Source organism: Neofelis nebulosa, chromosome 12 (assembly GCF_028018385.1).
Source record: "Neofelis nebulosa isolate mNeoNeb1 chromosome 12, mNeoNeb1.pri, whole genome shotgun sequence".
NCBI lineage: Eukaryota > Metazoa > Chordata > Mammalia > Carnivora > Felidae > Neofelis > Neofelis nebulosa.
In genome coordinates this window covers 7,549,460-7,752,084 of record NC_080793.1, presented here as the reverse complement: position 1 = coordinate 7,752,084, position 202,625 = coordinate 7,549,460, and the positions used below count along the sequence as shown (strand labels likewise).

At 49.4% G+C, this 202,625-nt stretch overlaps 5 protein-coding genes, 1 long non-coding RNA gene and 1 pseudogene across 34 annotated transcripts; 4 read left to right on the top strand and 3 right to left on the bottom strand.

Moving 5' to 3' along the window:
* Window positions 1-8,925: 8,925 nt before the first annotated feature.
* ODF2 (outer dense fiber of sperm tails 2) lies at window positions 8,926-45,147 on the top strand. Of its 20 annotated transcripts, none has more exons than XM_058693913.1 (22): window positions 9,598-9,708; window positions 10,805-11,039; window positions 12,604-12,694; window positions 13,617-13,733; window positions 14,013-14,138; window positions 21,146-21,316; window positions 22,227-22,387; window positions 23,164-23,293; window positions 23,880-24,011; window positions 28,406-28,477; window positions 30,316-30,387; window positions 30,509-30,625; window positions 31,271-31,456; window positions 31,875-31,984; window positions 33,544-33,679; window positions 36,704-36,814; window positions 36,918-37,022; window positions 39,188-39,346; window positions 40,711-40,811; window positions 42,839-43,001; window positions 43,661-43,786; window positions 44,244-45,147. In XM_058693913.1, the coding sequence occupies exons 2-22, from the start codon at window positions 11,008-11,010 to the stop codon at window positions 44,430-44,432; spliced, it is 2,607 nt and encodes an 868-aa protein (XP_058549896.1). In that variant the 5' UTR covers window positions 9,598-9,708; window positions 10,805-11,007; the 3' UTR covers window positions 44,433-45,147. The 20 variants fall into 20 exon arrangements, with proteins under 20 accessions (XP_058549901.1, XP_058549905.1, XP_058549910.1 ...); XM_058693916.1 differs by having other exon boundaries at window positions 9,615-9,708; window positions 10,810-11,039; XM_058693912.1 differs by lacking the exon at window positions 9,598-9,708 and adding an exon at window positions 9,912-10,043.
* A 2-nt stretch (window positions 45,148-45,149) lies between these two features.
* Window positions 45,150-47,954, bottom strand: LOC131491257 (uncharacterized). The gene is made up of 2 exons (XR_009251377.1): window positions 47,580-47,954; window positions 45,150-45,334 (listed from the first exon to the last, which is right to left on the bottom strand). It is a non-coding gene; the product is annotated as an uncharacterized LOC131491257 (long non-coding RNA).
* A 65-nt stretch (window positions 47,955-48,019) lies between these two features.
* Window positions 48,020-79,002, top strand: GLE1 (GLE1 RNA export mediator). 2 transcript variants are annotated; one of them, XM_058693929.1, is made up of 16 exons: window positions 48,020-48,199; window positions 53,822-54,043; window positions 56,898-57,008; window positions 62,253-62,401; window positions 62,632-62,692; window positions 62,887-63,141; window positions 66,240-66,468; window positions 67,552-67,664; window positions 67,826-67,895; window positions 71,241-71,383; window positions 71,481-71,671; window positions 72,867-72,996; window positions 74,535-74,639; window positions 75,814-75,896; window positions 76,816-76,879; window positions 77,826-79,002. In XM_058693929.1, the coding sequence occupies exons 1-16, from the start codon at window positions 48,101-48,103 to the stop codon at window positions 77,892-77,894; spliced, it is 2,094 nt and encodes a 697-aa protein (XP_058549912.1). In that variant the 5' UTR covers window positions 48,020-48,100; the 3' UTR covers window positions 77,895-79,002. The 2 variants fall into 2 exon arrangements, with proteins under 2 accessions (XP_058549912.1, XP_058549913.1); XM_058693930.1 differs by lacking the exon at window positions 48,020-48,199 and adding an exon at window positions 50,703-50,791.
* On the bottom strand, window positions 58,431-58,720 carry LOC131490798 (60S ribosomal protein L37a-like; annotated as a pseudogene).
* Window positions 79,003-91,371: 12,369 nt separating the features above from the next.
* On the top strand, window positions 91,372-150,232 carry SPTAN1 (spectrin alpha, non-erythrocytic 1). 9 transcript variants are annotated; one of them, XM_058693898.1, is made up of 58 exons: window positions 91,372-91,419; window positions 100,074-100,313; window positions 101,516-101,641; window positions 105,381-105,521; window positions 105,879-106,025; window positions 107,439-107,572; window positions 107,728-107,872; window positions 107,950-108,104; window positions 108,755-108,890; window positions 109,710-109,811; window positions 110,671-110,808; window positions 111,264-111,374; window positions 112,064-112,141; window positions 112,254-112,409; window positions 112,644-112,848; window positions 113,549-113,730; window positions 114,070-114,313; window positions 114,507-114,629; window positions 115,182-115,399; window positions 116,238-116,330; window positions 116,698-116,832; window positions 117,871-118,019; window positions 119,080-119,139; window positions 120,241-120,439; window positions 122,387-122,491; window positions 122,909-122,932; window positions 123,473-123,508; window positions 125,646-125,693; window positions 126,468-126,559; window positions 126,841-126,985; window positions 127,093-127,274; window positions 129,182-129,281; window positions 129,442-129,639; window positions 129,738-129,884; window positions 130,574-130,677; window positions 130,763-130,925; window positions 131,336-131,350; window positions 133,178-133,309; window positions 133,487-133,624; window positions 134,633-134,737; window positions 136,942-137,150; window positions 137,843-137,963; window positions 138,182-138,303; window positions 138,667-138,799; window positions 140,401-140,499; window positions 142,441-142,600; window positions 143,215-143,291; window positions 143,848-144,057; window positions 144,357-144,653; window positions 145,072-145,184; window positions 145,600-145,617; window positions 146,834-146,896; window positions 148,137-148,191; window positions 148,594-148,790; window positions 148,955-149,008; window positions 149,089-149,235; window positions 149,321-149,468; window positions 149,767-150,232. In XM_058693898.1, exons 1-58 carry the CDS (start codon window positions 91,387-91,389, stop codon window positions 149,890-149,892), a joined length of 7,533 nt encoding a protein of 2,510 aa, XP_058549881.1. In that variant the 5' UTR covers window positions 91,372-91,386; the 3' UTR covers window positions 149,893-150,232. The 9 variants fall into 9 exon arrangements, with proteins under 9 accessions (XP_058549881.1, XP_058549884.1, XP_058549883.1 ...); XM_058693901.1 differs by lacking the exon at window positions 119,080-119,139; XM_058693900.1 differs by lacking the exon at window positions 125,646-125,693.
* DYNC2I2 (dynein 2 intermediate chain 2) lies at window positions 149,963-171,089 on the bottom strand. Its single transcript, XM_058693908.1, is given in 10 exon segments — window positions 149,963-150,576; window positions 150,777-150,934; window positions 151,217-151,449; window positions 151,652-151,819; window positions 152,329-152,438; window positions 153,071-153,218; window positions 153,220-153,229; window positions 153,745-153,854; window positions 158,556-158,804; window positions 170,897-171,089. Coding segments are annotated over 10 exon segments (1,611 nt in total). The 5' UTR covers window positions 171,083-171,089; the 3' UTR covers window positions 149,963-150,337.
* A 22,876-nt stretch (window positions 171,090-193,965) lies between these two features.
* SET (SET nuclear proto-oncogene) lies at window positions 193,966-200,079 on the top strand. The gene is made up of 8 exons (XM_058693896.1): window positions 193,966-194,411; window positions 195,973-196,030; window positions 196,705-196,847; window positions 197,206-197,309; window positions 197,414-197,527; window positions 198,168-198,338; window positions 198,449-198,595; window positions 199,193-200,079. The coding sequence occupies exons 1-8, from the start codon at window positions 194,339-194,341 to the stop codon at window positions 199,214-199,216; spliced, it is 834 nt and encodes a 277-aa protein (XP_058549879.1). The 5' UTR covers window positions 193,966-194,338; the 3' UTR covers window positions 199,217-200,079.
* Window positions 200,080-202,625: the final 2,546 nt, after the last annotated feature.

Here is a 202,625-nt window from a genome sequence, read left to right as displayed (position 1 = left end):
GGAACGATCCAAGACTCCCCTCTGGCCCTAACCAGCGTGGCCGCCAGAGGGCGAAAGAAAGCAGAATGTGGCCCTTGTGGGCCAGGGGCGCCCTCTGCTGGGACGGAGCCAGCAATGGGGAAGGGAGCCGGGGGCACTTGGAATCGCCTCCCGGTGCTGCCGGGCTACGCACAGCAGCTCCGCGTCTTCTGCTCTTCTGCTTAGAACTGCTGGCCTTCCTCCCTCTCTACCTGCCCTTCACAGGGTCGGGCTTCTGGGCCCAGCAGCCGTCTCCGGTGCCTGCACTCAGGCAGCTGGAGGGCATAGGGCGGTGGCTCCTCGCCTTGGCCGTGGCTGCCTTGGCCTCCACCAGCACAAGACTGGCACTGGCATGCCTAGGTTTCCTTTGTCAGGGGAGCCCCTCTCCCCTGGCAGCTCCTTGACTTGGTTGTGGAAGCACCAGGGCCCTGGCAGAGTCGGACAGGCGCCCCCTGAGGCTGGGCTATCTTAGGTTCCACCCTGGCTGGGATATCCAGCCGGCTGGCCCGGCTTCGGTCCCAGGACCTGGATTGTCTGTGAGAAGGACTTTGGGTGAAAGCTATAGGATTGGTGCTTTGTTCCAAGAGTGAAAGCCGTTGATTTCAGACGACTATGACCTTGGCAAGTCACTTTTCCCCTCCAGGCTTGAGGTGTCCCCTTCGCTCATTAAAATAATCATTTATAGAGCCCCTCTTATGGGCCAGGTTTAGGCATTAGGGGTACAGCAGTGAATAAAAGTAGCCAAAAAATCCCTGACCTGGTGCAGCTGACATTCTAGGAGGGAGATAGACAAAAATAAATAAATAAATAAATATTATGAGGAAGGAGACATCAAGTATGGTCTGAGAACAGGGCGCCCGGGTGGCTCGGTCGATTTGAGCGTCCTTCAGCTCAGGGCACGATCTCGCAGTTTGTGGGTTTGAGCCCCCGCAGCGGCTCTGTGCTGACAACTCAGAGCCTGGAGCCTGCAGCCTGCAGCCTGCTTTGGATTCTGTATCTCCCTGTCTTTCTGCCCCTCCGCCGCTCACTCTCTGTCTCTCTCCCTTAAAAATAAACAAGCATTAAAAAAAAAAAAAAAAAAAAAAGGTATGGTCTGAGAAGTTCACATTTGACCAAAGGCTCAGAGGTGAGGGGGCAAGCTGTGAGGATATCTGAAAGAAGCCCATTTCAGACTAGGGGGAACAGCATGTGCAAAGGTCCTGAGGCAGGAGCAGGACTGGCAGTTTTGAAAGACAGCAAGGAAGCCAGCGTGCCTGGAGCAGAGTGCGCAAGAAGGAGCCAGAGCCTGGAGATAATAGAGCCAAAGTCAGAGCCAGAGCGGGGGAGGGGCAGAAAGAGAGGGAGAGACAGAATCCAAAGCAGGCTGCAGGTCCTTGGAGGTCCTTCTGGCTTTTACTCTGGAACCAGGAGCCCCCAGAGGGTTTGAGGCCAAGAAATGACATGGTCAGGGGGCGCCTGGGTGGCTTAGTCAGTTGAGCGTCCAACTCTTGATTTCAGCTCAGATCATGATCTCGAAGTTTGTGGGTTCGAGCCCCGCATCAGGCTCCGTGCTGACAATGTGGCGCCTGCTTGGGATTCTATCTCTCTGCCTCTCTCACACAAAATAAATAAACTTTAAAAAAAAAAAATCTTCTTTAAAAAAAAGAAAAGAAACGACACAGTCTAACTTATTTTAACATGATCACCTTGGCTACTGTACTGAGAATAAACTGTAGGTGGGCCCAGGGAGCCAGGAACCCATTGCAATACAACGATGCATCAGCCCGGGGTGTTCGCTAGCAGTGGGGTGGTAATAAGGCAGAACCAACAGAATTTCTTTTTTTTTTTTTTTCCCAACGTTTTTTATTTATTTCTTGGGGACAGAGAGAGACAGAGCATGAATGGGGGAGGGGCAGAGAGAGAGGGAGACACAGAATCGGAAACAGGCTCCAGGCTCCGAGCCATCAGCCCAGAGCCCGACGCGGGGCTCGAACTCACGGACCGCGAGATCGTGACCTGGCTGAAGTCGGACGCTTAACCGACTGCGCCACCCAGGCGCCCCAGAACCAACAGAATTTCTAAGGCAGGATAGGAGGTTGCAGATACGGACACCCAGAGCCTCCCTGTGCTGACTAGCCATGGTCAAACCCACTGTGCTCTTGAGCCCTTGGGCCGCACCTCCTTCAAGCTGTTTGTAGAAGTTCCCAAGACAGCAGAAAACTTGCACGCTCTGAGGACTGGGGAACGTCCATCTACAGGGAGAAATTTGATGATGAGAATGTATTCCTGACATCTCCCCCATGGCAAATGCTGGGCCCAGCACAACTGGTCCCCAGGTTTTCATCTGCACTGCCCAGCTGGGATGGCAAGCAGGTGGTCTTTGGCAGGGTGAAAGAGGGCACAGATGTCGTGGAAGCCATGGAACGCCTCGGGTCCAGGCATGGCAAGACCAGCAACATCATCACTGCAGGGCGTGGACAGCGCTGACAGGCTGGTCTGTGCTTTGTCTCCGGAAGGCACCCCTCCCGCCCCCAGCTGCTGGCACCACTCTGTGCCTTCGTGCTCTCACGACACGTCTTCGGGGCCGTGTTGGCGCAAGGGCTAAGTTTAAGATAATGAAATTAAAACTAAATGACAAGAAAGAGAAAGAGGAATTGAGGATGATGTCGAAGCGTTGGGCCTGAATTTCTGGAGGAATGGACCTGTCATCAATTCAAATGGAGAAGACTGTGGGTGGGGCTGGTTTCGGGGTGCCGGTCAGGATTCCGGTGCAGACATCACGTGGTTGTCGGCTTGTACCAGCCTGGGATTCAGGGTTCAGGTCTGGGCTGCAGATGGAAGCTTGGAATCCTGTCCTGACCCAGAAGTCCTGGCCCCAAACCACACCACACACACACACACACACACACACACACACACACACGCCCTCCCCCCCTCCCCCACTGGTTACCTGGGGAGCTTGTTAAATGCAGATTACTGACTCATCCCACTCCCTCTGCACGTCCCCCCCCCCCCCCCCCACACACACACACCAGGTAGGCTGTGGGTGAGGCGTGACTTTCTGAACGAAACCACCCCGGGTGATTCCTGATTCCGAGGAGCTGACCGCTCTGGGAACTCCCGCTAAATCAACACACAGTAAAATCGATGCCGATGAGGGGCGTCTGCGGGGCTCAGTCAGTTAAGCGTCTGACGTCAGCTCAGGTGGTTGGTGATCTCACCGGCTTGTGGATTTGAGCCTGGTGTCGGACTCCCCGCTGGCAGCGTTGAGCCTGCTTGGGATTTTCTCTCTCCCTTTCTCTGCCCCTCCTGCCCCTGGCTCAAAAATAAATAAAGAAGCTTTAAAAAAAAAAAAAAAAAAGTTGACTTTGATGATCTTTGACAAATGTAAACAGTCCGGTCACCAACACGACAATGAAGATGTGGAATATGTACATTTCCCTCCAAATTCCCCTACCGTCAGTACCCTCCTCCCAACTCCAGCCCCTGAAACCATAGATCTGTTTTCTGTCCCTGTGGTTGTGCCTTTTCCCAACCGTCGTGTGGGTGGAATCATATAGTATGTGGCCTCTTGTGTCTGCTTTTAACCAGTATAAATGTTTTATTTGGAAGTTTCATACAAAACTCAGCATGAACACCTTCCCTAATATGTTACATTATGGTTTCTTTCTTTCTTTTTCAGTGTTCATTTCTTTTTGAGAGAGAGAGGGTGCAAGCTGCGCAGGAGCAGAGAGAGAGAAAGAGAGAGCCGTGGATCTGAAGCAGGTTCCTCACTGTCAGTGCAGAGCCCAACTTGGGGCTTGAACCCACGAACCATGAGATCGTGACCTGAGCGGGAAGGAGGGCCGGCGGGCAGGAACCGCGTCTGCTATAACTCCCTCGAGGTGGACTGCTTTTAATCTGCTCTACCCCACCCCGCAAGGTTGGTACAATTGTTTGCAAATCAAGAGACAAAGGGCTTTCCTATGAGTAAATCGCAGTTAGCTTTGGGGCATTGGCTGTTTGCCAACTGTTTTGCCTGTTCAGGGAGATTTCTGTCTCCTTGCTGGTTTTTCAGCTGAATTGTAGGCACTGGGGAAGAGCCCAGGCAGTCTCTGCAAACCTCAGTGTGCTCCTGCTGGCCATGACATAGGCCCCTGGGGCTGTGTGTGTGTGTGTGTGTGTGTGTGTATAGGAGAGAAAGCTGGTTTGAGTTATGTCTGCACTTTCTAACCTGTGACCTTGGGCAAATGTAATGAGATTTCTCTGGCCTCAGTTTTCAGCTCTGTAAAATGGGGTTAGCATTCATGCCAAGCTCACTGGATGTTGCGAGGCTTTGCTGAGCTCATGCAGGTGAGCACCGTCCCTGGCACAGTGGGAAGGGTGCACTGACGGTTGCTGGCTTCACGGCAGCCCTCCAGACGGTGACAAAGTGGATCCAGATGGGCTAAGGAGGTCTGCCTGAGTCAGAAGAGAGTGGGGGGTGGTCTCTGGAAACAGATCATCTAACTTTCACTTTCACCTTTGCCACTTGAGCCGGGTCCCTTCTCCTCGCTTAAAACCCTGCAGTTTTGGGGCGCCTGGGTGGCTCAGTCGGTTGGGCGGCCGACTTCGGCTCAGGTCATGATCTCACGGTCTGTGAGTTCGAGCCCCGCGTCGGGCTCTGTGCTGACAGCTCAGAGCCTGGAGCCTGCTTCAGATTCTGTGTCTCCCTCTCTCTGACCCTCCCCTGTTCGTGCTCTGTCTCTCCCTGTCTCAAAAATAAATAAACGTTAAAAAAAAAATTTTTTTTTTTTTAAAACCCTGCAGTTTCCTCCTCTGTAAAATGAAGAGGCATGACTAGATTTGCCTTCCAAGTCTGAGGGTCCGGAAAGTGGTTCTCAAACTCTGGAGTATACCTGAATCACCCACAGAACTTCTTAAAACTCAGGTTGCTGAGCCCCATCCCGAGACTGTCTGGTTCCCTAGGTCCAGGGTGGGGTCCAAGGTTTGTATCTCTACCAAGTTCCGCAGTGATGCTGATGCTGTTGGCATGGAGACTTTGAGAACCGTTGGTTTGGACAGCTGCAGAATCAATAACTCTCAGTGAGACTGGAGGCCATCCAACCTCCGAGGGGCAGGGCCAGTGAGGGTCTTGGCCAAAGGGTCTAAGAGGAGCAAGCCTTGATAAGGCCGGGGGGAATTTTCTCTCCCAGCTCCACCCAAAACTTGAAAGGAAAAGCCAGGCCCACTCTGGAGCACAGGTTCCTTCTCCCCAGGGCAGGGCTGTGGCAGTTGCATCAGGGCCCTGGAGGAGATGCTCCTGGATGGAAAGAACTGGTAATCAGGCCCTTGGGCAAATGGAGAGGCTGGAGCCTAAGCCCAGGGTGGTGGGGGTGGGGGACACTCAGGGGTCTCCCTCCGCTGTGAGCTGCTGGCAGGGTGGGGGCCCAATGCCGGGGCTGATGGCTGGCGCCCCCAACTGTGGTTGTTTCTAACTAACAAAAGAAGCTCACATTCGTTGTTGACATTGGGAAAAATAGAACAAGGAAAATAAAATCGTCGTATTAACATTTTGAGATAGTATCTACTGGTTTAAAACAACAAAAAAAGATGTTTTAAGTAGCCCCACCCCCAACATGGGCCTTGGACTCATGACCCTGAGATCAAGAGTCGCATGCTCTACTGACTGAGTCAGCCAGGTGCCCCTACAAAATTTTTAAGCTCTTATTTCCTAAAGCTGAATGGTGGCTCCTTTAGTGTTTATTTGATCATACATTTTTATTTTTATTAAAAAAAATTTTTATTTTATTTTATTTTATTTTTTTTTTTTTTTAAAATTTTTTTAGCGTTTATTTATTTTTGAGACAGAGAGAGACAAAGCATGAACGGGGGAGGGTCAGAGAGAGAGGGAGACACAGAATCGGAAACAGGCCCCAGGCTCCGAGCTGTCAGCACAGAGCCCGACGCGGGGCTCGAACTCACGGACCGCAAGATCATGACCTGGGCCGAAGTCGGCCGCTCAACCGACTGAGCCACCCAGGCGCCCCAAAAAATGTTTTTTTTAATGTTTATTCATTTTGGGGAGAGACAGAGAGACAGAGAGACAGAGTGTGAGTGGGGAAGAACCACAGAGAGGGAGGGAGGCACAGAATCCGAAGCAGGAGCTGTCAGCGCAGAGCCCAACGTGGGGCTTGAACTCACAAACCACGAGATCATGACCTGAGCCGAAGTCGGACCCTTAACTGACTGACCCGCCCAGGCGCCCACTATTTTTAACTTTTTGAGGAACCTCCATACTGTTTTCCAGAGTGACTGCACCGCTTTGCATTCCCACCAACAGGGCAAAAGAGATTCTCTTTCTCTGCATCCTCGCCAACACCTGTTGTTGCCAAGGTTATTAATTTTAGCCATTCTGACTGTGTGAGGTGGTTTCTCAGCGTGGTTTTGATTTGTATTTCCCTGATGATAAGGGATGCTGAGCATTTTTTCATGTATCTGGATTTTCAGCCATCTGGATGGATGTCTTCTTTTGAAAAGTGTCTATTCAGGGGCGCCTGGGTGGCGCAGTCGGTTAAGCGTCCGACTTCAGCCAGGTCATGATCTCGCGGTCCGTGAGTTCGAGCCCCGCGTCAGGCTCTGGGCTGATGGCTCAGAGCCTGGAGCCTGTTTCCGATTCTGTGTCTCCCTCTCTCTCTGGCCCTCCCCCGTTCATGCTATGTCTCTCTCTGTCCCAAAAATAAAAATAAAAAACGTTGAAAAAAATTTTAAAAAAGAAAAGTGTCTATTCATGTCTTTTGCCCATTTCTTCACTGGATTATTTGTTTTCTGGGTTAATTTACTTTTGAGAGAGAGTGTGGGTGGGGGAGGGTCGGAGGGGGGCAGAAGATCCAAAGCAGGCTCTGTGCTGAGAACAGCGTGCCCCATGAGAGATCACCTGAGCCAAAGTCAGATGCTCAACCTAGTGAGGAACCCAGGCACCCCTGGGTATTGCCCTTAAAAAAAAAAGTGGTCAGGGGCACCTAGGTGGCTCAGTCAGTTAAGCGACTGGCTCAGGTCATGGTCTCGTGGTTTGTGAGTTAGAGCTCCGGGTTGGGTGCAGTACAGAGCCTGCTTGGGATTCTCTCTCTCCTTTTCTCTCTGCCCCTCCCCTGCTCCTGCTCTCTCAATAAATAAATAAGTAAACTTAAAAAATAATTAAAAATAAAAAAAAAGTGCTCAATGCTGGCCAGGCTCAAAGTGGTTTGCACTCAGAAAACATGGTCCAGGGCACCTGGGTAGTTCAGTGGGTTAAGTGTCAGGCTTCCGCTTGAGTCATGATCTTGAGGCTCGAACCCCACGTCGGGCTCTGTGCTGACAGCTCAGAGCCTGGAGCCTGGAGAGGGAGATTCTGTGTCTCCCTCTCTCTCTGCCCCTCCCCCACTCACACCCTCTCTCTCAAAAATAAATAAACATTAAAAAAAGAAAAAAAAAAGAAAACATGGTTCAGCAATACAAAGTAATATAAGAATAACTCAAGTTCTTTCCTTGCATTTCTCAAACACTACAAAAGGATAGATCCCCCTACCACAGCTATACTCTTAAATATGCTCCTTTTCAGGGACACGGGGAGGCTCAGTTGGTTGGGCGTCTGCCTTCAGCTCAGGTCATGATCTCACTGTTTGTGGGTTCAGGCCCCACATTGGCCTCTGTGGTAAGTTCAGAGCTCCAGCTCAGAGCCTGGAGACGGCTTCAGATTGTGTCTTCCTCTCTCTCTGCCCTTCCCCCGTTCATGCTCTGTCTCTCAAAAATGAATAAACATTAGAACAAAATATGCTCCTTTTCTTCTCCATCCCACATCTTTCACACACTACAGAGGTTCCTGTGCCCTTCTTCAGTCTCTCTTCCACCACCCCTCCCTTCCCAATCTTCTGAGAAGCGTTTCCTCCTCCTTCCTGTCACCCAGTGCTGCCTGTGTGTGCGTGTGTGTGTGTGTGTGTGTGTGCGCACGCGTGGTGACCTCTCAATTCTGTCCATTCTCAGATTTTCCATCACAAAAGCCCCAAAGAACTGCACTGGCTATGAAGGGCCCTCTTCAGAGGGTGAAGAGCAGACAAAATCACATGGGCAAAATCCTTCAGTGGGTGGAGAGAGGAAAGTTTCAACCAGGATATCTGGTCAAGTCCAAGAGGTTGGCTGTGCGCTCCTTGAAGACTAGGTAGGGTGTGTTGGTCTAGCACCCCTTGAACTGGGCTTAGCACATAGCAGGGACTTAATATTGGTTCAGCGAATGTGGGAGCAGTGAGAAATGATCAACAATTCCGTGCTGGGGGTAGCAAGAGACATTTTACTGAGATCTTTGATCTAGGCCTGGCAGTAAGAAGTTTACCTTGGGCAGCAAGAAGGACATCACTTCCTCTGAAGGGAGGAACTAAAAGATGGTGGGGGGGGGGCGGGGCGGGGACTTAAAATGAGTGCAGATAGGTAGGGAGAAGGTAGAGGAAATTCTTGATGGCTTTATTTTTCTCTATGAGAAAGGAGAGTTGGGAATATGAGACGGGAGAGGCAAAGGTTTGGAAAAGCCACTTGGAGAGAGAAGGGATCTAGAGACAAATGGAACAATTTTGGGTGGTGATGAGGGCTCAGCTGAAGGTGGAGGCCATGGTGTGTGGGTTTCATCCTTGCAGAACCTCAGGTGGTTGAATGATAACAGGAGACCCGTTATTTATGCAATAGGGAGAAGATGAACGGACGTGGAGGGCTCCCTAACACCGGGGAATGAATATGGTGGGCATTAGCCAATGCGAAGAAAATGAAAGCGAAGCCAGAAAAGCAAGTACTGTGTGGAGAGCGGGAAGCTGGAATTTCAGATTTCACGTGTACCAGTTGTGTGACCCTGAGGGGGCATGGCTGAGGTTCAAGGGAAAGTCATGGACATGAGGACGTCAAGCGACCGAGGCCAGATTGGCCTGAGGATGTTAAAGTCTCCCAGAATCCAGGGCGGCGCGGTGAGCCACGTGACAGCCCCCCCTTGATTGCTCCACAGTGAAGCATAGTCGAGAAGATGGCGGCCCAGCGAGAACCTCATCGAAGTAGGTCTGTACACACAGCAGCGCCCAGTGTGCAGGAGGGCGGTGAGGAGCGAGGGGGACGCGGCCCGTTCCTCCAGTCTGGACGAGGATAGAGGAGGAGCTGTGGGAAGGGGCGAGATATCAGAGTCTGGGTGGTGTGCGCCACCAGCGGACTACTGAAGGGGCTGGATGTCAGAAGCTGCGCGTCGCTCCGGCCGATTACTCGTTCTGTGTCCCCAGTCGGAGCCCAGTTTCCCAACACGTATCAAAGGGCCCGGGGTAGAGTTTTAACGCTCCTTCCAGTTAGGGGACTCGAGGGGGACCGCGACGGGGTAAAAATGGCGGAGGGCCAGCCGGGCCTTGAACGGCGGGGCAAGCCCCGGCAAAGCCCTCTAGTGGCGTCGCGCGTCTCCACGGCGACGGGACGCGTGGCCCAGACGAGGGCGGAGCTTCTTGTGGGGCGGGGCATCTCTGTGACGCCAGGGGCTGGGTCTAAATGGCGAAACCCGAGAGGCTCCTGGGGGGGTTTGAACTGGCCAATGGGCGAGCTGCCGACCGGGTGTCGGAAAAGGAGGCGGAAGCGGGGAGGAGTCGCCGCGGGAGCCGCACTGCATCCGCCGCGGCGTCTCCATGGCACGGCCCTGGCCTCCGACTTCAACGACTTCATAAGGAGGCGTTTCTGGGCGCAGCCGTGCCGCTCCTGGTGAGAGGCCGCCGGCAGGCGGGACCCCGGGCGCTTCGGGGCGCCCCGCCGCCGCCGCCGGGCTGGGTCCGGGAGGGAGGGATGGTCCCCGCCGCTCCCCCTCCCCTCCGGCCGCCCCTGCCTCCAGCCCTCCGGCGCGCTCGTCCCGCTCCCGTCAGAATGTGGCCCCCGCCCCGCCCCCCGGCGCGGGCCCTCTCCTCCTCCGGCTAACGGGCGGGCCGGCCGCCTCCCACCTGACCTGGCCTCCGGCGGGACTCTACTCCCACCTCTGCCGCCCTCCGGCGGGGCCTCGCCCTTCTCTCTATGGGCAGAAACTGGTCCCCTCCTGCACGCTGGTGGGTGGTCGTCGTCTCTTCCCCGCCGTCGGAGGCAGGCCCCGCGCCCCTTGCCCGCCGGTGGGCGTCGCCCCTGCCGCCTCTCCCTCCCTGCGGGCCTCGGCCCGGCAGTTATTTGTCCGCGCCTCGTAGGCAGTGCTGTTTCCCCGGGGCCGTCTCCCTGCCGCCCAACCCCGCGGGAGCGGGATCACCAGCCCAGGGGGCCTCCCCGGGGGTCCCATCCCGCTCCCTGCACCACCCGGCGTCCGACCCGCTCTAACTCGGATACTAAGTCCTGGCGGCCGCTGGCTGTTGCGCCCGGGAGGATTTTCCCTTCGCCGTCGGGGGTACCCACTTGTGGCCGAACGCCCCTTTCTCCTGCAGCTGCCGCCCCTATCGCCTTCAAATACTATTGGTCCTCTCCGGGTTTCTATTCTGCCGGGAACGCCCCCTTCTCCTAGGAGACCCTTGCCCTGGCCCCGCCCGGAATATCCCTCCAGCTCCCTTCTCGGATTCCGGCCCTTTGGGGTCCACTAGGGGACCTGGCGGTTCTCGCCCTCCACGCGCGCCAGCCAGCACCTCAGGTTTTCCCTTTGACGGCCACCCACCATTCCTGGGTGGGGCCTGGGCGTGGTGGTCCTTGTCCTCGAAGTTCCGCCCCTCGCCCGTCCCCAGGGAGGGGAGCTTCCTCCGCGCCCCCTACCCACCTACCGTCCGTCCATCCACTGCCCCGCAAGTCGCTCAGCCTCTCCTATCTCCCCCCCCCCCCCCCACTTTGGCAGGACAGTTGCTGTGCGACTTGGACAGTAGAGGAGCGCCTCCCAAGTTTTCATCCAACTGCCACCCCCAAGGCTTCCACCCTCCTCCCCTCAGAGAGGACGTTTGATGCCGGGCCCCTGAGATTGTTATTGACAAGCCCCTCTGGGTCCCCCTGAGCAGAGCCTGCTGACCCAATTGCCCACCTTTGCGGCTTTGATGCCTAGCCATGTCTGCCTCATCCTCAGGCGGCTCCCCCAGGTACTGCGGAAGGGCAGGGAAAGGTGGTCAGGGGCCCTCAGACCAGGCTCACCGGGGGCTTCTCTTTCCAGCTTCCCTGTTCTGTGTATTGAAAGTCTGGTCCAAGACATTGAGAAATCATTTTGAAAAGGAAGGAGGAAAAAAGTGCAGGCAGGCCATCCCAGTTCTGGCTCCCTCTTGCCCTCCCTCCCCAGGTGCCCCAGTTCCCAGGAGCAAACAGGGTCACCATTGTTGGAGTAGGAGGCATGCAGGTCCTTTTTGAAAGAGGGCTGCATGTAAATAACAATGATGTGGGAGGTGGCTTTGGCAGTTAGCAAGGTATCGATGCAATCCAGGTGATTGTATGGCAAGCCTGATGAGGGAGAGAGATTTCCCAAATCTGTTGGCTTTTAAGCGAGGAGGGGGAAAAAAAAAACCTGTCTACTTACTCAGATTTGGTATTCCTTGCCCAAATGACTAGTAGGGCGCAATAAATATTTTTTTTTCTTTTTCATCAAAGCGAAATAGACGTACAGCAAGATGCATGCTACAGTGCCCCAGAATTTTTATGTTGCATCTTTAGGTTACATTATTTTCCCAGAAGTATTGATGGGGAGGGTGAAGCCATATTTTGGGGCTGTCAGGAGGTAGTGGGATGGATCAAATGAATTTTCCAAGTCCCTTTCCGTCATGGCATTCTTGACTCAGACGCTCTGCTGCAAAATATTGGACATTAAACTTTTTTTATATTTGCAAATCTGGTGATGGGGTTGTTATGTGTAAGCATGATGAATTGCACATATTATTAAAAAAAAACCTCTCTAAAACAAAAATAACCCTGCTTTTCAAGACGTTAAAAGGTAGAAAGAGGGATATTTGGGGAAATAGTAACTTTTCTTCATCTTACTTGAATGTTTGTTAATTTTATGAAATTTGAGTCACAGTGACTTTGTTCCTGGGCCTGCTGGGTTTTTGTTTTTGTCTTTTTTTTAGAGAGAAAGCTCTCAAGCAGGGTAGAGGGGTATAGGGAGAGAGAGAAAAAGAGAGAAAGAATCTTAAGCAGGCTGCACGTTCAGCTCGGAGCCCAATGCGGGGCTCAATCCCAGGACCCTGGGATCTTGACCTGAACTGGGATCAAGAGTCGGCTGGTGAGCTGAGCCGTCCACACACTCCCCTGCTTCTTTTTATGTCTGTCATTCACTGAGCATTTTTCCAGGGCTGCCTCTGCTCCAGGCACAGTCCCTGAGCACTTTCATCCTTGGCCAAGTTAGTACCTTGCCCGTGGCTCCCGTGCCGCCTGCTTTTTGCCACTCGACAGACAGGATGACAGCTGGGCGTTTCAGCAAAAGGTCACAATATGTGCGATGCAATGGCAGGTTACAGGGTCAGCCCTGTGAATGCCCATCACCCCCTGTTTCCATCCCGCTGCCAGGCACACCAGGCGTGCTCGGTGCTCGTGTAAAGGGAGCCGAGTGATTCCAGACTGGTTCTCCTAGTCATAAGCTTGTGTGTAATTTCGGGAGATCTAAGGACTAGAAGAGCCGTATTTTTCCGCTTACAATCTGGTTCTTGTGCCTGGGTGCAGGTTTCCATCGTGTGGGAAGAACGGAGTAACAAGTCTCACGCAGAAAAAGGTCTTGCGGACACCCTGTGTTGCGCCCAGTGTGACTGTGACGGTAGGTGACGCGCACACGGAGCAGCCCTCGGGTCTGCGGCCCCACCGCCAATGCTTTTGCACACCTTTTCCAGGACCTGCCTTTCCCTGCTGGCACCATTGTGGCCCCTTGCTCTGCTGGGTGCTTTCATGCCTGTCCTGCTGATTGACTGGGATGGTTTTTTTTCTTTTGCCTGTGGTCCAGCTGCTGGGTGTGAGGAGGTTGTCTTAACCTAATCCTTCCCAGTTCCAAAAGGCTTGAGAAAACTTCCAAAAAGAAAAAAAAAAAAAAAAAAAAGAAGAAGAAGAAGTAGAAGAAAAGAAAAAAGTCAAAGAATGGGGAAGGGATAGTTGCTGGGGGGGTGGCGGGGGGGGTGGTGGCAAGGGGTGTGCAGCTGGGGGTTCTGCCCTGCTTATATTCAGAATCTATGCAACCTTCTCATCTCAGCATTTCCTATCGCTTCCTGTGGTCGTCCTCTCTCACTTGCCTGCTGCCTGATTTGTTTTGTGCTCTAACCTTCTGTGAGTCTCCTGCGCTAATCTGCCCGCCCAGATTACCGCGCAGAAGGATTCTCCTGCCCTCTCCCACTGTGCTACACTGAGTCTGAAGAAAAGCTGTGCATTCCAGCAGGCTTGGACGGAGATTCAGCGCTGAGGACCCTGGGGCTGGGTTCGGGTTCTTCTGCGGAACGTGCGGGTCTGGCAGACCCCTCTCTTGAGTGGACGTAGATCTTCCCGGTGGTCTTCAGCTGGGATCTCTGCAGCAGCCTGCGGGAACAGCACCGCTGCCTTCGTTCCTGTCCGCATGCCAGTAATTGGTGGCTGTCCTGCTCGCTTGCTGGCTAGGCTTTCAGTGGCCCCCAGAGGCTCTGAGCTCTGGTTTTTATGCCCGTTTACTCATCCACAGATCAACCTTTTTTGTGTTGTCCTCCCCCGCCTGCCAGAAGCGAACCATGAAGGACCGCTCTTCAACTCCCCCCTTACATGTTCACGTGGATGAGAACACTCCTGTCCACGTCCACATAAAAAAACTCCCGAAACCATCAGCAACCAGCAGCCAGGTAGGAGCCTGCCGGCCGGGCGAGGTTAAGGCTGTGGAGCAGGGGGCCACCTCCCAACCCGGCCACCTCGCGCCTCAAACTCCAAAGGTTTCTGAGACAGATGCGCTTGCTTTCAGAGGTCAGCTGCCTGCTTAGAAGGTAGGCGGCCCTTGATCCAGAAACGGCAGCAGCAGCCTTAGTCAGAAGAGGCTCCCCTGCGGAGTTGGAAGTGGGTGCCACCAGAGTGACACCACGGCCGGCTGTGTGGGGAAGTGACCCTGGGTTTGTCCCTTTCCACAGAAATCTCATAAGCGCGGAATGAAAGGGGACACCGTGAATGTGCGGCGGAGTGTCCGGGTGAAAACCAAGGTACCTTGGATGCCCCCTGGAAAATCATCCGCCCGGCATGTGGGATGCAAGTGGGAGGTAGGCTCATTCTCGTTCAGGCTTTCCTTCTCGGACTGGTCAGGGTCTAGCAGGCCTCAAACTCGGTATGATTCAGGGTCGGCGGTAGCTCTTAGGGATGTCCAGTAGGTCCAGTAGGTCCTGCTAAACCCCGAAGGCGCGTGATGTTCTTGGGTCCTCACAAGACTGCAGTGTGGTAGGTCTTGCTCTCCCAGTGTACAGATGAGGAAAGCAAGGTTCCGAGAGGTGAAGTCCCAGAGAAAGCAGCAGCAGAACCTGAGTTGGGGCTCAGGGCTCTCTCATACAAAAGGGTGCACCCTTGGCCTCTCTGGTTTGTACGTGTGGAGCCACGTCTTTTCCCGTGTAACTGGGACAGTATCTGAAGCGTAACTTAAACGTGTACCAGAAATGTGCCTATCTAAGAGAGCACCGCCTCTTTCGAGGCAGTCCCCACGAGAGATCATGCGTGTATCCCACAGTTGTCCCCCAGACCGCTTCTGGAACTGGTTAATCATTGCCTTCCGTATGAGTTGTGAAGGTGCCAAGAGAATTACTGTCCTCTTTTTAGCCGCGCCTCAACATGTTTTGCGTGTCCGTCCATCCATCCGTCCACGCAGTGATCCTTGCGGCATAACATTTATCGAGACTTGGGCCAGACACTGCCGGGCACTGGGGTGACAGCCGCAGACTGGCAGGTGCACCCTCCTTAGGCTTACATTCTAGTCAACTGCAACGAGAAACGTCAGTGACGAGACAAGACCTTTTGGCTGCATTTTAGACAAAGGTCTCATTATAGGGGCAGTTAAAAAGGACCTGAGGCTGCTTCCAGATGATGCCTGCCATTTTGAAACAGTCTTTTGCTGGTAGTTTGTTACTTCTTTTTGTTTTTGATAGTTTATTACTTTTAAAAGTAGAAATAAAAAGTGAAAGTAATTACTCTGAAGTCCTACTTCATGGGTTTGACTCCCTGATTTATCAGTTTTCCCTAAGAGATAAAGGGAGAATGGGGTATTCTAGGGAATAAATGAGAAGTGTTCTAACCAGTGTGTGTTGGTGTGTGTGTGTGTGTGTGTGTGTGTGTGTGTGTGTATTTACATAAGAAAGATTGGAATTAGGGGCGCCTGGGTGGCCCAGTTGGTTAAGCGTCCTGCTCTTGGCTTCTGGAGCCCCACACTTTGGGCTTTGTACTGACAGCACAGAGGCTGCTGTGTCTCTCCCTCCCACCCCCCCAGCTAGCACCTGCACGCTCTCTCTCTCAAAAATAAATAAACATTAAAAAAATTAGATAAGGGGCGCCTGGGTGGCTCAGTCGGTTGAGCGTCCAGCTTCAGCTCAGGTCATGATCTCGCGGTCTGGTCTGTGGTTTCGAGCCCCACATCGGGCTCTGTGCTGACAGTTCAGAGCCCGGAGCCTGCTTCAGATTCTGTGTCTCCCTCTCTGCCTCTGCCCCTCCCCCTCTTGCACTCTGTCTCTCTCAAAAATAAAAAAATAAACATTAAAAAAAATTTTTTTTAATTAAATAAATACATGAATACACTTAAAAAAATTTTAATGCCTTTTAAACAAGAGGGAAAGAAAGCTTGGAATTAAAACGCTGTCTTCCATTTTTTACTACACGTACCTGACTAATCAGTTAGATGTAAATGAAAAACAACTATATTTTAAAACACAAGCTCTCATTTTTATTGAATGCAATATACTGTAATTGAAAAGCTTACTGATATCTCATGTTGGCAAGGGTAGGAGAAGTCAGTAAACTTTTTTATACTGTTTTGAGAGGATTGGTGAAATCATTTAACAGTTCTGGGGCACGTATGTAAACATTGATGCTAGGTTTTATTTTTAAAAAATATTTTTTGGGGCGCCCGGGTGGCTCAGTCGGTTAAGCGTCCGACTTCAGCTCAGGTCACGATCTCACGGTCCGTGAGTTCGAGCCCCGCGTCGGGCTCTGGGCTGATGGCCCGGAGCCTGGAGCCTGCTTCCGATTCTGTGTCTCCCTCTCTCTCTGCTCCTCCCCCGTTCATGCTCTGTCTCTCTCTGTCTCAAAAATAAATAAACGTTAAAAAAAAAAAAAATTTGTTTTAAATTAAAAAAAAATATTTTTTAAGATTTTTGTTATTTTTAAGTAATCTCTGCACTTAGTGTGAGGTTTGAACTCACGAACCCAAGATCAAGAGTTGTACAGTCCCCTGACTAAGCCAGCCAGGCACCGCAGGGATCCTGTAGTTTTATACCTAGGAATTGATATTATAGGGATTTTTTTGTTTTTGGGGTTTTTTTAAAGTTTATTTTGGGAGAGAGGGAGAGAGAGCACGCAGGGGAGGGGCAGAGAGAGAGAATCCCAAGCAGGCTCCCTGCTGTCAGCATGGAGCCCGATGCAGGGCTCGATCTCGTGAACCTCAAGATCATGACCGGAGCCGAAATCAAGAGTTGGACGCTTAACCACTTAACCGACTGAGCTGGGGTACATGAGTACAGATATCATGTATAAAGATGTTTGTAAGAGAGAAATTTTGGAAGCAACCTAAATGTCTATCAGGAGGGTATTGGTTAAATTGTGATATATCCATGCAGTGGAATACCATACAACTGTTACAGTGATGGACGTAGATATTCATACATGATCATGAAGCACGGAGCTGCACAGCGGGTAGAGTTTGGCCCTATTTGTCCAAACAAGGGCATCTGTGGGTCACCCGGCTGGCTCAGTAGGCAGAGCATGTGACTTTTTTTTTTTTTTTTTAATGTTTATTTTTGAGAGAGAGGGAGACAGTGCGCGTGGGAGAGGGGCAGAGAGAGAGGGAGACACAGAATCAGAAGCAGGTTGCAGGCTCCGAGCCATCAGCACAGAGCCCGACGTGGAACTCGAAGTCACACGCTGGGAGATCATGACCTGAGCCACAGTCGGGTGCTTAACCGACTGAGCCACCCAGGTGCCCCTCATTATTTACTTATTTATTTTTGTTAGGTTTATTTTGACAGAGGGAGAGTGACGGGGGGGAGGGGCAGAGAGAGAGGGAGAGACAGAATACCTGCTGTCAGTATGGAGCCCAATTCAGGGCTTGATCTAATGAACCTCAAGATCATGACCTGAGCCTAGATCAAGTGTCAGACACTTAACCTACTGAACCACCCAGACGCCTCAGAGCATGTGACTCTTGATCTTGGAGTCTTGAGTTCGAGCCCCATGTTGGGCATAGAGCTTACCTTAAAAAGAAGAAAAAAAACAGGATGTCTGTATCCATGTGTACATACATGTGTTTGTATATGTATAACATTTTCTGGAAAGATAAATAAAAAGTAGCAAGCAGTGACTACCTCTGGGGTTGGGGGGCCCTTAAAGGTTTAAAAATAAACCTTAAAGGTTTATTTTTTATCGTCTGCTTGAATTTCATTATAACAAGCATACTATGTTTTATAATTAAAAATGCTTTTTTAAAAAACAGAAGACTTAGTAGTTTTTGAAGTCTACATTAAAGATCTGCCACTCTGGAAACTGGCTTCCCTACTGACCTAGGTTGCTAGGACCTATGGTCCCCCCTGGAAAGTTCAATGCCTACTTTCAGTTCTGGGGCCCCAGAATCCTAGAAATGGAGGAGCTCAGAGAGGTGACTTCTGTCTCAGATAGCAGCTGTATTTCATGATGTCCCCTTGAGCCAGTGCCCTTCTCCTTCCCAGTGGGACTCTGTGTTTCTGGGAAGACCCAGCCTGACCTTTCCCATTATGGGCAAGCGAGAAAGGAAATGTGGGGTGAGCTGGACGTGGACCCCAGAAGCTGCTGTGTACATGTGGGGGTTCTTGTTTGATTTTTTAAAAAATGTTTATGTATTTTGAGAGAGAGAGAGAGTGAGCGTGGGAGAGGGGCAGAGGGAGATTGGAGAGACAGAATCCCAAGCAGGCTCCACGCCGTCAGCAGAGTCTGATGTGGAGCTCTATCTCACCAACGGTGAGATCATGAGCTGAGCCAAAATGAAGAGTCGGTCGCTTAACCAACTGAGCCACCCAGGTGCCCCCTTGTTCGATTTTTTTAAAACCCCTTCTGGTATATAAGATTGATTGCCTTTGGGAGAAAGGAGGTGTGGGTTTTTTTCTCTACCCTATTTTTATTATTTTTAAAACATTTTTTGAATGTTTATTTAGTTTTGAGAGAGCGACAGAATATGAGATGGGGAGGGGCAGAGAGAGAGGGAGACACAGAATTCGAAGCAAGCTCCAGGCTCTGAGCTGCCTGCACAGAGCTCAAGGTGGGGCTCGAGCCCACAAACTGTGAGATCATGACCTGAGCCGAAGTCAGACGATCAACCGACTGAGCCGCCGAGGCACCCTTCTACCCTATTTTTAAAAGTGATCTGTTTTTGTTATGGAAAGTTGAAAATTCAGAAAAATAAACCATCACCTGTCACTTTGCTACTTTAATGTGACTGCTATTAAGTTTTAAAAGCTTTTTCTTAAAAAGTGCAGGAAAGTACACACATCAGAAGTATACTGCTTGACTGATGAATTTTTACAAACTGACTGTATCTGTGTAACTACCACACCACTTAAGAAACCACATCATCATGAGCTTCCCCAGAAGCTCCCCTCTGGTCCTAATGCTGTCATTACCACCCCTGTGGGGAACCACCCTCCTGAAACTGCTAATATTTTGGTACATTTACTGTCACACGTTTACCTATGCGTACTTTTGGGTTTTAAAATACCATTGTTATCATACTATATATTGTCCTATTACCCTCCTTTTATTTTTTATTTTATTTTTAAAAACTTTTTTAACATTTATTCACTTTTGAGAGAGAGAGACAGACAGAGCACAGTGGGGGAGGGGCAGAGGAAGTGGGAGACACAGAATCTGAAGCAGGCTCCAGGTGCTGAGCTGTCAGCACAGAGCCCGACATGGGGCTCAGACTCACAGACCATGAGATCATGACCTGAGCCAAAGTCTAATGCCCAACTGACTGAGCCACCCGGGCTCCCTGTATTACCCTCCTTTTAAATATTGCCAACTTTTTTTTCTTAAAAAAGCAATGTGCAGCCACTGTTGAAAAATTAGAAAATCCAAACCAGCACAAGAAAGAAAGTTAAAAAAAACACCTGTAATCCCAACACCCAACACTCTGAGAAGAGCTCTGGAACTTTTTTTTTTTTTTTTTTTTGAGGGAGAGAGCAAATGCAAGCACAGCAGGGGAGGGGTAGAGAGAGGGGGCAGAGGATCCAAAGCCAAAGCTGGTTCTGTGCTGACAGCAGGGAGCCCAATGCGTGGCTGATACAGGGCTTGAACTCAGGGACCCAGCGGTCACGACCTGAGCCAAAGTCAGACACTTAACTGACTTAACCACACAGGTGCCTGACCACCTTGGAACTTCTAGGTGGAAGCCTTCCTGATCTTTTCTTACGAATGTTTTGATTTTTATAACAATGGGGTTACTTAATGTATTCTTTTTGAACACACTTTGATTGTATTTATATTGTATCTTGCTTTTTTTTTTTTTTTTTAAAGACAGTATTCCATTGTGGGTATATTTGTACCATGATGTATTTAACCAATACTATCTTGTCATACATTTATCTTTATCCTTGCCTTGATATTAACTATTGATTCACATTCTTAAACATTCTTGATAAGTCTCTAGAAATAGAATTTCTGGGACCAAGGGCACATGCATTTTTTTTTTTTTTAACGTTTATTTATTTTTGAGACAGAGAGAGACAGAGCATTAACGGGGGAGGGTCAGAGAGAGAGAGGGAGGCACAGAATCCAAAACAGGCTCCAGGTTCTGAGCCGTCAGCCCAGAGCCCGACGTGGGGCTCAAACCCACGAACCGCGAGATCATGACCCGAGCCGAAGTCGGACGCTTAACCGACTGAGCCACCCAGGCGCCCCCACATGCATTTTTAAAATTGTACCCTGAAAGTCCTACTTGTCTGGTATTAGAGCCATACTCTTATTTTATTTTTTTCATTTTTAAACGTTTATTTTATTTTTGAGAGAGAGTGAGAGAGAGAGCATGTGCTTGAGGGAGGGGTGGACCAAGAGGGGGAGAGAAAGAATCCTAAGCAGGTTCTGTGCTCATGTGGAGCTCAATCTCATGAACCATGAGATCACGACCTGAGCCAAAATCATGACGCTTAACCAACTAAGCACCCAGGCGCCCTGAGTTATACTCAGTATTGAATACTTTTATTCCTGATATCTGGCACTTGAGCTTAAAAGGAGCACAGAACTGAACAAATAATAAGAAATAGCAAGTACTTAATGCACCAGAACAAACCTGGAGACTGAGTCAAGTTGAACATATCAAAACCCACGGAAACCCTGGCTCCCAGATTATAATATCTTTCTTCCTGGAATCTTACAAGCAAAGAGTCATACAGCTTGACAATCTTTTCAGGGGGGCACTTGCATTTTGTTTAAAAAACATGTTTTTATGCTGATGTATTTAAATATTTCCAGACATCATACCATTCTACCCCTCAAGTATTCAGTATGTGTTTCTAATAATTTTTTTTTTTTTTTTGGCATGACCAAAATAACAATGATTAGCCCTCAAAACTTTATTTCTTCCTATCATCTATCTGGTCCACGTCACATTTACCCACTCGTCCCCAAAGCACCTTTTATAGCAGATGTGGGGTACCTGCAACTGTCCGCTGGCATGCATTCATATTCGTTTAAAAGGCTTTTGACATACTTCCCTTCTGCCTTTGGTATGTGAAAACATCTATCGCCCCAAACCGTTGCCATCTTTGGGTATTGTGACTATTTTTGTCAGTTTGTTCTATCCTTTATTTTAAGCTTGACATTGTGACTCAGGCTTATTTCTTGGTAGAAAATCTTCAGAAACATCGCAGAAACAGGGGTGGGTAATGTTCCATCGAGGAGGCGCGGTGTGCTCTCCGTCCTGAGGTCCCTGTGGGCGGCCGTCGGCGGTTTAGCCCTGCCTGCCTCCCCTGGACAAGCAGGTGGCTCTGGAGCTGATGGCTGTGGCTTTGCCTTCTGAGTTCACGTGTCTCTCCCTCCTCTGCGTCAGAATCCGCCTCATTGCCTGGAGATCACGCCGCCGTCTTCAGAGAAGCTGGTCTCGGTGATGCGGTTAAGTGACCTCTCTACAGAAGATGACGACTCGGGTCACTGTAAAATGAACCGTTATGACAAGAAGATTGACAGTCTGATGAACGCGGTCGGTTGTCTCAAGTCTGAGGTGAGGGAGGCAGGGGGTAAAATAGCTATCGGCCCGAGGGCTTGAAGGACAGCGGGTCCTGGTGACCGCTTCCTTCGGGCTGCCTGCCCCCTGCCCGCGGGCCTCCTGCCCTTCCCAGCAGGCTGCCCCAGGGCATTAGATGCCTCTGGGGAGGTAGCCAGGGCAACCTGGGACCCCTCTCCATCAAGCGCTTAGCCCAGGCCTGGCCCTGACCCTCCCGGTGCTCTGTACGGAAGCCCCGGTTTGATCTGGCCCAACAGTAAATGAAGCCGGTGGTGTTACTGTCCCCGTTTCGGAGACGAAGTGACTGGGACGCTGGGACCTCTGTTTCCCGGTTGACACAAAAGTTTTAAAAAAGAACAAAGCCCCAAAGAGGTGAAGGAAGTTTGTCCTCAGTTGGTGGGCCATGCCCTTAATTGGAAACGACCTGGAAGTCCCTGGCCCCCAACCGGGAGGGTGGCGGAGCTGGCGTGAAGTTCGGGTCTTGAGTGCTAATGTGGCCTGTGTCTTTAGTCCCCCACCCTGCACTTGGGGCCCGTGGGCCCTCCTGGGGAACCCGGGGCTGGCCGCCTGGCAAGCCCTTTCTCCACAGTCCGCAGCGCGTGGGCCTTTTTGTGACATCTCTCCTGCGGTGCGCCAGCCCAACCACGGTCTGTATCCTGGCCCTGTCCCCGACCAGCAAGTCACTTCGGCTCTGTGTACTCGGTTTTCTCTGTCATGAGGAAACGAGATGAGTAGCGTCCGGCCGGAGAGTCTGTGTGATGATTAACTGGGATCGCAGCCGAGTGGACCTAAGTGACTATGTATCTGTCAATCGGAGGCGCCATTCTCTGGTCCAAAGTGACGGGCCTGGCGATGTGCGGAGGAGGAACCTCCCCTCAGTGGCCCCTGCCTGCGTGCCCCTGCACAGGTCAAGATGCAGAAAGGTGAGCGCCAGATGGCCAAAAGGTTCCTGGAGGAGCGGAAGGAGGAGCTGGAGGAGGTGGCCCATGAGCTGGCCGAGACCGAGCACGAGAACACGGTGCTGAGGCACAACATCGAGCGCATCAAGGAGGAGAAGGACTTCACCATGTAAGGCGGCCCTGTCCCAAAGTGTGCTCCTCCCGCCCGGCGGGCCTGGGCACTGCCCCTGGGTCACAGCATACCCAGACGGCTGTCCGGCAGTCACACGGCTAGCTACCCTATGGCGCCCGTGGTTCACGCTGTGAGGGGAGACGAGGACCCCCATAGGGTGCAGCGGGGGCGGGGAAGCCTTTCCGGGAAAAGCGACATTTAGGGAGAGTCCTGCAGAGTCGTTCGGGGAGGTGGGCAGTAGGTGCTGGGGAAGAAAGGATGCTGGATCTCGAGTGAAAGCCCCCAGGGAGGAGTTTGCAACTGAGAAATGGAAGGCAGGCAGGAAGGAGGAGAGGGGGCGGGCAGAGGGCAAGGGGAGCCATGGAGGTTGGCAGGGGCCGCTCTTAGCAGTCGCTTGAAGGGGTTTCCACTGAGTGGCCGTGGAGGGGTGTTCAAAGCAGGGCGTGGTGCGGCCAGGCTTGGCTCCGGTGTGAAGAGTGGATGGGAGGCTCAGAAGCGGATCTGACGGTGGTGGCTTTGAGGCTGTGGCAATGGCCAGGGACAGAGATGATGCTGATAACCAAGAGGCAAGCAGGGCCACAGATGCCGTAACGTCACCTGATGTGAAGGCGTTGCCGTGGGGCCCAGGTGGCCTCCCAGGGGCCATCCCTCCCCCTCCCCCACTGTCCCCTGGCCAGGAGATGAGCCTCGCAGGGCATTGTGAGGCGAGCCCAGAGCTCCGGGTGGGCTGCGGCCTGGGAGGGCTCACAGAGCCCTATTCTCTCTGGCCCCAGGCTTCAGAAGAAACACCTCCAGCAGGAGAAGGAGTGCCTCATGTCCAAGTTGGTAGAGGCTGAAATGGATGGGGCTGCTGCTGCCAAGCAAGTCATGGCCTTGAAGGACACCATCGGGAAGCTGAAGACAGTAGGTGGCAGGCAGAGAACCACTCAGCCCTGGGACTGGGCCCAGAAAGGGGCAAGCTGCAAGCCGGGGAGGGGTCTTTACGCAGTCATCAGGCTGACTTTATGACATCTCCAGGCCAGGGGAGGGCACACTGGACTCCTCGAGCCCCACCCCCACTCTTACTTCTGGGTCCTTGATCCCCGAGGATGACCTCTGGTGGCCAGGGGCTCTGAGTTGACCGCATCATGGGTCTCCTGGGATCACAGTGAGTCAAGGCCTAAGTCTGATTCCTGCAAGTGTCAGCCACAGTTTGATTCCTGCGAGTATCGGCCACCAGGTGTCGTCCTCCTCCTCCACTTCTTCCAGGAAGTCTGCCTTACCTGCACTTGCCCATGCTGGGCACCCCGGCCCTTGTCCCCTTGTCGTTCTCAGCTCCTGCCCCATCCTTGCAGGCCCACCTCCTCTGGGAAGCCTGCCCTTGACCGCTCCGGCCCTGTACACAGTGCTGGGCTTCTCACCTGGGCTTCCTGGCACCAGCACCTCTTAAAAGGGGCCTGGCTCCTCCCTTCTTCCCTGGCACCGTGTAAGACTGCCTGCTGTCTTCCAGGAGAAACAAATGACCTGCACGGACATCAACACCCTGACGAGGCAGAAGGAACTTCTCCTGCAGAAGCTGAGCACGTTTGAGGAGACCAACCGCACCCTCCGAGACCTGCTGAGGGAACAGCACTGCAAAGAGGTGAGCTTGGACTCAGCCGCACCCCGTGGTACCAAGGGCCCATTTGCTCCGAGCCTCCGTCCCCCCTGTTCCTCGTCTGGGAAATGAACGTACTATCAGTGCCTGGCCTGACCTGACGAGACGTTCACGTGAAGTGCTGGGCACCCCGGTTGACTCCCTTGGGTGCTGCCTTGGTTGTCAAAGCTGGACCTGGTGGCTCAGGAAGGACCTGAGGAGTCCGGGATGGGCTCGGCCCCTGGTTAAATGGAGGATGGATAATGATTAGTACCAACGGTAGGGCTGCACTTTTCTTAAAAGATGGTCTCTGAAAGATATTCTATATTAGCAAATGATTCTGGAAAGACTGATGGCAAAAATAGCCATCTTCCTGTTTGGTTCAAATCAAAGAGACCATAGTGTCTTTTGTTTTGTTTTATTTTATTTTATTTTATTTAAAAAAAAAAAAATTTTTTTTTTTTAACGTTTATTTATTTTTGAGACAGCGAGAGACAGAGCATGAACGGGGGAGGGTCAGAGAGAGGGAGACACAGAATCTGAAACAGGCTCCAGGCTGTGAGCTGTCAGCACAGAGCCCGACGCGGGGCTCGAACTCACGGACTGCGAGATCATGACCTGAGCCGAAGTCGGCCGCTTAACCGACTGAGGCACCCAGGCGCCCCTATTTTATTTTATTTTATTTTATTTTTAAATTTTATTTTATGTTTAGCATTGTGAACTTCTTGTTTTATTTTTTAAAAATTAGTATTTAATTTAATTCATTATGTGTTTATTTTTTAAATTTTTATTTAATTTTTTTAATTAAAAAATTTTTAATGTTTATTTTATGTTAGAGAGAGAGAGAGAGACAGAGCATGAGCGGGGGACGGACAGAGAGGAGGGGAGACACAGAATTCAAAGCAGGCTCCAGGCTCTGAGCTGTCAGCACAGAGCCTGATGTGGGGCTTGAACTCACTAACTGCGAGATCATGACCTGAGCTGAAGTTAGATCATGAGACCTAAGCCGATGCTTAACCGACTGAGCCACCCAGGCACCCCTGTTTATTTAGTTTCAAGGTAGGCTCCACACTCAATGGGAGGCTTGATCTCACAACCCCAAGATCAAGAGTTATTGTTTTACTGATTGAGCCAGCCAGGTGCCCCACAATGAGTATGTAAAATAAGGAATATAAGCAGTGTGCTCACAGACCAGGCTTCCAAACGAAATCTTGTCCGAGTCATTAAATGTCTCCTTTGATGATAAGCTTATCAGAGGGATCCTTTCTCTCCAATCTGATAGTTTTTTTATCACTTACATATATATCTGAGCAACATACAGTATTGTTTTGCATGTTTTCAAACCTTACATAAATGATATTGTTCCATATGTGTTCTTCTGAGTTGCTTTTTTCACTCAAAAAATATTTTTTAATGTTATTTATTTTTGAGGGGGGGAGAGAGAGAGAGAGAGAGAGAGAGAGAGCGCGCGAGCATGTTCGAGAGAATGGGGGAGGGGCAGAGAGAGGGAGAGAGGGAATCCCAAGCAGGCTCTGCACTGTCAGCCCAGAGCCCGATGTGGGGCTTGAACTCACGAACCATGAGATCATGACCTGAGCCAAAATCAAGAGTTGGACGCTTAACCAACTGAGCCACCCAGGCACCCCTTCACTCAATATTTTTATAAGATTCATCCGGTTTTGTCCCTGAGACCTAAGATAGTTAATTTTCACTATATTCCATATTATGACTACTCCACAACTTATCCTTTCTTCTGTTGATGGAGGTGTATTTTCAGTTGTTTGCTATTAAATAAGCACTGTTATTTGGAGCATTCATGTATATACTATCCTGGTGTATTTGAGAGTTTCTAGAATATATTTCTATCGGTTTTATTAGTTATAGCTAAATTACTCTCCTAAAATAGTTAATACCTGTTTAATGTCTGGCTCAATATGCTTGGGTGGGCAATTTTTTTAACTGCTTTTTTTTTTTTTTTTTTTTTTTTTAAATTTTGAGAGAGAGGAGACACAGAAAGAGAGAGGGGGAGGGAGGGGCAGAGGGAGGGAGAGACAGAATTCCAAGCAGGCTCTGTGCTGTCAGCACAGAGTCTGACAGAGGGCTTGAACTCACAAACCGTGAGATCATGACCTGAGCTGAGGTCAAGAGTTGGAGGCTTAACCAACTGAACCAACCAGGTGTTCCTGGCTGGACAATTTTTAACCTCTCTGGGCCTCAGTTTTCCCACCTGTGAAATGGGAATAGCATCTTCCACGTGGTATCACGTGAGGACATGGATGGGGGATTGGCATACTGCCTGGCACATGATAGCTGTTTGGTGTGGTAGGGGCTGCTGCTGTTTGTCCTGGGACTGGGGCCTCCAGACAAACCTCTTCCTACTCAATTTGTCTCCTTTTTGACCCCTTAGCTTCTACTGTCCTAGAATCCCAGAATCTCCCGTTGGAGATGAAGGGTCAGCTAATCTGGACTCCTACCCACAGCGGCCACTCTCTGTTCAGTCTGGGCTCTCCTCTCCCCCTGCCCCCATGGCTCTTGGGACGGTACCCCCCATCTCTGTGCTTCCTCGGGATGCTCAGTGGATGAGAATTTGCTCTGGCTGTGGGGTCGGTTGGCTTAGGGCCCAGCGCTGCCATTTCCAGCTGTGTGATGTCGTGCAGCTCACCTCACTTCTCCCAGCCTCGATCTCTTCCTCTCTAAAATGGGGGTGGTCATAGTCCATGGCTCCTTAGAATGGGGGATTTGGTGAGAGTTGTGTGTTCGTTTGTGTAGTATTCCCCTGGAGTCTCGGAGGACACGGCGTAAAGGACAGTGAGAGGAGCGGCAGGCCTTAACTTTCATCCCGTGTTCTTTGCCTCTTCCTGTTGCTGGAGAAACCATGATGCTGGCCTCTCTCCACTCCCAGCCCTGCCATGGCTTGTGAAGGGGACCTGTGAGCCTGAGAGGAAAAGGGAAGGCGAGCCCAGCCCCCTTCTATGGAAGAGTAGAGATGGTTCTCAGACACAGCCTGTTTGGGAGAGATGGGCAAGGGTGTGAGCAGGCAGTCGGGGAAGAAGAGGGAGCTCAGTGGCTGATAAACTTATGAGTGATGGGGGAAATGCAAGCTAAAGCAGCAGGAGTCTGCTGGAAAGACTGGCCGCCACCCAGGGCCCTCCTCCTGCCCATGGCCATGCAAATCCGTGCAGGCATTTTGTAGGTCATTTCAGCTGCCGCAGATCACAGACCTTCTGGCCCAGGCATGCCGCCTCTCTCCACCCTAGAGAGAGACACTTTGTACACATCTGGCCCACCACAGTACATTGCTACAGTGTTTGCATTTATGCAACCTGGGAACAGCTTCCTTGCCCAGAGGCTGTGCAAGGGGAGAGGTGAAAAATGCAGTGGCCTGTTGGAGAAAGAAGGCCGATTAGTGGCTGCAGGGGGCTAGGGGAGGAGGGAAAGGAGAGTGTTTTAACAGGTCTTTCGGTTGGGATGATGGAAATGTTCTGGAACTAGAGAGTTGTGGTGGTTGCACAATATTTGGATATACTATATATATGCCACTGGATTTTACACTTAACCAAATGTAAAATGGCATGGTTTATGTTAGCGATATGTTACCACAATTTAAAAAATTAATCATGGAAAGTGCAAAAAAACATTGAATTGTGCATTTTATTTATTTACTTATTTATTTAAAAATGTTTATTTATTTACTTTTGCGAGAAAAGAGAGAGAGCTCAAGCAGGAGAGGGACAGAGGGAGAGGGAAACACAGAATCTGAAGCAGGCCCCAGGCTTTGAGCTATCAGCACAGAGCCTGATGCGGGGCTCGAACCCACAAATCACGAGATCATGACCTGAGTTGGAAGCTTAACCGATTGACCCCTAAATTGTGCCCCTAAATTGTGCTTTTTAAATGGTTATGGTATCTGAATTTTCAGCTCAATAAAGCTGTTGGTGTTTGTTTTTTTTTAAGATTTTTAAATTTTTAAATAATCTCTACACCCAACATGGGGCTCAGATTCACAATCCCAAGATTGAGTTGCACACCCCACCCACTGAGCCAGCCAGGCATCCCTCAAGCTCTTTATAAAAAACCAAGTTGTAGCATAAAAATACAGTATGCTATCATTTGGGTCAAATCACTCATAAATCCCTTCGCATCCCAACCCCCCAAAAGATAACATTTCTCTAGGTGTAGCTATATATAAATGCGTAGAGAAAGGATAGGCAGGACACTCATCAAACTAGTAACAATGGGGTGGGGTTTGGAGGTGGATGAGGGTGATTATTTTATAATGAGGTTGCAATCTATTTATGATTCCTATAATTGGAAAATGTAAGTTTTGCAAAAGGGAAAGAATCCATAGGATGTAGACATCTGGGTTCATTGCTTAACGACCTGTGTGCCTTCCCTTGAAGGATTCCGAAAGGCTAATGGAGCAACAAGGAGCACTGCTCAAAAGGCTGGCGGAGGCGGACTCAGAGAAAGCGGTAACACAGCGCCCCCTGGCGGATCTAGTGGGTTTTAGGCGATAGTGCACAGAGGGGCTGGAGGGACACGGCAGCCTCGCTCTGACATTTCTTTGGGTCTTAGTTTCCTGATCTGTAAAATGGGCTGATGTCCCCTGCCTTGCCTGCTCCACTGGGCTTGTCTAGTTGATCACTTGGAAGCTTGAAACCACCAAGCTAAAGACCCAACCTGAGGGATGCTGCTCCTGCTGATGGAGTTACTAACCATCAGTCTGTTACTTGAATTTCCTTATTTGCATTATGGATTAAAAAACATCCAAAGGTAGACTTTTTGGCTCAGCAATTCCAGTTCTGGGAATCTCTCCCAAGGAAGCACGCTCCAAAGGCTGGTCCATGGAACCCTAAGTTCCTCGACGATGTTAATGGGTACCAGAAACAAAAGCAGGGAGTGATCTGTGGTCACATAAATCGGGAAACTGCTGGCAGGCCTGCACAAAAAATTCACCATGTTAACTCCCAAGACCTTTTGGAGTATTTGAGGTATTAATGCCCACACGAGTCTCCCAAGGGAGAAGGAAGATGAAAGCCACCTATCCCAAGGTTGGGCGCTCGGCCCCCGAGGCCTCTCCGAAGGTGACAATCGGGGATTCAGCATGAAGGGGATAACGCCTAAATCTGCATCTCCAGCTTGAGAGCCCGGGAACCAAATTATGATACATCAGTAAATTGAAACTTTAACTTGCTGTTTCAAAAGGTGTAGAAGATTTTTTTTTTTTTTTTTAATGGCTGCACTAATGCTTTAGTGAAGCTCTATTTTTTTTTTTAATTTTTTTTTTTAACGTTTATTTATTTTTGAGATGGAGAGAGACAGAGCATGAACAGGGGAGGGGCAGAGAGAGAGGGAGACACAGAATTTGAAACAGGCCCCAGGCTCTGAGCTGTCAGCACAGAGCCTGACGTGGGGCTTGAACTCACGGACTGTGAGATCATGACCTGAGCTGAAGTCAGACGCTTAACCGACCAAGCCACCCAGGCACCCCAAAAGGTGTAGAAGATTTAATCACATTATGGTAAATGTTGTAGGAACATTTTTGCATAAGACTTCTTAATGTGTTTTTTTTTTAAATAAATTTTTTTTAATGTTTATTATTTTTGAGAGACAGAGAGACAGAGCATGAGCAGGGGAGGGGCAGAGAGAGAGAGGGGGACGCAGAATCAGAAGCAGGCTCCAGGCTCCGAGCTGTCAGCACAGAGCCCGACACGGGGCTCGAACTCACGAACCGTGAGATCATGACCTGGGCTGTGGTCTGATGCGCAGCTGAGCCACTCAGACGCCCCAAGACTTCTTAATGTGTTTTAACAGTGGTTCTCTTTGCCTGGGGGATTATGGGGATTCTAAGTTAGCATTTTGTTTTGTTTTTCATTGTTTCCATGACTAATATTATTTAATTTAATTTAATTAATTAAAATTTTTTGAGAGAGAGAGCGTGAACAGGGGAGGAGCCAAGGGAAAGGGAGAGAAAGAATGCCTGGCAGGGAGCCTGATACGGGGCTCGAACTCACGACCTGTGAGATCATGATCTGCGCCGAAATCAAGAGTCAGACACTTAACCAACTGAGCCACCCAGGCGCCCCTAACGTTACTTTATCTTAAATTGCAAGATCAATACGTATTTGTTGTCTTGAACATTCACTACAGATATTGGATGCTTCCTGCCAGGGTCTCTGTGACATGGGCAGGTACAGTTAGTTGGGATCTTGGGCCTTGTTGCCCAGGCACTCACAGGAGCGGCTGTCGCCCCCGGGCCTGACTCCCTTGCTCTTCCCAGGGAGCTCATGACAGTGTGTGTTCTCTCCAGCGCCTGCTGTTACTCTTGCAAGACAAGGACAAGGAAGTAGAAGAACTTCTCCAGGAAATACAATGTGAGAAGGTACCAGCCCTGACAGTTGCTCCTCCTTATGAGCCAGTAGAGTTTCGTGGGGAGGATGCACTCTGGAATTGGACATCTGGGTTCAAATGCTGGCTCTGCCACTTTCTCTCTCTCTCCAAAGGCTCAAGCAAAGACAGCGTCCGAGCTTTCTAAATCCATGGAGTCTATGCGGGGGCATTTGCAGGCCCAGCTCCGGTGCAAAGAGGCAGAGAACAGTCGCCTGTGCATGCAGATCAAGGTACCTGCCGGCCCCACGGGTGGGAAAGGAGGGGCCGGGACATGGCAGTCCCAGGGCGGTGAGCCACACTCAGTAAGGCTTTGCCTCAATGGTTTATGGGGCACTTGCTGCCAAGGCACTTCTGCTTCGGAGAGACTCTGGGACAGTGGCAAGAGCAGTGGGCCCCAGAGGTCTTGGGTGCCCTTCCCAGGAGTGACCGGGTTTGGTGCCGTGACCCTGAGCCAGTCACTTAATCCCTTAGGTCCTTGGGTCTTTCAACTACCCCGGGGGGAAGGAACGGTCTCAGTTGCTGCTTGCCTGTGTGAGCTAGGGACCCTCTGAGGTCGTAGCTCTGCTGAATGAGTGAGAGATCCTTCTGACCACAGCACTGGGAGCTGAAGGAAGAGTTCTGTCCGAACATTAAGACCCGATGGGTTCAGTGACCCAGAGAGGCGCCACGGAGAGCTGGGAATGGCCCTCATCCCTGGCCTGCATTTAGAGAGCCCTAAGGCCCCACGCAGTTGGTGACCCGTTTTCTTTTTCCCTGTCCCCCATCCCCTCTCTTCGCTGGTCCCCTTTCCTCATCTCTGCCCTCCGTCTCTGCCTTTCTTGTCTCTTCCTGCCCCCTGCCGACTCTTCCGACCCTTCCTGGCCCTCCCTCCCCAGAACCTGGAGCGCAGTGGGAACCAGCACAAGGCAGAAGTGGAGGCCATCATGGAGCAACTGAAGGAATTAAAGCAAAAGGGAGACCGGGACAAAGAAACCTTAAAGAAGGCCATCCGAGCCCAGAAGGAACGAGCTGAGAAGAGTGAGGAATATGCCGAGCAGCTGCATGTGCAACTTGCTGACAAGGTGGCAGGCCTTCCCTGAGGGCGGCCGGGGTGGCGGCAGGCGGCGGGGGTGCGGAGGGATGGTGATAGTGGAAGGGTGAATGAGCCGGTGGGGGGGGGGGGGGCGGGGGGCAGTGGGTGAGTAAATGGGTAAAAGGATGAAAGCGGGGTGGCTGGCTGGCTGGAGACAAGAGATTAGAGGGGAGTTTAGCCCATGTCAGTTTTGCGGGTGGGAATGATGGTTGAGGAAGGATTTGCGAGTAGGGCGCATGTGACGGCTAGAAATCGAGAAGCTGCCGCTGGGCTCACGCAATCACCCTGGGTGCTCTCTGCAAAGGGACTGCAGGGGTGAAGAGTCGTCCAGGGTGAGCCCAGCCCCCAGCTGCCTCGGCTTCAGCGCTGACCCCAGGCTGACGGGCCCTGTTGTCCCATGTTCCCAGGATCTTTATGTCGCTGAAGCTTTATCCACTCTGGAATCATGGAGGAGCCGCTACAATCAAGTTGTGAAAGACAAGGGAGACCTGGAGCTGGAAATTATCGTCCTGAATGAGTACGTGCGTTTAGGCGACAGTGCAGGGGCTGATGAGGGAAGCAGGCAGACGGGTGGAAGGAGCCTGGCAGCCTGAGGGGGGCCCCAGCGCCCTCGCGGCAGCCATGTAGTGTCGCCAGTCAGGGGCCGCACTGGGCTGAGGTGTGGCGGCCCAGGCGGGGGCCGTGGAGGGGCCAGAACTCTCTGCTCACACAGGGCTAAGTCTGTTGCCGGTCCCTGGGCTGAGCTGGGTCCCAGTGTGCACAGCGTGGGAACTGGGCGTGCACACTGGTGTCCTCATTCCTGTGCCGGGGGCTGGCGGGGGTGGGGGTGGGGTGGATCATGTCTTCTCTCTGTTGTCTGCCCAGTAACGGCAGCTGTGTTGCCCAGCCCTCAGAAGGTCAGAGTAGGAGGCCAAAATGGCCTAAAGTTGCCGGGGACTGAACTCACACTTTTCTCGCCACTAGGCACCAGTGACCATTCAAACGTCCTCAGTGTCACCTATATTCATGTGTTCGTTCGTTTGAAAAATATTTATTGAGCATCTACTCATTATCTACAGATAGTGAAGGTAGAAGGACACGTGATACAGATGAGAGGCACTGGGGAAGAGATGCCCTGAGAAAGGGAAGTCTGAACTGGGGTTTTTGGATTTTTTTAATGTTTTTATTTATTTTTGAGAGAGAGAGGGAGAGAGAGAGAGAGAGAGGGAGGGAGGATGGGAGGGGCAGAGAAAGAGGGAGACACAGAATCCAGAGCAGAATCCGAGCTGTCAGTACAGAGCTTGGTGTGGGGCTCGAACTCACAAACTGTGAGATCATGACCTGAGCTGAAGTTGGACACAACCAACTGAGCCACCTGGGCATCCCGGAACTGGGTTTTTAAGGCTGAGGAGGAGATTGCCGGGTAAAACAAGGGGATATGTTTGCTTGGGCCTAGTCTGTGCTTAGCAAATATTTGCTGAATGAACTGTAATTGATCATTACTGAGAGCACATACCGTGTAAAGGTTCTGTATTGGGTATGTGAGCCCGAATGCTCCTGTGAGGCCACAGTCCTCCGTTACTGGATTATAGCCCTGATGAGTGATGGAGGGGAAGGGGGAGGGAGCGAGGGCAGGGGCAGCTGGCTTCTCTCCCATCGTGCCGTGTACATTCACTGCAGTCCCCACCCGTGCTAGGCGAGTGTTCACACCTGTGAACAAGGAAGTGTAATGTCTGGGGGTGTCCCTGACCACCCAGGCTCGGAGTTCTGTCCTGATTTTAAGACCTGCTGGACTGAGATCCAGGGGGTGCCATGGAGAGCTGGGAAGCGACCCCGTCTCTGGTTCTTGTCTTTAGGGAGTGTCTTGGCCTCATGGGAGGATCAGGACACAGAAGGCTTTTGGAGGGGGTGGAATGGGAGACCAATCTGAAGGCTGTCAGAAGAGGTGGGGTACATGGGAACGCCACAGTGGCAGACAGGGCACAGAGATGGGACTGGCTGGGGAGGAACCCTTGGGCCCACGCCACACAAAGACCTGGCTCCTCAGAACCCATGCAATTGCTTCTCTTTGTCTGCTTTCACCCTGTGACCTCCCAGCCGGGTGACAGATCTTGTAAACCAACAACAAACGTTGGAGGAGAAGATGCGGGAAGACCGGGACAGCCTGGTGGAGAGACTACACCGGCAGACTGCTGAGTATTCCGCGTTCAAGCTAGAGAACGAGAGGCTGAAGGTCTGTCGTGAGAGCAGGCTGGCACCATGGGTGGAGGACAGTGGCGCTGCTGGTGGGGCACTCTCGATGGGGCCCCAAGGATGACCCGGGGTTCTTCAGGGGGCCTGGAGGCAGGAGCCTGATTAGGAGGGCGTGCGCCGGAGTCGGGCCTGGATTCAAGTCCTGACCGCCTCTTGCTAGTACAGGCCCCGGGTTAGACGGTTCATCCTTTGTCCCCGAGGTTTCCTTAGCAGGAGGAAAGGGTGCCTGGTGAGAATGTGGCAATGCATGTGAGACACTTAACACGCACACTCAGCCATCGGAGGAGGACACTGACACCTGGGGGGCTGCTGGCCCCTTCATGTGTATCCACTCTCCCTTTAACCTCCTGATAATAGGGTGGTCATCTCTGCTTTATAGAATAAAGAAGGAGGCTTCGAGAGGAGTCAGGTTTGTTGCCCAGATTTTGCCCTTGGAAGTGTGGGAGTTCGGATTTGAAGCCGATTCTCGTTCTGGAGTTTCGGCTTTTAACCACTTGCTCTACACCCAGCACAGCAGGGACGAGAGGCACCTGAACCAAGGTTCATATTTCAGAGCCAGGTTGGATCCTATTAATTGATCTGGACAATAACATGTGGGCCTGTTTATTTATTTTTTAAAATATTTTGTTTTTATGTAATTTCTTTTTTAAAAGAATTTTTTTAAGTGTATTTGTTTAGAGAGAGACAGAGACAGAGTGAGTGGGGAAGGGTCAGAGAGAGAGGAAGAAGAGAGAATCCCAAGCAGGCTCTGCGCCATCAGCACAGAGCCCGATGTGGGGCTCGAACTCACGAAACCTGAGCTCATAACCTGAGCCAAAACCGAGAGTGGGACGCTTAACTAACTGAGTCACCCAGGCACCCTGTATTTTTATGTAATTTCTACACCCAACTTGAGGCTTGAACTCACAAACCTGAGATCGGGAGTCACATACTTAACCGACTGAGCCAGCCAGGCACCCCTAGATTAATTTTTTTTTTTTTTTTTACTGGTTTATTTGTTAAGATTGATTTTAAAAGAAGTATGACATATGGCAAGGTACACACATTCTAGAATTTTCATGAAGTGAACACATTTTTGTCCATCAGTCACCTTGACCCAAACCTTATTAAGCACCCCAGTGACCTCACCTGCTTATAAGCCCCCCTGTGAAGGTGACCGTTATCCTGACTTCAGTCACCACAGGTTAGCTAGCCTGGTTTTGAATTTTGTGCCTGGCTTTCATACAGCATTATGGTCGCGAGCAATCCGTGCCGTGTGACAGGTCTCATTCTTAATGCTGTCCGGTCTGCTGTTGCACGACCACACCACAGTAGATCTATCCATTCTACTGTCAGTGGATATCTTCGTGTACCTTTGGGTGCACCTGTTTGGTGTATTTTTTTTTTTTTTAATTTTTTTTTTTAACGTTTATTCGTGTTTTGAGCGAGACAGAGCCAACGAGCAGGGGAGGGGCAGAGAGGGCCCGATATCAGGCACAGAGCCTGATACGGGGCTCAAACCACGAACGGTGAGATGGTGACCTGAGCCGAAGTCGGATGCTTAACCGACTGAGCCACCCAGAATTTGTAAATTAAATTCTACATTGAGGTAGAGTTGCCGGGTCATCAGATAGTGAACATAAATTCGGCTTTGGTAGAAGTCACCACAGAATAAGACGGTTGTACAAATTCACCCTCCCGTCAGGGATGTGTGGAAGGTAAGAGTTGCTCCGTGACTCCTCGGGGACACTTGGTACCGTCAGCCTTTCCCACTGGAGCCACTCGGCGGGGGGAGGGGCGGTTGCTGTGGAAATGAAAGTCAGCCTCCAAGCCTAACAAGTGGTTAGGGGGTTGGTTACAGTACGTGTGTCTGTGAAGCGTAACACAGTGTGGCCATTCAAAATAATGTTTTTAGGAGTCTGTTGTCTTAGATGATGATTACAAAGTTCACAGTGGAAGTTTAACACAGTGCACAAATGTGATGCGGAAGTCTTGTTCTTCCTTAACTGTACATAGGTATTTTTCCGGTTGTTTTCCCCCAATACTAATATAGACATTCAAACACATACATACCCGTTATTCTGCAGCCTGCTTTTCTGATTCAACCATACTTCACGGATATCTTTTTAGGTCAGGTTTGGGTTTGGTTTGGTTTGGTTTGGTTTGGTTTTTTAGCTTTATCTCTTTCAGTGACTGCATATTGTTTTACTGTATTGAGATACAATGATTTCTTTTGTTCCATCTACTGAGGTGAACATTTAGGCTGTAGGAGGACATTTGTTGACTTGAGAAGTAGGTATAACATCGTTGCTACTTGCAAAAGCAGGTTGCAAAGTAGTAAGTACAATATAATCCCATTCTTGCTGAAAAAAAAACAAGTACTCAGCTACTGACAGAAAGCCATAAACCAAGGCATCCCTTGGTGCAATCGTCATGCATCACAATTGGTTTTCCTTGGTCTTATCTCCATAGTCTTTAACAATTATGTATTGCTTTTGTAATAAGAACAAGAAAACACAGGGGTCGCTTACTTGCATCTACACTTGACCCTTGAACTGCATGGGTCCACTTATATGCAGATTTTTTTTGGATAAATACAGTTCAGGACTATACGTGTATTTTCTCTTCCTTATGATTTTCCCAACGTTTTCTTTGCTCTAGCTCACTTTATTGTAAGAGTACAGTATCTAAGACACCTAGCATACAGAATAGGTATTAATTGACTCTGTGTGTTATTGGGAAGTCTTCCGGTCAACAGTAGGTTACTAGAAATAGTTAAGTTTCGGGGAGTCAAAAGTTCTATGTGCATTTTTGATCGTGTGGGAGGTCGGTGCCCCTAGGCCCCCCATCGCTCAACTGTCAAGTTCTTTCTTCACTTGAGTCGCCCTGGGGCACCTTGACTTCGGGTGTGGGTGTGAGGCGTCAGGGCTTCCCCAGGCTGGCCACTTGCAGTGGGAGGTGAGGGTGGGATGGCTGTCTGCTCTGGGAAGCTTCCTGTGGGTTACTCAGTAGGCACCCCTTCTAGGCTAGTTTCGCCCCGATGGAGGACAAGCTCAATCAGGCGCACATCGAGGTGCAGCAGCTGAAGGCGTCGGTTAAGAACTATGAAGGGATGATCGACAACTATAAGAGTCAGGTAGGTGGTCTGCGCGAGGTCAGCCAGGAGGCCTCTCCCAGGAAGGGTCGGGGGGAAAGGTGTTTTTCACTGGAACTCGGCCCAATGCTTTGGCGGCTCCTAGGTGATGAAGACCAGACTGGAGGCTGATGAAGTGGCCGCCCAGCTAGAACGCTGTGACAAAGAGAACAAGATCCTTAAAGATGAGATGAACAAAGAGATCGAAGCGGTACTGCTCCCCTTCCTTGCTTTCTTCCGCCATCCAGTCCCGTGTCTGCCAGTCTGTCCCTCTGGGCTTCCTTGATTTGGACCAGAAAATTGAGTTTTCTCATTGCTGGGCTGGTCCACACTACTGTGTATGTGCCTTCTCCCTGCTCTTGCTCGCTCTCTCTCTCTCTCGCTCTCGCTCTCGCTCTCGCTCTCGCTCTCGCTGTCTCGCTGCTGCTTTCCTCCTGGTTTTCTTCTTCAGTTTCCTTAAAATAATCTCCCCTGCTTAGAGCAAATCCAAGTGGATTCAGGTGCTAAGATCTGCCAGGTCTTGGCCATGCCTGTTTTGTTCTGCACCAACCCAAAGACGTGCCTCTCCTTCCCCTTTCCCCAAAGAACCTTATTCTTTTAGAGACAGCTTGGATCTCTAGAGACAAAGGGGTCATCTTACTATTACCTTTATCTTTTTTTTTTTTAATTTTAATTTTTTAAAATTTACATCCCAATTAGTTAGCATATAGCACAAGAATGATTTCAGGAGTAGATTCCTTAGTGCCCCTTCCCCGTTTAGCCCATCCCCGCTCCCACAACCCCTCCCGTAACCCTCGGTTTGTTCTCCATATTTATGAGTCTCTTCTGTTTTGTCCCCCTCCCTGTTTTTATTTTTGTTTCCCTTCCCTTATGTTCATCTGTTTTGTCTCTTAAAGTCCTCATATGAGTGAAGTCATATGATTTTTGTCTTTCTCTGACTCTCTAATTTCACTTAACATAATACCCTCCAGTTCCAGCCACGTAGTTGCAAATGGCAAGATTTCATTCTTTTTGATTGCCGAGTAATACTCCATTGTCTATATGTACCACATCTTCTTTATCCATTCTTCCATCAGTGGACATTTGGGCTCTTTCCATCCTTTGGCTATTGTCGAGAGTGCTGCTATAAACATGGGGGTGCATGCGTCCCTTCGAAATAGCACACCTGTATCCCTTGGATAAATGCCTAGTAGTGCCATTGCTGGGTCGTAGGGTAGTTCCATTTTTAATTTTTTGAGAAACCTCCATACTGTTTTCCAGAGTGGCTGCACCAGCTTGCATTCCCATTACTGTTACCTTTAGAGATGGACTGAGTAGTCCAGGCCCAGCCACTAACCTGTGTCATAGCCTTGGGCAAGTCCCTGCCCCATCTGGTCCTCAGCCTCTTTGTTAATTTTTTTTTTTTTTTTTAACATTTATTTATTTTTGAGAGACAGAGACAGAGCATGAGCAGGGGAGGGGCAGAGAGAGAGGGAGACACAGAATGCGAAGCAGGCTCCAGGCTGTGAGCTGTCAGCACAGAGCCCGATGTGGGGCTCGAACTCAAGAATCACAAGATCATGACCTAGGCCAAAGTCAGTTGCTAAACTGACTGAGCCACTCAGGTGCCCCCAGTCTCCTTGTTAATATAGGGATGGGCTAAATCAGAGAGTTCTGACCTTCTCCTCTGAGCTGTAGCATTGGGATTGCCTTCCTAGGGGCTTTGGAGTTAGACTGGACCTTAATCCTGGCTCTACCAGTTTCTTTTCTTATTTTTTTTTTTTTAATGTCTATTTATTTATTTGGGGGGAGGGACAGAGAGAGAGGGAGAGAGAGAGAATCCCAAGCAAGCTTTGTACTGTCAGTGCACACTGTCAGCATGCAGCCCGATGTGGGGCTCAAACTCACAAACTGTGAGATCATGACCTGAGCGGAAATCAAGACACTTAACTAACTAAGCCACCCAGGCACCCCTGTCTCTATCAGTTTCTAGCTGAGCAGCCTTAGGGAAATGACTTTGCTCCCTTGATCCTTAGAGTCCTTCCACTGGGACAACAGCACCAAGCTGATAGGTTGTTGTATGAATTCATTGAGTAATTCAGAGAGCTGTCAGCACAGTAACTAGGTCCTGGTATTTGCTACGTGATTGCCTTTGTTATTCAAATGACGAGAGGAGTGGCAGGCTCAGGTGGAAAGTTAGGGTCCATTGTGTCCCTTGGAGAAGAGCCCGCCGCTGCCAGTGGCCTGTGGAGAGGGCAGGCCACATTCCTGCCTGTGGTTCCCACAGGATCCTCTTCTGGGGACCGCCGGCAGGCCTGCCCTAATTCCAAAGGACTCTGCTTGGTCCCACAAGCAGCGGGGGCCCTTCCCAACGGTGGGTTTTTCTCCCCACTGCAGGCCCGTAGGCAGTTCCAGTCCCAGCTGGCTGACCTGCAGCAGCTGCCTGACATCCTCAAGATCACAGAGGCTAAGCTGGCAGAGTGCCAAGACCAGCTGCAGGGTTACGAGAGGAAGAACATCGACCTCACAGCCATCATATCAGACCTGCGCAGCCGGGTAAGGGACTGGCAGAAAGGGTCCCACGAACTGGCCAGAGCAGGGGCCCGCTTACCAAGATGAGCTGCACGCCCCCCCCAAGGGAGGACCACTTCCTTTTTCTTGGCTGCTGCTTTCTGAAAGGAGTGAGCGATCATCAGTGCTGTGAAATAAAAGTCTGGTGTGCCAAATGCCTTGTGTTTGCACAAAGTGATTGTAGTTATAGGAGCCGTCACTCTCCGGTGCTGCCCCGCCCCTCCCTCCCCCCTCCCCCCTCCCCCCTCCCCCTTCCCCCCCCCCCCCCCAGCCTGTGCTTCCAGTCCCTCTGCCCTTCATGCTCTGCTGCAGTGCTCGGCCACACCCCCAGGGGGAGACACCCAGCCTGGGGGGAGGGGGGGATGTTCTCTCTCCCAACTTTCTCTTGCTCCAGCTGCCTTTCCCGACTCTTACCAGGTCCATTGCCTGAGGTTCTGTCCAGAAGGAGGGCTCCCTTCCTCCCAGAAGCAGTCTGCCTCTGGGTTACTGGAATCCTGCCTACGGTCTAAGAAATTACATGCCTCTCGTTTGCAGTGGGACCTTGGACGAGGCCCTCCCCCTGTTTTGACCTCCTTCCTTGTAATAACAAAAGTAGCTATTGTTTTTCGAGCACGGACTTTGTGCGCCAGTATTCTCCCCCGTAATTCTCCCAGGAATGTTGTGAGGTGTAGATATTCTTTTTCTCCGTTTTCCAGAAAGCAGCCCAAGGCATAGAGGCCTAATTTCCTGAGGTCCCAGAGCTGAGAGTTAGTGACCAGGGTTTGGAACTCAGCCAGTTACACCTGCTTCCCAAGCCCACATTTGCAGTCCTCTTAAATTGCCTGCCTGCCCTTGAACCTGAGTATTCTCAGGGCCTCGAGAGCCTGATAGCGGAAGCTTCTGTGTACAGCAGCCCTCTGGATAACTTCTCAAACTTGCCAGCCTGAAAGACTTGATAGGTTTCCTGTTGCCTGTACTTGTCCCCACTTAAAGGGAGAATGACATCAGCAGTGCCGACAGGGTAGTTGGTAACGCTCTGTGGCATGTCGTGTGGGCCAGTTTAGCCCAGCATCTGCTTCTGCCTTCTCGTGTCTGCCCCGGATCCCATTGAGTGGCCTCTCCTGATCAAGAAAGCGTCGCCGTGGTTCTTCGGGATCAAACCTGGCTTCTCTACGTGCGGGAAGGCCTTCACGGGAGTCGGGCCTAACCTGTCCCCACTCTCCTCTCTCGTCCAGGTTGTGCGTTGAGACTTGGATGCCTGCTGAGGGCAGCGCGTCTCCCTCCTGGGTGTGGATGACAGGTCCTAGGGGGAAGGGAGGGCTGCACAGGGAAGTTCCTTCATAAACCAGTCTGTGTTCCTGTCATTTTAGATCGAACATCAGGGGGACAAGCTGGAGATGGCAAGAGAGAAACATCAGGCTTCCCAGAAGGAAAATAAACAGCTGAGTCTGAAGGTGGATGAACTGGAGAGGTTAGAGGCACTTGGTCCCATCTCTGTCCTCTTCCTAGGACCTGAGACTTTCAGCCACTTAGCTGCTTTGGGCTTAGTGTGCAGAAGTGTTTGAGGGACTCAAGGCCCTAGAAGGTACTGGGCAGACCCCAGAGGAAAAGCTGCTTCCATTGCAGTGGTAAGCATTGTGGGAGAGAGGAAGATGGTCTTTTGACTGGGGGATGCTCCAGAACAGTGTGGTCAAGTTCAGACCACCCACAGGCTCTACCTACCAAAAAGGCACACTTCACCCGAGCAAACCAGCAGGACTAATATAAGGCGGTGAGGGGGCATTCCCGTGCCCTCCCTACCCCCGCCTCATTCTGCTCTTCATTTCTTTTTAAAATTTTTTTTTTTCAACATTTTTTATTTATTTTTGGGACAGAGAGAGACAGAGCATGAACGGGGAGGGGCAGAGAGAGAGGGAGACACAGAATCGGAAACAGGCTCCAGGCTCCGAGCCATCAGCCCAGAGCCTGACGCGGGGCTCGAACTCACGGACCGCGAGATCGTGACCTGGCTGAAGTCGGACGCTTAACCGACTGCGCCACCCAGGCGCCCCTCTGCTCTTCATTTCTGATCATCCTTCCCTAAGATCTTTCTTTTTTTCTGTTTTTTTTTTTTTTTAATGTTTATTTTTGAGAGAGAGAGAGAGAAAACAAAAAAAACAAAAAAACCAGCATGTGTCAGGGAGGGGCAGAGAGAGAGGGAGACACAGAATCCCAAGCAGGCTCCAGGCTCCAAGTTGTCAGCATAGAGCCTGACGCGGGGCTCGAACCCACAAGCTGAGATCAAGACCTGAGCTGAACTCAAGATGGTCACTCAACCAGCTGAGCCACCCAGGCGCCCCATCCCCAAGACCTTTCTGATCTGATTCTTCTCTTTTACCTATGGACTATTAGAGGCAGTCAGGTGAAGAGTACAGCTTTTGGAGTCAGAAGCCCTGGCCTTGGGTCCCAGCTTGGCCACTTAACCTGCATTGTGATCTTGAGCAAATCACTGAACCCTTTTGAACCTCTGTTTACTCACCCTGAGAAAGGGATCAAGGTAGGGGTAACAATCTAGCTCATGAGGTTATCAAAAGTCTTCCAGGAGATAATCCTCAAAGGCCTTAGCGCATTATCTGGCACAGAAAAATGCACCATATAGTTAGTGTATATTAGTTGCTATTATCCCAATGTTGAATATGAGGAAACCGAGCATGGAGAGAGGCTAAGTGACTTGCCCAGGGTGACACAGCTGGTATCTGGCAAAGCTGCGACATAGGCCCCCTGACTGTCCTCCTCTGGAGCTCTTAGCATCTGTAAAATGAGGGCTGGAGCCTTAGTTAGAGATGCAAGGCCTTTGGCCCTGGGATGCTCTGGCTGCCCAGGTGGCTCGTGCAGCCTGCATGTGGGGACTTGGGCTGGGCTCCTAGGCAACGCTCTGGTCCACTGGCTTCCGACATGCAGCTGGACTCAGCAGGACTTACAGAACTTTCAATTGGAAGGTGTTCTGGAATTGCGGTGGGGACCACGTGTGCCCATCAGGAGTCACTGCGACCCCACGGTGGATCACATAAGCAGTAGAGGGGGTACCAGCTGATGTCCTTCTGCTGAGGGGGCAGCAGTGAGCACAAGTTGAGGGCATGGGTTTTGGTGACAGACCTGCCAGCTGTGCTGACCTTGGGCCAATGACCTCAGCTCTCAGTGCCTCAGTTTCTTCCTCTGTAAAGTGGGGATAATGGTGGCGCCCACCTTCCTTAGCTGCAAGGTGCTGTGTTACTAACAACAGGTACGCTCGTCTGTGCTTGCCTGCCCACTCTCCACACAGTCCTGAGCTGCCCTGGCTTCTCGGCTCCCTGCTTGCTGCCTTGCTGATCGGCAGGTTTCTTTGGTTTATTCCTGTGGTTCCTTGGCGACTCTTGGCATGATGAGAACCCCAGCCCAGGGGTGGCTGGCAGCCTCCTGGCGGGGTGGAACAGGACAGGTCGGGGTACGAGCCAGATCTGATTAAGTGCTTCCATCTAGGAAACTGGAGGCAACCAGCGCCCAGAATATCGAGTTCCTACAGGTGATTGCCAAGAGGGAGGAAGCGATCCACCAGTCCCAGCTGCGGCTAGAGGAGAAAACACGGGAATGTGGGACCCTGGCCAGGCAGTTGGAGAGCGCCATCGAAGATGCTAGGAGGCAGGTCAGTCTTGATTCCATTGCTAACTAGCTCTGTGACCTTGGGCCAAGTCACCTGACCTCTCTGAGCCTACTGCCCCATCTAAAAAAAGGGGGTGCAGGGGCGCCTGGGTGGCGCAGTCGGTTGAGCGTCCGACTTCAGCCAGGTCACGATCTCGCGGTCCGTGAGTTCGAGCCCCGCGTCGGGCTCTGGGCTGATGGCTCGGAGCCTGGAGCCTGTTTCCGATTCTGTGTCTCCCTCTCTCTCTGCCCCTCCCCCGTTCATGCTCTGTCTCTCTCTGTCCCAAAAATAAATAAAAAACGTTGAAAAAAAAAAAATTTAAAAAAGGGGGTGCAGTAGTGGCACCTGCCTCGCGTATTTGTCCCAAGGATCAAATGAGCAATTACTGTAAAGGCTTTGGCACTTGATCACGATGGCTCATTCACTTGCTGCCTGCGTGGGACTCAGCCAGGTTTTCCACAGCTTAGGTGATGATTCTTGGGGTGTGGGGAAAGGGCAGGTGAAGTGGGCTGCAGAAGTCCCTGGAGTTAGCTCCTGCCACAAGGCACCAGAGAACCACCCGAAGTGATGTGCGAGACCAGAGTGGGAGTGGCTCAGCCTTCCGGGTGCCAGGTGCTCCCCGTGTCAGGTAAGCCAGCCCCACCTCCGTGCCTTCTGGGCAGGTGGAACAGACCAAGGAGCATGCAGTCTCCAAGGAGCGAGCTGCCCAGAACAAAATCCTGGACCTTGAGACCCAGCTGAGCAGGACCAAGACGGAGCTCAGCCAGCTGCGGCGGAGTCGAGACGACGTGAGTCGGGCTGGAGGGCGGGGGCCGGAGAGAAGGGAGTGGATTGAGATTTTTAGCTTCCTGGGGCCTGCGGGGCAAGGTGTTTCATGGAGGTTTTTAGGAATATGACATGGTTTGATTTTTCTCAACTCACTTTCCAATCCCTTAGGGATATCCCAGGCAGATTCCTTTTTTTTTTTTTTTTTTTTTTTTAAATCAACAGCTTTGTTAGATATCATTTACATACCATAAAATTCACTCCTTTCAATGGTACAATTCCGTGTTTTTTAGTGTGTTCACGGAGGTGCGCCATTGCCACCACAATCTAAGTTTAGACTCTTCTCGGAAAGAAACCCCGTGCCCATTAGCAGTCACGCCCATTCTCTTGGCCTCAGCTCCTGGCAACCCCTGCCCAAGTCTCTAGGGATCCGTCCTGGACATTTCACACACTTGACTCCTTTTTTGTTGCTCCTCATAGGCTGACCGTCGCTACCAGAGCCGGCTGCAAGACCTCAAAGATCGCCTGGAGCAGTCGGAGAGCACCAATCGCAGCATGCAGAACTACGTCCAGTTCCTCAAGTCATCTTATGCCAACGTGTTTGGGGACAGTCCCTACACTACCTTCCTCACCAGCTCTCCCATCCGCTCCCGATCTCCTCCCACCTAAGCCCGCCAGTCTTGGGCCAGGAGCCCGAACTGATGTCCTGGGAACTGAAGAGTGGCCAAGCCACAGCTGGAAAGCCTGCCGCTTTCCTCTCTCTTCCACTGATGAAGTGTGTTCAGGATCTTGTCTTAGCTACCGACTCCAGAAAAGTCCCTAAAGCACTAGGGGGAGTGAAACAGGAACCACTCAGTTTTCTCCTCTCTGATAGAGTCACCTGATGGAAATTTTTAATTACCTTGACAGGCCTTAAATCTACTGATCTTAGGGTACCAGATTTTAACTCGCCATGACTTTGCTCCTTCCTTTCCTGAGCAAATGTCTGGACTGGACTTTTTCTTCCGGTCCCCTTATAGCCCTCCTCTTCTGAGGAATCTCTCTCTTGGGCTTTCTCTGACCAGCACCAGCAGGAGCTGTTAGCCAGAGGTCCTCACCACCCCTCCTGGGCCGTGAGCACATCCACCTGCTGTTTGGGTACAGTGTTTTTCCCCAAGGCCCTCCTCCCACGCCTGGTGGAAATCTCACACCCAAGTTTCCTCAAGGCCACTTGCCCCTGAGCACTTCACAACAGACACTGCAGGGCTTGTGCCCAGTGGCCTTTTAAAAGTATAATCCCAATCCCATTGGTTTGTGTTTCTGTTTGTTAGATTTGTATCTATGGAATGCCTTTATTCTGGAAATAATGTGTGTTGTGTTTTACAAAAAACTTTTCTAGTCAATATGTAAGACTCCACTGGATGATTTCTTTTACCCACCCCATCCCTTTTCTAAAAATGATTACAGACAATGCTGCAGGAGAGCCAGTAAACAAGTACTTGGTACATGGGACACGAGGCTTCTCATTTCACTTTGGCCCAGGTCGGTTCTTTCTTCCCTGTGCACCTTCTTCACATAATCCTGTGAGATGACTGGAGGAAACACACTTTGTAAGGCTTGGCTCAGTGTCTGCGGGGTAGGGGTGGAGGGGCACTTTAGGAGTGGATAGGATGGAGGGAGATAAGATGTGTATATATTACTATTTTAAAAATGATAGTTGGGCTTCTTTTTTTAAAGATCTTATTTACTTATTTTAAGGTTTTATTTTTAAGTAATCTCTACACCCAACGTGGGGCTCGAACTTACAACCCCAAGATCAAGAGCTGCATGCTTAACTACTGAGCCAGACAGGCGCCCCTGTTAGTTGGTTTCTGAATGATAAGATTATGGGCTATTTCTGTGCTCTTCCCATTTCCCTATGTTTAAAAGAAAGAACAACATATTCTTTAGAGAGGTGAACAAATGGGGTGCTGTGCTGAATCCCAACCTCTCTGTTTTAGCTGGTATTTGCCATCCGGGCGATGGCAGTCTTGTTCTGTCTACTCTAACTCAAGGACAAAACTCCAGAGACTTCCCCTATGTCCACAAAGGCAATGGGCCCCACATAGGCATCCAGCTTCCGGAAACCTCCTTCCCCCTTAAATTCTGGGGACATTTGTAGTTTCCAGCTTTTCATTTTGCCAAGGGAGATCACTGCAAAAACAAGCATCAGCTACCACTGCCACAAAAAGCCTGTTTTCATAGCCTTCATGATCAATGGACTTGAACTTACAGCATATGAAACAGCTTCCCAAGGTGCACCTGGGTGGCTCAGTCAGTTGAACGTCTGATTTGGGCTCAGGTCATGATCTCGAGATTTGTGGGTTCAAGCCCCACATCGAGCTGGCTGCTGTCAGCCTGTCAGGGCAGAGCCTGGTTCAGATCCTCTGTCCCCTCACTTTGCCCCTCCCCTGCTTGGTCTCTCCAAAAAAAAAACAAAAACAAAAACAAAAAACCTTCCCTAGGAAATGGAAGTTGGCAAACTTACACCAATGTGGTACATATCTGCATAACTCATTTGTATTTTTGCCAAACCAATGAAAACCTCATGCAGGGCACTGCTATTTACCACGCTAGTGGGAAACACCTCTGTTGGAGTCTATCGCTAGACTCTCAACAATGTTGTATCTTCCTTTGTAAAGCTTTTTTTGTTTTGTTTTTTGTTTGTTTTTTAAGAGGGGCAGAGGGATAGAGAGAATCCCAAGCAGGCTCCAGACCATGGAGCCAAACACAAGGCTCAGTCCCACAACCCTGGGATCATGACCTGAGCCAAAATCAAGAGCCAGGTACTCAACCAACTGAGTTACACAGGCGCCCCATGTAAAGTAATTTATTGCAAACAGTACAGAGAGTTTGTAAAAAAAAAAAAAAAAAAAAAAAAAAAAAAAAAAAGATAATAAAAAATTTAAATGTTTATATTATTTTCTACCTCAAACAGATCCGAAAATTCATCCTTTTAAGGTGTGTAATTCAGTCGTTTTCAGTATATTCACAAAGCTGTGCAGCCATAAACTTTATCCAGTTCTAGGATAGAGAACTGGATGGCTAGGTTGGCTCAGTCTAGGTGGCTCAGTCGGTTGGGCGTCCGACTTCGGCTCAGGTCACGATCTTGCGGTCCGTGAGTTCGAGCCCCACGTCGGGCTCTGGACTGATGGCTCAGAGCCTGGAGCCTGCTTCCGATTCTGTGTCTCCCTCTCTCTCTGCCCCTCCCCCCCCCCCGTTCATGCTCTGTCTCTGTCTCAAAAATAAAAAAAAAAATAAAGTTAAAAAAAAAAACTTTATCCAGTTCTAGACCATTTTCTTTTTTTTTAAAGGGAATTATTTAATTTTTTTTTCAACGTTTTTTATTTATTTTTGGGACAGAGAGAGACAGAGCATGAACGGGGGAGGGGCAGAGAGAGAGGGAGACACAGAATCGGAAACAGGCTCCAGGCTCCGAGCCGTCAGCCCAGAGCCCGACGCGGGGCTCGAACTCACGGACCGCGAGATCGTGACCTGGCTGAAGTCGGACGCTCAACCGACTGCGCCACCCAGGCGCCCCAAGACCATTTTCATCAACACAAAATGAAGCCCATAGGCGTTAGTAGCCACTCCCCCTCCCGCCTCCGCACAGCCCCTGGGAGCAACAAAGTCTCCAAGGCTATGTTAACAAAAATGAAATCCAACAATACTCTGGCCAGTCCTTTCACTTAGAATAATGTTTTCCAAGATTTATCCATGTAGTAGCACGCATTTGTATTCTATTTTATGGCCAAATAATACTCCCTTGTATGAATGCACCCTATTTGATTTACTCACCAGTTGGTGGACATTTGTGTTTCTAACTTTTAGCTATTACGAATAATGCTGCTACGAACATTCTACGAATTTCTGTGTGGATGCACATTTCAATTTCTCTTGGTATATACATTCTTAGAAGTAGGATTGCTGGGTCGGTGGTAAGGCTACCCTTTTGGGCAACTGCCACACTGCCCAGGAGCTGCCCCATTTTAGAGCCCATCAGTAATGGTCCAATTTCTCCACATCCTCATCAACACATACTGGGCTTTCTGCAATCCGCAGTCTCCAGCCGCCTTCAGAAGCCCCGGTTCCCAGATCCAAGCAAGGAAGCCTCAGGGACCAAACCCTGCCGGCGCAAGCGCGCTGGCTACCAGGCCCGGCGCCGGAGGCGGGGCCATGAAGCCGTTAGGGGCGGGGGTTGCCCTGCGTGGCTGCGTGCGCGCCCCGGAAGCGGAATCGAGGGCCCGTTTCCCGGCGGCTGATTCGAGGACTTGTTTTGTCCCAAGCGGAGCCTCTGAAGAGCTCCCTCAGGGCCGGCCATGCCGTCCGAGGGTCGCTGCTGGGAGACCCTGCAGGCGCTGCGCAGTTCCGACAAAGGTCGCCTCTGCTACCACCGCGACTGGCTGCTGCGGGGCGAGGTGAGGGGGGCCCCGGAGTGGGCGGTGCCCTTCCGGCTGCTCACGGTGGTACCCTGCTGTTCCCTAGCCCCTGGCTCGGCCGGCGCTGTGAACACGTGCGTTCTTTCTAACAACCCGCATTAGTTTCTCGACTCTTGTGTGTGCATCACCCCGTCCTAGAGTTTCTGCCCTCTCCTGCCTATTCTAGCCTTTCAGCGAGCTCCCATAATTTCAGAGGTGCTCTTCTCTCTAAAGGCTTCGTTGCCACCCCCAGCTATGCTGTCGTCAACGCAACCCTTTCAGGGTCAGGTGATTTACCGCACGTCTCTTGTGCTGCGAGGTCCAGAGTTAGCGGTGAACGATTAATAGCGCCCAACCTGCTGAAAGGACCAAAATCTTAGATTGACGTTGGGCCGACTTGGAAAGTTGAATGGGGGCGTGGTCGCTATCGAGGATTTGCAAAGCCATATACTTGACCACAGGAATGTAGGGGTGTAGACAGATTAAGGCATAGACAGTACACGAGTTGCTGGTAATTAGCTACAGATAGGATGCTGTCTTGTCTCTTTAGACTTATGTGGGAAACCGTTCTAAATTTTTTTTTTTTTTTTTTTTTTTTTTTTTTTAGCATTTATTTATTTTTGAGACAGAGAGAGACAGAGCATGAACGGGGAAGGGTCAGAGAGAGGGAGACACAGAACCTGAAACAGGCTCCAGGCTCTGAGCAATCAGCACAGAGCCCGACGCGGGGCTCGAGCTCACATACCGCGAGATCATGACCTGAGATCATGACCTGAGCGAAGTCGGACGCTTAATCGACTGAGCCACCCACGCGCCCCGTGGGAAACCATTCTAAAAGCGTTTCCCTATCTTTTATATCTCTGACAATTTTAGGGAATACAGACCATACGTACAGACATGGGTCTGGCTGGTGTAGACTCACGTTTTGCATTTCTGGCAGGAATGCCTGAGAAATGTTGCTGTGCTGTGTCAGTCATACCGGGAAGCACGCATATACTGCAAACTCTCCCAGCACTGGCGATGCTAACCTTGATCATCACCTGCTCACATTGTTATCTGCCAGATAGCTGCACTTAGAATTCATGGATTTTCCTTTTGAGGTTGATGAGTGTCTTGTGGGGAGGTAATCCAAGATTGCATCGAGGTTTCCTTGTCAAACCTCCATCGTTGGCATTCGCAATTTCTGCCTGAATCAGTCACTCTCGTGAGGTACTCGAATGGCATTTCCTGAATGTCAGCCACTCCTTCTATGTTTGCCAGTTCCTGTAAGGAAGAGCTTTCTTTTCTCCCGTTTAATTAATTGGTTGTATCATGCCGTACTCATGGGTTACTGTTTTGTGAGTTGTAACCCATTACTTGTAAGCTGGTGTGTGAGTATTTCCATTCTGTGGGAAGTGCGACTTCAGGATAAACTCTGAGAGTTGAGGTCGTTGGGTCAAAGCCAAACGTAGATGTCTCCCCACCCCCCACAACGGATGCATCAAATTGCCTTCCAGTCGGCAATGCATGATCTTGCCTTTTTGCCCGTGGCCTCATCAACAGAATTATATTATTATACTTTTAATTTTTGCTTGTCTAATAGGTAAGAATGAGATCTCGGTATGGTTTTGCAATGCCTTTCTCTTCTTATTGAAAGCGAACATTTTTTTTTCATATATTCAAGAGCCAATTTTATAGCATTCTTTTTTTTTTTTTTTTTAACATTTCTTTATTTTTGAGATAGAGAGAGACAGAGCATGAACGGGGGAGGGTCAGAGAGAGAGGGAGACACAGAATCTGAAACAGGCTCCAGGCTCTGAGCGGTCAGCACAGAGCCCCACGCAGGGCTCGAACTCACATACCGCGAGATCATGACCTGAGCTGAAGTCGGACGCTTAACCGACTGAGCCACCCAGGCGCCCCCATATAGCATTCTATTTTTTAAGTAGGCTTCCAGTGTGGGGCTGGAACTCACGACCCCATTGTCAAGAGTTGCACACTCTACCAACTGAGCCAGCCAGGTGCCCCTCGAGCCAGTTTTATATATTTGTGAATTGACAGTTTATGTCTTTTGCTATTGGTAGTTTTCTTTTTCTTTTCTTTTTCTTTTACTTTTTTTTAAATGTTTATTTTTGAGAGAGAGCGCGCGCGTGTGCATGCACACAAATGGGGGAGGGGCAGAGAGAGAGGAAGACCCAGAATCCGAAGCAGGCTCCAGGCTCCGAGCTGTCAGCACAGAGCCCAACGTGGAGCTTGAGCCCCCAAACCTTGAGATCATGACCTGAGCTGAAGTTGGACGCTTAACCCACTGAGCCACCCAGGTGCCACGCTATTTGTATTTTTCTTTTGGGTTTTTCTTTCCCCCCCGATTTTACAAGTTCTTTATGTATTAAGGATAACTGTAGCCCTTTATCTGTGACATGTATTGCATATATTTTTTCTAGTTTGTCAGTTGGAATTTTTTCTGTTTATGTGTTTTTTTTTTTTTCTTTTAATTTGTATTTTAAGTAGGCTCCACGCCCAATGTGGGGCTTGAACTCATGAGTCTTGAGATCAAGAGTCGCATGGTGTACTGACTGAGCCAGCCAGGCACCCCTGTTTATGGTGTTTTGGGTATGTGTGGTTTTATTTTTTACATTTGAATCTTTGGCCCTGGAATATATTTTGGTGTAAGGAATGAGAAAAAAAAAAAAGGTGTGGCTCAACATTATTTCTATTATGTCTTGAAAATGAGTTTCATTACTTTATAAAATGTGCATATAACCTGTTTGCTTCTGTGTCCAGATTCTTCTCCACGGGTTGAATATCTGTTTATTGCACGTGGGATGTGTACCTACAATCTAGATCAGTCTTTCTCAACCGCAGCATTACGGATATTTGGGGCCAGGCCAGATACTTCTGTGTTATGAGGGGCTGCATTGTAGGATGCTTGCATTGCATTGTAGGATGTCTTGCATTGTGGGATGCTTAACAGCATTCCTGGCCTCCACCCACTAGATGCCAATAGCACCCTCCCAGTTGTGACAACAAAAAATGTTTCTGGACATTGCTAGCTATGCCCTGGGGGATAAAATTGATCCTGCTGTAAAACCACTGACCTAGGTAAAATAAATAACTTGCAGTTTCTGAGTAGTTTTCATGTGCCAGGTATTGTTCTCAGCCCTTTATAGCTGTCATTCATTTAATCCTTCCCAAATCTTTTGAGGTGGATCCTTTATGATTCCATTTTAGAAGTAACTTGCCCATAGTTGTACAGGTGAGTGGAATGCAGGGATGGAATTCAGATTAAGAAAGGCAGGTTCCAAACTCAGTCCTCTTGGTCACTATCATACCGTGTCTCCATGTTTCCTGGTAATATCTTCCTGACATGGAGTAAACTTTGCCAGAATGGCTGTATATTTTAACTGTAGTTAAATGGCATAAGCTGCTCTGGTTTAAAGTGCTGTATGCCAGGGCCAGCTGGCTGGCTCAGTCTGTTGGCTCTGTCCAACTTCGGGTCAGGTCATGATCTCACGGTCCGAGAGTTCGGGCTCTGCATTGGGCCCACTCCTGTCAGCATGGAGCCTGCTTTAGATCCATTGTCCCCCTCTCTCTCTCTGTGCCTCCCGCCTCGTGCTGTATGCCAGATATACAGAGATAATGATTAACTGGTAGGGTTGAGGGACGCTTGGGTGGCTCAGTCGGTTGGGCCTCCCGACTCTTGGTTTCGGCTCAGGTCATGATCTCAGTGATCTCATGGTTCAAGACTGAGCCCCGAACTCTGCGTTGGGATCCCTGACAGGCTTTGCACTGGCAGCATGGAGCCTGCTTAGGATTTTCTCTCCTTTCTCTGCCCCATCCCCACTCGCGCTTGCTCTCTCTAAATAAATAAATAAATACATACATACATACATACATAAACAAACAAACAAACATAAATCATAAAAAAAAAAACACCACAACTGGTAGAGATGTCCACACACAACTGGTAAGAATGTCTAGAACTTGTTTTATAGTGTTTCTGTTTTAAATCTCATTTGCTTTAAGCCATTGGCTTTTACATCAGTGACCCCTTTTCTATGCCTATTTTTATATGCTATATTCAGTTTAAAAATTATGTTCATTTAAAAATGAAACCTAGAGGGACAAGTGGGTGGCTCAGTTGATTAAGTGTCTGACTCGATCTCAGCTCAGGTCTTGATCTCAAGGTCATGAGTTCAAGCCCTGTGTTGGGTTCCACATTGGGTGTGACAAACAAACAAACAAACAAACAAATAAATAAAATTGAATCTAGAAAATTAGAACAAGGAGAAATATGTCTCATTACCCAAGCACAACCTCTAGAATATTTCCTTAATGTCTAATAGTGTATTAGCATTTGTTTTTATTTTTATATAATTGTAGATATTTATTTATACTCTTTTTTTTTTTCACTTAAAATTGAATCTCAGGGGAAGGGGAAATGGAGGATCATGAAAAGACACAAACTTAGTTACAAGTACTGGAGATGTAATGTACAATGTAGTTATAGCTCACACTGCTGTGATATACAGGAAGTTAAGAGTAAATCCTAAGAGTTCTCATCACAAGGAGAAAGTTTTTTTACCTTTTTTGTTCTTTCTTTCTATTGTATCTATAGTAGAAGATGGATGTTAGCTGAACCTGCTATAGTAATCATTTGAAATATATGTAAATCAACCGATCATACTGTCACTTTAAATTTATACAGTGATATATGTCAATTATTTTTCAATGACTGGAAAAATATTGAATCTTAAGTATGGTGTTAAATAGGATTCAGAATCTGTACTTTAAATTTTTTTTAAGTTATTATTATTTTTTAATTTATTTGAGAGAGAGAGAGCACACACAAGCAGAGGAGGGGCAGAGAGAAGGAGAGCCAGAATCCCAAGCAGGCTCCACACCATCTGCACAGAGCCTGATGTGGGGCTCGAACCCATGAACCACGAGATTATGACCTGAGCCAAGATCAAGAGTCAGATGCTTAACCAACTGTGCCACCCAAGCTGCCCACAATCCATGCTTTTAAATGACCCATATCCCACTGATTGTGTATAGTGTAGTTTACTTCAAAATTCCTCGTCTCCTTTTCCATTCTGATGTTTTAAATTGCTTTCAGATATGCTTTATTGACCATCTTTGTGCATCGTTCCTTTTTCTGTGGTTAGAGTTATTTAGTCTGATATTCTAAAAGGATAGGAGTCATGGGGCTCCTGGGTGGCTCAGTCCGTTAAGTGGCCGACTCTAGCTCAGGTCGTGATCTCACAGTTCATGAGTTCGAGCCCCGTGTTGGGCTGTGTGCTGACGGCTCAGAGCCTGGAGCCTGCTTCGGATTCTGTGTCTCCTTCTCCCTCTTCTCCTTCCCCACTCGTGCTCTGTCTCTTTCGCTCTTGCTCAAAAATAAATAACTTAAAAAAAAAAAAAAAAGGATAGGAGTTGGTCATTATCAAGAAACTACTTTCTCTTCATCTCTAATTGTTAGTACAGTTAGTTTGGGTCTTTGTATGTATGTATGTATGTATGTATGTATTTAGGCCTTAGAGTTTTCAGTGAGGCAGGTAATGGATTATAAGGACAAAATTATTTTTGATTGCTTAGATCAGTTAACATGCAAGTTGGGCCTCACCCTCTTCTTTTCTCTAGGATGTTTTGGAAGAATGTAGGTCTGTTCCCAAGCTCTCTTCCTACTCCGGATGGGTGGTAGACCATGTCTTACCCCACATGCAAGAGAATCAACCATCCTCTGAGACTTCAGAATCCTCCAGATCCACTTCAGACCTTGAACAACCTTCCTGTGTTCCCAAATCTCCCGTCAGAACCCCTGCCTTCTCACCAGTTTCCTCAGCAACACCAGATGGAGCCGAGGTAAGGTTTGTGATTAGCTTAAGATCGGAGGCAGTGGTGGCTGAGAAGTTGAAGTATTTAAGAGGCCCCTGACTGGCTCATGTGGGGGAGCATGCGATTCTTGCTCTCTGAGTCATGAGTTGGGGACCCACATTGGGTGTAGAGATTACTCAAAAATAAAAATCTTGGGGCACCTGGGTGACTCAGTTGGTTAAGCGTCTAACTCTTGATTTCAGCCCAGATCATGATCTCAGGGTTGTGAGGTTGAGCCCCACGTTGGGTTCTGCACTGACAGCATGGAGCCTGCTTACGATTCTTTCTCTCCCCCTCTCTCTGCCCCTCCCCTGCACACATGCACACACTCTCTCTCAAAATAAATTTAAAAAATTAAAAAACTTAAAAATAAATAAAAATCTTAAAAATAAAAAAAAGTAGGGGCGCCTGGGTGGCTCAGTCGGTTGAGCGGCCGACTTTGGCTCAGGTCATGATCTCACGTCCCTGAGCTCGAGCCCCGCGTCGGGCTCTGTGCTGACAGCTCAGAGCCTGGAGCCTGTTTCGGATTCTGTGTCTCCCTCTCTCTGACCCTCCCCTATTCATGCTCTGTCTCTCCCTGTCTCAAAAATAAAATGTTAAAAGAATAAATAAATAAAAATAAATAAAAATTTTAAAAAGTTGAAGTGTTTAAGATTGTGATACGACAGTGACCTTACTCTGGGAAAAATAATGGTGGCTCCCTCTTGTAGCTGTTTTAAGGATGCCATTTACTACACCACAGCGTTCCCTTTATGAAGAGGGGGGAGAGAGATTCCCTTCTATTCTTAGTACCAGTGATGGTAATGAATTTCCTCAGCAATTGGATTGTTTTTTTCTCACGAATATTGCATGCATTTGACTCATGAGGTCTCCCTTTTTGGTTGGCTGTTGGAGGCTTACAGTGAAGTTTAGACCTGCTGTCTAGATGTACCTTATCATTAGTTCTTTAAAAAAAAAAAAAAAAATTGTGATTTGTGGGAAAAAAATGCATTTTTACTCGTTTTTACTCTGTTTTGTCCCTGCCTTTGCTTGTTTCTCTTCCTTAAAAGCAGTTAAATTGTTACTGGTGGAGTTCCGTTCTTCCTTTCTCTTTTTTGGGGCATGGGGAGTAATCCTTCCAGAAGTAGTTCATCTGCATACAGATACAAAGGAATACACCGTATGATTCCGTCCATTTAGCATTCATGAAATAAGAGTGTTCTAGAGAACACATTAGGGGTATGGAGGTAGGTGTGGCATAGGACGCCTGTGGTGACAGGGCGGTTCCGTACCGTGATTATGATGGCAGTTATGCAAATCTGTGCATGAGATAAACTTGCATGGAACGATACACGTACACAACTGAATTCCTGTACAACTGGCGAAATCTGAAGAAGTTCTGTGGCTTGTACCAACATCAGTTTACTGTTCTTGATATTTTACTGTATTTATGGCTGTTACTATTGGGGGAGTACTGAGTGAAGAGTGCACCAGCCTCTCTCTACCAATTTTCACAACTTCTGTGAATTAGAATTATTTTAATTATTTTTTTATAGAGTTAAAAAACACTTTTTTTTTTTTTTTAATTTCTATGAGTGCTTCTCAGTTCCAGTCATGGCAGTGCTGTGTCATGTCCACAGGCAGTCATCTTTCCATCCCCAGGGCTCAGTCGTTTCATCTGTAAACCTGGTACTGGGCCAAATTGCTGATGTCCTCTCCAGAGAGAGAATTCCATCATTCTTGAGGTGTTTGTTTTGTGTTTTTAATTTTTTAATGTTTGTTTATTTTTGAGAGACAGAGACAGAGCATGAGTGGGGGAGGGGCAGAGCGAGGGAGACACAGAATCCGAAGGTGGCTCCAGGCTCCAAGATGTCAGTGCAGAGCCAGACGTAGAGCTCGAACTCACGAACCGTGAGATCATGACCTGAGCTGAGGTCAGACGTTTAACCAACTGAGCCACCCAGGCGCCCCTCATTCTTGAGGTTTAAATAAACTTTTAGATGGCTTTATATAATGAATTATTGTGTCATTTAGGAATTTTCGGGGGTTTGAGAGAAACCCAGTTCAAACTAGCTTAAGCAAAACGGAAGAGAAAAAGGAATTAATTAGCTCACATGACTAGTAAGTGTGTGAATGCATATAGAATCGGTTAGATCCAGGCAATATACTTTCTGCTTCTCTCTGCTTTACGTTATTTTTGACCTGATCCAACGACCCACATACAGGGCTTTGCCTGTCCCCTCAATTCTGCTTAACTCTTCTTGGTTCCATCCTTCTTATAGACTCCATGTGGCAAGATGGCCATTAGTGACCGTAGACACACATCTTCTTAGATTAGCATCCTCAGAGGTAGAAAGCTTTCCCAGATAACTCCATCAGAAAAATTCAGAGATGGAGTCTGGCCTAGCTTGGCACAGGGGGATAGAGTACTTTGATCGGTAGGCTGGTCACACATTTACCCCTTAAAGGAGGGTGGAACAACTGGGGATGTGGGTTGGGATGGCTCCATTCAAACCACCCCAGCACACATTGACTCTTACCAGAAGAATGGGGAACAATTTGCCGGGCAGATCAGAACAAGCAAGCCAAAAAACAAACCAAACTAAAACTGTGCAGAGAAATAACCCATCTATTGGTTTGTATATTATTATATAAATGTAATTTATAGTATTATTCCCTTTACAACGGAAAACAATGAGAACAAGATCAATATCATGACAAGCACACTGGTTCTAACCTAAATTGTCTTTTTGTTGTTCTTCTGGGTGGTTGTTCATAGGTAGGGATGTGGTTTTCATGTAGAAAGGGTAGCATCAACTTTACCATCTTAAATGCTTAATTTTTCCATTTTCTGTCTGTATAGGACAAACGTGAGTCCCAGCATGCAGAACCTATGGCACTTCAGTCCTCCCGGGGGATCAAAGTGGAAGGTTGCATCCGGATGTATGAGCTGGTGCACAGAATGAGAGGAAGAGTAAGTGTCCCATGAAGTAGGGTAGGCTTGACACACGGCAGCCACATTTAAATACAGTTCTTCAGGCATTATGAGTGCCCACCTCGTGCTGATCATTGTGCCCCACATGCTAGTAGCTCCTGATTCACTTGGGGAGATAGTGTAACATAGCATTTGAGAGTGAGCTCTCTGGGGCACCTGGGTGGCTCCATCAATTAAGCATCCAACGTCAGCTTAGGTGAGGATCTCACAGTTTGTGGGTTTGAGCCCACATTGGGCTCTGTGCTGATAGCTTAGAGCCTGGAGCCCGCTTCAGATTCATTCTCTCTCTCTCTCTCTCTCTCTCTCTCTCTCTCTCTCTGTCCCTCCATTCTGCATTCTGTCTGTCTCTGTCAAAAATGAATGAACATTAGGGGCGCCTGGGTGGCTCAGTCGGTTAAGTGGCCGACTTTGGCTGAGGTCATGATCTTGCGGTCCGTGAGTTCAAGCCCCGCGTCAGGCTCTGTGCTGACAGCTCAGAGCCTGGAGCCTGTTTCGGATTCTGTGTCTCCCTCTCTCTGACCCTCCCCCGTTCATGCTCTGTCTCTCTCTGTCTCAAAAATAAATAAACATTAAAAAAAAAAAAATTAAAAAAAAAATGAACATTAAAAAAAAAAGTGAGCTCTCTGAAGGAAGATAGATCAGGTTCACATCCTAGCTCTTCTGTGTTGCATGTGACTTTGAGAAAATTACTTAGGCTCTCCTGGTTTCCATTTACTTCTCCAGAATTGGAAGATGATCTAGGGTTGTCAGATAAGGTTATACTGAGAAGATGGATCTTAACAGCCTCTTGAAGAAAGGTTAATTCTGTTTTAATAATTTATTTGACTTTATTATTTTTTTCATGCTTTTCCAATAAAAATTAGAAGGATTTTAGGGGGGCCTGGGCGGCTCAGTTGGTTAAGAGTCCAACTCTTGATTTCATTCCGGGTCATGATCTCACGGTTTGTGAGTCTGAGCCCTGCACTGGGGGATTCTCTCTCTCTGCCTCTCCCCTGCTCGCGCTCTCAAAAAATTAGAAGGACTTCTGGGGCGCCTGGGTGGCGCAGTCGGTTAAGCGTCCGACTTCAGCCAGGTCACGATCTCGCGGTCCGTGAGTTCGAGCCCCGCGTCAGGCTCTGGGCTGATGGCCCGGAGCCTGGAGCCTGTTTCCGATTCTGTGTCTTCCTCTCTCTCTGCCCCTCCCCCGTTCATGTTCTGTCTCTCTCTGTCCCAAAAATAAATAAAAAACGTTGAAAAAAAAATTAAAAAAAAAAAAAAAATTAGAAGGACTTTAATTCTCAGGTCTTTTGAGAGAGCAAAACTAATGTAACACAAGTGAGAATATCTAATTAATGAATTTAACAACAAACCAAAGTAATTTTGTTATGTAAACGAACCCATTTATTATAGGCTAGCTGTATTTCAGGTGGCGTAGCTTCTACGGCCTTTCACCTCCTTCAGTCTGATGGGGGACTCTGCCGTGACGGCAGAAGTGGCCGTGTGGCTCTGGCACCGCCGGCTGCCGTTTTCATGCAGGCACCGCAATGCCAGATCCTTACAGCTTGTCTTTTCATCTTGGTTTTGCCACAGAAGGAGCACGTATATTTGGCGGGCTGGCCTATTTCAGTCTTCTTCACCATTTTCCCGAGGGAGGCACCATAATGGCTCCCGTATTTATGGAGGATTCCAACCATCCTGGTGCCGTTAGCCATGTTGCCTCAAACTAAGCCTGAGCCCAGGGAACTGACGTTATGATTTTGCAATTAGAAAGACAACGCATGGTTTTGTCAAAGTTTCCACAGATGAAGTGAGTTTATAATGTGAAAGTCTTCTGGCATCTACCCTCGTTTGTTCATTCATTGAGTCAACACATAGTTACTGAGCACTTACGTGCTTATGGAGCGCTTAGACGCTATTCTCGGTCTAGATAAAACAGTGAGCAAAGCAGACGCGGATTCAGGCCCTCACAGAGCTTCTGTACTAGTGAGGAGAGATCAAAGTAAACAAGAGAAATAAGTAAAATGTAGATAGAAGACTGTTTTACTCTGAGTGAAAGGGTCTGGTTGCTTCCTCTTGGGTGCTGGCAAGGCGGATGGTGAGGAATGCTCAGGTCCTGGCTAGGGGAGTCCTTTGCAGCTGAACACTTAATGCCCTTCATCTTCGGGAAAGTTTTCCCCTTTGATTAGTTTCTCTTCCTCTCCATTGCCTTTTTTTTCTCTCGTTTTAGGAACTTTTATTAGTCAGATACTGGATCTCCTAGATTAATTCCCTATTTCTCTTATCCTTCCTCTCATTTTCCTTTTGTCTTTTTCTCTTTTCCAAGAGATTTAATTTCATCCTTCCATCGTTAATTGAAAAACTATGTACCTACCTATTTTTTAAATTATGTGTTTAGGGGCACCTGGGTGGCTCAGTCGGTTAAGCATCCGACTTCGGCTCAGGTCATGATCTCACGGTTTGTGGGTTCGAGCCCCATGTCGGGCTCTGTGCTGACAGCTCAGAGCCTGGAGCCTGCTTTGGATTCTGTGTCTCCCCCTCTCTCTGCTCCTCCCCCACTCATGCTCTGTCTCTCTCTCTCTCAAAAAGAAACGTTTAAAAAAAATTTTTTTTAATAAAATAAATTATGTATTTGATTTTCATGGGCTTTTTCTTCTCCATGTGTTCCTTTTTCAGAGCACTTAATTCTCATATCATACTAAAGTTTTTTTCAGATTTGTATTCCTTGAAATAATTTGTTTTCTCTAGATTCATTATTCTAGCGTATAGAATTTCCTCAAATATCTAACGATCTTTATTTACCAGTGGTTGGACCAAGGCTTCCAGGTGCATTGTCAGGAACAAAATTATTACGATTTTGAACTTCCTAAGTGTCAGAATTCCTAGGGTATATGTTCTGGAATACCGGCCTCCACACTAGCTGATCCAGTTATCTCTGGATAATTTATTCATTTTCTTGTAGGGAAGAACTCTCTGTTTTTTGGCTGGGAGTTTGTATGCATGATTGTGTAATAAATCGCCCCCAAACTTGTGGCTTACAGCCACTACTGACATTTCATTCCTGTCCTTCATGTTTCTGGAGGTCAACTTGCTCAACTAGGTAGTTCTCACTTGGGGTCTCTGTGGCTGCAGTGACAAGGTCTGGAATTCTTCCAGAGGCTTCCTCACTGACCTGTGTAGCTGTTGCAGTTACTTAGCTGGAACATCTGCCCTCTTCATGTGGCGGAGCTTCCTCCTAGCACAGAGGTCGGGTCCCAAGAGCAAGCATTGTAAGAGATACTGCCCGAGCTGCGAGCTGCGTGGCCTTTTCTAGCCTGGTCTCAGGAATCATGTAACATTATTTCTCTTTCCCACATTCTCTTAGCCAAGGCAGTCATGAGGGGCTGCTCAGGTTGAAGTGGAGGAGATGGGAGGATCAGAGAATGTGCAGATCTCTCTCTTTTTTTTAAGTTTATTTATTTATTTTGAGAAAGAGAGAGCATGCAAGCAGGGAGAGGGAGAGAGAGAAAATCCCAAGCAGGCACCACTCTGTCAGCATGGAGCCTGATGCGGGCTGGAACGCACTAACTGTCAGATCATGACCTGATCTGAGGTCAAGAGTCGGACGCTTCATTGATTGAGCCACCCACGTGCCCCTGTCCAGATCTCTTTTTAAGTCATTACACAGTACACAACAGTAAAAACAAATCCAGTACAGAATGGGCAAAAAACAGAGATACTTTACCAAAGGTACAAAGAAGCACATGAAAAGAGGTTTTCAGTGTTTATTTTGAGAGAGAGTGCAAGTTGGGGAGGAACAGAGAGAGAAGAGGACAGAGGATCCAAAGTGGGCTATGTGCTGACAGCAGACAGCTTGATGCGCAACTCATGAATCGTGAGATCGTGACCTGAGCCAAAGTCGGACACTTAACCGACTGAGCCACCCAGGCACCCCGAAAAGATGTTTTTAAAAAATCATTACAGCACACATGCCTGGCTACCGACTGTTCTGATATGATTTGGGAGGACGCGGTGGGGGGGGGGGTGGGGGGGGGGAGGGGGGCGGGCGGAGATTTGAGTTGACTGTTTCGTCTGAAAACATTCAGCTGATATCTCTGTTTACAGCCCCGTGAACCCCACCTGGTTTTAGATCTGGCATTGCCCAGTCCTGAGCCTCTTTGAGGTTCTGGTAGCTTGGTTCTCTCCCTGAGAGACGTAGTCTGCTTGTGTTTGCACGCACCCTCACGTTTGCTCAGCTCTGCTGTCAGTTCACACTCCTCCACAGAAATGTTGTGTTCCAGAAGCGTGGTGAAAATTTTTCCCTGCTGACAATCCCATGCACGTTCTGCTGTTGAGTCCTTTTTCCCTTCCCAACTCATATTTAAACGGAGTCTCGGAGGAGAGGTTATAGATGCTGTGTTCACTTTGCCTTCTTGCACTGGAAGCTTTAAAATAGAATAATGTGACATCCTAACAATGTATTTTGCCGTATCTTCATGCCAGTATATATAGCATCTTGTCCTCTTCAAAGGCTGCAGAGTGTTCTCTAGTCTGACCTCCTATAATATGTGTAGTCAATCCCCAGTTAATGTAAATTGTTTTAAATTTACTGCCATCATCGACAGGACTGCAGTGAGCATCCTTTGTTCATACATCTTTGCACACACGTTCAATATTTCCTTGGGATAAATTCTTAAAAATAAACCAGTGCCAAAGGATATATACCCTTTAAATTTTAGTAGTTAAAATGTCACATCACTCTTAAAAACCAGATGAGAATACTCTCATGAATAGTAAATGGAATACCTTTAGGAATCTAAGAAGGGGACTTTCCTAAGTGGAGGTGGGGGAGGAAATGTAGGCAGAGATGATAAGGTGAGGAAAGGAGTAGATAGGAATGTGTATAGCATGTTTATGGAATTAGAATGAGTATTTCTGTTGATTACTCTAAAATCAGAGTACACAGGATGGAGGCTTAAAAGTGCGGGGCTCTTTGACACCACGATGGTAAATTCCTGTCCGTTCCCAGCTGATACTGGAGTGACATGAATCGCAAGGGGCAAATTGGGAGAGCTTTCCAAAACAGCCGGGTATAAACATCCACTCAGAGAGGAGAGGCGACTTGAGCATGGTTTCTCCGAACTAAGCAGCTGGTTCCATGCCCTTGAGTATCTCTGATGGAATTAAGGACAGACGGAGGATGTTCCGCACGGGTAAATGAGCAAGGTGCCGACAGAGCTGCAGAGAGCAGGTGCTGGTTCTTTTCAGGAGGGCCTGAGGCAGTGGCAAGAGGAGCAGGAGAGGAAGGTGCGAGCCCTCTCTGAGATGGCATCTGAACAACTGAAGCGCTTTGATGAACGGAAGGAACTGAAACATCATAAAGAATTCCAGGACTTACGGGAAGTGATGGAGAAGAGGTGAGCGGGAACGTCCGTGTGCTCAGCCCGACCTCTGTCCCAGCATGAAACCCCAAGGGAAAGAGTTGACCTACTGAGGCTTTATATCGAAATAAAATAGCCAGTGAAGCTCATGACCTAGAAAAATGTCCAGCCTTGGAGAGGTGGCCAAGGTGTCGCAAGGAGAGGGACGCTTTTAGGAGAGGTAAGGTGAGACAGTTTCAGGAAGCATCCTGCCATTCTTCCTGCAGCTCCAGAGAAGCCCTGGGGCACCAAGAGAAGCTAAAAGCTGAGCATCGTCACAGAGCAAAGGTCAGAGCCTGGGAGAATTCTTGTGGGTGCGTCCTGGTGTGGCTCTAACCCGGGTCTTGCCTCCCTGTGACTCCCTTTACCTGCTGGGGGGAGGGGGGCCCATTTGTAAAATATGTAGCCCACACGGGGCTTGGGGAATGTAGAAACAGAAGGCCCGGTGCCCCTGGGAGGTAACCGCACAATCCCTCCTGCAGATTCTCAACCTGAAGCTGAGGGAGGCTGAGCAGCAGCGCCTGAAGCAGGTGGAGCAGGAGCGGCTGCGGAAGGAAGAGGGCCAGGTCCGCCTGCGGGGCCTCTATGGCCTGCAGGAGGAGGTGCTGCACCTCAACCAGCAGCTGGACGCCTCTGAGCAGCATAAAGATGTGCTGAAGGTGGACCTGTCCGCCATCCGGACCCGGGGCAACCAACTGTGCGGCCTCGTCTCGGGGATCATCCGGGCCACTTCTGAGGTGAGCGAGCTTCGGAGCGACCTGGTTTTCTGGCTCGGAAATGGGCAGTCTTAGTGCAGATTTGTTTTCTGATTTAAAAGGAGTGCCTGGAAAAAAAAAAAAAAAATGCTTGCTTACTGTAGAAAATAGCAAGATCGTTTGTTAGAGATGATAATCACCATTAGCGTTTTCTCTTTCTTCCCTGACAGGGAGTGTGCATGTGGGGGGTTACCCTTACCCCAAAGTGGACTTTTATACATCCAGAGTTTCTTATCTTAGGTTCAACAAATAATTGTTTATTCTGATTGCAAAATACTTTAGTTCATTCAGTAATATTTTGTTGAACACCTGGTGTGCTATGGTAAAAATTGAAACCTTACGACAATGTATATAGCTTTTTTCCAGTTAACATTGTATTTTGAACACATAATTACTACAATCACTAAAAATATTTTGATGTTTGTTTTTTGTTTTTTTAAAGAATGTTTGTAATGTTTATTTACTTTTAAGAGAGGCAGGGGGTGGGGGCAGAGAGAGAAGGAGACACAGAATCTGAAGCAGGCTCCAAGCTCCGAACGGTCAGCACAGAGCCCGATGCAGGGCCTGAACCCACTAACCGGGAGATCATGACCTGAGCCTAAGTCGGACGCTTAATCAACTGAGGCATCCGGGTGCCCCTGATGTTTTTAGTTAAAGCAGTGTTAAAAAGTGCCAAGTATTGCCACAACACATGGCAGATATTCAGTATTTGACGAACACGTGGAATTGGATACTTCCCACATGTCATAATACCAAAAAACGGTAGAAAAAGACATGCTTAATGTTGAACATTTAAGTTTCTGTGTTTTCACTACCATGCATAGCACTATAGTAATACCATTCTATATACGTCTTATTTGTATTTCTTTGAGATACATTTTTAGAAAAGGAATTACTGAAATAATTTTAAGGTTCTTGACTCTTACCCAAAAGTTGTACCAATTCACGTTTTTATGATTTTTATGTTCCCACCCTTAGTTCTTATTTCTTCTCAAGTTTTTGTTTTAAAAAGTCAGTGGAGGGTCTAGTTGGTTAAGCGTCTGACTCTTGATTTCGGCTCACGTCATGATCTCACGGTTCATGAGTTCAAGCCCCACGTTGGGTGCAGAGATTACTTAAAAATAAAATCTTTAGAAATAAATGAAGGGGTGCCCGGCTGGCTCCGTCAGTGGAGCATCCAACTCTTGATCCTGGGATTGTGAGTTTGGGCCCCACGTTGAGCAGGGAGCCTGCTGACCCACCTGCCTACATACATAGATGTACACAGTAATTAATTAATTTATTTAATTAATAAATTGGGAGGCCTCGTTGATTTAACAGGCAAAACTACATAACACATTTGTAGGGCAATATACAAAATGATGGCAGCACTTCTCGATTCGTCTTACGATTCTGGTGGTCATATTCTAACAAAACAGCACACTGAAAGAAATGGGAACGTCACTCCGGCTTATATGCATTCTCATTTATGAGCAGAAATTCTGAATAAAAGATAAGTAGGGACGTCTGGGTGGCTCAGTTGGTTAAGCATCCGACTTCAGCTCAGGTCATGATCTCGCTGCTCATGGGTTCGAGCTCCACATCGGGCTCTGTGCTGACAGCTCAGAGCCTGGGGCCTGCTTCGGATTCGGTGTGTGTGTCTCTATCTCTGCCCCTCCCCGCTCATACTCTGTCTCTCTCTTTCTCAAAAATAAATAATAAACATTTATAAATAAATAAATAATGATAAGTCAAATTTATCAGTGCCTCAAAACAATAATGTCCTATAACCAAAGAGGTATTATTCTAAGGATAATGAAAAGCTGGATCGATTGTTATGAAGTCTTTTCATGAACTTAATTTCACTAATAGGTTAATGGAGCGAAGTCATATGTTTGCCTTGTTAGATGTTGTAAAAGTATATGCTGAAATTCTACATCCTTTCCTATTAAAAAATAATAGTAAATTAAAAACTAAAATGTGTTCCCAGGGTGCCTGAGTGGCTCAGTCAGTTGAGTGTCTAACTCTTGGTTTCGGCTCAGGTCATGATCTCATAGTTTTGTGAGTTTGAGCCCTACGTCACACTCTGCACTGGCAGCACAGAGCCTGTTTGGGATTCTCTCCCCCTCGCTCTCTGCCCCTTCCCACTTGTGCTGTCTCTGTTTCTCTCAAAATAAATAAACGTAAAAAAAAATGTTTCTCATGAACACGATAGATTATGTATCCATTTAAGACTACATTTTAGGGGCACCTGGGTGGCTCAGTCAGTTGAGTGTCTTATTGATATGGACTCAGGTCATGATCTTGGGCTCCTTGCTGAGCGTGGAGTCTGCTTGAGATTCTCTCTTTGTCTCTGTCTCTCTCACTCTCTCAAAACAACATTAAAAATGTAGACTACATTTTAGACATGCCATTAAAATTGGGAAAGAAATAAAAATGTACCATGTTGCTACAATAGTAACAAATTGTTGATGTCCTTAACGTGTTTTAGCCAATAAAATGTAATAAGACAAAGGAGAAATATTTGAGGAAATGTAATTTGGTAACAATATGATTATCTACCTAGAAAGCCAAGAGTAAAAAGCTCTGAGCTATTAAAAAAATTTTTGCTATTAAAAAAATTTTTTAACGTGTATTTATTTTTGAGAGACAGAGCGTGAGCAGGGGAGGGGCAGAGAGAGGGGGAGTACACAGAATCCGAAGCAGGCTCCAGGCTCTGAGCTGTCAGCACAGAGCCTGACGTGGGGCTTGAACTCACAAACCTCAAGATCATGACGTGAGCCGAAGTCGGACGCTTAACTAACTGAGCCACCCAGGTGCCCCAACATGGTATCATTTTCATCTAGACTGTTGTCACAAGCTTTTAAAGAATTATCCCAGCATTGTTGGTGAGAGCATGGAAAAATCCATACTCTGTGGATGTGATGGTTAATCAGTATTACCTTTAAGAGGACAGGAACGCAGTAGGTATCAGCATGTTGAATGTGGGTACTCGATTGGGTGCAGCAGTTCCAATTTAGCAATGTATTGTGTGAGCTGTGATTCAGCTTCACAGGTGCCTGGGGAATAGACGCTAAGCTCTGCCTCTGTCACCCTGACAGAACGGCTTTCCCACAGCAGAGGACCAGGCTGTGGCTGAGAGAGCCCTGCAGGAAATGCGGGACCTCCTTACAAGCTTGCAGCAGGAGATCGCCAGGGCCTGTGAGGACAAGAGGAGGCAGGATTTGGAGGCCCAGGTAAAGCGGCAAGACTCACACATGCAGCAGGGGCCAGAGGTCCACAGAGAGACCCCAGCTCCCAGCCAGGGCCCAGGAGGGAAACAGAATGAAGGTGGGTGTTGGCGTGGATACGGTCCTTTAGCCCAGAATGTGAAAGGAGACAAGAATATGTTTGAATATCGTGTTAAGCTTCAGGACAATTTACCGGAACTGTTAACATAATGTAAAACTCTGTACGTTTACTGAATTACATTCAGTTTGGTTGATGCGGAGCCTGACTTCCAGCACTTGCCACGAGGATTTGAAATTCTGTATAATTCTAGTAGATGTATCATCCCAGGTTTTGCTCCTCTGACTTTTTAAAATAAACATTACGCAGTGTATGTTCACTGCATATGTAAGAGAATCAGTCGAGCATGATGGTTGAGAATGCTGGCTTTATTTTTTATTTTTTTTTATTTTTTTTTTTATCTTTTTAAAAATTTTTTTTTAACGTTTATTTATTTTTGAGACAGAGAGAAACAGAGCATGAACGGGGGAGGGTCAGAGAGAGAGAGAGAGAGGGAGACACAGAATCTGAAACAGGCTCCAGGCTCTGAGCTGTCAGCACAGAGCCCGACGCGGGGCTCGAACTCACGGACCGTGAGATCATGACCTAAGCCGAAGTCGGAGGCTTAACCGACTGAGCTACCCAGGCGCCCCGAGAATGCTGGCTTTAGAGCCAGGTCCATGGGAATGTGGTTTTTCTACTTCCTGGCAATGCGACTTTGGCAAATTAACCTTTCTATGCCTATTTCCTTATGTAGAAAGTGAAGATAATGATGGTATCTACTTCCTAGGGTCCTTGAAAGCCATTAATACCTATATCAGCTGATTAGAACAGTGCCTGGCTCGGGGCGCCTGGGTGGCTCAGTTGGTTGAGCGTCCGACTTCGGCTCAGGTCACGATCTCGCGGTCCGCGAGTTCGAGCCCCACGTCGGGCTCTGTGCTGACAGCTCAGAGCCTGGAGCCTGTTTCAGATTCTGTGTCTCCCTCTCTCTCTGACCCTCCCCCGTTCATGCTGCGTCTCTCACTGTCTCAAAAATAAATAAACGTTAAAAAAAAAAAAATTAAAAAAAAAAAAAAAAGATCAGTGCCTGGTTCACGTGAAGTGTTCAGTGAGTACGATTACAAGAGCCTCTCTTCTCTTCCTCAGACCTCCAAGTAAAGGTCCAAGACAGTACGATGCGGTGGTACCACCAGCTGCAGGATGTTTCCAGTCAGTGCGTGTTGGCCTTTGAGGAGCTGACCAACAGCAAAGACAGTCAGGTACGGAGGGCTGTAAGTTGCGAGTTGTCTGGGCCTGGGAGTGCTCCGAACAGCCCCGTGTCCCAGAGGAGTGTTGCTAGCACGTCACCTTCCCTAATCCTGCTGTCATCTACTCAACTCTTCCGGACACTGTTTGCCCTCTCACTGTTCTCTCCTGGCAGGCCAAAAAGGTAAAGATGGACCTCCAGAAAGCTGCCACCATCCCAGTGAGCCAAATCTCCACCATTGCAGGTTGGTCAGAGGAGTTCAGAACATGGCCCTTCGCTTCACTTTGTTATTCTGTACGACTCCACATCTACTCATCTGTAAGGTTCCCGTAGACAGAGTCTGTTCCAACAAATGACATGACGTTGGGTCAGGCACGTATAAGTTATGTCTTACTCTCTTTTGTTTCCTCTTCAACATGTAGAAGGCGATCATTACGTGTTTGTTGACTTGATTTATAAATAAGCTGTATATCAACAGTAAATTATTTAAGAAGGGTCTTACCTGAAGTTGAAAGTTACTGCTGAAGGGGCGCCTAGGTGGCTCAGTCAGTTGGGGTCTGACTCTTGATTTCGGCTCACATCATGATCTCACACTTTGGGAGTTCGAGCCCCACATTGGGCTCTCTGCTGTCAGCACAGAGCCTGCTTCAGATCTTCTGTCTCCCTCTCTCTGCCCCTCCCCTGCTTGCACTCTCACTCTCTCAAATAAAGTAAACATTAAAAAAATATATCACAAGAATCCATATTTAGAAAAAAAAAAAAGTTACTGCTGAAAACATCACTCAGGGAACCTAGGATGTAACATACATTCTTTGCTTTGTTCTACAACATGAGCCATTAGCTTATCCAAGCTCGAAACCTGCCTGAATATTTTTTTTTCATGTTTAGTTTTGAGAGAAAGAGAGACAGAGTGTGAGCAGGGAAGGGGCAGAGAGAGCAGAGACACACAGAATCCAAAGCAGCTCCAGGCTCTGAGCTGTTAGCACAGCGCCCGGCATGGCGTTCAAACACACAAGCTGTGAGATCATGACTTGAGCTGAAGTCAGACGCTTAACTGACTGGGCCACCCAGGCTCCCCTAAACCTGCCTTCCTACTTTAGAACATCTTCCTTTTCTCTCCAGAGACTGAGCTTTAGAGAGTGAGAACCTGACAGGGGGAAGTCCCTTTTTTCTCTTCATTCAGAAGCAGAGGTTCGTTTTTGTAGAGCTCAAGATGTGGAAGCCTCCAAGTTGCAGGCCATGCTGCCCAGTGGCTGGGGAGCACGAACAGCTGAAAAGCTGCTCTGACTTAGCATGGGGCCCGCTTGCCCTAATTCACTTGTTGCCTGGAAAGCGTAGAAAAGTTATAATTCCTGCCCACAAGAGGCCCTGTGATGGAACTTATGTATCACCCTGCTGGTTCTCTCTGGATCAGGACAAGGTATAAATCAATAACCGCGTATCACCTCTGGGCTTTAAAGTGCTGTTTCCTTTGCTGGCAACAGCAACAGGGGCGAGGTTGACCTGTTCCCCTTCACTGCTGTCCTTAGGGTTGTCCCCAGTCCTGACCCCTCAGCCAACCACAGACCGCTTTGCTCCCTCCTTCAGCGGGAAAATCCAGCGGGTGGGACACTCAGATGCCAGCCTTTTCCACGCGTACACACGTGTACCCCTGCCTCTTAGTCCGTGTCTGCATGTGGAGGGAGGCATTGTCCGTGCACGCTTCCCCTTCTGCCTCTGCCTTTGTTCCCCGCTCTCCCATCCCCTTCAAGACTTGCCTCATCGCTTATCACCTAATCTCCTGGTTTCTGCAAAATTACTCCCTTTTACAGGCTCCTTTTCTTTTAAACATGCTGAGTTACTCACATCCTAAAGTATGTTTCCTTTGGTTCAAGATCTGTCTTTTCTAGCCTTCCTTACATATCCCTTTGGTCCTGGTGATTATTCCCTTCTTTACGAACTCTGTTCCTTTGGCTTCCATGGCAACGTGAATTTCCAGGTTCTCCTGCCACCTTCCTTCCTCCTTTGTGGGCTCCTCAGTCTCCTGTCCCCACCCTAATCCCTAACTGGAGGTGCTTCCCAGGAGTCCGCTGTCACCCTTGGTTCCCAGTCCACTTACCCTCAGGGCTTCAGATGCTGTCTCTGTGCGGGTGGCTCCCCAGTGTCCCTCTGGTGCGCTCTTAGAGCTTCAGAGCCCCTTGCTCTGGCCCCTGGGGGACGTCTGCCGGTGTCTCTCTCCTACACCACGTTCAGGGTGTGCAGACATCAACTCCCCATCCTCCTTTATGCCTCCTTTTCCCCTGTTTGCTCTCAGGAACCAGAGTACCACTGGCAACTCCGGCACCTTGGCTGGAACCCTGGGAGTCCTCCCCCTGGCTGCTCTCTCTTGTTTCATTCTCCACATCTGATCAGGCTCTAGTTTTGCTGGTCTTCACTTTTCTGGATATTTCTTGACTATGTTCCCTTTGTCTGCACCATCACTGTGAGTCTTTGAAGAGTCAGATGCAGACTTGCTCTAGAGTTAGTGCTCAGTACATGCTGAATGACTGGGAAAGAAATGATCTCATTCCTGCCTCTTTAAAGGCAGTGGTTAGATTCGGAGCAGAATTTAATCTCTTTGGTGCTGGTGTGGCATATGGGATGTAGGAGGCCATGCCAGCCCTAGGGTTGGGGTGGAGAGGCATGGAGGAAGGAATTGACAGGGAATTGGGCCAGTGGGGTCCTTTGAAACCATCAGTAAAGTAGTACTGAAGTATGACTTCGCAGGAGTGGGTGCTACTATTTTGATAGCTCACTAAGTTTTGAGTAATGGAGACCAGTTCAGATCTGCATAGGCCAAAAAAGAAAAAGACATTTAATCTAAAGATAAAGGGGTGTTTCTCAGAATCTACTGGCAGGAATGGGACTAGGCCTCAGAAGCTAGAAACCTTCAGACACTTTTCTTTCATTTTCCTTCTGTACATCTCTTATTAGGTAGACCACTGGTCTTTGGTCCACTTGGCAGGTGCAAGTCCCCGGTGTTTGTGAGCGTGTGTGTTGCAGGGCCAGTCACCTCCAGGACGTGACTCTGTGAGCTGGCTGATTGGCTCAGCTGGTCTACTCCTAATCAAACTGTAGCCAGTGTGGGCTTGGGGCTTACAGGATCCGGAATACAAATATAGCCGCCAGGAGCCCGCTTCTGTGCATCTGAGGATGGAGGGCAGGTCCCAGAGGAGGGGGTAGTCACTGAGAGCTGGGAAGATCCCTTAGAACGGTTTTCCTAGAGATGCAAATGACTACTTTAGGGACGCCAGCTATAGCCCACGGGATCTGTGGCCATTCAACAGCTATGTCCGTCCTGTTTATCTCTCTGGTATGTCGATTTCAGAATTTGTTCATTCCCAAATAAGGAATTCCTTTGAAATAGTACCATGCTTTCTGTACTCCGGCATCCTGGACAATATACATCTGCTTGTCGTGTACTTTTCTGCAACAGTATTTTGACGTTAGACTCTGACTTTGTGTGGGGCTGCCCGGCTGGGTTTTCATGGAGGCTTTCTTACTGCAGTGATGAGAAGCAGCGTGGCCTGCAGTTGAATCTTTTAACTGACTTTATCTCTGTCATACCCAGGCTCAAAGCTGAAGGAGATCTTTGACAAGATCCACAACCTGCTCTCCGGAAAACCAGTTCAGTCTGGCGGGCGCTCTGTGTCCGTCACACTTAACCCACAGGGCCTGGATTTTGTCCAGTACAAGCTGGCAGAGAAGTTTGTGGTGAGAAACTTTGTAACCAGAGGTATGGGGATGCCCTGTGTGCAGCCCTTCTGCTTCTCTCCAGAGTAACCAAGGGGTCCCGTCTCTGCTCCCGCAGAAACAAGGAGAGGAGGAGGTGGCCTCTCACCACGAAGCGGCATTCCCCATTGCGGTTGTGGCGTCTGGGATCTGGGAGCTCCACCCCAGAGTGGGCGACCTCATTCTCGCACATCTCCACAGGAAGTGTCCCTACTCAGTTCCCTTCTACCCACCTTTCAAGGAGGGAATGGCTTTGGAAGACTACCAGAGGTGAGGTAGTTTTTCTCCTCACTCACTCTCCCCGGGGTCTGAATAAAATACAGAGAGAACTGGGGTTTGCTCTCCCTCCCTTCACAACTCCTCATATGTACCTTGACTTTGTATCAGAGAATCCAGTGTCTTTCATGCAGACTCGCTGCTTTGGGAATTTGTGGATTCAGCTGCAATAGTCAGTATAGTTTAAGGAAAAGAATATTGGATCTAGAATTAGGGGGCAGGAGGGGTCTTAGAATTTGGCCCTGCTTCATCATTTAATAGATTTGCAGAGTGGGGCAGTCACGTAAGCTCTTTGAGCATCATTTTCCTTATTTGCAAACGGGGGTCGTAACATCCATCAATCCTGTGAGTTTGGGGCTCCTGGCTGGCTCCTTCAGGAGAGTGTGCAACTCTTGATCTTGGGGTTGTGAGCTCGAGCCCCACGTTGGTGCAGATAATGCTTAAAAACAGAATGTTAAAAAAAAATTTGTGAGTTTACCTCGCAAGGGTTATGTGATGATGCACAGATGTGATTGTGGATATGTGTGCTTTGCAAACAAAGTTTTCTGCAGAGGTAATGATATATAATCATATAAGAAGAATAATGCTAAAAATGGGTGCCTGGCTGCCTCAGTGGGTAGAGCATGCAACTCTTGATCTCGGGGTTGTGATTTCCAGACCCACATTGGGCCCTAGGGCTTATTTAAAAAAATAGTAATATAAGGGGCACCTGGGTGGTTCAGTTGGTTGAGTGTCCAACTCTTTTAAAAAAATTTTTTTTAATGTTTATTTTTGAGAGAGAGAGAGCATGAGGCTTCAGGCTCTGAGCTGTCAGCACAGAGCCCGATGTTGGGCTCGAACCCATGAGCTGTGAGATGACCTGAGCCCAAGTCGGATGCTTAACCCACTGAGTCACCCAGGCGCCCCCAAAATTAACCGTCTCTTCATTTCGGTTCAGGTCGTGATCTTGTAGCTTGTGGGATTGAGCCCTGTGTCAGGTTTTGTGCTGACAGCATGGAGCCTAGTTGGGATTCTCTCTCCCTGTCTCTCTGCCCCTCCCTACTCTCAAAATAAATAAATATTTAAAGTAACAATGCTAATAATAATGCTAAATGTAACAGTACTAGATTGTTTCTTTTAGCCATAAAAAATAAGTGATTTGTCACCCTCACTTTGGCCTTGTCACATTGAATTTTTTCTTCCCACACAGGACCCTTGGCTACCAAGTGAAGGACTCCAAAGTGGAACAGCAGGACAACTTTCTAAAGCGCATGTCTGGGATGATCCGACTCTATGCCGCCATCATCCAGCTCCGGTGGCCGTACGGAGGCCGACAACAGGTGACAGAAAAGACTTGCTCTCAAGAGAGAGGCCAGACTGTATTCGTGTATTCTGCCCACAGGGACTATTGCCCTTCTTGCCAAGCGGGCAGTCTGGTTACATGATGATGTATTGTCGCTCCCTAGGTATGTTCTAGAGAAGTTGATGTTAACTATTACGAAGTTTTGGACTATCGGAACCTTTTGTTCAGTGATTGAGTCAGCTGAGGCTTTAAAGAACTGAGTTTATAAGAGGGTCTGTGAGATGAGAGTCTGTGGTAAACCAGTCATTAAGGTTCTATAGAAGATTCTATTAGATGGAGTGAGTCTAAATGACAGGGTCAGGGCACCTGGGTGCCTCAGTCGGTTGAGCGTCTGACTCTTGATTTCGGCTCGGGTTGTGATCCACGGGTTGTGAGATCGAGCCCCACGTTTGGCTCCACGCTCAGTGCAGAGTCTGCTTCATATTCTCTCTCTGTCTCTGTCCCTCTTCCCCACTCGTGCTGTCTCTCAAAATAAAAATAAAAATGACACAGTGTCATTTTATTATTTATTTATTTCTAAGTAAGCTCTAGGCCCAACGTGGGGCTTGAATTCACAACCCTGAGATCAAGAGTTGCTCGCTCTGGGGCACCTGGGTGGCTCAGTCGGTTAAATCTCTGACTTCAGCTCTGGTCATGATCTCATGGTTCATGAGTTCAAGCGCACTTCAGGCTCTGCGCTGACAGCTCGGAGCCTGGAGCCTGCTTCTGATTCTGTGTCTCCCTCTCTGCCCCTCTCCGTCCCCTGTTCATGCTCTCTCTTGAAAATAAATAAACACTTTTTTAAAAGTTATATTTATTTTAAATAATCTTTACATCCAATGTGGGGCTCAAACTCACGACCCTGAGATCAAGAGTCACATGCTCTTCTGACGAGCCAGCCAGGCCCCCCCAAAAGTAAATAAACAAACAAACAAAAAAAGGGTCGCTCGCTCTACCGACTGAGTCAGCCAGGCGCCCCGTCACTGTCATTTTAGACCTGGTTGGTGCCTCACATCACAGATGAGCAGATGGAGTCCCAGCGAGCTATAGTGACATAGTCAGTGACAAAGCCACGGCTGGGGTGTGGGTCTTTGACTTGCCAGCCTAGTGCTTTTCTCAAAGGATACAGATTAGAGATGGAGAAGTTAATGTACTCAGAGACCTAAGAGAAGGGAATGTAAGTTGATTGAATCCAAGTTTTTATTGTGTACCTGCTGTGTCCCACGTTCTGTGCTAAAGGTCCCAAGAATAATAAATAAAACCTCTGTATGGATAACTGTTGGTCAGTGGACTCCCTGAAACCAGAGCTGTCAGATGTGGACTGAAGGGATCCTGTAGAGAATGTGTGGGTTCTGGTGTGTTGGGACATTTGAAAACAGAATTTGTTCGGCTTGTGCTGTGTCTGCCCTGCGGCCTGTGCTTGAGTGAGATGATCCGGGGGTTCATGTCACTTAGAAATGGCTGGATGATAACGTTGGGAGTGTAGATCTCCGGATACAAGGAGAGCAAATCATGACCAAGTGTCTTCGCTCCTAGATTCACCCACACGGCTTGAATCATGGCTGGCGCTGGTTGGCACAAATCTTAAATATGGAGCCCCTGTCAGATGTGACAGCCACTCTCCTCTTTGACTTCTTGGAGGTATGTAATGCAGTTATCACACGAGAGGGGGACAGTGGTTGAAGCAGCCTCGTGCCACTGCATCGCGTGAATCGGGAAGCAATATGGAAATAGGCTATTGGTGAACAGCATTAGGATCCAGTCTTACACATTTTTTCCCAAGTGCTAAAGACAAACCTGGCTTTTGGGTTTTCTTCCCACTGTGCTTTCCTTCTCTGTGCGGTTGTGTTCTCACAGTAAAGAAAAACCTGTACATCCCAGCACCAGCAAAAAGGGATGTTTGTTTTAAGGATAGAGAAGTGACTCCCAGAACCAAGGGTAGGATGTATGATTGACTCTCATGTGGGCCTGGAACTAGGAACTAGAATGTCACCAGGTACCAAGAGTCCCTTTGGGGCCACACGGTCCTTCTTGTGCTCTTCCCGTAGGCTGCTCATTCTTGCTCCTTAGGCCAGTTTTCTCTAGATCTCTGCACGGTGGAGAAGGTGGCCATCCTGGGCTATAGCCCTCTGCCTCAGTGAGGTCACCTAGTGTAGTGGAACTGGCGGCTCACTTTTGTAATCCCTCATTCCCAGGAGAGCAAATATGTTCAACCAGCCTTGGCCACATATCTCCTTCATCCAGAAGGTTCCATACGGTCCTGTCTGCCTATGAAGGGCCACCACTGTAGAGTGAGGGTAAGGGTTTCTGTGGACAGGAGACATTTCTTAAAGGATAAAGGCTTAGGGCACATACCATAACAGATGTGGGCCATCGGGCCTATAATGCCAAATGCTTCCAGTCACCCTGGAGCTTCTGAAGTCACAGGACGTGAGCAGAGACCATGAATAAATTTGAGAACATGGTGGTGCCCTGCTTACTAAGGTTGGGAGGAACACCGCACCTTTGGAAAGGTTTCCATTCAGTAGACTTGAAGAAGAATAATTAAGTTAGACTCACATTCTCTGGTTTGTGAAAATACCTGGTTTCTTGGCTGTCTTATTTCACGGAGGTATCGTCCTATACAGACAAATGCTTCAGAAGAAGGTTGGGTCTTTCCATTTGTTCCCTTGCTTAGCTAGCTAAGTGGCATTGTGACTGAAACTCTTGGTAGGAGGGAAAGGCAAAGGGCTGGTGTGCTTTATGGGTCTTTGGGTCTCTTGGGTGAGTGTGAATTTGCCTTCTCTTCTCTGATGGTGCCTGTCTTCCCCTGGAGGTGTGTGGGAATGCCCTCATGAAGCAGTACCAGGTACAGTTCTGGAAGATGATACTTCTCATCAAAGAGGACTACTTCCCCAGGTATGTGAACTGTTGAACAGACACCACGGGATTCAGCGAATAAAACCCATGGTGTCGAATGCCCCTGGGTGCCTCTGGGTTTGACTCTGTTAAAAGCAGTTCTATTGGGGCGCCTGGGTGGCTCAGTCAGTTGAGCATCGGACTTCGGCTCAGGTCATGATCTCACAGCCCAGCTCGTGAGTTCGAGCCCCACGTCAGGCTCTGTGCTGACGGCTCAGAGCCTGGAGCCTGCTTCAGATTCTGTGTCCCTCACTCTCTGCCCCTCCCCCTCTCTCACTCTGTGTCTGTCTCTCAAAAAAAAAAAAAAAAAAAAAAACCATCGTATTAAGTGTGACATCTTCTCCTATCCTTCTTTTTTGATATTTGAGTAAGTGCTTTTGAACTCTAGTGATAGTTTCTTAAACATTATTGGCTAAATGAAAAAATGAATTAGGAAGATTCTGGATTCAGATACCTGACATGTCTTTAACTCTGTTTTCCAAACTCCCCCAGCTAATCAGGGATGGTGATTACATGCGGTCGTGAATTAAACCCAAAGAGTCAAGCTCCCTTAATAAATCAGTTGGAGAAACTGATCTGTCGGCCAGTTTGCTTGACTGTCATGGCGTCCACCTCTGGGTGCCCTTCTCATTCCTCTCAACACTGACGTTTCGGGGGGCAGGGAGAGGCCTTGGCAGCACCCATCCTGTCTGCTCACAGAGATCTTGGAAAGGAACGTCCTCTCCTTTATCCCCTGGTTTGAAAAGAAGGCTGAGACCATTTGGAAGAATGACAGCATCCTTGGTCCAAAAGACCTCTGCCCAAGTTGTTTGATCTCCCCCTTCTCCCGCTTCCCGTAGATCAGCAGTGCCCCTAACTCCTCTAAAAGGGATGGGGCAATCATAGCTGTCACTTGAATATTGTCTTCCTCTTCCTGCAGGATTGAAGCCATCACAAGCTCAGGACAGATGGGTTCCTTCATACGCCTCAAGCAGTTCTTAGAGGTAAGAGGTCCTTAGATCAACGTGTTTCGAGCTGTTGTTGTCCTTGAAGGCGCCTGTGTCTGACAAGTCCTGGACCTCTATGCTCTCGGATTACAGTCTCTTCCTATTTTTTTCGAACCCTACTTTTTTGTCCAGGATCCCCCTTAACCTTAAGGGTTGCTGTTTCATCATCCTGGATGTCACTGTCCCTACTGCCTGTGGGGAAGCTATCCTAAGGGATGAATAAAATATCCTTAATGAATCTGGTCTCACTGATACATGTTTTTGTTTTGCGGGATTTTTTTAGTTTATGTATTTATTTTTGAGAGAGAGAGCATGAGCACAGAAGTGGCAGAGATAGAGGGAGAGAGAATCCCAAGCGGGCTCCACGCTGTCAGAGCCTGACGTGGGGCTCAAACCCACAGAACCGCGAGATCATGACCTTGCTTAACTGACTGAGCCACCCAGGCGCTCCTCGCTGATACATGTTTTACAGGCTGGCCAGGGTTCCTTTCTCAGTGTCTGGTCAGGGGAACTGGGAAATTTGGTCACTTTTTCTCTATGACAAGAGACTGCACTTTCAGCAGACTCCTCCCCTATTTCTAAGTGCTGAAACTCTCTTTAAAGAGGTTAAGTATGACAGACACCGTAGAAGCCTCTGGTGGGTCTGCCAAGACAGCCCACTGACTTCCACTTTCCAGTAGCCCAAGTGGGCAAACGGGGGTCGCGAAGGACAAGGCCGGGCGCTGGGAAACGAGGCGGGGGCAGCATGACCAGCAGCATTCCCCTTGTCCTCTGCTGCAGTTCATACAGAAGCAGAAGTCTTCTGCACCGCCATTGGTCTTTTCCCGGTGTTGACCACTGTCCCGTGGGACTTAAGCTTGCTGTCCCTCAAAGCTTCCAGCTGGTAATTGTGGGAAGGCACGTTACCAGAAAATCATTGTTTTCTCCATCTTTCCCTGACCAGAAATGTTTGCAGCGCAAGGAGATTCCTGTCCCCAAGGGCTTTCTGACCTCCTCCTTCTGGCGTTCCTGATGGCACCCCGGCGCCCACCATCTCTGTTCTGTTGCAGAGGGACAGTAATAAAGCAACTGAAAACAGCTGCATTTGGGAGAAGTCCTATCAGATTTAGAAATCTACCAACCTGTGCTTTTATATATTTGTACCCATGACTAGGAGAGGAGATCGTTCAGGGGTCCCAGAATCTAGGAGGTCTCTCGTAGGTTGGACAGTCCTTAAGGGATCCACATGACAGAGTAAATGGAATCGGCTTTTCTCACTTCTACAAATATGGTGAGGTGTTTAGTTCTTGGTCTCATCCTTCATTTCCTTTGTCTCTGCTGTCTTTCAGAAAGTAGGTGGTACCTTAACCATTTCCCTCTGAGCTGAAGTAAGCCCCCCACGCCTACTCCCCCGCCCTGCTGCCCCTCCCCAGAGTACAGGTTAATAGTTGAGGCCCAAATGCTTACATGAAAGTCTGGGCTATGGTGGTTTTGTTTTCTCAGCTTGTGGAGTAATTGTAAATTCAGAGGAAATGCCTGATGCAGACGTGGATTAAGCCCCAAATTGTATCAGAGATAGTTTAGCATCCGGGATTAGGACTGTTGATACATGTCATATTGAACAGGAAGCACTGTTTGTCCTTTTAATTGGGACTTTGCCCCCTGAAGGACTAGGGGTGCAGGAGCCAGAGCAGGTGTGGGGTTTTGTTTGTTTATTTGTTTGTTTCTGAATTTGAATTAAGTTGAGCTGAGATGGGTTTGCAACACTATACAAGAGCCGAGCATCTACAGGCAATGATTCAGGGGTTAAATGAAGGTGTTCGGGAGGAACTGAGAACTGCTTTATAATTGTTTACATGTCCTGAATGAAGAATGATGATAGATTTGCCTGAATAAAGCCACGACAGAAATTCAGAACCCGGCTGTTCAGATAAGAATTGAGATTTGTTTTACAAAAGACCCGCCGTCTTTTGTAGTGCAGAGGCAGGGATATACCCCTCTGTACCACCTGTTGTGTGTGGGGATGTGTTTTGGGGAGTGGGGTATTCCCTGGTACTCCTGAGTGGCTTGAAGTAACACACTATGAATTGTTGACTATGGTGCCAAAAAATAAGTAATAAAGCTTGATTTAAAAAAACCCACTGCTGGTTGATGTGCCTAATTTCCTCTGCCCTGAGCTGTGTACATCACAGCTGTGTGCATGGTCAGGCACAGGCCTAGCTATAGAATGGTATATGTTCCTCCCTATTTTGTCTTCTTGACCTTCACCTAGGAAGATTTTTCTTTCTGTCATTCCTTTTCCGGAATTATGTACCTGACCTTGTTTCATCTAGCAGAAATGGAAAAGTACTGAAGTCTTTTCATGTGGATACAACAGAATGAACTCTGGGGAAGGCGTCAGAAGACTTGGCGAATTCACTTTTAGGTTTCGTGGCCTTGGGTGGGTCATTCTCTGAACCTCAGGATCACCACCCCTGCAAAAACACACGACGGGGATTAGTCGTGAGATGAGCAGTTTTCAGTGCTCTGTAGCTTCCCAGCCAGTGTGTCGGCACAGATCTCCGCCTGTGGGGCCTGAGGTGGGCGGAGCCCCCAAGGCCAGTTGTTATTTGCACTTGCCCTCTTACCTGTGCTTTACAGATGGCATTATTGTCCATGTATCATGACAAGAAACAGGTCAGGGAGCACTGACCTAGTGTTGAGTGGACGGGGCCTGGCCCTATAGTCAAGGTCAACATAGGGAGGCTTTGTGCAGATTTTATTTATTTATTTTTAAATTTACTATCTTCGTCATTTTATATTTTTATAATTTTTTTTTAACATTTATTTATTTTTGAGACAGAGAGAGAGAGCATGAACGGGGGAGGGTCAGAGAGAGGGAGACACAGAATCCGAAACAGGCTCCAGGCTCTGAGCTGTCAGCACAGAGCCCGATGCGGGGCTCGAACCCACGGACCGCGAGATCATGACCTGAGCTGAAGCCGGACGCCCAACCGACTGAGCCACCCAGGCGCCCCTGTGCAGATTTTAAAAAGGCATCCTTTTCTTCAAGATGCTACTGCCATCTGCTGGAATAGAACCACGAATCCGTGGTACCCCAAGGTGCAGGGGGCCTAGAGAGTCTGCACGGCTTTACGTGGAGCCCTAAGAGAACCCCGTGATCCTCTGTACCACAGCATTTTGGCTATATGTGAGCTACAGTGCAGTCCTAGGTACGATCATCTACGGGAAAGCTCCAAAAGTGAAAGGTGAAAAATCACCGGACAGAATGATCGCTGAGGGCCGTTCCACTTTGAAATTTTTTTTAATGTTTATTTATTTTTGAGAGAGAGCATGAGGAGGGGAGGGGCAGAGAGAGAAGGAGACCCAGAATCCGAAGCAGGTGCCAGGCTCCCAGCCATCAGCACAGAGCCCGACGCGGGGCCCAAACCCATGAACCATGAGATCAGGACTTGAGCCAACGTCGGACGCTTAACTCACTGAGTCACGCAGAAGCCCCAGGCTGTTTCACTTTGAATCCACTAGTCCACAGAAAACACCTCTCCTGTTATTTGAATGTTCTTTCTCCAGACATGTTTAACAGTCCTGCACATGTCACTTGATGCTTGGAATTCCTGATAGGTTTTCGATGGTAAACCAAGAAAGGAGAGCATTAAGGAAGCCAGGTTTTTGATACTCTGATAGTGTTGCCTTCGGAGATACTGATTGCCAGCTGATAGATGCAACCCCTGGTGGCCAGTAGCATCAGATTCCTCTGAGTGGAATACTAAGGCCTGCATCCAGTTTTTAAATTCAAGTACTCACTTGCCTGCTTGCTTCCTTTTAAGCTTGACCTCATTTCTCAGGCTGACTGCCCATATTTTTGTTGTATCATTGTCCTACGTCATTTTTAATGTTTATTTGTTTTTGAGAGAGAGAGAGAGAGAGCACGAGCCAGGGAGGGACAGAGAGAGAGGGAGACACAGAATCCGAAGCAGGCTCCAGGCTTCAAGTTGTCAGCACAGAGCCTGACGCGGGGCTCAAACCCGTGAACCTCGAGATCATGACCTGAGCCGAAGTCAGACTCAACCAACTGAGCCACCTAAGTGCCCCATGTCCCTACATCATTTTAAAACAAATTTGATGATGAGTTGAAAATTCCAACAGGAGAGAACCCCTGCACATCCCTTGGATAGAAGAATGGAATTGTTCTGGAGAGTTCCTTCCCCTACTCTTCAAGCTTCCTGCAATGAAAGCAGTGACCTAACTAGGTTTGGGTGTCTTCTGTCTTAGTGCTAGGACAGCCAAGGGAGCCGCAGAGCTTCATACAGGTGCCTCAACAGGCCTGGCCTCTCACATCCCGTTTTTTTTTGTTTTTTGTTTTTAAATGTTTATTCATTTTTGAGAGGGTGTGAGTGGGGGAGGGGCAGAGAGAGAGAGAGAGAGAGAGAGAGAGGGAGACACACAATCTGAAGCAGGCTCCAGGCTCTGAGCTGTCAGCGCAGAGCCCGACATGGGGCTCGAACTTGTGAATCAGCCAGATCATGACCTGAGCCAAGTCAGACACTTAATTGACTGAGCCACCAAGGCACCCCTAGGCCCCATTTTAAAAAGATAGCATTTATACAGATGATCTATTCAAGAAACATTTTTCTTGTAGCTTCTTCAGGATGCTTAACACTAAATGTAGTACATGATCCTGAATTGGAACCTGTAACAGAAAAAAAATCTTTGTGTGTTGTCTTATAAAGGACACTTGGTCAATTGGCCAAACTTCAATAGGTCTTACTTTTTTTTTTAAATGTTTAGTTGTTGGGGGGGGGGGCGAGTGGGGGAGGGGCAGAAGAGCCAAAGCAGGCTCCGTGTTGACAGCAGAGAGCCCGATGCAGGGCTTGAACTCATGAACCGTGAGATCATGACCTGAGCTGAAGCCGGACACTTAACTGACTGAGCCACCCAGGCACCCAAAACTTGAATAAGGTCTATGAGTTAGGCAGTAGTATTATGTCAAGATCAATTTTCCGATTTTGATCATTATACTGTGGTCATAAAAATGAATATCCTTGGGGCACCTGGGTGGCTTAGTCTGTCAAGTGTCCGGCTTCGGCTCAGGTCATGATCTCAGGGTTTGTGAGTTCAAGCCCTGCATCGGGCTCTCTGCTGTCAGTGCAGAGCCTGCTTTGGATCCACTCTGCCCCTTCCCCACTCACACTGTCTCAAAAATAAATAAACATTAAAAAAAAAAAAATCCCTGTTCTTAAGAAATACTCATGAAGTATTTGGGAGTAAGTAAATGTGTCTGCAACTTATTCTCAAACAGTTCAGGTAGACAATATATGTCTACTGTGTGTGTAAGTATACACATACATAGAATAATAAAGCAAATGTGTCCAAATGTTAACAAATGGGGGGGGGGAATCTGTGTGAAAGGTATATGGGATTTCCTTCTATTTTTGTAACTTTCTGTAAACTTGGAATTATTTCAAAAATAAAAAATCTGGGCGCCTGAGCGGCTCAGTCAATTAAGCATCCAACTCTTGATTTCAGCTCAGGTCATGATCTCACGGTTCTGAATTCTAGCCCCAAGTCAGTGTCTGCATCGCGCAGCCTGCTTAGGATTCTCTCTCCCTTTTTCTCTGCCCTTCCCCCACTCATGCTTGATCGCGCACACTTTCTCTCTCTCAAAATAAACAAACTTTAAATTTTTTGAAAAGGCAAAAGGTGAACCTCCCCCTCCCCCCCAAAACTCCAAACAAACAAAAGTCATGGGTACAGTTCTGATGAAGTGACAAAGTCAAGCTCTAGAACCTGCAATCCTGAGAACAGGGCTGTGGTGATGGTTACCTTGAAGCCAGCATCTCATAAGCAGGGTGAAAAGTTGAATGAATAGATTTTGCAAAATGCTTCCTACTTAAAGTGAAATAGGTGACTTGGTAGAAATTTTTTTTTTAATGTTTATTTTTGAGAGAGCATGAGTAGGGGAGGGGCAGAGAGAGACACACAGAATCCAAAGCAAGCTCCAGGCTCTGAGCTGTCAGCACAGAGCCCGACATGGGGCTTAAACTCACAAACTGCGAGATCATGACCTGAGCCAAAGTCAGAAGCTTAACCAACTGAGCCAGCCAAGCGCCCTGGTAGGATTTTAATTCATGGAGGATGTGATTTACATGTTGGGAGAGCTTTGGTTTGAGCTAAAAGTTCTGGGAGCTCGGAAGATAGATCCATTTCATTTAGGTCAGCTTTGCCCTGCGAGTTTTTCGTGCAGGATTCTAAGAAAGAGTTAGGGTGTCAAAGAAGTTTGGGAATGACTGTGCTGAAGGTAAACCAGGCAGAGTTGTGAATAAAATAACGGCAAGGCCACCTGGGTGGGTCATTCAGTTGAGCAGTGGACTCTTGGTTTCGGCTCAGGTCATGATCTCACGGTTCATGAGTTTGAGCCCCATGTCAGGCTCTGCGCTGACAGTGTGGAGCCTGTTTGGGATTCTCTCTCTTCCTGCCCTCCCCCACTCTTTTTTTTTTCAAGAATAAATTAATTTAAAAAATAAGAAAGACCAAACGTTGGTATTTGTTGAAACTGGTGATGGGCATAGGGAGGTTCGTTGTCCTGTTTACTAGATTTATCTTTGAAATCTTCCATTATAATATGTTTAGATAATAAAGGGGAAAAAACAAAAGGACTTTCTTGTGCCAGACTTACTGATAACTATGTTTGTTTGGATTGTTAACCTCCAGGAGTGTGCAGTGTTTCCCCAACTGACTGTGGGACTCCTTTTTCCAGGGCTTCTCAGGTCTAGTATTTCTGGGAAAACACTTTTTGAAATGCTTTACTTGGAGGTAAAGGTAGTCAAGAAAGTATCTTGAGACTGTATTCGATCCAGATACTTAAAGCTATACAGAGCTTTTTTAAAAAAAAAAACCAATTCTTGGGGCGCCTGGGTGGCTCAGTTGGTTAAGTGGCCGACTTCGGCTCAGGTCATGATTTCACGGTCCGTGAGTTCGAGCCCCGCGTCGGGCTCTGTGCTGACAGCTCAGAGCCTGGAGCCTGTTTTGGATTCTGTGTCTCCCTCTCTCTGACCCTCCCCCGTTCATGCTCTGTCTCTCTCTGTCTCAAAAATAAATAAACGTTAAAAAAATTCTTTTTTTTTTCATGTTTATTTATTTTTAGAGAGAGAAAGCATGAGCAGGGGAGGGGCAGAGAGAGAGGGGAGGATCCGAAGCGGGCTTCATGCTGACAGCAGCCAGCCCGATGTAGGGCTTGAATTTACAAACTGTGACACTTAACCAACTGAGCCACCCAGGCACCCCTATAAAAGAGATTTTTTTTTTAAATGAGAATAAAATGTCCAAAAATCCCTTTATTCTGGGTACCCACTGTGACCATTTCTTCAGTTCTCTCTGTGTATGTACGCATTTATGCAAATATAGTTCTTAAGCAAATAGACTTGGTACTCATGTTGTTCTGAAACCTGCCATCACTCAGTAATATCTTGGATACTTTTCAGGTCCATCAGTGTGAACTGTATCACAATATGGTCTGTTGAACTTACGAATCAGAATGAACCATTTTTCAGTTGGTGACTAATTGTTTTCGATTTTTTACAATTATTAGCATTCTTCTTTTTTTTAAGTTTATTTATTTATTTGAGAGAGAGCACGAGTGGGGCAGGAGCAGAGAGAGAGGGAGAAGTAGAAACCCCAGCAGGCTCCGTACCACCAGTGCAGAGCCCCATGCGGGGCTCAAACCCACAAACCGTGAGATCGTGGCCTGAGCTGAAGTTGGATGCTCAAGCGACTGAACCACCCACGTGCTCCTCTTTTCTTTTTTTAAACGTCTTATTTTTAAGTAATCTCTACACCCAATGTAGAGATGTGTGCTTAAACTCACAACCCTGAGATCTAGAGTTGCACGCCACTGGCTAAGCCAGCCAGGAATCTCTGCTTTGTTTATTAATTACGGTAAAATAGCATTCAAAAGTTACCATTTCAGCCATTTCTCTTTTTTTTAATAATTTTTTTTTTTTTTTTTTTTTTTTTTTTTTTTTTTTTTTTTTTTTTTAAGAGAGAGAGGGGCAGAGAGAGAGAGTGGGAGACACAGAATCCTAAGCAGACTCCAGGCTCTGAGCTGTCAGCACAGAGCCCGACACGGGGCTTGAACCCACAAACCACAAGATCATGACCTGAGCCGGAGTTGGACACCGGACTGAGCCACCGAGGAGCCCCGGCATATTGATGTCTGACTGTCATGGTGGTCCATGTCCAGAACTTTTTCTTCTTGCAAAACTGAAACCCTGTACCCATTAAACACTCATTCCCCCATCCTCCTCTCCCCTCTGCCCCTGGCAACCCCTGCTCTACTTTCTGTCTCTATAAATACTATTCTAGGGACCTCAAGTAAGTGGAATGATGCTGTATTTATCCTTTTGTGTCTGGTTTATTTCACTTAGCATAATGTCCTCTGTGTTCATCCACTCACTGTGCTCCTTGCCAGTTCTGACAGGGCAGAATGTCACCTGGGAAGAAGTGCAGTTCACTTGCCCGCATAACTTCTCAGTCAATACCTTTACTGGGAGGAAAAATAGTGGAAGTGCTTGGTGCTTGGTGACTGCCTTGCGAGTGGAGGGGGAGGCAGATTGGGAGGGAGAGATGGAGACCGGGAGAGGGAGGCAGAGGGAGATTCTCCAGGGAGACTGGGCGAGTAATTTTCCATGGCTGGAACGAGTGAAAACATGGTTACATTTTGTGTATTTCCAATCAGTTGACCTCTTGAATTGAAAAGGTATTGGGACTACCCGGCATCCAGGTGTAGGGTGCATATCAAACCTTTAGAGAACTGGGGGAATAGAAAAAGGAGCTCAGAATTCAGTCCCTACCCCCTGCTGTTCAGGAGGTCACTGAGAACCTGGAGTTGATTGCTATACCGGCCAGTGTTTTTTTTGTTGTTGTTGTTTTTGTTTTTGTTTTCTGTTGGTTTTTTCCCTGAATGAGTTTCTCTCCAAAAACAAAGAGGGCCATTATCTGCTTTGTCACCTCCCTCTCCCTACACCTAACAGAGTGTTAGGCATCTGGTGAAACTGGTGGGAGGTGAGGTAGGCAGACAATAGGACACATAAAGAATGGCTTTTGCAATGTCTCATTTCCAGTGCCAAGTACAGAATGGGGTGGGTAAGTGAGTGGGACGTGTAGAGGGCCAGAGATAATGGGTTTTGGCCATGTCTCAGATCAGACAAAGGATCAACGAATAAGATTTTAGTTTCTGTACTAATACCAAAGCTCTCAAATCTGTTTTGCATCTGGTAAAAGCAACAAAACCCCCATTTCACCAGGAGGCTGGAGTGATTTAAAAGAAAAATCCTCCCTTTTTATAGCCCCTGCCCACGGCCTTGAGATCCATTCCTTGCTGGAGCAGGTCTTAGAAATTTTGGAGAGCTATGATTGTGTAAGCCATTTTGTACCCAGAGCTGAATATGTGATTAAACATTTTGCTGCTACCCGCTGGAGAAGAGGCTGTCGACGCCATCAACTGTTCCAGAAACGCACACCCCAGGGAGGAGTTACCCAGTCCTGTTTTCTCTATATAGAAGATTGCAGGAAATGCCTCTTAGCTCCTACGTTTTTCCTCTAGATTCTGCAAAGCTGCTTCTGGGGTGTGGCCACTCCTTTTTTTTCTCTCTACTCTGATGGGATGAGGGAACAGGAGAATTTTTCCTATCATCGCTACAGCCAGGGCAGTTTAGAAAACAGACTGTGGATCCCAGGCACAGTGGAAGAAGGACCAAACTGCAGAGGACCAGGAAGCTGAGGGCTGGGCCTGGGCCCAAGTTCTGGTGCAATGCCCAGTGCCTTTGTATTTCCTTAAAGAGGAGGGCTGCTTGGTAACCAGAAGGCTGAGGCCTTCCGGACTGCAGGGTTCCTGGTCTGCCTGACTGCACAGGAATGATCTGGGTGTTACTCCCAATGGCTGCAGCCCAGCTGTCACTGGAGTGGGGGTGGGGAAAGGGCTTCCCAGCAGAGGACTTTGGGCTACACAACAGAGTTTAGAGCCAGGCCCTTGAACAGCTAAGGCTGTAAGGAACAGAAACTCCAGAAATCCTCTTGGTTTATCTTTTTTTAGCAGCTCGGCATCCATCATCGCAGTGCCCCCCTTTCCTAGGGGAAGGCAACAGAGCATACAGTTTAAGAGAAGGTTCTGGGGCGCCTGGGTGGCTCAGTCAGTTAAGTGTCTGACTTCGGCTCAGGTCAGGATCTCGCAGTTGGTGAGTTCGAGCCCCGCGTGAGGCTCCATGCTGACAGCTCAGAGCCTGGAGCCTGCTTTGGATTCTGTGTCTCCCTCTCTCTCTGTCCCACCCCCACTAGTGCTCTCTCTCTCTCTTTCAAAAGTGAATAAACATTAAAAAAAAATTTTTTTTTAAAAAGAGAAGATTCTGACTCCTTGGATCCAAATCCTAATTTTTCTTACTAACAGCCTAACCTAGGGCAAGAGACCTAGTTTCCATGCCACAGTGCTCACTTATAAAATGGGGAAAGAATACCTACCTCATAAAATTATTGCTGATTAAAGAAAAAAAAAAGGTAACATGAAATGCTTAACATAGCACCTGGTACATAAGGAAAGTTCAGTTAATTGTGGCCAGAAGAACTTTAATGTCTTATTTATAAAATAGGACTAACGGGGCTCCTGGGTGGCTCAGTCAGGCGAGGGACTCTTGATTTCAGCTCAGGTCATGATCCCAGGGTCCTGTGATGCCTGGAATAGGGCTCTTTGCTGAGCCTGGAGCCTGCTTGGGATTCTCTCTCTCTCTCTCTCTCTCTCTCTCTCTCTCTCTCTCTCTCTCTCTCCCCACCCCCCCCCTCTCTCTCTTTTCCTTTCTCTGCCCCTTCCCCCTCATTCTTTCGTAAAATAAAAAATAATAATAAAAATAAAATACGACTAATGCATCCTATTCCGCCCGTGACCTGTCAGAAAGCTTTTGCGGTAAGAATATAAGAAATTATTATCTCTCCAAATCCCAAATGACACACTTAATCTCCAAATTAGTCTTATTTTTTAGGATCTGATTTGGCCTTTTCTTACCACCGCCTCAAACCTGGAGCTCCCAATTATCCTCGGTTTCTGCACCCCAGCCCCCACCAGAGTCGGCTGACTTGGGTGGGTCTCGGCCTCAGTCTTCTTCTAGGGAAAGGGGGCAAGAGAATGAAAACCCTGTGGGTGACCTCGCCTTTGGGACTGGGCGTTTTTCGGACCGGGGCGCGCAGCATCCCCTGCCAGACTGCAGCGACGGCTCCTGCCGCGCCCTTCGTTGCAGTCCTGGAAGGGCTCCCAGGGGCGGAGGGGTGGGGTGGGGTGCCGAAGATTCTCTGCAGGGCGGGGAGGGGCTGGATTGGAGGATCCGAGGTGCGGAGAGGGCGGGGCGGCTGCCGCATCTCGGCCCGCCCGGGCGGTGGCAGTGACTCCACTGCACCACTGGCCCCCACCCCTGGCGCGCGCCCTCCCTTCCCATCCTCCCGCCGCGATCCCCCGACTCGGCTCTTCCCCCGCAGCGGTGCTTCGGCTCTTTCCGGTAGCGCTCGGCCCTTTCCGCCGCGTGATCGGGAAGCGAGCTGGCGGGAGCTCCGCCCCCATAGCTCGGATGGCGCTCGCCCCCGCCCCTCGCGCCGCGCCCCGGCGCTTCCCCCGCGCTCGCGCCCGCCCGCCGCCGGAACGCGCGTGGCCGCCTATAAAAGAAGCGAGGCGCGCGCGTCGCCGCCACTACCCGCTGCGGAGCGAACGGCGAGGCGGGAGGCCGCGGAGGCGCGTCGGTCCCTCAGCACCCCCCCCCCGCCTCCCCCAGACCGGCGCACCTACTGCCCTCACCCCCCCCCCCCCCGGAGCCGGTGAGAGGGGGAGCTGGGGAGCTCGGGGAGGGAGCGGGGCCTGAGGGCCGCAGACCCCTCGGTGGGGAGCGGGGCAGCCCCTGGGGTGGGGCGGGGCCAGCGCGCGGACAGGTGAGCCCGGCCGGCCTCGCAGCTCCCTCCGACGGGCGGGGACCAGGCTGGCGGGCCGCGACCCGCCCGTGGCGCGTGGGCTGCGGAGGAGCCGCCCGGCCGAGCCTGGGCGCCGGCCGCTGGAATGTCATTGACTGGGCGGAGGGGGGACGAGGCCATCGGGTCCGTCCCGCTCCCCCACCCCCAAGCCTGGTTGCGGCCCCGCCCTGCCCCATCCGGCTGCCGCAGGTGGGGCGGGGGCTCCTGGCCGGATCGCCACCATCCCCCTCCCTGCAGAGCGCTTCCCCCAGCGCCCCCAGTCCCTTTCCTGGGTTGGGAGCGACTTCAGCTCCTTTTCCTGAGTCCCCACGGCGGTGCCGGCCCGACCCTTGATGGAGGAAGAGCCAAGAGCATAGAGGAAAGGGCTGTTTGACCTTAATTTCATCCTATATGGCGATTCTTGGCCTTCTCTCTAGACGCAGAAAGGTCTGACACTGGCCATCTCCTATTCCTTCCTTGTAATAAACGTTTCTTCCCTACCCAGTTGTGATTTGCTTGTAAATAACAGGTAGATTCGGCGCTTTCTTTGTGTGAGACTCAAATCCAATAACTTAACAGCTTACGAGTTCTTTGCCCCTGCCGCACCCGACACCGGGTCTTTCGATTTGAGCACCTTATATTATTTGTCAAAAATTCTGCCCCCACGCCAGTATTGAATGATAGAGCAGCCTTTTGTTTGGAAGCCAGCCCTGCGAATGGGGTAAGGTGCTTCCTAAAGAAAATTGCCTTTCAGAGTCTCTTTGATGTATTGGGTTAAAATATTTTAAATAAGGGGCTTGTTCAGGTTAAGGGTTGCATGTGTTTTAAATTAAAAACCTCAAGAGCCCAGAAAGCTGGATCGAGATGATCGAATTGCCACAACACCTTGTCAGACCTCTTTTATATAATAGATTCTAAAATACGTAGGCTCTTTGTTCTGTCTTCGTCATGGTATTTTAGAAAAACTTAACCATCATGGCTGGTAGGGAAGAGAGACTATCTGAAGTATTTTAATAATGTGTTGAGAAATTGCGGAGTCATAGCAATTGGACCTAAGTAAAACAGAATGTATCAAAGATGGAAGGGTGGGGGGGTGTCTTTTAGCCAGGAAACAAAATCTTAGGAATAGCAGTGGGAACACTCAGCTGTATGAAGCTATTGAGCCAAGGTTCCAACTCCTTAAACTAGTCATTTTCCCTTTTGTTGCCACTAACGTCTTAGATTTTCAAAGGTCAAATTGAAGTCAAAGTTTAAAAATGTGCTGTAAGGGAAAAATGCTGCAGTAAAGGGCCTCTGCAGGAAATTAACAATAAGCCTTTTTTAGTAACTGGGCCAATAATTACTCAAAGGGACCCTCAAAGTGTGTTAGCTGTTACCTAGGGACCTCCATGGAGGGACAAGCCTCGGAGGGAAGATTTGCCCTGTGCTGGACAGGTGTGAGGCAGTTCTTAGAGTAATCCATCAGCTAAGTAACATTCTTGAATATGCTTTTGGTCTTGGCAGTGTGTTTTGTACTGATCTAACAATTGGAGAAATCTGATCTGTCACAGGCTCTGATATGAGCTTGTCAAATAATCTGCTGAACAGGTTTAGGTCGGGAGAGCTGGTGTTTAAGTATTATCTTTTGGTTCCCTGGGTTAGAATTTGCTCTACTTTGCCTTACCTGCCTTCATCCCAAGGGGAGGGGCTGCCTACCGAACCGAACCCGTGCGGTGGATGTCAGGAGCAGTCCACAGTCCTGGCATTGCCGAACCTGCACGAAGGGTAGTAGGCACGAGGCCGGCCTCGTAATCAATCCTCCGTGGGCTATGCAAGGACTCTGCTAACTATGCGGTCTGGGCTGCTGCAGCTGTGGTCAGAGTAGGTAGAAGAATGCTCGGCCCTGATGGCAAGTGCTGACTCCGGGAATGCAGAGGAGGAGCCCAGAGCCCATGATCACTTCGGGCGGCCGCCCGGCCCGAGGCCACCGGCCTGGAGCAGCTGTGCTGCTTACCTCGGTCACACCTTTTTTGCATATTCCTCTCATAGGTTTCGAACAGGAAATAAGTGTCTTGGGAGTACACCAGTAAACCAGGCCCAAGTCAGATTTCTATAGCTCGAGTTCTTTCTTGTCTCTGATGTCCTGAAATCATGCTGTTTTCTTATGCTGAATGAAAAGGGATTTAGGAATCTGCCAGTCCTAGGAGTCTCAATTTATTGGACTGTGGGATCTGGGGAGGGCGAGTTTAGTGTTAGAAAGCATAGTCAGTATTACTACTTTATTTGGAAAGTGGAGAAACTGAGGCCCAGAGCGGGGGTGTGACTTGGCCAAGGCAGCATATTTCCACAAATAGGAACTGCTAAGACCCCACTTTAGATCCCCGGTGGGATGCAGAATCTCCACAATGAGCAAGGTGCTGGGAAGACAGTGGGAATTTGGGGTTTCCTTGTCTTCATATGTTCCTAATGGTCTGTTCTCTCCATTTTGAAATTACGTTGTTCAGTTTGCCCTTAGAAGCTTGTTATCTTGCTCTCCCCCCTCCCTTTAGACTCCACATTCCTCCATCATGTTGTCATCGTTTCGTAAGCGCAGAGTCCAGGTATTTGACCAGCATGCGGCAAACGTGTTGCCTTTTCGGTTTTGCCTGGCTTGCAGTGAAGACACATCTGTGTCCAGAAAAGTTGAATGATCCAAAGAGAGGGAGAAAAAACCCTGCCTGCATGACCTTTCTGTTAAGTAAATTGGTTAGGGTTTGGGTTTTTTGTTTTTTGTTTTTTTTTTTTTTCTATTTTTTTTTTTTTTTTTCGGAAGTCTTAGTCCATTGATTCTGAAATTTCCAAAGCCTCCTGTTTTTTTACCTTCCTCTCTTTCAGGCATGAATATATTAATTTCTTCTCACCCTACTGGTGTTTGCATGTAGCGTTTGCTGATTTTTTAATTGATGGTTACTTGGTTCTTAAGAACCAAGGGACTAAACAGATTATCCTAGATATTGGGGGCAGGGGGGATGATCTGAAAACGTGTAGTGAAAATAGCATCGTTAAATTGGACAAATATCGTAAACTTGGGTTTGTTTCCTGTTCCCATTGACTTATTTTTTTCTGTCACAATCCTTGTAATGAAATGGAGCTTGCATTTTCTTGGCAGAAAAAAAAAGCCATCTAAAAAACTCACTATATATGCCTTATTTGTGTACAGTTTTTGAGTGTTTGCTAAATTGGACCTTTTTCAAAAAGAAAAATGCTTAAAACTCCAGTCTTGATAACCCCTAAGGAGAAATAAAAACTTTGCACATTTCTAGTGATTATGGGTGATAAATCCAAGGCAAGCCCTTTTATAAATCACACCGGTGAATTGCTGAAACGAGGTTTATAAAAATGGGCCATGTTACAACCTTTTCCTGTTTTGACTGTTGGTAATAATATTTTGCATTTAAATACCTCTCATCTGAATTTTACAGGTTAAGAGGTAAGTAGCAACGAGATAGTATTGGGGAAGCATTCAGAAGTAAGTTTTCTTAACTTTGTCTGCATTTCTGGATTTTGATGCAATGCAGTATGAATTTTTTGCTTTCTGAAAGCGAAGTCCCTGCTCACCTCTGCAGAAATGTGCTAATGAGTTGAAATGAATTAATCAATCTGAAGGCTGATGTGCCAATCCACAATCCTGACTGGAATGTGGCTTAAGCAGAAATATTTGTTGTTTTTATTCATGGTTAAAACTCTTAATTTGTGTATTATTTCTCTCTCTGCTTACCATCAGACCTGCTGCTAAAATCTGCAGCTCAGCTGGTTTTGAGTTTATTTGCTTCATCTGAAAATCACTGGATATAAAACGTTAATAGGTGCTAAACAGTTCTTTGGTGGGTTGCTCTCCGGAGAATTTCCACATCTGTGGATGCGGCTGTCCTGCCTTGCACATGTAACATTGGGTAATAGGTTGGCTTTCCAAGCCATGGAAAAAACCTGTGTTGTCGGTTCTGCACCTTTGAGCTCTGACTAAGCAACAAAAGTAAATCTGATGAATGGTTTTTCTGACCTTTCGCTTTAAGCGGTGTTTATGAATTTCCCCACAGAGCCAAATGATCTGTTCATCCCCTTCATCCCCCAAATGCCTTTCCTTGCAGAGCAGTGTATCTGGTGAAATTGGAGTTTATTCTGGCGTTTTCCAAATGCCTCTTACATCCAGCACGTTGGGTGGCAGGCCCCAGTGCTTTGTCTTAGTGACTCCTCTCATCTTCACGATGGGTTTATTCTCTTCTGGGGGATCCACAGAGAGATCGTGCTGAATTCTTTCACTCTCCAAGAGCCTTGTGAGGGCGTCTCTAGACTACTCACTGCAGGTGCCGGGTTCTCAGAGCCAGAAGCCTTTGCCCTTTGGCCTGAGAACCTTTCTGTCTGCAGTCATTCTCCCCTCCTGCCTCTCACATTCCCCAGAGACAGATCGCCTCGCAGCTTCTGTAGATGAGGTCAAGGCATTTAAAAATTCCCTAAATACCAAAAACTGCCTCAGACAGCTGTCTCTTGGCATTTGCAAGAAGACGGGGTTGTTAATTAGTGTCTCAGCTCTTTTGTAGAAATCCATTTTCAGTTGATGATACGTGTAAATTTGTGTCAGATAGGAGGCGTCACTCTCAGGCGTGTTCTATCTTTGGATTAAACTAGAACTTTCTACCCAAGATTCATATCTTTAGCCCCCCCCCCCCTTTTTCTTCCCAGAGATCTGGCAGTATTATAAGAATGCTGACAAGTTCTTTTTATTTATTACAATAGAGGACATAGTTGTAATTCCTGTTTTATCCCCTGAGATCAATTCACGTTTCTTGCTGAATGATGCAGCTAACATTCTGACTGCTGCATTGCAGCATTTATAAATAGTCCACATCTTCAGTCTTCTCAGAATATTTGCTAAAATATGACCTTTTTCTTTGGTTGTCTTCAATGGGAAGCTGTCCTTGAGCATACCGAGAATACATTTAGCACTTCATTTCCCCTCCTTTATTCTCTGTGGACAGAGACCTGATTGGCAAAATCAGAGTTGATAGGCTGGTTTGAGATAAACAGTCCACTGCAGTCTTAGGGAGTTGGGTTTTTTGTGGGTTTTTAGGCAGTTAGTGGAATAGATAGATAGGCTAGTGTGGTTAGAGATTGTTTTTTAATGGCACGTTTCCCAAAGTCTTCCTTTCTAGCTCTTGAAAGGCGTTAATCCCATTACGGCTGAGAACGGCCTGGAACGTTCTCTGTGGAGTCTGCCTTATCGGTCAACTGCATATTTCAGGGCAGGGGTGGGGTTCCTGCAGTGCAGCCTCAGTCCTGGAGGGAATGTCATGTGCATTGGCAGGGTCCCAAGGAATTCCATTAACTCCCTCACATAGTTTTGGGTGAGAGGTTGTCGCATCTTTCCGTGGCAGTAGTTCTTGGTGATGTGAACATTTTCCCCGTGTTTAATATAATCAATGGAGATGACCCTTTTAGGAGCAAAGAAACTGGACCTTCTGTAGATAAACTAGAGACAGCTCCCTATCAGGCTAAGGGGTGGGGAGCTCTTAATAACTCAGTATCTTAGGCTCCTGTAACCATGCAAATGAGAATCCTGACCTCCCACAGCAGTGGGAGAGCCTTGATGACTTTCAGATGCCCAGCTCCCCAGGGAGAGCCAGTGGTGGCTTGGCAGAGCTCCCACCTACTGACGTCAGCTGATCTGCAGGAAAGAAAAGTCCATTATTGCCTGACCAAAGCACTTGGTATAGAATTGACTTGTTCTACTTCACTGCGGTGACAAAGAGGGCCTTTTAGGTTGGTTAATTTCAGCAGGGCCTCACTGGACTGTCTCCCTGGATTGGTAGGGTCAAATCAGCGAGCTGGACCCAAGCAGGGCAACTTGCCTCGGCAGAACCCTGGCAGCATTGTGCTGGGGATTCTTTTCTTCATCACGAAGGGTTCCTCCCCAATGTGATTTCTTAGAAATTTCCATAGCAGCTAAAGGATTTTAGAGATGCAGTGAAGGCTGTGTATGGAGAGGCAGGATACACACCATAGACATTAATCTGAAGACTTAGATATCTTGCAGGAACTCGTGCAACGTGGTGGTTTTATACAAAACTACACCTTCTTTGGCAAGTTTCTTTGCAAAAAAATTCTGTGAGCAAGCAAATTAGACACAAATTCCTGCTGTTTATCCATCTTAAACTGTTTCCCAAAGGGTAAGAACAAAGGAAGTATATAAATTCTTAACACTAATTTAATTGTCTAAGTTAAGAAGACTCAGTCTCACATAAGCAAAATCAATTTTTTTTTTAAATAAGGAATTGAGGTTTTTATTTTTTAAATGTTTATTTTTGAGAGAGAGAGAGAGAGAGAGAGCGCGCGTGAGCGCGCGCATGAGTGGGGGAGGGGCAGAGAGAGAGGAAGACAAGATCCCAGATGGGCTCTGCCCTGACATCAGGGAGCCTGATGCGGGGCTTGAACCCACAAACCATGAGATCATGACCTGAGCTGAAGTCAGTCACTCAACCGACTGAGCCACCCAGGTGCCCCACGTTTTTATTTAAGTAATCTCTACAGCCAATGTGGTTCTCAAACTCATGACCCCGAGATCAGGAGCCCCATGTCCCTCCGACTGAGCCAGACACCAAATTTTTATTTTTTGAATAATTAATATATTCTCTTCCTTTCTTCCCTCCAAAGTGGTGATGGAAAAGATGAGAGATAGTGAAAGGAATTAATAACCAAACAGCCATCAATAAAGTTTATGCTGGCTCCAGTCATGTGCAGAATCTCTTGTTCTGGCATGCTAGTCTGGGAACCAGAGGACCCCAGCTCAGCCTAAATGGGCTCTGTGACTTGGTTATTAGATGACCTGTGTCTTCCCGCCTATTTAATAATGAAGTGACCACAGTTTCTCTGTTTGCAAGTTCAGAATGTTATTGGCTCTAATGTGTGCCCAGTTTTGTGGTCAAAGTAAGAGGAATATAAGGTCTTTTTATTTTTTTATTTTTCTAAGTGTATTTGAGAGAGAGAGAGAGAGAGTGAGTGCAGGTGCACATGGTGGGGGGTGGGGGTGGGGAGAGAGAATCCCAAGCAGGCTGTGCTGGCAGTGCAGAGCCTGACATGGGGCTCCATCTCGAGAACTGTGAGAGCATAACCTGAGCTGAGATAAAGAGTTGGTTGCTTAACCAACTGAACCACCCAATAAGGTCTTTTTTCTGTAGTTCCTTAGGAACACTAAATTTCCTAAAGAACTTAGAAAAATGGCAGAGAGAAAACACTAAGTCCGATGCAGAATGTTGAGGGTGCTCTAAGAGGAGCATGGAGGCAGTGAGGACTTCTGATTTAGGACTTCAGAGAAGACAAGGTCGTTGTTTTAGACTTGGAGAGCTTTGTATGGTGTTAAATGCTGCAGCTGGGAGTAGGAGAGGACATTCCTGCCTAAGGAGACCTTCTGAGCTGGGACGTGGGCCCTGGCAGGGCCTGTCACTTGGGGTTGGTCAGGCAGTTTGATAGGAGATCTGGCTGGAGCAGACAATGCAGGGGAGTGGGTGAAGTCGCGTTTACATTCTAGTAAATGTAGCTGGTGATGGTAGTGATCCTTGTCAAGATCCCTGCCAGAAATCCGCTTTCTCCCAAAGAGACAGATTTTTTTTTTAATATTTTATTGATTTTGGGGGAGAGCACAAGTGAGGGAGGGGTAGAGAGAGGGGAACAGAGGATCTGAAGCAGGCTCTGCAGTGACAGGCTGACAGCAGAGAGCCCGATGTGGGGCTCAAACTCACGAGCCGTGAGATCATGACCTGAGCTGAAGTTGGACATTTAACCAACTAGCCACCCACGCACCCCTGAAGAGGCTAAGATTCTTAAGGCAGCAGTGTGAACCAGAAGTGCCTTGTTGTAATGAAGTATTGTCACAGAAATTCCACTATGAGCAGACATTTAATTTTTTACTGTCACCCTCAGGTTTTGGTTTTAAGGATCAAAAATATTTTTTTCAGACACAGCTATCTCTTGATGATAACAGAACTACCTCCTTTTTTAAAAAAAAAAAAATTATTTATTTATTTAGCGAGGGAGAGAATCCCAAGCGGGCTCCACGTTGTCAGTGCAGAGCCTGATGCAGGGCTTGATCTCATGAACCGTGAAATCGTCACCTGAGCTGAAATCAAGAGTTGGACACTCGACTGAGACACCCAGGCCCCTCCTTTTTTTTTTTTTTTTAAATGTTTATTTATTTATTTTGAGAGAAAGAGGGCGGGTGGGGCTAGGGGGACAGAGAGGGAGGGAACAGAACTGCTTTCTTGAGCTGTTTCACCAAGGGCTCACCCTGCCAGAGTGAAGAGACCAGCTCATTTCTCACGATGCCCTGCCATGTGCTCAGTCCAAGATTAGAAACTCCCATTTGTTCAGTAGGTTGACACCTACTTGTGGGGCTTCATCCTTTGCAGTTCTTGTCACAAATCTTGCTTTTATCTGGGTGGGATTCCCGTTTCACAGTATGGGACAGGTAACTTGGGTAGATCACAGAGCTCCCCCCCCACCCTTCACAGATGAATCCAGATCTGTGTAGCAGCTACAGCACTCAGCATCTACTCGGTCATTTGTCAGCAACCATTTCTTAATGGGCTCTGTGTGCCAGCAATCGGGGATACGAAGATTAGGTTGTCGGTCTCCTTATACCGCGGGAAGTATACACAAGTGCTTTGTAAATCCGCAGAAAGTGTGATTAAATCTGAGAAGAGGGAAGGAGGGAGCATTGAGTACGGCTTGGTGAGGAGGCAAGATTGTACAGCTTGCTCATTTCGGCTGGGTGTTGAGATATAAATAGGAGTTATCTGGGCAGAGGAGACACAGAACATTCTACACAAAGGAAGCCTGGAAAGATAGCTGGGAATCTTTGGAGAGGATCCTGTATTTGGAGGAGAAAGAATACTTCAGTATGCCCAGAGGGTAGGGGACATGGGTGAGAGACGTTTTGGGGGCCAGATTAGAGCGTCCTGCTAAAGCAGTGGCTTTTTTCTTCCCTCAGAAGGGAGCCATGAAAGGTTTTAGAGCATGGGAGTGACTGGCAAAGAATAAATTTCTCTTTATAGTAAAATAAATAAATCAGACGTTGGGGGGAAACCATAATACAACAAAAACAACTGGTCACTGCATGGAGACTAATTTGGAAGGGATGGTGACACGGCTAGACTCCCCTCCTGTTCTCCCTGTTAGGAAGATGGTGTCTTAATAGACAGGTGGTTCTCAGAGGTGATCAGGTGCAGACAGTGCTTTCTCGCCACCTCTTGAGGCTGCTTTAATTCCTAAGGAGTTGGAGACTTTGACCTCACCTGCATCTCGCTGGTGCTGTGTACCTCCCATCTGGATGGTGGGGGCACTGTCACTGACTTCCATGCCTAATCCTCAGGCTGCTTATCCTTTCCTGTTAGCCGGGCCAGGTGAACAGGAAGGGCTCTCAATGTCTCCTGGGTAACCAACAACCATTTTTATCCCATGTATAAATTATGAAACAGTAGCCAGAGAGGCTAGAAGGTTTATCTGGTCTGCTTTTTTTTTTTTTTTTTACCAAACTGAACTTTCTGGTAGAATGTAATTTTTACATTTGGAAACATCCTGAGAATGCCTCATTTTGGTCATTGTAGGCAACTGAGGCATAGGAAAGTGACTCGTGCAAGGTCACGTGGTACGGACACATTTAGAAGCTCTGGGTCTGTACCTCTTTCCCTCTGTGGTCCCTCGGTTAGAGGCTTACTCCTGATCAGCATGGATGCCATATTCTGGGTTTTGCCCATAAATAGGCCAGATTTTCTTTTTGACATAAAGATTTGGTGACAGTGTCCAGAAATCTGGGGATTTGAAGTTGGAGCCGATTGAGAGCTATGGGGAGTGCTGCCCCCATCAGCCTGCGGTTGTGGTGAACTTGAAACTGATGCTGAGCTTGCAGTGTCCTGTCCACAGTAGTAGGTGGGAGTAGAGCAGGGTGCACCTTTGACCACACCTTCTTGTTCTTGTGTTTTAGATTTCTCTGTTTTTTAGTATTACATCAGATTCAGATCGAGATGTACGACTACCTGTTTAATAATTGCTACTAATCTTTTTACGTAGATAAAGCACCCATTGCTGTAAAATATACTGAACACAAGCATTGTGACTTAAGCCTACATTTTTTTTAAACTGTAGTGTGGTTAACATACCATTTACGTTAGTTTCTCACTACCCCTCTTATTTTTAAGATGCACTAGGAGTTTCTTTTGTGCACGTTCACAGGAAACGCAGCCTGTTCTCTGCTCAGGCGCTCTGGCAGCCTGAGGAAGACGTAGTAACTGAGAAATCAGGGACTCTGACTAGGTAAATTCTATTGGTTATTGATGTTAAGGACTCGGTTACTTTGTAACCCCCTTTTCTTCATTGAATAACAGGCTGAGACTGGAGAGAAAGAAAAACTGATTTAAGTAAGAGTAAATTCTTTCTCATCTCCACAGGATAGAATGCAGAGACCAGATGAAAGGACTTTTGAATGGCTTTTTCAGTAATTTTTTCTTTTTTAACGTTCGTTTATTTAGAGAGAAAGAGAGGGAGAGAATGAGCAGGGGAGGCGCAGAGAGAGAGAGAGAGAGAGAGAGAATCCCAAACAGGCTCTGTGCCATTAGAGCCCAACAAGGGGCTTGAATCCACAGTGAGGCCGGTGACTTGAACCGAGAGTCGGACCACTCAGGTGCCCCAATAATTCCTTTTTCTTTTTTTTTTTTAAGGTTTATTTAATTATTTTGAGAGAGAGAGAGAGAGAGTCCCAAGAAAGCCCTGCACTGTCAGCGCAGAGCCCAGTACAGGGCTTGAACTCATGAACCGTGAGATCATGACCTGAGCTGAAATGAAGAGTCGGATGCTCAACCGACTGAGCCACCCAGGCACCCCTCAGTATATCCTTTGAGTACCAATTTGGCATTTCCTTTAAATTCTCAAAGCCCTTGTAGAATTGCTGGTAAGCTCTAGTTCTCCCGGTTGTATTTTTTGCTGGGTTTCACTGTGGTGTTGGTTAGACATCCTCCGAGGGAGCCACGTAGGCAGGTGTTGCAGGCCAGTAGATGAGCAATTTTTACAAAGGAATAGAATCTGGGCTCACTGTTCCATCCTGAGGACAGATTACTTTTTTTCATCTGTCCGCCTGGGCTGTCTGAGAATTTTTGCCTTCCGAGAGGCTGATTCCATTAAATCCACTCTGGTCTCGTAGTGCTTATTTCAGGGCGTTCTGTCTTTTCAGAAAATGGACCCAAGTGGGGTCAAAGTGCTGGAAACGGCAGAGGACATCCAGGAGAGGCGGCAACAGGTCCTCGACAGATACCACCGCTTCAAGGAGCTCTCAACCCTTAGGCGCCAGAAGCTTGAAGATTCTTACCGATTCCAGTTTTTCCAGAGAGATGCTGAGGAGCTGGAGAAATGGATTCAGGAGAAACTTCAAATTGCATCTGATGAAAATTATAAGGACCCAACCAACTTGCAGGTGCATCTCATCTCCCTGAGATTCTTGCCAGAATTCAAGAGTTCATATGTTTTTGCCCCCAAATCACCCGAGGTCATTTAATTATGACCTTGAGAGGTTGGACAGCAAGAAGAATGGAGATCAGACATAAGTCAGGACTGACTCACTGTTCTGAAAAACCCTTGGTGTAGTAGGTATTATACTGTGTACACTAAAGGCATTTGTGGAATCTGGTAGGTAGTTATCTTTTCTGGATGCTTCAAGCTGATGGTTCTCAAGCCACTGCCTTGCAACCTTTGGTGATCCTTCACCATTTTTCAGGGAAGGTCTGGGTTGATCTCTTAGAATATGTGTTTTCAAGAAAGGCATACTAACAGTGTTGCTGGTGGAAATTTATAGTTAGGTATCTCTTTAAGCAACTCACTGGTAAGTCTTATCAAAAACAAGTCTTTAAAAATCATTGAATTGTAGCTTAATTTTGTGGCATAAGTCATGCCTCAGTGAAGTTGTTTTTTAAAAAAGGACAAAGCCTTTCTTATTGGTTTTGGTGAAAGACTTTTTTTTTTTTTTTTAAATCAAGTGGAGAGCACGGTTCTCTTACTTTACCAGACTAGTCTAAGAAGAGAAAGTGTCATGTCATGAGTGAATGCAGAAGGATTATTATTCAAGGGCAAATCGTATGTGCTAAGAAAGTTGTTGGTGTGGCTCTATATTTAATTTTTTTTAATGTTTATTTTTGAGAGAGACAGACAGAGCATGAGTGGGGGGAGGGGCAGAGAGAGAGGGAGACACAGAATCCAAAGCAGGCTCCAGGCTCCCAGCTGTCAGCACAGAGCCTGATGCAGGCCTCGAACCCACAAACAGTGAGATCATGACCTGAGCCGAAGTTGGGCGCTCAGTTGGGTACGGAGCCACCCAGGCACCCCTGGCTCTATATTTCTAGAGGGGATTGGATGTTCACACAAGGACTAATTTCCTGGTAGACCATAACAGTAGGCGATGCAAAGTTGGTGGTCCTTGGTGGCCAAGCTTCCAGAAAGCCAGTATAGATGAGGTGAGAGTATTTGAGTAATTGAGCAGGTGAGGGGATGAGGGGAATGATGAGTGTCCATAATTAGAGGAAGTTGGATTCAGGAGGGGAGGAATAAGGGGGCCTGGGTGGGGGGCAGAATGGGGAATACTGTGTGGTTGCAGCTGTGGCTCACTTCATGGTCCACCAACAGGGCAAGCTTCAGAAGCATCAGGCCTTCGAAGCTGAAGTGCAGGCCAACTCAGGAGCCATTGTTAAACTGGATGAGACTGGAAACCTGATGATCTCAGAAGGGCATTTTGCATCTGAAACCATAAGGGTGAGTAGGAGTAGTGCCTGGTACGGGTGGCCATCTGGTACTGGTAAGGGTGGCTGTCTGGTTGGCGGAAGAGTGTGGATTAAATGCCAGTTAGGGTTTCTAAAAAAGACTTTTCTAGCTTTTTAAAAGAATTTGTGAAGTCTCTGAAAGGAGTTACCCAAATCTTGCCTTTGTAATATGATGATTCAGTATGAATACAAACAAGTATGTGTATGCTCAGTGGGGAAATAGTTCTTTTTGTAGAACAAATTAGAATGCGATTATACTTTAAAGAAGATTACATAAATTAAGCTTAAATTTACAGATGGTAATTAGATGGGAAGTTGGTGAATTTGGAGATCAAGACAGAAAGATCGGTAGGATTACTCACAGATGCTATAAAGTTCTCCATTGGCAAAACTCGATGTCTGGATCTTGGTTTGCTGAGATCTAGTGAGCAAGCGAGTTTATGGTCCAGCTGTAAGCAGAGACTTGTGGCACCTGTTAGTGACCATGGTGACAGAGCCAACTTTGAAGCAGGTGTCCTCACGTTCTTTGATTTGACTTGTTTGGTACCAGTTCACTGGAGCTGGGGCAACAACTGATCTTTCCCTGCTCTGCCATTTCCAATACCAGGGTATTAAAGGGAGAGCAAACCTCTTGAGGGTGAAGTATGCACGCTTAGTTCCTCATAACCAGATGTTCTTAACTGTTCTGACTTAACGTCATACCTGTCTATGTGTGTTGTTCTTTGTTATCCAAAGTCACATTCCACGGAGGGAATGGCCTTTTCAGTCCTTACCAGTCGAGGCCGTCTTGAAGATTTAGATGAAAGCTACATCCAAAAGCCCGGCTAGAAGTGTCACGTCCTCTGCTGCTTGTTTCCTGACCCCCTGTAGAGCCTCCATTCCCCTGGGGTCTGGCCTAGTGGTTTTGTAACAGTAAATACGTGTCTCTTTTGGACTGATATACTCTGCAGTCTCATATTGAAGACTTGCAGTTAGCTTATTATTAATAGTTAATCATTACTAGTAATGATTGTAAATAGGAAATAAGAGTAAATTCTAAATGCCACATGACCAGCTGTTTAATTATATTCGACTCATTTGGGTAATGTCGTCTGTGTTTCTGCCGTTAAGTACAAATGTCTTCCTGCTCATTTTCCCGCTGTTTTGTATACAGTCTTATGGTAAACGAAAGTGGCATGCCTTATTATTTCCTGGATAGAAGTTGTTTTCTCAGAGTGCATGGCATTGCTCTGCAGCAGTATAACCAGGCTACAGACAGGGAACAGGAGAAATAGAGCAAGTGTTTGACTTTATAGTAGTTAATCTGAAGAGGGAGGGACCCAAAGCTCACTTCATTCTGCTCTGTTAGTAAATACCCTCCTCCCTGTTTGGAGATCTTATTAAAGCAACATTTAAAAGTACTACTAGCTACTGTTGGTTGAGTAGCCATTTATGTGCAAACACTTTGCCATGGGACTTGACATATGTAATCTCTGATCTTGACTAGAAGCTCCCTAGGTAGCCCTTATCCCCGCGATATGGAAGGGAAGAAACTGAAGCTCAGAGAAGTTTGAGTAACTTCTCCAAATCCCACAGCTAGTAGGCGACAGAATTGGAATTCCAATCTACGCCTTTCTTTGCTGACAACTATTTGCTTTATTTTTCGAAGCTATATTTCATTCCTGTTCGCTTTCCTTAATTTCTCTGCCAGCTGCCTCTGCCTGCTGCCTCTGCCTCCTGCTGTTTTCTCATGCCCCTATTGAGAAAGCCACCCAGGATTTCCTCTCCACCCTGTCAGCTTGCAGTGTTTTCCAAGTGCCCCTGCCTGCCTGCTCCCTCCTGCTCCCAAACTGCGGTGCGCTTGAGAATCTGGGCGCTCTAGCCTGCAGTGTTTACGAGGTCAGATGCACCAGGAACAGGAGGGCTGTTCCAGCCCTGGAGCGGGGCCTGTCCTAGTTCTTTACCTGAGAGCGTGAACATGAAACATGTGGGAGACTGACCATTGACTTGGGGGGTGAGGTTTTTTGGTGAGCCTTCGGTGGTCTTGTTTTTAATTTGAGCAAAGGGCTTTCATTTAATCTTTGCTGTCTTGTTCCCAGTTCCCATGGTGATCCTGGCTTGGTGCTTCATCTGGCCCCATAACTCAGTAACCTCGTTTGGCAGGCAGGCTAACGTGGGGGCGGGGGTGGATTGTGAGCATTGCTTCTATGTCCTGGATAACCTGTCTGTCGCCGGTTTAGACTTTCACACCGTACCGGACGGCGTGGCGCCCCATAGTCACCGCCACCCACATTGGGTCCCACATCCGAGTAGGTGGAGTGTTGAGTTGCTACTGCTTGCCTGTTCCTTCCCCTCTGCCTTGGAATGCCTTTCACTTCCTTCTCGTTGGCGGGGCTTCTTTGTAACCATCGGTGGTGGAAGTGAATTGTGTGAGCGTTTATTTCCCCTGCTGTTTTCTCCTTTCACATGAAACCCACACCCTTGTTTCTAAGAGAATCCACCCATGTTGGCTGCCCCTTGGCCTTCAAGTTTTTAGCTGCCTGGGAGGGGCATCTCAACAATGGGTGGATCCCAGACTTCTGTCCTGTGAGTGTCCACCCCCCTTGTGGTTTGTTTTCCTTGTGTCTGCCAGTGTTAACACGGAAATTCCCAGTATCTTGGGGGAGGCTTAGTCAATACATTAAGATTGGATTAGATACCGGAAAGCGTCCCCTCAGCTTGAACGCATGATCAATTCCCCCCCAGTTCTTGACACGTCCTTACTAGGGCTTGCAGTGAGAACCCAAAGATGCTGGGAAGTGAATATGTTTGGGCCTGTGGCTACCACTTGGGTGAGGTTTGAAATGAACCTTACCTGAGATGTACCACAAACAGTCTTTTCACAGAAGTGCCAAAACCTTTTCTGCCAAGAATCCTTTTCATTGCTGATTATGTTTCAGGACCCCTTTTTTTGTGTGTGTTTTAAGTTTATTTATTTTGAGAGATAGCAAGCGCATGTGTGTGCATGAGCGGGGGCAGGGCAGAGAAAGAATCCCAAGCAGGCTCTGCTCTGCCAGCACAGAGCCCGACACGGGGCTCAGACCCACGAACCATGAGATCATGACCTGAGCCAAGATCAAGACTCCGACGCTTAACCGACTGAGCCACCCAGGCACCCCCTCCCCATTTTTTCTAATTTATATGAAAAGGTGTTCCCATTAACTTGTGCCTCGTCATTGTTTCTTTGCATTCATGATGCCCATAGGACCTCTCGTTTTATTTTTTCCCTCTACCTCTGCAAATTCATAGTAACTCTTCAGTGATTTCTGCTGTTTCTGTGTTAATTCCTCATCTCTCCTCCCCCACTAGTTTTCCGACCCAGGAATCTCACTTAATGATTTGATTACTAATAACAATTATAAATAACAATTATCATTTGTGCATTTCTGTATTGTTTATATATATTATTTATATAACAGTCGATGATGATTAATAATTCCCCTGAAGTAAACTAGAATAAATCCACCTGTGAAAGGTCAGCTATTTTGTTAAGACCTACCGAATCACTGTGAAGTGGATGCTGTTTCCCGTTGTCAAACTTAGATTTCCTCTTCCTTTGGAGATTATCTTTGGGCGGGGGGGGGGGGATTATCTTTTCAAAGATGTATTCCAACCTCTGACTTGTGAGGTTTCTGACCCGCGGGAAGTCTGTGGAGGAGCCAGATCCCATAGAGATGGTCGTGATCTCCGGGGCTGATTTTTCTCCCCCACAGACCCGTTTGATGGAGCTGCACCGCCAGTGGGAACTTCTCTTGGAGAAGATGCGGGAGAAGGGGGTGAAACTGCTGCAGGCGCAGAAGCTGGTGCAGTATTTGCGGGAGTGCGAGGACGTGATGGACTGGATCAATGACAAGGTACGTTTCCAGGAGGAAGGTTTGCCGAGTCGGCCTTAGCAAGAGCACGGGAGGAGTGTCTGTGTGCCCAGCTGAGGGCCGCAGTGAGCAGCGGAAGACGCTCGGTGGTGGGGTTGCCGCAGCCCCGGCTGCTCTCCGCAGCGCGCGCCCTTCTGTAACTCTGAACCCGGAGGCTCGGCCTGACGTGCCCTGGGCTCAACCTTTTAACTGGGAGAGGAGCTCAGATCACAAAGGACACGGAAAACTGCATCCACGAAAGCTGACGCGGCCCAGCCCAGTGGGCCTCGCTCATGATAAGTGGGAGCCATGGTTACCGAGTGTCAGTTGGTGACTCTGGCTCTGTTGGTTCCCGGGCAGGAAGCCATCGTGACTTCTGAGGAGCTGGGCCAGGACCTGGAGCACGTGGAGGTTTTACAGAAGAAATTTGAAGAGTTTCAAACAGATATGGCTGCCCACGAAGAAAGAGTTAATGAAGTGAACCAGTTTGCTGCCAAACTCATTCAGGTAGGTGGCAGAGCACCACGTGCTTCTTCCCCCATCATGATACTAATTGGTGTTTCCAGAAGAAAATTTCGGTGATCAGTTCCCTGAGTCCTGTGTGAGCACGGCTTGGAAAGCGTGTCTCAGAGTTTTGTTTAGATAAGGCAGCGATTCCGCTTACTCCTGAGTTAGAAGCTGCTTTCTAACTTGCGGCCATGGGCAGGAAGGGCCGAGTTCGTTTGATCTGTGTCCTCCGCCCACTTTCGGGTAGGGCTCAGCAACGCTTTTACGGGGCTGCTGAAGCTGGGCATCCGGGGCTGTCAGGTGAGGGTGTGGCTGTGAATGCTTCTCAGAGTTGGCAGGCATCCACTGACGCCTGACTGCTCTCTTCCTTTCCTTTTGATTTTGATGTGAAGTCCCAGGGCTCTCTTGGGAGCCTGGGGAACCTTGTAATGAATAGGCTCTCCACTGGTGGCTCTGAGCCATCGAGAGGGGACAGTGCAGCCTTTCCCCATTGCCTACTTGTGCATTCCCGTGAGCTGCTTCTTTATCCCCGGCTTCTGCTACAGGCGCCGGAATGCACACATAGTATTTATGACTTTATGTATATATATCCTTCTGTCTTATGTTGCTGCGTTATGACCAATAGAAGTGGAAATCTCTCCAGGGACTTCAAGTAGTAGGAACTGGATTTTCTGCTTTCAGGGAGATTTGATTTGCAGGGTATAAATCTGAAATTTATGGATCTGCTTCAGGGCTGGTACTTGTTGCCTTTCTGGCCAGTGACAAAAGAAGAGCCAGCACTCCTCAGAAACACCTCATCCTTCCACAGCGAGAGATGTACTCTGCCCTACCCCCTACCCCGGAATCTTGGGGCCTCCCAGGGTCGTGCTGACAAGAGCAGTCAGGCCAAGCCTAAGATCTCATAGATGGATCCCAGAACCCTGAAATGCTTCATTTATTACTTCACATTTTTGTCAAGACAAAAACCAAAATGTAGTTCATGGGGAAGGGTACTTTTAAAGAAATAGCTCCAGTCTGAAGTCAGGAACACACCCTGAAGACCGTGTATACGGACAGGAATGCTCGGTAGGCTCCCGAGCGTCCGAGGTGACAGATTTTCCAGCACCAGGTGCATTGGACGTAGGTGCATCGATGAAGCTACCATGAAGTTGCAGTTAAGGTATGTGTTAACTTGAAGGTTTTTGGTGTTGATGCCCGCAACCGCTTTATGGACTGACCGCACTACTCGGAGGGACAGATAATGGCTCTCCCCTTTTTATACAAGAAGAAATGGAAGCTCATTTTGAACAAGTTTCATTCCATTTCACACACAAAACCAGTGTTTCTTCAGAAAGATGAAGGTTTGCTGAAGCAGACACTTGTCAGGAGCCCGGGGCTCAGGACCCAGCCCGGTCTGTGTTCTCCCTCGTGTAGGAGCAGCACCCTGAGGAGGAGACCATCAAGACCAAGCAGGATGAAGTAAACGCGGCCTGGCAGCGGCTGAAGGGACTGGCCCTTCAGCGACAGGGGAAGCTCTTTGGGGCGGCTGAGGTCCAGCGCTTTAACAGGTACCGAGCCATAGAGGGCTGCTGGGCATGGGTGTATACCTGGGGGGCCTGGTGGATACGTGGCATGTGCCACATAGATGCTGGAGCTGCCTGGGCGGCACTCCCAGCCCTAGACAATCGCCATAAGCGGCTGCGCCGGTGCCTCCATTCCATAGGGATGTGGACGAGACCATCAGCTGGATTAAGGAGAAGGAGCAGTTAATGGCCTCTGACGATTTTGGCCGAGACCTGGCAAGCGTTCAGGCTCTGCTGCGGAAGCACGAGGGTTTGGAGAGGGACCTTGCTGCTTTGGAGGACAAGGTAGGTTTTGAAAGTAGCCGGTCCCACAGAGAAGTTAGCAAGGGGCACGAGCGCTGTCTGATGGAGGGTGTTTCCAGGTCAAAGCCCTGTGTGCCGAGGCCGACCGCCTGCAGCAGTCCCACCCTCTGAGCGCCGCGCAGATTCAAGTGAAGCGAGAGGAGCTCATTGCCAACTGGGAGCAGATCCGGACCCTGGCAGCCGAGAGACACGCCCGCCTCAATGACTCCTACAGGTAGGAAGAACTCCCTGGGGCTCAGCGACCCACGCCTTTGGACCCCTCTTAGAGAAGAGGGCAGGCAGGGTTAGGGGTCACTTCTACCTACTGAGAGAGGGCTGCTGTACACCTGCCAGTTCCTGTACAAAGAAAGTGCCAGTGACTTTCCTACCTGTGTTACATTTGGAGACTGGCAACTCTGTAGTGTGTGTGCACACGCACGCACACGTAGTGTTTATGACTTTATGAATATCCTTCCGGCTTCTATTGCTGTGTTATGACCAATAGAAGTGGGAATCTCTCCTTAGTGATTGGAGCACCAGGGAAATATACCACTAAAATTGAGTAAATCAAGCATTGGGGAGTGAAAGAATGCTAACTACTAACCAGAGCTCAAACTTGGGAATGCCAAGGAGATTGGAAATAAGGGACCAGATTGGGGAATTACAATGATGGACAGAACCCAAATTTCAAAGGATTGCTTTCAGCCTTCTCTCACTTTCCTTTATAGTCTAGATGGAAGAATCTTCTGTATCCCAGGATTAGGGTTTTCATGGTTTGATAGGCCTCTGAGGACGTAGACTTCGAAGCTTTAGGGAGGCATTTTCCATCCTGGGCTCTCCACTGGGAACGTGGCACATCTAATGGCTCTTCTTGGATTTCCCTAGGCTTCAACGCTTCCTTGCTGACTTCCGCGACCTCACCAGCTGGGTGACTGAAATGAAAGCCCTCATCAATGCAGATGAGCTCGCCAATGATGTGGCCGGGGCTGAAGCCCTGCTCGACAGGCATCAGGAGCACAAGGTAGCATCTCCGACATCTTTCAGAAGGAAAGACATTTTAGCTTGTAATGCATCGGTTGATCACTCTCATTTGCAGTCAGAGTGGCTGAAACTTTGTTCACAGCTGGCTCCCTCCATAGGATTATTGTTGATTTTGCCTTTGGAGCCTGGCTCTGCCAGCTTCTCATACACGGTGAAGCGGGTAAAATGTTGGGAAATTAACTGTGGTCTGTGAAAATGAAGGGCTGTGCCCTGGCAAGACAGAGTGCTGTAGTTTGCACAATAGTCATGTACCATCTTAAACACTGTCTTCATTTAAATGCTGACTTTCATATTTGGTGTAAGTTTCTTACTCTGGTTTTTTTTCCCCAAAGTATATTCCACAGAAAACTAGTTTTATGAGATTTTGGTAGGCTTTACCTTAAAAAGAAAGGTTTCTGGAGCACCTGAGAGGCTCAGTTGGTTAAGTGTCTGACTCTTGATTTCGGCTCAGGTCATGATCTTGAGGTTTGTGAGACTGAGGGTTTTGAGAAATCCGCCCATCCGGCACCGTGAGGGCAGAGAGACAGTGGAACAGAAGACAGGGCTCGGACCTTAATCGTGTGGGAACATGGCAGGCTTGGACAGAGGTGGCCTGAAAAGCCAGTGGCAAAGAGGCTTCTCCGTAAACGGTGCCCTCGTGGTTGGTAACCCCGACCGGTGTCAGGGCACCTGGCCTCATCATTGACCCTGCTCCTTGTTGGAGATGGGATGTTCTGATTTGTAACGATTGTTTAAAATTCAACCACTCTGTTTTCTTTTATCAGTTGCCAGGCATAAATTATGCCTTTTTTCCCTTTAGGGTGAAATCGATGCTCACGAGGACAGCTTTAAATCCGCAGATGAGTCTGGACAGGCCCTGCTCGCTGCTGGGCATTATGCCTCGGATGAAGTGCGGGAGAAGGTAAGAGAGGAGAGGTTCTTTGAGAGTCTCTGAAAGCTCGTATCCATCCATGAGCATCCAGGCTGCATTCACCATGGTGTGCGAGAAAGCTGACGTAGAACTTGTGCCAGAAAGTTCAAGGGCAGTTTCTTAAGAGACCGAAAAAGAAGACCTATTTGTAGTATCGTGATTGATTAGAGAAAGAAAGTTCCATTTATTTGGGATGTTTATGGTACATTTTCTACCTGAAGGGGACCTGGCAGGGAGTTGAGCCAATAAGAAAGAGATGAATTTCAAATTATACATATAAGCGTATATAATTTCAAAGTTTCACAACATCTGAGTGTAAAGATACTTGAGGAACGTTAAGATGATGATGCTGTTTTAATATTGCGTACACTAAGAAGAGTCTTTGAAATCAAAGACACTTTATTGTCAACTTTGGAGCTTAAAAATTAGCTCTAGGGCATTCCTGAATTTACCAGTTTTATGGGAAGACGCACCGAGTTGGCATTTCTCAGCTGAGAGTCCTTCCTCCATTTTTACTGCCTGCCTTTGGATAGATGCCCTTTCTCTTCTACCTAACATTTACCTACCATTTTGATCTTAAGTCACCTGCGATAACGTGGCAGTAAATTAATTCTAGATCAACTCGCTTGCCTCCTATGTAGCCTAAACTGCTCAGGATTTGTGTGGTTTCCCATGAGCCGGCCGCCACAAGTGAATGCAGTTCGTCCCCTTTTGCAAACCAGAGGAGAGGCCGGAAGATTAGCACGAGGCTTAGAAATTCCAGGGCAGCCTTTCTGTTGGCCTGGTGGGGGAGGGGGCCACGGCAGGACCCACCCTCCCTCACGGCTTCTGTGTCCCCTCCTCCCCGCAGCTGGGCGTCCTGGCGGAGGAGCGGGCTGCCCTGCTGGAGCTGTGGGAGCTGCGCCGGCAGCAGTACGAGCAGTGCATGGACCTGCAGCTCTTCTACCGCGACACGGAGCAGGTGGACAACTGGATGAGCAAGCAGGAGGTACCACGTCGTCTCCGTCCGCCGCGCTGCCGGGGGGGGGGGGGGGGGGTGCTGACTTGTGCCCATGTTGCCATTGTGAGTCGGGTGACGAGGCCGTGACAAAGAGCGCCCAGCGGCTGTGCCGGCCTTGCTCCCGCTGCTGGGGTTGGCTGACCCTCGGGACCGGCCCCAGGTTTGGACAGGAGTCTGCTGCTGTGGAATTGTCTTTTGCCGAAGAGGACTTTTTTTTTTTTTTTTTTTTTGGGTCTGGGACTTAGCACTCACACTATTGGTGAATTTGTGTTAAGTGAATCTAAAAGGATGTCAGGCTTTCTGGAAGAGGGCTGAGAAGTTTTATGGCTATAGCATCTCCTTCCTTCCTTTTCGTATTTTGGCCAGCATATCCTTTGCTTTCCGGCCTTAGTTGATGAAAGGGCTAGGGTGTCACCCTGAGTGCTTTTGTTCTCTTTCACAAGGCCTTCCTGTTGAACGAAGACCTGGGAGACTCCTTGGATAGTGTGGAAGCGCTCCTCAAGAAGCACGAGGACTTCGAGAAGTCCCTCAGTGCCCAGGAGGAAAAGATTACAGTAAGACTCTTTCTTCTCGTTCCTTCTGGCGGTCCTCAGAGTCAGCCCAGCGTCCGTCCTCCTCAAGGGTTTCTGCGCAGATGCAGCGGAGGATCTGTGTGAGAGGCGCTCCTGTAGGGGCTTGAGATCTCACGGTGGCGGCTCACGGTCCGGTGGGAGGCCCGCCTCCGCTCGCGGGATGGGGTCTTTCCCTGATGCGTAAACCTCCACATTGAGATTTACCTTTCACTAAAAGTACTTGGAGCTCAGGGCGCCTGGCTGGCTCAGTCGGGGTGCGTGTGACTCTTGATCTCAGGGTTGTGAACTTGAGCCCCACGTTGGGTGTCGAGACTACTTAAAAATAAAAGCTTGAGAAAAATAAATAAAAGTGGTTGGAGCTCACGTAAGAGGTATTTTTCCCCTTGAAAACAGGCTGCTAACCCATTCTGATCCCCCATCCAATCACATCAGATGTGTCATGACATCAGCCGCAGTGAACGTCCTGAAAGGAGCTAGCATAACATTGTTGTATCTAATAACGTCAAGCAGAAACTCAGAAGTTGAGGGGTAAATGTTGTCACAGCAAACCTTAGACCTGTGTTTCGGTTTAGAGCATTTTGTGACCTGTACGGTAGTTACTTTGCTCCTGCGGCCGAGCTGTGTGCTCACGTGCTTTTGCTGGTGAAGAGCCCTTTACTCTTCCCTTCCAGGCACTGGATGAATTTGCAACCAAGCTGATTCAGAACAACCACTACGCAATGGAGGACGTGGCGACCCGCCGAGATGCGGTACGTTCCGTTCTCCCCGCGCCGTCCCCGCTCGTGTCCGTGTAACCTCTGGAGCTGGAAGAAGTCTCTGGAGAGCAGGAACGGGACGGTCATGAGGCCCCTTGTCTTCCAGCTGCTGAGCCGCCGCAACGCCCTGCACGAGAGAGCCATGTGTCGCCGGGCCCAGCTGGCAGACTCCTTCCACTTGCAGCAGTTTTTCCGCGACTCCGATGAGCTCAAGAGCTGGGTCAATGAGAAGATGAAAACCGCCACAGATGAAGCTTATAAAGTAATGTTCTGCCAACATGGCGCTGTAGCATTTGGCTAGGAAGCTAAATGTAGCTCTCAAAGATAAATTGAAGCTAAAGAAAGAAATCGGGAACTCTGAAAATCACACTGTTTAGCATAAGCTTATCGTTCTCTGCACCCTGCCCCCTGCCAGGAAAGAGAAGCAGGAAGGTAATCCAGAGGAGTTTGACATACTCGGGTTCCGGGTAGAACCCCCTTCTTCCTTTTTTGGCAGGACCCATCCAACCTACAAGGAAAAGTACAGAAGCACCAGGCTTTTGAGGCTGAGCTCTCTGCCAACCAGAGCCGCATTGACGCCCTGGAGAAAGCGGGGCAAAAGCTGATTGATGTCAACCACTATGCCAAGGATGAAGTAGCAGCTCGTATGAATGAGGTCATCAGTTTGTGGAAGAAATTGCTGGAAGCCACTGAACTGAAAGGTAAGAGAAGGAGCCTCCCCGGATAGTGTGAGGGCCGCTGGGGAGTTAGGTGTCCCTTCCTGGTGAAGTGTTGTAGGGACACAAACCACATAGGTCGGGTGAGCTGGGCTGCCTCGGGCCTGCGTGCTCCTCTCCCGTGTAGCAGTTCCTTGCTTGCGATCCTGATGCTTTGCTAATGTGATAAATGTGCTTGACGTGCTGGGTAGTGGGGGAGACTGAGTGAGAGGGAGTGATGTGGTCACCTGCCCTTACTGGTCCTTGTCGCCGAACATCAGAGTTCGGCTGAGAGCCAAGGGCTTTTAATAATTCTTGAACGCTCTTCTCTCATGGGGGTTAGGGTGCTTTTTAAAGGACTTCTGGGGGTACCTGGGTGGCTCAGTCAGTTACGTGTTTTGGCTTAGGTCGTGATCTCATGGATCTCGGGATTCTCCCTCCCCCTCCCCTCTCTCTGTGCACTTCTCCAGTGTACGCCCAAGTCAAGTGCATTCTTCTCTCTCTCTCTCATAATAAATAAACATTTAAAATATACAAATAAAATAAAGGACTTCCAAGTCTGCGTTTTGTTTTTACCTTTGTGGTGGGGGTGAAGCAGTGACTGGAACCCTGACCCTTAGCTCCTCACTAAGTACCGTTGTCAATGAGCAGCACTGGTGGGGGACAGTATAAACAGGTGGACAATCACGCCTACTCCTTTGACTAGGGATAAAGCTTCGCGAGGCCAACCAGCAGCAACAGTTCAACCGCAACGTCGAAGATATTGAGCTGTGGCTGTATGAGGTGGAAGGTCATCTGGCTTCGGACGATTATGGCAAAGACCTTACCAACGTCCAGAACCTCCAGAAGAAGCATGCCCTGCTGGAGGCTGACGTGGCTGCTCACCAGGTAGTGGGACTCGGGGGCTGCTGCCTGGGCCGCTGGTGGTGGTGAAGCTGGAGAAATGGCAGGCGATTTCTAGGCCCTGCTGTTTTTCTGAGGGATAAAAGGTGTCGGTTTTCTTAGGTGACCCTGTGTATTCCCTCTTGTTCTCAAATCAAACTCCTCCCTCAGAGTTTCCTGGGAGCCCAAGATGAGGGAAAGAGAAGGCAGAAAGATTACTCTCCAGGCTGGGAAGACACCTGTGTTGGTTTTCCTTCATATATGACCGGGTCACAGTTGAAGTTATGAGTCAGACCAGAGCATGCTGGTGCAAGCTTTCACGACTCTGTCCCTTCCTGTTTCCAGGATCGAATCGATGGCATCACCATTCAGGCCCGCCAGTTCCAGGATGCTGGCCATTTTGATGCTGAAAACATCAAAAAGAAGCAGGAAGCCCTCGTGGCTCGCTATGAGGCACTCAAAGAACCCATGGTTGCCCGAAAGCAGAAGCTGGCGGATTCTCTGCGTTTGCAGCAACTGTTCCGTGACGTTGAGGATGAGGAGACGTGGATTCGGGAGAAAGAACCCATTGCCGCGTCCACCAACAGAGGTCAGTCTGTCTCCCTGAGGTAAGACTCAAGTTTGAGAAAGGGCCCTACCCTCATAGCGTAAAGGAGGTGCATATTAGAGCAAGGAGGGTCAAGTTTAAGGTAAACTTGGAACCCCAGTGGAATCTTAAAGAGCGACAGGGCTGACTTTTGTCTCGATGGCTTGGATGACCAGGGAGCGGTCTCTGCTTTCAGGCAAAGATTTGATTGGAGTCCAAAATCTGCTGAAGAAACACCAAGCCCTCCAAGCAGAAATTGCTGGGCATGAACCCCGCATCAAGGCAGTGACTCAGAAGGGGAACGCCATGGTGGAAGAAGGTAAGCGGTTGTCACCCGGGGAGTGGCTTTGCTTTTGGTCTTTGTTTGCTCCTCGGTTAAGTGCATGGACTTGAGTCAGACTGGGCTTGTGGGGTTGAGGACCATCCCCGGTCTCTCACTATATGACCTTGACTAGACCCTGCCCTCTCGATCCGAATGTCTTACCTGTGAGATGCGGGTGATAGTTGCGAGGAGCGAGTGAGATCATGTGGGACGGAGTGTGGAACAGCCTGGCACGTGTCTCAGTGACTGAGGACTGGGGGTTACTGTTGTTAGTTAGGTCTTTACGGTCATATCACTGGTGCCAGCTTGGGATACCTGCTTCGTAGGGTCCAGATAGAGATCTGGACGGCTGGAGGCTTGAGGATGCAAAAGTTGGACAAATTACTTAGAAGGCCGGGACCCAACCCTCTCCTAAAACTGGGGGTTACGAAGGGGCCTGGCTTGCCACAGTGATGTAGCGGAGGTGCCGTGGACACCCGGAGGACCTTTTTCTCCGGCGTCACGTCGGCCTCCTTTGCGTGGTCTTCCTTTCCCCTGCCTGCCTTCCAGGCCATTTTGCTGCGGAAGATGTGAAAGCCAAGCTCAGCGAACTGAATCAGAAGTGGGAGTCACTCAAGTCCAAGGCCTCCCAGCGGCGGCAGGACCTGGAAGACTCTCTGCAGGCCCAGCAGTACTTTGCCGATGCCAACGAGGCCGAGTCCTGGATGCGGGAGAAGGAGCCCATCGTGGGCAGCACCGACTACGGGAAGGATGAGGACTCAGCCGAGGTGACCGCGTGTGGGGAGTCTGCCGGGGCTCGGGCTGGGGCCCGTGGGGAAGGTGACCAATGTGTGGAAGGTACAGTGTCTGCGTCGTTGGCTCTTTAGTGTGTTTTAGAGTATTTTGTACTTTCCACTATGGAAACTTGCCAAAGGAGAGAGGAGACTTCCCGTCCCTACCTTCCACCTCGAGCGTTTTGCCATTCTTGTTTGTCTGGCTCTCCACACGCATGTACACACGTACATACACAGGTGTATCTTTTTGCCGGCAGTGGGTGTTTCTGAGCGAAACTCTTAGATTTTATCCATAGAGGTCTAGGTGCGGCCCCTGCACCTACCTCTTTTGTTGCCAGTCTTCACAAAACCCGGAAGAGTCGAATGGTGACATGTGCTATACAGGATTCCCCCAGAAGATGGGGGTGGGGACAGCTGAAGAGTTTTGGAAGGGGTGGTGGTGGTGGATCATGCTAAAGCACTACGTGTAGCGAGGGAGGGGAGCGTCCTCAAGGAAGGCAGGCTTCGGTTTGTTGGTAGTGTTTGTTTCTTAAGGTGGGGGGGGGCGGGGAGCCACCAAGTGCACCATACCGTGCTTTATTGACCTTGTATTTTTCCAGGACCGCATGGTCATGCAGGGGCAGGGAGAAAAGATAATACTACAAGTCCCAATTTGTATTTTCTCCAAATGTGATGTTTATTAGAAATGGGGAGAGAAAGTGTGGAGCAGGAGGTGATCAAATCCCCGTGTAAATGAACCAGCTATCCGGGGAGGCTGGTAGGTCGGTGAGGCAGCAAGGACGGGGCGCCCTGGTTCCTTGTGCGTGGTCACAGTGTGTGATTTTGGTTTCAGGCTCTACTGAAGAAACACGAAGCTCTGATGTCGGATCTCAGTGCCTATGGCAGCAGCATTCAGGCTCTGCGGGACCAGGCTCAGTCATGCCGGGTGAGCCGGGCTTTCGTGTCAGCAGTTAGCGGTTGCCCGGGGTGGTTGGGAGTGGGGGGGGGGGGGGTGCGCAGGGAATTGAAGGGCCTGGGCACTTCCGGCAGATGTGCCAGTCGTAGGTCACATTCTTGTGACCTCACTGCTAAGTCCCGTGACACAAAGATGCGTAAACAGTTTAAAATGAGTAAAGATTTCCAACAGCTTAAGTTCTGGGGTCGGTCAGATTTTACTGATAGCTTCAGAGAAGAGCTCTCAAATATGTGTGTGGTAAATTTGGTATGGCCATTGAAGTTGGAGTCTGTTGTGGACTTAGGTGACACGCCACAGACAACCTTTAACCGTGTGTGCCCTTCCTTTGGATTTTTAGCAACAAGTGGCCCCCATGGATGATGAGACCGGGAAGGAGCTGGTCTTGGCTCTCTACGACTATCAGGAGAAGAGCCCTCGGGAGGTCACCATGAAGAAAGGGGATATTCTCACCTTACTCAACAGCACCAACAAGGCAAGGCATCGAAAGTGGTTGTGCGTTTCCTTCCACGAGCACTTTTGCTCAGCTGCATGTCTGTGAGTCGTTGTGTCTAAAATACGGCTGGGTTAGAATTCGAGGAGACCAGAGCCTCCCAGTCGGTCTCCCCCTTGATACCGCTTCACCCCGTGTGTGATCCCGAGGGTTAATCTGTCCATCTTCCTGAATGCCCGAAAGCAGCTGTCTCGAGAATGGCTTGGCTTCAAGATTGAACACCTTGAGGTGAAATTCCCTCTCTTTAGAGCCAGATCTTTTCAGGACGTTTTAAGAACTGTCGGTTCTTAATCTAGACTCTGTGGCTACAGCAGATAGTTGAAGAGCACTGTGGCATTACCCCATAGGCTCTGTCTGCTCAAATGTTTCGATGGTTCTGGTTCATCAGCCTTCTTCCCTTGACCTGTGCTGGTTTGACAGTGGCTTTGAAGTGAAGTGCCTGGTGCTCCGTGTATCATCTGATAATTCCCGCAAGGTCTTAGTTAAGGCTAGAGAAATGTCCACAGCCGTTAAGGACCCTTACTCCTGCACCCCCAGTTTACCCTCATTGTGAGAGTTTGAGAAAAACAAACCAAAAAAAACCCGGTGATTTATATTTTTCTGCTGACTCTAAACCGACCTTCTGGTCTGACTCTGCTTTACCCAACAGCATTATCCAGGGGAACTTGCTATGATGGTGGACATTTTGTGTGTGTGCTGGCTTTGCGGTAGCTGTTGGTGCAAGTGGTTATTATTCTAACTTATTTAAATGGATGTAGTCACGTGTGGCTAGTGGCTGCAGCGTCAGTGCCGTTCTGGCGTGTATAACAGGAGGGTGTCCTTTCTGTTGGGTGTCACTGTGGCTTCCCTGGGGACCCACTCCGTGCTCGGCAGGTCCGTCCTTGTGCGGAGTGACTTTGCCGTGGTCACAGGATCCTCTTCACACGCTTAGAGCCGTCGTGTTCACGCACGCGCACACAGGCTTCCTTGGCTCCTCCCTTCCTCGGGAGTTTGCTTTCAGTTCTCCGTCTGTTTCCTTAGGACTGGTGGAAGGTGGAGGTGAACGACCGCCAGGGCTTCGTGCCGGCTGCGTACGTGAAGAAGCTGGACCCCGCGCAGTCAGCCTCCCGCGAGAACCTGCTGGAGGAGCAGGGCAGCATAGCCGTGCGCCAGGAGCAGATTGACCACCAGTAAGGGCCACGCTGGCGACCACGGAGGTCCCGGGGTCACTTGGGGCTTACTTCACACCCCACACAGGCCGAGCTTTAGGTGGCGTCCGGAGGCTCTGGAGCGGCCATTCTGGTGCCTGCGTGTACCCGGGACACCTTCTGCCCACTGTCCCCAAGTCACTTTTAACCTCCAGTGTCCTATTTGGACCTCAAACCATTGACTGATACCTTTATTTTCCTGTGTTTTGTTTTTTTCCTGGCTTTTGTAAGAGTCTTTTCCTAAACAGCATTTTCTAAACATTGCTCTCTTAACCTTTGTCCTCCAGTTGGGGATATGCTCTGGATTGGTTTTTAGAGGTTCCGCACCCCTACAACTCTGCGCCTTTTAAAAGGCTGTTGAGAGAGTGGCTCTCTCTCGTGCTTTGTGCTTGGAGGTGGAGGTTATCTTTTATAAAATGTCCCGTCCCGTTTTCTAGCTAAGCCCCCATACTGATCTCTGTCCCTCCCGTAGGGCATGTCTTGCTCAGCTAATGACCTTAAGGTTTTGGACACTTGAAAAATATCCAGAAGCTATGTCTTGCTAGAGTTTAGGACAACAGAATTTTGGGGACCCTGGCGATCCCTGAAAAGATCAGTTATTTGTCTACTTCCAGACCTTTTCTGTTACTATGGAGACAAGAGAGCAGTTTGGGCCTGGATCATAACTGTGGGAGCAAAGCAGCAGGCCCCATACGTGACTGGAGGAGCCTCTGAAGCTCTCAGTCCAGGTCTTTCTCATGCTAGTCCTGTGTCCCCCTGGCCTTGCTCTGTGACATGACTGGTGTTGCCAGGACAGGAAAGTTGTCTGCCTTAAACACAGCAGATTTTTCAGGAAAATGAAGGTGAACTAACCCCTCTAATTTACTTTGCCGGCTTTTTCTTTACTGATGTCCTTCGTGGCCTGGCTTGCTTCTGAGAGCTTTTGACGGACGCCTCAGTTGCCCCTACTTGAAGCATCCTGGCATGAGTCGGAGCTGCCGCTGTCCTTTCCCGTGGATTAATCCCACTAACTCGTGCATGCTTTTGCTGTGCCCCCGTGCAGGACGCGCATAACTAAGGAGGCCGGCAGTGTGTCTCTGCGTATGAAGCAGGTGCAGGAACTGTGAGTAGGCGGGCGGCCTTGCCGAGCGCCCGTGCCCGTTCTCCCTCTGCCGCTTCTTTCCAAGGCACTCGTTCATCCAGAAAGACGAGGTGGGGGGGACTGTGAGGCCTTGCAGCAGCTGCGCTCCTAGGAAAGAGGTTTTGGTGCCGCTGTGCCCCGTCGGTGGCCGCTTGCCTCCCCGGGTCCCTTCTGTGTGCAGCTGTGTGCTCAGAGTGGTGTCGGTTCTCCCCCTGATGGCTTGGGTGGTGGAGCGGCCACTATCGGCAGCGAGCCCAAAGGCCGGTGCCGGAGTGTTCCCTACTAGGAACGAAATTCCTCCCTTTAAAGTGCTCTGATTCTCGGTAGCTCGTTGCTTTTTTCTTTCACTTTGAGAAGCTTAGATTTGATGGTGATGGTAGCTTTTCTTTAAGCTTTACCTTAGTCTTACTAAGTTTGTCATTTGCACGCCTCCGAAGGTAGTGAGCAGTTCAGCCCTTTGTGTTTTAGCTCGCGAGAGTTCGAGCATTCTTTGATTCTTAAGAAGTCTTCCACCTGTCGACGTGGTACAGATACTCTGTACTCGGCCTAATTTTCCTTCTGAAGTTGGCAAAACTTTCCAAGAAATAGAGATACCGCTTTAGAAATTGCCTGCTGTTCGGAGAGGCTGACGTCCCGCGTGAGGCTGTTTGAAAGTTCGGTGTGCCTTCGCCCGCCGCCAGGGGCTGCTCAGAGAGTCAGAGCGGAGCGGGAGCCCTGCATACGCTGTGCTCAGCACACTCATCTCGTCTCTCAGCTCTGTTCGCATGACCCCTGTGTTACCGTGCTAGACACTGGGTCCCAGTCATTTGTGGTCGTGACGTTGGCCCCGGGATGAGTGTGCCGGGCTGTCCGAGCCACCCAGGTGTGAACAGCGTGGCGCTCATCCCTGAGGCTGTGGTGTGGGGCCCCGGGGGCTTCATCCTCATCCGCGGTCTGCTGCCTTGTCCCCTGGGCACCGTCATTACCAACTCATGGCCTCGGACCCTCATCTCGGAGACACCCGGTGACTTGTCCTCAGGTTAGTCTCCTCGGGAAGCTGACTGCCTGCCTCGCCCCCTCTTGTCACCCTGTCCGATGACCCAGGTACCGCTCTCTGCTGGAGCTGGGCGAGAAGCGCAAGGGCATGCTGGAGAAGAGCTGTAAGCGGTTCATGCTGTTCCGCGAGGCGAACGAGCTGCAGCAGTGGATCAACGAGAAGGAGGCGGCTCTGACCAGCGAGGAGGTGGGCGCCGACTTGGAGCAGGTCGAGGTGCTGCAGAAGAAGTTTGACGACTTCCAGAAGGTACGGGAGGTCTTGCAGCTGAGCTGAAAAATCGTTGGAGACTCGGTTCTCTGCGTCTGTGACTGTAATTTCCTGGAACCGGCGTGGCACAGGTTGTGCTCTGCCAGCTGTGTGTAGCCCTCTGTAAAAACTTGAAACTGTTTCAGTCTAGTTTCAAGGGAACACGTGCGGTTTTCTCTACTTTTTCTAAGAATGTTTTGGGACGTAAAATACCAAAACGTGTAGAAGTATTTTTTTTTTAATTTTTTTTTTTAACATTTGTTTATTATTGAGAGACAGAGAGACACAGAGCGTGAGCAGGGGAGGGGCAGAGAGAGGGGGAGACACAGAATCCGAAGCAGGCTCCAGGCTCTGAGCCGTCAGCACAGAGCCCGACGCGGGGCTCGAACCCACAAACTGTGAGATCATGGCCTGAGCCGAAGCCGGACGCTCAACCGACTGAGCCACCCAGGCGCCCTCTAGAAATATTTTTTTAATTGGCGTAAAATTCGGACAGCATACAATTGACCGTTTTGAAGTGTGCAGTTCCGAAGCATATAGCACGTCATGGTGCTAGACGACTGTTACCTTCTCTACTTCAGAAGGACACTGTCTACCCATCGGAGCGTCCTTCCCCGTGACTCCCAGCCCGTAGCGGCAAGCAGTCTGCTTTTTGTCCCTGGATTTACATACTCTGGACGTTTCGTATAAGTGGAATCGTACGTTATATGACTTTTTACAACTAACTGCTTTCACTGAGCATAATGGTTTTCCAGATTCATTTTTGTATCGCGTATCAGCATTCTAGGACTTTCTAGGGCTGAATAGAATTCCATCGTTGTGCATAAACTGCATTTTGTGTGTCCACTCCTCAGTGTAAGAGTTGTACAACCAGATCATGTGGGTTGAGGGGCTTTTTCTCCCACAGAAGCTGACATCAGAATTTCATCATATTTAACTTTTTTTTTTTTATTTTTTTTAACATTTTTAAATTTTCTTGAGAGACATAGCGTGAGCAGGGGAGGGGCAGAGAGAGAGGATGACCTAGAATCCGAAGCAGGCTCTGGGCCCTGAGCTGTCAGCACAGAGCCTGATGTGGGGCTCAAACCCATAGACAGGAGATTGTGACCTGAGCTGAAGTCAGATGCTCAACTGACTGAGCCACCCAGGCGCCCCTCATCACATTTTAAAAACACATCCCCTCGGGGCCCCTGGGTGGCTCAGTCGGCTAAGTGTCCGACTGTTGCTTTCAGCTCAGGTCATGATCTCAGGCTTCATGAAATTGAGCCGTGAGTCAGGCTCTGCACTGACAGCGCGGAGACTGCTTAGGGTTCTCTTTCTCCCTCTCCCTCAGCCGGTTGCCTGCTTGCACTCATGCACACGTGCCGTCTCCCAAATAAATAATTTCTAAAAAAAAAAAAAAAAACTAAAACACATTCTTCTCCTCCAAAGGAAGATAAAAGATGGGGACTCCTGGGTGGCTCAGTCAGTTAAGTATCCGACTGTTTGTTTCGGCTCAGGCCACGATCTCATGATTTCATGGGTTCAAGCCCTGCATAAGGGATCGTCAGCACGGACCCCGCTTGGGATTCTGTCTCTCTCTCTCTCCCTCCGTCCCTCCCCCACTGGCATTGTCTCTGTCTCTCAAAATAAATAAATAAACTTAAAAAAAAAAAAAAAAAGTAAAAGCAGAGTTCCATTCAGACAGAATAATGGTTTATGAACTACAATTAACGTAGCAAATTTGAGACCAACCGTTCCCAACGCCCTATTATTTTCTGGCTTCCTTGATCGTGACCGTCAGGATTTCTGATTTGGGTGACTGCCCAAGTAATAGAAAAACTAGCTCATAGGATACCCATTAACCAGAAATTTGTAGGTTTGAACCATAGCTTATGAACATATTTTGCCCGCCTTCTCTTTTGAATTACTTGTGGAGTCTTAGTTATTGTGGTTCTGGCTTTAAAGGATCTGAAGGCCAATGAGTCCCGGCTGAAGGACATTAACAAGGTGGCTGAAGACCTGGAGTCGGAAGGTCTGATGGCAGAGGAGGTGCAGGCGGCACAGCAACAGGCAAGTGTCCGGGCTGGCGCGGAGGCCGTGCTCCTGGCAGGAAGCAGTTTGCTTCTGGTCCCTTCCTAGCACGACCCTCGATCCGTAATGTCCCACAGCACAGAGGTGGAGCCGGGGTGTGGTTGGGTCCCCTCTGCCATCCTAAACCAATTTGTTTCCCTTCACATAGTGGGGAAAATAGCTCCTGTCTTCTCCACATGCCCATTTAATGTCGTGAAGGTTGTTGACTGTTTATGTAGCCCTTAACAGTAAAGTCACCCCTTCCAGAGTAAAAGTTCTTATATACAGACACTTGGTCTGCTAGACTCTCAGTTCCTGTGGCCTTTGTGTGTCTTTTTATAATTTTCTCCTCGCGTCCGGGTCTGACAGGTGTGTGTGCACCGTGACAGTGAAAGTTATTTCCTTCTCCCCTTGTAGGAGGTGTATGGCGCGATGCCCAGGGTGAGTCTGTGCGGAACGTGATCGTGATGGGGATGAGGTCCCGGGAAGAATATAATCCTGAGCCGCTTAAGGATTTCTGTCCCTGAACCTCAGAGATGCCTTTTGTTTATAAAACTCTGTGGGGAGGGAGTAGCAGAAATCGGTTTCTGTTTCCGTTCTCCAAGAGATAAAAATGATTTTTCTCTTTAGTTTTCTAAAACTTTTCCACAACAGTTGTTCAGGTTGGTTTATTAGCCTTTTTCAAAGGGAATCCTATGACCAGGACACAGAAAAGTTGGTGGATTTCTTATTAAATTTCCTCATTCTCTTCATTTCTGTTCACTCCATAAACGACTAGAATTTTCCTCTCCTCTTTGTTGACTTCGTTTCCCTTAAGCGGCCTTGTGGAGTGCTATGAGCCAGCAATAAGTCAGGGATCCCAGAGGGAATCCCACCCTGGCTAATCGCTCTGGGGACCCCCGCCTCAGGCAGCACAGGGTGGGGTGTGTCGTTTCCTGCTGCCCTGTACGGCTGTCTAACTCTGCTTCCTCCACTGAATAGGATGAAACGGATTCAAAGACAGCCTCCCCATGGAAGGTGAGAACCCCTTTGCAAATGATCATTTCCTAAGGTTTTCAGGAACAGAGCTACTTTCTGTGTTTTTCCGGGGGGTCTGTTTCTGAGTATTTAGGGAGTCTTTGGTCATTTCTGGACTTGTTTGGGGTGGTTTCTTTTTGATCCTCTCCTTATACTCTTTGACTCTGTCAGGTCTTAAAATGTGATCTTTGTGGCTCCTGGGTGTCTTGGTTAAGGGTTTAACTTCGGCTCAGGTCATGATCTTGTGGCTCATGATTTCAAGCCCCACATCAGGCTCTGTGCTGACAGTGCAATGCCTGGGGCCTGCTTCAGACTCTGTCTCCCTCTCCCTCTGCCCCTTCCCGGCTCATGTGCACGTGCTCACACGCACTCTCTCGCTCTCTCTCACTCTCTCAAAAATAACATTAGGGGCGCCTGGGTGGCGCAGTCGGTTAAGCGTCCGACTTCAGCCAGGTCACGATCTCGCGGTCCGTGAGTTCGAGCCCCGCGTCGGGCTCTGGGCTGATGGCTCGGAGCCTGGAGCCTGTTTCCGATTCTGTGTCTCCCTCTCTCTCTGCCCCTCCCCCGTTCATGCTCTGTCTCTCTCTGTCCCAAAAATAAATAAAAAACGTTGAAAAAAAAAAAATTCAAAAATAACATTAAAAAAAATTTTTTTAATGTGATCCTTAACCTAGAGGAGCAAAGTGTTCCATGGAAAAGCTCAGTACAAGGGCATTTATGATCCATGTTGCTGCCAGAATAAACTTTGCAGAGGTGACCCCGTGTAGTTAGGTATGGCCCCACCCACAGGATTGCAGTCCCCAAGGCCAGAACAGGAACAAGGACATTACCTCTGCCTAGCCACTTTTCCTGGGAGTCTACGAAATGCTTCTTGGAAGATACCAAGTGCTGCAGACAGACGTAAAAGGAGGAGCAAAAAGACATACCAACCACAGTAGACATCATTCCCAACAGATGCAGGGAGGGTGCTTGACTAGGGTCTCTTGCTTCTGGCCCCCTGGCCCTGATCATTCTGCTCATTGAAGAGGCTCCATATTCCGGGGAGAATACCTTTTCCCCTTGATTCGGCTTTCTCCCCTTTTCTCAACCTTAATTGTTCTTCTGTACAATATATGATCAGTGGTAATGTGACGGGGCAACACCCTTACCTGTCTAACCCTTGGCAGAGTTTCCTGGTAACAGGTATTTTTTGCAGAAGTGTATTTCGGATGGCTTTATAAATGTCAACGCCACCTCAAAAATTTTAAATTAACCAGAAAATCCTTCCATTTCTGAAAATGATTGGAGACACAAAGGCGTCTTCTGAACCCTGTACACGCCCACACTGGTTGGAAGTGTCATGTGGGTGTGTCCCAGGAACACCCAAGGAGCCTGACTAACCTGCATCCCAGTCTGGCCTGTCCTCTTCCCAACATACTTGAAGGTTGCAGGCGTTGTAATGGGGGGTTTCTTTCAGACAAAAGTAAGTGGGCTCTGAGATTCCAAGGGGCATCTGATTTCTCTATTGATGAGAAGATAGTTAATTCACTGTTTTGTTCTGTTTAAATCTGGTAAGGCTGTTGCCCTTTGTTCAGAGGGGACACTGTTAAAAAGAACAGCAGCCCAGTAGCCAAGAAGAGATATGAAGTTCTTGGTGTATTTATTCAGTGTCATTTGCCAGCATTTGTTAAATTGGGTGTTTTCTGGACTCTTCTGTAGCATGAACAGGAAGAAGACACGAATACTTAGTCTTTGAGCTCTTTTTTCTGTCCAGCCAGCTGGTGTTTTGTTTTGTTTTATTTCTTTTTAAGGTTTTATTTTTCAGTAATCTCTACTCCCAACATGGGGCTCGAACTCATAGTCCTGAGTTCCAAGCTCCGCTGATGGAGCCTGCCAGGCGCCCCCTCCCCCAACCCCCACCCCCACCGCCAGCCCGCTGTTTTAATGGTGGCTGTCACCACTCACTGTCTTAACTCTTCAGCAAGTGAACTTAATCACGTCGTGCTTTATGCATTTCCACTGGCTGCTCAGAATTTTGACAGTGTCCCTTAAAGATAATTTTGGTTGATAATCGGGACCTAATGGCACTTCTCAAAATTGTCTCTTAATTGGCGGACACTTGATTAGTGTTGCTCTTCTGCTTCCCTCCCCTCCATAGTCTGCTCGCCTGATGGTTCACACCGTGGCCACCTTTAATTCCATCAAGGTAAGAGACCACGGCCAGCCCCCTCGGCTCCCGCTTCCCTTCACTGTTTTCCTTCTTCTGACTACATCTGTAGCACTTGTTACTCTCCTGGGGCCGAGTGTGTCCTGGGCAAATGTCCACTCTCCTCACACAGCAGGGCGGCGTGGTCGGCTTTCCTGGTCAAGAACTCGCCAGGTTTTAACGGGAAAGTCGGCCTTCCCTTCGGTTGTAGCGGGGCTGGGAGCTGCATGAAGTGTAGTGTCTGGAAGGCGGGGAATGTCTCCCTTGCCTCCTTACAGGAGACATTTGGCCTCATTCTGGTCCCCACAGTGTTTGGTCTCCTCCAGCACCGGGCCGTGCGCACTCCTGCCCCTCTTGGGCTGCCGCGGCCTGGGGTGCAGCTGCCCTCAGTGCCCGGGGGAAGTAGGCTCTGGGATCTATCCACACGGCTGTGCTCGCAAAGCAGTCGTTCCGTGGCAGGCACCAGGCCGGGAGATGCGAGGGAAGATGAGCCGGCTGCGTGTCTCTGCAGCTTCGGGGGTGATCCTAGGTCAGATATTCACGGAGCATTCTCGCCATCATACATGGCTGACATTGGCGAGGTCCTTCCCTTCTGGACTTGCGCTCTACTGTCTGCTAACCTACTTAGCCAGGAAGGTCGGAAGTGGGCGACCATCTGGGCTCCACCCTTTCCTCGCAAGCCAGGCCCCGGCGCTTTGCTTGTCTGCCCCCCATGTGAGCCTGGCTTGGGCCCGTGGCGGAGAGGATGGCTGAGCTGACCGTGTCCTCCCGCAGGAGCTGAACGAACGGTGGCGGTCCCTGCAACAGCTGGCCGAGGAGCGCAGCCAGCTGTTGGGCAGCGCCCACGAGGTGCAGAGGTTCCACAGGTAAGGGTGGCGCAGGGCTGGGGGAGCGTTGACCTTGGCAGTCCCTAAGCTGGCTGACTTGGATCTGATCGACATCTGGGCTCTGGCATCTGGGACACGTGTCATGGGGTAGACTGCTTGGTAAATAGTGAGCGAATGACCGTGTGTTCTTCTGCTCTTTTAGAGTTTTTCATGGCAGCTACTGGTGTCCAGGCACCACAGCTAAATCCGTTTCCTGTCTCGTCCTGTACTCGGGGCAGCCGTGCTCAGCGGTCGTTAACTGCCTGTGTGTCTCCCCTCAGAGATGCCGACGAAACCAAAGAGTGGATTGAAGAGAAGAATCAGGCTCTCAACACAGACAATTACGGCCACGATCTGGCCAGCGTCCAGGCCCTACAGCGCAAGCACGAGGGCTTCGAGAGAGATCTGGCGGCTCTTGGCGACAAGGTGAGAGGTGGCAGTGCCCTCTGATGTCTTGGCCTCAGGTGGAGCACAGCTGCCGCCAGGCAGAGCACGGCTCCCTCACTTGCCATCCCGCCACCTTGTTCTTGTAGGTCAACTCCCTGGGGGAGACAGCCGAGCGCCTGATCCAGTCCCACCCCGAGTCGGCCGAGGACCTGCAGGAAAAGTGCACCGAGCTGGACCAGGCGTGGAGCAGCCTGGGAAAGCGCGCGGACCAGCGCAAGGCCAAGCTGGGCGACTCCCATGACCTACAGCGCTTCCTCAGTGACTTCCGGTACGGAGCGGAGAAGCGTTTGTGTGTTCATTGGGAAAGCGCTCTGTGGCTGCTGTGCAGCCCTCAAACTAGCAGATGACAGCAAGTCAAAAAATAAGTGTCCGCTTCCCGGTCTCGGATGTGCACATGCACGCCACCTCTCCCCCATTTCCCGCCGGACCCTCTTCTGTTTCTTCCTCAGACGAATCTTTCAGAGTAGAGATGTACCTTAGTGTCTTCCAGTCGTTTTATTTAGAGAAATTTCAAGGCTGTAGAAAAATAGCCTGGAGCAGTGAACATGGATGACATCCCTCATCTGTAGTCACCAGTGAAGTTCTTACGACTTTGGCTTAACCTCCAAACACATTACTCCGTCTTGCTGGCCCACCTGAAAGTCGGTTGCAAATCCGTGGCCCTTTCTTTACCTTTAAGTGCCTGGACCTGTGTCTCCTGCAAACAAGGGTTTCCTGTTCACCGCACATCTGTCCTCCACCCCACGGTCTAACCCAGTCCAGTCCAGCAGTATTGAATCCAGTCCGAGTCCAGTTTCTCCACGTTGTCTCAAATGTGTATTCAGTAGCCAGGGTTTATTTTTTGGTCCAGGATCCAGTTGAGAATTACCGTTGCAGTGATAGAATGGTCTCCTTAACCTAGAACAGTATCCCTCTGCACTTTGATGACCCTGATGGTTTTGAAAAGTCCAGACCACTTGTCTAGCAGAATCTCCCATGACCTGGGACCTGTCTTAAGACTACGTAGCGCTCCACTGGTGGGTGATCTATGACTTGGTCCCTGGCACCCATTCAGGACAGGTGTTTTTTTTGTGGCACGCTTTTGTGCTAACGAGGGTCTTGCACACATACCTGCATGCGTGTACATGTGTGTTTTATCTAGGCATTTCCTCTGTACAGATAGGAGCGGGCAGGCAGTTCTCTGGCAGGAGTTGGGTTTTTTTGTTTTTTATTTTTTTCTTTTTTTGAGGTTAAGGTCACATAACATAGAGTTACACTTTTTTTAAGTTTATTTTTGAAAGAGGGAGGGAGAGAAAGAACATGCACTGGTGGGGGCGGGGCAGAGAGCCAAAGCAGGGGTACAGAGAATCCAAAGCAGGTTCAAGGCTCTGAGCTGACAGCAGCGAGCCCAATGCAGGGCTTGAACCCATTAACCATGAGATCATGACCTGAGCCACCCAGATGCCCCCATACGGTTATGTATCCTAAAGCGTATATAGGTCATTGATAATGAGTGTGTTTGCAGCATTGTACTACTACCAGCTCTCTAGTTTTGACGGTTTGCACTACCCCAGACGAATACCCCAAACCCCATGAGGAATCACTCCCCATTCCCCTCTCCTTGAGTCTGCTTTCCATCTCTGTGGATTTGCCTCTTGTGGGTGTATTTTATCCAAGGAAGCCTAGAACCTGTGCCTTTACACATTGATTTTTGCACCCTCGTGTGCGGACATCAGTAAGAACCTGCGTTCAGCATGTGCAGAGGCCTGGGACAGCTGTGGGCTCAAAGAAGAGTGATTTCATCTGGAAAACTTAACCATAGCTGTTGTCTCTGTTAGAACCTGTTCCTCTGCAGAAACAGAAGATATGAGTTACAAACTTCGTTCATTGTCTTCTGAGGAACGCTTGATTTTTTTTTTTTTTTTTTTTTTTTTTGTCTTTCAGTTTTTCTTAATGTCTCAGTAAGACGAACAAGAGGATTTGAAATATGCCCAGAGATGTAGATGAACTAGTTAGCCATTCAGTAGATTGGCTAGTTCATAGATAACTAGTTAGCCCTGAATAATCATTCAGTGGGTTAACTAGTTCACCCTGAATAATGTTCTGAGACCAGAGTGGCGTGGCTCTTTTTTCCTGGGCAGAAAGCCTACTTGCCAGGTAATATAATAGCCATTTCTCTGTGGGTCTGCTTGCCAGGGACCTCATGTCTTGGATCAATGGGATACGAGGGTTGGTGTCCTCAGACGAGCTCGCCAAGGATGTCACCGGAGCTGAAGCCTTGCTGGAGCGACACCAGGTAGGTGGACCTGCCGGCCGAGCAGCAGAAAGGAGGTAGCACTGCGGGGCCGGGAAGACCTTGCCTCTGCCGCCAGCACCACCCTTCGCTGTGAGTCGGTGGCTGACACGATGGTGGGCGTCTAGAGCGGGTTATCTAACCCCTTCCCTCCTCTTGGCAGGAGCACCGAACGGAAATTGATGCCAGGGCTGGCACTTTCCAGGCATTTGAGCAGTTTGGGCAGCAGCTGTTGGCTCATGGGCACTATGCCAGCCCAGAGGTCAAGGAGAAACTGGATATTCTCGATCGGGAGCGTGCAGGTCTGGAGAAGGCCTGGGCTCAGCGCAGGATGATGTTGGATCAGTGCCTTGAACTGCAGGTACGTGTGAGGGCCATCACGCCCTGTTTGCCACGGGCTTTCTGGCCGGGGTTTCACTGCCAGAGGCCCCATCTTCCCACCTGCCTCCCCTTCTGTAGCTGTTTCATCGGGACTGCGAGCAAGCTGAGAACTGGATGGCCGCCCGGGAGGCCTTCTTGAATACTGAGGACAAGGGAGACTCACTGGACAGCGTGGAGGCTCTGATCAAAAAACACGAGGACTTCGACAAAGCAATTAACGTGCAGGTGAGGCCTTTGTACCTCCAGGTCTAAATGTAGATTTTTCCAGATGGTCGTCTCTCTTTGTTGGCTTATTTTCCTTTCTGTAATAACGACTAAAATAAAAACTAGTCACTGACTTGGGTGAGTCACAGTTTTGGCCCCTGCCTTAAATTGGAATACTTGATATTGAATATACAAAGGAAGAACCGTCCTCTCTACGCCTCCAACAGATACCCGTACAGTCCAGGGAAAAGGACACACAGAAAAATGGTTTTTAAAACTTAGGTATATAAATTCTGGTATTTCTGAGGTTTTAATGGGGATGCCACAGAGAGGAAATTTATAACATGTAGTAAGGAAAGAGAATGCGTGAACAGAAACAACTCAGGAAGACAGGAACCTCGATTTATAACTCATCTTGTTGACATCTGACTCCTTTTTCCCACCAGTTTGATTCTGTGTGTGACATTCTCTGGTGTTGTAGCTCCTGTCCCCAGTGTGACCTGGCGTCTTCTTGAGTTAAACTCTACTCTCATAATGGTCGAAATCAAGCTTTCTTCTGGCCTTTTACTCGCCTTCTAAAGTGTCAGTGTATTCTGATCCTGCCACAGCGAGTTCCCAGTCACCCAAGAGTAACCATTCTCTTTGCAAGACCTGCGGTCCAGGCTGGGCCGTCCCACCCACCTTGACCTCCCGCCTTTGTTTGCCGCCAGGAAGAGAAGATCGCCGCCCTCCAGTCCTTTGCTGACCAGCTCATTGCCGCCGGCCACTATGCCAAGGGCGACATCTCCAGTCGGCGCAACGAGGTTTTGGACAGGTGGGTGTTGCGTGGTGCTGACCGGCCTCCTGGCCTGTCCCATTCTGAGGGAGGTTCACCTTTGGGCTCGGTTTCACTTGGTCAGGTGGCGACGCCTAAAAGCCCAGATGATTGAGAAGAGATCAAAGCTGGGAGAATCGCAGACACTCCAGCAGTTCAGCCGGGACGTGGATGAGATCGAGGCTTGGATCAGCGAGAAATTACAGACCGCGAGTGATGAGTCATACAAGGACCCCACCAACATCCAGGTGAGCAGGTCCGAACGGCCGCTCGCCTCTGCGATGGCCCGCGTCAGTGAGCGGGGTAGGTTTTGTTAGAGAAGGCGTCTTGAAGAGGAGGCTGTGCCTAGAAAACCAGTTCTATGTCTGTGCTGGAGCCGATGAAAATTATTCTAAGAAGCTGAACCAGTGGAAGAGGGTCACCAGACTCTCAGACGTGAGAAAGGGCTTTCCTCATGTTTCCCCGTGGAAGCCTGTCAGCTCTGAAGGCTCTGAAGCCCCGTGTCAGCTCTGAAAAGTCTGCTGGGTCCCCTCTGTTTGCCCCAAAGGCTGAGCTTTCCCAGGGGAAGTGTGACAGCAAAATGAGCTGCTGTTTAAGGGCTGAGATGTGCGTTCACCTCAGTATACTGAACTCTTGTTGTTTTAATCTATTTTTGTAGCTTTCCAAGCTGCTGGTAAGTTTTTAATTTTTTAAAAGAGTTTTAGTTAAATGCGCTCCAGTGTTTGTGTCCTTCTGCGTAGATCCTTGTTGTGGCCACACGCAGTCACTCGTGTCTCCTCACCCGTGCTTCTCATTTCTAATGATCCATCACACTCCATCAGGTGTCCCTGTGGGATGTGGCTTTCTCTGTCCTAATGAGCCTGCAGCCCTGCGCCCCCTTCCCTCTCCCCATGTGTCACTTAGGCACATTCTGTGCAATGTTTGATTTGGGGGCAGTAGTTAACCGCTGTCTTTCCAGAGGCACTTCTTTAAAAAAATAATAATAATAATCAGCTTTGTCTGTGTAGACTCGTGCTCACGGTTCTTGGAGGCCGAGAGCATGGAGTCTGTAGCGTAGTGTGTTTTCTGACGCACCCAGGCTGCCATCCACAGGTGCTGGTCCCTGGAGAGGGACAGTTAAAGAGCCACATAGAAGCAGATGATCTGCTTCCAAATCTAACAGGGACCAGGGGTGAGAGGTTAAGGAAGAAGGGGGACATGATTACTCAGGGGGTTAGTGAAGGGGATTTTTCAGTCCAAATGTAGCTCAGATGTCTCTCTAAACAGATGGAAGCAATGAAGAAACAGAATAGGTGCGGTTTGAGGAGTGAGTGATGGGAGCGAGAAACAGAAGAGGGGAATTGGACTGAGGTCAGGAGGGATTGGACCCTTCTCGGTCTCAGCTGGGCCTCAGGCACCGGAGTCCGTGAAGGAGCCACCTCGACATTAGCGCTGCGTGGAGCCAGCCCAGCGGCTCCACCCTTTGACAGTTCCTGCCCCTGAAATGAAACATTTGATGCAGAATCCTTCCCCAACCGTGCTGTTTTTTGTGTTTTAGTTTTTTCCCCCAAATAATACCTTCCCCTGGACCCTCCCTTTCTCACCCAGAATTGTGCCACAGCTGTGTCCTTGCACTGTTCCTTGTGGTGTTTCCTAGACCTTCTGTTTCTCTGTGGATTTTTTTTTTAAGTTTGTTTATTTATTTTGAGAGGGTGGGGAGTGGCAGAGAGAGAAGACAGACAGAATCCTGACCTAGGGCTCCGTCTCACAGACCGTGAGATCGTGACCTGAGCCGAGATCTAGAGTCAGACGCTTAACCAACTGAGCCACCCAGGCGCCCCTCTCTGTGCATTCTTAATAATCCCTTCCAGCCCCAGCATCAGGAGCCCGTCATTCTCCCAGCCCTCTCTTTTCCTAGCAAAAATAAATTGCTAGCTACTGTCAAGCTTGGATGTTGACTGTATTCACAAGTTCTGATTAATGTCAGCTACCTCGTGAGAAGGCAGCAAAGCCACAGCCTGCAGCAGCTATGGATTCTTCTCTGTCAGTGGAGGGTTAGCCTGACCGTCTAGAGTGATCTCGGCCTTGCAGGAGGAGCGGGCCAGATGTGTGATATCTGTCAGATGCTCTGTGTGCTAAGGAGAAAGCCGTGGAGAGAAATTGATGTCCGAGTAAATGAAACGTTGCAATTGCCTGTTGCTGATTTATACAGAATGTTCAAAAGTATATAATCCTAGGACTTCACTCCCAGATAGCCAGTCCAGCTGGTTTAAGAACTGACTCAATTCACCTACTCCTGAGCGGGTTCATTTCTTCTCCTGGTGCAGACCTGCCAAACTCCCAACACTGAGCCCTAAAATACGTCCAAAATTTGGTGTCTGCCGTCACTAAAAAAACGTCACTTGCCCCCAGTTCTTTCAGCTCTCTACCACTTTCCCTTCTTGCTGATAACCCCTCATCCCTGAAAAAGAAGCGACCGAGCAGGACCGGGTTCTGAAAGGCGGTCTTTCTGGTGTTTCAGAGCAAGCACCAGAAGCACCAGGCCTTCGAGGCGGAGCTACACGCCAACGCCGACCGGATCCGCGGTGTCATCGACACGGGCAACTCCCTCATCGAGCGCGGGGCCTGTGCTGGCAGCGAGGACGCTGTCAAGGTACGGTGGGTGTGACGATGACTTTGAAACACAGTCCTGAGAGCGTAAACTGAGTTGTGCGCGTTACAGGTAGGGAACGTGGGGAGAAAGGCGCCCTCTCCGCCAGTCGCTCGGCTTCAGGAGGGGGTGCTGCTCTCCGTGGCTCAGCATCTCCCGTGGCTCCTTTCTCTTCCCCAGGCCCGTCTGGCGGCCTTAGCAGACCAGTGGCAGTTCCTGGTGCAGAAGTCAGCTGAAAAGAGCCAGAAACTGAAAGAGGCCAACAAGCAGCAGAACTTCAACACCGGAATCAAGGACTTTGACTTCTGGCTGTCCGAGGTAATGGCAGGTTTTCCTTCCCACCATTGGAGGATTTCTGGTCGTTTGGGATGACGGGCCAGTCAGTAAGCCCCAGACCGTGAAAGGGCAGGGCTCCCCTGGTGCCCCTTTTCCCAGAAATCTTCATTATCAGATAAGAGGTGTGTGTTTTAGGGGATTTATTAGCAGAGAGAATGAAGGCGACAGGAAGAGCTTGTGTGTGGTGGGAACTGGGCTGTAGCTCACTCCTCTCTGTAGGGAAGGCAGATAGACAGTGATGATGGGGTCTGTGTGGCTGGCAGCCCTGATGAGTCTGTGCTCAGATAGAAACCAAAGTAGCAGTTAGGTCAGGAGGCCAGAGTTGGTAGAAAATTCGGGAAGTGAGGAAGCGTAAAGAAATCAAAATTTTTAGAGACCACTAGTAACATCTGTCTCTCATCTGTATGTATTTCCGTGAACATTAGCGTAGCTGTATTTTTACATATAGTTGAGCTCACGATGTCCTTTCTCGTTAGTACGTGTTGGGCGTGCTGTTCTGAGTCACTGCAAAGTCTTCTTAAACGTTGGAATAACTGCGTGAGTCCATCACAGCTGTGCCGTGGTTTTATTCCCACGCTGTTGGACACTCAGGTGTTCCCGGCTTTGTGGTGGGACATCTGCACTGAACGCCTTTGTACATTAATCTTTGTCCCTCCTGCCGGTTCTTCCCTCGGGGGAGGCTCCTCGAGGTGGGATTGCTGTTCACTTGGCCCCTGTGCCTCGGTGAAGGCTCCATGACCCTACACCTGTAGTATTTCAAGTCCTAGGCTCTCGAATCTGCATTTGATTGACAGGGAGGGAGAAGGACTCAGGCCGCACGGGCCGGAACAAGCAGAGTCGCTCTAACAGCAGTAACCTGTGATTGACACGTTTGCAGCTGTCCGGAGACGTGGCCGAACAACCGGGAGTCCTGGGTTTTCCGGAACACTCAACGCATCATATAGTGCTGGGCACCACACGGTAGCCCCCACTTTTGTGTTTCACCCCCAGGTGGAGGCCCTTCTGGCATCTGAGGATTACGGCAAAGACCTGGCCTCTGTGAACAACTTGCTGAAGAAGCACCAGCTGCTGGAGGCTGACATATCTGCCCATGAGGTGACTAGAGGGGGCGGTGGCACCCTATCGGGGACACAGCTGTGCTGGAACTGGCACATTGGGGGAAGGAGTGTGATGTCTGGCAGCTGAAGCCTCGATCTCAAGCGTGTGGCCTCAGGGCCATTTTAGCCCACCACTATGATTGAAGGTGCCCTGGGAAGTTTATGTGGGTTTTGTCTGTCCATATTTGTTGTTATTAATCACGTTTTAAAAGTTACATTAAAAAAAAAAAAACAACAGTCTCAAGGGCTTTTTGTCATCCTCAAAATGACAAAATCAGAAATGGAGAACAGAGCAGCAGTCTCCAAGAGTTAGGCACAGGGGTGGGGTGCAGCAAACGAGGAAGGGACAGAGAAGTTCCTCTGTGCTCACGGAACAATGTCTCTTGCTTTGGGTTACGTGAATCTGCATGTAGGGTCCAATTACGTGGAAGGTACTTGCACTCCCAGAGACACACATGGACGCTTATGAAGTTGGTGAACTCTTGACGAAGGCCCGTGGGCGATGCCAGGGTCACGTCCCGGCTCTGCTAGCACGCCGTGGTCGCTGCTACCGTGGGGAGAAGCTGGATGAGGGACAGACAGAAGTTGTACTGCTTTATCACTTCTCGGCCCTTCGGCTGAGATCAGGTGGAGAAGTTGTATTGCTTTTACAGCTTCTTGTGTGTCTGTAATTATTTCAAAATGAAAAAGAATAAAACTGAGAACGAGTTTATTTACCTAAAGTAATAATGAGCTCATGAAAAATTAACACGAATAACATTCTTAAAAAAATTTTTTTTTAATATTTGCATATTTTTGAGACAGAGAAAGAGCATGAACAGGGGAGGGTCAGAGAGAGAGAGAGAGACACACACACACAGAATCTGAAGCAGGCTCCAGGCTCCAAGCTGTCAACACAGAGCCCGACGTGGGGCTCGAACTCACGGACTGTGAGATCATGACCTGAGCCAAAGTCAGATGCTTAACCGACTGAGCCACCCAGGTGCCCCTAACACGAGTAACATGCTTTATGGATGGTAATTATATTTTTCAAAACCAAAAAAACCATAGAGGGGCATTGGCCTTATTTTTGCAAATCTCTTTAATGTCCGGCTTAATGGAGTACAGCTGGATTCTTGTAGCTGATTCTGAATTCAGTTTATGGGAGTGTGTCAGATACGGGGCAAACACAGCGTCCCAAAGGGAGTCGGGGAAGGGAACGGTGTTTTAACCCAGGTGATGACAGATACTCTAATACCAAACTCAGTACATGCTAGTTGTGTAAAGGTTAGTTGCAAACTGGACTCTGAAACTCTATCGATCAGTGTTTTATACCATTTAATATTAAAATCCATGGGTCCATCTTGGACTTAGAAAGGTTTTTTTTTTTGGTTTTTGGTTTTGTTGTTGTTTTTTACCCATGTGTGATGTTACAAAATCGTTTGGAAAACATTCTGAGTTACGCAGGACTTCTAAACGCGGGCACGTTTTTTTATGTGATATCACATGTGCCGTCTGCTAACATCAAAGCCAGTCTCAACGGGAAAATCTTCACAGATCGAGCAGCTGTCGAGCTTGTGGAGGTGAACGTGCAGCTACTGGAATCCTCATTTTCACATGAAAGTTCGGGTCTGTCAGTCACAGCAAACTCCGTCTTCCGGAAAGTGACAGTGTTTGCTTTGTTCTCGACAAGTATTTGTCAGATACCGACATCTGGATGATCGTGATTTGCTGGTCATCATTCTTTTGCATGAAAATGGCCTGTGAAATAGCAGCTAGTTGGGCTCACGACACGTGCTCCTTTGCAGGACGGTCCTCGAGCCGGAGTACGTGGCAGAAGTATTTGGTCACACAGGACATTAAAAGTGGCCTGTACTCCAAGATGGATATTTAATGACACTAACAACTTCTGCTTTGACAAGGATGCCCCTGAGGGAAAGCGCATGCCCAGGAAGGATGGGATTCCTGCTGGTACGGCCTTGAGCCGAGGCGTCTGCAGCGCCCCCCGCCCACCCCCACCCCCCACTGTTGTATCGTGGTGCAAACGTCCACACAACGAAAGGGGCGCATAAATGTCTTTGTGTCATTAAAAAAGTAGTTTTGATCCCTTAGAGCCCCAGGGCCCCACGTGTTGCACTTTGGCATCGTCGGTACTGCACAACCTGTCAAGATGGTCACAGGAAACCAGGTTTCTCACCCCTCCTGCTGTGTCCCCTGCCCCAGGATCGCCTGAAGGACCTGAACAGCCAAGCAGACAGCCTGATGACCAGCAGCGCCTTCGACACGTCCCAAGTGAAGGACAAGCGGGACACCATCAACGGTCGTTTCCAGAAGATCAAGAGCATGGCGGCCTCCCGGCGAGCGAAGCTAAATGAATCCCATCGCCTGCACCAGTTCTTCCGGGACATGGATGATGAGGAGTCCTGGATCAAGTACGTGTCCCTGGGGCTTCCCATTCTGAGTCCTCTGGGACGCCCGCTGAGCCTCGGGTGGCGGGCGCTGGGAGCCACAGGCAGGGCGGGTGTCCGGAGCGCCTGGCCACGAGGTCTCACCCTCTCCGGGGAAGTGGGGCAGAACGTGCCAGGCCTCTCCTGGCACCCAGGTGTGCTGTGACAGGGTCATCGACGGCCTCTGGGTGGTGGCAGCACCTCACAGCTGCGCTGGGATCCCTGGGGAACTTGGCCACTGCCCCTCCGGAGACGACAGCCTGATCGCCCAGCAGGATCAGTCCTTGAAGGAAGGATTTTGTTTGTCATTCCTACCCTGTCACAAAGTTGCTGTAGCTTTATGTAAACACACCGTTATTTAAGGACAAAATCCTGTCTCCTGTTCCTCGCTTCCTTAAAAAATTCCATCCGTATCTTTATGTATTTCTACGTGTGATGTGTGTACACTTGGTGAAGTAGGATTGACAGGGCGACACCGAGTAGGTGCTCCTAGATACATACGTGGACGCTCTTCGTTTGGGAAATAGACGCTTTTGTCTCCCAGAACACTGGCAAGGATTTTTGTGGAGAGAGGGATAAATGTAGGCAGAGGACATCGTAGCGTATGTAGGTTCACGGCTCGCGACCGACCTGTCCAGCTGAAGACAGGGAGGTGCAGAGTGCCTGTTTGTGTCCAGGGAGAAGAAGCTGCTGGTGAGCTCCGAGGACTACGGCCGGGACCTAACAGGCGTCCAGAACCTGAGGAAGAAGCACAAGCGGCTGGAGGCAGAACTGGCTGCACACGAGCCTGCGATTCAGGTGAGGGACCTCTTCCGGCCGAGACGGTGGCGGGGACTACATGGGCCCTGGGGATGCGCAGAGAAATCTTTTGCTCTCATTCATTTCACCGAGGCCTACGGTGTTTATGACCCCTCGTTCCAAACCTGGAAGAAAGTTGTGGATGTGATGCTGAGGTTTTTCCTGGATGCGTCCAGAAGCAGATGATAGCTGTTGATCTAATCCTTCTCGCCCTTCAGGGTGTCCTGGACACTGGGAAGAAGCTGTCTGATGACAACACCATTGGGAAGGAGGAGATTCAGCAGCGTCTGGCCCAGTTCGTGGAGCACTGGAAGGAGCTGAAGCAGCTGGCGGCAGCCAGGTCAGCGGCCAGAGGAAGGCACGCGTGTCCCGCATGTGGGTGCAGCGTGCAAGGCGGGGCTCAGAGCTTCCGGGCCCTCCCGCCACCGCCTGGACCTTTTTCTTGGGTGTGCAAGTACCACAGCTGGCTCATTCAGAGCCCCTTCCGACAGGCCCGTGCTCAGCTCGTCCCATGATGTGGATCTGAACCCAGCACGTGGTTCCCAAATTTCACGTTTGAACAACACTATCTCTGCTGCATATTACGCAGAGGGCTTGATGGAACCATTTATGTCCTGCACGTGTGAATCTTTGTAAGCAGATGTTAGCTATCAGGATTGAAGTTAGTGGCAATGGCTGATTGTTTTCCGTTTCCTGTAATTAGAGGCCAGCGGCTGGAGGAGTCCTTGGAGTATCAGCAGTTTGTAGCCAACGTGGAGGAGGAAGAAGCCTGGATCAATGAGAAAATGACCCTGGTAGCCAGTGAGGATTACGGAGACACTCTTGCTGCGATCCAGGTCAGAGAAGCTGGCGCCTGCTGGTTTGTTCAGTGGCTGTGTTCACGCCGGGAGAGCTCTCGGCCAGCAGTCACGGTCTCGCTGGTTGGTTTCAGTCCTCCCACCTCATGCGAGAGACCCTGCCCCTCTGGACAAATTTGCCCTGGCCGCCAGCCCTGGTGACCAGAGCCCCATGGTCGGTTAGGGGGCCCCGTTTCCACGGGTTATTGGTGCCCATTGGTCCCCTGGGGCCCTCAGCTTGGGGCGTACAGCAGCAGGAATCTATGGGCCTGTGGTTCTGGAGGCTGGAAGGCTGAAATCAAGGTGCATCAGAACCTCATTCTCTGAAACTTTTAGGGGAGGCTCATTCCTGCCTCTTCTAGCTTCTCCCTGGCATTCCTGGCTGGCTCGTGGCAGTATAATTGCAATCTGCTTGTTTTACGTGGCTCTTCCTTCTGTGTCTGTCTTCCCATGGCTTTCTCTCCGGCTGTGTCTGTGCCCAAATTTCCCTCTTAAATGACACAAATCCTGCTAGATTAGGTCCCGCCCCAGTGACCTCATGTGAACTTGGTTATACCTGCATCTGCAGAGACCTCAGTTCCACGTTCATAGGTGCCAGGGATTGGGACGCCCTTGTTTCCAGGGGACACGCGAGCCCACACCCTGAGCACACGGGCGGCTGTGGCCGTGTCACAGTCATACAGGCAGCAGCGGCTTGTTATCCGTGGTTGTACCACTTTCGAGTGGGGCCCCTCACACAGCCCCAAGGCGGGGGCGGGGGCTGTGGGCCAAGGAACCATGACAGTGTCCCTGGCGGCTGGCACATCTCTGTTCCCTTCCTTTCGCCTCCCTCCAGCTGCCATAGGCAGCATTCAAAGTGGCAGAGGTGGAAGCTTGGAGGCTTAGCCCCAGGCATCACGTGACACCATCCACGCCACGTGGTGGCAAGCAGGCCAGGGCCACGGGCTGGATAAACGGCTCCCCTCTTGCTGGGAGGAGCCACACGTTCTGGTCGGAAGTTCCCGGATCTGGGCCACCAGCCGTGGAGACAGAGTTTGCATTCCCAAGAGTCTGGGTAGCCCCCGAGCCACGTTCTCAGAGGGGGCGTCCTATTCAGGTGGTTTAGACGGAGGAAGGGGTTTGTCTGTCTTCTGCACGGTCCCGGCCCGTGCAGAGGCCCTGTTTCCGCCCCTTCCCTTGTACCGAGGGAGGGAGACTTGGAAGGTCGTTTAGGAGCTGAACCCAGGGGAAACCTTAGCCTGAGAGTCCCCATTTGGTTGGGTGTGTCTTAAGCTTGTGTTGGGTTTAGTGCTTTCTGTGTGGTCTTGTAAGGGGAAGAGGGACGCTGTAGTGGTTGATTAGTAGGAGTTAACCCCTTCAGTAAGGCCTTCCCTGACGTCCCTTCTCAAGCTCAAGCTCAGCCTGCGCTGCCAGTTACCTGCTACATCACGGTCTTACCACCTTTATGATTACCTGTTAACATCGGTCCCTGTGTTCTCAGCCTCCAGCTAGACTGGGACGCATGTGAGGTCAGGTGGCTTACAGCTCTGTGCTCTGTGCCCCCTGCCCGGTACTGGCACATGCCAGGCCCTCAGCAGCTGGCCTTTCTGCCTCCACTCCAGGGCTTACTAAAGAAACATGAAGCTTTTGAGACAGACTTCACTGTGCACAAGGACCGTGTGAATGACGTCTGCAGTAACGGACAAGACCTCGTTAAGAAGGTGAGCCTGGCCTGCCTGTAAAATGTTCATTTTCCACACGAGGGGTGCATGCCCGCACAAAGTCCATCTGCTGGAATATTCCCCCAAGAAAGGTTTTTGCATAGAGACCGGTAGCAATTCCATTCCCATATTCCATAAAGAAGAGAAGGGTTACATGACTGGTCGGGTGTTCTCCCCCTTTCTGAAGCCAGTTGGTAAAGTTACTCTACAACACTTACATTCCCTGCCTTTGTTAAGCAGAGAAGCATCCCTGATGGTCTTTCTGCGACATTGGCATTCCCACGTAGCGGCTCTCTTAGTTTTTCTTGGGGGTACGAGCTCTTTACAGAAGTACTAGAAAATGCAAGAAAAATAAAGCCACCAGAAGGATCGATCACCAGCGAGGTCTGCATGCCTCACCTCCCTGACTCTTCCACACGTACAGCCTCCCCTGGATAGGATAGGTCCAGTTCCGTCGATGTACATCGCACTGCGAAGCCTGGCTGCGTCCAGGATGTTTTAGAAACAAATGTGTTAAAATCACGAGGTTTATTTCGGTCCGGCAGCCCTTGAGGGAGGGCAGACGGGAGGGGTCTTGGGCTTTCTTACCAGCAGTGAAGTCAGGTCACTTGCGTATTGGCGCTCCAGACTAGGCGCGGTGCTGCCATTGGTCGCGACTTAGTGACGCGATCACTTAGGTGCGGTGACAGATGTTCAGTACCACGAGACAAGTACCTTTTAACAGCTGTAGCTTCCTGTTGCAAACGCAACAAGTAGATAAGATTTCTCGTCACAGGATTTGCTCCAAGCCTGGGGTTGAGACTAGGGATCCGGTCCGTAGGAGGTAGCAGTATGTTCAAGTCCGTGCTCACTGCAGAGCTTTTCTCCCTTGCGCTTATGAGCCAATAAACTAACAGGAAAGCTGATTTCAGAAACATACCACGTATGGACAGAGATGAGACCTGCAGACGATCTCCACGCGCACGCAGCCCTGCTGCGTGTTCTCTGTTCTTGTGGCCTGGGCCGTGACTGCGAATATTCTGCAGCCTTCCAGCGGAGCCCGGTGCTTTGCTGTCAGCAACAGTCTTTGTTTCCTCCCTGAGTTTCTCTCTACGTTTTATGCTGACTTGTGTATGGTTTCAAATGCAGTTTATCCAAGACTGAATCTGAGTGTTTGGGGCCCAAGAATTGTCATTGTCCGCTTTTTCTGAACTGTTGGGTTTTTTTATTTGTTTTTTAATATTAATTTTTAAGAGAGAAAGAGAGAGAGTGTGTGCAGGCAGGGGAGGGGCAGAGAGAGAGGAAGACACAGAATCCGAAGCAGGCTCCAGGCTCCGAGCCGTCAGCACAGAGCCCGACGCAGGACTCGATCTCATGAACTGTGAGATCATGACCCGAGCTGGAGTCCGATGCTGAACCAATGGGGCCCTCCAGGCGCCCCTCTGAACGTTGTTTTTGTTGCTTGTGTGTAGTAGCCGTTTTCTTGGATGTGTAGTAAGTTGGAAGTATCTGTGCTTTTTCTCCATTTTTGCTATCAAGAATGCTAACGAGGGGTTCCCTCGTTAGGGGGTGGCTCAGTCGGTTGAGCATTCATCCCTTGGTCTCAGCTTAGGTCTTGATCTCAAGGTCATGAGTTCAGGCTTTGCACTGGGTGTGAAGCCTTACTTAAAAAAAAAAAAAAACAAAAAAAACCAAATACATCGTGACGTTTCGGCACATTCCTCAGTGTTTCTTCAGAACTCCTTCTTGTGAGTGGAATTGCCAGCATTCCCCTTTCGAGGCTTTTACTCCGTGTTGCCGGTGGAGAAGCCTTTCCTGCCGTCCCTCCCCCTGGAGGAGGGCAGCGGGGCGCACTGCCCGCCTCACCGGCCTGGAGGGCCTTCGCGGGCAGGGAGGGTACAGGTGTGGTGGCTGCGGCCGGGGGTGAGGCTGACCAGGCTGTGCCTTCTCTCCGTGGCCTAGAACAATCACCATGAGGAGAACATCTCTTCAAAGATGAAGGGCTTGAACGGGAAGGTGTCAGACTTGGAGAAAGCCGCTGCCCAGAGGAAGGCAAAGCTTGATGAGAACTCGGCCTTCCTTCAGTTCAACTGGAAGGCTGACGTGGTGGAGTCCTGGATCGGTGAGTGAGCGCTGGCCTGTCCAGCCTGGCCCCAAGTTTCTCGTCCTCCCCGGCCAGGAGGATTGGTGCAGGGCCGTAGCTCATCTGTTTCCTCAGCAGTTGGTTTTCTTCTCCAGAGAAGAAACGGATCTATTGCAGGGGTGTCTGAGAAGACACCGTGTCCTGAGGCCCGAGGGTGGGGGCCGTGGGTCAGCGCAAGGGTTAACAAAGCAAAAACCCTTAGCCCAGGAGGGAGTGACAGGCGTCACAGCACAAACAAAATGGCACGGCAGCGGACACACAGCTGCGCTGTCCCCTAGCTGCCCGGGCCCAGGGTGCAGTCCGGCTCCTGGGCGAGAGGGGACCAGACTCTGGGACCCGTGTGACCCTGGTGGTTGTTGTCACTTAAGCGACAATTGAACCACAATCCAGGATGAGCTGGAAGGACCTCGTCCCGGCCCGGCTAGAGAACGGGCCTGGCTGCAGGGAGGTGGGAACCGGCTGACATGGGGTCGGAGACTGCTGTTAGCGTTATTGGGATTTAAACATCCACAGGGTGACAGCGTGCCTCAGTTTTCTTAATTCACCTCACTGTACCAAGAAGGCTGGCCTATTTCTCATTTTTGGTTTCTCAGGTGAGAAGGAGAACAGCCTGAAGACGGACGATTATGGCCGCGACCTGTCTTCCGTGCAGACCCTCCTTACCAAACAGGTCAGTCTTGGCCCCTTTGTTGCCCGACCGAAATGTGTGCAGATAGCGTGTTCCTGCAGGCGGCTGGTGCTCTGCAGCTCTCTCTGAGAAACACCCTAGGGCTCAGCAGTGAGCAGGGTGCGGTTCTGGTCCTCGGGGAGCTTCCAGACCAGGCATCTGTGCTCCGGCCCGACGGCAGGGTGTGCTGTGGACTTAACACCCCAGCGGTGTCTGACTCGGGTGCCAGAAAGCCAGGGCTGATGGGGAAGGTCTTCCCAGAGGGGAGCGGCTCAGCTAGGTCACCAAGGGTAAACTGCAGGCAGTCAGGTGGGGAGGCAGGCGCTCGTTCCGGGCGTTGGTACTGGGGCGAGCGGGGCACGTAGAGGGAGCCCCACACCTCAATCTGCCTGTGGGGCAGGAGGCTGTCAGGAGAAGGTGGGGACTCTGGGCCGACAGTCTGGCTTGGGCGGCTGGCCAGACAGGCTCTGGTGCCGTCGCGCTGAGGCCCCCAGAAAGGGCGGGTTCCAGCGTCCCTGCCAACCCTACAGATTGGCTTACCGTTAGCTCCTTGTTCCAGGAAACCTTTGACGCCGGCCTGCAGGCCTTCCAGCAGGAGGGCATCGCCAACATCACTGCCCTCAAAGATCAGCTGCTGGCCGCCAAGCACATTCAGTCAAAGGCCATCGAGGCCCGGCACGCCTCCCTCATGAAGAGATGGAGCCAGCTTCTGGCCAACTCGGCCACCCGGAAGAAGAAGCTGCTGGAGGCGCAGGGTCACTTCCGCAAGGTAAGCGGCGGGGCCCCCGCGGAGCCCAGCCGGCCCGGCGCGCAGGGCAAGCCCGCCGGCCGCACAGACGTTCTGCATGCGGCCTGGGGTCGGCTTGAACCTAGCAGAAGGGGACCTTTGCCTCTGCGGCTGCTGCTCATTCATGTGCAGTGAGGGGAGGAAGTCGGAGGCCTTTGGAGAAGCGGGGGCACCGGCTCCACCCGGACGGCCCAGAAGCACACCTGCCTTTCCCAGCCTCCGGCCCCAGCGTGGCGCGTGCAGCCTCGAGGCCGTGCTGAGCTGGGCTGCTCTGCTCCCAGGTGGAAGACCTCTTCCTGACCTTCGCCAAAAAGGCATCTGCCTTCAACAGCTGGTTTGAAAACGCCGAGGAGGATCTGACCGACCCCGTGCGCTGCAACTCCCTGGAGGAGATCAGAGCCTTGCGGGAGGCCCACGACGCCTTCCGCTCATCCCTCAGCTCTGCGCAGGCCGACTTCAGCCAGCTGGCCGAGCTGGACCGCCAGATCAAGAGCTTCCGCGTGGCCTCCAACCCCTACACGTGGTTCACCATGGAGGCCCTGGAGGAGACGTGGAGGAACCTGCAGAAGATCATCAAGGTGCCGTTGCCGCCCCGCCCAGAGCCGTCAACCCGAGCTCGGGGGCTTGGGGGGCTGGCGGGTCGGTCTCACTTTCAGAAGCCGGAGCGGGTGCTGGCCAGCAGCCCACGCGAGGCCGACCATCAGTGCCTTCCCCTCACCTCTTGCTGGAGTTCGGGGCGGGGGGGGGGGGGGGGTTCCAAGGAGCCAGGGAACTGAGGGTTCTGAGCTCCCTAGATGTCTACCAGCTTCCCTCTTTGGGTTGAGGTCAACATCCAGTCCTCCCTGCCTCCCAGCGCAATGGTCTCTGGTCATACTCGGCTTCAGAAAACTGAAATTCTGAGGCCTCTGGTCCGTCTCGAGGGCACCCCACCCCTCCCCGGAGCTAGTCCCAGAAGGAGGGCACCGGTGACACGGCGTCCCCTCCGCTTGGGCCTAGGAGCGGGAGCTGGAGCTGCAGAAGGAGCAGCGCCGGCAGGAGGAGAACGACAAGCTGCGGCAGGAGTTCGCCCAGCATGCCAACGCGTTCCACCAGTGGATCCAGGAGACCAGGTGCCGTCGCCCCTGCTCCCCGTCCCCATCCCCCCCTCCGGGGTTGGAGGGCGCGCTGTGGGCAACCCCGGAGGCGAGGCGGAGGCGCTCTGGCAGGAAGGGAGGGAGGGAGGGAGGAAGGAAGGAAGGAAGGGTTAGGGGCATACGCTGGGCCGGCTCCAGCCAGAGGGGTGGGCGGAGTTCCCAAAGGTCAAGTTGTGGGGTGTCCTGGGTTGGGTGGGACTGTGCGTGGTGGACAGTGGGTCCTAAGCAGCACATCAGGGACTCACGATACAGGGTCGTGTGCAGTGTAGGTACTGATGTTCTTGCTTTTGTTTTTCTTTTCTTTCCTGTGTCTCTCTCTGTCCCCCACCTCCCGATTGCTGCTATCTGGACACCACCTTGTCTTGCGGCTGCTTGGATCCCATCTGCACAGAACGTATCTCCTCGATGGGTTAATATTGTCTTCTTATTTCTCCGGGCTCGTGGTGTGGTTGTGTCTCCTGTGCTTGTCCCCTGCCCTCTGTCCCCCTGTGGCCTGGCTTGCAGAGGATCCCAGGATGGGCCTTGCTGCCCAAGGCGGGCTGCACTTCCCCTGTCCCGCCCTCGCCCCACCTCTGTCCCCATCCCCCTCCAAGGAGTGCGTGCCTTGCCTCACAGCCCACTGTCCTTGACAGCTTGCGGTCTGGGGAGGGGAGCCACTCCCACCTTCCTGTTCAGATTCCGAGGGCTCTTTCAGGGAGGGAATGTGACCAAGCCAGAGGGCCAGAGCTGGAGTCCAAAGCCTCTGAGAATCCCAGTGCATGTTCAGCCATTGGGATTTTACTGGACTTTTCTGCCTCTTTTCCCCTTGTGTCCAGTGGGACCAGATTTAGCTCCTAGGGGGTCATGGTCACGAAGTAGGAGTTTCGGCTGGTACAGTGAGTTCCCAGCTGTGCACTGACCCCTCCTCCAGTGCCCCATACCACAGCTTTCCCAGGGGAAGGGGCATAGCATCATTTGCCCCTTCAGAGGAGGCAGAAGTGCCTGGGTTCCCGGAGGTGGAGAGGCGGGGCTTGGGAGGAGCCCTGGGAGAAGCAGGGTGGCCCCGCCCAGCACTGGGAGGGGCCTCTCCTTGAGGCTTCAGCCTCTGCCTGGGTCCAGCACCTGCGCATTCTCCCCCAGGCCCGTGTAAAGCCAGGGTTGAGGGGACCTCAGTGGCTGAGTCTAGCATTCCAGGGGTTCTACAGACGGGGAGTTGGGGTGTCTAAGTATGGTAATGGGAGAAACAGGTCCAGTACCAGCTGACCCAGCTACCCGTGCTGGAGGCAGAGGGGGTCAGGATTTAGGGGTTGCAGCTTCTAGCCGGAGTTGATTAGCCGCCTGACGTCCGCTCCCCTCCCCAGCCCTGTGGCTGTGTCTGCCAGTCTGGTCTTGTCTCCGTGGGTGCCGTTGCTCCCCTTACCACGTGGCTCCTCCCCAGCCCTGTCCCGTCTTGCTTGGTCGCAGTGTGAGCTGCCCTGCGGCCGCCTGTCCTCCCCGGCGGCGCAGCCCCACCAGGTCCCTGCCTGGGCGCCAGGTTGTCCCGCCTGTGCACTGCCAGCTTGGGCCTTGTGGCGCGTGTCTGTCTCGGTCTGCTCTTGCCTGCCCGTGCCTTCGGTGTATTCATTTGGTTTCTTTTCTTTGACTAGCATAGCGTATCGTCGGGTCATTCGTGTCTATCAGTATGAAGTTGGGGATGATCTGTCTGGAAGGTTTTTCTCCTCTTATTTCTCTTCTTACCTCACTGTGGTTTTACCAATGCACTCTTGACTTCCCCAGGCGGCTCCGCTTTCTGACTAACCCACCGCCCTCGGCCGCTTGGGAAGGAGGGGTCTGTCCTCCTCCCACTGCACCGGCACCCAGCCTCCTGCCCCTGGGTCCTGGGGGTGTTGCTTTTCTCTGGGGGACATGGCGTGACTGTGAGTCTGACCTGCTGGGGTAGGAGGAAGCCTGGTGCCTTGCCTTGCTCGAACACTAGGAACTTGGGGAAATTTCAGAGCTAAGCCTGGCTCGCTGGGTGTTGAAAGGGTAGGTTGGGACACACGTGGGTGCCGGGGAGGCTGGGCTAAAATCCCCCCAAGGACATGCGCACAGTGTGATTCGTCCCCGCACGTAACCCTAACTTGTCTTCGTTCTCTGATGGCCTTCTGTGACCTCACACTGTAATGTCAGATAGATGGAGGCTCCCTGCTCCCTGCTGTTCAGAACTTGGCCCTGGAAGCCTCTGGCCCTGTGTCATGGAGCCTGATCACAGCCACCTCTCCCCTTTGGGCAGAATTAGAATCCCTTTCAAAACCCGTATCTGGTCATGATCTCTTAGCACCCCGCCTTCGTGTCTGAGGGGTCCTCTGCATCTCCTCCACTGCTGTCACACCTAGAATGTGGCTCCCCTCCTCAGGAACCTGCAAGAGGCCCCAGGGATTTCTAGGGGGTGGCTCTCCTTTTGTCAGCCTCCTCCTCCTGAAGGTCTCCTGGGTAGCAGGAGGCAGGGTCGCACAGAGTGGCTTTCTCCCCAGTGACTGCAGAGGCTGTCAGGCCTGCAGCCCCTCTGTCATCTCCTGAGGGGATTTCGACGCAGTTCCTAAGGTGCCCCTCGAGGGCCTAGCTTGGGTCAGGTGCCATGTCACAGCCTGGCTGGGCCTGAGGAGCCACATGAGAAAGGGTCCTAGCCTGGGAGCAGGATGGGTGGGGCTTAGCCGTGGCCCACCAGGTGGCCCTGGGCAGGTGACTCAACACCTTGGGGCACCGGCTGGCAGTCTCTGAAACAGAAGAAATACTACCTGCCCTCCATGGCTCCCAGGGCCACTTAGAAAAAGATTGCCAATAGCACGTTTCGTGTTCTTAAAAGAAATTCCAAAAGAAAAAAATCAAGATGGCAGGTACTGTTAACTGGGGATAGTTAATTCAAGCTCCCATTCAGGTCCTCCTGCTTCACTGTGCTTCTGTGTTTAGGTCCTGCATGGTGGAAGAATCGGGGACCCTGGAATCCCAGCTGGAAGCTACCAAAGTAAGTGCCCCTACGGCTCCTGGCCAGGCTCAGACCCTCTATGCAGCCTTCTCCAGTAGGCCCATGTGGTTCCAAGTCAGGCATGAAGCTAGGCTGGTTAGGTGCCCTTTTTCTCTTAGCAGAAAGCAGCCCCGAGCCCCGTCATTTGTCTTTGAGGGTTGCCGCCGGGTGTCTTACTTGAAAGAGTCCTTTGGTTCTTAGTGTATAGTTTTCTTGGCTTGTGACCGACGCTGAAGTCATTCCCTTAATGGAGGCTGTTGGATTTCACTTCACACCATCCTGCCGTTGCCATTCCGCACGGCCCTGTGGGCGTCAGGCCAGGAGGGCTGTTGAGCAGGCCCCTGGGCCTGGACGCCAAGCTGAGAGCCCCTGTCCCCTGCACCTTTGCCTCCCCCTCTCTAGCGCAAGCACCAGGAGATTCGAGCCATGAGAAGTCAGCTCAAGAAGATTGAGGACCTGGGGGCAGCCATGGAGGAGGCCCTGATCCTGGACAACAAGTACACGGAGCACAGCACTGTGGGCCTGGCCCAGCAGTGGGACCAGCTCGACCAGCTGGGCATGCGCATGCAGCACAACCTGGAGCAGCAGATCCAGGCCAGGTACCTGAGCCAGGCCTGGCAGCAAGGGAGGAGGCGGGGGTCTCAGCTACCTGACCGCAGGTCCCCCCCACCCCCCGCTCACCATTTTATGGGGATGGAGCAGAACGCGCCACCTACCAGATGGGGTGGAAGGCCCGGTCCTGAGCTCCATTCTGTTCTTTTAGGAACACAACAGGGGTGACTGAGGAGGCCCTCAAAGAATTCAGCATGATGTTTAAGTGAGTATGGCCTCCCCTGCCGGGCAGGCGGGCTCAGCACCGGGGCCTGGGTGCTGAGCCGTCCTCCATTTGTACCACAGACACTTTGACAAAGACAAGTCGGGCCGGCTGAACCACCAGGAGTTCAAGTCCTGCCTGCGCTCCCTGGGTTATGACCTGCCCATGGTGGAGGAAGGGGAGCCAGACCCCGAGTTCGAGGCAATCCTAGACACTGTGGATCCGAACAGGTGAGCTTTAGGGATGGTGCTGGAGGCAGCTCTGTCTTCGGCTCCTCCTATGCCCCCCTTGCTCACTGCACTCGCTCCTCCCCAGGGACGGCCACGTCTCCCTGCAAGAATACATGGCTTTCATGATCAGCCGTGAGACGGAGAACGTCAAATCCAGCGAGGAGATCGAGAGCGCCTTCCGGGCCCTGAGCTCCGAGGGAAAGCCTTACGTGACCAAGGAGGAACTATACCAGGTCTGGGGCTCTGCTTCCCTACCCTGGGGACAAGGGTCGAGGTTTCCTTTGGAAAGTAAAGCCTGGGATTGCCCTGGGGTCAGGGTCAGAATGAGTCTAAGTTAACAAACCTCCCTTTTGAGCCCTCTTCTGCTGGGTGCAGGCATTTTATCCCCATTTACCAGTGAAACTCACTCCAGACCTGTCTGAAGCAGCTCTTAGAAGTGGCTGCGGTCTCTGGGCAGGGACATTCCCGATGTCCGCACCTCCCCCGGGTGTCAGCGGACTGGACTGACAGGTGTGGTCCCTTCCCCTCCAGAACCTGACTCGGGAACAAGCCGACTACTGCGTCTCCCACATGAAGCCCTACGTGGATGGCAAGGGCCGCGAACTCCCCACCGCCTTCGACTACGTGGAGTTCACCCGCTCGCTCTTCGTGAACTGATCCCGCTCCTCGCTCCGCCCGGCCCACGCTGCCCGCCCTGCCGTTGCCTTGCTGCATGACACCTCCTCTCTGTGCTCTTAAAATATTCCAGTGTTACTTTCCAATGTGAGCTTAAGTCCGCTTAGCCTGGGAGAAGACTTAGTAGAAAATGGTGCTTCGATAAACCGCTTCCGGTCAAATCGCACTTGCCCCGTTGCCGTGGGGACCCAGATTCCCTTCGCGAAGCCCGCTGCCCCATTCCGACTCGGCAATCTTGGCGGCGGGCCAGATCCCCTCTTGTTCTCTCCCCTCCCTTTTGTTTTCATGTGAAAGACAAATAAATGACTTGACTCCCCCAGAAGCTCGTGTTGTCTTCATTCGGCCTCTGTTGGAACTCCAGAGCTCAGCTCAGGTGCAGCTTGCTCCTGCCCCCAACCCCCCACCCCCACCCCCACCCCGGTTGTCCTCAGGTGGCCACCTCTGCTGCCAGCTGCTCCAGGTCCTCTGTCTCCCGGGGTCCTTGTTCGGTGAACTCGGTGCTCAGCTGCCACACCTTTACAGTGCCCTTGGCGTCACCGGCAGCCAGGAGCTGAGTCTGCTGGCAATTAAACTCAAGACAGTAGACCGGGCTATCATCCTGGGTTTGCCTGATTGAAACTGTGGGTTTCTGGGAGCTTTTCTGTAGATCAAACAGCTGCACATCACCTGCAGGGAGAGAGAATCATGGGACAAGAGGCCCAGAACAGTGGCCTGTGCACCCAGGAAGAGAAACTCATGGCACGAGAGAAGTCCACCTGGTTTAGCCCTCCTTCCCCCACCTGCTGCCTCTCCCCAGCTCAGAATTCCAAGTACGTGCTGGGCCCGTATCACTTAAATGGATCTGAGCCTATCGTCCTATTTCCTACCTTCCCCAGAAGCAGCCGCAAACACCAAGGGGCGCACTGGGGACCAGCGCACGGCAAACAGGTACTTGTGGGACAGCTGCAGGGAGGCCAGGGGCTGGGCCTGCAACATGGAGTACAGGTGGATGTGGCCGTCGGTCCCCGCACTCAGGAAGAGATTCCTGGACAGGATGAAGGGCAGAGAGCCAGGCAAGGGGATGAGTACCGAGTGTCCTGCCCAACTCCCCCTGGGCTGTCACGTTCCTGAAAAGTCTCCATGGACCCCCAAACTGGGAATCCCCTTAGGGAGAGAAGGGCCAATGCCCAGGAGCCAACCACCCGAGCGCCGGGTAGGAGGGCTCAAATAGCGAAGACCTGGGCCCAGGCCAGACCACAGGCCCTGTAGGCCGCTCTATGGGGCTTCCTCACCCTCCCTGTGCCAGGTGCTCTGTGGCCTCCTCTACCTGTGGAAGGGGGAACAGCTCACAGAGTAGATGGGACCACCATGGGGAGAGAAGGTGAACCGTGCTGGGGCCCGCAAGGGCACAGAGCTAGGCATCCGCGTGAGGGCGGCCTCTTCTGCTGCCAGGGAACACTTGAGCGGGAAGCCACCTTCCGTGCCCAGAACAAAAAGGCTGGGGTCAAAGCCGGAGAAAGCCACCGCCGTAGCACCCACCTCGGTCTCCCCCCGGGGAGGCTGTGGAGAAATGAATGGCAGGGCAGGCAGAGCCAAGGGAATCTGGTCAGAGTCCCACAAGAGCCGAGTCACGCGAGTGGGAGCCACGTGACCTCAGTTGCTAGCACCGCTGCCCGTGCCGCCTGCCGCCACCCCCAAGGCCCACTTGCGGGGGTCCTACGGTGGGCGGGCGGGCAGGGGCGGCAGCTGGGGCCCCACGTACCTTCTTTAGCTTGGTGTTCCTCGGGAGCTGCTGCACGACCAGGGCGAAGCCCTCCGTGAGCTGCAGCTGGCCCACCCCGCCCCCCTGCCAGAGCAGCACTTTCCCGTCCGTGGCCACACTCAGCACCTGGAAGCGGTGGCTGTGCCGGGGCTCAGGTAGCCAAAGCACCTGGGACAACAGGGTACGGGACCAAGGTCAAGAAAGAGCTGCTTGCTCCCCGGGGTGCCCCCATTTCCCAGCAAGACCGGCGGTCACCCTCATCCCCCAACTACCCCTTCTCTTGCGGGAAAACCAAAGGGGGAATTCTGGGGGAGGCCCGGAACCGCCTCACACACCTGGGGGCAGACCCGAGGGTTCCGAGGTCCCTCCCTGAGACACCAGGATAGCTGGGAGCCCCACATGGCCACTTGGAAGTTGGGGGAGCTGGGAGTGGCCCAGGGCCTGGGCGTGGCAGGGGGGGCGGGTGTGACTTCTGCCCCGGGGGGGCTAAGAATGCCGAAGGCAAGGCCGAAGGCCGCTGTCCCTAACTGCCAACTCCTTGGTGACCTGCTGTGGCTGTGCGAGCAGGCCCCCTCTCTTCCGTTTCACCTCAAGGAGCAGGCCAGCGACAGCAGCACTCAGTTCAGGGAGAAGGGGAAGGTGCCTCCCCGCCCCCCACCGCAGCCCACTGCTCTGACCTGGTACACAGGGTCGGTGTGCGTGTCGTCCGTCAGGCCCGTGCGCCACAGCAGCGGGTCCTCGGGATGGCTCACGTCCCACACCAGCACCTCACCACTGTACAACCCGCCTGCGGAACCAAGCGCGCCCGGACAAGAGCTGACTCACACGCAACAACCCGGTGGCCCAACCGAGCACCAGCCCCGCCCGCCCAGGGAGCAAGGACGGGGAGCCACTTCCCCAGAGTCGCCGGGGGGGGGGGGGGGGGGGGGGGGGGGGGGGGGGGGGCGGGGAGGAAAAGTCCTGCCTTCCCCCCACTCTGGCCTGCTGTGCCCCCACCCACCCCACTGCCAGGCTGATCTCCAGGCCCGGCACCCTGCCGTGCCCTCCGGCACAACCCCTTTCCCAACACGTGTGGCTCCTGTCACCACCCACGGCTCCCTGAGGGTGCCCCTGTCGCCCTGCCTCGAGTCCTGACCAGGCTGCACCCTTGCATGGCCCACACCCCATCAAGACTCAGCAAGGACCTGCCAACGCCCCCACCACCTCCTCCCCCTCCCCTTCTTCCTCGCCCCCCCCCCCCCCCGCCTTTCCTCCCCATCCTCCTCCTCTATGCTCCACAACTGGCACGGCATCCTCACCTGAGCCCAGGGCTCTGCTCCCCAAGCAGACCTGCCCCAGCCGTGCCTGGGGGGCCGAGGGCCCAGTGGAGAGCTCCCCTGTGGGCACCCTGCACAGGGTGGGGAGCAGAAGACGGCTCACCTGCGACATGGGACGGCTGCGTGGGGTGGAAGGCCAGGCACATGACGGCGCTGGGCACCTCCACCACTGCTGACGGCTGCTGGGGGTTCAGGCCTCGCCTGTCCAGGTTCCAGGTACACACGAAGGACTTCAGTGTGCTCCAGTCCCCCGTCGTCCAACCTGCACAGGGACATGCCTGAGCCGGCTCTGCCCCGAGGCCAGGATCTCGCCCCCACCCTGCTCCTAGCACCAGACCCGCCACCCACCCACCGCCCCCAGATCAGCCTGCGTCCCCGTCACACCCAGACCGTACTGGGTGCTGTAGTGGCACAGGTTCCTCCATGGCACAGTGGCAGGACCTTCTCTAGAAAAGGGTTCCCGAGAACCAAGATGGGTCCACACGATAGCAGGGTTGGGGAACTGTGGCCCATCAGGAAACGGCTCACGGAGAAGAGGGGGCAGGCCCAGGGCGCACTGCCCTATGCTGACAGGTGGGCACCAGGACTGTGGGCTCTAAGCCCCTCCCTCTGCTGCTCTTTCCAGCCAACCTGGTGCCTAGGCAGCCTCGAGAATAAAAAGACTCCCAGAATGGCCAAGCTCCAGGCCAACCTTCACCACACAGACAGGGAGAAAGAGGCTTAAACCAGAGTCTGAGGACCTCCCATTGCCCCACAGCCACCCCTGCTGCCACTCACCGGCCATAGGCACAGGCCACCACGGAGCCGGTGCTGTTCCAGGAGACACTGGTCACATGCAGACCCTGCCCCTGGGCTGGGGGGTAGCCCAGGGTGTGCAGACACGTGACCTGCAAGAGTCAAACCATCCCTAGCCCTGAGCCACAGAGCCCCCCAAAAGGCAGCCTTGTAGCCACCTAAAAACCACTACTACAAGCTTGGACCTCCAAAGCCACCCAGGTCCGCTGCCCGGTCCTGGAGGGAAATGTAGAGCCTTCATCCCAACACCACCCCAAACAGGATACTTCCAGAAACCCAGAAGAAAGGATCTTACGAACCGAGACAGATGCCAGGTTCTGGCTCAGAGTAAGACCCTGTTCTATACACAGTTTCAAAAGCTCTGGCTTCTGGAACTGGATGGTGCTCTATGTGCCACTAGACTATGCACCTGGAAATGGTTACAGTTTGGGGCGCCCGGGTGGCTCAGTCGGTTCAGCGTCCGACTTCAGCTCAGGTCATGATCGCGCGGTCCGTGAGTCTGAGCCCCACGTCGGGCTCTGGGCTGCCCCTCCCTGGCTTGCACACTCTGCCTCTCTCTCAAAAACAAATAAACATTAAAGCAATTTTTTTAATGGTTACAATTTTATGACTATTCTACCACATTAAATAAAAAACCATTTTTTTTTAAACCTCTGGCAGCTTCCCTCTCAGCCCATAGCAGCCTGGCACACCAAATGAAAAGGCTGGCAGTGCTGGCCACGGTGAGCGATCAGCCCAAGGTTTCTGGGAGGGGATGTGCCACACAGATCAAAACGTCTGCGAAAAGCTGCATACTCCGTGACCTTATGACTCCATATAAAGAAACTACCCGATGGAAAGAATCTAAAACGTGTAAAAAGCTGTACGGTGGGAACCCTCACACACTGCTAGCAAGGACGGAGAATGGCAAGGCCACGGTGGGGAGACAGTCTGGTGGGTCTTCAAAAGCTAAAACATAGAGGCACCACACAACCCAGCAATTCTGCCCCTAGGTACACGCCCAAGAGAACTGAGCACACACGTTTACCGGGGCGCCCTGCTGGCTCTGTCCCTGGAGCATGCGACTCTGGATCTCAGGGTCGTGAGTTCAAGCTCCACGCTGGGCACAGAGATTGCTTAAAAATTTTTTAAAGATTAAAAAAAAGCTGTCCAGTGTGGTAGGAGGTGAAGGGAACTCAAGAAAACCTTTTGTGCGGGGTGCCTGGGTGGCTCAGCCGGTTGGGCATCTGACTTCGGCTCAGGTGATAATCTTGTAATTTGTTGAGTTCGGACCCGCGCCAGGCTCTGTGCTGACAGCTTGGAGCCTGCAGCCTGCTTTGGATTCTGCATCTCCCTCTCTCTCTGCCCTTCCCCTACTCATGCTATGTATCTCTCCCTCTCTCTCTCAAGGATAAATAAACATTAGGAAAAATAGAAAGAAAGAAAGAAAGAAAGAAAGAAAGAAAGAAAGAAAGAAAGAAAGAAAGAAAGAAAGAAAGAAAGAAAGAAAGGAAGGAAGGAAGGAAGGAAGGAAGGAAGGAAGGAAGGAAGGAAGGAAGGAAGGAAGGAAGGAAGGAAGGAAGGAAGGAAGGAGGGAGGAGGAAAGGAAAGGAAAGGAAAGGTTTCTTGATCTGGGTTCTGGCTCCATAGAAATGTTTTACTTTGGAAAGCCACAGGCCTGGACACTTGTGGTTTGTGCACTTTTTTATGCCATGTTCAACTAAAGTGTACATCAGAAAGGCACCACAGACATTAAGTTATTTGTCACAACACTACGTATACCTGCAACCCACTACTTACACCCAGCGCACTTTAAAATCTGAAGACAAACCTACAATGTGGGAGAAGCAGGGGGACCAAGGGACTTCTCTACACCTTCACTGTGGCGGACACGTGTTGGCCAAGACTCAGAATGGCATGGCCACGCCTGGGTGGCTCAGTCAGTGAAGCGTCTGACTTCGGCTCAGGCCACGACCTCACAGTTCGTGAGTTCGAGCCTCGCATCAGGATCTCTGCTGTCAGCACGGAGCCTGCTTCAGATCCTCTGCCTCCCTCTCTCTCTGCCCCTCCCTTCCTGTTTGTTTTCTCCTCCCCCCTCCTCAAATAAACATTAAAAAAAGAAAAAAGAAAAAAAAGACTCAGACCGGCACAAAGGGTGAACTGCCTGCACAGAGAACACACCTGGATAAACTCGGCTCAAAAAAATAAAGTGTATGGATGAAACATTAGGTGGTGTTTTATTTTTATTTATTTTCATTTTTTCGAGAGAGAGCGTGTGCAAGCAAAACAGGGACAAAGGGAGAGGGAGAGAGAGAATCTTGAGCAGGCTCCATGCTCAGTGCAGAGCCTAATGTGGGGCTCAATCTCATGACCATGAGATCAATAGTCAGAAATCAATAGTCAGATGCTCAACCAACTGAGCCACCCAGGCTCCAAGTAGGTGTTTCAAAAGGACACGTGTGAAGTCTCCATAGCAACCTGACAACACAGAACAGGCTTTGCTCCCGACCAGAAAAGACCCCAAGACTGGCCACAGTGACTCACAGCTGTCAACACACGTGTGAAACAAGAGGCAGGAAACAACAGAACCAGGAGGTCAGCGGTTCCAGTGGGAGACCCTGGGTGGTCTCTTCCTTATCTCCAATTTCTAAGCTTTCCACAAGGTTGTCCCACTGATTTTAGAATTCTGACATTATGGTTTCTCATTAAGAGCAGCATCCCAGCCCTTCCAGAGCTACTACAGCAGTGCCAAGGACAATGATGAAATGTCAAGGCCAACACCTTGACAGAAGTAGAGAGAAAAACCCCAAGACAGTAATTCCATCATGAGGGAATCAACAAAGAACTGATGCAAAACAAGAAGTGGGAGGACAGACTCGCTGTCGATGTGATATAACAGCAAAGTGCTAACGCCCTCCTCTGCCCAATGCTCTCGCACCGCTAACATGCGGGGCTGCCCAGGGCCAGCTCACCAGGCTGCCACTCAAAGGGGGCAGGCTGATCTCCCGCCCACCCTCCCGTTTCTGGAGGATACCTCTCTAGAAGTGAAGCTGGGCGTCCACCCATAGGGGACTCAGATAAAGGACGACGTGTCCGTGCAGTGGGACCCAGTGTAGCCGCTGGGACGCCTACAGCACCTTTGTAGGAACTGACATGGAAAGCTCGAAGTGAGAAAGGTCATCAGGAAAACGTACAGTGCTTTCCACTTGTTTAAAATGTTCTCAGTGACAACACTAGTCATGATGCTTGTGTTAGTGTAACACAGAGAAGACTCTAAAGGCGTGTGGGCATGGGAACAAAGTGTCCCCTCCCACTGTCTACATGGTATATGTTCTGTATTTCTATACTGCCTGGACTTGTTATAATGAACATACATTGCTTCTGTAGTCAGAAAACAGATATTTTGGCACCTGGGTGGCTGAATCCGTTAATAAGGGTCCGAGTTCAGCTAAGGTCACGATCTCACGGTTTGTGAGATCGAGCCCCGCGTCGGGCTCTGTGCTGACAGCTCGGGGCCTTGAGCCTGCTTTGGATTCTGTCTCCATCTCTCTCTGTCCCTCTCCTGCTCATGGTCTGTCTCTCTCTCGCTCTCTCTCTCAAATATAAATAAACATTAAAAAAAAATTTTTAAAGGAAAAAAACGTATTTTTTTAAAGGGGGAGAAAGTAACACACACTTGGACCAAGTTAATCCATAGAAATGTGGGAACGTGCTAATAATAAAGAACAAAAGCTTAACCTCTGTAAAATTGGGTGGTGGGGCGGTGGGGACGGGGAGGCACGAGCAATGGCAAGGAGAGACAACAAGCTGGGCTCTTCCTCTTCCCTGAGCCCTTCTTGTGCCCGGCTTATAAGGAGTCAGTGACTGCCCACTGCGGTGTGGCCTCGGCAACTGCATTTCAGAGTGATTTTGAGGACTTCCCTCAAACTGATTTTCCCATGCCTTCCAGTGACTTGGTGGGAAGAGGGCAGAGGAGGGGGAGGGGCTAGAACAGGGCTATGACCTCTGAATACATAGTTACTCATCTGTTTCTACAGGAAGAAAGCACTGTGTACAAAAAAAAAGTTTGGCTCAGAACTCCAAGGCTCCCCAGTCGAGGGCCCGCGGCCGTGAGCGAGCAGCCTGTCCACAGGGGAGGCTGAGGCCCAGCACGGAGCAAAAGCCAAGAGCCCCCCATTCGTCTCAAAGCCTAGCCTGCCTGTGCGGCCGGACACCTACGTGTACAGGGTCACTCTGAGCTGAGCCTCGGAGGCACTGAAGTCACTAGAGCATGGCAGTGAAACCAGACAGACCAGGGCTCAAATCCCAGCTTGGCCCGTTACAGCTGGGTGACCGTGGACAAGTCAGTTAGCCTCTCTGGGCCTTGTCTATAAAACAGAGATCATCCAAGTACCGCCTCATGCAGCTGTGCTGAGGAGTGAATGAGATGGCACAGAGAGCCCTCACCACATGGTGCCAGGGGAGACAGCCGAGCAGTGGAGAAAGTCTGGTCCAGAGTCAGACTCCCCACGTTCAAGCCTTGCCTCTACTGCTGACTAGCTCCATGTGATCCCAGAAAAATCCTTTCAACTCAGGAGCCTCCCCATCCCCAGCTGTAAATGGAGGTAACCACAAACTACTTCTTGACAGCAGGGAAGGCTCGATGACTTACTCTCATAAAACTCGGCTCAGCACCTGGCAAAAAGTAAGACCTCCATGAACGCAGTTACTATTATTGCTATTAACAGCATCTGGCCTAAGAGGACTTCCAACGGGGGCGGGCGAGGCTCAAGCTGGGGCAGAGGAGGAGGGCGTCCCAGGCTGCAGTTCCCTACCGTTGGCTGCTGCTCCGTCCAGTTCACCTCGAAGCCGTCAAAAGCGTGGCTCTGCCAGTTCTTATTCAGCTCTCGGATAACCATGGCCTCCACCCTCCGAAGAAAGGCTGCCAGCCCGGGGCTGTCGTGCTGGGCCACAGACCGAGCGCTGACCGGTGCAGGGACCTCGGTCTGCACCTCAGCATCCGCATGCTTCCGGGTCTGGACAGACGCTTCAGCAGTGGCAATGCTCGCCGTCTGGCAACTTTTCTGCAGAAAATCAAAACCCAGTGGTCACCAGTCAGAGGTCAGTGGTCACCAGTCAACCCAGGTCACTAGTGACCGCCTGCCTGGGCACTCTGTTCCCCCTACCAAACAGCACCCCTCCTGCGCTGCTGCTTACCCTCGGGCCAATGGGCCTCTGGTCATCCTGCCTGCCCCAGTCTGCCTCTTTGCTCTTGTAACTGGCCCATCTTTCAAAGGAGGAGCCCGATCTGTGCGCTATGGGTGAAGATGATCCCTCAACCCTCCTATGTGCACTGGGCCACAGTGAGTGGTTCAGGGGTGGTCAACATGATCCAGTAAGAGCCTGACCCAGGACTTTCGGTGACACTAGGACACCATTTGGAGGGGATGCTGGAGTGTCGCTTCTCTTTTTTTTCCCCAGGAGTGCCCTTTGGAAGATCCCGACAGCAATGAGAATCCTGTAATATTGCAGCCAGCACAGGGAAGCATCGCAGACCTGGCCACCAGCATCTCCCTCCCTTCGCAGGCCCCTTCCAAGGTGCCCCCAAGATCAAAGGAAGCAGGTGAGTCTGTGATGAGCTAGTTGGTAGAAAGAAGGCAGGCTTCTCCCCAGCTGCCTCTTTTCTCCACCCTGCCCTCTGTCTCCAATTCCTTGTCCCCTCTTTAGCTGGCCACAGGGATAGACATCAGACCAGGGAAGGAACTACCAGCCTCCCTTTCTTATGGACAGACCCATCATTTATCAAATGAGGGGGCCTAGCAGATCGTCATCTGCGAGAGGCTCTGCTCACACAGCCCCTCACCAGGCACCTGAACGTGCGGGGCAATGGCGAGGCCCGGAACCTCTGTGCACCTCCCCCACCTGGCTCAGGCTTGCAGGGGCAGGGCTGTGCACTAGGCCAGTGCCAGTAAGCCTAAAGGAAGGGAGCAGGCCCCACAAAGGGGCAGCTCTTCCTAGTACATGAAACACCTGTCCCCACGCTCCCCATCACATTCCACTAAATTGTCTTTTCTTATCCGCCTCCCATTAAATAGAGTTCCTCCAGCATCAGAACCCTGTCTGATCTCTATACCCAGCACTTTGCACGTATTTGGCACACGGCACAAGCCCATTTAGACAAGATATATGTACATATATTTTTATATATCTCCACTACACTGTATGTATTATGTTGTATACACACATAGACTATATATATCACACATATACTATTTACATATATTTCCTTTACACCACACACACACACACACACACACACACACACATTATTTACTGAGTGTCCACTTGCCAGGCACTGTCTGGGTACTATGGATACAGCAGAAAACAAAATGTGCAAAATCCCTGTGCCCGAGAAGCTTCCACGGGGGTTGGGGGTACACGAACAAGAAAATACCCACCACTACCTATGGTGCCAAGTGCAGCAGATGTGTGGGAGAGAAGGGAACAGCCAGGGAGGTCTCTGGGGAAATGGCACTTGAGCTGAGGTGTGAAGGACAAAGGGAGAGCTGCAGGAGAGGGTCCTGGACAGAGATGGGAGGGGGAGGCCAGAGCAAAACCTTACAGTAGAAAACGTTCCGTGCTCAGAGACTGGACAGCAGGTGGCGTGCCTGGCCACAGTGGGTAAGGAGGGTGGCCCGAGCACAAGGGCAAGGCCAGGAGGTGTCTGAGAGCCACAAGGTGTAGCCTGAGTGGGTTGTAAGCAGGGCCATGCCTTTTTGGCTGCTCGGGAAGAAGCGAGGAGCAGAGGACAGGTTTGACAACCAGTGGAATGCGATGGCAAATTCTGGGAAAAGAGAACACAGAAGAAGTTCTCCTGGGCCTCGTTCAGACCAAGATGCCTCCCATCCACATCGAGGTGTTGAGGATTCCCGAGAGCGGTCGCAAGGCATGAGGCTCTGGAGAACATCCGACAGAGACATGACTTGAAACCACAGCACTGGAGGGGTCCACCAAGGGAGTGTGCACACTGAGGAATTCGTGGATGGGCATGAGGATCAGAAAGCATACAGGTTTGGGGTGCCTCAGTTGGTTAAACATCTGACTTCAGCTCAGGTCATGATCTCACGGTTCATGGGTTGGAGCCTCGTGTCGGGCTCTGTGCTGACAGCTCGGAGCCTGGAGGCTGCTTCGGATTCTGTGTCTCCCTCGCTCTCTGCCCCTCCTCTGCTCGTGCTCTGACTCTCTGTCTCACAAAAATAAATAAAATGTAAAAAGAAGAAGAAAAGAAAGAAAGAAGAGAGAAAGAAAGAAAGAAAGAAAGAAAGAAAGAAAGAAAGAAAGAAAGAAAGAAAGAAAGAAAGAAAGAAAGAAGAAAGAAAGTAAAGAAAGTACACAGCCTGAGCCAAAATTCTAAGAGACTGGGTGAAAATCAAGCTTCCAGAAGCCACAATGACGGCAAGAGTGTTAGTTACTAAGTGCTAACTCAGGCACTGTCCCAAAAGTTTTACCCATATCTTATTCATCCTCACAACCACCCTATGAAGAAACTCCTATTTTTGCATTACTAACATGGACACTAAGGCACAAAGAAGTAATTCACCCAAGATCACAGGGCAAAGAGGTGATCACGGTAGGCCTTGAATTCAGGCAGTCTGACCTGTGACACGAAACTGTCCCTCAGCCATGGTGTTCTCACCCAGTCTAACATCCTGGACACTCATCACATCAGATAAACTCAGAAAAAGTTTCTAAAAGAATGTTACCCCAATGACTTAATCTAAGACAAAAATGTCCACAAGATAGCAAGCTGTTATCTTTCCATCTACTTCCATTAATATTTCTTTGCTGGGGCGCCTGGGTGGCTCAGTCGGTTAAGCGTCCGACTTCAGCTCAGGTCACGATCTCGCGGTCCGTGAGTTCGAGCCCCGCGTCAGGCTCTGGGCTGATGGCTCAGAGCCTGGAGCCTGCTTCTGATTCTGTGTCTCCCTCTCTCTGCCCCTCCCCCACTCATGCTCTGTCTCTCTCTCTCTCAAAAATAAATAAACATTAAAATTTTTTCTTAAATATTTCTTTGCTGCTTGCTTATTCAGACAAAAGACAAATGTCAAAACACTAGGGAAAATTCACAGAGGAAAAAAAAAAACTTAAAACCAATGACACGCTGCACCCACAATTTTTTCTGTGAATTGGTAGGAAACTACTATCATTATTCTCTTTTCACTCTGGGACAACTAAGTAGTTTCCATAGTTCAAGATCTGATTATCTGGCCCGACCCTGATCCGTCCCATACATCCCATCCCATCTGGAGATGAAGCCCCAAAGCCTCCAGAAGGGAAGGGCTTGCCCAAGGATACCCTGTGTAGACTGGTACCTTCTGTACCAGGCAGAGTGTGGCTGGACTGAGGCTCCCATAACAAGCCCTCTGAGACATCAGAGAAGTCAGGGAAGAATGAGATCCTTGCTTTCTGGGCCTCAGCAAGGTCAGGAAGAGGGGTGTTAAGGATGCTGGGCTCCCACACCTCAGAGGCAGAGGCACTACAGGAGGGACTGGGACCAGACTTTAATTACACCGGGAGGTGTGGCCAAGGGAAACAGAAAAATTCCCAAACCAAGATCACCAGTCACCATGCTCTGGAGTCTGAAGTCCCAGTGACCTCCAGCAGAGAGGAAGGCAGTGAGATTCAGGGACCAGAACCCAGTGTGGGAGCCCAGCTCTCCTGCCCCCAGGAGAGCCTGCAGACACCCAGAATGTCAGGACTCCTACCCAAGCCACCAAATGTGTCCCAATACCAGGACTGTAGCTTCTGACTAGATGAGAAGTGGACGCGAACCTAGGCTGGGCCAATCAAGCTCTCTCAGGGAAATTCACAACAGAGACAAAGATTTAACAAGATGGCATATGCCTAGAACGGAAACCTGGAAACGTTGCCCCAACAATTAGCCAGGGCCACAACCAGGAGACAAGCAGAGACAGGCCTCGGGGGATACATGTAACATCAGAGTTGAAAGGTGGGGGACCCCCAAGTTTCCTAGATTCCTCAGGACCAGCTGCACCTTCAGAGGCCCAGGAGACATCCCGGCATCCTGAAGAGAAGTGCTTGACAGGAGCTGGTTTGGGCTGGTTTCTGTCACTTGCTATCAGAGTCCTACACTGACCCCTAGGAAGGCTCCCTGACTCCCAGGCCAATACCCCTCAACGCCTCACTTCTGAAATAATGGGTCTCTAGCTGGCATCTAGGACTGGCCGATCAATTTCAGGAACACTGGTGATGACAGAGGAAACGGCCCCACTGGGTCAGGTGATCAGCCACCACCCCAGGCCCCGAGGGGTGTGCTGAGAGAATACTGGCTCTGCCTTGCATTCAGGTTCAGGCTGAGATTGACCAATGTCAGGTTAACTGTGCTCATGTGTGACTCAGTCATTCAGAAACCAGCCAGCCAGAAAAATGTATTCAGGGGGTATCACTATGAGGCATGAGTACTTCAAAGTCATGAGTAGAACAGTCACTTTCTTACTAAAAATATACATTCTAGGGGCACCTGGGTGGCTCAGTCGGTTAAGTGTCTGACTCTTGATTTCAGGTCAGGTGATGATCTCACAGTGTGTGGGATCAAGCCCCACATCAGGCTCCACTCTGACAGTATGGAGCCTGCTTGGGACTCTCTCTCCCTCTCTTTCACCTCTCAAAATAAATAAACTTAAATAAGTAAATAAATACACACATACATATATACATACATACATAACATACACACACTCTAGGGGTGCCTGGCTGACAGTGCAGAGCCTGCTTAGGATTCTCTCTTTCCGTCTCTCAAAATAAATAAATAAAACTCTTAAAAAGAAATACATTCTAGGGGCGCCAAACTGGCTCAGTCAGTAGAGCATGTGACTCTTGATCTTGGGGTCATGAGTTCAAGCCCCATGTTGGGTACAGAGATTATTTAATTTTATACATTCTAGATCTCCTCGACTCTACAATGCATTGTTTATAAAACATTCCAATTGTTTAATAATAGCTCTTCAGGGGAAAACGAGATTAAATACACGGGCCATCTGTGAGACACACCGATTTTTAAGATGTGTCCTATGACTGAGGAACATCGCCATCCAGAGAGGAGGCGTCTTTGAAGGTCTGAGATGATGTGCAAAGGGAGGCCAAGCCCCCATCGGTCCCTTGGGTACCAACCACTACCAGCCAATAGAAGCGGCACACGGCATCTCATTTCATCAACCAGCACGTCTGACTCGCGTGCAAAAGGACCTCAAAGACATTCTAGACCTGACTTCTCAACGGGCAGGCCCCAGAGTCCCTCAGAAGCTTGCTAAAACACAAGCTGCCTCCTCCAGCAGGGGGGCCGAGAGTGTGCTTTGTGAACAAGCCCCCAGATGATGCTGAGGCTGCAGGTGCAGAGGGCTGTTACTCAGACCCCACCCGTGGGTCTCACCCATCTGTATGCTTCCCAGGGCCACAGCCCAGGGTCCATCACCTCTTGCCCCCCCCCCCCCCAGCGCAGACCGTGCTCTCACACCCCCCCCCCACTTCTACCTCTGTCACTCTGGGAGCTGAAGCTTCACCTGGGGTGGGGTGACATATGGTTCATCCCGGAGGCTGAGGGATGCTGTTAAGCCCACCTGAAGGACGCTGCCGGGCAGGTGGGGTGCGTGTGGCCTGTCGCCGTCACCTTGCCACATCCAGCGGGCCCACTTCTGATCCTCCTCCCCAGAATTTCCCTTGTCCTCAGGTGGCCGGCACCCCCAAGGCCTCCCCCCACTTCCACCTCCTTCCCCATCAAGTCCTGCACACACACCTGATGAGAACACAGGTGTGATGGGAGCAGGGAGGACTCCGGCCTGAGCCAGCGTCTCTGGGCCCACACTGCAAACCCCATGAGCGAGCACCACAATTTGATGCAGGTGTGAGGCACAATTCACAGCTAATGAGCAGACAAGGTGAGACAGGAATGTCTTAGATGCAAAGTTGAGCTGAGTGGGTTTCCTTTTTTTTTAATTCATTTACTTTTGAGAGAGACAGAAACACAGTGTGAGTAGGGGAGGGACAGAGCGAGAGGGAGACAGAGAATCAGAAGCAGGCTCCAGACTCCGAGCCGTCAGCACAGAGCCCGATGCGGGGCTCGAACTCATGAACCGTGAGATCGTGACCTGAGCCGAAGTTGGACGCTTAACGGACTGAGCCCCCCAGGCACCTCCGGCTGAGTGGGTTTCGTGGTGGGATACAGGGACAACTGTGTCACCAGAGGCCTCTGAGAACGTAGAGTAACGGAACAATCTCCAGTTCATGTGAACTTGCCTCTTAGTATATCGGGGCAACAAACAGCTACTCAGAGAAGAGCGTGGAGCCAAGAGCCAACCAAGAGGACAATCGCAGACGTTTCCATGGAAGTTGGGAGATGCGTTAGGCTACACAACCTCGGAGCCGCAATTACTGCCGACTACCTTGGTGTCGTCTTGGTCTTTCAGTGTGCTCTCATGCCCCTTGAAAAAAAAATCTAGTATGGAAACTGTGTAGCAAACCCAAAGGTAGAGAACCACGGATTTAATTCTCCTTGAAAATTTGTAACAGGCCAGACCCAGGTTCAAAACAAACGCCCTCCAGCAGGGGGTGACATTGGCTACAGAAGCCACCAAGGCGAAGAGGCAGCCTGGGAAGAAGGAAGAGCCCGTGGGCAGGCAGCTAGTTGAACTCCAAGCAGGGGAGGAGAGTTGCAGCCTATGTGGGATGTCAGCACACAAGAAGATTATTCAACCCAGTATTTCCTGGGTGCCTCCGGGAGGTGCAAAAGTACACAAGACCCACTCCCTGCCTTCTGGGAGCTCGCAGTCCCAGAGACACAGACCTGAATGTCCAAAATGCATTCCATGGATGAAAAAGTTCCAGAACCAGATAGTGGTGATGGTTCCACATGGTGAATGTACTGGACACCACTCAATTGTACACTTAAAATTTTCTATTTTTTCTAATGTCTAGGGAAATTTCTATTATATGTACCTTTTTTAAAAAAGTTTTCTGGGGCGCCTGGGTGGCGCAGTCGGTTAAGCGTCCGACTTCAGCCAGGTCACGATCTCGCGGTCCGTGAGTTCGAGCCCCGCGTCAGGCTCTGGGCCGATGGCTCGGAGCCTGGAGCCTGTTTCCGATTCTGTGTCTCCCTCTCTCTCTGCCCCTCCCCCGGTCATGCTCTGTCTCTCTCTGTCCCAAAAATAAATAAAAAGCGTTGGAAAAAAAAAAAATTTAAAAAAATAAATAAAAAAAAAAGTTTTCTATATTTATGTGTTTCTGAGACAGAGAGAGACAGAGCATGAGTGGGGGAGGGGCAGAGAGCGAGGGAGACACAGAATCGGAAGCAGGCTCCAGGCCCTGAGCCGTGGGCACAGAGCCCGACGCGGGGCTCGAACCCACAAACCGCGAGATCATGACCTGAGCCGAAGTCGGACGCTCAACCGACTGAGCCACCCAGGTTCCCCCCTTTTTTTAATTTTTTTTTTTTAACAAACTTTTTTTTTAATTTTTTAAATGTTTTTTTAAATTTATTTTTGATACAGAGACAGAGTGTGAGCGGGGGAGGGTCAGAGAGGCGGGGAGACACAGAGTCCGAAGCAGGCTCCAGGCTCTGAGCCATCAGCACAGAGCCCGACGCGGGGCTCAAACTCATGAACTGCAAGATCATAACCTGAGCCCAAGTCGGACGCTCAACTGACTGAGCCAGTCAGGCGCCGCTCTATTATATGTATCTTTTAAAAAAATTTTTTATGTTTATTTATTTCTGAGACAGAGAGTGAGCACGAGTGGGGGAGGGGCAGAGAGAGAGGGAGACACAGAATCCGAAGCAGGCTCCAGGCTCTGAGCCATCAGCACAGAGCCCAACGCGGGGCTCGAACTCACAGACTGTGAGATCATGACCCGAGCCGGAGTCAATTGCTCAACCGATTGAGCCACCCGGGCGCCCCTCTGTTATATGTATCTTTCCACAATTTTTTGTTTTAAGTAATCCCTACACCCAACACGGAGCTCAAACTCACGACCCCGAGATCAAAAGTCACATGCTCTAGGGGCGCCTGGGTGGCGCAGTCGGTTAAGCGTCCGACTTCAGCCAGGTCACGATCTCGCGGTCCGTGAGTTCGAGCCCCGCGTCAGGCTCTGGGCTGATGGCTCGGAGCCTGGAGCCTGTTTCCGATTCTGTGTCTCCCTCTCTCTCTGCCCCTCCACCGTTCATGCTCTGTCTCTCTCTGTCCCAAAAATAAATAAAAAACGTTGAAAAAAAAAAAAATTAAAAAAAAAAAAAGTCACATGCTCTACCAACTGAGCCAGTCAGGCTCTCCACCACAATTTTTAAAAAATGAAAAAAAAAACAAACACAGCCCACATTTTCCTAGGATCAGCATTGGGCTGGCTTCAGAAAGGTAATGCTGCTGCTGGAAAGGAGGATGCATTCAATTGGTGGTCTCAAATTTTGCTACCTATCAGCACGACCTGGGGAGCTTTAATAAAACCAGATTCTCAAGTCACAACACATACCAATTTAGCCAGAACCGCTGGGAGGCAGACATCCATATTTTTCAGGAGTCTCCAGGACATTCCAGTGTCAACCATCTGGTTTGAGAAACCGCAGATGAGCAAGGAGGGATGATCAGGCACCCTCTATCTCAGGCAGCGGGACTGGTCCCTGACACTCCTCTGCCATCCAAGCAGCCCTAGGCTTTCAAACTGTTTTCTTATCCACAATTTCATTTAACCCCTCACAAGGGGGTGCCTGGGTGGCTCAGGTTCAGTTGGTTGATCCATCCATCCCCTCAGGAAGTAGTCTAACAAGGACCCATTTTGCAGAAGAAGAGATCATGTGACTGGCCCAAAGCCCTAAAGAGGGTGTGCACCCCGGTCTTGAACCAAAGTCCAGGACCCTATCCCTCTGTAAACAGATTGGAATATGACAAGAAAAGCCAGGTCAGGCCAAAGACCATTAATATTATTAAAAAAAAAAAAAAAAGGGGGGGGGGCGGGGGGTGCCTAGCTGGCTCAGTTGGTAGAGTATGAGGCTCCTGATCTCGGGGTTGTGACTTCAAGCTCCATGTTGGGTGTAAAGATTACTTTAAAAATAAAATCTGGAAAAAAAAAAAAAAAATTAAAAAAGAAAAAAAAATCCATCAATGGAACATGGAGGTACATTACAATATTGCACCACTACATGGGCCAAAAACCACTGTCCAACTTTTCAAAAAAAACTTTTTAAAAAATTAAGAAACTGGGGCGCCTGGCTGGCTCAGTCGGTTGAGCGTCCAACTTCAGCTCAGGTCACGATCTCGCGGTCCGTGAGTTCGAGCCCCGCGTTGGGCTCTGGGCTGATGGCTTAGAGCCCGGAGCCTGCTTCCGATTCTGTGTCTCCCTCTCTCTGTGCCCCTCCCCTGTTCATGCTCTGTCTCTCTCTGTCTCAAAAATAAATAAATGTTAAAAAAATTAAGAAACTGTATTTAAAAATTAGGTAAAACACTAATCGCAGGACTTATTGATAAGAAAAAAAAATGTAAACTGCCTAACAACTCATCAAAAGAGCCTGGTTAAATAAAATGAAGTTACAAAAAAAAATTTTTTTAAACATGGACATTTGTTCAGGATGTATTAAGTGAAAAAACTGGGTCTATGAAATGTTGTGCACAGTGTGATTCCGTTGTTATTTAAAAAATGGGGCAGGGGCGCCTGGGTGGCTCAGTCTGTTCAGTATCCGACATCAGGTCATGACCTCGCGGTCCATGGGTTCCAGCCCCGCATCCGGCTCTGTGCTGACGGCTCAGAGCCTGGAGCCTGCTTCGGATTCTGTGTCTCCCTGTCTCTCTGCCCCTCTCCTGCTCACGCTCTGTCTCTCTCAAAAATAAATAAACATTTAAAAAAATTTTTTTATTTAATTTTTTTTTTAAACATTTTATTTATTTTTGAGACAGGGAGATAGAGCATGAACAGGGGAGGGTCAGAGAGAGGGAGACACGGAATCCGAAATAGGCTCCAGGCTCCGAGCTGTCAGCACAGAGCCCGACGGGGGGCTCGAACTCACGGACCGCGAGATCATGACCTGAGCCGAAGTCGGCCGCTTAACCGACTGAGCCACCCAGGCGCCCCTTAAAAATTTTTTTTTTAAATCGGGCAAAACAGACAAAGCAGGTACAAGTCGAATGGCCGGGGAATGGGGTGATTTTTATTTCCATTTTTTTTTTTTTTCATATCCAGATTTTTTCTAAATTTTGGACACACAACTTTTATAAAGAGAAAAAACTATTTTGGAAAAAGCCATTTACCTTCTTCTGACCCTTGCAAAATTCTTTTTTTTTTTTAATTTTTTTTTTAATGTTTTTTATTTATTTTTGGGACAGACAGAGACAGAGCATGAACGGGGGAGGGGCAGAGAGAGAGGGAGACACAGAATCGGAAACAGGCTCCAGGCTCCGAGCCATCAGCCCAGAGCCTGACGCGGGGCTCGAACTCACGGACCGCGAGATCGTGACCTGGCTGAAGTCGGACGCTTAACCGACTGCGCCACCTAGGCGCCCCTGACCCTTGCAAAATTCTTACAACTCAACAAAAAAATCTGCTTCAGCAAGACAGGGGATGCTAGTTCAAGGGAACCACCCTCACAGATGGAAGCTTACACCTCCAGTGTTAGAATTAGTTCTGGGGCGCCTGGGTGGCGCAGTCGGTTGGGCGTCCGACTTCAGCCAGGTCACGATCTCGCGGTCCGTGAGTTCGAGCCCCGCGTCAGGCTCTGGGCTGATGGCTCGGAGCCTGGAGCCTGCTTCCGATTCTGTGTCTCCCTCTATCTCTGACCCTCCCCTGTTCATGCTCTGTCTCTCTCTGTCCCAAAAATAAATAAAAAACGTTGAAAAAAAATTAAAAAAAAAAAAAAAAAAAAGACGGATTCAGTGGTTCCCAGCCTAAAGTCTTCTAAAATCTGACTCTTCAGCAAGCAAGAGCTGTGTGATAAAGATGGAGATCAACTAAAATATCCACTTCGCTTTTCACCAGAACCATTTCTGTGCAGCCTGGTTAAGTGGGGAGTGCTTTCCAGGCAGATCAAATCCAGGCTTGAGACCCGCAGGCAAGACTACTGGCCTGAGGCAAGAAACCGGTCTTCCAGAGTTAGACTTCATTGGAAAACTCCCTAGTGTCGGGGAGGACCTGATGCGGTCACTCGCGCAGCAAGCTAAGCCTCGGTTCCCTCTTCTGGTAAATGTGCGGCACCCTACAACGCCCCCCCCCCCAATACCCATTTTCACCGAGGGGACGCCAACATCCCTACAATGATCTGCAAGGCACTATCTGACCTGCCTCGGCTTACCCTCTCTGACCTCAACCGGGACCACTCCCCCTTGTCTCATTCCTCGCCAGCTCTGCCACCTCCTCAAAACACAAGATCTGCTCCGACACCAACCCCAGGGCCTTTGCACTTGCAGTTTGCGCTGTCTGGCGGTTCTACCTCAGGTATCCACTTGGCTCACTCACTCCTCCCGGTCTTCGCTCAATTGTCGCCTTCTCAGTGAGGCCCACCCACCCTCTCGCTCTCCAAACCAGTCCTTCTGATCCCGCACCCTTCTTTTACTTTTGTCCATGATGGCACTACTCGCCCTCTGACACACAACAAAATTTAATTGCATAAGTTGCCTACGGTCGGTGCCCTGCAAACGGCCCCAGGTCAGCTCCAGGAGGGACTTCATTCACTGACGGGTCCCCAGCGCCAGAACGGCTCTTGGCACACAGCAGGCCCTCAAAGTCCGCACAAAGACCCCTCCGGAGAAGACCTGGCACCCGGGAGCCCTGCCTCCTCAAAAAGCCTCGTTTTGTGTGCTTTTCATTAAACCACTGGAAAACCGGCGTGTCTCGACCTTAAATGCACTTCCTTCTTCTTTTTAAAGGAAAGTTAGTTTGAAACGCCTGAAAACTGCGGTTCACACAAAATCCTTCAAAACATGGGGTCTTCAGATGTTATTAAGGAAAACCCCTTTGGTTGCCGGGCCTGGGGGGAGACTGGCACGAGAATGCCACAAGGGCGGGCCTCCGTGGCTTAAAATACAAAAATAAAACGGGGGGACCCCAGAACCTGGCCCGGAGGCCGCGCGCGGACGGACCCTCGCCCTCCCTCCCGCGTCGCCGCGAGTCGGGCCCGCGCCCTCACCGTCTCCCGGCGGATGCCCTGGACGCCCCTCCACTGAGAAGGCACAGACGCCACGCCCAGGGTCTCGTCCTGCAGCGGCCCCGGCCGCCCCGGCCCCCCGGCGCTCGCAGCCCCGCCTGTCGCCAGCGCCTCAGCTCCCGCGCTTCCCGCCCGGCGGAACGGCCCGGGCTGCGCGCGGGTTACCATGGAGATAGCGCCGCCCTGTCGCGCCTGCGCACTGCAACATGACCCTCGCCCCTGCGCCTCCAGAGCGGAAGCCTGGGGAGGTGAGGCCATCGGCACCATTTTTTAATGGGTCAGACAGCCACCTCCGAGACCTGAGAGAACGAGATAAATTATTCTTTTTGGCCAGTGTGTGACAAACCCGGCCAGTTTTGGATACTCCATCCCCAGGAGGGGCACGCCTGAGCATGTGCGGGTACCCCTGGCCCGGGAGGAAAGTGCGGAAGTGGGGCACCGTGCCAGGCTCAAAGATGGCGCAGAGCGGCCGGGCGCAGAGGCGAAGACTGGAGGCTGCGACCAGAGTGCGCGGATGAGTTGTTGGGCCTGGGAGTGCCCAGCGGAAAAGTTGGGCGCTCCCAGCAGATCCCGCTCCAGATTGCGGCCACTTCGAGGCCTGGTGCTCACTCTCTGCTCCGTAGTTTCTGCCTCGATAGAATGGTGATTTAAAATATCCATATGCGGATCGGGAGTTTGGTTGGATCATTGGAAGGCCCAAATGAGGTCGAATACAGAAGACGGCTTGTCACATCGAAATTAAAGACCCAAGTAACTACCAGTTACTGAGTGTGTGTCGTGAGTCGGTCGGGCAGAGTCCAGAGATTTATGTATATTGAACTTATTAAATGCTCAAAACAACTCTATGAAGAAGCAACTGCTCTAAGTCCCATGAGGGTGCCAGTGGTTTGAGAAGTAACTGCGCCTCTCATCCAATAAAGCCCACAACACGTCTGCACAAGCCCCCGCAGATTGCTGCTTGGCCACAAAGCCCGCTTCTGGGCTTCTTGGCGGGTATCCTCCCGCCAGGTCCTCTGCGCTGCCTTCTTTCTATCCATGAACTCTTCAGGGATGCACCAACTCTGCACCCCCCCTCACACAACTGAGTCCTCATTTAGGACCCTGTTCCAGCCAAGGCCATAAAGACCGATTAGATTAACAGCACTGGGGGCGGGGGGCGGGGATGGAATACAATAGAAATTTCTTCCAGAAAGAACCAGACAAAATTCCCCTTATGAGGCCCTCTTAACGCTAAAGAATGTACACATGTCACCGAAGATTCCAAAAACCACACTCAAAAAGAAGCTCAAGGCTGTGGGAGTCAAGAGGCCTAGATTTGAACACTGTTTGAATAGTGCTGTGTCCTCTTTAGTAGACTTGGTAATTCTCTGGGCCTCGGTTTCCCAGCTGTAAAATGAGGCTAGTAAGACTGGACCTCTTTCCCTGACCAAGGGAAATATTTCAAGAAGAGCAGAGTCGTCCACAGTATTAAATTCCCCAAACAGGTCAATGAGGATAAGGCCAGAAGATAGATCAGCCACTGAAACTGGCGTTCTGAATGATATCTGATGACCTTAGTGAGAACAATTTCAGTGGAATACGGGGAACAAAAGTCAGCCTGCGGAGGGTTTAAGAATGAAAGAAGGAAGCAGAAAAAGTAATGGACATTATTGACCAGCTAAACACAGGAAGTGGGTACGAGTATAAATTGGTAAAATCTAATTGGAGGGTAATTTGACCTTAAAGTCTCCTCCTTAATCTAGAAATCTTACTTGTGGGAATTTTTCCTGTGTCAACGATTACAGGTCTGCACAGATGTTGAGCCCCAAGGATATTCAACAACACATCATTTATAATAATATTACCATGATAATAGGAGGATCCTGCGGTCAACCTAAATTTCCAAGCAAAGTCATGCCATACAACAGGTGTTCACTAAATATCTGAGAAAGAATGTATAGCAGGCCTTTAACGGAGTATTTCTGACACACGATATAGAATCTCAGGTGGCCATTAGCAGTGTCATTATAGACATTTAAAAGTGGCAAAATGTGTAGCACATTAAAGTTTCTATAAAATGCAATTTACAGATAATGTATCCTGTTTCTATAACAATGTCTATTTCTAATAAAATCTAGGAATATAGATCTAAATATTGATCGCAGCTGCCTCTGGGTAATTTAAATTTCATTTTTTTTTTTTCTCTTTGGGGCATTCAAGTTTTATGTGGCCTATATGGGGACAAGGAGAAGGGCAGTTGGGCAGCAAGTGGGCCTGTGGTGTCTGTCCAGTCATCATTTCTCTCACCCTGAAGCAGCAGGTGCTCTAGCCCATCCTCTGTTACCCTGACAGCAGCTCAAACTCCTCTGCCCAGCCTCTGGGACGCCCCTCCCTGCTCTCTTAACCTTCAGTCCTCCCTGGAAGTGTTACTTGCTAAAGGGACCAGATCCCAAACCCCTGTTATTGGCTCCCAGGGGACTAAATTTCTCTCCTCTGGAGCACTCCTCAAACTTATAAGTAAGTGACAAGGTACTAATGCCTGTCTTTGCCCCAGTGGGGCTTGGCAAGCCTCACCACCATAGAGACCACAGGTGTCCCCAGAAGCCCAGCACTGTGCCTGGCACACAGCAAAGACTAACTGAATGCCTCGCCGCTGGTAAGTAGTTTCCAGCCTAATAGGAGGCCAGAGCCCCTTTAAATCTCAAATGGCTTATCAGGCCATTTCCAGGAAGCTTCCTGCTTCCTACCTCTCTACTCCTTGCTACACAAAAAGTTCAGTAAATGTATGTTCAGAGAACATTCAAATGCCTTCAAAGAGGCCCTTGCAAAGAGTCAAAAAAAGAAGGCATCCCCATTTTATGGGGGCCTGGGTGGCTCAGTCAGTTAAGCGTCCGACTTTGGCTCAGTCATGATCTCACGGTTGGTGAGTTTGAGCCCCACATCAGACTCTGCTGACAGCTCAGAGCCTGGAGCCTGCTTTGGATTCTGTCTCCCTCTCTCTCTGTCCCTCTCCCACTCGTATTCTGTCTCTGTCTCTTTCAAAAATAAATAAACGTTAAATTTTTTTTTTAAAAGAAGGCATCCCCATTTTAAAACTCTGTTGGCAACTATTTTAGGAATGTTCAGTTCTATTCAATAAACAACTCAACTTTTGAATGTCCATACCATGCACCAAGGATGAAACAAGAAATATAATAACACCTCCTAGCGTATGGGGTCCTCACCATGTGTTAAGCACTTTGCATGAATTCTCACAACATCCTGATAGGTCAGATATCATGTCCCACCCATCACAGAGGTAGGAAAGAACAAAGGCTCAGAGAACCTCTTGACTTGCCCAGGTCATGCATAGCTGGTGAGATGGAGGTTGGGTTAACACCAGAACGGCCTGATTCAAAAGGCCATGCTCCTTCCTTTAAATTTTTTTCAATGTTTATTCATTTTTTGAGATGGGGGAGGAAGGCCAAAGAGAGAGGGGGACACAGAATCGGAAGCGGGCTCCAGGCTCTGAGCTGTCAGCACAGAGCCCAACACAGGGCTTGAACTCAGGAACTGTGAGATCATGAGCCGAAGTCAGATGTTTAACCCGACTGAGCCACCCAGGCACCCCATGCTCCTTCCTTTAAATCACTCTGTGCCTTAACTATCTTGTCTGTAAAACTGGGATGCTAGTGTCTATCTCTTCGGGGTTGAGATAAGATTGAATGAGTTAACACTTGAGCACAAAGCAGTGTGCCTTGTATGCATCAGTACATCATACTTTTTAATCATTTTTTAAATTTATTTATTTAAGTCATCTCTACACCCAACATGGAGCTTGAACTCACGACCACAAGATCAAGAGTCACACGTTCCTCTGACTGAGCCAGCCAGGCGCCCCACTACTCCTTAATTATTAACATTATTATTACCACCAAGCCATAAGGGGTCAGGGAGGCCATCCAAAGTGAGGCTGGGCCTTAAAAGATGGGTGAGATGAGTCCTGAGTAACAATGAGCACAGTCTAGGTGTGTGCACACATACACATTTGGGTGTGGCCATCCAAATAAATGCTGTCTTCCCCAAGTTGCCACCAATTATGTGCCAGGCGCTACACTAGGTTCTGGGGACTGAGAAAGTTCTGCCTTCGCCAAGCTAACAGGTTGACAAGAGAGACAGGAACAATACCCCGTGAGTCAACTCTGGTGATGCCAGGGATGTGTGGCCAACAAAACACCCTCATGAAACCAGGGCTCATGAAGTCCTCTGGAAGGAGCGGGTTTCTAGGCTGAGGTCTGAAGAAAAAGAAGTCATCCACACAGGAAGAACTCAAAGGTGGAAATGGAAGGAACAACAGGGAGAGAGTTTTCCAGGTAGTTTCTTTGAAGAAAGTCCCCAAGACAAGAGAGAACCTGGTACCTTGAAGTGACAAGTGACCCCAGACTGGATCATGCAGGTGTTAAAGGTATAAGGAGGAGTGCCTGGGTAGCTCAGTTGGTGAAGCATCTGACTTCGGCTCAGGTCATGATCTTGCGGTCTGGGGGTTTGAGCCCTGCATCAGGCTCTGTGCTCACGGCTCGGAGCCTGGAGCCTGCTTCGGATTCCGTGTCTTCCCCTCTCTCTGCCCCTCCCATGCTCAAGTTCTGTCTCTGTCTCTCAATAATGAATAAATTTTTAAAAATAAAAAAAAAAAACACAACTTTAAAGGTAAAAGGAGTTTGGATACCAGGGAACCATAGATGGGTTTTCAGCAAGAGAATGGCCTCACTGGATCTATGTACTTTAGGAAGCCACCTGGCTGCAGAATGAAAAATGGATTGTGACAGTTAGATTCTATTAGCCCAGGGCAGCCCCACCAATTCACTATGTTTAAGGCGGGCTCTGGGATTTCCCTGGTCATTCTTCGGTGCTCTGAAGTATAAGACCTATTTGTTCAAGAGGTATTCCAGAACCATTTAGAGTAAAGGTGTATCAGGGACATAAGAGCCGCTCAGAAGAGGAAAAATCCCATGGAGTTCTGAGCAGTAGACATTGCCTCAGAGTCCTGCAAGCAAGCTTCCCAGCTTAGCCTTTACCATTCATTCATTCATTCACTTACTCACCTAGCAAATAATTATCCTGCACTTCCTATGTGTCAGACATTGTGCTTGAGAGCAGACATCACCACCAAACAGTCTTACTTTCTTGGAATTTACACTTCGTGCATGGACACCGTGCTCATAAGTGATTACAGGGTGGAAAGTGCTTGAAAGAAGCAGAAGGTCATTAAGGTGAGGAGGTGGTCGCCGCTGGGGAGATGGGGAGTGGGGTGGGAAGGAAGTGGTAATAAAGACCAAACCCCATTCCTCTCTCATGGAAGAAGACGTAACTTTTATTCAACAAATATTAATTGGATGCCTACTGTGAGCTAAGTGCCGAAAGCAAAGCAAAGCGGGGGAAGGGAAGAGAAAGGCAGGGGCACATCTGGGAACAACCGTTTTATCCAGGGAAGAAAAGGACGGCCTCCTGGAGGAGGTGACATCTGAGAGGTAAATTTAATCCCTGCTCACCCAGCCCTCTCACTGCCCCTAGGCCTTTGCCTCCACCCAGCTCAGGCCCCAGCCCACCCACCCCTGGAGAGGCCCCAGCTCAAAGGTCCACTGAACAAAGGAGCCTTAATAAACTCATTAAAACAGCCTTGTCAGAGCTGGAGTTGGGGAACAGGAAGGAAGGGAAGGACAATGGGGTAAAACTCCCACCCCCCTCCCGAGGGAGGCCCAGGACAATCCATCCTCCCAGGATCAAGCAAGAGGGATATTTTTCTTAGGACCTGCTGTAGGTGAGCTCCCATGTGAGACCAGTTAATGGCCCCTTATTAGAACTTCACGGAGTGGAATTTGACATCTGGCGGTAGCATTTTAAATCTCGGTGCTTCAGTGTGGCTGCTGTGTAATCTCTTGCCTTTCCTGTCTTTCTCTGTGCCCGTTTCCTGTGCCTGGAATACTTGTCTCCTAGCCTTGCGAGGTGTTGGCTCCTTTTTATTTTTATTTTTTTTAATGTTTTTAAATGTTTTTATTTATTTTTGAGAGAGACAGAGACAGAATGCGAGTGGGTTAGAGGCAGAGAGAGAGGGAGACACAGAATCCGAAGCAGGCTCCAGGCTCTGACCTGTCAGCACAGAGCCTGATGTGGGGCTCGAACTCACGAGCCGTGAGATCATGACCTGAGCTGAAGTCGGAACCTTAACCGACTGAGCCACCCAGGCACCCCTCCTTTTTATTTTTTAAGTCTGAGATTGGAGATTGGCTTCTTAGACGGCCTTCCCTGAAGACTTCATTGGAAAAGGCCTACCTTGTTATCTCCACTTCGTCTCTGGTTGGCTGCCTTTTGGGTGGCCTTCTGAGCTTGGCATTCACACCTTCAGTGTTTGTTTCCTGCTTTGCCGCATGTATCTTCCCATTCCCCCATGTGCTGCAACCATTGTCCCCTTGGCCTCAGGTCCACCTGTGCTGGGTCAGTGCTCACCCACGGTAGGTCATCAATAAATATGTACCCTAGTCGTTTGAGTGTCGGACTTTGGCTCAGGTCATGATTCCATGGTTCATGGGTTCGAGCCCCGCGTCGGGCCCTGTGCTGACAGCTCAGAGCCTGGAGCCTGCTGCATAGTCTGTGTCTCCCTCTCTCCGGCCCTCCCCCACTCGCACTCTGTCTCTCTCTCAAAAATAAATAAACATTTAAAAAATCAGAAAAATATATATGTGCCTGCCTTAAATGAACACACATAAAGGGGCATGGTAATGGTCATTGTGAAAGTTAAGCGCATCGGGCACCTGAAAGGGCTTAATAGAGAGGAGCTGTAATTACAATGGCTGTTCCACACATGCTCTTCGGGTTTGGGAGCCAGTGGGTATTCATGGCTCCAAGATGTAGGTAGTACAGTCCCCACCACACAGATTACAAATAAACAAACAGCTGATGTTCTGAAAGAAAGATCTGCCATACAGCTGAGTATACAGATTTGTTTTGTTTTTAAGAAACAAACCAGAACTCACACATGGAGTGCCCTTCTATTAGTTATCATGTATTCATTCTGGGCCACAGTTTAACATGGTATGATACTTTCTGGAACTTTCTTTTTAGTCTGACAGCCTGTAAAAATAAAACTATCCTCTGTCCCTTCAAGATGGATAATTTTTTAATGTTTATTTGTTTTTGAGAGAGAGAGAGAGAGAGAGAGAGAGAGAGAGAGAGAGAGTGGGGGAGGGGCAGAGAAAGGGAGAGAGAGACAAGGATCCAAAGCAGGCTCTGTGCTGACAGCAGAGAGCCCAATGCAGGGCTCAAACTCAGGAATGGTGAGACCATGAACTGAGTCGGTCGCTTAACTGACTGAGCCACCCAGGCTCCCCTGGATTTTTTTTTTTTTTTTAAGATTTTAGTTTTAAGTAATCTCTACACCCAATGTGGGGTTTGAACATAGAACCCCAAAATCAAGACTCACAGGCTCTACCAACTGAGCCAGCCTGGCTCCCCAAAGATGGATTTAATTTTTAGACTCAAGATTTAGCCACAGACAAAATAAATGATTACGCTGGGACCTAGCAGAGCAATCTCTGTTGATTTATAGAATGAGTTGTGAACATGATCTCTTCCCCAGGTCGTTGGGAAGAATAAACCCATAAGAATGCCCAAAAAATTCCTAAAATTGAAGAATAATGAAAGAAGCCAGGCCCCACCACATAGTAAGAAATAGACAACATAAAGCCATATACACTAGATGACATGTTGTATGATTCCATTTATACGACGTGTCCAGGAAAGGCAGATTTATAGAGACAGAAAGTAGATTAGTGGTTGCCTGGGGCTGGGAGTAGGAATGGGCATTGAGGTTTTTTGGGAGGAGGTAATGAAAATACTCAGATTGTGGTGATGGTTGCACGGTTTTGTAAACTTACTAACAATCATTTTTTTTTTAATTTTTTTTAATGTTTATTTATTTTTGAGACAGACAGAGACAGAGCATGAACGGGGGAGGGTCAGAGAGAAGGAGACACAGAATCTGAAACAGGCTCCAGGCTCTGAGCTGTCAGCACAGAGCCCGACTCGGGGCTTGAACTCACGGACCGTGAAATCATGACCTGAGCCGAAGTCGGCCGCTTAACCGACTGAGCCACCCAGGCGCCCCCTTTTTTTTTTTTTTTTAATTTTTTTCTTACTAACAATCATTGAATTGTATACTTAAGATGAGTGAAATATGTGGCATGTTAATTATACTCAGCTAAAGCTGTTGGGGCAGAAACAGAGAGAGAAACAGTCCAAGAAAAATAATATAAAGAACACGGACTTGAGACTGGAATAATCATAGAGATCGATTCAATGGAATAGAAAGCCCAGAAACAGATACATGTAAGTATATGTTTAATGTATGTCAAAGGTGACATTTCAGAGTAGGGTGGAATACTTTAGTTGTTCAATAAATAATGTTACCTTTGTAACTCTGCAAGCACACATACTCCATTCGTCTACGAGATTTGAATGATGAGGATATATTGTTTTGATCTTTGCAACCCTAAGGTCTAGCTCAGTGCCTAGAAATGTATAATATCCAGTCTATAAAAGGCTTATCTGTCAATTCCTTGCAATTTTCAAAGTTTCAGAATAAGAGAATTCTCATTTTCTTTCAAAAGAAAAATTTACACAAATACTCTTCCCAAGCAAAACTTTCTTCTATCTAAAATGTCTATCCATTCTACTTGAGACCTGAATTCATTTTTTTTTAATTATGACCATTTTATTGAGATATACCTCATATGCTGTACAATTCAGCCATTTAAAGTGTGTCTGTGTCTTTTGTATATTCACAGAAACGTGCAACCAGTCACCACAATCAATTTTAAGCCATTTTCATCACCCCAAAAAGAAATCCCTTACCACCCATTAATTCTTACTGACCCATCTTAACCTTCACCTTTGATTTCTGCCAATGGATTTATTTATTCTGTTTTCTCTAATCCTATAGAATTCTGTTCATATCTATTACACTTCTGGACACAAACTGTGGATACTCAGGACACGGGCATGTCTTAATCAGCTTTGAATATTGTATGCCCAATGTAGAAAACCCCAGAAACCCTGACAAAGACCACAAACCCTGCAAGACTGAACCTCCAACATTCTCCGAGCCCATCTCCCTCTACTTACCTCCTTCCAACAACCTGACTTCTTTGCTTCTCCTGGAACATGCTTCTACCTTAGGGTTTAGTCCTTCTTGTTTCAGTCTCTAGAATGTTATTCCCCTAAAGGTCACAATGCCTACACTCCGTGCTTTCTCTGTCCAAATGCTAGCTCGTTAAGAAAGCCTTACTTGGGGGCACCCATGTGGCTCAGTCCACTAAGCTTCTGACTCTTGATTTCAGCTCAGGTCATAAACTAACAGGTTTGTGTGTTTGAGCCCTGCATCAGGCTCCGTGCGGACAGTGTGGAGACTGCTTGGGCTTCTCTTTCTCTCCCTTATGCTCGCACCTTCTCTCTCAAAATAAATAAATACACTTTAAAAAAAAAAAAGCCTCGGGGCGCCTGGGTGGCTCAGTCGGTTGGGCGGCCGACTTCGGCTCAGGTCACGATCTCGCGGTCCATGAGTTCGAGCCCCGCGTCGGGCTCTGGGCTGATGGCTCGGAGCCTGGAGCCTGCTTCCAATTCTGTGTCTCCCTCTCTCTCTCTGCCCCTCCCCCGTTCATGCTCTGTCTCTCTCTGTCTCAAAAATGAATAAAACGTTAAAAAAATAAATAAAAATAAATAAAAAATAAAAAAAAAGCCTCACCTCATTATCAGTATTTTGATCATAGATCTTATAATTATTGCTACCTAGCATGTATTAGACACTCAGTAATACTGACAATTGAATGAATGAGTGTGGTTCTATATAAGCAAATTTTCTTCTAAATATGTCAATTCCAATATTTCTTTTGTCAACATTATGGATTTCAGCACAGTTCTATTGGAATAAATATGGGGGTGCCTGGGTGGCTTAGTCGCTTGAGTGGCCGACTCTTGGGTTTCAGCTCAGGTCGTGATCTCATGGTTCAAGAGTTTGAGCCTCATGTTGGGCTTGGCACTGACACTGTAGAGCCTGCTTGGGATCCTGTCTCTCCCTCTCTCTCTGCCCCTCCCCCATGCACATGCACACGTGCTCTCACTCTTCCTCTCTCTCTCTCTCTCGCAAAATAAATAAATAAACTTAAAAAATTTTAAACTTTTTATTTTATTATTTTTGAGAGACAGACAGAGACAGAGCTCGAGCAGGGGAGGGACAGAGAGCGAAAGGGAGACAGAATCCAAAGCAGGATCCAGGCTCTGAAGCTGTCAGCACAGAGCCCAATGAACCCACCAGCCTTGAGATCATGACCCAAGCTGAAGTCGCCTGAGCTGAAGTCAGACGCTTAACTGACTGAACCACCCAAAGTGTCCCAATAAACTTAAAAAAAAAAAAAAAGAAAGAAAAATTAAAAAGAGAAAGAAAGAAATGTGGCATATAGTTATTTGGGTAAAATTAAGCTCTATGAATCTCAAAGTTATTCAGTGAGGGATGGTATAGGTTATAGTCATCCTTATGTTTGCCATGACTTTTTTTTTTTAATTTTTTTTCAACATTTTTTATTTATTTTTGGGACAGAGAGAGACAGAGCATGAACGGGGGAGGGGCAGAGAGAGAGGGAGACACAGAATCAGAAACAGGCTCCAGGCTCCGAGCCATCAGCCCAGAGCCCGACGCGGGGCTCGAACTCACGGACCGCGAGATCGTGACCTGGCTGAAGTCGGACGCTTAACCGACTGCGCCACCCAGGCGCCCCTGCCATGACTTTTTAAAAAGTTTAAAAAAAAAAAAAGGGGGGGCACCTGGGTGGCTCGGTCGGTTGGGCAACCGACTTTGGCTCAGGTCATGATCTCAAGGTTCATGAGTTCAAGCCCCCATCAGGCTCACTGCTTTCAGTGCAGAACCTGTTTTGGATCCTCTGTCCCATTCCCTCTCTGCCCCTCCCCTGCTCACACACTCTCTCTCATAAATCAATACACATTTAAAAAAAAGTTAAAAAAACCTTTTTTTTTAAGTAACCTCTACACCCAACGTGGGGCTTGAACTCACAATCCCAACATCAAGAGTCATGTATGCTCTACTGACTGAGCCAGCCAGGTGCCCCTGCCATCATTTTTAATTGGATCTTTCTCATAAAAAAGACTTAATTGATACGTATTGAATAATAAAAAAAAAAAAGTGTGTTGGATCAACTGATGAGTCATTTGGGGGAAAAAAAAGTCTAATTATATTGTGCCTCACATCGTACTCCAGAATGAATTCATATAGCTTATAACTTGTAGGATTAAAAAGGAAGATATACCAACACAAGAAGAAAACACAGGTGATTACTTGCAGTACCTTGGGATGGAGGAGTCTCTCCACACATCTCCAAAGGCAAAAACCATTTTAAAAAGAAGAAGAAGGACAAGGATGAGAAGAAAAGGAAAAATTGAGAGCCTTGATCACATAAAAATAAAATACTTTAGGGGTGCCTGGATGGCTGAGTTGGTTGACCATCCAACTGTTGATTTGGGCTCAGGTTATGATTCCAGGGTCATGGGACAGAACCCTGCGTCTGGCTCCGTGTTGAGTGTGGAATTTGCTTAAGATTTTCTCCCTCTATCTCCCTCTGCCCTTTCCTCCTCTATGAAATAAAATAAAATAAAATAAAATAAAATAAAATAAAATAAAATAAAAATCTTGAACAACAAAAAAATTAGAGCACATTTACCCAACAGAAAACAATGCAGCAATGAAAAATGTCATGGGAGAATATATAATAGCAAGAAAAAATGGTAAAGAAAAATTGTTAATGGGAAAAATTAGACTAAAACCCAGTTTTATGCTACAGTCCCCATATTTTATTTTATTTTATTTTTTATAAAGTTTATTTATTTTGAGAGAGAGAGCGAGCACAAGCAGGGTAGGGCCAGAGAGAGAGGGAAAGAGAATTCCAAGCAGACTCTGTGCACTGTCAGCACAGAGCCTGACATGGGGCGGGAACCCACAAACTGGGAGATCATGACCCGAGCCAAGACCAAGAGTCCAACGTTTAACCGACTGAGCCCCCAGGTGCCTCACAGTTCTCATGTTTTAAATGCACAAGAATATGGGGTGCCTGGCTGGCTCAGTTGGAGGAACACGTGACTCACAATCTCAGGGTTGTGAGTTTGGGCTCCACGTTGTATGTAGAGATTACTAAAACATAAAATCTAAACAATAAAATGCACAAGGGGGATGCCTAGGTGGCTCAGTCAGTTAAGCATCTGACTCTTGGTTTCAGCTCAGGTCATGATTTCATGGTTAGTAAGTTCAAGCCCCATGTCGGGCTCTGCACTGGCAGTGCAGAGCCTGCTTGGGATCCTCTCTCTCCCTCTCTCCCTCTCTGTCTCTCCCTCTCTCTCTGCATGTTTCCTGCTCATGCTCACTCTCTCTCTCTCAAAATAAATAAACTTTTAAAAAATGCACAAGAATATATGTTATGTGACATAAATGTTATATCATGTAGGTGGGTTATATATGCTATGTCTTGGTGTATAATTTTTTTGTCTTATTTTAATTTTCTTAAAAAAAATTTTTTTTACATTTATTTATGTTTGAGAGATAGAGACAGAGCACAAGTCCGGGAGGGGCAGAGAGAGGAGACACAGAATCAGAAGCAGGCTCCAGGCTCTGAGCTGTCAGCACAGAGCCGGATGCAGGTCTTGAACTCACAAACTATGAGATCATGACCTGAGCTGAAGTCGCACACTCAACCGACTGAGACACCCAGGTGCCCCCGTGATAATTTAATAGGTATAAGGAGCCAGAGCAGCATGAGGGGCAATGAAAGAGGAACCAAGTGCCTTCAGGCCCTGGCACTCAATTAAGAAAAAAGATTGTCCTGGGGCACCTGGGTGACTCAGTTGGTTAAGTGTCTGACCCTTGGTTTCAGCTCAGGTCATGATCTCCCCGTGTTGTGGGTTCAAGCCCCGCCTCAGGCTCTGTGCTGACAGTGTGGAGCCTGCTTGGGATTCTTTGTCTCTCCTCTCTGCACCTCCCCTGCTTGCTCACTCTCTGTCTGAAAATAAATAAATAAACATTTAAAAAGAAGAAGGAAAATTAAAAAGATTGTCTTAATCTGAGTGCTTCTTCTGTGCTAAGAAGTGCGAAGCAAAATCCACCAGGAGAGGGCCAGAGATGATTTCCTGAGGTTCTGCAAGTCTCAGAGACAAGCCTTGGTGTGTTTTGGGCTCACCTGGCGATCAAGTTCCGGGTAGCAACTTGTTTGTATCATATCAATGCCGAAAGTGATACAGAGGAGTCCGAAAGACACAGGTTCAAATCCTGACTCTTCTCTCCCTTTGATTTTGGGATCAGATTCTTGAGTATTGATTCTTCATTTGGGTTGATTCACCCAGCTGCGAAATAAGTACATGATGCTGGTCCTGGCACAGATGAGGGTATGTTTATTGAACACCTCTCATACTACCAATGCTCAATAAATATAGCCATTTATAGCTAATTTGTGGTGCATGCAGATAACTAAACAATAGGGCATTTGGGATATTTTGGAAACTTCTGGCTCCCAGAATGAGCCTGGCCCCAGGGTTACAGAACATCAGGAGCCGGTCAACCTTTGGGCGGGTTGGAGGGAGGCCCCCACCTTGCCTGCAGCTGTCCTGGAATGAAGCAGAGTTGCACAGTTGCCTAGTAACCCCTCTGGGAATCCAGGAAATTAGAATTTTGGAAGCTGTAGAGGAAAGGAAAGGTGGGGTCTTGCATGTTTGAATGTAAGCTGACACGTACCAAGTGGGTGCAGTATTTAGGTGATCTAAGTGATGCTAAGTATCTTAGCTCAGGTAATCTTTAGTTGTTGTCATGTTTATAGACATATATAAGATATTGAGAAGCTTCAAAATTCAAAACGTACAAGAAAGAGTGAAATATTTCCCTCATATTCCTGTCTTCTCATTTGTCACCACCCAATCCCCTCCCCAAGGATGGTGGGTTATAGCCTTCATAGGAGCCTTCAAGAGCTGTACTATAGCCATCAAGGCAAATAAGTGAACATGTATTCTTTTTCTACCCCCACCCCCCTTTAACACAAATAGTAGCATACTAACTACTTGGTTTAAGATTTTGCTTCTTTCACTTAACCCCTGGCTCTGGTTCCCTATTTGCTTTGATGTTGCAAGGCATTCCCTGGTTTGTATCTTTCCCTTGGTGGGAGGAGCCTAAAGAAGCTGTTAGATTGTTTCCAGTATTTTGCTTTTACAATGTTGCAATGAGTTGCCTTGCACAGGTGCCATCTACCGCAATACAATGAATCTGTAGGACAAATTCCTAGAAAGAGAATTCCTGGGTCAAGGGTAATGTACTCTTGCACTTTCCATAGATCCTCTGATGGCTAAATTGCCCTCCAAAGGAACTGTATCCTTTTAAGCTGCCACTAATATAAAGAACACCTCTGTTCACACCCTCTCCAAGGTAAGATGTTTCTAACCTTCTGGATCTTAGGTTGGTGGGTAAGAAACAAGGAATCTCAAGCTAATTCTAATTTGCATTGGTCTTAAGAGGCTCCTCTGGGCTACTCCTCATTTAGCCCCTTCTTTGCTATGGAAACCTATCCAGTGCAGCATCCTGTCAGGACACCACTTTGTGGCTGCTATAAGCAAGGGATTTTGAGTTTGAGTTTGCCCTTCAGCTTCTAGAAGTGTCCCTTGCTGATACTCCCAGAAATCTGTAGCCAAGGCATCTGTCCTTTCTTCCTGCACACATCCTGTTTCTTTTCCACTGCTTTGGCCAACCCACCACCTATTCTGTGGTTTGGGGCCGAGCTGACTCCCAATTTCATCAAAAGAAGGTTTTCATTTTTGTTTCCCCTATTGTTTTGGGGCAATTTCTGCGGCAAAAACAGGGAAAAGATGACCCTTTGTCCTCACATTGAAAATTGTAAAACAAAGAGGCAGGAGTTATTATCACCTATTTTACAGATATAAACAGTGAGACTGAGGCTGATTAGAAGGTGCATCCCCAGGATCAAGTGACTTCAAGACCCTGGTTCTAGCTACTAGTTATTCTCCTCGTGACCTTAGGGACCTTAGGCAAATCACTTATCTGAGGTCTTAGCTTGCTCATCTGTAAAATCAACACACTTGTGACTTTCAAAGTGTCTTAGAAGGAGCCCAAAGTCCTTCAGAAACTGACAAAGGATGGAGGGATGGAGGGGAGCAAGAGGTGTGTGTGGGGGGAGGGGGGGTCTTCTACCAGAAAGAGCTGAACTTTTTATCAACATTAACATCATTGACTTATGCCTAAGGTTTATTTTGTTAAGAGGGTAATTGATGGGGGAGAGCGCCTGGGTGAGTCAATCTGTTGAGTGTCGGACTTCAGCTCAGGTCATGATCTTGCTTTTGTAGTTCATGAGTTAGAGCCCTGCTTAGGGCTCCCTGCTGTCAGCACAGAAGCTGTCAGTGCAGAGCCTGCTTCAGATCCTCTGACCCCTTCTCTCTCTGTCCCATCCCCACTTGTGCTCTCTCTCAAATAATAAACAGTTTTAAAAATGGGTGGAATTGGTGGAGAAAAACAAAGTTTTTTTTTAATTTTTAAAAAATGTTTATTTATTTTTGAGAGAGAGAGAGAGAGCACGAGTGAGGGGGGCAAAGAGAGAAGGAGACACAGAATCCAAAGCAGGCTCCAGGCTCTGAGCTGTCAGCACAAAGCCCCACGTGGGGCTCAAACCCACAAACTGTGAGATCATGACCTGAGCTGATGTCAGAAGCTTAACCAAATGAGCGCCACCCAGGTGCCCCCAAACAGTTTTTTAAAGATGGAAAGTCATTGCACTATCCCAGAGGTTACAAACTCATGGCTTATAGAATGAAAATGCCCTGACAACATGTTTTATTTGGTCCAAAAAGTGTTTGTTTGTTTGTTTGTTATTTTTATTTTTACAAGTTAATTTATTTTTGAGAGAGAGCACGAGCTGGGGCGGGGCAGGGAGAGAAAGGGAGACACAGAATCCAAAGCAGGCTCCAGGCTCCAAGCTGTCAGCACAGAGCCTGACGTGGGGCTCGAACTCACAAACTATGAAATCATGACCTGAGCCAAAGTTGGACACTCAACCAATCGAGCTACCCAGGCACTGTCAGTGCAGGGCCTACTTGGGATATTCCCTCCCTCCCTCTCTCTCTCTCTAAAAACAAAAAACAAAACAAAACAAAACAAAACAATCCAGAGAGTTCACATAAAAATGTGTACCTCTGGCTTCTCTTTAGGAAAACCAGACATGTGGCAACACAGATGTCATAAACCAAGCACAGTGGTGTAGCAAGCCCCAGATCCAGAAACCAGGCACCAGGATTCTAGAGGCCCCTCATGTCCCCTTTTATTTATTTATTTTTTAAACATTTATTTATTTTTGAGACAGAGAGAGACAGAGCATGAACAGGGGAGGGCCAGAGAGAGAGGGAGACACAGAATCTGAAACAGGCTCCAGGCTCTGAGCTGTCAGCCCAGAGCCCGACGCGGGGCTCGAACTCATGGACCGTGAGATCATGACCTGAGCCGAAGTCGGACGCTCAACGGACCAAGCCACCCAGGCGCCCCCCTCATGTCCCCTTTTAATGATGTCCCTCCTCAAGGCAAGGTTAACCACATTCCGGGGTTCTACTAGCATAGATAAGTTTTGCTGGCTTCTGTACTTTACATAAATGAAATTACACAGCCTATTCTATGTTTAGTGTCTTTCATTCAACATTATGTTTGTAGGTTTCAACCACATGGTGGTAGGTGGCTGTGGTTCCTTTATTTTCACGGCTTTATCATATTCCGTTGTGTGAATATCTCACAAATGTATTCATTTAACCATTGATATATTTTTTTGTTTCCAGATTTTTACTGTTATGAATCTCACCCTGAACATTCTTTTTTTTTTAAAGCCTTTTTACTTTATTTTAAAGTGTATTCATTTATTTTTGAGAGAGAGAGCAAGAGCAGGGGACAGGCAGAGAGAGAGAGAGAGAGAGAGAGAGAAAATCCCAAGCAGGCTCTGCACTGTCAGCACAGGGTCTGATGCAGGGCTCAAACTCATAAACTGTGAGATCATGACCTGAGCTGATATCAAGAGTTGGTCAGTTAACTGACTGAGCCACCCAGGCGCCCCTGAACATTCTTGTACACATTCATCGCACATACGAGAATACACAGGTGTGCATTTCTGGCGGGAATACAACCGGGAGTAGAAATGCTGAGCACAAGTTCAGGTGTGGTGGAGTGGCCAGTTTTCCCCGAGTGGCTGTACCACCCCACCTGCCACCAGCTGTTATGGAATCCGGTTGCTAGCTTATGCATAGCTATTACCTGACGGGCTGCAAGAGACGCTGAAGTTTGTGACCCTCCTCTCCTCGTCCCTCCGGACAGGATGCCTCTTGAAGTTTTTTTTCCAAACTCAACCTTTTATCCTTTTCCAAAAGGTTCCAAGTCTTCTCAAGCGTACTTGCTTTTCCCTCTTCCTTTGCAGTTCTTGATGGGGACTTCTGTATTTCAACATCCATTTATGTCTCCAAGCTGAGACCTGGAGGTTGGGTGGGAATCAGCCAGACGTGGGGATGGGGGGTGAGGGTATTGGCCCTGAAGAATGTTCCAGGCTGAGGTGAGGTATTGGCATGTTTAAATCTAGAGGCCAAAGGCGGGGGTGGGGGTGTGTGTGTGTGGGGGAAGCAGACAGTTCTCAATGGGAGAAACTGCCTATCTAGAGGATTAGGGAAAGGCCGCTGGTGTTTCCAGTCAAGACCCAGAGGGTCCTAGGGAACACAGAACAGCTCCCACAGGAAATACCTCCTCTTACCCCCCCAGAGCCAAGAATGCCCTGTAGGCAAGTGCAGAGAGCAATTAAAAGAAGTTGATCTTTATGGGAGGGTGGGAGGGAAGGGAAGAGGCTGGAGGGGAGGGCACAGGGTGTGTGTCCCACTGTCATGTAAATATCCCTTCCCGGCGGCTCCCGGCAGATTTAAACCCCTGCCACCTGGGGCTGCCTCAGTTCGTCAGAACTTCTTCCAGAACAGTGTGTGCCCGGGTTTTGTGGACTTCCTCCACGGCATGGCCCCCAAACGCCAGTCTTCACTCCCACCCCAAACGAAGAAGCCGAGACTGCCTGCTGCCCCCAAGCCAGAGGAGACGTCCACCTCTCAGCGCTTGCCGAAGGGAGGTACGTTCCTACACTACACTTCATCGGAGACTTAAGGGATTCTTTTCCCCCCAATGCCTTTTGAGATAAGACCCCAAACACCCCGAAGGGTTTGCAGCACGGGGTGAGTGGATCAGGTTGGTGTGAAGAAAAAAACAGAAGGGGCGAAACTGGGAAACCTGGAACGTGTGGCAGCTCATCCCTGCCCCCATCCCAACACCTAGGCGAGGCTGTCTCCGCCCCCAAACTCACTCCTCCCAAGTTCCCTGCCTTGGTAAGTGGCACCACCAGCCAGCCTGAGGCTGGATCATGCGCGACCCCTTTCCTCTCCTTCTCCCCTCCCCATCCAAATAAATCCCCAAGTCCTGGTGGTTCTTCCTTCTCAGTACCTCTCACATCCATCCACTTCCTTCCTGCGGCTGCCGCCTGCCTGCCCACAACCCTGGAGGGATTACTGCCACTCCTCTTGCTTCCAGCTTCCTCCTCCCCCTTCCCCCCATCCTGCCTGAGCAAAGCCAATCACATGACTGCCTGGTTTAAAACCCTTCTTTGCCTCCCCTCGGTCCTCTAGGTATATACACTGAGAGACCTCTCCCCCAGTCCACCTGGTCCCTGCGCTCCTCTCCAGGTTCAATCTCCCTCTGGCACCTCTCTTCCCCTCTCTCGCCTCCAGGCCCACTTTTCCTCTGCCTGGATCACTCTCTCCCCACCTGTGCTCCTCTCCTCATTCTCCAGCTTTCTGCTGATAAGTCACTTCTTGCAGGCACTCTCCTTTGAGCCACAGCTGCTGGGTGTTAGGAGCCTGCTTCTGCCCTTTGTAGTGCCCAGAGTCACCCCCAGCCCGGCCCCTTCCTCATTACTTTGTAATTGTCGGTTTCATGTCTGCCCCTTTCTCCCCATTAACTGTTAACTTGGAGGTGAGGGTGTGTTTTCCAGACACACTGCTTGGAGCCAGTCAGTGTGGTTTGTTCATCTGATTAGGCCTCTCCGATGGCGTGGGGATACGGTGGGGACCTCGAGGGGGTTGGGTTTGGATAAGTAGAAACCAGGAAAGCCATGTGCTAGGAAAACGTGACAGCAGGCTACCTAAGTGCAGAGGGGAGGGGCTTGGAGCCCTAATTTGCCGACCTGGCTGAGATCCAGCCACGCTTGTGGAAAGGAGCACTGGACCCAGAGTCCTTGTCGTGATGCTCCAGTGGGTCTGCTGGGTGACATGGCAAGTTTGACTTTGAATGGGTCTCCAGCCATCCCCCTCCAAATGAGATGCAAAAGACCTGCCCAGCTGATACCGCCCCCCCCCCCCCCATGGTAAAGCTGGACAGCTAGGGTTGGACACCTGGCTTCGCCTGGCTGTGTGATTTTTGAGGGCAAGTGACATAACCTGTGCTTCCTTCTTCTGTAAGACGGGCTCAACAGAACCCATCTGTTAGGTTTGCTGTGCAGATTAAATAGATAGGGAACACTCAACACATCGGATGGCTCATAATCAGTGCTCTTGATGGATAGTAAATATCTTCCCACTTGTGAGCAGTAACATGTGTATGAGTCCTCCTGGTCGCCTTCTGTTTAGCTTCTTGGGAGAATCAACAGGACTAGAAAGGATCGGAAGGTACAACCATAGTTCCTCCAAGGTGGTTCATCTAAGTCCAAATGACAGCTCATGCCACTCAACTGGGCACCAGCCAGCCAGGCACGGTGCTAAGCACTTCTCTATCCATCAGCCCTCATAACTGAAGCTGGGAATAATCTCATTTTACAGATCAGAAAAAAGGAGGCTCAGAGAGGTGGAGGGGGTAGGTTTTGGAGATCATCCTAGTGAAGCTTTCCCAGTCATCTCGGGACACTGCTGTGTGGTTGAGAATGCCTGCATCTCTCCTCCAATCTTTAAGCTGCGGGGCTCTCCTTCTTCAAAGGAAGCTGGGGAGGAGAGGAGAGGGAGGAGTGAGTGTCTGGAGGGAGGTGAGAGGCCAAGGAGAGAATGCAGAGCTCTCCATGTTGGAGAGGGGGAGACCACAGTGACTAATTCACCATGGGTGAATTATCTCTTGGTGTGTCCATGCCACTCCCTTGTTTACTGAAACTTTTGCCCTTTTGCTTTCTCTTTCTCTTCCACTTCCTAGTGCGTGCTCCCTGCATTCGTCTTGAGAAGTGTTGCGGGAGAGGTCAGGAAGAGGAGCAGGATGGTTCTAAGGGCTAGGGGTGGTTGGAAAGGAGACCTGAAGCCCACTGCCTAAGCAGAAGGCATTACAAGGCTCCCGGAGTCCCTGCGGATGCGTGGGAAACAGGTAGATGAAGCACTTAGGAGATGCTCTGGGTCACTGGTACTCAAAGGCTGTAAGCGGGCTTTGTCTGAAAACAGCAGTCCTCAGCACAGTGTTTTTCAGACTGTTTCATCCCATTAGTGGGTCACAAAATCAATTTAGTGGAGTTTGACCTGCATTTAAAGAAAATAAAATAGAGTAGAAAATTAAGAGGCACATCACACTTAGGAAGGGTAAGTATTATTTTGTGTCTAGGTGCACACTGAACCCCGATGTCAGATGTCATGTCAAAGAATGGAAAACCGGTCTTAGGGAAGGGACCTTGTTATCCACTAGCCATGGCTTAGAATTGTAGTTCTGCCACTTAGATTTAAAAAAAAAAATTGAATTTAGCTGTGAGATAAGGATATTAATGCCTACCTTGTATTTTGCAAGGATTAAAGGAGAAAGCGCATGCACTTATCACAGCCTGTGGCCCATGGTACACGTTTCAGCAGTGCACGAGAGCCTGGTATTTTATTCCAGTGCTGTTCAGTGACATCACAGTGGTGGCAGGAAATTGGCCATGGTGAGAATATTTATACACCACTGAAAACAGCAAATGCTACAAATCAGGCATTTTGGTGTGCTTTTTCCTCTTCTGGGAGCTGGTTGTCAAACATTTACCAGCTTCTCTCCGGTGCTCATCATTCTTCCTTTAAAAAGACTGTCCAACTGAGACAGGTACGGGACTGAGCTGGGCTCAGTTAAGGATGGTTTTGGAGGGAAAGGATTAGTTGAATTTCTGGGTTTGGGGGAAAGTCCTAAGAAGACATTTGTATTCTCTATCCATGGAGTGTATGCCATTTATTTAACATTTATCATTATCGATCACCCACCAATGGACCGTCTTGAACATTAAAGACACTACTTGAGCTTTAAGAGCCGACAGTAAAATGTGAGTGCTGAAAGGCAAATAATCCAACCCCAAGTTCTGCTTACAAAGGCCCAGGGAGAGATTTCAGGCTTTTTGTGGTCCACCTCCTTGGGGCTCTGGACGAGGGAGTAAAGCAGTAGTGCATTTGCATTACCTGGAAAGCATTATTTTTTTTTTAAGTTTGTTTATTTATTTATTTTGAGAGAGATAGAGACAGCGCAAGTGGGGGAGAAGCAGAGAGAGAATCCTAAGCAGGCTTCACACTGTCAGGGAAGAGCCCAATGCGGGCTGAACCCAAGAAACTGAGAGATCATGACTTGGGCCAAAACCGAGAGAGGGACGCCCAACCGACTGAGCCACCCAGGTGCCCCTGGAAAGCATTATTTAAACAGAAATGCCTTGGGGCGCCCGGGTGGCTCAGTCAGTTGAGCTGCGACTTCGGCTCAGGTCATGATCTCGCGGTCCATGAGTTCGAGCCCCGAGTCGGGCCCTGTGCTGACAGCTCAGAGCCTGGAGCCTGTTTCAGATTCTGTGTCTCCCTCTCTCTGACCCTTCCGTGTTCATGCTCTGTCTCTGCCTGTCTCAAAAATAAATGTAAAAAAAGTAAAAAAAACCACCCCAGAAATGCCTTGGCCTTACTTAGTGGCTCAAAAGGCTTGCACTCTACTGCAAGGTGCTGTAGGTCCTAGCTCTGAAGGTGTGAAACGAACTAAACCCCTACGGCCTTCCTTCGGGCAGTTGTGCGCCTCAATGAGATTTAGTCCTGTTGCTGGGACTGGCCCATCAGCACTCTGTTGTTTCCCGCAAGCATTTAAACACCGACTCGGGCAAAAAAAAAAGACCCGCGGGTGAACGTGGCAACTTCTTGCCTTCAGACTTCCAGTTTGGCGCTGCTCTGCCTAAAAGTCACCACTTGATACAATGTTCCCCCTTTCAGCCTTTTTTTTTTTTTTTTTTTTTTTTGCATTATGTAACCTCATAACAGAAACGGGTACAGAGAGGGGAAAAGTGACTTGCTCAAGTGCACACAGCCTTCTTGGCAGAGACTTGGACTAGAAGCCAGGAAAAGGCCTTCTAAGTGGAGTGGGGAGCTTCGGGGTTTACAAACAAGCCTGAGTGAGTCCGAAGGGCATCTTCCCCAACTGGAAAATAGGATGGAGATGCCGCCTTCCTTTCCCCACGAAGAGGGATGATGCCCCAGCGGCGTCCCAGGGCGCCGAACCCGGGGTGGGTGTATTTTCGGGCCCCGCTGTGAAGCTAGGCTACTACAAGGCCTGCAGTTCTGGGGGGCTGTAACACCCCTCTCCCCTGCGCCCCGCGCCACCCCACCGAGAAGGGAAGCCGCTCCGCCACCACGTGACGCGCCTGCCGGGGGGGGGGGGGGGGCGGGGGCCAGCACGCAGCCCGGCAAGGCCCCGCCCCTTGGGCCGCCGCGCGCCCGTAGCGCGCAAATGTCCCGGGTCGGGCTGGAGAAGGGGAAAGCGGGGGAGGGGAGCGCGGCGCGGGGGGCCGGCCCCGTACGTCGCGGCGTTCCTTCCTCCCGCCTCTCGGCCAGGCCCTGTGTCTCCTCGCCGCGGCTCCGCCCCCTCGTCCCGGCACCCTAGCCAATGGCGACGCGGCGCGAGCCTCTCCGGCCGGGGGCGGGGCGTACGCGCGGGGCCTGGCGCGCCTGCGCCCTGCCGCTCCCCCCCCCCCTCGCCGTGAGGAGGAGGAGGTGGAGGAGGAGGCGGCTCGGGGAGAGCGAGCAGCGAGCTGGACCGCGGAGCGTGAGTGAGGGAGCCGAGCCGCCTGCCTGCCTGCCCGCCGCCGCCTCCCCTCCGTAAGCAGGAGCCCGGGCCGGGGCCCGGCACGCCGCCCCAGCCCCTCCCTCGTCGTCAGGCCGCGAGGGCAGCGCGCGCGAGCCAGGGGGAGGGAGAGCGAGCGAGCGAGCGAGCTAGCGAGCGCCGGGAGGAGGCGGCCGGACCGAGCGAGCGCCCGCGCGTGTGGCGTGAGGGGAAGCCGCTGCCCGCCCCCTTCGCCTTCCCTTCTCTCCCCCTCCCCGCTCCCCCCCCGACCGCGGAGCAGCACCATGTCGGCGCCGGCGGCCAAAGTCAGTAAAAAGGAGCTCAACTCCAACCACGACGGGGCCGACGAGACCTCAGGTGAGGAGCAGGCGAGGCGGGGGCCGGCCCGCGCCGCCATCTTCGCCGCCCGCCCGGCCCGCAGGCCGCCGGCGGGGCCCGGGGCGCGCGCGGGGGGCCGCTGGGCGGACGGGCCGGCGCGCGCCTCGGCGCCCTTTTTTGTGCGCGCGGGGCCGGGGCCGGGGTGGCGCCGCGGCGGCGGACGGCGCTGCGAGGCGGGGGCGCTGCGGCCTGCTCGGCGCGGGCGGAGGAGACCCCCCCTCCCTCTCCCCCCTCCCTCGCTCTCCTCCCCCTCCCTCCCTCCCGAGAAGCCTCTCTTTATTGTGCTCCGCCATGATGCCTCGCTCCCATCAGCCGCCGCCGCCGCCACATGGTGCGGCCGGACGCGGCCCCGCGGCCGGGCCTCCGCGCGGCTCCCCCTGCGCGCCCGGCCTGCGGGCGGCGCCCCCCGCACCCGCACCCGCACCCGGAGGCCGGCCCCGGCGCGGCCCTCCGCCTCGAGCTGGGGCGGGGTGGGGGCGCGGGGACGCACGCGGCTGGCCGCGCGCTGGGCCCCGGCCGCCCGGGAGGATGCTCCGGCCGGCCGCGGGCGCACTTCCCACGTGGGGTGGCCACCCCCGCCGCGGCGGAGCGCTGGGAAAGCCGGCCCGGCGGCCGGCGTGTCGGAGGGGCTTTACAATGGCTCGCAGCGCACCTCCCAGCCTGGGCGGCAGAGGCTTTCGCGGCAGGGGGGCTGCGAAACCCGGGATGGTTACCGGAAATGAGCCGCGCGGTCAGGCCCCTTCACGCCCACTTGGCTTTGTAGGTTGTGCAGTCTTCACCGGACAAAAGGGCACCTTTTGCATAGCACACCCCCTTTTCCTCCTCTCCCTTCTGTGGCTCACAGTTTCCTGACTTCACGCTGGCTTCCTGTAAGTGTGCTCCGAAATCGTGCGGGGCCGCATCGGAGCTAAGCCCGCCTGAAATTGGGTTGGAGGGGGAGAGAAAGGTCAGGGTCGAGTCCTAGGGCTCCTGTTCCGAGGAGGGGAAAATCGAGTGTTGGCGACGGTCGGGCAGCTCCGAGGTCCTTATCTGTCAGGCATGTCTGATGTCTTCATCGTGATCGATACTGAGCAGTATTTTCAACTTTGTGTAAGAAGCGATCCTACCGCTGAGATAGGTGGTGTCCCCGTTTTCGTTATTGTCGTGGGTTAGTTTCCGTGTTGGCCTTAACAGCTGGCACTATTGTGTAGCAGGTATATAATGTGATGAAGAGCAAACAGTAAGAATTTCTGAATAAGGCTTATTCCTTACCTTTCATCACAGAAACTGTAATAATTGGTCTCCTTTTTGTAAGGGAACTCTCGAAAAAGTGCTGCAGACTTGAGTAGCTTAGCAGATTGTAGGATTTGTGAATAGTCTTAATTAAAAAATAATTTGTTAACTACAGGCGTGAACACGTGGAGAGCATGCCTTGTAGTAGGCAGTTTCTTTTTTAAAAACTGCTTTATTGGTATAGCTCACGTCACCGGTCGTGTTGACATCAGGAAAACTAATTTTATGTTCTAATTAGTATTGAGTCCTCTACACCTTTTTCTTGCAGAAAAAGAACAGCAAGAAGCAATTGAACATATTGATGAAGTACAAAACGAAATAGACAGGTAAAGTTTTTCTTAGTTTACTTTGGAGAAGTTTTTTGAGATGCAGCTTACAGTCTGGTGATCATTGAGACTATGGTCAAATAAATCTGTATCCGCTGGCCAAGTGGAGATGATTACACCCTAGTGAGAAATATTTTTGAAAGGTCAGTGTTATTTTTCTGTGAAATATGTCTATGTTGATCAAAAAGTTTGAAGAAAGTATATTCATTGACCTTTGGGTTTGCTTTCAGAGGCTACAAGTTGTCTGAATTGCGGTGCCTGAGCTTCTGATAGTTTGGCATTATGGCATCAGTGTTGCTCCTGCTTGGGTTATAACTTTGTTACTTGATCAGCAACTTTTTTTTTTTTTTTTTTTTTTTTGTAAACTTAATCTGCCTGAGGGAAACAATTGAAGTTAGCGTGGTGATAGAGTTGGCAACTTAAATATACAATGTTACCAGAATGCTCAGTTGGGCTACTTTAGGAACTGTCAACTGTTGAGTGTGTGTTGGTGAAGTAGCTCAATTTGTCATCTTAGTTTTGACGTCTTTCGCTCCAAAAATCTAGGTGTTCTGGTTATTATGAGTGAGTACTTTGTACTGTTCTAAAGCTAAAAAGTAAATATTCTGTAGTTTCAGCAGTTTTTGTATTTGTCAAATACCATAATTGTCAACGTGGTTTTTCATTTGCTTCAGACTTAATGAACAAGCCAGTGAGGAGATTTTGAAAGTAGAACAGAAATATAACAAACTCCGCCAACCATTTTTTCAGAAGAGGTCGGAATTGATCGCCAAAATCCCAAATTTTTGGGTAACAACATTTGTCAACCATCCACAAGGTATGTTGTGGCAGAGCACTATTGCAGGGTATGGGATGTCCATTCATTAAAGAGTGGGGGGACTTTGCTTGAGAACTTAGTCCGACATGTTCGTTACATGCAGAGATTAAAACACTCGGGAGGCTTGCATTTAATGCTTTCTCTATTTAGAGGAGGCTATATTCTAACTTGAGATTCCCTTTAATTATTTGGTAAAAGACAGTGACAGCCCTGACACTGAGCCATCTGGTTTGCAATTAATGGATTTATGAAATCAGAGATAATCACTAAATTTGGAAAAATTTAAAAGGCATCACTTGAATTGTTTGTTAATAATTGTCTGTTTAATATCCATTTGACCTATAATTTGCTGGTCCAGTGTCTGCACTGCTTGGGGAGGAGGATGAAGAGGCTCTGCATTACTTGACAAGAGTTGAAGTGACAGAATTTGAAGATATTAAATCAGGTTACAGAATAGATTTTGTAAGTATCAATAAGTGATCTTGTTTGCCACTGTGGAAATTAATTTAAGCTTTGGTTAGAAGAGCTGTTTGTATTGATTTCCAATTCTCAATTTTTTATTGTAGTATTTTGATGAAAACCCTTACTTCGAAAATAAAGTTCTCTCCAAAGAATTTCATCTGAATGAGAGTGGTGATCCATCTTCAAAGTCCACTGAAATCAAATGGAAATCTGGAAAGGTATTTGAGGAATGTTGGGCAAAAGTATCATTTTGTGTATTTTGGTTTAGTTGAACCTCTTACCAATACTTGGTGCTTTGGTAATGTGTTAAGTGCAAACCCTTAAGATGTAAAAAAAAAAAAAAAAAAGAAAAAAAGAAAAAGGAAAACAAAAACAAAAAACCCTCCAAATACAATAGCTTGGAGCTGTCAGATTATTGTGTTGAGTTTTTCAAGAAACAGGCTAAAATTCTTTGATTTCTACATGGGTTACTAAGCTTTTCAAATGGCTTGGTACTTGCCAGATTGCATTTATATCTACATTTATGTAGTGAGCCCATTTTCAATTATACTGTGTTATGGGTAATGGTTGTCAAAGTGGAACTAATTTTGTATGTAAAGTAGTGAAATTTAGATGGCCCCTTTATAGGAGAAGCTTTTTGTATAAATTTGACAAGTCTTTGCAGACCTAGAATTTTAGGACTTTGTTTTTATCTGCTGTACGTTTTATAATTTCTTTTAGATGACAAGTATAGATGACATACTAGTGTGATTCCCCCCTCCCACCCCCCACCCCCGCTTTTGTGTTAAAATCTTAAGTCATAGGGAAATTTAAGTGTTGTGGGGAACCTGTGTCACAAGTTCTTCTGTCTTCATTTAGGATTTGACGAAACGTTCAAGTCAAACGCAGAATAAAGCCAGCAGGAAGAGACAGCATGAGGAACCAGAGAGCTTTTTCACCTGGTTTACTGACCATTCTGATGCGGGTGCAGATGAGTTAGGAGAGGTCATCAAAGATGATATTTGGCCAAATCCTTTACAGTACTACTTGGTGAGTTGAGAATGTTTTCTAATTCAAGGTTGTGTCTGTCTCATTTGTTGGAAAATGAGTTCCTAAGGTAGTTTGTTTTTGTTTTTGTCTTTGTCTTTTTATTTTTGAAGGTTCCTGATATGGATGATGAAGAAGGGGAAGGAGAAGAAGATGATGATGATGATGAAGAAGAAGAAGGATTGGAAGATATTGATGAAGAAGGAGATGAGGATGAAGGTGAAGAAGATGAAGATGATGATGAGGGGGAGGAAGGAGAGGTAAAAAAGAATTTGGTTAAGTCCAAAGAAGCCCGAGCTTGAAAGAACTTACCCTGTTATTTGTGGGTTGTATATATTGTGTAATAGAGGTGTGGCCAGCTGTGGGAGGATTTGTAGGTGAGATGGGAGAAAGTTTTAATCGAGTCCTTGTGTCAGTGACTTTTACCTGTAACTAGTTCTGCTTTTGTGCTTCGTGCTCTGTTCTGCCCTTCCCCTAACTAGTACTTACTGAAAGCGATATGGGTAGCGCAGCTGGTCAGATTCTGAGAAATCTAAATAGCAGATTTGCGTGTTTTGGACAAGCAGTAAAAGCCTTCTAGTCAGATCGAAATAGATTGTTTCTTGGTTTGTTTTACTCGGTGTGAAAGAGGTCAGATTTTGGTTAGCGCTGAAAAGTTAACTGATTTATGTGAAACAGCATCACTGGGTCGTTCAATTGAGATTTGATACAGACCGATTTGTGGCTTCGTTCGTAAAATGACATGTCCCCGTAGTGCATCAGTGTGTCCTATGGAAGTCCATGAGTGTCCGTACGAATGATGGGGAATGACCTTAGAATTAACCCTGGAGATTAACTGCCCACTTTCTTTCTTACAGGAGGATGAAGGAGAAGACGACTGACGGATTCCAACCTTCCTTTTTTAATTTTCTCCAGTCCCTGGGAGCAACTTGCAGTCTTTTTTTTTTTTTTTTCCCCCTCCTCCTCTTGTGCTCATTCGCCCTGTTTTTTGAAGTCTCTTTTCTCTCCCTTTATACCATGGTTCTCAACTTATTTTGGGGGGAAATACCTTGAGCAGAATACAGTGGGAAAAGAATCTCTACCCCTTTCTGTTCCAAATTCATTTTTACCCCTTCCTGTCTCAACAAAAACTTTATGGAATCAACACCACCGTGCTCTGTGGGAAAAAAGAAAAACCTTCTGCTCCCTTAGCTCTGCTGGAAGCTGGAGGGTGCTAGGCCCCTGTGTAGTAGTGCATAGAATTCTAGCTTTTTTCCTCCTTTCTCTGTATATTGGGCTCAGAGATTACACTGTGTCTCTATGTGAATATGGACAGTTAGCATTTACCAACATGTATCTGTCTACTTTCTCTTGTTTAAAAAAAAGAAAAAAAAACTTAAAAAAATGGGGTTATAGAAGGTCAGCAAAGGGTGGGTTTGAGATGTTTGGGTGGGTTAAGTGGGCATTTTGACAACATGGCTTCTCCTTTGGCATGTTTAATTGTGATGTTTAACGGACATCCTGGCAGTTGAAGATGACACTTTTAAAATAAAATTCTCTCCTAATGATGATTTGAGCCCTGCCACTCGATGGGAGAATCAGCAGAACCTGTAGGATCTTATCTGGAATTGACATTCTCTTGTAATTTTGTTCCTGTTTATTTTTAAATTTTCTTTTTGTTTCACTGGAAAGGAAAGATGCTCAGTTTTAAACGTTAAAAGTGTACAAGTTGCTTTGTTACAATAAAACTAAATGTGTACACAAAGGATTTTGATGCTTTTCTCTCAGAACAGGTGTATTTAATTAGGATTTTCCAAGTTTGACTTGTGTAACGTATTGTCAAACTTTGTCACCCTGACTCCGTATTTTTTGATACGCACTTTGCAGGGTGACCTCAGGGCTTGTGTGGACTGAGAAAGGGATTTGAATCAATGTATTAATGTCTCCAAATCCGGGAACCATCATGGGTACGATCACCTCAGTCGGGGTACCAGATTGCCCAGAAGTCCGTTGCGATTATGTTGTGCCCTTGGTTTGTATCTCGAATTGGCATTTTTAAAAACGGGCCTTTATTTACCTGGATATAATTCTAGTGCCTGCCACCACTGTCAGACAGACCTGGTGCTCTAATGCCGAATTACACACAGGGCAGTTGCTGGCATGCCTTCATTGGCACCATGAAACGTGGCTGAGAAGACAGACTCTCAGACAAGAAGTCCGTACTGGTGGGAAACTCAGGAGTACTTTTGTCTCAAAGTACTAGCTATTTAGCATGTAGCTCTCAAGCGAGACCTGTCTGTGTGAATCTGGGTGAGAATGACGGGCTCGGCTCTGCTAAATGCCGTTGTGCATAGAATAACATTTTGGGAAGCTACCTAATGCATAAGCTTTTTAATGCTGTAAATTATAGTAGCTAAAATTAAATGCCACTTAACTTTTTCAGAGATGAATTCATGGACAGCCTGGTCAAATTCAAAGCTTTTTGATGTATAAAACTTTATAAATGGAACTATTCCATCGATAGGCAAAGTGTAATGAAAACCTGTCTAGATGGATAGTATGTAATTTCTGCACAGGTCATGTTTAGTAATTACATCACTGTATACCGGTCAGGAATCTTGCTCCAATAAAGGAACATAAAGATTTTTTTTGACTGGGGTCATTCTCCTTGTTTTGTAGAGAAATGTTACTTGCTTTTGGATTCAGATGATAAGCTAGTTTTTCTGTGTGGTTTGTGTTCATAGTGACTGGGGAAGGGGGTAAACTCTTCATATCCTCCAGCAGTATAGCCGAAGTGACATCTATACGAAAGGGTATGTATAAAGGTCACGGGAAAAGAACTTCTTTGGGATGTAGTCAGTTCGTGAAGGGATTGAGTATTTTTCATGTCAAAGTCAAAACATTTAAAGGGCTCTTTGCTGAGGGGGAAATAAAGTCGCTTGAATGAATTGCTCATTCAGTAGGCTTGTTTCACAGAGTTAACATCTTTAGGAAAACTGACTGACGGGCTGCTGAGTACGGCTGTCCGGTTATAGGTCCCTTTTAGGCTATAGAATGTTCTTTTGTTTTTGGGAATGTGGTTAAAAAAAAAATCAGCCCTTAAAACATAAAAGTCCTCCCAACTATTGCCATCACCTTTTAATTGCCCTGTGCCTGCAAAGGGCGTGAGGGGAATGCTAGGCTGGGAGAAAGGAAAGTGGCAACGGTAATGTCCTGGAAAGTGGCTACAGTGTAGCGGGTGTGCTTTGGGCCCGACTGCAAAAGGAGCTCTGGGCTGGCCCTCAGGCAAGTGTGTGTTGTAAAGTGCCAGATGAATGGCTTAAAGCTCCTTTGCCACAAGTACATTTCAAAGGAAAGGGGTAAATAAATGGTGGCTGTTGAGGTAGTTTCTCTGGGAAGGGGACTCCCTCTTCCAGACTTCAAAGCTGTGCCAAACTCTGTTTATGAGGGAATAGCTACATGAACTGGGGCATGGAGGGTAGTAGCTGGTAATAGATGTTTACATTTCATTTCAAACCTAACGGAATCTTCTATTTTAGACCCTCCCTCCAGTTGGTAGATCGTTTCTCCTTCGATGTCCTGATTTCTAAAAGACTTAACTGTTCTCTGACCTCTGTGACCTGCCCCTACAGTTTCGCCCAGCTCAGGCTCCAGGATGTAGGGTTTAAATGGTCCATAAGCCTGCCTGTCTTGTCGGGCTGACATCTGCTAAAGCCTGTTTCACTTGTGTTAGCTCTCTGGCTGCTAAATTTAAGTTGCAGATTTTTGACTTGATGGATTTGGGGGGCCTTTTGGGCTTCAGAGGATTCTTAGTCACTGGTGTTTCTAGATTAATTTTCGGTAATCTTTATTATCATTACTGTTTCATAATGGTTGGTTTCATGGTTTCACTTGGCCCCAGAAACATGGGTTTGGTTTTTCTGCCTTTTCTGTTAGGTTTTACTAGGAACTCTTTCTGGCTTATGCAAGAATGGAATCCTGTTGCAAAGGGTAAAGACTTTTCAAGATTTCCTGAAGATCAGGACAAGTTCTCAGGAGTCAGATGAAGAGCCATTCCAATTCTTTAAAGAGGACATCTCAATCATTTTTGAAAAGTCTATTCCCTCCCCCAGCCCCCACCCCAGCCGTGACCGTTTCCTCCTGAATGTGTGACTGTGTTCATGAAGACTTCTAAGTTGAGTTTTTAACAGGTCGGAGGGGAAGAGGGCTGCAGCTTTGTGATTAGAATAGTGGAGGGTATGTGCCAAGCTGATTAGTTGGTGACGTTGTGTACTCATAACTACCGAAGAAAGGCGAATCTAAAATGTAGAT

Excerpts from the sequence above, each read along its gene's own strand:
- GLE1 (XM_058693929.1), top strand. The coding sequence starts at position 48,101 with ATGCCGTCCGAGGGTCGCTGCTGGGAGACCCTGCAGGCGCTGCGCAGT. Across the intron at positions 67,665-67,825 it reads CCAACAGCAAAGACAGTCAG|GCCAAAAAGGTAAAGATGGA; the intron begins GTACGGAGGGCT and ends CTCTCCTGGCAG. Across the intron at positions 71,384-71,480 it reads AGCTGGCAGAGAAGTTTGTG|AAACAAGGAGAGGAGGAGGT; the intron begins GTGAGAAACTTT and ends CTGCTCCCGCAG.
- SET (XM_058693896.1), top strand. The coding sequence starts at position 194,339 with ATGTCGGCGCCGGCGGCCAAAGTCAGTAAAAAGGAGCTCAACTCCAAC. Across the intron at positions 197,310-197,413 it reads CAGGTTACAGAATAGATTTT|TATTTTGATGAAAACCCTTA; the intron begins GTAAGTATCAAT and ends TTTTTATTGTAG. Across the intron at positions 198,339-198,448 it reads ATCCTTTACAGTACTACTTG|GTTCCTGATATGGATGATGA; the intron begins GTGAGTTGAGAA and ends TTATTTTTGAAG.
- ODF2 (XM_058693909.1), top strand. The coding sequence starts at position 9,545 with ATGGGCGAGCTGCCGACCGGGTGTCGGAAAAGGAGGCGGAAGCGGGGA. Across the intron at positions 30,626-31,270 it reads GCCTGTGCATGCAGATCAAG|AACCTGGAGCGCAGTGGGAA; the intron begins GTACCTGCCGGC and ends CTCCCTCCCCAG. Across the intron at positions 31,985-33,543 it reads GAAATTATCGTCCTGAATGA|CCGGGTGACAGATCTTGTAA; the intron begins GTACGTGCGTTT and ends GTGACCTCCCAG.
- SPTAN1 (XM_058693898.1), top strand. The coding sequence starts at position 91,387 with ATGTTGTCATCGTTTCGTAAGCGCAGAGTCCAG. Across the intron at positions 115,400-116,237 it reads AGGATGAGGACTCAGCCGAG|GCTCTACTGAAGAAACACGA; the intron begins GTGACCGCGTGT and ends TTTTGGTTTCAG. Across the intron at positions 129,282-129,441 it reads CCTTGCTGGAGCGACACCAG|GAGCACCGAACGGAAATTGA; the intron begins GTAGGTGGACCT and ends TCCTCTTGGCAG.